Source organism: Vulpes lagopus, chromosome 21 (assembly GCF_018345385.1).
Source record: "Vulpes lagopus strain Blue_001 chromosome 21, ASM1834538v1, whole genome shotgun sequence".
Taxonomy (NCBI): Eukaryota; Metazoa; Chordata; class Mammalia; order Carnivora; family Canidae; genus Vulpes; species Vulpes lagopus.
Genome location: NC_054844.1, coordinates 25,152,188 through 25,428,410, shown reverse-complemented (window position 1 = coordinate 25,428,410; position 276,223 = coordinate 25,152,188). Strand labels below are relative to the sequence as shown.

Sequence of the window (276,223 nt, the reverse complement as noted above, 5' to 3'; positions counted from 1 at the left end):
CTACCTATAAGGGATTTCTCTCTCACTCCAAAAGATGTTCTAGACCAGGGCTCCCCAATAAAACTTCTGTGATGTTGGAAATCTTTTCTACACTATTCAGTACAACAGGCACCAGTCACCTGTGTCTATTGAGCACTTAAGATGTAGCTAGAGCAACTGAGGAATTTAACCTAAATAAATTTAAATTCAAATAACCATGTGTAGCTGGTGGCTAACTGCTTGAGACTCTCTTTCTCTCTGCCCTATGCCTCTTCACCCATGCCACACTCAATCTCTCTCTCTCTCAAATAAATATTTTTTTTAAGATTTTATTTATTTATTAATAAGAGACACACAGAGAGAGAGGCAGAGACACAGGCAGAGGGAGAAGCAGGCTCCATGCAGGGAGCCCGATGTGGGACTCGATCCTGGGACTCCAGGATCACGCCCCAGGCAAAGATGGTGCTAAACCACTGAGCCACCCAGGGATCCCCAATAAATCTTTAAAAGGATAAATAAAATCACACATTTGGACAAGCATTATTTAAAGGAACGGGTCAGCTATTTCAAAGGACAGCTGATGAAATCTTTAACTTACGTTTCATGGAAGATTTTCTCCAGGCCTGACCACTCAGATTACCCTCTTCAGTACCTGCTAGCCAGACAATTTGGGATCCCAGAAATTTTAAGGCATGGTTCTAATAATCACTGATTTGACGTCACCGTAGTTTCCTGGTCAGGTTGTAATGAGATGGTACAGCTGTGAAATAGTAGATGCCTGGTGATATATCCTTGTTCTCTCGGTTCAGCAATCACAACTAACCTCTCAATTCAGTGGGGTAGACTAGTGACAGTTAAGTTTCCCTGGTAAGTTCTGGTGATGGCAGATCAGCCTTTCCCCAGCACCAAAGGCAAAGAAGAGGCCATTTATGAGTGGTACACACTTAAGCAGGTGAGTTTGCAGTTGGACTTGCCCTCCCTGACATTCCACATGGAATGTGGCACATGCAACCTTCAACCCCCTCTCACAAGGTTCCAGGTGTGCAGCGCTCTTTGGTTTTTTAAAATTACGTCTCCACCTTGTCTCCCAGCTTCCTTGCTTCTCCTGCCAACTCTTTAAAAACTAAGTCCAGCCCTCTGTCCATCTGTCTACTGACACGATGCTCAGGGATGCCCTTCTAATTTCAGCTGCTCCTGGCATGCTCGCTCCTTTAACCTCCTTGTCTGAACAAGGCATCCAAGACCTTCTACAACAGAGGACATGACCTCTCCCATTTCCCCCCTACTTAGCAGGAATGAGAAAGCAGTCGATCTGGTAAACCAGGGCTACTCTTACTTTATGGCTCTGTCATCTATTCACCTTTGAAATCCATACTTCCTCTTATTCTCTACCACCCACTCACTGCTTCCAAGACTTCAGTGCCAAGTTCACATTTTCCTCATCTCCTCATTTTGGGGGAACTCGGCGCCCATGGGAGGGGGCTAGCATTCTGACTTCGGGGGTCCTAAGCTGCCAACTCTTAAAGCTTTCCTTTATGACTACCCAAATTATTTGGCAGCATGGTGGTGAAATCAGAACGACCTTTAGAAGCGTGACCTTTAGAATTAGGTCAGTGTTTCAAACCTGCCTCTGCCATTTATTAGCTATTTGGTTTATGGCAGAATTTAATTTTTCTGTCTGAAAAACATGCTTGAGAATATCTGCCTACTTGGTTTGTCAAGAAGATTAAGGCAATAATTTGAGAAGGGAGCTTAGGGTATTACTGGATGATTGCTAGTGTTCTGGCTAGAGTGTAGGCTCTATGAAAACAGTGATGGCTGTGTGTTGTTGACTTCTGTATCCCAGCATTAGGTGAGAAGCTGGCACTAGGCACTTCAAAAATTTTTGTAAAAGAAATGAAATGAATGCATATATGGTAGCCATGTTTTCTATGTCAATATTGTAGGTCTTGTCATCACCCTGAGCATCTCATCAGTTAAAAAGCTCAAAGTCAGATGTCTCACCTTTCACCTTCTGGGCTTTCCTATGTGTTCTTTCTAAAAGAAACCCAGACCCCATTACCTTGTGACCTCCCATAGTATCTGCTGGGCCAACCTTCAGTCTTGGGTTCCTGCCTCATATCATGACTATGCTCATACCTTTGTCCCACATAACACTATGCTTCTTGAAGAAAAATCATGGGGCGCCTGGGTGGCTCAGTTGGTTAAGCATCTGCCTTCAACTTGGGTCCTGATCCCAGGGTCCTGAGATTGAGCCCTGCATTGGGCTCCCTGCTCTTCAGGGAGTTCACTTCTCCCTCTGCTCCTCCCACCAGCTCATGCTCTCTCTCTCTCAAAGAATTAAATTTTTTTTTAAAGAGACATAAAAAAAGAAAAATCACAAGATTCTTATTAGTGGTTCCACCACAATTTAATAACAACAACAATAATAAATAACACTTGGTACTTACTCATGTGCCAGACACTCTTCTAAGTGTTTTACATATATAACCTAATCGAATTCTTACTACTTTCAAAAAGGGAGGGATCTGGGATTCGAACCAAACCTGGTTAGTTTGGCTCCAGGGACCATGCCCTTAAGCATCCCTGCATATGACTATTCTTCACATTGTATTCTCACTGTTACTCAGCAAAAGTTTGCACATCTCCTATTGCCTCCCAAACATATGGGGCCAACATCTGTTTCCTGTCTTGCTTGGTTCCTTTTCCCCTCTGTCCCACTTCCAAAATGCAGCCAGCTTCCTTTGTGAGCAGTGACCCAGCCTCTCCCATTATTACATTGATGGAAGCCACCTGATGAGTGCTCTGCATTGTCCCGCAGCCTCTTTGTGTAGCCTCTTCTCCATTCAGAACAGCCTTATCTTTTCCTCATCCTCTCCCCACACCTCATAGCTCAGAGAAAGTACTCCACCACTGTTCTTCCTCGGGTGTCCTTGATCCAGACCCTTGTTCCTTCTTGAGGATTATCTTCCATTAACAATTAATTCTCTTGTCATTTCAGACACTATTTTTTGAGCTCCATTTCTGGCATTCCACTAAGGAGCTCACAATTTCTTTAAGAAAACACATATCTTCAAGCTCTGACTCTGCAGTATTGCTTTGCCTCCGTGTGAAAACCTTGTCATGCTTCCACTCTTGTAGAAAAAAAGTCATTTACCCTGTGTATTTGAACTATCATCCTAGCTCTCTCCTTTTAACAAAAAATTTTAAAAATTTTTGATGACTATAGTTGCCATATCTTTTTTTTTTAAGATTTTATTTATTTATTCATGAGACACACACACACACACACACACACACACACACACACACACAGAGAAGCACAAAGACACAGGCAGAGAGAGAAACAGGCTCCATGCAGGGAGCCTGATGTGGGAGTTGATCCCGAGTCTCCAGGACCAGGTCCTGTGCTGAAGGAGGCGCTAAACCGCTGAGCCACATGGGCTGCCCTATAGTTGCTATTTCAATTGTTTGTTACATATTCTTATCCTAATTGTTTTCAATATGGCTTCTTGATTACAATTTTTTTTGCTTATTTTTTGCATTTACCTTAATAATTCAATTTCTTTGGTGGAGTGGAAATGGTATACTTTGTTTCTCATACTGATTTGATCCCAGAGGGTTTTCCATGCTCAAAGCACTGTGTTTCATGGGAAATCCTTTTTAAAGATGATAGATAATGTAAATGAAGTTCCAGGCATGCAGGAAGGTCTTAAGCAGTAGCAAACACAGTCATAGGGCATCCCCATTGTTGCATCTTGGATATCACAACTGGGCAGCTTTCTTGAACTATTTCTCACCCAGTGTCATAATCTCTAACTGCTCAAAAAGACTTCCCCAGAGGCCTGAAGCTTAATCTAATTCCTCAGCATCTGTCTCACTAAACAGGTTCTGATTCTGATCCCTGTTGAACCTCCCTGCCCATCACAGACCACTTCCAGCCAAGCCAGTCTTGAGATGTGGCACTTAGGTCAAGAAGGGCATTAGAGGGCCTGGGGGACTTGGTTAAACCATCTGACTTTTGCTCAGGTCTGATTTCGGGGTCCTGGGTTGGAGTCCTATGTCAAGCCCCATGTCAGGCTCGATGCTCAGTAGAGAGTCTGCTTGTCCCTCTCCCTGCTCATGCTCTCTCTCTCTCTCAAATAAGTATATAAATAAAAATAAATAAATAAATAAATAAATAAATAAATAAATAAATAAATAAAATCTTTTTAAAAAGGGAGGGGGCATTAGATCCCTTTAAAAGCCCTACACTGTGAATATATTGGCAAAGGCCTCGTTGAGGGCCCAGAGATTTCAGCAATTAAACACAGAAAGGAGTAAAATATGTGTTTCTTAATCAGAACTCTTTAATGAGTATCTTTCCATGGAGAGGTTTGTAATATTTTGATTCACTGTCTAACATTGTGACAAAGCCACTAGTTCCATCAAATAATCTGCTTCAAATGTGCAGATATTTTTAAAGTTTACCAGGACAGGGAAATATCTGCAAGTTACTTAGTATCTCTGTGCTTCCCTTTCCTCAGGAACAAAATAGGGGAATGTCTACCTCCCAGGCTTATGGTGAGGAGGAAGTGGGATAATTGTGTATAAAGCATTTGGTCCAGTCAAATGGACACACAGTGGGCACAGAAAAAGAGAAGCGACAGCTGGGAGGAAAAAACATGTAAAACCTCAGGTGGTGAGGGTCTTGATGCCAAGATAAGAAAAGCATTATTCATCTCACATCTGGAAAGCCCCTGGCTTCCAGCCCTTTAATAAAATGATTCTCACTGTTTTTAAGAAAGAAAAAGTTGAAAGAGAGAGAGAAAGGGAGGAAAGCTGTCCTGTGTCCTATGATACGCGGGAAAGGTCTTAGAAGCCCAAACTCTCTTACTAGACCCTAAACAAGAGTGATGTCAGACTTGGAGCTAGAGGCAGTGGTAGAGAACACACATAATGGGAAAGGTTAGGTAAAGTAGTGCCTTAAGCTTCCCAGATATTTAGGAATAAAACATCAGTGTGAAGTCCTCCTATATGGTGGTAACAGCATCCTCATCTCTACTATCAAATATTTATCAGCTGCTTATTGAATCTAGGACACTGTGCTAAATAAGGCGGGGCAAGAAAGGATGTACAAGACAGTCTTTACTTAGGAAAAGATCAAAAACAGTAACAGTTAGTATATGTTGAAAGGCAAGAGTTGAGTGGCATTTACAGGATTCCTGTAGCATTTCAGAGCAGAGGGATTATTGGAAGGATGCCTACCTAGGGGTGGGGTAGCTTTTCAAATACTTTTAAAGTGGTTCACATAATAAGTGTGGCTGAATCACACAGATTAATGAAGAATAGGGAAGAGAGTTTTCTGGTGACTGGGACCTGTCATAAATACGTTGGCATGTCAACATAAGGATTTTGAGCTTAAACAGAATTTGATGAGGACATAGTTTTCCTGACAAATTTCATTGTATTTTATTTAAATGTATTTAATTGGTGTTATAACCAATTAAACAGAAAAGAAGGAAATGATGAAAGACACATTTTTTAAAGGATTTTATTTATTTATTCAAGAGAGACACAGAGAGAGATAGAGGCAGAGACACAGGCAGAGGGAGAAGCAGGCTCCCTGCGGAAGCCTGATGCAGGATTCAATCCCAGGACCCTGGGATCACGACCTGAACCAAAGGCAGATGCTCAACCACTGAGCCACCCAGGTACCCTGATATTTTTTTCTTTTCATAGAGAAATAATTTACAGGATTTTCATCCAAAGGGTAAAAGTGGCTATTTTGGAGTAGTGGGAATTTTTGTGCTTTTCTGTATAGTGTAGATTTCAGAGAGAAGGAGAGAAAGAAAGGCAGAAAAGCCTGCCGGCAATGGGGAGTTAGCAAGGATTCCTGTGAAAGGACATGCCATGGCCTAAGCTATGCTATAGGAACATGGCAATTTCAGGCAGCATTTTAGAAAGGAATACATGGTTTCTAAGCAAGCTGTTAGAAATGAAGCAGTGGTTTCTGGGCACTGGTATGGGTTTTCCAAGACAAGCTCTGTGAGACTCATTTCATTTCCTTTTGCATGACAGGTGCAATTCATCTTTTCTGCACAAAAAATCTTTTCTCAAACATTTAACACATTCAATTGACATAGAATGAAAAAATGGAATCATTTTGGAAGCTCAGGAAAGTAAGCCATAAGAAGGAAATTTAATTTTTCTGCTAATGGGGAAAAAAATCTACAATAGAATGCAGATTTTCTCTTAGTCTTTCTCTACCTGACATATCAGCCATCTTATCTCCTCCAAGAGGAGATAATATGAAAATGTTATATTTCACCTTTAACCAACAGTTCTAGTTAAAGAGTTTCCATTTATTATAACATAGGCGGATTTTTGCTTTACTTCTAATTTTAGGGAATTTCTACAGAAATAATGAAGACATTTGGAAAGAAGGGCAGCACAATGAAATTGGTATAGATGTATCTAGCACTGGCATGCCTTTGACCACACACCTGAGCCCATATATTACCTGAAATCCTCAGTCATTTAAAGCTATGATTTCAGAGCACCTGAGTGGCTCAGTTGGTTAGGTGTCAGACTCTTGATTTTGGCACAGGTCATAATCTCAGGGTTGTGAGATTGAGCCCTGGGGTGGGCTCCATGCTCAGTGTGGAGTCTGCTTGAGATTCCCTCTCTCTGCCTCTCCCTCTGCTCCTCCTCCTCCCCCAAATAAATAAATAAATAAATAAATCTTTAAAAAAAGAAAAAGCTATGATTTCGGTCCTAGATCCTTAGAGCTGCTCAGAATACCCTTAGGAGGAGCACCTGAGTGGCTCAGCCGGTTAAGTGTCTGACTCAGTCTCAGCTTGGTCTTGATCTACGGTCACGAGTTCAAGACCTGAGTTGGACTTCATGCTGGTGGAGCCTAGTTTAAAAAAAAAAATACTCTTAGGAGGTTTACTTTTAAGCCTCTTCTCCCTGGTTGGCTAGACAGTGGTTCTGATACTTTGAAAGCTCACAAAACATTCTTGAAACTCAGAGAATGTTTATAATCTATGGTCATGCCTGACTACATTATTTATAGGGCCCTATGTCAAGTGAAAGAATGGGGCCCCTTATTAAAAATTATTAGGAATTTCAAAACAGTAACAGCAGAGCATGAAATCAAGTGTGGGGCTCATCTGAGTGCACAGATCTCAGGCCCTTGCAGCCAGCTTGTAATAAGACCAGCACTGATTTTAGATTTAATAATATTAGTATTTTACTTAAAAGTTTTTGGGGAAAGGATTCTTCTGATAGAGGAAAAAAAAAACAAAAAACAAAACTAAGGCAACTGACTTCATTCTCTTCATTTTATACTTTAAAGAATATTGTTAAAAATCACACAATAAGAAAAGTTTGTCATTATAAGAATTAAAACCCTGGGGCATCTGGGTGACACAGTTGGTTAGGTCCCAATTTAGTTTTGGCTCAGGTCATGATCTCAAGGTCATGGAATTAAGCGCTGTATCTGCTCTGTGCTCAGGGTGGAGTCTGCTTGAGATTCCCTCCTCCTTCCCCTCCTCCCTTTTTCCTCTCTCAAATAAATAAGTGTTAAAAAGAATTAAAACACTATAAAAACATACAAACCAAAAAATGAGAAAGTTTGCCTTATAATCCTACTTCTCTCCTTAGAGACATCAATATTTTGATGCATATTCTTCCCAGTTACTCATGTACTCATATATACATTACTTTACATATTCAAATGCTTTTTTTTAAAGTAGGATTCCTGCCCAGTGTAGAGCCAAACATGGAACTTGAACTCATGACCTTGAGATCCAGAGTCAGATGCTTAATTGACTGAGCCACCCAGGCACCCTTGTATTCAAATGCCTTTTTATATAATACTACTGTGCTCATACTGTATATTATGTTACATACATGCTTTTCTTTTGCAATATGTCTTAGAACCTTTTAAGTTAGTCTTGTATGTCATCCTCATTTTTAAATCATTATGTAATATTTCATACCATCGATTTCCATAGAGTATTTTAAGCATTCATTCTTTCTATTCTTGAATATTTAATTTGTTTTTAAAAGAACATTAAGACAAATTATATGCTGGCAAATTGAACAACCTAGGAGAAATGGTTAAATTTTGAGAAACACATAACCTCCCAAAACTGAATCAGGTAAAAAATAGAACACTTGAACAGACCTATTACTAGCAATAAAATTGAATCCATAATCATAAAACTCCCAAAAAACAAGTCAAGGACTAGGTGGCTTCACAGGTGAATTCTACCAAACATTTGATGAAAAGTTAATACTGATTCTTCTCAAACTATTCCAAAACATAGAAGAGGAAGAAAAGCTTCCAAATTCATTTTATGAGGCCAGCATTACACTGATAAAACAAGATAAAGACACTACAATAGAGAAGTACAGGCCAATTTCTCTCATGAACATAGATGAAAAAATTCTTTTTTTTTTTTGATGAAAAAATTCTTAACAAAATATTAGCAAACTGAATTCAACAATATGTTTTTAAAAATCATTCATCACAATCAAGTGGGATTTATTCCAGGATTGAAGGGTGGTTCAATATTTGCAAATCAATCAATCAATGTGATACATTACATCAACAAGAGAAAGAATAAAAACTATCATTTCAATAGATGCAGAAGAAGCACTTGACAAAAGTATAATATCCATTCATGATAAAAATGCACAACCAAGTAGGTTCAGAGGGAACATACCTCAATATAATAAAGTCCATCTATGAAAACTCCACATCTAAGATCATAATAAATAGTGAAAAACTGATTGCTTTTCCCCTAAGATCAGGAAAAAGAAAAAAGGTCCACTCTCACCACTTTTATTTAGTATGGTACTGGAAGTCTAACCACAGTAATCAGATAAGAAGAAGGAATTAAAGGCATCCAGATCAGTAAGGAAGAAGTAAAACTCTCACTATTTGCGGTGATGTGACATTATATAGAGAGAATGCAAACAACTCACCAAAAAACTACAGAACTGATAAATAAACCAGTAAAGTCACAGGATACAAATTTAACATACAGAAATCTGTTGTATTACTTTATACAATGAGGTAGCAGAAAGAGAAATGAAGGAAATAGCCACATTGCAATTGTACCAAAAAGATTAAAATACCTAGGAATAAACTTAGTCAAGGAGGTAAAAAGCTTGTACTCTGAAAAATATGAAACACTGATGAGTGAAATTGAAGATGACACAAACAAAAGGAAAGATAATCCACGGTCTTGGATTAGGAGAACAAATATTGTTAGGCTGTCCATATACCCAGAGCAATCTACACATTTAATGCAATTCCTACTTAAGTATCAACAATATTTTTCAGATTTCTAGGAGTAGTAATACTAAAATTTGTATGGACCACAAAAAAAGTATAAATTGTGTTAATTTCTGAAAAACAATTTAGGATTATATCCTAAAGGGCCTAAGAATGTATCAAATATTTTGACCCAGTAAATGTCCATCTAGCAGTAACTAGAGATCTGAGCAACGATATTTCTGTGCAAAGATGCTCATAGCTGTTCTATTTGTAATTTTAATAAATATTCTGATATTGAGAAAATTAGCATCTATTTAACAATATGGAATCTTAAAATATTGAAAATCTTTTTGGGCTGATAAATAGAGCTATTTGAAGCCCTCCCTTCAAGTACTGTCTGCTTACAAGATCCTGCTCTACAATCCCCTGCTGTTTAAACATTAAATTAAAGTTCATGCCTGGTATAGTCTGGGGCCTCCAGAACCCAGCTGTTGTCTGACTGGCTGGTCATTCTAATTAGTTGGTCCATGCCTGCTGGCTTTTAAATATTTTCTATGTGTTTTGAATATAATCCCTGGATATCATGGGAAAATTCAACAGTAGGGATTAAGAGAATTAGGAAATGAGAAGGCCATGCAGCTTGGTGGTCTGGAGAATATTGATAACGAGGGAGTCTCTGCATATGTGGGGTATGGGGCCATATGATAAATCTCTGTCCCTCCACTCAAATTTGCTCTGAACCTAAAAACTACTCTAAAACATAAAGTTTATTTTATTTTTTAATTCTTTAAAAAGGTTTTTTCTATTCATGACACAAAGAGACACAAAGAGAGAGGCAGAGATATAGGCAGAGGGAGAAGCAGGCTCCCTGTGGGGCGCCTGATGCAGGACTCGATCCCAGGACCCCGGAATCACAACCTAAGCCAAAGGCAGATGCTCAACCACTGAGCTACCCAGGTGCCCCTATAAAGTTTATTTTTAAAAAATGATGATCTGAAGATAAGTGATACCATGGGAAAATACATAGAATGAATTGCCAGGTAGGGGAAAAAGGCAGTATACAGACATTATACCCAATATAATCCCCTTAGAAATTCATGTTGATTCATATAGAAAGTCTATGAGGAAACAACAAAAGTGTCAATGATGATTATATTTGGACGATGGGACCATACTTGATTTTTGTCATCTGTTTTGTTGCTTATCTGCGTTTTTCAACATTTTTTCACAGTGGGCCTGACAACTTTTGTAATTAGAAAAAAAACAATGTTATTTGAAAAGTAAACGAAAACTACAGTTACTTAGCTAGGAAAAGGCAATCTTTCTTCTTGGTTCATGCAACATTTGCCATACTCGCTTGACGATAGTTCCCTGGGGAGCGAGCCAAAGAGTAAGCCAAGAAGGCTTGACAGAAGCTCAGCAAAAACATCTGTAGAGAAGGAGGCTGGGGGCGGAAGGAAGGAGAGGCCAAGAAATCAGCCAGTATCCAGTCTCCTCTCATTCTTTCTACCTCCTTTTGTTCAGACAGTTCATTTCGGTGAGGCCACAGGCATTTTTGAAATTCTGCAAGGTGGGGAGCTGCCAGGGGCAGCCTTGCTGTTCTTTCATGTGTAAGCATATGTGACTGGTTTTCAGGGAGAACATACAAGGGAATGTTTCATTCTCTAGCTGGGCTTGAATCCAAGGTATAGATTTACAGAGCTGTGTACAGAACCACTGAAATAACACTTGCATTTCCCAGCATGAGATGGGGCAACAGCTTTTATCTTAGCAGCCTCTGGTTAGAGTCCTCTTTTCATAGTGATAAACCTCTAAACAATAGGTGGCAGCCCCAAACCATGCTAAAGAGTCTTGACCACATTTGAAAGCCTGTCATGGAATGTACTTTCCTGTCCAGCAGGCTCCTGGAAGAGATACTCTCAAGGCCAGGCATCTCCTGTGGTATAATAGATGCTCAGCCCCAGCCTGATTGAAAATTTAGAGCTAGGGATCCCTGGGTGGCTCAGGGGTTTAGCACCTGCCTTTGGCCCAGGGCCTGATCCTGGAGTCCAGGGATCAAGTCCCGCATCAGGCTCCCTGCATAGAGCCTGCTTCTCCCTCTGCCTGTGTCTCTGCCTCTCTCTCTCTGTGTCTCTCATGAATAAGTAAATAAAATATTTAGGAAAAACAAAGAAAACTTAGGACTAATATCCTTGGACATTGGGATGAAGCTTGAAATACACATGGGGACCCCAGGAAGAGTAGGTAGTAGGCTCTCATGTTCTGAGACTGCTGACATCAAACAGAAATCCAGAATCACAGGATGTATTTTATAACCATGGGCCTAGGAAGGAAATTTCAGTTCCCAGAGCAGATAGCCACCCCCCCCCTTTTTAAAAAATATTTTATTTATTTATTCATGAGAGACAGAGAGAGACAGACAGACACAGGCAGAGACTGAAGCAGGCTCCATGCAGGAAGCCCGACATGGGACTCGAACCTGGGTCTCCAGGATCAGGCCCTGGACTGAAGGTGGCGCTAAACCGCTGAGCCACCCAGACTGACCCCAGATAGCCCATTATATGATATCAGAAATGTGCCTTCTTTACCTTCATTTCCTCTACCATCTACCCACCACTCTGAAATCCTTCTATTAAATTTCATTCTATATGATTAAGGAACAAATAGGTTTTACAAAATTATCATTATCTTTGGAACAGGTATCACATCAACTATGACCTCTTAAACGTGATTAAATTTATCGTGTCTAGCTCCGGCTGACAAATGTTCCCCGCAGAGTGATAGTTATTAGGTGACTAATTGGGGTGAGGGAAAAGATCCTGTTAAGGACTCCACTTCAGGAAAGCAGGCCCAGTAGGGTTCCAGAAAAGAAGCCCAAGAATGAGAATAGTTAAGGGAGAGGTGCCCAAGGGACCAAGAATATACAGTTAGCCTTCATTATTGACAATTTCCATTTTTGCGAATTGGCCTACTCACTAAAATTTATTTGTAAACCCCAAAAGCTACCTCTTATTGCTTTTGTGGTCATTTATAGATTTTCACAGAGCAATGAAAACTTTGAGTTTCCAGACATGTTCCAAGCTGAGGATGGACAAGGTGGTGCTCTGCCTTCTTGTTTCAGCTCTCATACTATAAAGTGTCCTTTTTGCAGACTATATGCTGCCAATCTTTGCATTGGTGATTTTTTTTGTTGGTGATTTCATGGTTTAAAATGGCCATCAAGTGTAGCTCTAAAGTGCTGTCTGGTGTTCCTTTGCACAAGGAATCCGTGATGTGCTTTAGAGAGAAAAAAACGTGTTAAGGAGGCTTCCTTCAGGCATGAGTTATAGTGCTGTTGTCTGCTGGTTCAATGTTAAGGAATCAATAATATACATTAAATATGTTATCTTTAAGCAGATACACATGAAAAACAAAGTTATGTATTGATCGATTGATGAAAATTTTGTGATCAGAAGATCACAGGAACCTAACTCTGTATTTCCCCAGGGAAAACTGTTTAGTATTTGTTAATTTGCAGCATTTGTAAGGAGTTTATAGACTATAACTACTGTAAATAATGAGAATTAACTGTGATCTTAAATTTTGGAAGAAGAAGAAAGAGCAACTGGTAAATAGTTATCTTTAGTAATGAAATAAATGACATGTATTTGTATCTTCCTATTATTCACATGAGAAAAGATTATTGAGAGCCTCGATGTAGTTGTTCGTAAAGCTTATCAAAATCTAGAAATCCTTGGAATATATCAATGTCTCATAGAAATTCTAAAATCTCTCTTTACTTCCCCCAAGGAGTTGTTCAGGGCAGCGATTCTTTCCCTAGATAACCTCCTTCACTGACATACTGTTGGGGTACTTACTGTATAAAACCAGTGATACAAAAATACCAAGAAACTTCTACATGGAAGGACTTAGCCCATTTTACCTTAATATATGTCTATACTTTTCACTATTTCATTTTACATGGCAGTCTAATTTGCCTGAAATGCCATTTTTAAAATAACTACAGGAATACTCCTTCACCAATAAACATTATTTTTAATATCTCCTCGGTAATTAAGGAATTCTCTGTTCCTGGGGAATGGGGTAGGGGGTGTGTAGATGAATGTGAATTGGCACACATATCCATCAGGCAATTTACACTGAAGTAACAGTCCTAAACTTTGTAGTGTTAGATTCTAACAAAGTTATCCAGACAAGAAGCCTCAGCTAATTGTAACATCCATTTATGACAAGTACACAATGCTTCAGTGGAAACCAGGCATCAGAATAAAAAGAGGTCAAGTCAAGTGGCACCCATTAGACAAGCCAGGTTGGTCTGCAGGGGTGGGGGTGTCGGGTGGAATGGGGTTGGCCAACACTGAAGAGACAGGGTACTTGTCTCATACTCAAAGAAATCGTAAGACCTGAATCAGGACTAGAGAGAAGTTCAACAGCCTTGAGTGGCCCTCAGTACAGCACTGGCTAAGGCTGCCTGGGACATTGACCTCCACAGATGTCTTTCCTAGGAGGAACAGAGCTGAGCTCTAGATGAACACTGTGTCCCTGCATGAGGTCCACATAATTTATTCCTTGCTACATTTGATAAGATTGCCTTATGAGGCTGTTCTGGTTGGAGTAGGGGCTAGGAGCCAAAACTGGCAGATAAAGGGAAAGACAATGATGAGAGAGAGTAGGGGCAGCAAAGCATGGAGCCAGCTGCTCTGTCTGAAAAACTCTGTAGAAGTGGCTTGCCTAGAGATGTGAGACCCAGGTAGCCAATCAGGCATGTAAGCCAACTGGGCCATTCTCTTCTTTTAGTTTAGGGGAAAGACTGATTTTTTAAAACCCCGTGGTTCTACTATGGGATGAATCAAAGTATCTAGCCAGAGAAATGGAATTACAATGTGCAAAGAGAGTGAGACATATTTGTGTTACTGGTGGATTACTTGATGGATTTATGTCAGGGATTTTAACATTTCCCCCCTTCAGGGGAACAGATGAGAACTAAGTCTACATAAATCCTCTAGAGTTATACTTAACTCAATTAAGGCACAATAGATTTTAAATCAAATTTCTTCTATGCAGAAACTTTCCAGGAAGGCAAAGCAGAGAGAGGAGTCTCATTATTCTCTTCTTTTAATCCAATCTCAATAAGCAGTTTCCTGTCTTATAAGTCAGGGCTCTTCAGAGAAACAGAAGCAAAAGGATATATTATATGTTATATATATGTGTGTTTGTTATATATGTGTGTGTGTGTGTGTGTGTGTGTGTGTGGTACTGAATTACCAATACACCAATTGGGGTCTTCTCATCCTCCATAATCGCATAAGGCAATTCCTTATAGTAAATCTTGGGATGGAAACACCCACGATCTGCCATAATTCAGTCTAAGTCCAAAAACCTGAGAATCAGGGGAGCCAATGGTATAAATCCAAGTCCAAGGGCACAGAAGGGTCCTGATTGGATGATGCCTGCACACATTGCAAGGGGCATTCTCTTGAGACCACCAATCCAAATACCAGTCTTATCCAGAAACACTTCATAGACACACTTGGAAATGTTTAGAGGTGCCTGGGTGGCTTGGTTGGTTAAGCATCTGCCTTCAGCTCAGGTCATGATTCCAGGGTCCTGGAATCAAGATCCACATTGGGCTCTCTGCTCGGTGGGGAGGCTGCTTCTCCCTATCCCTCTGTCCCCCACTCCATTCATGCTCTCTCTCTAAAATAAAAAAAAATGAAATGTTTAATCTGGGTACCTCATAGCCAGCCAGGATGACACCTAAAATTAACCAATACACTGTATTATTTACAATTAATTTCAACAACTTACTTTTTTACAGAGATGCTTTTGTAGCTGAGAAAGTTTGTGAAGTTGTTTCTACCCACTAATTTTTCAAAAATATGCAGCAGATAGATTACTTTGTCCCTTACACAGATAAAGATAACTAAAGCATAAAATGTTTGTGTATCCAAAGGTTGTTTATGCAAAGACCTGAGCAAAGTATTTGGTTTGTATATAGTAGTTGAAAGAAACATCTTTTAGACATTTATGGTTTATCTAGTCTCTCTAGTTTTATATTCTGCTCTTGTGGAAGTGGGGGTGGTATGATCTATGACAAAACCCTTCTCACGTTAGCCAGTATAGCACACTTCAGGAGGATGTGACCTCAGGTCAGATTATAGTTTTCTGACCCATAGAAAATCTGTAGCATAGCCAACATCGAGGGTATCCTTATGGCTAACATATTGTCAAGTCTATGGTAGATGAAAAGTACCCCCTCCTTGCCTTCTCTTTCTCCTCTTTCAAATACACTCTGCCCTTTTAACCCTTTGATTCTGGTGTTGATAATGTCACCCCTCTGTCCTTATTAGCTCAAGTATTAGAAGTTTAGGCGCCAGAGAGTGAGGGGATTGGAATCATATGATTGGAGAATGAGGGTGCAGGAGGTAAGAGTGGCCTCGGTGAATTGTCAAAAGGATGATCAGAATTTTCTCAGGACAAATTTTAACCTCCAGGTAGTACATCTAAAGCAGATTATTCTGCTTGTAGGTCATTTGTTTATTGACCCACCTTGAATCATATTATAGAAAGTTCTTTATTTACTTTTTTTTAGGATATTAGGGGACAGAAATGGGGAGAGAGGGTTAAACAACTGAGGCCAGGGGTCCCAGAACCTGGCTGGGATCCCCTGTGTAGGGCCTTAAAGACCAGCAAGTCTGGTGGCCCAAGTTTGGGTTTTGCCTTTCTTTTCTTTCTTTTCTTTCTTTCTTTCTTTCTTTCTTTCTTTCTTTCTTTCTTTCTTTCTTTCTTTCTTTTTTTCTTTCTCTCTCTTTTCTTTCTTCTTTCTTTCTTTCTTTCTTTCTTTCTTTCTTCTTTCTTTCTTTCTTTCTTTCTTCTTTCTTTCTTTCTTGATTTTATTTATTTATTCATGAGAGACACAGAGAGAAAGAGAGAGGCAGAGACACAGGCAGAGGGAGAAGCAGGCTCCACGCAGGGAGCCTGATGTGGGACTTTATCCCAGGACTCCAGGATCAGCCCCTCGGCCGAAGGCAGGCGCTAAACCACTGAGCCACCTAGAGATTCCCTGGGTTTTGCCTTTCTGACACAAAGAAGAGAAAAACATTGATTTCAGGTCAATTCTAACTTCTATTGACTTGTTTTTGTTTTTATATAGTGGGAAAAAGAATGGGAAGAAAAATGGCATTTCACTCAATTATAGCCCGTCTTTCTCTAGGAATCAGTGAGTAGTGTTCTACTGGGGAGAACTAAAGGAGACCCTTCCCACTTCTTGTGCAATTCTGAAGTAGCAGGCATTGTGTTCTGGGTTTATATCTATTATATTGTTAATCCCGACAACAGCTTTGTAGGATAATTGATGTTATTCTCATTTTACCAGCAGCTAGCAAGTACTAAAAGGGGAGTCATTTGTCCAAGATTCTGTAACTAGTAAGTGGCAAAGCAGGAATTTAAGTAAGTCCTAATCTTTTTAAACTAGAAAGCTAATGCTTTCTCTACTTATTTCCAAAGCTTTTATTTAGAGACACGTAGGTGGTTCAGTTGGTTGACCGTCTGACTCTTGGTTTTGGCTCAGGTCCTGATCTCAGGGTCCTGAGATTGAACCCTGCATTGAGCCCCCACTCAATTAATCAATCAATCAATCTTTTTTTTTTTAAAAAAAGCTTTTATTTAATCAGAAACTATTTTTGAGCATCTGTTATATGCCAGGTCCTGTGCAAGCATAGAGAATCAAGGATAAATAAATTTACAGTCCTGCCCCCAGAGAGTTCACAGGCCAGTGGAAGATGGAGCACACAGGTGCAGTGTGTTCGGTGCTGGTGAAGACTACCATGCCGGCACAGAGGAGAAGCACCTGTCTGAATCTTTGGGGCTTGGAAACACCAATCCAGATAAAATACATCTACAGGAGCTTAAACAACAGTGCTTCTCAAATTTTAATGTAAACATGAATCACTCTGGGACCCTACTAAAATGTAAGTTCTGATTTAGTAGGTCTGCAGCAAAGCCCCAGATTCTGCATTTCTAATACTGGGATTAACAAACCCTCCTATGTGACTCCGATGTAGCTAATGTTTGATATTAGGTTAGAGGGAAAAAAGCAGGAAGAGGGAATCCCAGTAGTGTCTCAAAGCAGAGGGGTTATCATGCTAGTTAGTCATGGGGTAGTTTCTGGATGGAAGGTAGTAAGTGACATTTGTGCAGGGATAGGTCCAATTTATAAACTATGTAAGCTTCTGTCTTGTGAACTGAATTGTGTCTCCCCAAATTAATATGTTGGAGCCCTAAGTCTCAGTGAGATTGGTATTTGGAGGTAGGGCTTTTGGGAGATAATTAAGTTCAGATGAAGTCATGAGGGTAGAGCTTTATGGTGGAATTAGTGCCCTTATAAAAAGAGGCAGCTCCTCTTTTCTCACCACAGGTGAGGACTTAGGGGTAAGGCAGCTGTTCGCAAGCCAGAAGAGAAAGCCCGCCAGAAACTGACAATGCTGGCACCTCCATCTTGGACTTCTAGCCTCTAGAATGGTAAGTCAAAAAATGCCTGTTGTTTAAGCTATCTAGTCTGTGGTGTTTTGTTATGGCAGGCAGCCTAGGCTAAGACACTACTAGAACAGTAAGCACTCTTACTGGGACATATGGGTCCCTGTGGAGTTACTGTTAAAATACTTATCTTAGAACTTGGGGGCGTGAACTGGTTTTGATTATAACAAATTGAGGCCAGATAACTTGTGTTGTAACATCAGTTTTGCAATTATGGCTTTTGTTTGTTTTTTGTTTTGTATCCTCAACTAAAGCAGTGATATGAGTAATTGGAACTGAAACCTCTAAGGGCATTACCAGATTAAATATAGGATGTCCAGCTAAATTTGAATTCCATATTAACAGGAAATCAGTATTTAGTAAAAGTGTGGCCCAAATAGATAGTGTAAGGGTTATAATTACTTTAAAAATTATTCATCGTTTGTCTGAAATTAAAATTTTACTGGATGTCCTGTATTTTTATTTACTACATTGGAAATTCTAACCTATAACAAATGAATACAGATCAAGAAATATTTTTCAAATGAATGATGTAGTTGATTAGGTGTATAGAGTAAGGGTAGTGATGAGTCAGTGATGACTTATAGGTTTCTGGTTTGGAAATTGGGAAATCTTGATACCCTACAGGAAAATATGGGATGCTGGAGGGGAAGTTGGAGAGAAAGGGCAATGTGATGAATTACACTTTGGAAATGTGGAGATTAAGGTCCCTCTGGAATATATAGGCAGACTTAATTAGTAGGCTCTTGGATATACAGTTCTGGAACTAAGGAGAAAGATCAGGATGGAATCACAGGTGTAAGAATCATAAAAATTTGATGGTAGAGAAGCTCTAGATGTGGATAAGATGCCAGAAAAATAGGTAGAAAAGCAGGAGATTTTGAAAATAGGCTATAGACTAAGTATCTGAGGTGTTGGGGACCAAATACAGAGCCCAAAGGAAGGGTTCTTTGGTCAAGAAGAGGAGCCCTCGTCTGTTTTGACAGGGTGGAAGGGATAACTGTGCATGCAGGTGAGCTGGTAGGTGTGGTGGAAGGAAATGAACTTGTGGCAGGAGCTCTGCATAGATTCTCTTGCCTAAGCCACTCTTTTCCTTTTATGATCTGTTCATTCTGGTTGTGCTCATTGTATTGAAAGATGTAAAATGATGGAATCAGAGCTTAAAATGGTTATTTTTATGAAAGCTAAGCTTTGGAAAAATCTTAAAAAGGCAAACTGCACTTTTTTGTTAAAGTAGGTGTGGATAACACAACTGTAAACATTTGGATTTAAAAAGAAGAAAAAACCTAGTAGGATTTTGCACTCATATTGCTTTACCTACAGAAATTCAAATTGGACACAGAGATTGGTAAATCATTAGTGTGATTTTTGCAGAACTCCCATTAATGGACACCTTCCAAAATGCCGTGGTCCTAACTCCAAAGACTAATAAATGGAAGCACCTGTTTTAGCTTAAAATAAAATGTAAATTACACATTATCATTTCTTAAATTATTCACTCTTTGATTTTGTTTTTGTTTTTAGTGTATTTGCAACTATTCCTTTCTTGTTTAATTGCCCTATGATTGACAAATAAAAATTTCATAAATTTAAGGTCCACATATTTTGATACATGCATATGTTGTGAAATGATTGCCATAACCAAGCTAATTAAAATGTCAATCACTTCATATAGTTACTTATTCTTATGTGTATGATGAAAACTTGAGATCTACTGTTTTGGTAAATTTAAAGTATAAAGTATGTTTTGAACTCTAGTCACCATTCTTGTATGTTAGATCTCCAGAACTTGTCTTATGACAGTTTATACTTAAAAAACATTTGTACTTAAATCCAACTTAATTAACATAAATTGTATTTTTACTTTCAGAGGTAGAATTTAGTGATTCATCAGTTGCATACAATACCCAGTGCTTATTACTTCAAGTGCCCTCCTTAATGCCCATTGCCCAATTACCCTAGACCTTCTCCCTCCTCCCCTCCAGCAGCCTTTGGTTTGTTTCCTATAGTTAAGAGTCTTTTATGGTTTGCCTCCCTCTCTGTTTTCATCTTATTTTACTTTTCTTTCCCTTCCTCTATGCTTATATGTTTTGTTCTTACATTCCACGTAGAAGTGAAATCATATGGTATTTATCTTTCCCTGACTTATTTTGCTTAGCATAATATGCTCTAGCTCTATCCATGTCATTGTGAATGGCAAGATTTCATTCTTTTTGATGGCTGAGTAATATTCAATTACATTCTCTCATATATATCTCCCACATCCTCTTTATTCATTCATCTGTCAAATGACATCTGGGCTCTCTCTTTCCATACTTTGGCTATTGTGGACATTGCTGCTATAAACATAAGGGTGCAGGTGCCCCTTCAAATCACTATGTTTGTATCCTTTGGATAAATACCTAGTAGAGCAATTGCTGGGTCATGGGGTAGCTCTATTTTTAACTTTTTAAAATTTATTTTTTATTTTTTTTAAAGATTCTATTTTATTATTTATTCATGAGAGACCCAGAGAGAGAGAGGGGCAGAGACTCAGGCAGAGGGAGAAGCAGGCTCCATGCAGGGAGCCCAATGCAGGACTCGATCCCAGGACTCCAGGATCATGCCCTGGGCTGAAGGCAGGCACTAAGCCGCCGAGCCACCCAGGGATCCCTATTTTTAACTTTTTGAAGAACCTCCATATTTTTTTCCAACCTGGCTGCACCAGTTTGCATTCCCACCGACAGTGTAAGAAGGTTCTCCTTTTTCTATGTCCTTGCCAACATCTGTTCTCAGTTGTTAATTTTCACTCTTCTGACTGGTGTGAGGTGGTATCTCCTTGTGGAGTTGATTTGTATCTCCCTGATGCTGAGTGATGTTGAACATTTTTTCATGTGTGTGTTGGCCATTTGTGTATATCTGCTTTGAAGAAATGTCTGTTCATGTCTTCTCATCTCTTGATTGGATTATTTGTTCTTTGGGTGTTGAGTTTGATAAAATCTTTATAGATTTTGGCTACTAGCCCTTTATCTGACATGTCATCTGTAAATATCTTCTCCCATTCTGTAGGTTGCCTTTTAGTTTTGTTGACTGCTTCTTTTGCTGTGCAAAAACTTTATATCTTGATGAAATCCTAATAGTTCATTTTTGCTTTTGTTTCTCTTGCCTTTGAAGATGTGCCTAGCAGGAAGTTGCTACAGCTGAGTTCAAAAGAGGTTACTGCTTGTGTTCTCTCCTAGGATTTTGATGAATTATCTGACATTTAGGTCTTTCATCCACTTTGAGTTTATTTTTGTGTATGGTGTAAAAAAATGGTCCAGTTTCATTCTTCTGCATGTGGCTGTCCAATTTTCCCAACACCATTTGTTGAGGAGACTGTCTTTTTTTCCATTGGATATTCTTTCCTGCTTTGAAGACTAGTTGCCCATAGAGTTGAGGGCAATTTCTGGGTTCTCTATTCTGTTCCATTGATCTATGTATCTGTTTCTGTGCCAGTACCATGTCTTGATGATTACAGCTTTGTAATAGAGTTTGAAGTCTGGAATTGTGATGCCTCCAGCTTTGGTTTTCTTTTTTAGAATTAGTTTCGGTATTCAGGTTCTTTTCTGGTTCCATAGAAATTTTAGGATTGTTTGTTCCAGTTCAGTGAAAACTGTTGATTGTATTTTGATAGGAATTGCATCGAATGTGTAGATTGCTTTGGGTAACAGATATTTTAACAATATTTGTTCTTCCAATTCATGAGCATGGAACGTTTTCCCATTGTGTCTTCCTCAATTTCATTCATAAGTGTTCTATTTTCAGAATACAGATCCTTTGGTTAGGTTTGTTCCTAGGTATCTTATGTGTTTTGGTGAAATCCTAAATGGGATTAATTCCTTGATTTGTCATTCTTCAGTCTCATTGTTAGTGTACAGAAATGCAACTGACTTCTGTGCATTGATTTTTGTATCCTGCCATGTTGCTGAATTGCTGTTTGAGGTCTAGCAATATTGGGGTGGAGTCTTGGATTTTCTATATACAATCATATCATCTGCAAAGAGGGAGAGTTTGACTTCTTTGCCAATTTGGATGACTTTTATTTAGTTTTTGTTTTCTGATTGCTGAGGCCAGGACCTCCAGTACTATGTTGAACAATAGTGGTGAGAGTGGATGGACATCTTTGTCAGGTTCCTGATCTTAGGGGAAAAGCTCTCAGGTTTTCCCCATTAAGAACAATATTCATGGTGGGCTTCTCATATATGGCTTTTATGATACTGAGGTATAGTTCCTCTATCCCTACACTATGAAGAGTTTTAATCAGGAAAGAATGCTGTACTTTGTCAGATGCTTTTTCTGCATCTATTGAGAGGATCCTATGGTGCTTGTCTTTTCTTTCGTCAATGTAGTGTATCACATTGACTTGCAGATATTGAACCAGCCTTGCAGCCCAAGAATAAGTTCCACTTGGTTGTGGTGAATAATCCTTTTAATGTATTGCTAGATCCTATTGGCTAGTATTTTGGTGAGAATTTTTGCATCTGTGTTCCTCAGGGATATTGTTCTGTAATTCTTCTTTTTAGTGGGGTCTTTGGTTTTGGGATCAAGGTAACGCTGGCCTCATAACAAAGAGTTTGGAAGTTTTCCTTCCATTTCTATTTTTTTTTTTTTTTGAAATAGCTTTAGAAGAATAGGTATTAGTTCTTTATTTATTTATTTATTTATTTTAGTTCTTCTTTAAATAGTTGGTAAAATTCCCCTGGGAAGCCATCCAGCCTTGGACTCTTGTTTCCTGGGAGTTTTTTGAATACTGCTTCTGTTTCCTTTCTGATTATGGGTCTGTGCAGGTTTTCTATTTCTTTGTTTCAGTTTTGGTAGTTTATGTCTCGAGGAATGCATCCATTTCTTCTAGATTGCCTGATTTGTTGGCATATAGTTGCTCATAATATGTTCTTATAATTGTATTTCTGCAGTGTTCGCTGTGATCTCTCCTCTTTCATTCATAACTCTTTTAGGGTCCTTTATCTTTTTTAAAGATTTTGTTTATTTAATTTGAGGCTGAGAATGCATAAGCAGGAGTGAGGGTGAGGAGGAGCAGAGGAAGAGGGAGAAGCAGACCCTCCACTGAGCAGGGGGCCCAATGGGGGAAATAGGGGCTTTATTCCAGGACCCTGAGATCATGACCTAAAGCCTAAAGCAGAGGCTTCACCAATGGAGCCAACCAGGCACCCTCCATTTCTCTTTTCTTTTTGGTAAGTCTGGCTAGGGACTTATCGATCTTATTAATTCTCTCAAAGAATCAGCTCCTGGTTTCATTCACTGTTTTTTAAAATTCTGTATCATTGATTTCTGCTCTAATCTTTATTATTTCTCTTCTCCTGCTGGACATAGGCCTTATTTGCTGTTCTATTTCCAGCTCCTTTAGTTGTAAGGTTAGGTTGTGTATTTGAAACTTTTCTTGCTTTCTTGAGGAAGGCCTGTATTGCTATATACTACTCTTTATTAAGATCACCTTTGCTGCATCCCAAAGGTTGTGAATTGTCGTGTTTTCATTTTCATTTGCTTCCATGTATTTTTTTTTTAATTCTTCTTTAATTTCTTGGTTGACCCACTTATTATTTAGTAGGATGCTCTTTAGCCCCCATGTATTTGTGGTCCTTCCAAACTTTTTCTTGTAGTTGAGTTCAAGTTTTCAAGTATTGTGATAAAAAATATGCATAGAATAATTAAATCTTTTTGTACTTTTTGTCTGTTTGTCCTTTTTGTACTAATTTGTGACCTACTATGTGATCTATTCTGGAGAATGTTCCATGTGGACTCGAAGTTTTAGAATGGAATACTCTGAATTCCATCTGGTCCAGCATGTCTTTCAAAGCCCTTGTTTTCTTGTTGATCTTCTGCTTAGAGGATCTATTTGTTGTGAGTGGAGTGTTGAAATCCCCTACTATTGTAACTATTATCAATGTGTTTCTTTTATTATTAATTGGTTTATATTTTTGGCTGCTCCCAAGTTAGTGGCATAAATATTTACAATTGTTAGATCTTGTTGGGTAGACCTTTCTATCCTGATACAGTGGCTTTCTTCATCTCTTTTTACAAACTTTGGTTTAAAATCTAGTTTGTTTGATATAAGGATGGCTACTCCAGCATTCTTCTGATGTCCATTAGCATAATAAATGATTCTCCTCCCCTTCACTTTGAATCTGGAGGTGTCTTTGGGTCTAAAATGAGTCTCTTGCAGACAGCATATCAGTGGGTCTTGTTTTGTTTTTTAATCCAATCTGATATGCTGTGTCTTTTGATTGGGGCATTTAGTCCATTTATATTCAGAATGATTATTAAAATATATGAAATTAGTATCACTGTATTACCTGTAAAGTCACTGTTCCTGTAGATGGTCTCTGCTCCTTTCTGGTCTTTGTTACTTTTGGGCTCTTTCTGCTCAAAGGCTCCCCTATCATAGTTCTTGAGGGCTGGTTTAATGTTCACAAATTCCTTTAGTTTTTTGCCTTGGAAACTTTCTCTCTCCTTCTATTCTGAATGACAGCCTTTCTGGATAAAGTAGTTTTGGCTGCATATTTTTCCCATTTAGCACATTGAATGTATCATGCCAGTCCTTTCTGGCCTGCCAGGTCTCTGTGGACAGGTCTGCTGCCAGTCTAATGTTTCTACCCTTGTAGGTTAAAGGCCTCTTGTTCTGTTTGCTTTCAGGATTTCTCTTTTTCTCCAAAATTTGCAAGCTTCATTATTGTATGTCATGTCGACCTTTTATTTTTTTGCTTTATTTATAGTTTTTAAATTTATTTTTATTTTTAAATTTATTTAAATGTTTATTATTTTATTTATTTTATTTATTTTATTTATTTTATTTATTTTATTTATTTTATTTATTTTATTTTTTATTTTATTTATTTTATTTTTTATTTTATTTATTTTATTTTTTATTTTATTTTATTTTTATTTTATTTTATTTTTATTTTATTTATTTATTTTATTTATTTATTTTATTTTTTATTTTTATTTATTTTTATTTATTTTTTGTTTTATTTTATTTTTTAAATTTATTTTTATTTTTTATTTTTTATCTATTTATTTTATTTTATTTTAGAGGGGCTTCTCTAAGTCTCCTGGACTTGAATGCCTGTTTCTTTCCTCAGAAAAAAGAAGTTCTTAGCTGTAACTACATTTGAGGTTTTTAGCCAGCTTCCCAGCTCCAATGCTTGGGAACTTTGCTGCGTTCAGGCACCCCCATTTTTCTTGTGACTCTGGGGATACTGAGACCTTGCTGTCCCACCTGTACCTGGCTTCACCACCTGAGAACCTTTAGTCTAGGGATGTCCCCCGCCCCCCCACCATAGCAGACTTATAAATGTTCTGCTATTGCCCTCACTGCTTATAATACTTGGGCAGCCTCTTTAAGCCAGCTCCCTCCCCTCAGCTGTATCCTCTGATATTTCATGCCAGATTCAAGTCTCCACACCTCCTACCTTCCAAAAAGTGGTCACTGTTCTATTTGTAGAATTGCAGCATTTCTCTTCTCAGGTCTCTGATTTTTGTAAGTGTTCAGAATGATTTGATAACTATCTAGCTGAATTCCAGGGACCAAATGAACTTAGGATCCCCCTACTTCTCTGCCATCTTAACTTCTCCCTCAGACAGTTTATACTTTTTGAAGAATATCTCCCTTTTTTAACTACTATTCAGCCCTTGGTAATCATCATTCTACTTTATGAGTTCCACTTTTTTAGATTCCCCATTTCTTATTCTTTAAAAAGATTTTATTATTTGAGAATGAGGGAGAACAATTGGGGAGAGGAAGAAAGGGGGGGAGAGGCAGTCTCCTTGCTGAATAGGGAGACCCATGTGGGATGAGGACCAAAGGATTATGACCTGAGCCGAAGACAGCTCCTAACCCACTGAGCCACCCAGGAGCCCCAGATTCCCCATTTGAGACCGGGCAGCATTTGTCTTTCTGTGTCTGGCTTATTTCACTTAGCATAATGTCCTCCAGGTTAATTGATGTTGTCACAAATAGCAGGATTTTCTTGTCTGGATAATATTATAGATATCACATTTTCTTTATCCATCCATTCACTGATGGATGACTTAGGTTGTTTCCATATTTGGCCACTGTGAATAAAACTGCAATGAACATGGGTACATAGATATCTCTTTGAGATACTAATTTCATTAGCTTTACTTTTTAAAAAAATTTCATTAAATTTAAATCTATACCCAGAAGTGGAATTTGTAGCTTACATGGTAATTCTTTAAAAATTTTTTAAAAGATTTATTTATTTTAGAGAGAGCACAAATGGGAGGGGCAAAAGGAGAAGGAGAGAAAATCCCAAATGGACTCCCCCACTGAGCTCCGAGCCTTATGCAGGGCTTGATCTTATAATCTTGAGATCACAACCTGAGCCGAAAACCAAGAGCTGGTCCATTAACTGATTGTACCATCCAGGTGCCCTGGTAATTCTATTTTTAAGGAACCTCCATCCTATTTTTCATAGTGACTGCACCAATTTACATTCCCACTGACAGATTACAAGGATTCTTTTTCCACATCCTCATGAACATTTATCTCTTGACTTTTTAAGAATAGCCATTCTAACAGGTGTGAGGGAATAGCTCACTGGGATTTTGGTTTGTGTTTCTCTGATAATTAGTGATGTTGAGCACCTTTTCTTGTACCATTTGTATGTCTTCTTTGAAAAAATGTCTAGTCATCTAATTTTTAATTAGATTATTTGTTTTCTGTGGTGTTGAGTTGTCTGAGCTTTTCCTATATTTTGGATATTAGCCCCTTATTAGATATATCATTTGCAATAACTCTTCGCATTCAGTAGTTTGTCTTTTCATTTTGTTAATGATTTCCTTCATTGTGCAAAACTTTTTAGTTTGTAGTACCATAGTTTATTTTTGCTTTTGTTTCCCTTGCGTAGGGAAACAGATCTAGGAAAATATTGCTAAGGCCAATGTCCAAAAGCTAACTGCCTATGTTTTTTTCTAGAGATTATTATGGCCTCATATCTCACACTTACGTCTTTAATCTATTTTAAGTTTATTTTTATGTGGTGTAAGAAAGTGGTTCGGTTTTATTCTTCTACATGTAGCTGTTCAGTTCTCCCAGCACCATTTCTTAAAGAGATTACATTTTCCCCTTTATAAATTCTTGTCTCTTTTGTCATAGGTTAATTGACCATATAAGTGTGGGTTCATTTCTGGGCTCTATGTTCCATTGGTATATGTGTCTGTTTTTGTGCCAGCACTATACTGTTTGGTTTACTCATCTTTGTAGTATCTTGAAATCTGAGACTGGAATATCTGTTTTTTTTTTTTTTTCTGGTTTTGTTCTTAAGATTGTTTTGGTTTTGAGGGGCCTTATATGGTCTCATACAAATAGTAATATTCTAGTTCTATGAAAAAATTGCTGCTATTTTGATGGAGATTGCATTGAATTTGTAGATTAATTTGGGTAATAGGGATATTTTAACAATATTATTCCAATTCATAAACAGAAAATGTCTTTCAGTTATTTGCATCTTAAATTTTTCTCATCAATGTCTCATAGTTTTCAGTGTACAGTTTTTTTTTTATAAAAAAAAAACTCTTCACCTACATTTATTCCTAAGGGTTTTTTTTTTTTTTTACACTATTGTAAATGGAATTTATTTCTTTTTTGATAGGTCATTGTTGTAGATATGTAATGAATTTTTGCCTATTTTGTAACCTGCAACTTTAGCACATTTATTCTAATAGTTTTTTGGTGGAGTCTTTTTGGTTTTCTATAAATAACATCATATTGTCTGCAAATAGGGACAGTTTTACTTCTGCTTTGCTAGTTTGGATGCCTTTTATTTCTTGACTAGTTGCTCTGGCTAGAACTTCCAATACTATGTTGAGCATAAATGGTGAGAATGCACACCCTGGTCTTGTTCCTGATCTTGGAGGAAAAGCTTTTAGCTTTTCACACGGAGTATGATGTTAGCTGTGGTCTTGTCATATGTTACAGACTTTTTTTTTCCTGTTGAGTACTTTCCCTTCATATCCACTTTGAATTTTTATGAAGAAAGGATGTCGAATATAGTCAAATGCTTCTTCTGCACATTGGAATGCTATCTTTTCTCAATGTGATATATTACACTGTTCTTTTTTTTCTTTTTTTATTTATTTATTTATGATAGTCACACAGGGAGAGAGAGAGAGAGGCAGAGACACAGACAGAGGGAGAAGCAGGCTCCATGCACCGGGAGCCCGATGTGGGATTCGATCACGGGTCTCCAGGATCACGCCCTGGGCCAAAGGCAGGCGCCAAACTGCTGCGCCACCCAGGGATCCCCTGTTCTTTTTTTCTTATGTTGAACTTGCATCCCTGGAATAAATCCCATTTGATTATTTTGTATGATCCTTTCAAAGTATTGTTGAATTTGGTTTACTAATTTGAGAATATTTGCATCTATGCTCATTAGGGATATTGGCCTGTAAGTTTTTGTTGGTGTTTGTTTTTGTTTTGTTTTCTTGTAGTGTACTTGTCTGACTATGGTATGAGGGTAATGCTGGCTTCATAAAGGGAATTTAGAAGTGGTGTTCTTAAAAAATTTTAGAGGACTTTAAGAATTGGTATTATTCTTTAAACGTTTGATAGAATTCACCAATGAAGCTGTCTGCTCCTTGAGTTCTCAGGAGGTTTTTGATTACTGATTTAGTCTCCTTACTAATAATTGCTCTGTTCAGGTTTTCTGTTTTTTCAAGATTCAGTTTTGGTAGATTGTATGTTTCTAGGAATTCATTTCATCTAGGTTGTCTAATTTGTCATATGATTACTCATGCTAGTCTTATAATCCTTTGTATTTCTGTTATATCGGTTGTAATATTTCCTTTTTCATTTAGAATCCTATTTAAGGCTTTTTTTTTTCTTGGCTAGTCTAGCTAAAGGTTTTTCTATTTTATCTTTTCAAAAAACAAGGTCTTTTTTTTTTTAAGATTTTATTTATTCATGAGCAACACAGAGGGGCAGAGACAGAGAGGGAGAACGAAGCTCCATGCAGAGAGCCCAATGTGGGACCCCAGGATCATGCTCTGAGCTAAAGGCAGATGCTCAGCTGCTGAGCCACCCAGGTGTCCCAACAAGCTCTTAATTTCATCTTTTCTATTGCCTTTTTAATCTCCATTTCATTTATTTCTTCTCTGATCTTTGTTATTTTCTTCCTTTTGACTTGGTCTTCTCACATCAAGAAACTAGAAAAAGACAAGTGAGGTTAGATTGCTTGATTTTACTTTTCCTTATATAGGCATTTTTTGCTATAAGCTTCCCTCTTAGAACTGCTTTTGCTGCATCCTCTAATTATAGGTATGTGTATTTCCATATTGTCTCAGATATTTAAAATTTTTCTTGGGCCTATCAGTTCAGGAATATGTTTAATCTTCATATATTTGTGAACTTTCTAGTCTTTATAATTTCTATTCTTATACCATTGTGGTCAGAAAAGATTCTTGATATTTCAGTATTTCTAAAAATTTAAGACTTGTTTTATGACTTAACATCTATCCTGGAGAAAATTCCACATGCAGGTGAAGAATGTATATCTGCTGCTTTGGGATGGAATGTTCCATAAACACCTGTTAAGTCCATCTGATGTAGCATGTAGTTTAAGTCCAATATTTCCTTGTCTTCTGTCTGTATGATCTGTTCATTGTTGAAGGTGGTTGTATTGTCCTTTGCTATTAACATATTACTGTCTATTTCTTCCCTCAGATCTATTAATATTTACTTTATATATTTAGTTACTCCTGTATTGAGTGCAGAAATAGTTACCAATGTAACTTCTTAAAGAGATTCTTCCATAGGAATTGACCTCTTCATCATTATATAATGACATTCTTTGTCTTTTATGGTTTTTGGCCTAATGCCTGTTTTGTCTGATGTAACTATGGCTACCCCAGCCCACCTTCTAGTTGTGTGTGTGTGTGTGTGTGTGTGTGTGTGTGTGTGTATGCCACCCTTCCTTTACCCTTCTATTGATGCATACTTAGGTTTTTTTCCATACATTGGTTATTGTAGTTAATGTTGCAATAATATGGGAATACATATTTTAGTGTATGGTGTAGTAAATAGTCCAATTTCATTCTCTTGCATGTAGCGGTCCAGTTTTCTCAATATCATTTATTGAAAAGACTGCATTTTACCCATTGTATATTCTTGCCTCATTTGTCATAGATGAATTGACCATATAAGCGTGGGTTTATTTCTAGGCTCTTTATCCTATTCTGCTGATTTAGGGCTCTTTTTGTGCCAGTACCAAAATGTTTCCATTAATATAGCGTGTAGTATATCTTGAAGTTTGGGGCTGTAATAGCCTTCAGCTTTGTTCTTCTTTCTGAAAATTGCTTTGGCTATACAAAGCCTATCATGGATCCATATAGACTTGGAAAATTACTTAGTCTAGTGCTGTGAAAAATGCTATTGGTATTTTGATAGGAATGCATTGAATCTGTAGATTGTTTTGGGTAGAATGGACACTTAAAATAATCTTCCAATCCATAAGCATATCTTGCCATTTGTGTTAAAATTTTTTTCATTAATGTCTTAGTTTCAGAGTGTAGATCTTTCAATTCTCTCATTAAATGCATGCCTAGATGTTTTATTCTTACTGCTGAAATTGTAAATGGTATAATTAATTGCTACTGCTTCATTATTACTGTATAGAAATACAACAGATTCTGTATATTTTTTTTTTTGTACCCTGAAACTACTGAATTTATTAGTTCTAGAATTTTTTATTGGGGTCTTCTATATATAGTATGTTATCGACAAATAGTGGAAGTTTTACTTCTTCCTTACCAATTTGGACGAGTTTTATTTTTTATCTTATCTGATTCCTGTGGCTAGGACTTCCAGTACTATGTTGAATAAAATGATGAGAATGGACATTCTTGTCTTGTTCCTGACCTTAGGGGAAAAGCTCTCAGGTTTCCCTATTAAGGATGATGTTAGTTGTGGGCTTTTCATATATGCGCTTTATTATGTTATGTTCCCTCTAAGCCAACTTTGTTGAGCGTTTTTATCCCAAATGGATGTTGTACTTCCTCAAGTGCTTTTTCTGCATCTATTGAGATGAATCATATGGTGCTTACCTTTCTCTTCTGGATGTTATTTGTGAATATTGAAAGATGAATAAATCATCCCAGGAACCCAGGAATAAATCCCAGTTGATTGTGTGGAACCATTTTTTATATGTATTGTTGGATTTGGTTTGCTAGTATTTTATTGAGAACTTTTACATCCATGTTCACCAGGGATATTGGCTTGTAGTTTTGTTTTTAAGTGGTGTCCTTTTCTAGTGGGTTTTGGTATCAGGGTAATGCTAGCTTCATAGAATGAATCTGAAGTTTTTCTTTTCTATTTTTTGGAATAGTTTGAGAAAAATAGGTATTAACTCTTCTTTAAATGTTTGGTAAAATGCCCCTGTCTGGTCCTGGACTTTTGTTTCTTGGGAGTTTTTTGATTACTGAATTACTGATTCAGTTTCACTTCTAGTAATAGGGCTGTTCAAATTCTCTATTTCTTCCTGTTTCAGTTTTGGTAGGTTATATGGTTCTAAGAATTTATCAATTTCTCCTAGATTTTCCGATTTGTTGGCATATGGTTTTTCATAATATTCTTATAGTTGTCTATATTTCTGTTGTGTTATTTCTCCTCTTTCATTTCTGATTTTGACTCCTTAAGTCTGGCTAGAGGTTATCAGTTTTCTACCCCACCCCATCCCCCAAAGAACTATATCCTGGTTTCATTCATCTGTTTTATTGGGGATTTTTTGTTTGCTTGTTTCTATGTCATTTATTTCTGTTCTGATCTTTATTTCCTTCCTTCTGCTGGCTTTGGGTTTTGTTTGTTCTTTTTTTCTTTTTCAAAGATCTTATTTATTCATGAGAGACACAGAGAGGCAGACACAGGCAGAGGGAGAGGGAGGCTCCATGTAGGGAGCCCCATGTGGCACTCAATTCTAGAACTCCAGGATCACCCCCTGAGCTGAAGGCAGATGCTCAACCAGTGAGCCATCCAGGCGGCCTGGGTTTTGTTGTTTATCTAGCTCCGTTAGGTGTAAGATTAGGTTGTTTCATATTTTTCTTGAGATAGGCTTGTATTGCTATAAACTTCCCTCTTAGAATAGCTTATGCTGCCTCCCTAAGATTTGGGGCATTGTGGTTTCATTTTCATTTGTTTCCATATCCCTTTTATCCCCTCTTTTATTTCCTGATTGACCCATTCATTGTTTAGTATCATGTTAGTTAGCCTTCATGTATTTGTGGTCTTTCCAAATTTTTTCTTGTGGTAAATTTCTGATTTCATAGCATTGTGGTCGGAAAAGATGCATGGTATGACTTCCATCTTTTTGAATTTGTTGATGCTTGTTTTGTGACCTAATATGTGATCTCTTCCAAAGAATGTTCTGTGTGTACTTGAAAAGAATGTGTATCCTGCTGTTTTAGGATGGAATGTTCTGAATATATCTGTTAAGTCCATCTGTTCTATTGTGTCATTCAAAGCCATTGTTTCTTTGCTGATTTTTCTGCTTAGGTTATCTATTTTGTAAGTGTGGTGTTAAGTCCCCTCCTGTTATCCTCAATTAATTCTTTAACTGTTTTTATGTATTTGGGTGCATAAATATTTACAGTTGTTAAACCTTCTTTTTGGATTGTCCACTTTATTATATGGCATTCTTCTTTTTCTTATTGCAGTCTTTGCTTTAAAGTCTATTTTGTCTAATATAAGTATTGCTACTCCAACTTTCTTTCGACATCCATTTGCCTAATAGATGTTTCTCTATCCCCTCATTTTCAGTCTTCAGGTGACATTTCAGTCTGAAATGAGTTTCTTGCAAGCAGTATATAGATAGTGGGTTTTTTTTTTTTTTTTATCCATTGCTACCCTGAGTCTTTTTTTTTTTCTTTGTTTTGTTTTGTTTTGTTTTTATGTGTGTTTCTTTTTTAAGATTTTTATTTATTCATGAGAGACACAGAGGGAGAAGCAGGCTCCCTGTGGGGAGCCCAATACGAGACTTGATCCCAGGATCCCGGGATCATGACTTGAGCCAAAGGCAGATGCTCAATCACTGAGCCACCCACGTGCCCCTTGACTGATTTTTATAGATCTACTTAGTTTTACTGCTTTTGCACTTCCTACTTTTCTTACTCCTGTTCATGATTTTTCCTTTCTACTCAAAAAGTTCCCTTTAAAAAAAAAAAAAAAAAAAGTTCCCTTTAACACTTCTTGTAGGGCTGGTTTAGTGGTGATGAACTCCTTTAACTATTGTTTGTTAGAAGAGAGTTTCTCGCCTTGTATTTTGAATGATAGGCTTCTTGGATAGAGTATTCTTGGTTTCAGGTTTTTTCTTTTAGCACTTTGAATACATCATGCCACTCTTTTTTGGCCTGCAACATTTCTGCTGAAAAATCTTGATAATCTTGTGTGGTTTTCCTTATACACAAATGCCTTTTCTCTTGTTTTTTAAATTCTCCTTACTTTTTTGCTATTTTAATAACTATTTGTCTTGGTGAGGAACCTCTGTGGTTTGGTTTTTGTTAGGAGTTCTCTGTGCCTCCTATATCTGGATACCTGTTTCCTATCCCATATTTGGGAAGTTTTTCAGCTATTATTTCTTTAAATATTGTCTGCCCCCTTTTCTCTCTCTTCTGGGATCCCTATAATGTGAATATCATTACAGTTAATGATGTCACTGAGTTTCCTTTAATGTATTTTCATATTTTATAATATTTTTCTCTTCTGTTTAGCTTAATTGCTTTTCATTCCTCTGTCCTCCAATTCGCTGATCCATTCTTCTGCTTTTTCTGGTCTATCTATTCCATCTTTTTAATTTCAGTTATGGAGTTTTCCATCTCCAGTTACTTCATTTTTGTTTTCTATTTTTTTTTTTTTTTTTTGAGAGTCTCACTGAGCTCCTCTATCTTCAGTCCAGGGTGTATCTTTATGAACATTACTTTAAGTTCTCTATCAGGAACATTACTTATTTCCATTTTGTTTCACTCTCTTGCTGTGACTTCTGTTTTGTTCTTTCATTTGAGACCTATCATTCTCTCCCTTCATTTTTCTAACTTTGTCTTTTTCTCTGTGTTAGGAAAATCAGCTATGTCTCCTGTTCTAGAAAGTAGTAGTCTTATGAAGAAGTGTTGATTTTTCTGCTTAGATGATCTGTCCATTTTGTAATTATGGTGTTAAAGTCCCCTACTATTATTGATTAGGGTTTTTGTTTTGTTTCACCATTTTTAATGTGGCCTCTTCTCTAGTATTAGCTGTGGAGAGTCTGGTCTGCCAGTCTTTGGGTCATTTTCTGCATTTGTTACACTGATGTGGATGCTATCTAGGCATATCCATGGGAGGAGGTTAGCTTAGGATTCTCCTACTCTGTCATCTTTTATGTTTGTTATTTATTGTACTTTGGTATAACTATTGCTATCCTACCTGTTTTGTTTTGTTTTTCTATTGATATCATCCAATCCAAGGCATTTCTATTCTGTCACTCTGAGTCTGTATGTCTTGAGGTCTGAAGGGAGTCCCTTGAAGGTAGCATATAGATAGATGGGTTTTGTTTTTTATTCATTCAGTCAGCCTATGTCTTTTGATTGGAGCATTTATTACATTTATTAAAGTGATTAATAAGTTTTAATTTTAATCTTGCTGATTGTCTTCTGGTTATTTTTGTAGTTCCTCTCCATTCCTTTCTTTTTCTCTTGGTCCCTTATGGTTTGATGGCTTTCTTTTGGATTCCTTTCTTTTAATTTTTTTGTGTATCATAGGTTTTTGTTTTGTGGCTACCATTGGGTTCATATATATAGCATTCTATGTGTATTCTATAGCAGTCTATATTAAGTTACTGGTCACTTAAGTTCAAACATTCAAAAAGCACTGTTTCTACCACCCATACCAGGTTTTACGTATATGAGGTCATATTTTACATCTTATTTTGTTTATCCTTGGACTAATCTTTGTAAATATAATTGATATTACGACTCTTAAGTTTTAACCTCCATACTGGCTTTATAAGTGGCTAACTTATATTGATGGTATGCTTGCTTTTACCTATGAAATGTTTCCCTTTCACAATTTTCTTCTAGTTATTACTGTATTTCATTTGGAGAATTTCCTTTAACATTTCTTGTAAGGCTAGTTTAGTGGTGATGAACTTTTGTCCAGGATATTTTTTATTTTTATATATTTTTATTTCTCCTTTAATTCCGAATGTTGGATAACTTTGCCAATGTTCTGGATTGTAGGTTTTTCCTTTAAGGATTTTGAACATATCCTGCCACTCTCTTCTGTCCTGCAAAGCTGCTTCTGAGAAATTAGCTGATAGATTTATGGGGGTTTCTCTTGTGTGTAACTTTTTTTTTTTTTTTACCATGATGATTTTTAAATTATCTCACTATTTTCTGACATTTTAATTATGTGTCATGGGGTAGGCCTCTTGGATTCATCTTGTTTGGGGTCTCTGATTCCAGGACCTGGGTGTCTGTTTACTCCCTCAGAAGGGAAGTTTTCAGTTATTGCTTCAAATAAGTTTTCTCCTCTATTTCCCCACTCACTCTCTTTCTGTGAGCCCTATAATGCAATGCTGTGAAGCTTGATGGTGTTGCAGAGTTCCCTTAATCTATCATCATTTATTATTATTGTTACCATTACTGTTCTGCTTGGTTGCTTTCCATTTTGTGTTCCAGGTCACTGATCTATTCTGCATTCTCTAGCCTGCTGTTGACTTCCTCTAGTGTTTTATCTTTAGTTATTGAATTCTTCCATCCTGTTTTAAAAAATATTTTTCTCTGCTTTAGTTCTCACTGAGTTCATTCATTGTTTTCTCAAGTCCAGTGAGCATCTTCATAGCCATTACCTTAAACTCTTAATCAGGCGTATTGCCTATTTCCATTTCATTTAGCTCTTTTACTGTGGTTTTTGTCTTGTTCTTTCATTTGGGACATACTCCTGTCTCATTTTGTCTAACTCTCTGTATTTATTTCTATGTAGTAGGTAGGTCAGCTATATCTCCTGGTCTTGAAAGTAGTAGTCTTGTGTCTAAGGTCCTGTGGTGCCTTCTAGAACAATATCCCCTGGTCAGCAGAACCAGGTGCAGCAGAGGTATCCCCTATGTGGGGTTTATGTGCCTTCCTGTTGTGGCTGAATTGTAAATACCTTTAGCCCAGCTGACGGCAATGACCTGGTTTACCTGTTGTGAGTACACCGAGCAGAGTTTGCTTCCTGTTCTGCTGCTGCCTGCAATTAGCATCTCTACCATAGCTGCAGGCACATCAAGGCAAGAGCTTACTCCTTGAGTAGTCAACCCTCTTAGCTGCAGGAACTGGAGGCATGCTGGTGTATGTGGTTATCTCCTCCCCCTCCCAGCCCCTTACCCAGACAGGAGTCATTTTGGAGTGGCACTTGGCCAGGCCATGGCTGCCTTACAGATAGTGGGATAGGAGCCACTTTGAAGGGATGTTTGGAGAGGTGGGCAGTTTTACCGGGAAACACCCTGATCTTGCATGTGGTGCTAGCATGGTAGATGGAGGATGTTAGCACTAGCTCCCCAAAACTGTCTTTAGTGTGGAGGAAGGGAAAGAGATAATACCCCCTACCACTTTTGTTCCTGGAGAAGTCTGCAGATCCCTGCTCCTCCAGCACATGTACTAAGATTAGTCATTAAATCGGCTTCACATATACCCCAGGTGCTTTTTAAACTGCTGCTTTTTTGCTATCTCCTAGGCCAAGTTATTTAGTATGATGACTCTAAGAGCAAGGACTCAGTTTCCTATTGCCCTCCAGGTCTCCTGGAGTTAATCCCAATGATTTTTAAAGCTCTGAGTTAAGCCCCACTGATTTTTCAAAGCCAGGCATTATGAGGACTCTTCTTCCCAGTATGAGTCCCAGTGCCAGGAGTGACTGGTATGGGTTTTGATCCTCTTGCTTCTCTGTACCTGTGATGTCCATTCTTTTTGTGGCTAGTTGCATTGGAGTTTTGGTTCCCAATGTGTCACCACCCTTCCTCTCCTTTTCCATTTGGCCTTCTTTCTACAACTAGCTGTGGAAGATCTATTCTTTCAGGGCTCAAGTGCATTGTCAGAGTTAGTTGTATAGATGTAGTTGTTAATTGTAGTATGTCTATGGGACCAGGTGAGCTCAGGATCCTCCTACTCTGCCTTCTTCCTGTCAGTCATTAGGTTTTAAATTTTCCAATAAAGCATGAACTCCCAGCACCCTAGGGAACTTATCCTTGACCTTTCCATTTTCTTTTTCTTGTCTACCCATTTCTTCTCCCAATAAATCTATCCTCACTGTGCCCCTCATGGTCAGGGCTGGGGAAAGGGCTGTTCTGGCACATGACAACAGAGTAGGGGTGGATCCATGTGACTGATCACTCCTTACTGTTAGTTCTCCATAAGATCCTTTCCCTCACTCACACATTTTCCATTCTTTGAAGTAGTAAAAAGATAAACCTTAAACCAAATCAAATAAAAACTTTTTGTTAATATTGAACACCTTTATATGTGTACTAAGAGCTCCTTATTCCAGGTGGGGATGGAAAAGTTTGAAGTATGTGAAGAGAAATGAGAACCTAATGTTACCTCACTGAGGCTCATTGGTGGGAGACTGTGAACTGATGCAAACCTAAAGTTTTCTAAAGCAATATTTGGTAGCCCTGGTGTAGGAGCAGGGTTTTCAGAGAACTGAACTCATGCAGAGCTGGGATTTTCTGAAGTTAAATGAGACCAAAGGGCAGTGGAGCCAGGAAGTTGAGAATGCTCACAAAAAAGTAAGTGAAATGATAGTCTTAGAGGACCAGTCCATGTATCGAAGGAAGTAAAGATTCTGTATGTGGATGAGGGTAGGTAGGAGGGGTGAAGGAAGTATGAGGAAAGGAGATAAATTGGCAAAAAATGAGGGAGATCAGAGGAGTGGTCACCTTAATGAGGATTAAAGAACAGAAGAGAGGATTTTTTTTTTCCTACCCTCCTTAACAAAAAGAATATAGCTCTCTGGGGAAGTGGTTCTCAACTTGGGATGTGGAAGAGATTGTGCATCCTCCCCTCCAGGACATTTGGCATTATCTGGAGACATTTTTGTCAAAATAGGCTTGTTATTGGTGTCTAGAGGGTACAGGCTGGGGATTCTGCTAAACATCCTACAGTGTATGTGACAGACTCCCACGTCAAAGAATTATCCGGTTCAAAATATCACTAGTGACAAAGTAGAGAAACTCTGCTCAAGAGAGTGTCATTATAATATGAAAACTGTGAAATGTCCTTCAATATGGAAATATTACCCAGGATCCTAAAGACCTGCCTAGCAAGGGATCACAGTTTTTAGCACAGTAATACTGCTATGAAGGTGAATGTGAAGGTCTATAAAAGAGTGGGTAGTTTTCAAGAAAGCCTTGGAACATGGTGGTTGTGACTGGAGACTTCAGACCACAGATGCCTGGTACCAGATGCTGCTGCTATATAGCAGACAGCCTCCTACAGAGACTCAGCCACTGGGATCTGCCCATGGTGTGGGATGTCCCTCCAATCTTCAGAGCAAAGATGCCCTTTTATTTAACTTGGAGGCAGCTCCACTACTTAAAATGTCCTCTTTCTATTTATAGAAGTTGTGATTGTTTTCTTAGCTGGGGAATAGCTCCATTATTTTCTCAAAGTGCCACAGATATTAGTCAACTTCATAGTTACACTCTTATCCTGTTAATTTTTTTGTTATTTATAGACTAATCATCTAAATCTAGTGACAAAGGAGAATGAATCGCTTTAGTTTGTTTTCCTGAAAATGCTGGCAAATTCTTTTTGTAGTCTAAAAATACATAGAGAACTTCTCTATTTTTGCTACAGAGGGAGGGTCATTTCTGATTGCTCATTAACTGTTACATTTGGAAAATGGTCTCTGTATTCTCCTCAAATGTGGGGAAATTCCTTTATTACCAAGATTAGAGAATTAGGAGCCTCAGTAAGTCTAGGTAAGATAGACCAAATGAATAGCAGACATGAAGGAAAGCAACATTTCTTAAACATGTATCTATAAGAATCACCTGGAAGATTTGTTAAAACCGATTGCTGGGATCCTTTTTGGAAAGTTTCTGAATCAGACCCAGGGTGAAGTCCAAGAATTTGCATTTCTGACAAGCTCCCAGGTAATACTGGTGTTACACATGGAGAATCACTTTGAATTTATATATTCGTTTTCATAAATTCTATTTCAATGTTAGGTTATATTTATGAAATCATCTCTTATGTTTCAGTAATCTATAGCATGTTGCTGTTTCAAAACTACAACGAATTCTTTTAACAGGTATTCCTGGAAACACACATATCTGAGAATGAAAAACATTAAGCCTTAAGATGTTTTGCAAATTTGCATGTTCATAGCAACTGTTGCTATGATTTTTTTAATGACTTATTTCCTATTATCTCTTGAAAAGGACCAATTTAATAAATGAGCACCAAAACTGCATCTTTTTTAAAGATTTTATTTGAGTGGGAAATATCAGAAAGGGAGACAGAACATGAGAGACTCCTAACTCTGGGAAATGAACAAGGGGTGGTGGAAAGGGAGGTGGGCGGGGGGGGGGTAGGGGTGACTGGGTGACAGGCGCTGAAGGGGGGCACTTGATGGGATGAGCACTGGGTGTTATGCTATATGTTGGCAAATCGAACTCCAATTTAAAAAAAAAAAATTTATTTGAGAGAGATTTGAGAGAGAGCAACTGGGTGCAGGAGTGGGGTGGGTGGGGAAGGGGGAGGAGCAGAAGGAGAGGGAGGTGCTGAGCAGGGACACTGTTGATACAGGGCTGGGTCTCAAGACCCCGAGATCATGACTTGACCCCAGATGCTTAACTGACTGAGCCATCCAGGCACCCCTGAAAACCGTATCTATGTAAACATTTAAATATCTAGAGCTAAAATGAGAGCCTAGCTCCAGGTAGTGGGCCTGAGTGGCCACGTTCCTCCTTGGTACAAAATACCAGGTGTATATCCTATTAATAATGACATCCCTTTTTTTTTTTTTTTTTTATGACATCCCTTTAGTTATTCAATCTCTTCCATCTTTTGGTTTATTTTTTTTTAAGATTTTATTTATTTATTCATGAGAGACAGAGAGCACGAGAGGCAGAGACAGGGGCAGAGGGAGAAGCAGGCTCCATGCAGGGAGCTCCATCCCAGGACTCCAGGGTCACGCCCTGGGGCCAAGGCAGGTGCTAAACCGCTGAGCCACCCAGGGATCCCCACCATCTTTTGGTTTAAAATAATCACTAAAAATAGAACAGCATCTTAGAATCTTTTCATGCTATTAAAAATTTTATTCCTCATTTGAAGATAAAGTAATATTTTTGTATTTTTTTTAAATGCCTTTTAACCTTTAAAAATCAAACCCTTTTTGTGGAAACCAAATTCCTCAAGATGTAAAATAAGCTAAAGTTAACATTTTTTAGAGAACTGACAGCAATGTTACAAATGGTCATTATACTGGAAATATCAGAGACCTGTTTCAATATTTCAAATAGACATTTCATAAACATATCCTAGTATTATAGTAGGAATAATGTGAGGATTCCGCCATGAGTTTAATATGCCTGTAATCAGTACAAAGCTGCAGCTATAACTTTCTCAGCGTGGCATGTCTAAGGAATTCTGCTTTACCAAGTGTGTTTTTATAAATGTTTTCAAGGACAAGTCGAAAAATATATTTCACCTAATATGTCACATCAATCATTTGTGAATGGTTGCTTGGAGCTCTGAATTAAGAAGTGTTTAAAAGCCCATAGCCAAAAAAAAAAAAGATACGATATTTCTTTAGCCGTGTCTGCCAGGCATGTAAAGAAAATGGTAGGACAAATGCTATCTATGTATTTGCTATGTTTCCTCTAGATACTTAGAGGGATAGATTTTTCTCCTTTTCATAATTCTTGTGCAATTGTGTAAATTAGCTCAGCAAAGTAATGATTGTAAATAAAATTTCCTTATTTCAAGAAATACCCTAAGGTTTACAAAATTCACTTCAATAGTTATAGCAATCAGACAAGAAAAAGAAAATGCATCAAAACTTATCAGAAAGAATTTAAGCTGTGACTTTTTTTTTTTTTTTTATGATAGTCACAGAGAGAGAGAGAGAGAGAGAGAGAGAGAGAGAGAGGCGCAGAGACACAGGCAGAGGGAGAAGCAGGCTCCATGCACCGGGAGCCCGACGTGGGACTCGATCCCGGGTCTCCAGGATCGCGCCCTGGGCCAAAGGCAGGCGCCAAACCGCTGCGCCACCCAGGGATCCCACTGTGACTGTTTTTTAAGTCACTATTTGCAGACGACATGATAGGACACATAGTAAATGCTAAATACTCCACCAAAAAAAAGTATTAGAAGTAATAAACTCAGTAAACTTGCAGGATATAAAATTAATACACAGAAATCCATTGTGTTTCTATATACTAATAACAAGATAGAGAAATTAAGAGAGCAACCCTATTACAATTATACAAAAATGAAATACCTAGGAATAAACTTAACCAAGCGGGTGAAAGATCTTGACTTTGAAAACTATGAAGTGCTGATGAAAGAACTTGAAGAGGACTCAAACCATGGAATGGCATTCCATGCTCACGTATTGGAGTAATTGCTTTTTGGTAGTATGGACATTTTAATAACAGCTATCTATAGATTAAATGCAATCTGTATCAAATGTATAAACAGCTGTATAAAAAATGGTTTTCACAGAACTAGAACAAATAATCCTAAAATTTGTATGGAACAACAAAAGACCCTGAATAGCCAAAACAATCTTGAGAAAGATGAACAAAACTGGAGGTATCACAAACCCAGATTTGATTACTGCAGCTTTGTAATATCTCTAAAACAGTTTGGTACTGGCACGACTTTATACACATTGATCAAGAAGACAGAGAGCCCAGAAATAAACCCATGATTATATGATCATTAATTTACAACAAAGGAGGCAAGAATCTGCAATAGGGAAAAAGAGTATCTTCAACAAATATTGTTGGGGAAAATTGGGTAGCTACATGCAAAATAGTGAAACTGGACCACTTTCTTACACTATATACCACAAAAACCTCAAACTGGATTAAAGACCTGAATGTTAGGCCTAAAATCATAAAAATCCTATAAAAGAGTACAGGCAATCACTTCTGACATTGGCTATAAAAATATTTTTCTATATGTCTTCCGAGGCAAAGGAAAAAAAACCAACAAATACAAACTATTGGAACTACTTCAAAATAAAATATTTGCACAGCAAAGGAAACCATCAACAAAACAAAAGGACTAACTACCGGATGGGAGAAGATATTTGAAAATGATATATTCAATAAGTGGTTAACATGCAAATACATAAAGAATTTATACAATTCAACACCAAAAAACAATCCAATTTTTAAAAAAAGGGTGGAAGACATGGACATTTCTCCAAAGACAACCAGATGGCCAACAGACAAATGAAAAGATGTTTAACATCGCACATCAGGAAAGTGCAAATTAAACCACAGTGAGCTATCATCTCACGATTGTCAGAATGGCTAGAATCAAAAACACAAGTGTTGTGAGATATGAAGGGAAATGAATTATTGTGCATTATTGGTGGGAATGCAAACTGGTGCAACTACCCTGGAAAACCATATGGAGGTTCCTCAAAAATTAAAAACATAGAATTACTATATAATCCAATAATTTTACTACTGGGTATTTACCCAAAGAATACAAAATAACACTAATTAAAAGATACATGTGCTCCTATGTTTCTTGCAGCATTATTTACCATACCCAAATTATGGAAGCAATCCAAGTGTTCAGCCATAGACAAATAGGAAAGATGTGGTATATATATTTAATGGAATATTACTTGGTCACGAATGAAATCTTGCCATTTATAACACATGGAGGGACCCAGAGGGTATAATGCTAAAAGAAATCAGATAAAGGCAAATACCATATGATTTTACTCCTATGTGGAATTTAAGAAAACAAATTTAAGAAAACAACAGGGAGTTGTTCACAAAGAAAAGACAAGAAGCCAGACTTAAATATAGAGGAAAAAACTGGTGGTTACCAGAGGGGAGCATGGGGATAGATGGAATAGATGAAGGAGATTAAGAGCATACTTACCATGATGAACACTAAGTGATGCAGAGAACTATTGAATCACTGTACTATACACCTAAAAATAATATAACACTGTTAATTATACTAGAATGAATGAATAAATAAATGGCAAAATACTTATAAACATTTCTCCAGATTCACAAATGTCCAACAGCATATGGAAAGATGGTCAACACCACTAATCAGAGAATGCAAATCAAAACTACAAGGAGATACCACCTTACACCCATTACAATGGCTACCATTAAAAAAAACCCAACAGCAGGAAATAAGAAATGCTGGTAAGAATGTGGAGAAATCGGGGATCCCTGGGTGGCGCAGCGGTTTGGCGCCTGCCTTTGGCCCAGGGCGCGATCCTGGAGACCCGGGATCGAATCCCACGTCGGGCTCCCGGTGCGGGCTCCCGGTGCATGGAGCCTGCTTCTTCCTCTGCCTGTGTCTCTGCCCCTCTCTCTCTCTCTGTGACTATCATAAATAAATAAAAATTAAAAAAAAAAAAAAAAGAATGTGGAGAAATCGGAACCGAAATATATTGGTGGTAGGAATGTAAAATGGTGCAGCTACTATGGGAAACAGTATGATCTAAGAATTAAAAGAGGGCAGCCCTGGTGGATCAGTGGTTTAGCACCACCTTCAGTCCAGGGCCTGATCCTGGAGACCCGGGATAGAGTCCCATGTCAGGCTCCCTGCATGGAGCCTGCTTCTCCCTCTGCCTGTCTCTATCTCATGAATGAATAAAAATCTTAAAAAAAGAAAAAAAAAAGAATTTAAAGTAGAATTATCAAATGATCCAGCAGTCCTACTTCTGAATATATATCCAAAAGAACTGAAAGCAGGATCTTGAAGATATATTTGCACACCCATGTTCATAGCAGTATTATTTGCAATAGCCAAGAGGTAGAATGAATAAAGATGTGGTATATACATAAAACAGAGTATTACTTCACCTTGAAAGGAAGGAAATCCTGTCATATGCTACAACATGGATGAAACTTGAGGACATTTTGCCACAAGAAGCCAGTCATAAAAAATCATAAGTGCATGATTCCACTTAGATATCTAAAGCAGCCAAAATTCTAAAGAATTGTGGATGCCAGGGATTGGGAGGAAAGGAAACGGAGTTGTTCACTGGGTACAGAGTTTCAATCCTGCAGAATGAAAAAGTTCTGGAGATCTGTTGTACAACAATGAGAATAGAGTTAAAACTACTGAACTGGATGCTTAACATAAAAATGGTTAAGATAGTGACTTTATAATTAAAAAAAATCTTAGAGATTGTTGTGTATTGAATTAAGGAGGGTGAGGAAAAGGCAGGAAGACCCTGAAAGTCCCACAATAAATCAAACGGTTTACCACAATTACAAGATTAAGAGCACAAATGTGGACTGTGTAGGTCTGGATTCTGACTTCCCTGCTCTTAAGTGGGGTAACGTTGTCAAGCTTACCTAACTTTCTAAGCCTAGATTTCCCCACGTGTAAAACAGGGTAAAACTAGCATTTATCTTCACAGTTGTTAGGCAGCTTAAATTAATACATGTAGAAGAGTTAGGAATTTGCCTGCATAGTAAGAATTTAATAAAGGCTAGATGTTTATTCTCTAAGAATATTTAACAACTCAAGAATACAGACTGAAGTATTGGATAGGTTATTCCAAGAATAAATGTATTCTGTGTCAATGTGTTCTCTGTATGATGCAACTATAGAAGAATACTAAACCAGGGGATCCCTGGGTGGGTCAGCAGTTTAGCACCTGCCTTCGGCCCAGGGAGTGATCCTGGGGTCCCAGGATCGAGTCCCACGCCAGGCTCCCTGCATGGAGCCTGCTTCTCCCCCTGCCTGTGTCCCTGCCTCTTTCTCTGTCTTTCATGAATAAATAAATAAATTAATTAAAAAAATACTAAACCATACATCAACACCATTCCTGAAATGGAATTCATTGATTTAAGTAATCTAAATGCAGCCTGATAAAATAAAAACTTAGAGGAAATGTTAAAGTCAGAAAAAAACTATGATTTTCACTCATAGAAATTTTCTATATATTATAAAACATTTACTTAAAAAAGCTTTTAGGATCAAAACTTATCCAAGTCCTGTGACTCGGCCTAAAAATTAAACTGATGTAAGAAGATCAGCAGGAGGAAAGTATATAAATTTAATATTTTTATGTATATGTGGAAATCTGAAGGACAAAGATGAACTAAAGAAGGCTTTAGGCCCCAAAACGTATATACCTTTTTACACAAACAACAATAAATTGGGTTAGGGACAATAGATTGTGGAATAGGTACTAGTAAATATATGGAGAAACTAATGGAAAATAAGGGCTATTTTCATACGTGTGCTTGTGGAAGTCCATTTCACCTTCGACTCCCCCTCTGCTGATAAGAATATTCTTCTTTCTCATAGAGGGAGGGTACCTCTCCCCTGGGGAAACCTGTGTTCTGCTTTTAGGTAGAAAGGTAGGAGGGGCAGAGAGCTTTTTCCATGTTTGCCATCTCTTGAGTGTCTTCAGCTCCAAATAATCCATGTACCAAATTTTGGGGTGGCATGTTCTGAAACCCTTCAGAGGAAACAGTGATACCCAACAAATGGACCTCCCAACAGTCAGATGACTATATGCTATTGGTCTATATGTCCTGATAGATGAAAAACCTTTTTGGTTATTGTCCTCTCAACCAAGTATAAAACGAAAATTTTTCATTGAGACAACTGACCTAACCTTATATTAATTTCAGGTATAATATAGAATGACTTTTTAGATTTCTATATTGTAAAATGATCACAGAAATCAGTCCAGGTAACATTCATTGCCATGCATAGCTACAATTGTTTTTTCTTATAATGAGAACTTTTAAGATCTACTGTCTTAGCAACTTTCAAATCTACAACACAGCAATAATAACTATAGTTACCATGCTGGACACTACATCCTCAGGATGCATTTATTTCATAGCTAGAAGTTTGTACCTTTTGACCACATTTGCCATTTCACCCACTCCCTGCCTCTGCCAACCATCAATCTATGCTCTGAGCTTGATTTTGTTGTGTTTTGATTCCACCTATCAGTGAGGTCATATGATATTCGTCTTTCTCTGATTTGTTTTGCTTAGCATAATGTCCTCAAGATACATTCATGTTGCCACAAATAGCAAGATTTTCTCCTTTTTTTTTAGTTGAAGAATCATGTGTATGAGTGTGTATACATATATAACACATTTTCTCTATCTGTTCATCCTCAGTGCTTGTTTCTGCATCTTGGCTATTGTAAATAATGTCACAGTGAGCATCAGGGTGCAGATATCTTATCCAGTTAGCGTTTTCATTTTCTTCCATTAATAGTCAGAAGCTGAATTGTTGAATCATATGTTCTATTTTCAATTTTTAACTTTTTATCAAAATATAGTTGACATACATTAGTAGTATCAAGTGTACAACATAGTGATTTGACAATTTTATACATTATACAATGCTTGCCATGGTAAGTTTAGCTATGATTGGTCACCATACAAAGTTATCACAGTATTATTGATATTTCCCATGCTATATTTTTTATCTTGTGACTTCCAAATAACTGGAAATTTGTACCTCTCTATTCCCTTCACTCATTTCACCCATCCCTAGTCCCCTTCTCCTTTGGCAACCACCAATTCTCTGTGAGCCTCTTTGTTTTGTTCTGTTTTTTAAATTCTACATCTGGTGGGACCTTAGGTGGCTGGTGGGATCCAGCCCTGAGTCAGGCTCTGTGCTCAGCAGGGAGTCTTCTTAAGATCGTCTCCCTTGGGCAGCCCAGGTGGCTCAGCGGTTTAGCGTCTGTCTGCCTTTGGCCCAGGGCATGATCCTGGAGACCTGGGATCGAGTCCCATGTTGGGATCCCTGCATGGAGCCTGCTTCTCCTTCTGCCTGTGTCTCTGTCTCTCAAGAATAAATAAATAAAATCTTAAAAAAAAATTGTCTCCCTTTTCCTATGCCCCTCCTACCACTCTCTCTCTCTCTCTCTAAAAAAAAAAAAAACTTTAAAAAATTCATATATAAGTGAAATCATATGGTATTTGTCTTTCTTTGACTTATTTCACTTAACATCATGCCCTCTCGATCCATCCATGTTGTCATGAATGGCAAAATTTCATTTTTTGTCAGAGCTGAATAATATTCTATTGCATATAAGTACCATATCCTCTTTATCCATTCATCTATAGGTGGACACCCAGGTTGCTTCCATATCTTGGCTATTGTAAATAATGCTACGATAAACATAGGCTGCATATTCTTTTTGAATTAATATTTTCATTTTTGTTGGGTAAAAACCCAGCAGTGGAATTACTGGAACTATTAATTTTCTGAGGAACCTCCGTGCTGTTTTCCATCATGGCTGTACCAATTTACATGCTGACAGTGCACAAACCTTCCCTTTTTTCCAAATCCTTGCTAACAGTTGCTATTTCTTCTCTTTTTGATATTTGTCATTCTGACTGGCATGAGGTTGGTATCTCACTGTGGTTTTGATTTGCATTTCCCTGGAGATTAGTGATATTGAGTACCTTTTCATGTATGTGTTGGCCACTTATGTGTCTTCTTTGGAAAAATGTCTATTCAGATACTCTGCTTATTTTTTAAATGGATTGTTTGTGTTTTGTTTGTCATTAAGTTGTCAGTGTTCTTCATATATCTTGGATATTAATCTCAGACATGATTTGCAAATATTTTCTACCATTTAATAGGTTTTGTTAATGACTTCCTTGCTGGCAGAAGCTTTTCAGAGTAGGGTTCATTAGAATCAAATTTATAATCTGTTTCAAGTTGAGTTTTGGGGAGTAGTATAAGATAGGGCCCAATTTCATTCTTTTGCATGTGGCTATCCAGATTTTCCAATACTATTTATTGAAAAGACTGTCCTTTCCCCTTATATATTCTTGGCTCCTTTTGTTGTGATTTTAATTGACCATATATCCATGGTTTTATGGCTGGGCTCTCTGTTCTGTTGATCTATGTGTCTGTTTTTATGCTGACACCTTACTATTTGAATACTGTAGCTTTGTAGTACAATTTGAAATTGTGAAGCATGATGTCTCAAGCTTTGCTCTTCCTACTTAAGATTGCTTTGGCTATTTGGGGTCTTTTGTGGTTCCATACAAATCTTAGGATTGCTTCTTAGATCGCTTCCTCTCTTTCTGTGAAAGGTGTTATTGGAATTCTGATAGCGATTGCATTAAATCTGTACGTTACTTTGGGTAGTATGGACATTTTAACATTTGTTCTCCCGATCTTTGAGCATGGAATATCTTTCCATTTGTTTATGTCATCTTTAATTTCATTCATCAGTGTTTTTTAGTTTTCAGAGTACAGGTGTCTCTCCTTCTTGGTTAGGTTTATTCCTAGATATTTTTGGTGCAATTGTAAATGAGATTGTTTGTATTAATTTCTCTTTCTGCCACTTCATTATTAGTGTATAGAGATACAACAGATTTCTGTATATTTTTGTATCCTGCGACTTTACTGAATTCATTTATCTATACCACTAGTTTCCTGACAGAATTTTTAGGGTTTTCTATATATGGTATCATGTCAGCTGCAAATACTGATGGTTTTACTTCTTTAACAATCTGGATGTGTTTTATTCCTTTCTCTTCTGTGCTTGCTGTGGCTGGGATTTCCAGTACTAAGTTGAATAAAAGTGGTGAGAGTAGACATCCTTCTCTTGTTCTCAATCTTATGGAAAAAGTTCTCAGTTTTTCACTGTTATGTTAGCTATAGGTTTTTCACATATGGCCTTTATTAAGTTAAGGTATGTTCCCTTTGAACTTGCTTTGTTGAGGGTTTTTTTATCACAAATGGATGTTGTACTGTCAAATGCTTTTTCTGCGTCTATTGAAATGATCATATGGTTTTTATCCTTTCTCTTGTTGATGTCCTGTATCATGTTGATTGATTTATAAAATTTAACCACATTTGGATTCCAGGAAGAAATCCCCTGTTATCATGGTGAAAGATTTTTTTAAACGTATTATTGGATTTGGTTTGCTATCATTTTGTTGACGAGTTTTACATCTGTTCATCATATATATTGGCTTATTGTTTACTTTTTTTTTTCTTTTTTTTTTGGCGGGGGGCTCTTTATCTGGTTTTGGTAGCAGGGAATGCTGGCTTCATAAAATGAATTTGGAAGCTTTCCTTTTTTTTTTTTTTTTTTTTTGCCTAGTTTGAGAAGAATAGGTATTCTCTTTTAAACATTTGCTAGAATTCACCTGTCAAGCCATCTGGTCCTGAACTTTTGTTTGTTGGGAATTTTTTTGGTTACTGATTCAATTTCATTGTTGGTAACTGGTCTGCTCAATTTTTCTATTCCTGATTCAGTTTTAAGAGGTTAAATTTTAAGGAATTTATCCATTTCTCCTAGGTTATCCAATTTTTTGGCACACAATTTTTATAATATTCTCTTATGATCCATTGTATCTCTGTGGTGTCTTTTTTTTTTTTTTTTCATTTCTGATTTTTACTAAAATTCCCCCATGACCCTCATCTGGCTAAGGGTTTATCAATTTTGATCTTTTCAAAGAGCCAGCTCTTGGTATCCTTGATCTGCTTTTTGCCTTTTTTTTTTTTTTTTTTCTATTTTGTTTCTGCTCTATTCTTTATCATTTCCTTCCTTCTCCTGGTTGTGGGTTTTGTTTGTTCTTCCTTTTCTAGCTCCTTTAGGTGTAAGGTTAGATTGTTTGAGATTTTTCTTCTTGATGTAGGCTTGTATTGCTATAAACTTCCCTCCTAGAACAACTTTTGGATCATCGCTTTCACTTTCATTTGTCTCCATGTATTTTTTATATCTTCTTTGATTTCTTGGTTGACCCATTTGTTGTTCAGTTACATGTTATTTAACCTACATGTATTTGTATTCTTTCCAGATTTTTTCTTTTTCTTTCCAGATTTTTTCTTGTGATTTCTAGTTTTATAACATTGTGGTTGGAAAGGATGCATGATATAACTTCAATCTTTTTGAATTTGTTGTGATTGGTTTTGTGGCCTAACGTGACCTATTCTAGGAAAAGTTCCATGTTCATTTGAAAAGACTATGTTCTGGAATGTTCTGAATATATTTGTTAGTTGCATCTGGTCTGCTGTGTCATTCAAAGCCACCGTTTCCTTGTTGATTTTTCTGCTTAGATGATCTATCCATTGGTGTAAATGGGGTGCTTAAGTCCTCTACTATTGTGTTAATATCAATTAACTTCCAGTAAGTTTGTTATTAGCTGCTTTATGTATTTAGGTGCTCCCGTGTTGCGTGCATAAATACTGACAATTGTATTTTCTTATTGGATTATTCCCTTTGTTGTGATGTATCTTTTTTTCCCCCATGTTATAGTCTTTGTTTTAAAGTCTATTTTGTCCAGTGGAAGTATTGCTGCCCCAGCTTTGCATGACAGATGCTTCTCTATCCCTTAACTTTTAATCTGCAGGTGTCTTTAGGTCTAAAATGAGTCTTGTAGGTAGCATATAGATGGGTCTTGCTTTTTTAATCCTTTCTGTCACCCTCTGTCTTCTGATTAGAGCACTCAGTTCATTTACATTCAAAATAAGTATTATAGAAATAAACTTACTGCCATTTTGTTACTTTGTTTTTGTGGTTCTTTGTTCCTTTATTCTCTTGCTCTCTTTTGTGGTTTGCTGGCTTTCTTTATTGATATACTTGAATTCCTTCCTCTTTATTTTTTGCATATCTACTACTAGTTTTTTATTTGTGGTTACCATTGCGCTTATATACATCTTATGCATCTAGCAGCCTATCTAAAGTTGATGGTTGTTTAAGTTTGAACTCATTCTAAAAGCACCAACTTTTGGGACACCTGGGTGGCGCAGTTGGTTGAGCATCTGACTCCTGGTTTCAGCTCAGGTCATGATCTCAGGGTCATGATATGAGCCCTGCATTGGGCTCTGCCCTTAGCATAGAGTCAGCCCTAGAATCTTTCCACCTTCCTCTCCTTTCCCCTCTATTCCTCCCCCACACTCAAGCTCTTTCTCTCATAAATAAATAAATAGCATTAAATTTTTACTCCCCTCCCCATTTTATGTTAGGTGATGTCATATTTTACATCCTATTTTGTGAATCCCTAGACTGATTTTTTATACATATTCTTAATTTTACTGCTTTGGTGCTTCCTACTTTTCTCACTCCTGCTTATGGTCTTTGCTTTCTACAAAGAGTCCCCTTGAGCATTTCTTATAAGCCTGGTTTAGTGTGATGAATTCCTCAACATTTGTTTGGGAAACTATTGATCTCTCTATTCTGAACGATAGGCTTCCTGGATGGAGTATTCTTGGTTGGCAGAATTATTTTCCTTTCAGCATTTTGAACATATGGTGCCACTCCTCAAAGTTTCTGCTGAAAAATCTGGTGATAGTCTTAATGGATGTTCTCTTGTTTGTAACAAGTTGCTTTCCTCACTGCTTTTAAGATTCTCCTCTTCAACTTCTCACAATTGCTATAAATTGTGTTTTTTGTTAAGTAAAAAATATATAATCTAAGGCTCCATACTCAGACTACAAAAAAGGGAGGGAGAAAAGAGAAAAGCAGAAGTAATGCCCATTACTGCATGATTTACATGGTAAACAACAGAATATCATGTTCAACAGTGCAATTTTCCTTTGCTAGTACAGCAATGCAAGTCTTCATATGAAGTTCACTGTTGTTCTTGCATTTCAGGGTTTAGCCTTGCCCTTGTAGGGAGTTAGAGTTCCTGCCAGACGTCTGAGTGATAACTATGGCTACAATCACTTTTATTGTAGGATGACAGAGCTTCACATCCCAGTGCTTAACTGTTCTTACAAAGCTGGTCCTTCCATTTCTCAGCAATATAACTTTCCGCCAAGAGTAATCTATAGCATTACTCACTTTTATAACCCATAATATATACTACTCATTAATATTAAGGAGGACGTAGGCAGCCAGACTTGGTGTAAAGATTAATGTTGTGCTTGGAATGTTTACTAGAAGCCTTTAGAATCTCCTTCACCTCCACTACTGCAGCCATGCCATGGCATCTGGTCTTTAGCTCTTAACTTCAGCCTGCCTGAACGACATAGTTGTTTTGGAACTAGGTCTTCTGCATGGCCCTAAGAGGTTTACATTTGCAGCATTCACTGCTGGTTCCTCTACAGTTTCCATTACTAGGATCCATAGGAAAATTTACTCTTTCCACAGTAATAATGGCCTTATGAAAGATGCACAGTCATAAACGGCAATTCCTTGTAAGCTTGGCTCTCAGACCACAAGTGGCCATACTCGATGAAGATGGGCCTGCAGCCCTCTGGGCCTACTTGCATGTAGATTTACAGAACTTAATGTCCTCTTGTTGGAAGTAATGGTGCAGATGGATGTATACATGGCACAGGGTAAGAGCAGATTTGGGCTCCTGGGGGTGCCCAGCACAACTTTAAACTGCTCAGTGGCCAGGATGGCATTGATCTGGGTATTGTGGTGCAAGTGGTTGGACATCTTTGTCATGTTCTAGGGTAAGGATGCAAACAGGCTCACAGGCCACAGGCTGGCCCCAGGAATCCACAACAGGCAGAGCACAGCCAGGGCGAGCAGCTCAAGCCCAACCCATAGTAGCATACCTTCTAGACTAATGCAGACCATGTTCATGGCAGGGCGAGACAATATGCAGCAGTATCAAGGACTCTGGGAGGCCTGCTTCACTCTCCCCTCTCCCCCGCTGTAGGTTTGGTCTACCCAGGAGAGGAAGTAGATTCAGGATTTTCCTATATCATCATTTTGAGTTGGACTAAAAGATTTTTCAAGAGTTCTATTAAGTTATAAGTCTTCATAATATGACCTTCTCACTTTAGTATTGTCTTTTGAAGAAAAATTATTTTAAAAATGTGACATATTTATTCCCAAGGTAAAATGCAACTGATTTTTTTTTTTCCTGGATAGGAATAAATGTGGAAAATACTACCTAAATGTAAGTTTAAGAAAGTTTTAGTCTTCTGCCTAAGAAAATACATCCTATGCCAGAGACACACAGCTGGACAAGAACTTAAGACCACTCTTTATGGAGTCTCTTACACACTGAAGCAACAGAGTCCTCCAAAGCAACTAGTGGCTTGGTATTAAACAAAAAAACGTGACCGATGTTAAAAACCCATAACACAACTTGCTGCTACCCACTATCCCACCCCCCGCCAAAAGAAAACAGTCAAAAACAAGACTCAAGGTTCATGGAGCTAAGCTACAATTCTCTGAAATCATCAACTATTATAAATTACAAGTTTTCCACGGTCCTCTCTGCACATGTCTCCATTCTTTCCATTGGCCCTAGGATGTCAGGCAGCTGGCTATTTTTGACATCCTTTCCCTTTCAAGGATGCCTTTAAATACAGGTTTGGGCATGTAGTGAAAACCTGATCAATCTGTACATTCTAGCCTGGTGACCACACGAAAATCTATGTGAACCAAGTTGATCCAAAGGCCCAAACAAAGGATAATTTTGTGTGAATTACTAGGAAATGGAGAAACTCTCTTTCCATTGAGATTGGCAGATAGACGAACAATATGTGCTGGGAACTTCTGAGTGCCATTATGAGCAAGCAGACTGTTACAGCAGTTAGCATATCTTCATGAACGTACACACATATATACAGAGTAATGTAGTTCAATGTATCTCTCTGGACAGTGGTTTGAGAAGATTGGATCTTCTAGTCTATGTTTCCACTTTAGAGAGTAGTTAAGGATATACTTTTTTGGAAGAGGTTTAATATATGAAGTTTAAAAAACTTCAAACTAGTAATTATTATAAAATATAGTTTAATTTCACTCTTCATTACTTACCACAAAATTTAAAAAATACCAATATACAGACAAGAGCAAGTAAACTGGAAAAGAGCTAAAAGTTGTATATATAAAAAAAACAGAAACAAATCTAAGCACAGGGATGTAGGAGCAGTGACACACATACCATATACTCTCAAATGAATTCATAAAGCATGTTCCAGGTTAGACAAGTCTTCTTTCTACAGTCCCCTTTTACGGGCGACACATCTGGAAAGCATCTTAAACCAAAGTTCTTTTATTATGTGGGGAAACATCTTCCCAGGCTTCTCTTAAAAAGCATTTCTCATAAAACAACTAACACCAGAGAGGCAGACCTAATCTAAATGCAAGTCATAAATGCCCCCCGTAGGCCCCATAGAACTTGGAAATATTAATGAAAACAAAGCACTATAGAAATGGAAAAGTGACACCTAGTGGCCACTTGGCAGTTTTCCCTTACGGCTTCTGATAACTTTAGATCTTTTCCGGCTCTTCCCATAACCGTGTTTGGCAAATCTGAATTTCCAATTCCAGAGCCAAACAATGACCTATCTGAATAGTAGATGTCTTTTTAGAGCAGGATCTGAAATGACACTAAACATGGTCTAATAACTAGATAGTGATAATTTCATTTACCGTGCCCAGATGCTATAAAATTCTAGAAATTCCTCAAAGAATAGGACTGATAAATACAGCCTTTTCCCATTGGGACACTGCAATGAAGTACTTTAGTCCTATTTATCTACCAGAAGCCTCTATTTTCTATTTTCCTATCTGTCTTTCAATTTCTTAATGGGTTTCCAAATTTTGTGACTGCATTAGGGTGTCAACATTATAGCCCAAGTTTTATTTGATTTCAGGCTATCATCATGTAATGAAATATCTGATAACATTTTCAGGTTTACTGGTTTCAAAAAAGTTTTAAATTTTGATAGAAGTTCAGTTATTTGATTATACTAAAGGATCAATAAACAACAGTTCCGTAACCTGCGGCATTTAGAGGTAAATATCATAGTTATCATTATCGTATAACTTTTGGCCTACTTCAATAATATCCACTTAACAAAATGTTTTAGAGTAGCACTGTCCAATAGATATATACATGCCACATGTGTAATTTAAAATTTTCTTGTAGCCACATTGAGTAAAAAGTAAAATGTTTTTTATATTGTTCAGTATATCCAAAATACTTGAGTATGTGATCAATATAAAACAGTTTATTTAAAATATAGTTTTTATATTTTAAAATTTTTATCTACGTAAGTTCTACATCTGACATGGGGCTTGAATTCATGACCCTGAGATCAAGAGTCACAGCTCCACCAACTGAGCCAGCCAGGTGTCCTGTTAAAAAAAACTTTTAGTGTGATATTTTATGTTTATAAAACCTGGTATGAATTTTACCTTTACAGCCTATCTCAGTTTGCAGTAGCTCCATTTCAAGTGCTCAATAGCCACACATGGCCTGTGGCTATATACTAGATGACGCCGTTCTAGAGTCTGACCCTAATATTCAAGGCCCACAGATTAGAATCACAGAATCAGAACTGGAAGTAAACTTAGAGATCAAACCTCTTGTTACAGATGAGGAAACTGAGGCACATACAGAGTGTGTTTAAATGGCTTACTTGAGGTCAAACAGCTAAACTGAGGCTGAGCAGGCTCTTTCTGTTTCTAGGCTCTTCCCCACTCCAGTACTTTATTGTAAGTATTGTAAGTACTGTATTGTAAGTATTGTAGGATTTTTTTTTTTTTTTTAGGAAAAAAAAATCACAGAACTAGAATATTCTTTTTATGATTTCATTTAACTTGTAGATGCTTTGCTTCAAAATGCAGGAAATTAATGGGTTGGAGAAAAAGTAATATAGGGTAAGCCATAAAAATATCTGTCATGCCTAATAGCAATTCAATATAAATGCTACACACTTTAGAGAAAACACTAAACTTGGGAGAGCTACATTGTATGGATTGGATTCTGGGTCCAGGACAAAAATCTACAAAATAAAAAAAAATAGTCGAGTGGGTTAGTAGAAAAGCAAAGCCTTCAATTGACTATCTGCCTACTGGTCTACAGACCGACTCTTCCTCTTGCAAAGAGAATAAAACTGCTTCTCTGTGGGGCAGCAACGGCTGGCCTCTGGAAACTCTGCCTCCCAAATCCTTGCATTGGGAGGGTCTGGCCCTCTGCTTTCAAGGCCATCTAACCATGGTGATCCATCTTGCTATCACTGGCTAGGTCAACTCTGGAGACCAAGCCCAACCTGCAATGGTTTAGACCCTAAACTGTTACATTGGGACAGCCTCGGACAGATGTGATTGATCCCCCTTCTTCAGACTTAAAACTATCATGCTTAGCCTACTGCAAACCCATCTCCCTCATCTTGTAGGGTTTCTTTGGCTTCTTGTAAACCTACATGTCTCTCAAGTCCCAGAAGTGGGAGCTTACCCTCCCATATTGCTGGAACTTTGTATTGGCTGGAGGACAATGTGCCAATACACCCTTGCCCAGGTAGCCACTGCTGTGGTCAGGCCTGAAGGGAGCACGTGCTTTTGGCCCATTGCCCGTTGGTATGTTTGCTATTAACCTGCTTGACAAACGTTCTAACTTATTACATCCAGCCTAAGGAAACGTGCAAGGTCAAAATAATGCTTTGTTTTGGTGCAAGGCTCAGAGGGATAACTTGGAAAGTGTAGTGCCACGTAGAGGAAGAGAACACATTGAATCCCCTACATCAAAGCCTTGGGCTTCCCCATTAATTTCCTAGTCTATTATACTTTCATTTGTGGGACACAAAAGAAAATCTATGAAAACACACTTGGTAAACTAGAACACACTTGGTAAACTAGAACACACTAGGTAAAACTACTACACACTTGGTAAACATAAGGTATTATGAAAGTATGACCTTGGGATCCCTGGGTGGCGCAGCGGTTTGGCGCCTGCCTTTGGCCCAGGGCGCGATCCTGGAGACCCGGGATCGAATCCCACGTCGGGCTTCCGGTGCATGGAGCCTGCTTCTCCCTCTGCCTGTGTCTCTGCCTCTCTCTCTCTCTTCCTGTGTGACTATCATAAATAAATAAATAAAAATTAAAAAAAAAAAAAGGAAGTATGACCTTCAAAAAGGTATGTATACGTACATGATTCTAAATATTCTTGTGCTCAAGTATAAGCCACCTCTCAATTGCAAGTTGAAAAGACAATCTCCAAATTTGTAATTATAGCTAGAAAATTGTTTTTTAAATTCTTTCTCATTGCCTCAGTTTCAAAACTTTACTTAGCATTCATGTAATTGGTTATAGGCAACAGTAACTGTAATTGCCTAATCTAGAAGGCCACATCTAGTTCCTGGGTCAGTTAACTAATCATTTCACCAGTGAACCTATTGCTTTCCCAAATGTGTATAAAGAAACTGATTTATATGCAATAAACATTTTTAAAATATGAATTTAACTGGGACTTTACCCAAGAACTTTAACCTGCCTGGGCTTGTTTTTTCCTCCATGGCTGATCTTTCATTAAGTATCTTTCTGCAGAAAAAAATGGTTTTATATATAATGAAAATCTTGAATAGTTATATTAACAGTAATTCTTACATGCAAGGGTTAATTACCAAGATCTAGGGCCTGAAATATTTCCTTTTCTGTAGCAAGGTTGAAACTTTTTTTTTTTTTCCCGAGTTTTAAATAAATCCTCTTAAAGTCCTTCTCATGTTCTTGACCAAGCTAACTATCCTGGCTTTCTGTTTACTCAAATGTGCAATGACTGAATACAGTGTACACTGGAATTATGACTACCAATTGTACCATCTCTTTAAATGTTCAAGTTTTCTTAAAGTGTGTAAGCCCTGTCTTCAATATATAAGATATAAGAAATGGAGATGCTCCAACTTATACAAATATACTATTATAAATCCATTATAAATGAATCTTAGACACAGGAAAGTGGCAATACGAAACTCCTCAAACTCAAAAACTGCATCAGAAAATAAAAACCAAAACAAGATGTATGTGATATTCTTGGTTGGAAGTATTTTAACAAAGGGATAGCAACTAGTGGGTTTTAAGCCATTTCACTGAGTAAAGAAGTCAGTAGGAAACTGAGCCATTCTTTGTAAAGGGAAACCTCACATCTCCCCATACTGCTGTGGAAGTAAGGTGCAAATCTATAACAATTGGTAGACTACTGAGGAATAAAAGATAAAATCAGTATCAATACAGTACAGAGGTTATACAGTTTTTTTGTAAATGAAATGCTTTAACACGTTCCTCATTTTTAAGAGTTAAAAGTAAAATGCTAGAGTGTCCAGTGGATGTCACTGAAGTCTCCGGGGTCTCCCAGGCCCCCCTCTGCTTCAAAGTAATTCATGAAGGCAGCCATGGCTGTGTCGTCATTGTCACACAAGGCATCAAAATCCAGCTGGGCATTTTCGCCTATGAGATTAAAATACAGACCTGTGTAAGTATGTTTGGAGGTTAAAAGATGATCTCTCTCTCTCTCTCTCTCTCTCTTTCTTTCTCTCTCTCTCTCAGCTTGCTTAGTCATTTTTAATGATATTCAAGAAACAGACTCTTAATTATAGAGAACAAACTAATGGTTACTAGAGGGGAGGTGGGTGGGTGGATAGGTGAGATAGGTGTGGGGGATTAAGGAGTGTACTTGTGATAAGCATCAGGTGATGTATAGAAGTGTTGAATTACGATATTGTATACCTGAAACTAATATTACATTGTATGTTAACTGGAATTAAATTAAAACATCAAAAAAACTAATCGCAAAGCAAGGCTAGAATACTACACAATATAATTTTGAAGGCAAAGCATGCGTCTTACATTGCAGAAGGTGGATATATTTTTAAATTTATAACAAAGTGCTGTCAGAAATTGCACATAACTCTTGATGCACAAAAATAAGCTGATCTATGAGTTTTCTAATAGAAAATAACAGCACTAAAAGGTATGGACTCCCAGACAATTGGGATGTAGGGGCTAGTCTCTATGCATATGAATATATAGAGCCTGGAAGGATAAATTTAACTTTATCATTCCTTGTGAAAATTCTGTACTTCTTTAACCTGAAAGAGAAGCCTGACAGAAAAGCATCCCCTTCCAAAAATCTGAAAAATCTTATAAAAGATTTTTCATTGAAAAAGGAAATAAGAAACCATAGAAGTAAGATTTAAGTTGGAGATAAGGAAGAGGCCCTAGAAATTATGGGTTAACACACAGCTACATATTAGCCAAAGTTTTCTAGAAATCTTTCAAAGTAAAATAGAATTTGAGATGATTAACATGTAATGCTCTGTGAGGCTGAAACCCAGTTTCTTTCAAGTTCTTGGATTCTCTTTAACTTACATTTCCAGTAGATTAGTGTTAGTTATGGATGATATAAAACTGTGTCACTTCAATTTACTTGATTTGAGTCTGCATAAATATAGTTAAGTGAATAATTGCATCTTAAATACTTTATTTAAATGGTATGTATTAACAATACCCATAACTAATTCTGTTGATAACGGAATTTTCAATGTCCAGTGCACTGAGTAGCATACACCTTAAAGTCAAAGAGTTTAATTATTGTGCTTAGATTTTGAATGGAAAAATCTTAGTTTTAAAACTCATTGCTTCTCTAGAAGTCTCCTATGTCTGAAAACCTGATGATTAAGAAAGTGTTTGGAAAACTAAAATGGCGGGCAGTTGCCAAGAAATCTTACCAAGGAGTGGTTCATGACTATGGGGAGGAACAGCACTTTGGTTTTGTCTTATAGCCTCTGACTTCCCTATTTCAGAAGAATTTAGTGGAATCAACTCCTTTTTTGACATCTGAAAAGACAGAATAATAAACAGTTAAGGTGAAATAGGGGTGGTGGAAGGGGAGGAGGGCGGGGGGTGGGGGTGACTGGGTGGCGGGTACTGACGGGGGCACTTGACGAGAGGAGCACTGGGTGTTATTCTGTATGTTGGCAAATTGAACACCAATAAAAAATAAATTTATTTTATTTTTAAAAATAATAAACAGTTAAGGTTCCTACTTGAATGAAATAAAGATCTTTTAGCAATGATCAAATGTAGGCCTGTAGATCAAATGTTGGCAGCACTACCACTGCCCTCATTGGTGTGACAGCTTGCATTTACTGAGGACTGTGTGCTAGGCAATCCACAGGCTCCGCTCATTTCATGTTTCAAATGTTGTGAGGTCAAGAATCTAAGGGCTAAAGAAGCTAATAGCTTGCCCAAGTTTTGGGACCATTATTCTAACCCATCCACCTGACTCCATAGTTCACATTCGCTATAACTATAAATGAATGCACACACTAGAAGGACAAGTTTTAGATTAAGAAGGAAAAGCTGCTTGTTTTTAAGAAAAATGATGGTGAAACTGTGTCTCACGTGAAACTACAATGGGAAATAGTGCTATGGAATAGGAAATGGATTAAACTGGAGGCTTTTACCAAAAAGTTAATATACTGTTACATAGTTACAGACCACGCAAATAGTTAATCAGTAGCTCATCAACATACATCGCTTATCAATGTAATATTACTGACAACTTATTAGTGTGGCAATTATCCTCTGACCACATCCCTTTTTCTCTTCTGCTAAGGTAACCACTATCTGAGTTTTATGTTTTATGAAACAAAAGTTTATTTTGAACACTAAATAAATGCAATAATGCTCGGTGGGAAAAAGTACAATATTTACCTGTATTGTCTTATTAAGTTGATGAACTTGATTTATAAAATGTCTACATAATGTATACTACTTGGAGATTATGTTGGAATGACTTAACTCCCTCCTTCTTGCCTATTGTCGGGCACAAAAATGGATACCTAGTAAACATTTACTAAATGTAGGAGTAGAAGTTAAATACTAGACCAAAAGACTCATGACATTTGTATAAAAACATTTTTTTCAATGTTCTTTCTGTCTCTGGTTAGATTTCTCTTTTCTCCTATTTTTTTAGACCACTTAGAGACTTACTTTAGATCCTGCTGTTCCCTGAGATACCTTACAATTCTATTGTACTTGACTCTTCCAGATACGTAGCACTATGTTGAGTCAATTTTGTATATGTAACAATGTATTATAAATAGTATTTGTTAAACCGAGTTAAACAGTATGTAATACTTGTCCAAAGTATTAAACAGTATTAAAATTTCTTTTTCCAGACCATAAGGAGTACATTTAATCCACTGAACTAGAGCCCATTAAAATAATATAATACCTACCATATATTGAGCATATATTGTGTACCAGGCATTGTTAAGTTTTTGTTTTTTTGTATCAAATCAAGTAATTCACACACCACTCTAAATTTGGTGCTATTGCTACCCCCTATTTAACAGATGAGGAAATTGAGGCACAAAGTTTATAAAACAAGCCTGAGGTTACCAAGCAGTAAGTGTCAAAGTCACAACATGGACCCAGATAGTAAGTGTGCTGAAACTTCTCTGTCAACCACTATTCTATGTTGTTTCTTAAAAACCATGGAAAGAGTTCATTTTATAGGATGGCATCTTTTCTCAAGGGAAATAATTAAGGAACAAATTTCACCCACTTAATTCATGTGTATTATTACTTATTGTACTTACTTTCCTGGAGTTGATAGCACAAGAATCTTTCATTAAATCTGTTGGACTTGAGTCATCAAGAGAAGGAGACTGTAACCTTCAAAAAGTGACACATAAAAATTTTCTCTATGTATTTAGAGGAAAAATTATCTTATCTGATTTTAAAAATACAGTGAAAAACAGGAGACTGAATGTCAGGGCAGTTTTCATAATTAGACAACCTATTCAGTACCATGCTTATTTTTCTACTATGGATTGTTGAAAAACACCCTGTGGTAAATGAAACCTAAAACTCTGAGTTAAGAGCTCTTAGGTAAATCATGTTGTCTGTCTTAATAAAGCATGTGGTAAAGTAATGGATTAATAAATAGCAGTTCAAAGTAGGCATTCACATCAAGATTCTGTTCCTTATCAGTTCCATATAAATAACAGAACCAAGAGTAAAGAAATTTTCCTAACATCCTGCCTATTTCAGTGAAAAATGTGTCCTGTTTTTACTATAAGTCATCCCCAGGTAGAAAAATCAACAAACCCCAAAACAATGTAAACAATATCCTACACTTTAATCATTAATCGCTTCAAGACCTAATATAATAATACTGGTCTCTTCAAGACTTTGACAGTAGCACACAAGGACAAATACAATATGATTCATTCATATGAACTACTCAGAGTAGTCAAATTCAGAGACAGAAAGTAGGCTGGTGATTGCCAGGGACTAAGGGGAGAGGGAAATGGACATTATAGTTTAATGGGAGTTTCAGTTTTGCAAGGTGAAAAAAGTTCTAGAGATGGATGGATGGAGGTGATTACACCACAATGTAAATGTACTTACTGCTACTGAACTATATACCTAAAAATGGTTCAAATACTAAACTTTGGGGCACCTGGGTAGCTCGGTGGTTGAGCATCTGCCTTTGGCTCAGGTCACGATTCCAGAATCCTGGGATCAAGTCCTGCATTGGGCTCCCTGCAGGGAGCCTGCTTCTCTCTCTGCCTATATCTCTGCCTTTGTGTGTCTCATGAATAAATAAAATCTTTAAAAAAAATACTATATTCCAATTAAGATAAACTGTCTCTCACTGATAGGTTTTTCATTACTTAAGTCACTTAATTGTAAAACCTTAATCTAGAAGGAACCCTGGATCCTATAGCAAAAGTCAGTATAGGATTAAATGCCAAGAATGTACAAACTACACACTCAAGCATTTAAAAATACACCCTATGCTATGGCCAGTTTTACATATTAAGTGTTGTAAAGAAATTTGTGATCAAAGTGTATGATGGATTATGTGCATATCCTTGTGTGTATGATTTATAATACTTTCAATACTTAAAGCATATAGCACATTGCAAGTATTCAATATTCAATAAAATTGGACATACAGTAGTCACATGACAAATGTCTCCATGATTTCCTTTAGTGGAAACTTTTTAATAGGAGAACTTAAAAAAATTAGACTAACAAAATGGTAGAAAATAAAAAGCAAAATTTCTTCCCTCTTCTATATCTCCCACTCTTCAACACCTAGTTGTAAATATGAGGAGACTCAGACTCAACTAGTCTGAACAGCTTTCTGTATTGTTATAGATTGTGGGTTTTAGGTTCTTTACAATTCCAAAATCCAAAATGCCTTGAAAACTGATTTTCCATAATTCTTAAAAAAAAAAAAAAACCTGATTTTCCATAATTCTTGTGGCAGTAAAATCAGAATTGATCTGAACTCAGCAAAATCTGACCTGATAATGAGGCTAATGTTTTATCCTACTTTGCTCTGCCAGTATTTACAACTATTCACTTTAGAAATATCTTTAAGCTTTTTTTATGGAAAACTGCAAAAAGATATAAAATTATATAATAAAATGAAAGAGCATATATCCACCAAACAGCTTCAATAATTCTTTCCCAAATCTTATTTTTTTTTTTAATGTTTTTATTTATTTATGATAGTCACAGAGAGAGAGAGAGACAGAGACACAGGCGGAGGGAGAAGCAGGCTCCATGCACCGGGAGCCTGATGTGGGACTCGATCCCGGGTCTCCAGGATCGCGCCCTGGGCCAAAGGCAGGCGCCAAACCACTGCGCCACCCAGGGATCCCCAAATCTTATTTAATATATATACCCCAAACTCTTCTCTTCTCCCACACATTTTACCATTTAATCTGTAAATACTTCTCAAAGCACAAATACTAATTGGATTATGGGATGCTGCCCATGAGATAACTAATTGTTCTCTTAAAAAAAGTAAATTCCAAAACACGATCTAAGATCCAAAGAAATTCTATGTTCAAGGCCTATCTGGTCTCAAGGGTTTTAGATGGGCAATTATGAGCCTGTATATACACATATTCACATATATAAACTCATCTCTTTTTTCTTATACAAATGAGTTATTATACATACTATTCTTTTGTTCTATTCCTGTGCTATTAACCACATATTTTAAAGAGCTTTTTATATTAGTATAAATAGAACTACCTAATTCTTAACAGTTGCACAATCCTCTGTTGTATGGGTATGCCATAACAAGTTGTGGCTATGATAAATATTTAAATCACTACTGTAAACAAGTATGCAATGAAAGGTCTTATTCATCGACCTTTGCACAGTTGTGTAAGAATATTTGCTCCTGGGGTAGGATTTGAGTCTAAGACTATAACCATTTACATTTTTTAATAGGTATCATCATATTGCCCTCCAGAGTATTTGAATTAACTTATTAATTAAAAAAAAACTATTTCCCACTGTTTACTCCCACAGTCACTCACCCATACTGAGTATTATCAAACTTTCAAATCTTTGACAATCTTATAAATGAAAAACCTCATCACCTTGTTTAATTTTATATATAAAGTTGACCCTTGACCAACATGGGATTGAACTGTATGGGTCCACTTATACATGAATTTTCTTTGATAAATACAGTACTGTAAGTATATTTTTTTCTTAGGTTTTTCATCTTATTTTACATTGAAGTATAGTTGACACACAATGTTACACTAGTTTCAGGCATATAACACAGTTCTTCAACTTTATACATTATGCTGTGCTCACCACAAGTGTGGCTCCAATCTGTCACTAATGTTGTTATAATACCATTGACTATATTCTCTATGTACCTTTTTTTCCATTGACTTATTAATACTGTAACTGGAAGCCTGTACCTCCCACTTCCTTTCACCCATTTTACCCATCTTCCCCACACTCCTGTTCTCTGGTAACCATCAGTTCTATGTATTTATGGGTCTGTTTCTGCTTTTTGTTAATTTTTTAGACTCCACATATAAGTGAAATCCTGTGGTATTTGTTTTTCTCTGTCAGACTTATTTCACTCAGTATACACCCTCCAAGTCCATGATGATGTAAGTGGCAAGACCTCATTCCTTTTTTATGGCTGAGTGATATCATGTGTGTGCGCGCACACACATGCACACATGCTACTACTTAGCAATAATTGCACCTCAGACAAACCTCATTGCTCAGAATACTGCCACCGTGTAAACACTATTGCAACACTTCTTTATCCATTCATCTATCAATGGACACTTAGGTTGTTTCCATATTTGGCTATCATTAATGGTGCAATAAACATAGGGTGCACAGATCCTTTCAAATTAGTGCTTACATTTTCTTTGGGTAATTACTCAGCAATGGAATTAACAGATCATATATAGGTATTTCTATTTTTAAAGATTTTATTTGAGAGACAAAGTGTGTGTGCTAGTGGGGTGAAGGGCGAGGGAGAGAATCTCAAGAAGACTCCTTGCTGGGACACCTGGGTGGCTCAGGGTTAGTGTCTGCCTTTGGCTTAGGGCGTGGTCCTGGAGTCCTGGGGATCAAGTCTCACATCAGGCTCCCTGCATGGAGCCTGCTTCTCCCTCTGTCTGTGTCTCTGCCTCGCTCTCTGTGTCTCTCGTGAATAAATAAAATCTTTTAAAAATTTTTATTAAAAAAAAAAAGACTACCGGCTGAGCACAGAGTTCATTGACAGCTCGATCTCCCAATCCTGAGATCATGGCCTGAGCTGAAACCAAGAGTCAGACACTTAACTGATTGAGCCACTCAGGTGGTATTTCTATTTTTAATTCTTTGAGGAACCTCTATGCTATTTTCCATGATGGATGCACCAATTTACATTCCCACCAACCATGCATGTGGGCTGCTTTTTCTCCACATTCTCCCTAATACCTGCTATTTCTTGTCTTCTGATTTTTAGCCATTCTGACAGGTGTGAGGTGATATCTCATTGTGGTTTTGATTTGCCTTTCCCTGATGACGAGTGATGTTGAGCATCTTTACATGTATCTATTGGTGTTCTTTGGAGAATGTGTATTCAGATCCCCTGCCCATTTTTTTCTATTATTTTATTATTTATTTTATTTATTTTTTTATTCTTTTTTTTAAAAATTGAAGTTCTATTTGCTAACATCTAGTATAACACCTAGTGCTCATCCCATCAAGTGCCCTCCTCAGTGCCTGTCACCCAGTTACCCTATTCCCCTGCCCACCTCCCCATCCACTACCCTTTGTTTCCCAGAGTTAGGAGTCTCTTGTTTCCTCTGCCCATTTTTAAATAGTGGTGTTTAGGGTCTTTTTGATGTTGAGTTGTATATATTCTTTATTTTGGGTATTAAGCTGTTATGAGATGTAGTAGTTGCAAATATTGTCTCCTATTCTGTAGGTTACCTTTTAGTTTTGTTGATGCTTTCCTTTGCTGTGTAAAACATTTTTATTTTGATGTAATTCCAGTAGTTTATTTTTGTTTTTGTTTCCCTTACCTCAGAAGACCTATCTAGAAAATGTTGCTAAGGTCAGTGTCCAAGTGATTACTGCCTTTTTTTTCCCCTAGGAATTTTAAGGTTTTAGTTCTCACAGGTCTCTAATCTATTTCAAATTTATTTTTGTGTATGGTATAAGTTCTTTTGCATGTAGCTTATCCAGTTTTCCCAACACTGTTTATTAAAGAGACTGTCCTTTCCCATTGCAGGTTCTTCCCTCCTTTTTTATAGATAAATTGACCATATACTCATGGGTTTATTTCTGGGCTCTCTTCTGTTCTATTGATCTATGTGTCTAAATTTGTGCCAATATCATAATTTTTTATGATTTAAAATATATCTTGAAACTTGATACTGTGATACCTCCAGGTTTGTTCTTCCTTCTCAAGATTGCTTTGGCTATTTGGAAACTTTTGTGGTTTCATACAAATTTTAGGGTTTTAGTTGTATGAAAAATGCTATTTGTATTTTAATAGGGATTATATTGAATCTGTAGATTACTTCGGATAGTATGGGCATTTTAATATTTTTCCAATCCATGAGCATAGTATGTCTTTCCATTTGTCTGTGTCCTCTTCAATTTCTTTCATCAGTATTTTGTACTTTTCAAGGTACAAAACTTTTATCTCCTTAGTTTATTCCTAGGTATTTTATTATTTTAAGTGTAATTGTAAACAGAATTGCTTGCTTAATTTCTCTTTCTGCTACTTTATTAGCATATAGAAGCAACAGGCTTCTATATATTGATTTTTGTATCTCACAAGTTACAGAATCCATTTATTTTCCTAGTTTTTTGGTAGAGTTTTTTGTGTTTTATATGTATGGTACCATGTCATCTGCAAGAAGTAACTGTTTTACTTTATCCTTACCAGTTTGGATGCCTTTTATTCTTTTTCTTATCTGATAGTTATGGTTAGAACTCCCAGTTCTATGTTGAATAAAAGTGGTGAGAGGGGATATTATTGTTCTTGGTCTTAGAGAAAAAGGTCTGTTTTTCACCATTGAGTGTAATGTCCACTCTGGTTTTTTCATATATGGCTTTTATTTATGTTGAGGTATGTACCTTCTAAACCCACTTTGTTGGATTTTTTTTGCATAAATGGATGTTGACTTTTACCAAATGCTTTATCTGTATCTATTAAGATGATCATGTGATTTCCATATTCATTTTGTTGTGGTGTATCAAATTCATTGATTTGCAAATATCGAGCTATCCCTACATCCGGAATAAATCCCACTTGATCATGCTCAATGATCCTTTTAATGCATTTTTGAATGTGGTTTGCTAATTATTTTCTGAGGATTTCTGCATCTATGTTTATCAGAGATACTGGCATATAGGGTTTTGTTTTGTTTTTTATAGTGTCTGTCTTGTTTTGCTTTGGTATGAGTGTAATGCCAGCCTCATAGAATAAACTTGGAAACATTCTTTTCTATTTTTTTGGAATAGCTTGAAGGGAGTAGGTATTAACAATTCTTTAAACATTTGGTAGAATTCACCTGTGAATCCATCTGGTCTTGGACTTTTATTGAGATTTTGTTGATCACGATTCCATTTTATTACTAGTAATGGATCTGTTCAGATTTTCTATTTCTTCCTGATTCAGTTTGTAAGACTGTATGTTTCTGGGAATTTATTTCTTCTAGGTTATTCAGTTTATTGGCATATAATTTTTCACAGTAGTTTCTTATAATCCTCTGCAGTGTAGGTTGCAACTTCTCTTTTATTTTTAATTTTGAGACCTCTCTTTTGTTGAGTCTGGCTAATGGTTTATCAATTTTGTTTATCTTTCTAAAGAACCAATTCTTAGTTCCACTGATCTTTTGATTTTTAAGTCTCTATTTCATTTATTTCCACACTGGTTTTTATTATTTCTTTCCTTATACTAACTTTGCATTTTGTCCTTCTTTTTTGGCTCCTTTATATGGAAGGTTACATTGTTTGAGATTTTTCGTGTTTCTTGAGGTAGGCCTGTATCACTGTAAACTTCCTTCTTAGAACTGCTGTTGCTAAGTCTGGCCAGGGGTTTATCAATCTTATTAATTCTTTCAAAGAACCAGCTCTTAGGATTGTTGATCTGTTCTACTGTTCTTTTGGTTTCTATTTCATTGATTTCTACTTTAATCTTCATTATTTCTATTCTCCTGCTGGATTTAGGCTTTATTTCCTATTCTTTCTCTAGTGCCTTTAGGTGTAAAGTAGGGTTGTGTATCTGAGACCTTTCTTGTTTCTGGAGAAAGGCCTATATTGCTATATACTTCCCTCTTAGGACTGCCTTTGCTGCATCCCAAGGTTTTGAACAGTTGTGTTTTCATTTTCATTTGTTTCCATGGAATTTTTTAAAAAGATTTTATTTATTTATTCATGAGAGGCAGAGAGAGAGAGAGATTGAGAGAGGCAGAGACACAGGCAGAGGGAGAAGCAGGCTCCATGCAGGGAGCCTGATGTGGGACTCGATCCTGGGTCTCCAGAATCAGGTCCTGGGCTGAAAGTAGTGCTAAACTGCTGAGCCACTTGGGCTGCCCTGTTTCCATGAATTAAAAAAAAAAAATTAAATTTCCTGGTTAGCCCATTCATGCTTTAGTAGGATGCTCTTTAACCTCCACGAATTTGAATTGTTTCCAAATTTCCTCTTATGATTGAGTTCCAGTTTCAAAGCATTGTGGTCTGGAAATATGCATGGAATGATCCCAGTCTTTTTGTACTGACTGAGACCTGATTTGTGACCCAGCATGTAATCTATTCTGGAGAATGTTCTTTGTGCACTTGGGAAGAATGTGCATTCTGTTGCTTTAGGATGGAATGTTCTAAATATATCTGTGAAGTCCATCTGGTCCAGTGTCATTCAAAGCCTTTGTTTCCTTGTTGATCTTTTGCTTAGATTATCTATCCATTGCAGTGAGTGGGGTGTTAAAGTCCCCTACTATTGTATTATTATCAATGTGCTTATTTAATGTTATTAATTGGCTTATATAACTGGCCACTCCCATGTTAGGGACATAAAAATTTACAATTATTAGATCTTGTTGGATAGACCCTTTAATTAAGATATAGTATCTTTCTTCATCTCTTATTACAGCCTATGGTTTAAAATCTAATTTGTCTGATATAAAGATTGCTACCTCAGCTTTCTTTTGATGTCCATTAGCATGATAAATGGTTTTCCACCTCCCTCATTTTTTTTAAAGATTTATTTATTCATGATAGACTCAGAGAAAGAGAGAGGCAGAGACACAGGAAGAGGGAGAAGCAGGCTCCAGGCTGGGAGCCCGACGCGGGACCTGATCCTGGGACACCAGGATCGTGCCCTGGGCCAAAGGCAGGGGCCAAACTGCTGAGCCACCCAGGGATCCCCCTCCCTTATTTTCAATCTGAAGGTGTTTTTGAAGCTAAAATGAGTCTCTTGCAGACAGCGTTTCAATGGTTCTTGCTTTTTTTATCCAATCTGATAATCCCGTGTCTTTTGATTGGAGCATTTAGCCCATTTACATTCAGAGTAACTATTGAAAGATATGAACTTAGCACCCTTTGTATTACCTGTAAGGTCACTGTTTCTGAATATTTTCTCTACTCCTTTCTGGTCTGTTACTTTTGGGCTCTCTCTTGGCTTAAAGGATATCTTTTCATATTTCCTGTAGGACTGGTTTGATGGTCACAAATCTTTTAGTATCTGTTATCCTGGAAGCTTTTTATCTCTCCTTCTATTTTCAATGACATCTTAGCTGGATAAGTATTCTTGGCTGCATGGTTTTCTCATTTAGCACCCTGAATATATCATACAAATCCTTTCTGTCCAGCCAGGTCTCTGTGGATAGGTTTCTACCCTTGTAGGTTATTGACCTCTTGTCCTGAGCTGCTTTAAAACTTACCAAAAAGGAAAGAGAAAGGATTCAAATAAATAGAATCGTGAATGAAAGAGGAGAGATCACAATCAACAATTATAAGAACATATTATGAGCAATATCAACAAATTAAGCAATCTGGAAGAAATGGATGCATTCCTAGAGACATGTAAACTACCAAAACTGAAACAGGAAGAAATAGAAAACCTGCACAGACCGATAACCAGCAAGAAAGCAGAAGAAGTGATCAAAAATCTCCCAACAAAAAGGAGTCCAGGGCTGGATGGCTTTCTAGCAGAATTCTACCAAACATTTATTTTTTTAAAGACTTTTTTAAAAAGATTTTATTTATTTATTCAGGACACACACACACACACACACACACACAGAGAGAGAGAGAGAGAGAGAGAGAGAGAGAGAGAGGTAGAGACACAGGCAGAGGGAGAAACGGGCTCCATGCAGGGAGCCTGACATGGGACTCGATCTCGGGTCCCCAGGATCAGGCTGGGCTGAAGGTGGTGCTAAACTGCTGAGCCACCCGGGCTGCCCTCTACCAAACACTTAAATAAAAGGTAATACTTATTCTTCTCAAGCTGTTTCAAAAATAGAAATGGAAGGAAAACATCCAAACTCTTTGTATGAGCCCAGCATTACCTTGATCCCAAAACCAGACAAAGACCCCACCAAAAAGAGAATTATAGATCAATATCTCTGATGAACACAGGTGCAAAAATTCTCACCAATGTACTAGCCAATAGGATCTAACAGTACATTGAAAGGATTCTTCATCATGACCAACTGGGATTTATTCCTGAGCTGCAAGGCTGGTTCAACGTATGCAAATCAATCAATGTGATACACTATGGTAATAAAAGAAAAGACAAATACCATATGATTCTCTCAACAGATGCAGAAGAAGCATCTGACAAAGTACAGCATCTTTCTTGATTAAAACTCTTAGCAGTGTAGGGATGGAGGGAATATACCTCAATATGATAAAAGCCAAATATGAGAAGCCTACCGTGAATATTCTTAATGGGGAAAACCTGAGAGCTTTTCCCCTAAGGTCAGGAACCTGACAAAGATGTCCACCCTCACCACTACTGTTCAACATAGTCCTAACCTCAACAATCAGAAAACAAAAAGAAATAAAAGGCATCCAAATCAGCAAAGAAGTCAAACTCTCACTCTTCACAGATGACATGATACTCTATATATGGAAAATCCCAAAGCATATTTTATACCTTTTAATTTTATATATCTTAATTTTTGTTGCTATAACTGATGTTATTACTTTTGTTTAACCATAATACTAGCTTTATAAGTGGTTGATCTATGACCTTCATTGTGCATATTTTTTAACCAGTGAATTTTTTTCCTTTCATAATTTTCTACTTATAGCCTTTTCTGATCAAAGAATTCTCTTTAACGTTTCAAGTAAGACCAGTTTAGTGGTGATGAAATCTTTTAACTTGTATTCGGGGAACTCTTATTTCTCCTTAATTATTTTTTTTTAAAGATTTTAATTATTTACTCATGAGAAACCTAAAGAGAGGCAGAGGCAGGGAAAGAAGCAGGCTCCCTGCTTGGGAAGCCTGATACAGGACTCAATCCCAGGACCCTGGGATTACAACTTGAGCCAAAGGCAGATGCTCAACAACTGAGCCACCCTACTGCCCCTCTCTCCTTAATTCTTAATGATAATCTTGCTGGGTAGAATATTCTTAGTTGTAGATTTTTTCCTTTCAGCCCTTTGAATATACCCTACCACTCCCTTCTGGCCTGGAAATATTCTGCTGAAAAATCAGCTGATAGTTTAATGGAGTTCCCTTATACATTTCCAGTTGCCACTCTGCTGCTTTTAAAATCCTCTCTTAATAATTGTCAAAAACTGAAGATACTCCCTCATGCTGTGGACTTCCTTGGGTTTATCTTGTTTGAGGAGTTTTGTTTGTTTGCCTCCTTAACCTGGGTGTCTGTTTGCTTCCCCAGGCTAGGGAAGTTTTCAGTTACTGTGTCTTCAAATAAGTTTTCTGCCCACTTCTCTCTCTCTTCTTCTTCTGGGATTCTTATGATGTAAATATTTGTTCACTTGATATTGTCTTAACCCGTCATTTTTTTTTTTTTTTAACAATTTTACCCATTCATTCATGAGAGACACAGAGAGAGGCAGAGACAGGCAGAGGAAGAAGCAGGCTCCATGCAGGGAGCCTGATGTGGGACTCGATCCTGGGCCTCCAGGATCATGCCCTGAGCCAAAAGCAGATGCTCAACCACTGAGCCACCCAGGTGTCCCAACCCATCCTGATTTTTAAAATCTTTTCTTTTTGCTATTCAGCTTGGATGCTTTCCATTATCTGGTCTTCAAAATTAGTGATCCATTCTTCTGTATATGCTAATGTATATTGATTCCCTCTTTTTTATTTTTCATTTCAGTCACTGTATTCTTCAATCTTGATTATTTTAATATTTTCCATCGATTTGTTGAAATTCTAAGTTCATCCACTCTTCTCTCTAATCCAGTGAGTAACTTTGTGACCAATACTTTGAATTCTTTATCAGATAGATTGGCTATCTCTATTTATTTTTTTCTAGGGTTTTGTCTTGTTTTATTTGGTGTATATTTCTTTCTTCTCATTTTGACTGACTTAATGTTTTTGTTTCCATGAATTAAGTGGAATAGCTACTTCTCCTAAACTTGAGGAAATGGGCTTGTGTAAGGTTGTCCTCTATGTAGACTAAGAACCTGGTAACTCTAGCTGACTGGCTAGACCTGGGGTGGCATGGGTGGGGATCCCAGGGCACTCTATGCTAGGGCTGCCCTGGTGGGAGCTGGAGCTGAAGTGGTCACAGGTCAGTAGAGTCCCAGTGCTATTTGCACAGAGGGTGCCCTGGCAGGACAGCAGAGATGAGGCAGTATAAACTGGGGGTTTCTGGGGCTCTCCACATAGAGATAAGCCTGGCAGAATGGCTGGAAATTAGGCAGGGCTGAGCGTGAGGATTCTGGGGCACATTGTGAAGAGAAGCACCCTGATGGAGCATCTGGAGCTAATGCAGGCATGAGCCAGGTGGTCCCAGAGTGCTCTGCACCAGAGGTCATGTGGAAGTGAAGTGGTTCAGGTCTGGAATATTCTAGGGTACTTTGTACTTGCACCACCTTTGCAAGACAGCTGGAGCTGTAGTGAGCACTGACCCTGGTATGGGCTATACTGAGACCACCTTGCTGGGACAGCAGGGCTGGTGTGGGCTAGGGGCATGAAGCTCACTGAAGAAACAGGCCAGCTAGGATGCTGCATATAGGACCCTGCTCCCATCCACACTCTCTAGGTGGAGGGGGACTATAAGCTGTGGCAGCTAGCCCCTCTGACCTGGAGTTCCAGGAGCTCCCTTGCTATTGGACAAAGTTCAAGGCTGGTTCCTGTAGATTCTAGTTGCTCTTCTAAATGGTGGCTTATTTGCGTATGCCCCATGGCAGACAAATCTGCTTCTAGTCCCTCAGCATGATCTCTTTCCACTGCTGTTTGCAGTGTCAAGGGTAGGGATTCCCTTTTTTACCGTGTCTGTATCTTTCTTGCTATTCTTTCTGTAGTCTCTATATCTTCAATTGTACAGAAGCTGTCCAGTCAGCCTTTAGTTCTTCTTCAGGAGAAACTGCTCTATAAATAGGTGTAGATTTGGGTTGTGTGTGTGTGTGTGTGTGTGTGTGTGTGTGTGGCAGAGATGAATTCAGGGTCTTCTTATGTCACAATCTTGGAACAGAATCTTTTCCTTATGATTTTTCTCTAGCTTACTTTATTATAAGACTATACATATAATACATTACAAAATATGTGTTAATTTACTATCTACGTTATTGGTAAGACTTCTAGTCAACAGTAGACTATTAGTATTTAAATTTTATAAGTTATATGAAGATATTTGGAGGAGTGGATTATGTCCTCAACTCCCATGTTGTTCAAGGGTCAGCTGTATATATTTGTAACTGTGAGTAGGGTTGAGCAATTGTTTTTTGTTTTTGTTTTAATTTTAGGAGGTTAACATACGGTGTAATATTGGTTTCTAGAGTAGGATTCAGTGATTCACCACTTACATACAATACCCAGTGGGGGTTGAGCAACTGTTGAAGGCTCAGTACCATTTACATTTTTTTTCTATTCTATTCTCTTTTTATTGGGTTCTTTTTAAAAATTACTTAATAACTTTATATCCTATATAAAGTTTAATATAAATAAAAGCTAATAAAATTATAAAATTTATAAAGTTTAGTTTATTCTTTATACTATAAAACTTCATATAGTAAGATATATTAAGTTCATTTTAGCATATGAAACATACATTTTCTGCAATTTATTATTTTACCTTTGTCATAATGGCTATTGCGTTTAAGTTTTGAGTTTTTATATAATTTATCAACTTTTTTCTTTATGAATTCTGGATTTTGTATGATGCTTAGAAAGGACTTTTTTTTTTTTTTAAAGATTTTATTTATTCATGAGAGAGAGAGAGAGAGAGAGAGAGGCGCGCAGAGACATAGGTAGAGAAAGAAGCAGGCTCCATGTAGGGTGCCTGATGTGGGACTCCAGGATCACACCCTGGGCTGATCAGCTTAGCTGCTGAGTCACCCAGGCATCCCAGAAAGAACTTTCCAAACTAAGATTATAAGAGTTCATATCTCTGTTCTTGAAATACTTCTATAGTTTTTAAATTTTACTTTGAACTCTTTGGTTTATCTGAAATTTATTTATTTTTTATTTTTTTATTCATAGAGATGCAGAGAGAGAGAGAGAGGCAGAGACACAGGCAGAGGCAGAAGCAGGCTCCATGCAGAGAGCCCCATGTGGGACTCGATCCAGGGTCTCCAGATCACGCCCCAGGCTGCAGGCGGTGCTAGACCGCTGTGCCACCGGGGCTGCCCAAAATTTATTTTAATATAAAGAATAGAGTTGGTGTTCAGCTTTCCGTCCCCCACCAATTGGTTATAGAGTTATTATAATGCTCTTAGTTGTTTAATCTATTTCCCCTCACTGATTTGAAATGCCACTTTTACCATATAATAAAATTCCCATATATGTTTGGGAATATTTCTGAAATCTGTTCTTTCCCATTAATCTATTTGTGGATTGTATTGAAATGTTTTAGTGACTATAACTTTACAATATATTTTAATATCGATTAGGGTTAATCTCTTTTGGTTTTTAGAATTTTCCTTGATATGTTTAGTAATATTTGTTGGATTCTAAAAACATATGCAAGATGCCATTTTGACTAGATTCACATTGAATTCATAGATTAGCTTAACAAACACTAGCATCCTTACAGTAGTGGTCTTCTCATTGAAAAAACAACTATCCAGAAAGTTGTTCAAGTCATCTTTTGTGAACTTTTGTAGCATTAAAAATTTGTTTTCATATAATTCTGAACACTTGTAAAGTTCATGTCTAAATACTTCATTGTTACTTCTAGAAAAATGATCTTCTCTTCCATTATATTATTGAACTAGTTATTGTTTACACACAGGAAACTTCCTGATTCTTAAATGTTGGTTTTATAAATATAATAATTGTGAAAATATTTGGACCAATAAAACATTACCTTTGTAAATCTAGGACTTCATTTACAATATCTGTTCCAATACTACCAGCACCAAGTACTATTCCAGCAGACATTCCAGGCACACTAATACAAGACTGTTTAGAGGATTCTAAATAATAACAACAAAAGGAAAAATTCAATTGAAGACTTTAAAAAATATATATATATATATAACTTTGGTTAATATTTTTTATTTCAACTCAAATATATTTCCTGTTTCCCTCTTTAAGAGAAATAGCTGCATCCTAAAATGTTACGGCCATTCATGCTTGCATTACAAACATAACTCATGATGGTTTAAGCTATGTATAAAGAATGATAGGAATCAAATGTATAGAACATCATTGAGGGTACAATCATAACTTGTAACCCTTGAGTACAGATATTTCATTCCCATTGTAATCTCCATACTAAAGCTAGAGCAATACTGCTTTATTTTTAATATTCCTGAATATTTCTATTTTTATTTGTACAAGTAATGCATTAAAATGTTTCTATGGTGGAAAACCAAGATAAGCAAAAACTCCCTCTTAATGCTTTTCATTAATTTGCCCAACAGATATGTATTGAATAACAAACTACAAAGAACTATGGAGGCTGCTGGAGGTAGATAATGGATAAAATACCATTCTTACTCTTGAAGCAATCAGTCTAGTGGCAGGCCAGTTGAGCAAACAACTATTGTGATACGATGTAAGATTATAATGGAAGTATGATCAAAGTATTGTAGAAATTCTGAAAAGGATAACTTAAGCTATAGAAGTTTTTGCAGTTTTACCTTGAAATGTTTCCTTCTCCAAACAGAAAAAGATGGTAATAATAGCAACAATCCTAGTAATAAATCTCTATCCTTTAATAACTAAGCTTACCTTCTGATGATTGAGAACTGCAAGGAAGTAATGATACTTCTCTCATCTCATTATGTCCCCTAGAATTAAGAAATACCATAGGTGATTTTTCTTAAGTAAAGGAAATTATTAAGGTCACTACATTAAAGCCCTGTGTATTTATCAGTTCTTGGCCTTTTTGTTGTATATATACACGTTGTTAATGTCATCACAAGAGATCAAAATATTGATATGCTAAGTACCTGGGCTTTTGCCCAATGCCCTATTACTCTGTAAGGTACATTTTCTCCAGTAACAAACTCTGTATACTAATGATAAGAAGGCAAGGATTATTGGAATGAATAACAGGGGATACTGTTCGAGATACTAAGCTTTGGGGGCCTTTTAAAAAAACTAAATATAGTAGATTAGGAAATAGAATTTGTTGGATGCAACCTTACAACAATCACGAAGAAAAACTTACAGGAAAAAAAAACTTAGAATGGGCTATGTTATCCTATTAAGCAAATCAGGAAAAGTTGGCTCTTCTTCTAGGCTGGCTGACACAGTCATAGCCAGATATTCCCAAACAATCACTTCTAGTACCCCAGGCTTAGAAGATGTGCATGTAAAAATGACGTGCAGGGGACAAAATAATTTCTTACAAGCATATATAGTTTAAAGCTACAACTTCATCATTTAGTGGAGGGACAAGGCAAGGCCATGAAGAGTAGGAAGGAATAGCTTGAGTGAATGTATTTACTATCACATTTTGTACCAAGCAAAAAGAAATGTATTACAAAAGGGAAAATTATGAGAAGTAATTTTCATAATTTCAGATTATGAGAAGTAACATCATTGAACAGTAAATTAATTACCAAAAAAAAAAATGTCCTCAAGTTACAAAACCAGATGATCATACAACTTTAATGGTTTAACAAGATGAGAAAAGACACTCATTTGAAGTTAACATAAAGGTCTTAACAACACAAAAAATTACTTACAAAACTAAAGTGTTGACAGACACAATATATTCCAGTTCTTTGGTCCAAGGATTTGTGAAACTAAACCACTGGCTTTTTAAAGTTACAAAAGAGCCGTCTTTCTTTCTGAACTTGTATGAATCTGTAAATATTTTCTCTTTGCTCTGTAGAACTTAACAGGAGAACGTGGTAATTAGCATAATGGTCTACAACTATATAAATCAATCACCTGAGGATTAATTCAAGTTTCAGATTTCACAGGAATGAGACATGAGTAGAAGCTGTAATTAAAAAATACCAGAAAATTACCCCACTGAATGCATACCTGCTTTGTGCTTATCAGTCAAATTACTATGGTCATCCTGATGAAAATATTCATAACAAGAAGTTCCCAGAAGTTCCTGAGGCAGATATCCTAAAATTGCTGTTGCCCTGGTGTTAAAATTGAAAATAAACTTCAGATTGGTGAATGCATTCCCTTCCAGAGTACTATTGGCCCCATACATGGTCAGGGATAGTAGGAAAGTGGACAGGGGGATGAGTAACCCATATGCATCACTGGGCTCCCTTTGGCTATCCTAGACCCAGATTAAGGTACAAAATAGAATGGACACCCACCCAGTCCAGAGAATGCTCTTTCAACCATTCACTAATAAAATTGTAGCCACAGACCATGCTGTTTCTGCACCACTGGCTAAAAAATATTCCAGGTTTTATCCAGCAGTGCTACAAAGCACATCTTTAATAGCCTTAAGTACCCCCATTGAACTGTAATCATTATGGCATATAAATGTTCACCTTTGGTCCACATAGACAAATTTTCCATTCATTGCAAACCGGGTTATAAATTCAGTTGGCTTCACTTTAATCTCTCCACTGTTCTGTGGGACAATATATGGATGTAATCTTCCAATGGCAACAAGGCAGGTAAAATTACTACTGTTTTTCTTATTGTCCCTTTCTTCTTCCATTCCAACAATATTTGGAGGCCAGCTTCTCAAGTAACCAGTGCAGTGGATAGTACAGAATTTTCTATGATCTAAGTCAAAAGTTTTTAAAAAAGAATGTTTGAGTCATTGTGAATAAACTCTTAAATTTCTTTGACATTTATAATAGTTATAATTATGCTATAAAGCATTTTAGCATTTAAACGTGCTAAAATATGAAAGGGGAAGATGTTGCATTGAAAAGAAATCATCAAAGATTGATTTAATTTATGTTTAAGTAGGCCTAGAACTTAATATATCGCCAAGCCAGTTTTTAAAATTATAATAATTCATATTTGTTAGAAAAAGTTAAACTTCAAGCTCCCTTGCTCTTTGCCACCAAGGTGCTACTTTTAGCCAACTAACTCTTTGGTATAATTCATATTCAAAAATTTATAAAGAACAGTTAATTACACACAAATTCTTAAATTTCTTATTTAGCACCTATATAATTGTTAATTGATATCTATGGTTATAATAGACTATAAAAATATTTAGAGAACATTTGGAGAAATTCATAAAAGGTATAAAAATAAATTTTAATTTAAATTTCACTTTTCAGAAAACTCTCAAGCAATTAATTCATAGGAAAAAGCTTGTCAAATAGGCCTGATCAAAATAATAAAAACTTAGAGATAATCCATATGCTCAAGTATCAGGAAATTCTTAAAACAATGAGATACAACACAGGCATAAAAAATTGGCAGTATATAGATTACAGCAATCCACAGGCAAAAAAAAAAAAAAAAAAAAAACTGACTTAAATTTTCAAAAGAAGGGAGAAAAAAGCCTGGCAAAAATTATTTTAAACTGTTGTTTGTGGTAAGATTTAGAAAAGACCAGAACATTCATTGTTTTAAATCAGCACTATTTGGCAAGACTGCTATTACAACAAATTAAAAAAAAATGAACAGAGGATAATAAGTAAATCTTATAAGACAGCAACTACTAGTAATAGCAAAGACCTGGAGAATACTTTATATGCCATGCTGTTTTAAGTGCTTTAAATGTATAATCTTAATAATCCTGTGAGGTGTTCTTATATTAGCACCACTATCTCAGGAAACTGAGAGTTAATGCCACAGTCACAGCAGAAAGAGTGGAGCTGTGAATGCTCTGTCGTGGAAGGTGTCCAAACAGGAGTTGTCTGTGTGATGAAGGGGGAAGGGAACAAATGGTGTTTCAGTCAGAGGGAACAGCCAGTGTAAGCCCAGAGCCAAAAGTGTCAGATGTTGCTGAAGGCATAGTCTGTGATGAGGAAGTGGCTTGAGAACAAAGCAAGGAACAGATAGGTTAGCTCTTGTTTTTGTTTGTTTTTTAAAAGATTTTATTTATTTGATAAATATTTGAGAGAGAGCATGTGCATGAGTGAGAGAGAGAAAGCAGGGCAGAGGGAGGAGAAGCAGACTCCTTGCTGAGCAGGAAGCCTGACATGGGGCTTGATCCCAGGACTCTGGGAGCACCCAAGCTGAAGGCAGATGCCCAACTAACTTGAGCCACCCAGGCACCCCTAGGTTAGCTCTTGTAAACCATGCATAGGACATCGCACTCATCACCTAACAGACATCACCACTTCCATGGTCCACAGAAGTCTTAAACTGTCATTATCTCTTTCAAAAAACCACATGTAGTTTTTTCTTTTTTAAAAAATAATTTAAGTGTAATTGACACACAATGTTATATTAGTTTCAGGTATACAACATAGTGATTCAACAAGTTTAAACATTATGCTATGTTCACAAGTGTAGCTACCATCTGTCACCATACAGTGCTGTATCATTGACTATATTTCTTATTCTGTGCCTTTTATTCTCATGACTTATTCACTCCATAATTAAAAGCCTGTATCTCCTAATCCCCTTCACCCATTTTCCCCATAACCTCATCCCTCTCCCTTTTGACAACCATCAGTTTGTCCTATGTTTATAGTTTTTATGTTCTTCGTTTGTTTGTTCTTTCATTTTAAATTCCACATACTAGTGAAATCATATGGTATTTGACTTATTTTACTTAGCATAATACCCTCCAGGTCTGTCCATGTTGTCTTAAATGGTACAATCACATCCTTTTTCATGGCTGTGTAATATTTCTACAGAATCAAAAGTGAAAAAGAAAAAAAAAAAAACTATGGGGACTACACCAAACTCAAAAGGTTTTCCCTGGTGAAGGGAACCATCAGTAAGACAAAAAGGCAACCTACTGAATGGGAGAAGATGTTTGCAAATGTTATATCCAATAGGGGGTTAATATCCAAAATAGATAATGAATTTAAAAAACTCAACAACCCACACACCAAAAAAAAAAAAAAAAAAAATTAAAAATGGGCAAAGGATCTGACTAGACAATTTTCCAAAGAAGACATGCAGATGGCCAAAAACTCACATGAAAAAGATGCTTAACATCACTAATCATCAGGGAAATGCAAATCCAAAGCACAATGAGATATCACCTGACACCTGTCAGAATGGCTAAAATAAAAAATATAAGAAATAACAAGTGTTGGTAAGGATGTGGAGAAAAAGGAACCCTAATACACTGTGGGTGGGAATGCAAATTGGTACAACCAATGTTCTTCAAAAACTTAAAAATAGAAATATATGATCCAATAATTCCTCTACTGGGTATTTACCCCAAAAAAGCAAAAATACTTATCTGAGAGGATATATGTACTTCTATGTTTATTGCAGCATTACTTACAATAGCCAAGATATGGAAGCAACCTAAGAGTCCATCAATAGATGAATAAATAAGATGTGGTATATGCATACTATGGAATATTATGCAGCCAAATCCTATCTTTATCACTTACTCCCTATTCTGTTTATTGGTCATTGTCAATCCAGGTAGTTAAATGAGAAACCTGGGAGTCCTACCAGATTCCTTTCTTTATAACATCCAAAATACCTTAAGGGAACTAAAATTGGGATAAATGGTAAATACAAGGTTTTCATTCATATTAAAATTAGATGTCAGTCAAAAGTCAAAAAGCTTATACACGGACTTTGGCATTTCTGATGACACTTGTGAATTTACAAATGATACTGACTAAAAATTTAACTAAAAATGTAGATTAAAAAAGTTTCACATTAATATGGAATCTCATCATATCTAGCATTTTACTTTGATTCTTCTCTAATAACAGGGTTGCCAACCAAACTTCCAATTTAATCTGTCTCACAATTCTCACTGTGAACATTTATTCAGCTGGCAGATTTTTAGTTGGGATTATGTAATTCCATCCACTGCAATCCATTTGATTAATTGTCTTAGGCTTTTTTTTTTAATATCATAAAATACCCCTTATCTCAAGATTTCTTAGGGGTGCCTGGGTAGCTCAGTCAGTGAAGCTTTTGACTCATGATTTTGATGCAGGTCATGATCTCGGGGTTGTAAGATTGAGCCCTGTGTCAGGCTTCACACTTAGGTGGGAGTCTGCTTGAGATTCTCTCCCTCTCCCTCTGCTCCTCCCATACTCACATGCTGTCTCTCTCTCTCTCTCTCGCTAAAATAAGTAAATCTTTAAAAAAATCTTTAGACTTTTACCTAAATATTGGGGTCATGGGCCCCAGTCCTTACCAAACTGTTTATATCAGCTGCACAGGGTAGATTCAAGTATAACCTACTCCATGATTTTTGGAAAGGGGGAAAAATTCATATTAAGCCAAACACTCCCTTCATTTATAGGACATCTTTTCAAAATCCTTCATGAAATTTTTCTTCAGGTTGAGGCCTAGGTCTCTCAACTTGGTATCTTGCTGTCTTAGTTTGAATTCTCACAGAAGTAGATCCTGAGACCAGGATTCAGGTACAAGAAGCATATTTGATAGGTGATTCCGGGAACACTAGTAGGGAAGTGGGACGAGACAGGAAAAAGAAGGAAACTAATAAAGGATATGTTCTCCAGCAAGTTGCCACTTTGGAAAATCAATGTTATATCTCAGCGGGAGCACTCTGGGACAAAATCTAAAAGAGCCTCAGAACTAAGTAATCTGAAGAAAAAGAAAGGATGTTTATTCATAAGCTCCCTTCAGGCAGTGGATGAGGGGCATCCTTACAGGGAGCATTGATTCCCTACGACTTGAGGTCTACCCCTAGTTAACCTAGGCAGAATGGTCTCTAAAGAAGAGAGAAGGTCTAGCAGAGTCATGGAGGTTGGACTTTGGAAACAAGGTGGCAAGCCCTTGAAGTGGTAGGCTCGAAGAGGATAGGTCACGGTATACTGACAGCATCTGCCACACTTGCACAGGGAGGGAGCCAAAGGGATTCTGGGTGTACTGCTGTATTATTGATGATCTCCTATTTACTTTTTCATCAGAGACACACAGAGAGAGGGGCAGAGACATACGTAGAGGGAGAAGCAGGCTCCCTATGGGGAGCCTGATGCAGATACTCAACCACTGAGCCACCCCAGTGTCCCACTGATGATCTTATTAAGGTAAGTTTGAGAAACACCCAAAGTATTTGGTAGTAGTCATCCATCCTTCATCAGCCCTTGATTTCATAAGTAGAGATACATAAGTAATTTTATCCCTATGTTAGAAGTTTTTTCAAAGTTTGAGTCTATGACATTCACATTAGAATTAGGGCATAAATCATGTTTTTACTGTCAATCTTATTTTTAAAAACTTTTTATTATGGAAAAATCTCAAACGTACAAAATCAGAACAGTGTGATGAAACCCCACTTGAGTGACTCATGGCCAATGTTGAGAAATGGCTTTTCCATAAATTGTAAGCTCAGTTTCAGTTAGCATAAAAGGGCTGCTTTATAGTCTTTCTTTTAAATTTAAGTGTAACTGAAACAAAACTATGGAGACAAGACATCAGTGGTTGCCAGGAGGAGATGAATAAGCATAGCACAGTGGATTTTAGTGCAGTGAGAATACTCTGTATATTATAATGATGGATATGTGTCATTATGCACTTGCCTGAACCCATTAGAATGTACAACACCATGAGGGAACCCTAAGGTCAACTGCGGACTCTGGGTGATGATGATAGGTCAGTGTAGGTTCATCCTTGCAACAAATGTACTATTTTGGTGGGAGATGTTAGTATTGGGTGAGGCTTTGCATGTGTGGGGGCAGGGGTAGGTGGGAAATCTGTCCTTCCCTCTCATTTTCATTGTAAACCTAAAACTGTTCTAAAGAATAGTCTTAAAAATTAAAATTTTAAACATAACTGCCATGCTGTGGCAAAAAAGAAAATCACCTTTACTAACTATGAGCTTTCCACATTAATCAGGAGTGGTCTTAAAACATAGTCCCATTGGCTATTACTGGGAAGAACGTTTAGGAGCAACTATATGTACGATATAATTATTTCACTTGATACTCTTTCTTGGCTAAAGTAGAATACAAGAGGATTTCACGTGTGAGAACCCATCCATGTGGCCAATCAGGGTTCAATTTTGTTGTTACCTTACCCTGGTCAAGCTATCTGTCTACAGGCCATTGTCCTCAAACCAGGCACTGCAAAGAAAGGCCACACTGATTGTTAACACATGCCCTTACCATTCCTTCGGCCAAATTGGCCGTGTGCCTTTGGCACAGAGCTCTGGAATATAAAGTGAATTTTTGGTTCAAGTGCTTGAGCAGATTAAAGAGTCTTTTTTGAAAAGATATTTGACTCTGACTGCAGGCATCTGTGTGGCCCAGCTTGACGTGGGTGTGAACATCCGTGTGTGGGCAGGAATACATTCCTACGACAAAAGCCAACCCCCTTGCTGTGTGTCTGCTGCAGAAATCATTGAGAATGGGTCTCTTTCATCAATAACCTTTTGGCATCCAGGAAGCTGCTTTAGTAGGTGGCGTGGCATAGTCGAAAGAATACCGATTTTAAAGCCCTGTTCCTGATTCTGTTACTCTCTCTGTGACTTCAGACAAATTACATAAACTTTTTCTCCTTCAGTTTCCTTGGGTGCAAGATATGGATAGTTTACATGGGACTGTTATTTAGATTAAATTAGGTATTTATTCAAAGTGATTGGCATATAGATTTTAAATAATCATTGAGTTTCTTGCTGAAGAAGTGAATTTTATTTCATTTTCTTCTCCTTCTGAGCTACAAATAATGGCTTCTATTTATTGAGTGCCTATGAGGAGCCAAGTACTGCATTAGCCACATGTAATCCCTGACTCCCATAAGGTGGTATTATTATACCCATTGTATCAGTCGGCTAGGGCTGTGCTAACAAAATACACAGGCTGGGTGGCTTAAACAATAGAAATTTATTTTCTCACTGTTCTGGAGGCTAGAAGTCCAAAAGTGTTGGCAGATTTGGCTTCTCTGAGGTCTCTTTGGCTTGTAGATGGCTGACTTCTCACTGTCCCCATGTGACCTCTTTGTGTGTATGCATCCCTTGTGTCTCTTTCCCCCCTTTTCTTTCCCCTTTTTAAAAAAATTTATTTATTTTAGAAAGAGAGAGCACTCACACGAGTGAGGGGGAGAGGCAGAGGGATTGAGAGAATCCCAAGCCGGCTTCCTACTGAGTGTGGAGCCAGGACCCTGAGATCATGACCTGAGCCGAAATCAAGAGTCAGATATTTAACTGACTGAGCCACCCAGGCTCCCCTCTTCTTATTGAGAAGGCCAGTCATACTGGATTAGGGCCTCATTCTATAACATCATTTGACCTCAACCACCTCTTAAAAGGCCTTGTCTCTAAATACAGTCACTTTGGGAGTTAGGGCTTCAGTATGTGAATTTTGGGGAAATATGATTCAGTCCATAACACCCATTTTTCATATATTGAGAAAAATTTGCTTCCAGTTGTACAATTGCTAAGCAGCAGACATGATATTAAAGCCCTATCGAAGAGCAACTGGGTGGCTCAGTTGGTTAAGTGTCTGCCTTTGGCTCAGGTCATGATCCTGCCCTCCCCACTCCCTGAGTCAGGCTCCATGCTCAGCGTGGAGTCTGGTTCTCCCTCTCCCTCTATTCCTCCCCCTGCTCATTCTTACTCTGTTTCAAATAAATAAAGTCATTAAAAAAAAGAAACCTATTGAATTCAGAGTCCAGGCCTCTTCTACTCTGTCCTAATCCTGTCCACCAGCATGGCTGTTGTGAGGCAAAGCCTACTATAAGAACTTGGAACACTGGAGGGACTTAAAAATATGCCAGTTCCTTTAGCTCATCAAAAAATTCAACTATGAATTAGCTTTAATTTACTACTTGAAATGTTTTTCCAATAAGATTATCAATATTTATTTTAAAATATTTATTAAAAATCCCTCTGCCTCTTCTATAAATTTTTTTTTTAAGATTTTACTTATTTATTCATGGGAGACAGAGAGAGAGAGAGGCAGAGACACAGGCAGAGGGAGAAGCAGGCTCCATGGCAGGGAGCCCGACGTGGGACTCGATCCCAGGTCTCCAGGATCACACCCTGGGCTGCAGGCGGTGCTAAACCGCTGCGCCACCATGGCTGCCCTCTTCTATAAATTTCTAACTTATAATAAAACCTTTGGAAACCATGTAGAAAGACTAACATTTGATTATTACATCCTTCAAAAATACTGCTTGGAGTTTCTTTTAACCTAGAACTATACACGTGTTTTTGCTTACGATTCAATATTTACAAAATACTTTAATAGTACTATGCAGTTCATGAAGGACATCTTACTTTCTTTGTATCTTTGCAAAGGGTTAGAAGACTAGACACAGAAAGTATCAGTCTTCTAAGATTATAATCAGTGACTTACTTGGGCTCCTTTATTTAAGAAAAATCCTCTAAGAATGTATATATTCAGTGATGTGCTGTCCTAGAATTCCACAAAAGCTGAAATAAAAAATCTAAGGTGACAGAAGAACCTATACAAGGTAGAGTCCAACCATCAATTTGTGACTTGTAGTTTCATATTTCAAACCAATTATAAAATGCCTATTTAATAAATGTAGATGTATTCAACAAGACCCAGATTCCTTTGGTTCCCACTACAGAGCCTTTCCAGATTTACTTCTTATGAGAATTATGTTAAAATGATCCCAGTTGTTCACCGTCTTAGTTAGTTAGGGCTCCCATAACACAGCATCACAGACACTGCGTGACTCGAACAAATTTGTTTCCTCACAATTCTGGAGGCTGGAATTCTGAGATCAGGATAACTGCATAGTTGAGTACTGGTGAGTGCTCTCATCCTGGCTTGTAGACAGCTACCACTTTACCATGTGAGATAATAAACTCTCTGCTGTCCCTTCTTACAAGGGCACTAATTACATCACGAGGGCCCCACTCTCACGCCTGAAACTCCTTGGGATCAAATCTTTTAAAATGTTTAAATTGCTTCTTGGGTGAAACAAAAAACATTATGGTGTAGATTAATCCACTAGATTCTTAGTTGTTCTTGTTGAGCTGAGAGCAATTATGTGGTCAATTGGGAAAAAAAGACAAGAGGAAGGTCACTTATGCCTTCAGTAAATGTCTAAGCATCTGCAATGTCAGGCATTAGAGAAACAATGAAACTCATTCTAGTGTGGGACACAAATACAAAAGAATAATACTGATAAGAGTGCAGCAAAGAGCTCAGGGTTATTATTAAATTCCCTACCAAACCAAAAGTGAGTACCTGGGACTTAACCCAGCAGAAAGGGAAGTGTCAGGAAAGATTTCCTGGAAAGAAGTGTTGCCTGTATTTTAATGGTTCTGGATCTGCCAGTAGGTTGCATTCTCCATTCCTTCCACTGGGCTGTCCTCATGCTGCTGCTGGTATTCTTGTTTTTTGGAGATCTAAGGCTGGTAAACCTCCAGGGCCATTTGGGTAGGTACCTGAGTCCTAGGCTTGACAAATTCAATCTTCTCTTTCATAATGGCACTTCTCAATTTAGGGTTAAGCATTTATGATGGTGAGGCAGGTCATCAAACTGCCCTCTTAAATCTTTCATGTTACCGCTGATCATGCCCTAGAGTCTGTCTTCTTAGGGAACACATCCCTTGAAATGCTTAAGGGTCTCCCAGCTGGTCTACATGTCTCCTGTGGTATAAATAGGAGGTCCTAAGTGGGGAGCATACTCAGGGTATCTAATTTGGTATTTCATAATCTACTGCAGTGATGGTAATGGTCACTTAGTTCCCGCTGGACCTAATACAACACAGAAACATTCTTCCTTACTATCAGGTTAGGGGGTCTACTAAAAATGCAAAGATGTTCCTAGGGGCATCTATGAGGCTCATTTGTTACTTTTCTAATCTCTAAAGCAATGGCCTTTAAACACTTTTTTATCTTGCATGCTATAAAAAATGTAAGCACCTCTCATGTGCATACATTTTATATATCTACTCTTATACAAATATGTGTATTATAAAACACAAAATTAAAAATAGAGGAAAAAAGATGAAAACAATGTTTTAATAATAAATTTTATTAATGGCAAAACTTGTTCTTTAAAAATTGTACATCTCATCTAATGAAGCTATGTAAATATGCTTTATTATTTTTTTAAAACCATGTTTTAACACATTGTGAAACAGTGATTTGAAGGTCGGGTTCTAAATCTAACTTGTTTTATTTTCTTTATAGCACTTATTACCATCAGCAAAGTTTTTGTTTAGTTCATTGCTTTGGTCCCAGCATATAGAATAGCATTTGGCCCATAGTATGTAGTTAATAAGTATTTATTGAAAAAAATTCTTTTTGGACACAATATAGTCGTGCATCCCTTCTCTTTACCACATTCAGTGGTCTCATGTCGCTAAAAGTGTGACTAGTTATGCCACAGAAACTGGCACAGCTACAAATCAGGCCTTGATTTATTGTTTCATTTCCTTCCTGGTTGTCTACACCTATGAACATGATGGACAAAATACTAATAATGAAGGTCAAACTTAAAAGCATAGGTGCTATATAGCAAAAAGCACAAAAATTGAGCAAATAATCCTCATTAAAAACTATCATTTCAATAAAGTCACAAATATTTTTAAAAATGAGTGAAGTTCTGACAGTCTTCATGATTTCACTTTCAACAAAAAGAAAAATGTTAACCAACATTCATCTCAGAACTATGGTCAGAGAGTTGACTGTTAAACGCTGACCAGCACACCACCGTCCCCAGCCCTAGTGGACCTACAAATCTGGCCTCAGCTGCCTCCTATCACCATCTCCTGTATGTAAGATCTAGTCACACTGTTCTTTGCCAAGTGCCCCCAAATGCCAAGTTTTTCCTACATCAAGGAAAACACTTGTCTGTCAGGAATTTCTTCCCAGAGATTTTTACACAGCTGGCTTCTTCTCATCATTCAGGTCTCAGATCAAATGTCACCTTAGAGAGACATTCTCTGAGAATGCTACAGAAACTACCTCTGAGTCCCTGTCCTCATTATTCCATTTTATTAATTTCATTGCACTTTCTACGACCTAAAATATTTATTAATTTACATGTTGACCAGCTGCCTCCTGTTGCTGTATTACAATGTTCACTAGAGCAATGACTTGACTGCCTGTCTCCAGTGTATTCACTGCATTTGGTATGGTGCCTGGTACATAGTAGATACTCAGTAATTACTCACTAACCAAAACCTATTAAATTAGAGACTACTGTGTCTGGCAATGATATCATGCTTGTCTCTACCAGTCTTACTTAAGTGTAGCAAGTATGCAGGGTTTTCTAAAACCGCGATTATGATAGAAGCTATGAGATTCTCCCACCAATGGAATTTCAACACCCATCTTGGGCACTGCTGCCCAGGGCATCTGTTCTCCTCCACTCCCCTTGCCCTTTCCTCCTCTTCTACTCCCAGGTAATCTCATACTTGAGAGAAGAGTCTAAAGCAGTGGTTCTCAAAAAGACTAGATTAAGAATCAAACTTGTGAAGTTGCAAAGTTTAGAAGTTTAATAAGATGGCAAGACAAGGAGTGGAGGGTTAAAATCAAGTTTTGCAGAGGAAAAACATGGTTACACTGGGCACTAGGCATGCCCCAAGACAAAGACAATAAAATACTAGTACTAAATGTGACCATATGGAAACTCTTCTCTTCCCAGAAGGAAAGACAAATTAATCTGAAAATCTTTTTAATTGTGGTTGATACATAATGTTATGTTAGTTTTAGGTGTATAACATAGGGATTTGACAAGTCTATATGTTATGCTTGCCACAAGTGCAGCTACCATACAATACTTTAACAATATTATTGACTATATTCTGTGTTGTACATTTTATCCCTATGATTTAGTCATTCCATAACTGAAAGCCTGTATTTCCCACTCCCCTGCACCCATTTTGTCCATCTCCCCTTCCCCACCTTCCTTGTGGCAACTATCAGTTTGTTCTCTGTATTGTTTGTTTATTCATTTGTTCTAGTTTTTAGATTCCACATACAAGTGAAATCCTATGTGTTTGCCTTGATCTGTCTGACTCATTTCACTTAGTATAACAATCTCTAGGTCCATCTATGTATTTGCAATACTGTGGCAATGTCAAAAATCTCAACCTTTTTGTGGCTGAGTGATAGTCTAGTGTGTGGTGTGGGATAGGGTAGCTGGGTGATGGGCATTAAGTACATGTGATGTAATGAGCACTGGGTGTTATATACAACTTATCACTGAACTCTACCTCTTAAATTAATAATGCACTATGTTAACTGAATGTAAATAAAAACTTTAAAATATTCCTTTGTGTGTGTGTACACCACTTCTTTATCCATTCATCTATTGATGGACACTTGGGTTGCTTCTGTATCTTGGCTATTGTAAATAATGCTGCAATTAACACAGGGGTCATATATTTTTTTCAGATTAGTGTTTTCATTTGGGAAGGGGTGGTAAATATCCAGAAGTGGAATTACTGGATCATACAGTATTTCTAATTTTTTGAGGAACCTCCATATTGTTTTGCAAGTAGCTGCAATTTACATTCTTCCCAAAAGTGCACAAGTCTTTTTTTCTCTAAATCCTCTTTTTCTCTAAATCCTCATCAACAGTTGTCTTTTTTATTCTAGCCATTCTAACAGACATAAGGTGATACTTCACTGTGTTTTTTTAATAATTTATTTTTTATTGGTGTTCAATTTGCCAACATACAGAATAACACCCAGTGCTCATCCCGTCAAGTGCCTCCACATGCAGAAGAATGAAACTAGACCACTCTCTTGCACCATACACAAAGATAAACTCAAAATGGATGAAAGATCTAAATGTGAGACCAGATTCCATCAAAATCCTAGAGGAGAACACAGGCAACACCCTTTTTGAACTCAGCCACAGTAACTTCTTGCAAGATTCATCCACGAAGGCAAAAGAAACAAAAGCAAAAATGAACTATTGGGACTTCATCAAGATAAGAAGCTTTTGCACAGCAAAGGATACAGTCAACAAAACTAAAAGACAACCTACAGGATGGGAGAAGATACTTGCAAATGACGTATCAGATAAAGGGCTAGTTTCCAAGATCTATAAAGAACTTATTAAACTCAACACCAAAGAAACAAACAATCCAATCATGAAATGGGCAGAAGACATGAACAGAAATCTCACAGAGGAAGACATAGACATGGCCAACATGCACATGAGAAAATGCTCTGCATCACTTGCCATCAGGGAAATACAAATCAAAACCACAATGAGATACCACCTCACACCAGTGAGAATGGGGAAAATTAACCAGGGAGGAAACCACAAATGTTGGAGAGGATGCGGAGAAAGGGGAACCCTCTTACACTGTTGGTGGGAATGTGAACTGGTGCAGCCACTCTGGAAAACTGTGTGGAGATTCCTCAAAGAGTTAAAAATAGACCTGCCCTACAACCCAGCAATTGCACTGTTGGGGATTTACCCCAAAGATTCAGATGCAATGAAACGTCGGGACACCTGCACCCCGATGTTTCTATCAGCTATGGCCACAATAGCCAAACTGTGGAAGGAGCCTCGGTGTCCATCGAAAGATGAATGGATAAAGAAGATGTGGTTTATGTATACAATGGAATATTACTCAGCAATTAGAAACGACAAGTACCCACCATTTGCTTCAACGTGGATGGAACTGGAGGGTATTATGCTGAGTGAAGTAAGTCAATCGGAGAAGGACAAACATTATATGTTCTCATTCACTGTGCTTTTGATTTGCATTTCCCTGATGCTTAGTAATGTTGAGCATCTTTTAATATAACTATTGTCCATTTTTAGGTCTTTGGAAAAATGTTTATTCAGATTCTTTGTTTTTAAATTGGATTATTTCTTTCTTGCATTGTGTAAGTTATATATTTTGATATTAACCCCTTATTGGATATACCATATGCAAGTATACTCTCATTCACTAGGCTGCCTTTTCATTTTGTTAATGGTTTCCTTCACAAAAATTTTTTATTTTGTTGTAGTCCAATAGTTTATTTTTGCTTTTGTTTCCCTTGCTTGAGGAGACCTATCTAGAAAAATGTTGCTGAGGCTGATGGCCAAAGGATTACTGTGTATGTTTTCTTCTAGGATTTTTAAAATTTCAGTCTCATACTTAGGTCTTTAATCATTTTGAGTTTATGTATGCTGTGAGAAGGTGGTCCAGTTTCCTCAGCACCATTTATTTGAAAGAGTATCTTTTCCCTATTGTATATTCATGCCTCCTTTGTCATAGATTAATTCACTATATACGTGTGGCTTTATTTCTGGGCTCTCTAGCCTGTTCTATTAATCTGAGTTATCTCTTCCTATTTTTGTGCCAATATCACACTATTTTGATTACTATAGCTTTGTAGTATATCATGAAATTTGATATTATGATAGCTCCAGCTTTGTTCTTTCTCAAGACTGTTTTGGCTATTGGGGTCTTTTAAGGTTCTATACAAACTAGCATTATTAGTTCTAGTTCTGTGACAATGCTGCTGGTATTTTCACAGGGATTGCACTGAATCTATAAATTGTTTTGGGTGGTATGGACATTTTAACAATATCCATTTGTGTCACCTTCAATTTCTTGTATCAATGTTTTATGGTTTTCAAGGTACAGGTCTTTCATCTTGGTTAAGTTTATTCCTAGGTATTTTAATCTTCTGTGTGCAATTATAAATGAAATTGTTTGCTTAATTCTTCTGCTATTTTGTTATTAGTGTATAGAAACACAACAAATTTCTGCATATAAATTTTATATCCTGCAACTTTACTAAATTTATCAATTCTAGTAGTTTTTTGGGACAGTCTTTAGGGTTTTCTACATCCAATATGTCATCTGCAAAAGTGACCATTTTACTTCCTCTTGATCAATTCAAATGCCTTTTCTTTCTTTCTTTTTCTTAATTTAATAGCTGTGGTTAAGACCCGCCCCCCCCAGTATGATATTGAATAAACGTGACAAGAGTGGAACATCCTTGCTTCTAATCTTGGAGGAAAAGCTCTGTTTTTCACCACTGATTCAGGTGCCACCTTTGGCTTTGTCACATATTGACCTTCATTATGTTGAGTTATATACCCTTTAAATTCACTTTCTTGAGAGATTTCCCTATGAATGGACATTGAATTTTGTCAGATGCTTTTTCTGTATCTATTGAGATAATCATGATTTTTACTTTCATTAATCTGATGTATCAAGTTTATTGCTTTGCCAATATTGAACCATCCCTGCATCCCTGGAATAAATCCCACTTGACCATGCTCAATGATCTTTTTAATGTATTGTTGAATGTGGTTTGCTAATATTTTACTGAAGACTTTTGCATCTATATTTATTAGAGATGTTGGCCTCTCTATATATTTTTGGAATGTCTTTATTTTAATATGGGAGGAATCCTGTATCAAATGAACTGGGAGGCATTCCTTTCTCTTCTATTTTTTGAAACAGTTTGTGGGATAAAGGTATTAACTCTAAATGTTTGATAGAATTGATCTGTAAATCCATCCTGGACTTTTGTTAGGAATTTTTAAGTGACCAATTCCATTTATTACTAGTAACTATTCTGCTTAGATTTTCTATTTCTTCCTGATTCACTTTTGAAAGAGTGTATGTTTCTAGGAATTTATCTATTTCTTCTAGGCTATCTAATTTGTTGGCATATAATTTTACATAGTACTCTCTTATAATCCTTTGTATTTCTGTGGTGTTGGCAATTCTCTCTCATTTCAGATTTTATTTGGGTCTCTTTTTGATGAGTTTGGCTAAACACTTATGAATTTTGATTATCTTTTCAAAGAACTAGCTGTTGGTTGTCTCTCTTCTGGGATTTTTAGTCTTTACTACATTATCTCTGCTCTGCTTTTCATTATTTTGTCTACTCACCTTGGGCTTTGTTCTTTTTCTCACTGTTTTAGGTTTAAGATTAGACCGAAATTTTTCTTTTCTTTCTTTTCTTTGAGGTCAGCTTGCATTGCTATAAACTTCCCTTGAACTGCTTTCACTGTGTTCCCCAAAATTTGTAGCATTATGTTTCCATTTTCATTTATCTCCATATATTTTTTAAAAAGATTTATTTAGAGAGCATGCTTGCATGTGTCCACGTGGTGGGGGAGGGGCAGAGGGAAAAACTCGAGACTCCTGCTGAGTACAGAGCCCAACACAGGGCTCGATCTCACCACCCTGAGATCATGACCTGAGCCAAAATCAAAAGTTAGAGGCTCAAACAACTGAGCCACCCAGGCACTCCTGCCTCCATGTATTTTATTTCCTCTTTGATTCCTTCATTGATGCATTGTTTAGTAGCATGTTATTTAACCTCCATGTGTTTAAGGATTTTTTTCTCATGAATGATTTCTAGTTTCTAGTTGGAAAATATGTGTATATAATTTATATCCTCTTAAATTTATTGAGACTTGTTTTGTGGTCTATATGTGATTTATCCTGGAGAATGTTCCACATGCATTTGAAAAGAATGTATACTCTGTTTTTGGATGACATGTTCTGTATGTATCTCTTAAGTTTATCTAGTCTAATGTGTCATTCAAAGGCACTGTTTCCTTATTGATTTTCTTCATGGATAATCTATCCATTGATATAAGTGGGGTGTTAAAGTCCCCTACTATTATTGTATTACTGTCAATTTCTCCCTTTATGTCTGTTAACATTTGCTTTGTGTATTTAGGTACTCCTATGCTGGATGCATAAATATTAATAATTGTTCTATCCTCTTGTTGGATTAATCCTTTTATCATTATGTATTGCCTCTTTTGTCACTCGTTATGGTCTTTATGTTAGAGTCCACTTTAAGTATTCCTATCCCATTTTTTTTTTTTGCTTTCATTTGCATAGAATTTTTCATCTTTTCACTTTCAGTCTGCATTGTTCTTTAGGTCTGAAGAGAGCCATTTGTAGGCAGATGAGTATTGTTTTTTTAAATCCCTTGAATCACCCTGTGTCCTTGATTGGGACATTTAAATCATTTATTTTTATTTATTTATTTTTTTATTTTTTTTAAATCATTTATTTTTAAAGTACTTATTCATAGCCATTATCATGGTCATACTTATTATCATTTTGTTTATTATTTTCTGGTGGTTGCTGTAGTTCTTCTGTTTCTTTCTTTTCTTGCTCCCATTACAATTGAGGACTCTTTTTTAGTGTTCTGCTTCAGTTTTCTATTTATTTTTTGTGTACCTATTGTAGGTGTTTGGGTTTGTGGTTACCATTAGGCTCATATATAGCATCCTAAGTATATAGCAGTCTATATTAAGTTGATGGTTATTTAAGTTTGAACATATTCTGAAAGATTTTTTTTTTGTTCTCCTCTCCTATATTTTATTTATATGTTGCCATATTTTAAATCTTGTTATTCATAATCTTACTTCTAAGCATGGCCTTTTCTTCAAGAAGTCTCTTCAAATTTCCTCGTAATGCCAGTTTAGTTCTTTATCTCTCTTTCAATTCTTAATGATAACCCTGCTGGGTAGAGTATTCTTTTTTTTTTTTAATTTTCATTTATTTATGATAGTCACAGAGAGAGAGAGAGAGGCAGAGACACAGGCAGAGGGAGAAGCAGGCTCCATGCATCGGGAGCCCGACGTGGGATTCGATCCCGGGTCTCCAGGATCGCGCCCTGGGCCAAAGGCAGGCGCTAAACCGCTGCGCCACCCAGGGATCTTTTGTTGTAGGTTTTTTCTTTTCAGCACTTTGAAGAGATTATGCCACTTCTTTCTGGCTTGCAAAGTTCCTGCTGAAAAATCAGCTGATAGCCTTATGGAGTTTCCCTTGTATGGTACTTATTGCTTCTCTTTTGCTGCTTTCAAATTTTTCTCTTTAATCTTTGATATTTCAATTATGTGTCTTGATGCAGACCTTTTTGCTTTCATCTTCTTTGGGGCTCTGTGTGCCTCCTGAGTTGGATATCTGTTTCCTTCCCTGGGATAGAATTGTTCAGTTCTTACATCTTCAAGTAAGTGTTCTGTTCCTTTCTCTCTTCTCCTTCTGGGACTCCTATATTGTGAATATTTGTTTGATGTTGTTGAAGACATCTCTTAGTTATCCTCAGTTTTTAAAATTCTATTTTCTTATTACTATTCAACTTGGGTGCTTTCCATTACCCTATCTTCCAGATTGCTTATCCATTCTTTTACATCTGTTATTGTATTCTGCAAGGTCGATTACTACTCCTTTATATTTTCTATCTCTTTGTTGAAGTTCTCACTGAGTTCTTCTACTTGTCTCTCAAATCTGGTGAAAATCTTTATGATCATTTCTCTAAATCCTTTATCTGGCATATTGCTTATTTCAATTTCATTTAATTCTTTTTCTGAGGTTTTGTCTTGTTCTTTCATTTGGAGCATACTTCTGTCTCCCCATTTTACTTAACTTTCTGTGTTTCTATGAATCAGGCAGAACAGCTATTTCTCCTACATTTGAAGGAATTTGCATGGTAATTCCTGTATAGACTCTGTATCTGAGTACTTTGGCTGGCTGGTTGGAACTGTAGCTGGTGGTCAGTGGGGGTCCTAGGGCACTCCATAGTGGGACTACCCTGGTAGGATGGCCAGAGCTGAAGTGGGTATGAGTTGGTGTGCTCTTAGGACTATCTGCACAGAGAGTGTCCTTGCAGGACAGCTGAAGTAGGCACAAGCTAAAGGGGTCCCTGGGTTCTCTACAAAGAAGATACCTTGGCAGCACAGCTGAAATAGAAGTGGGTGCAAGCAAATGGGTCCTGAGGCTCTCTACACAGAAGGCACCATGGAAGGATAGCTGAAACTGAAGTGTAGGCATGGGCTGGGGTGGTCCCTGGGTATTCTGCACAGAGGGTGCTCTGGCAGGATAGCTGAAGCTGAAGTGGGTGCACATCCAGGTATAGGAGTATTCAGCATAGAGGTTGCTCTGTTGGGGCAAATGGAGCTGAGATGTATATGGGCCAGGTATTTCTAGGGCACTCTGCACAAGGAGACCCTGGTACGGTGGGCTGGAGATGAAAAAGGTATGAGCTGGGGGGGGGGGTTTGTCTCAGAGCACTCTGTACTGGGGGTGCCCTAGCAAGCCATCTGGAACTGAAGTGATGTGGATCTGGAGTGTTCCAGGGTTCTTTGCTCTTATGTCACCTTCACAAAGCAGCTGGGGCTGTAGTAAGGGCTAACCATGGATATCCTGTTGTGCACTGTTGTGGGGCTGCTGTGGGCAAGCTGCTTGGGGTTCCTTGACACAGAAGGCCAGCTAGGGCATCCAGACCCAGCTCTTACCCATATTAGTAAGGTGGAGGGTGAATGTAAACTGTGGTGCTCACCAGCCCCTCTGACCTGGAGAGAGTTCCAGTAGCTCCGTGCCATTGGCAGGGTAGTAGGACTGGTTGCTGTATATTTTAGTTGCCCCCTTTAAACTGTGGCTTTTTCATGTGCCCCAGTGCAGACAGATATGTTCACAGTACCACCCTGCCCCATTACAGTTCTCAGTCTTATGCTTTCCCTTTGTTATTGTGCCATTCTGTATGTTTTTTTTTTTTATTGTGCAGAAGCTGTTCAGTCAGCCCTTAGATCCTCAGGAAAAACTGCTCTATAAATAGGTGTAGATTTGGTGTCTGTGGAGGAAGTTGAGTTCAGGGTCTTCCTATGTTGTCTTCTTAGACTGGAACTATGATTCCCTAATTTGGTAATCTTTAAAACACTTTAAAAACCTGATAATTTTAGACTTAATTTATAACTTGTATAAAACACCACAGAGGTTTCAGCCATGTTAAAGTAGTTGCATTGGCTGCCATGTTTTTCTTTCACATGGACCTGCTGTATAGATTAGGTTGGGTCTTATGGTTGGATCTACTCAATATGGTATTAGTTCACCTCTAGTCAAATCCTAAGGGTAAAATGTACAAGAGTCTAGGGTCTACATGGAGTATGACTCCTTGGACTATTCACACAGAAGGAATATTCTTGCGCTTGGAAATTAGTGCCACATTATATGGCCATATCAAATATAAGATTAATATGAGATTAATATGACTGACTTAGGAAGAAAAGCAGAGGAAACAGGCACTCTAAGGTAATGACACCACCATCTGCTTGCACACCCTAACAGTTTAGGTGTAATAGTTTTCTAATATTATTATGTATAGCAGCTCCTAACATTTATCTAGTGTTACTATGCTAGGAACCATGGTAAACACATCACAGGTATTATTAATTCATTTAATCTAATAACCACCCTAGAGGGAGGTTCTATTATTTTCTTTTTATGGTTGAAAAGAGTGAGACCCAGAAGGATTTAGTAATTTATCTTAAGTCACACAGTTACTCACAAGTTAGGATTCAAACCTGAACAGTTTGGCTCCAGAATCAATGCATTTACTACTTCACAAAGCCATACAAGGCTGTGAATAATTTCATTTTATAGACAGAGAAACTGAAGCTTGGAGGAATTAAGAAACTTGTTCACAATCACAGAGCTAGCAAGTGATAGAACCAAAATTTGATCCCAGTCAGCTGGATTCCACAGCGTCTTCATCACCAGGTCAACTGTGACTTCAACCCCAGCAGGCCTTCCAAGTGACTTTAGACAACTCTTGCCCACTCAGAGCCAAGGGCAAGAGGGCAGCAATTGATGGTTTACAAACAGATCCTCTCTTATGACTGCTGTTTCATTCTGCTTATGTTTTTCTTTTTAAAAAAATTTAAACTCAATATATAATAGTTTCAGAGGTACAGTTCAGTGATTCATCAGTCTTATATAATACTCAGTGCTCATTACATCATGTTCCCTCCTTAATGTTCATTCCACTTATGTTTCTTTACAGTGTATCAGAAGAGTAGGGGGTTTAGGTTCAAGTGCGAGTTTAACCAATTTCCTTTTCTGAAGGAAAGTTACTGAATCTCTAAGTCTCTCTTCCATGATTCTAAATCAGTGGTAAGAATAGCATTCTCATGGGGATTAGAACGCTTAGTACAGTCTCTGATCTGGCACAGGTACATGCTTAATAAGTGAGTATTGAGTGATTATCATCTTAGGTGGTTGCCAAAAAAGATTTGACTAAAACTCGTAAATAAATGGAATCTTGCAGCTCAGTATAAATATCCTTTTAAAGGATATTTATCCTTAGAGTAGGGCACCTGGGTGGATCAGTTGATTGAGCATCTGCCTTTAACTCAGGTCGTGATCCCAGGGTCCTGAGATTGAGCCCTGTATCAGGCTCCCTGCTTCTCCTACCTGCCACTCCCCCTGCTTGTGCACTTTCTGTCAAATAAATAGAATCTTTTTTAAAAAAGGATGTGAAAGCAAATCTCACATTAAGATTTGCATAGGAAATCCTATATTTAATAGGTTAATGTGTTCTTAGGCAAAACAGTGTGAGACATTTTGAAGTCCCCAGAACTTCTCAGTCAAGTAAAATAGATGAGGATTAAATCAATTCAAAATGTAAATCAGACAAATCTAATAAAAGAATCACAAGAAAACAGAACTAGAAATATTTACCAAAGAACCAAAAGAACTGAAACTACACTCGGAACATCTTAGTAAACTTTCACCAAAATTGATCAAATAGATCTAACTTTCATATTTTAAAAGTAATAATGGGATGTCACAACAAAAAATTATTTCAATCTCTCTTCACACTCTTTTTCCCATTTCAACACCATTAAAATCTTGGGCAATAAAATAAATATGTAATTACCTGATAAATTTGAAAGCTATTATAAGTCAATCTAAATAAGTCTGGTTAAAAAAAAAAAATCTTATTTCCATAGGTGCTTTTGGCCTCAATTATTTGCCTTAACCATACACTTCATTATTTCTGCATAGAAAGGTCTTAGGACATTAATTTCATTTCTATGCCTTAAATCACTTGACATTTTAAAGTGATGATACCTTTCTTCTTTGAGGTGGATAAACATTCATGTTCTTCTTTGACAGAGATTTTACAACTTTTCATCCGACAAAAAAAGGATCGCCTTGAGCCAGAATACACGTGAGTCCTTCCACTGTGAAAGTTACCATGAACTTGCAAACCAGCTTTCATAGCAGGAGGAGGCAAGAGAACAGGTAGAAAAAAATATTTTCATATAGATAAGAAATGTCAGGAGAGACACATTTTAAAATGATTACCTTTTTAAAAAAATAAACTGAAAAAGAAAAATGGTTATTTAAAACAATGACATTGTTGTGCAGTAAACCACAAAATGAAATATATCAAAGAGAGTATTTGCCAATCATATTTTTATAATTTGTAAATACTTGCAATTTATTTTCATTTTTTCCCCTATGGGTGGAAACAGAGGTAATCTATGTGAAATGAAATTAAAAATTTTTTATATGAAAAAAACTCACAGTGGTAATCAGTGGTGTAAAGCATAGTTACTTATATTATAAATAATTGTTTGGCACCATGCATTTCCAAAGACATATTTTCAGAGAAGATAAAGAATATTTACACTGCCAAAGCCCAATTATACAAGGTCTTTCATATTGAGTAGACCTAACTCATAAGAAAGAGAATTCTCTCTCAGCATACAGCTAAATAATGGAAACCCCAGCAATCTTTCAGTCCCAAAATGATACTTTCTTATGAAGGTTTTATTAGCATATAAAAATGGCAAATATGAAGCAATTGCATTCTCCCCAAACCATCTTCATGTATTTGTTTTTTTATGTGTGTCCGAATACAGGAATTCTCTACATGGTTATGGTTTTTCGAACTCTGAGGTTAACGATTATAAAGTTTATTAAACCTCCTCTTGATAAAACCATATTCAGGTAATTTTTCAAAATATTGTATAGCTGTGCTTTTATGTAATATATAATTATATAATTATTATATTATATAGGCATGCTGAAATGAGCACTTACTTTTGGCATCAATCAGCTTCTCTCTTGGTGAAATATCAGAAGAAGAAAGTTGCTCCTTTACTTTGGCAACATCCTTTGGATGTAAGAAGTCAAATAAACTTCGTCCAGTCAAGCTAGCCTATTTATAAGGTAGATGTTCATTTAAATTCAGTACCATAATTTTTCTACATTTCTTCATATAAACATATGGTAAATACTATTAAAAGTGTTTTCTTAAGCTCAAAGATACATCTACCACATTGTGTGACATTAACTTAGTGTTAAAAGCTCAGTGATACTTGTAGATAGAAATGCATGCACACAAAACATATCTGGGAACACACAATGAACCCTTGTTAACATCCCCCAATTCACTTGTTGCTTCTAAATCACATTATGATTAAATTTTCTTATTCTTGATAAAAGTAAAGAGATTGTATTTATAATATGGAAGTCAGAGTATCTGTGATTTTTATGGTGTGACTAAAAAACAAAATCCACCCGGGAATACTTCCTACTTCCCATTCCACTTATGCCAATATGTACAGCATTCCCATGTCTATGCCTTTACTTGCATGGTTTCATCACCTACAATTCATTACCCTTTCTCTACAAACTTATAATTCCCTAGCCACTCCAGTAAATTGCCTTTTACTCCTCTACTCAAAATGTCTTCCTCTCCTTCTCTGCTCATCTTAAAGTCTAAGCAGCCTACAGTGATCATCTCTGATGTGAAATCCTATATTACCTAAGTAGACGTTCTTATAGAGGACAGAACAAATGGACAAATAGCCTGGATTGCTTGGTGGTTAGATATTTCATATTTTTAAAAATAAGTTTCTACCCATAACTATGCTTCAAAGCAAATCAGGCTTCTGAATCTGAAAAGCTAAGGACCAGACCCTATATGTAGGGATTCCAAAGTCCTCCTGAGTAGTCAATATGTCTCTCGAATGATCTAAAATGCTAGGTCAGTGCCCAGTGGGACGGGATTCACTAATTTGGAACTTAAGTGCTATCCGGAATCGGAAGTTATCTCTGTGTGATATTCTCTCTCCTGTTCAGAAATAGAACAATAAAGTCTTACTCTGCCTTTGTGTCTCCTCTGTAGCTACAATCAGTTGCATGATTCATTTGGTTCTTACTCCTTTTGTATGGAGGCTCGTAATACCTCTTCTGTTATTTAACTCATTATCTGTGAATGTTATGTCTCCCACATTTTCATGTTTGGGGAGATTATAGGTGAAATTAATGGGAACTATTAGTATTAGTTGGATTAGTATTAGTTACTACTAATAAAATAAAAAGCTAAAATAATAACAATAATAATAAAATAAAAGCTATGGCTTTTGAGTAACTAGTGCAAATCAAATAGTGTTCAGGAAGAGATTATAAAGCTAGTTAAATAAAGGATTAATTTTAGAGTTTGTTGCCAGAGCTTAGATCAAAAGTTATGCAATGCATATAGCCTAATAATAAATAATAATGCTAAAAAAATAATAATGCTGTCTTTGGAGGAAACAGACAACTAACATTTTTCAGACAATCTCAAATATGACAGCTGTTTTGTCTTTACATCTTAAGACATTTCCCCTTTTTACATAAGTTAAAGCTACAGCTCAGGAAAATCAAATAACTTGCTGGAGATCAGATAGTGAACACCCTCATCGGTAATCAAAAGCCATACTCTTTCCATACATCTTTCCATCTCTTTGGGTAGGTGGGGGAGTTTTAACCTAGCAGAGCCTAAACCCATAACCCAGGGGGAAGATAGGGTTCAGGAAGAGAACTCAGAAATACATGTTCAAAAAGATTAAACATCGTGTGGAAAAATATCCTCAGTTTTGGATACCTGATCATAATTAAGTATTTTGGAGACTGATTTAGAAACGAAGAGAATTTTTCCTCTTTCACATCCAACCACAAATAGGAAACCTTCTGCAGTCTAGGATTTAAAAATATAAAAGTGAATACATTTAAATGTCTTTCTTACACATATTCAGATACTGTGAAAATTACTGTGGCAAGAGTGGTCATAGAGCTAGTAAAATTAGGAAATTTTCCTATATGAAGAACGTCAAATTAAATCTCAGTCTAAACTAGTATTTGACATGGGAAGTTTAGCCATGGAATATTTGGTTGAGATATTTTGCAATACAAAAATGACATATACCAAATTTTATACAATATATAGAAACTAGAAAGATATCAAACACATCAATAACAATTACCCGAGGATGTCCTGAGATGAAGGGACCATGCAGACTAGGGACAAGGAAAAGAGAAGACATCCTATAATATACTTTTTGAATAATGTATCACTCATTTAAAACCAAACTTAAAAGATTCTAACATTAGTTACTCCCACTGAAATCTTTCCAGTATATCCCTTCTGAAGCAGCCTATATGGAAATGGATACATATGGACATGGGATGAGTCTAGCACTCCACTGGACATTTCCTTGATTAACTGGAAACAAACATGAAGTGAGTTAGGAAGACATTCTTAAGGGCATAACTGGTATTAAATTATGACTGAAAAAAAAAAAACCTTAAAGATTGGTGAGAAAGCTTCCAAAGTGTACTGTACATTTTACTAACTTTAAAAATCTTGATCTTCAAAAAATTCCTCTACATTCCTATCAGGAATATTATATCTAAATTCAGATGTTGAAATCAAAGAAGAGGTTTTTAAAAAATTAAAAGAAAAATGGAAAAGTACATATGTATATGAAGAATATTTGTTTAATTATGCTACAGTTTAAAGCCCACGAGTCATAACAAGATCAAGACTTTTATCACCTCCTGGGGGCAGGATAAGCCAATGACGTCAAATAAACCTTTAGACGAGTGAATCTGAAAACCCATGCATATGAAATGAAAACAGAAATGTCAAAGCATCAACTAATAGCTCAGTAAGCAGTAACTGGCTAATGTGCAGAGAACAGGATCCTAAAGGAGTAAGATACAAAGTAGATGGCCTTGAAGGAGATGGTGATGGAGGGGAACAGATCCCATGGCGTAGGAGGTGATGCAGTACGCAGTGTTGGTTTAGGATTAAAGACAAGTTTTGCTCCATACTTTGGAAAGTGCCTATCCTCTGTCTCCACTCTAATCAGCTAAGACATGGTTACCTGTGCAATTTATTTTTGTATTAAGGGTAATATAGTGTAGTATGTGTGTTTACAGCAGGAAGCAAACTGAAGAAAATTCGCCTCCCATTCAGGTAAAATTGAAAGGACAAATATAGCTTAGACAAAAAGAACTCTTTACTTACCTTAAGGATTAAGTGTCTCAGTTCATTATCCTGAATAAATGAAGGTCTATAATTATCTCCTGCATAAGAACTTGTCATACCTAAAAATAAGTCCAGAAGTTATGGAAAATATAGTAGAGTTGGAGACATAGTAAGCGCTCAAGGAAAACGAGCACTGCTGCTGCTGCATTGGAGATGGTATTTTAGCACTATTGTAATCATTCTTCATTGTTCCTAGATTAACATGTCCTGCTTTTATACTGTCCATTCTTGGAACCACTTATTCCCTTATACTTAAATGTGTAGACAGTAGGAGCTATATTTAAAAAGAGAAATATATTTTCTATAACACTAGAAAAATATTCAACAATATTCAAGAATCTAGTTAACTCTACAATTTGTTAGCTTCTTAAAACTGATCAAGGGCACCTGCATGGCTCAGTTGGTTAAGCACCTGACTCTTGATCTCAGGTCAGGTCCTGATCTCAGGGCTGTGAATTCAAGCCCCATGTTGGGCTCCATGCTGGGAATGAAGCCTACTTTATTTATTTATTTTATTTTTTTATTTTTAAAGATTCTATTTATTTAGTCATGAGAGACCTAGGCAAGGGGCGAAGCAGGCTCCGCATAGGGTAGGGATGCAGGACTCAATCCCAGGACCTCAGGATCATGACCTGAGCTCAACCACTGAGCCACCCAGGCATCCCTGGGAGCCTACTTCAAAAAAAAAAAAATCATGTGAATTATGTTAAATAGGAAGACTGTAGAACTTTAAACCACTTCTACAGATTCATAAGATTTTCCATATGGCTCTTTAATAATATAGAGACATCTGATAAAATATAAAAATGTATAAAATATAAATGAAATCATTTTAAGCCCTTAGCACAGAGCTTATTGTATTCTAATAAAAGTCTCTAACTGAACAGTTGGCAACATGAGGAACCAGCAGGTCACAATCTAGTTAAAAGTTTGGTTGAGAGGAGTAAGAGAGGCACCAAATCACATTTGCCTTGAAGGCATACACTGACCTCGACAGGAGAAAGCCCTTCGTGGCCACAAGGGGGCGCAAGGGACAGTCCACTAAGCCCAGATGCCCTCCCGGAGGATGCCCTACCCTCAGATACCCTCCAGGCAAAGCTGATTCACAGGTAAATAATTTTCCCTGAATTATACTTCTCAACTTCCCTAACCTCAAGCCTGTCTTCCGGAGGCCCGCAAGAAAAGTTGCTTTTGCAAGAGAAACAAGGTTAATACTCTAGGAGGTTTTTGTTGTTGTTCTCTTCTCCACCCTGGGACATTTTAATCACAAATTGGCCCTTGGATGGATTTGCAGCCCAAACTCACAAAATACCTACGTGGTGGTGGGAAAACCCCCAGAAAAGCAGAAACCCTCATGGTCTTACTTGATAAAGTCTTCTCAGACTGATAGCACCCTATGAGCCTGGCATAAACAAATGAAATTCTCTTTCAGAATCTACCTTCTAGGTAGGCCTCCAAGAATTCCCCTCAAGTGATTTCTTGGTATTCTAATTACTACACAGCAACCTTGTGGAGGGAGTTGAGAAAGAGCCCAAAGATACAGATTCAGTTCCAGGCCAGGGTAGAGCAATAAGTCAAGTTGAGCAAGACAGTGACATCTGCTTGTCTGGCCTGAAGCAAGGCTGATAGAAGTATGCTGGGGAACTCCTGTCAGGGTGAACCGGCCAGAATGGGTGAGCCCCAACAGTAAGCAAGGACATGCTAAGGAGAAAATGATGAGGGGGGTGGGCAGGGGCAGAGCTGAGCCAAGGTGAGGTGTGTTAATAAAACACTCACTGTGATAGTCTGTACCTGTGCCAATGAGGGATAACAAATTGGATTAGCAGATTTCTGATGGCAAAAACAAACAAGGAAATGTGATCGCTTACCTTTATCACAGTTTTCATTAGGTTAAAATGATGAAAATCACAGTAACACTTCCCCCTCCTACCCCCACCTGCACCGTGAGTAAACACCGCGCTTGCCCTTTATAGGTGTTTTTATTTACTGTTAACAATGATCCTATGAGGTAAATGCGTTATCCCTATTTTATAGATGTGGAAGTTGAGGATTAGAATGTTAAGTAATTACTTGAGTAAGTCACAGAGCTAGTAAGTCAGGGAGCCAGGCTTTGAACCCAGGAGGTCTCCTCTGGGACCTACATGCATGCACCACTGTACCCCAATACTGAGCCCCAGTATTATAATTGCATACACGGAATACCCACAGTTTCTCTGGAGGACATGGTCTGCAGATCAGTGTCATCAGCAAACTGTGGCCGGTGAGTACAGAAATTAAGAACAAGGGCAGCCCGTGTGGCTCAGCAGTTTAGTGCCACCTTTGATCCAGGGTGTGATCCCGGAGTCCCAGGATTGAGTCCCATGTCAGGCTCCCTGCATGGAGCCTGCTTCTCCCTCTGCCTGTGTCTCTGCCCACCCCCCCTCCTCTCTCTGTGTCTCTCATGATTAAATAAATAAAATCTTTTAAAAAAATTAAGAACAAGCATTTTTAGACACTTTTATGTAAATGTGACACTGTGGTGGTGCCCCAGCCCATGATCATTTTTTCAATAACTATTTTATAATGGGTGGGGGTGGGTAACACTTGTCCCTGACCCCGATAATTTGAGAAGCACTGTTTAGAGCATAGTGTAAAAATTCACTTCACCATCCTTCTATCATTATGTAAGAACCAAAATAACATGATCCATGTGCAGCCCTCTGGTTGATCTGGTGTCCTGGCTTTTGTGGAGCAAGTTGGGTGGTATACTCCGGTAAGTGCACTGGAAAGCAGACAGACCCAGTTGCCTTAAGTCCTCTCACTTGTGGGCAGCACCGACCAAAGGGTATGTTCAGGACCTGTGATGAGTCCTTGACCCCTCAGAAGGGCCGATGGCAAAGACCTGAGCTCTGGTCCAAGGAATCTGCTCTGGATTTAGATAGTAAATTGTCCTACTGAACTTCTCTTGTTGTTCTCTCACTCTTGCTTCCACTGTAGCACTTATTACCCTGGATTTTAATGATCTCTTCCTGGGTCTGTGAACCCCAAGAGCACAGAGATCTCGTTCCTTCCTTTTCAAGTTCCCAGCACAGAGAGGAAACTACTTGATGCTCAGTGCCTGTTTGCTGAATTAGTTGATGGATTCATGACTTTTCCCTTAGGTCCTCCTCCCTCGGCACTGCGAATGTGAAAACTGTTGGGTAACTTTAGAGTTGCAATCAAATGACCTCAGTTGGGCCTGCAAATGTTCATGGCTAAAAGGTTCAAGAGAATTATTGCAAACAGCTTATGCAAGATCCCGTTGTGGGTAAAAGAGAATTTTGTTTCACAACGGATTGTTAGGAAAACGAGACCTCGAGTCACACTCCCAAAAGGAAGCCTGCTGAGTAGATCCCACACTTATGCTGTTCTGCATGGCACTGAAGGGATCAAGGCTGTACTTTCTTTTCCCCACTGTCTACTCTCCAGATCTGCACACAGTCAGCTAGCTGGTTGGAGTATAGGAGTCACTGTCTACCACCTGTAGAAATCCAAGGAAGGTGATTTAAAGATTCTATTTTTTGTTAAATGGACTTCTTAAGCAGAAAAGGCCATAACTAGAAGAAAATTATGAAAGAAAAATATTTCAGTGGTAAAAACAAACATACAGTAAAGGTAGCAGATCAACCACTTACAAAGCTAGTATGACAGTTAAAAGACAAAAGTAGTAAAATAATATCTACAAGAATTAGTCAAGGGATACACAGAAAGATGTAAAATGTGACATATATAAAATGTGGAGAAGAAGAGTACAAATGTAGCGTTTTTAAAATGTGTTCAAAGTTAAAAGACCATCAACTTAATGTAGGCTACTATACAATTAGGATATTATATATGAAACTCATGGTAATTACAACCAAGAACCTACAATACATACACAAAGAAATCCAAGCATAACCCTAAGGAAAGTCCTCAAATCACAAGGGAAGGGAAAGATGAAAGGAATGGAAAAGAACTACAAAAACAACCAGAAAACAATTTTTAAATGCCCATATATCTATCACAAATAACTTTAAATGCAAATAAATGTAATGCTCCAATAAAAAAATATAAGGTGACTCAATGTATAACAAAACAAGACCCAACTACATGCTGCCTACCAGCGATTCACTTCTGAGCTAAGGACACAGGCTGAAGGAATGAAAAAAGATACTCCAAGTGAAAGCAAAGCAAAAGATGGAGTAGCAACACTTATATCAACAAAATAGACTTTAAAACACTGTCACAAGAGAGAGAGAGGCCATTAATTCAACAAGAGGATATCAAAGTTATAAATAGGCATCTAACAAACATAGGAACAGCTAAATGTGTAAGGCAAGCATTAACAGACAAAGGGAGAAATTAACAGTAATGCAATAATAGTAGGGGACTTTAACATCCTACTTGTATCAATGGATTGATCACTCAGAAGAAAATAAGGAAATAGTGGCTTTGACAGATTGTAACAGATGGGCTTAACAGAGAGATACATACACAAAACATCCCACCCAAAACCAACAGAATATAAGTTCTTTTCAAGTGCACATGAAACACACCCCAGGATAGATCACATGTTAGGCCATAAAACAAGTCTCAATAAGTTGAAGACTGAAGTTTAAAAAAGATTGAAATCAAACATCTGACTATGACACTATGAAATGAAATCAATTACAAAAGAACCCCCCCCCCCCGCCAAAACTAGAAAAACACAAATAAATGTGTGGAGGCCAAATTAAAAAATGCTACTAAACAATCAGTGGGTGAACAAAGAAGTCATAGAGGAAAAGAAAAAAATACATGAAGACAAGTGAAAATAGAAACAAAGGTTCAAAATCTCTTGGATGCAGCAAAAGCAATTCTAAGAGGGAAGTTTATAGTGATACAGACCCACCTTAAGAAAGAAGAAAAATCTCAAACAATCTAACTTTAGACTTAAAGGAACTAGAAAAAGACCAAACAAAACCCAAAGTCAGTAAAAGGAAAAAAATAATAAAGATCAGAGTGGAAATAAATGAAATAGAAACTTAAAAAAATAAACAAAATTGTTTAAACTTTAGCTAGATTCCTCAAGAAAAAGAATCAAATCAGAAATGCAAGAGAAGTTACAACCAACAGTACAAAAATACAAGAGATTTAAAAAGACTATAAAAAATATGCAAAAAAATTAGACAACTAGAAGAAATGATAAATTTCTAGAAACTACAATCTCCCAAAACTGAATCAGGAAGAATCTTAATAAACTGATTACCTGTAATTAAATTTGAATCAGTAATAAAAAAACTCCAAATAAACAAAAGTCCAGGGTCAGATGGCTTCACAGTTGAATTCTACCAAGCATTTAAAGAGCTAATACCTACCCTTATCAAATCATTCCAAAATATAGAAGAGAAAGGAAAACTTCCAAATTCATTCTTTGAGGCCAATTACCCTGATACCAAAAACAAAGATACCACAAAACAAGAAAATTACAGACCGATATACCAGCACACCAATATCCCCAACAAAATATTTCCAAACCAAATTTAACAATATATTAAAAGGATCATTTTCCATGATCAAATGCGATTTGTTCCAGAGATGCAAGGATGGTTCAGTATCTGCAAATCAATCAACATAATACACATCATAAGATGAAAGATAAAAATTATATGATCACTTTAACAGATGCATTTTAAATTTATCAAAAAACATTTGATAAATTCAACATTCAGAAAAACTCAACAAACATAATAAATGCTATAAATGACAAACCCAGAGCTAGCTTAATCCTTAGTGGAAAAAGCTGAGAGTTTTTCCTCGAAGACCAGGAAAAAGACAAGGATGTCCATTCTCACCACTTTTATTCAACATAGTACCAGAAGTCCTAGCCACAGCAATCAGGTAAGAAGAAGAAGAGGCACCCAAATTGGTAAGGAAGGAGAATTGTAACTCTATGTGGATAAGATACTACATATAGAAAATCCTAAAGACTCCCTAAAATACTATTAGAAGTAATAAATGGATTCAGTAAACTTGCAGAATACAAAATCAACATACAGAAATCCATTGCATTTCTCTACACTATTAACAAACTAGCTGAAAGAAAATTAAGAGAACAATCATATTTACCATTGCATCAAAAAGAATAAAATACCTAGGAATAAATTTTCGCAGTGGAAGAACTGTACTCTGAAAACTCTTAAGACACTGATGAAAGACATTGAAGATGACACAAATGGAGAGACCTACTGCATGCATTTAAGATAAAGCTTTTCCTGAAACCAAGATTTTCGATACCCAGATTAGTATTCTCTCCACATACAGAATATGAGCAAGCCTCGAAATTGATGCCTATAAGCCAAAAACAAACAAACAAACAACAAAACCCCAGATGCCTGTAAAGTTGAAAGACACATCCGTACAGAATTTCAATAGCCACCAACAGCAAAACCAATGAATCCGGGACCTCGATTACAGGGAGGACTTTGCAAATCCAAGTGCAGGAGCCTTTTCCAAACTCACCTTTTAAAGATTTCAAGTGTTGGACGGCCATTCTTAGAACTGTAAGCTTGTCCAGCTTCCGTGGCACGGGGTTGCACTGTGGGATCATTGCAGACAGCTCTTCAATCAGGTTGTTCATTTTATCTCTCCTCCGCTTTTCTGTCTGGCTATGAGCTTCTCTAAGAAGGAAAAGAACCTTCTTTATTTTTTGACCTTGAGTAGACGCGCAGTTACCCTGGAGGCACTGGCTGGAGCTTGAGGAGGCTCCTCTCTCCTCCATGCTCCTTCCTCCCTATCTTATTTCCAGAAACCTTCATGAACTAAGATGGGTCTGGGAGCCCTGTGGGTCATTTGAGAACTTCCGTCAGTCTTCAGAGGAAGAGCTGGGTAGCCTCCTATTACAGATCACTCCTCTCTGGTGTGGGCTTCCATCCTCAGCATCTTCACCTCATTCTTTCTCCTCCACAGCTCCCTCCCATGGGGCTACAGGTGTGTGCGAACCTCTTCCCCCACCTTTCCTCACTTCTGGGGGTTTTTATGTTGCTACTGTCTTCCCTTCTTGGCCAGCTTCTGGAGAGCACCATCTCCACCCTGCCTTTCCCTTCTCAAGCAGGCACGTTTCCATCTGTTCAAATCAACCTTGCACAAGCCCCCAGCCGCTGACACTATGCCTGGCGAGGTCCTCCTTATTTGAGGCAACTCCTTGCTGATCCCTGCCTTGAAGCTGACAGTACTTCATTCCTCATCTTTTGGCTGGCTCCCGTGACCTCTCCTGCTCCTCCATCCTCTCTGCTCCACTCAGTCCCTTAGTCTCTTTATTGGCTCTTCCTCTTTTCTTTAAATAGCGGTGTCTCCAAGTTCCCCACTTGGCTCTGCTTTCTCCTCACCCCACAGCTTCACCCTGGGATATCTCCTCCTCTCCAAGCCTTTAGAGCTGTTCATAAGCTACTTACTACTACATCTTTATCTCATTCACACTTCACCCCATTGCTGAGCTTCGGAACTTGAATTACACACCTGAATGATTCACAAGTGCCTTAAGCCTCAAGTAACCCCATAATGACTAGTTCTTTGAATTTACCCCATTTTATTTCTTCCATTACCCCTGACTTATTCCTGTAGAGTTTAATCTTGGTTGCTGACATCACTAGGCTCATTCTAGACCCTTCCTCCTTCTTTACTCTGAAGAGCCAAATAATCACAAACTCCTATAGGTTCTAGTTCTTAAAACAGTTCTTATATATGTCTTTTCTTCTCTATCCACTCGGTCACTGCCTTAATTCATTAGGTGCTGGCTCATGACACTACCCATGAAAGCCTTTTAACCTGCTTTCATGGGTAGGTTAAGCCTTTAACCTTTCTAGGGTCTTCCTCCTCCAGTCTATACAAACCCTGACGTCCAGAATTATCATTCTAAAACAAATGAAGTCATCTAATTCCATTGTATAAAACTGCTAAAATGTATTTTCACTGCTTAAGAGGGAGAGCCAAGCTCCCTAATGACATCCCAAGGTTCTTTATGACCTGGCTCGATCCCTCATTTCCAGTTTCATCTCTCCATGCTTTCCCAACATCTCCAAATGTTACTATTCAGTGGCAATGCCAAATGACTTGCTAATCCTTGCACATGCCAAGTCTCTCACATCTCCTCTGACTTGCTCTTTACTAAGCTTAGAATGTCCTTCCCTTCTATATTCCTTAAAAAAATCTATTCCTTATTCCTTCTTCAAAACCAAGCTTGGTTATTCTCCCAGTAAACTTTCTGTGACTACTGCATGATTAATCACCTTCCTCTCTCAGCTACCTCAATACCTCTTATACTGCTACCATATGTCACCAAACCTAAGCCACCATCTGTCAGAAATTCGGTATTATTTAATACATCACAAAGAAAGAAAAATGTTGCCAATTAACCAGAAGACGCCACTGATATTCTTCATAGATGGTAAAATGTAGGGGGAAAATGTGTACCTTACATTTTTATCTTACATTTGAATTAAGTTCTTTACTCTTCATATACTTAACTATAAACATTTGTCTGTTTCTCCTACAACACTTAGATCATGGCACCTCCAGAATTTCCATGTAAGAAGAGTTTAAAAAGACAATCTGATGGGAAAGAAATAGGAGACTTGCTTTGACCTGTCTTTATAGCAACTTTAAATTAGATAAAAGGAAATGTAATCTTTCCACATAAAAGAATGAGGGAGGGGAGAACACTAATGAAAACTGCTGAAGATAATATTCCCCTCCCTCGCCAAACATTCACCCTTGGGTAATGCATTCCCGGAACAAAAGATGTACTTTTGAGTGAACTGGATGGAATTCAAATTATATGTATGTTCACATAAAATTCAGTCATGGACTCATACTTTGGTCCATTCATGAGTAATTTTTAGATTAAAATTTTATGCTTTTTAAAAAGTATTTTTATTCATGAGAGACACACACAGAGAGGCAGAGACACAGGAAGAGAGAGAAGCAGGCTCTCTGCAGGAGCCCGATGTGGGACTCGATCCCAGGATTCTGGGATCACGCCCTGAGCCAAAGGCAGATGCTTAACTGCTGAGCCACCCAGGTGTCCCTAAAATTTTATGATTAGAAGAATGTTCTAGTTATCCTCTTGCTAGAATTATCACCTCTCGTTTCTACCAGTATTACCCACTAGCACAGACAATAGCAGTGGACAGAGATGCCTGATTCCAGGAATGTACAGCAGATGGGGTGTTCTATCTCAGAGGTAGGAGTCAGAGACAGGTGAGAACAAGTGGTGGAGCAAGGCCACTGTGAGAAAAATGAATGATGATTATAAGAGATAGGAAACTCAGAGGAAGGCAGAAATAGCTAGTTTTTGAATAAGGCACTTTACTTGAAGGAGATGCACGTGAAAAGATTTCTGGAGGATGGTAATAAGGAAAGGCCTATTTGCCAGAGGCTGGTCCTCTGCTTGACAAGTTAGCAGCAGGGACCTTGCTCTTAATTCTGTGTACTGTTAATTCCACTTTAACTCATGTCAGTGTTTTGTAAATCCTATCAAAAACCAGTATAAGTGAAGATAAAGCAAAACTGAGATCTGGCCATGTTGCCAGATACAGAAAAATTTTTGCTGACATTGAGAATATGTTGAAACTGACAAAGAATTTATGATGAATTCCTAACAATCAGATGCTTTTCATAAGTAATTGTGATTTGTTTATAGCATGAATCAGCTTTTCTCTGGTGCCTAAAGAAAATATTTTAAGAAAGAATCCCTCTAAGAAAAATTTAAAGGCACATTAAGACAAAATGTTATTCAAGTGGATAGAAAAGGTAACAGGTACTTGATAATCACCACTTATCAGAGCATAACGAATGAGACAGACCTAACATTCAGGAATCAATTCTGTCTTGACGTCGCCTTTTACGTTGGCTAAAGGTTTGCATGGGCACCCTTTTCTACCTACCGTCTACCAATCTCAATGATTCAATGCACCTGATTCATTTTTACTTATTGTTCACCATCTTCCATTCTACAAAAAAGCAGGATAAAATATCAAACTATACGAAACAGCTTTTATGTAATTCTCAAAAGAAAATTAATGTGAGGTGAAGTACCATTCTCCTAATTCCTAGTAAGTCTTTGGTTAGAAATGCTACTCTGAGCTCCTAATGACCGGAAATGAATATTACTGTCGACACAAGGAGTAGCTCTCCCAAGGCTGACAGGCCATCATCCCCATCACAGCAACAAAAACTATGTTAACTGACAGTAAACAATAACTGGTGCTTGGCTTAAAAATTATGTCATGCTAATTTCTGAGAAATATAATTTTCATATAAATAATACTGAATATAATAATTTTCAAAACAATTGCTGGCTTAACCAAATAGTTCATGGTGGCTGTATTAAAATAGCCTAAAAATGAATTGAGCATCTCAGATCTTTAAATAAAAGGAATTTATTTTGTCAATTTTTTAATTAATATCATTGCAAACTGGAAAGTCCTCACTTGCCAGTAATATTAACAGTAGTATAAAAAAAAAAAAAAACAGTAGTATAGTCCCTAACATAATATGCCAAATATATATATACATACGTGTATGTGTATTTATTAAGAAATGTAGTTACTACCAGACCACTACTAAAGTTAAATAAACAGATGTGGACAAAATATGTTCCACATTAAAAAATTATGCAGACTGAGTAGTATTTTTAAAAAGAATATAGGGATGCCTGGGTGGCTCAGTGGTTGAATGTCTGCCTTTGGCTCAGGGCACGATCCTGGAGTCCCAGGATCGAGTCCTACATCGAGTTCCTTGGAGGGAGCCTGCTTTTCCCTCTGCCTAGGTCTCTGCCTCTCTCTCTCTCTCGAATAAATAAAATCTTTAAAAAATAAAAATAAAAAATATAATTTTCAAATATATTTCCAAATGTATCAAAACAAAAAGACTCTTAAGTATGGAGAAGAAACTGGTGGTCACCAAAGGGGAGGTAGATGAGGAGATTGGCAAAATAGATGAAGGGAATTTGGAGGTAAAAATTCCAGTTATAAATAAGTCACAGGGATGAAAAGTACAGCAGAGGGGATATAGTCAATAATATCGTAATAACATCATAAGGTGACAAATGATGAGTACATTTATCATTGTAAGCATTGAGTACTGTGTAGAACTGTCAAATCACTATGTTGTACATGCAAATCTGATATAACCCTGTCAACTGAACTACAATAAGAAAAAAAAAAAACCTCAAATGGTGAAAGGGATTTTAAAAACATTCAATAGAAAGTAATCCACACAAAAGCCAACCTTCTCACACCACACACAAACCCAATATAAATATGATAGGGATCATGAAGAATGCCAAACAATAGAACAAAATAAACATTAAAACTGCAATTCCAGAACACTTCCCTAAAATTAAAAAAATCTTGAAATTATACATTGAAAATATACCAAAACAATTTCAGCAGGGCCAACCATGGGCTAACCTCATATAATAGGTAAAACTCTTTAAAAAAAATTAACAAGGCCAAAAAGCCAAGTCACCAATAAGGAAAAGAAAACAAGATCGTCACTAGATTTTTCAATAATTCTTATTGCCCAAAGAAAATAGTTTAACAAATTTAAGATACTCAAGGAAGGGAAATATGAGTCCAGGATTTTATAGCTATCCAAACTGACCTCTAAGTACAAAACTGCAAACAAACTATTAACATTTGCCAAATTTCGGGGCACATTGATCCTATGAGCTCTTCCTAAAGAACCTATTAGAAAAGAACATTCAGACTACCAAAAAGACTGAGAGACAATAATATAAGAATCAGTGCTGATCATTACATATAAAGAGAGAATAATATGCGGGATGTTTTTAAAAATATATATTTAAAATATTTCTGAATGCATCATTTTTTGAGGAGAGGGGACTTGAAAAACTCAGAGGAAAACACCTGTAATCTAACCTTGAAATAATCACAGTTAATATTTTAAGATTTTATTCATTTATTCATGAGAGACAGAGAAAGAGGCAGAGACACAGGCAGAGAGAGAAGCAGGACCCTGGGATTATGCCCTGAGTCAAAGGCAGACATCCCATCCTTCTCGTCTTTCTTAAACATGTGTCCCGATACATACAAAAAAACATCTTTGACTATTTAATTTAGATATGTATGTGTGTAGTCTATTTATGTAGGTGTGTGTTCCATCTATAAATAGAACATATATGTGAGGGACACCTAGGTGGCGCCCAGGGCATGATCTGGAGTCTCCGGATCGAGTCCCACATCCGGCTCCCTGCATGGAGCCTGCTTCTCCCTCTGCCTGTGTCTCTCATGACTAAATAAATAAAATCTTAAAGAATATATATATGAATGTATAATATATAGAATGTTATATAATAAAATTCAGATATTAGAGTATAAATTTTCATATCTTGTCATATTCACTAAACACTGTAACATGAATATTTTCCCATAGCTTCAAATATTCTTGGGGAACAGGATTTAATTGATTAAATAGCCCATAATTTAATCATTTCTATTATTAGATATTTCAATATTCTAATTTTTCAATATTAGAAATAATATGGCTAATACTATTATGGCTCATGCATATTTGATTATTTTTCCTAGGATAAACCCCTAGAAATATAATTTTATGGAAAACTATTTTAAGGCTTCTGATTCATCTTGTCAAATTTTCCTCTTGATGCAACAATTGATCCTTTTCTGAGCTGTGAAAAAAGCTGAACCTACCTTTGAACTATTTTATTTACTTGAGGTATTTTGAGTAATAGTTTCCTGCTTAAAAAATAATACATTCTATTTATAGAAAAAATTAATAAACTTTATAAAGAGATGCTTATAAATACTCCAAATAAAAAATGACCATTAAGATAAAAACTTAAGGGATGCTTTTCCTTCTGTCTAAAGAATAGCTTCATAGTTGTGGTACTTTATCAAAAATATTTAATTCTCACATTTGAGAATCATGTAGTTGTTACCATCCCCACTTTACAGATAAAGGTAGTGACGCTGGGAAGGTTAACGACTGCCCAAGGTCATATACCTAAGAGGAGGCTAGATGAAGCTTATTCTGTGAAGGCTGGTATGCCTTCCACCATGCCTCTCCTGTCACTGATATTGGTCTCTGAAGCAAAAGACCAGGTCAGATTAAGTTAGCTTCTTTTCTCTTTTCCCTTTTTAGCCAGATATCATATTTAGGGAATAAAACAGAAAATAATTATACAGGTGAACGATTTCCTTGATAATGGTCTGGAACTATATATACATACACATTACCTCAGTTTCAAAAGGTAAATTTTGGCTGTTTTAAATCATGCTTTTGCTTTGATTGCAGATGTTTTGGCAAATGAACACTGAACTTGCCTTCTTGGTGAAAAACCTACTCTACTTATGAAATTCAAATATACTATTATTTAATGGTCTCTGGTAGAACAGAAAAAAGACATATGATTGTGTATCAGCCAAACAATTCATTTCTTGTTTGCAGCAAAATGTAGGTATTTAGTAAGTTCACTATCTGTATTTTTTTCTCCATGCTGGCATTCGGCCTATAGTCATATTTTTACATAGGGATTTTAATAAACTTTCTGACATTAATAATGTTCACATTACTTAGACACACTTTCTTAGGGTAGCATCTTATACAACAGAAACATATTTTTTTTCAAAACACAAGGAAAGCTTTCCTTAACAACTAGTTTTACTGCATTTTGAATGAAATGTAGGCTTTCTCCCTAAATCAAAGACAAATGAAATTAGAAATAAATACAATCAAAATGTTCTCCAGATTTGCTCCTTTTCATGCCTTCCTCTTTTTAAAACCCTCTTCCTTTGGTTTCTGAGATACTGTTCCTACATCAGAGCCATGTCTTCTCACATTTGTGGTAGATTTCCCTCCTCCCTTTTTAGTGCTTAGGACTGAGTGTCCCCAGAGTACATGCTCAGCCCCCAAGTCTTCCCACTCCATATATTTCCCCCAAGGATTGCATCCATGCTAGTCACTGCAATGGCTTTCTGAACATCAATGATATATGCATCTATATCTCCAGACAAGGCCTCAACCTTGAGTTCCAGAACCTCATATCCAAGTGCCCAGTTGGAGATCCCAGAAATAACCATGTTTTCATTGTGTCCAAAACTGAATTCACCATCTACCTCCTAATCTCAGTGTATGATACCATGCTCCGCATAGGTAACCAAGTCAGAAAATTTGAACATTTCTTGTATTCCTGCTTTCCTTAACCAACAATCAGCAATTCTCTTTTAAACGTATCATAATATGTCCTTCCCTTTCCATGCCCTGCTGTCCAGGACCATTCTCTTAGACCAATAGTCAGAAAACAATCCCTAGCAAGAACTTCTCAGCTATATTCTCTGCCTCTTGGGTTTTCCCCCTTCAGCACATCCTCCATGCTGTTTCCACAGTGATTCTTTGAAAATGTAAGTCTGTACCACTTCACACCTGGTAGGATAGCTATATTCTTTTCAAAAATGGAAAATAACAAATGTCAGCAAGGATATGGAGAAACTGGATCTCTTGCACATTGCTGGTATGAGTGTAAAATGGTATAGCCAATGTTGAAAACAGTTTTGCCATTCCTCAAAAATTAAACATAGGATTATCATATGACCCAGCAATTTTCCCAGGTATATACTGGAAAGAGTTTAAAGCAAGGACTCAGATACTTGTACATCAATGTTCATAATAGCATTATTCACAATAGCCAAAAGATAGGAACAACCTAAATGCCCACCAACAGGTGAATGGATAAATGGCAACCCCTGTGCAGAATACCCAACACCCCTTCCCTCCCAGGCATGTACCCTGCCTTGGCTCCAGCCATCACCCCTCCAAGGCACTCTCTGAACAGAGTCCTAGAACATACCTGTTTGCACCCACTTCAGCTATCCTACCAGGACACCCTCTGTACAAAGAGCTCAGGGGTCTCCTGGTCCACACACTGCTTCAGCTCCAGCCACTGCACTAGGGCACCCACTACAAATAGTGCCTCCAGAAATCCGAGCTTATATGCACTTCAGCTGTCCTGTCAGGGTGCCCTCTGTGTGGGGAGCCCCCAGGATACTCTGAATAATACCCATGTCAGCTTCAAATATCTGGCCAAGGTTCCCTCTAGGTGTAGAGCTTTGAGATATCCTTACAGGCAGCCACTCTAGCTTTAGCTATCCTGCCAGAGCACCTGCTGCAGGGAGAACCCAGGGAAAACACTGACCCTGTCTTACCAGGGTGCCCACTGTGTGGAGAGTCCTGGGACACCCCAGCCCATGCCGCCACATCTCCAGCCAGTGAAAGTCTCCAAGATCTACATAAGATCCACGTAGGGGATGACCATACATAAGAATGTATGTACTTCAAATTTAGAAGTAGAGGGACGCCTGGGTGGCTCAGTGGTTTAGCGCCGACTTCGGCCCAGGGCATGATCTGGAGTCTCCGGATCAAGTCCCACATTGGGATCCCTGCATGGAGCCTGCTTCTCTCTCTGCCTGTGTCTTTGCCTCTCTCTCACTGTGTCTCTCATGAATAAATAAAATCTTAAAAACAAATTTAGGAGTAGTTATTCTGCTTAACTCATAGAAACACACACAGGGGGATGCCTGGGTGGCTCAGTGGTTGAGCGTCTGCTTTTGATTCAGGGTGTAATCCCAGGGTCCAGGATCAAGTCCCACATCAGGTTCCTGCAGAGCCTGCTTCTTCTGCCTATGTCTCTGCCTCTCATTCTGTCTCTTATGAATAAAATCTTAAAACACACACACACACACACACACACACACACACAGGAAGTCAAGCAAAATGGGGAAATAGAGAAATTTGTTCCAAAAGAAAGAATAAGACAAAACCTCAGAAAAAGGAGCTAAATGAAATAGAGATGATAATAAGCCTGATAAAGAATTTAAAGTAACAATCATAAAGATGCTCACTGGGCTGGAGAGAAGAGTGAGCAAACTCAGTGAGACCTTCAATAGAGAGAAAATGTAAAAAAGAACCAGTCAGAGGTGAAGAATACAATAACAAAAATACATTAGAGAGGATCAACAGATTAGAGGATGCAGACTATATCAGCAATCTGGAAGATAAGCTAATGAAAAGCACACAAGCTGAATGACAAAAAGAGAAATAATAATAAACAAATGAAGGTTGATTAAGGGATCAAGGGAAAAAACATTCTCATGTAGAAGACCTAGAAGAAGCAGCAAGAGAAAAAGGGAAAAAACTTGAAGAAATGATAGCTGAAAACTTCCCTAACGTATGGAAAGAAATAGATACCTAGGTTCAAGAAGCACAGAGTTCTAAGCAAGATGAACCCAAGGAGGTCCAAACCAAGACACATAATTAAAATGTCAAAGGTTAAAGATAGATTTTGGGGTTCTGAGTTCAAGCCCCACATTGGGCATAGAGTCTACTTAAAAAATAAATAGAGACTTTCAAAGGCAGTAAGAGAAAAGCAAAAAGTTACCTACAAGAAAAACCCTATAAGGCTATCACCTGAGTTTTCAGCAGAAACTTTGCAGGCCAAAAGAAAGTGGCATGATATATTCAAAGTACTGATGGAAAAAAACCTACAACCATCATTACTCTACCTGGCAAGGTTATTGTTCAGAATTGAAGTTCCCCCAAAAGTGATTCTATTACCACTAAACTAGCCTTACAAGAAATGTTGAAGGAACTTCTTTCAGTAGAAAAGAAATTGCCATAATTAGATGTTAGACAATTATGAATAAAGATATAAAATACAACAGCATATATGGATAACATGAAGGACAGGATGAAATAAAGTTTTTTTTTTGGGGGGGGGAGGGGGATGTGTTTTAACTTAAAGCCAAACATGCTACCAAAACTTACCAATCACAAAGACAACAAGAAAAGAAGTACAAGAACTACAAAAACAACCAGGTAAAAATAATGAAATGGCAATAAGTACATAACAATAATTACCTTATTTCTTTTAAGATTTTATTTATTTATTCATGAGAGGCACACAGAGAGAGGCAAAGACATAGGCAGAAGGAGAAGCAGGCTCCCTGCAAGGAGCCTGATGTGGGATTTGATCCTACGACCCTGGGATCATGACCTGGGCCAAAGGCAGGCACTCAACCACTGAGCCACCCAGGTGCCCCCCAATAATTACTTTAAATGTAAATGACCTACATGCTGTAATTGAAAGGGTGGCAGAATGGATAAAAAAAAGAAAAACAAATGCTGTCTACCAAAGACTCACCTCAGACCTAGAGACACACATAGACAAAGTAAAAGCCTAGAAAAAAATATTCCATGCAAATGGAAGTGAGGGAAAAAAATCTGGATCTGGAGTAGCAATACTTATATCAGACAAAATGGACTTTAAAACAAAGACTGTAACGAGAATCAAAGAAGGCCATTATATAATGATAAAGGGATTGATCCAACAAAAGGACAGAATAATTGTAAATATCCATGTACCCAACACAGGAACACCTAAATACATAAGGCAAACATTAATGAATATAGAAAAATTGACAATAATACAATAATGACAGAGGACTTTAACACACAGTGGGTCAATGGATATTTCATCCAAGCAGAAAATAAGGAAGCAGTGGCTTTGAACAACACGTTAGACCAGGTGGACTTAACATACATATACAGAACATTCCATCTAAAAGTAACAGAATACATTCTTTTTAAATGCACATGAAACATTCTTCAGAACAGATCATATGTTAGGCCACAAAACAAGTCTCAATAGATTTAAGATTGAAATCTACCACAAATCTTTTCTAACCACAACAGTATGAAACTTAGAAATCAATCACCAAAAGACCCTAAAAACCCCACAAACTTGTGGAGCTTAACAAGGAGTCAAAAAGAAATCAAAGAAAAAATTTAAAAAACATATAGAGAAAAATGAAAACAAAGCAGTCCAAAATCTTTGGGACATGGCAAAAACAGTTCTAGGAGGGAAATATGTAACAATACAAACCTAGCTCCAAAAACAAACAAAAAAACCCCAGAAAAAAAGCTCAATCTAACCATACACCTAAAAGAACTAGAAAAAGAGAAAGCTCAAGGAAGAAGGAAGGAAATAATGAAGTTTAGTGCAGAAATAAATGACACAGAGACAGACAGACAGAAAGAAAATAAGTCAATAAAATCAAGAGCTGGTTCTTTGCAAAGATAAACAAAATTGATAAGCCCTTAGCCAGACTCATCAAGGAAAATATTAGAAACTAAATAAATAAAATTAGAAACTAAAGAGGAAAAGAACACCACAGAAATATGGAAGGATTATAAGAAAATACTACAACAATTATACAGCAAAAATTGGACAAGCTAGAAGAAATGGATAAATTCCTAGAAACATACAATCTTCTAAAACTGAATCAGGAGGAAAGAGAATATCTGAACATAACAATTACTAGTAATGAAATTGAAAATAAAAAACAACCAGGGACACCTGGGTGGCTCAGTCATTTGAGCATCTGACTTCTGATTTCAGCTTAGGTCATGATCTCAGAGTTATGAAATTGAGCCGCATGTTGAGCTCCATGCTGAGTGTGGAGCCTGCTTAGGATTTTTCTCCCCCTTCCTGCTCATGTTCTTGTTTTCTTCTTCTTCTTCTTCTTCTTCTCCTTCTCCTTCTTTCTTCTTCTTCTTTCTTCTTCCTTCTTCTTCTTCTTCTTCTTCTTCTTCTTCTTCTTCTTCATCATCATCATCATCATCATCCAAACAAACATCATCATCATCATCATCCAAACAAATAATAAATAAGCAAGCAAACAAGCAAGACCTGATGGATTCACAAGTGAATTCTAAACATTTACAGAAGAGTTAATACCTATTTCCTCAATCTAGTCCAAAAAAATCTAAAGTTTCTAAATACATTCTATGAGGCCAGCATTACCTTGATACCAAAAATCAGACACACACCAAAAAAACCCCACTATAAGCCAATATCTCTGATAAACATAGTTGTAAAAATCATCCACAAAATATTAGCAAACTACATTCAAGAACACATTAAAAAGATCATTCAGATGATCAAGTGGGATTTATTCTGGGGATACAAGGATGGGTCAATATTTGCGAATCAATCAACAGGATACACCATATCAACAAAATGAAGGATAAAAATCATATGATCTTCTTGGGGTGCCTGGGTGGCTCAGTCAGTTAAGCATCTGATTCTTGATTTCCACTCAGGTCATTACCTCAGGGTCAAAGGATTGAGCCACATATGGCTCCCTGCTCACTAGGCAATCCCCCTCTCCCTCTGCTCATGCTCTCAATCTCTCTCTAAAATAAATCTTTTTTTAAAAAAAAATCATATGATCTTCTCAGTAGACACAGAAAAAATATTTGACAAAATTCGACAACCATTCATGATAAAAACTCTCAACAAAGCAGGATTAGAGGGAACATACCTCAACACAATACAGGCCATGTATGAAAAACCACAGTCAACATCAGACTCAGTAGTGAAGGACTAAGAACTTTTCTTCTATGAGGAATACCATAAGGATGTCCACTCACCACTTTTATTCAACATGGTATTGGAAGTCCTAGTCACAGTAATCAGACTAAAAAAAGAAATAAGAGGCAATCATATTGGTAAGGAGGAAGTGAAACGGTCACTATTTGCAGATGACATGATTCTACATATAGAAAATCCTAAAGACTCCATCAAAAAACTACTAAAACTAATTAATTCAGTAGTTGCAGGATACAAAATATACCAAAATCCACTGCATTTTTATAGACTAATAACAAGCTAGCAGAAAGAGAGTTTAAGTGAACAATCCCATTCACAAGAGTGCCCAAAAGTCTAAAATATCTAGGAGTAAACTTAACCAGGGAGGTGAGAGACCTCTGCTCTGAAAACTGTAAGACACTGATGAAAGAAACTCAAGATGACATAAATAAATGGAAAGATATTCCATGTTCACGGAATAGAATACTTTAAAATATCCATTCTACCCAAGGCAATCTAAATATTCAATGCAATCCCTATCAAAATACCAAGAGCATTTTTCACAGAACTATAACAAACAATCCTAAAATTGGTACAGAACCACAGACTTCGAATACCCAAAGTAATCTTGAAAAAGAACAAAACTGGAGGTATCATAGTTTCAAGATAAAGTACAAAGGTATAATAATCAAAACAGTATGGGACTAGCACAAAAATAGATCAATGGGATAAAGAACCCAGAAATAAACCCACCATTATATGGTTAATTAATCTATGACAAAGGAGGCAGGAATATGCAATGGGGAAAAGAAAGTCTCTTCAACCAATGGTTCTGGGGAAACTGGACCATTTTCTATCACCATTCACAAAAATAAACTCAAAATGGATTAAAGACCTATATGTGAGAACTGAAACCATAACAATTCTAGAAGAGTAATCAGGCAGTAATTTCTCTGATATTGGCTGTAACAATATTTTTTTAGATATATCTCCTAAGACAAGGAAAACAAAAGCAAAAATAAACTATCGGACCTACGTCAAGATAAAAAGCCTTTGTCAGCAAAGGAAACCAACAATATAACAAGGCAACCTACTAAATGGGAGAAGCTATTTGCAAGTGACATATCTAATAAGGGGTTAATATCCAAAATAAAAAGGAATTTATACAATTCAATGCCAAAAAAACCAAACACTCTGATTTAAAAATGGGCAGAGGACCTGAAGAGACATTTTTCAAAAGACATACAGATGATCCACAGACACATGATAAGATGCTAATCACTAATCACCAGGGAAGGACAAATCAAAACCACAATGAGATAATACTTTTCACTTGTAAAAATAGTTAAAAACAAAAAGATGAGAAATAACAAGTACTGGCGAGGACGTAGAGAACATGGAACCCTCATGCACTGTGGTGGCAATATAAATTGGTACAGCCACTGTGAAAAGCAGTATAGAGTTTCCTCCCAAAAATTTAAAACAGAAATACCATATGATCCAATAATTCCACTACTGAGTAGTTACCCAATAAAATCAAAACACTAATTTGAAAAGATTCATGCATCTCTGTGTTTATTGCAACATTATTTACAACAGCCAAGATATGGAAGCAACCTAAGTGTCCATCAGTAGACAAATGGATAAAGAATAGTATACACATACACACACACACACAGAATATTACAGAGCCATATAGATGAGATCTTGCCATTTGCAGCAACATGGATGGACCAAGAGGGTATTGTGCTAAGTGAAAATTTCAGACTGAGAAAGACAAATACCACATGATTTCACTCGTGTGGCATCTAAAAAACAAAACAAATGAGTAAACAAAAAGCAGAATCAGACCTATAGATGCAAAGAATTAACGGCTTCCAGAAGGAAGGAGGGTGGGGGTGGGCAAAATGGGTGAAGGGGTGTGGGAGTTACAGGCTTCCACTTACAGAATGAATAAGTCATGGGAATAGAAGGCACAGCATAGGGAATACTGTCAATGATACAGTAATTGCATTGTATGGTGACTGTAGCTATGTGGTGAGCATAGCATAATGTATAGAGAAGAGAAGTTTGACTATGTTGTACACTTGATACTAATGTAACATTGTTACAAAAGTGTGGTACATACATACAATGGAATATTAGCCATAAAAAGAATGAAATTCTGATATATGCTATAATATACATGAAATTTCAAAATACATTAAGTGAAATAAGCCAGACACAAAAGGATAAACACCGCATGAGTCTACTTCTATAAAATATCTAGAATAGGCAAAATCATGGAGCTAGAAAATAGGCCACAGGTTATCAAGGACTGAAGGAGATGAAGTATGTTGTTTTATTATTTAATGCACAGTTTCTAGTTGGGGTAATAAAGTAGTTTTGAAAGTAGGAAGTAGTAATGATTGTACAACATTGTGACTGTAACCAATGCCACTGAACTGTACATTAAAAATGGTTGAGGGATGCCTGAGTGGCTCAGTGGTTGAGTGTCTGCCTTTGGCTCAGGGTGTGATCCTGGGATCGAGCTCCCCCATTGTGCTCCCCGCAGGGAGCATGCTTCTCCCTCTGCCTATGTCTCTGCCTCTCTCTCTGTCTCTCATGAATAAATAAATAAAATATTTTTTAAATGGTTGAAATGGCAATTTTTATGTTATATATACTTTACCAAATAAGAAAAGCACAAAGGCCCACAATTTTTCTTTAAACATAATTTGATCAAGTCCTCTCATGCTTAAAATCCTTCTGTTTTCCTGACTGCATGCAGATAATCTCTCATTCTTTAGTTCAACAGATCTCTTTGACCTAGTCCATGTTCATCTCCCAAGTCTCATGATCACCCATCTATGTATGCCCTCTGCTGTATTGTGCCAGCCACTTGTTTCCTGATTAGCAGAGTGCTATTTCATATTTCATGCCCTATGCCTCTGCAGTCTTTCCTTCTACCTAAAAATACCTCCTCTATTCCTGCTCTGAATAACTTACTTCCATTCTTCATTTAAAACTTAGTTTCAGTTGATCTCTGCAGGAAACTGTCCTTTCCTCCTTATCTCAATCTTATTTAAATGCCCAACTGTCTTTGTTGCCACAGTACCCAAGGTGTGTATTATGGCAGTTATCATAATGTTTAATAATAATTATCTGTATCTTCCTAAGTTGTACATGTTTCTTTTGTCTTATCTGTCTTATCTCCCTCTTAGTCTACTGGGTGTCACATAGTACTCAAGAAGTATTTAATGACTACATTCCAGGGAATCTTCATCAATGACCCTCTAAAAGAACCAGCTCTCCATTCAAAACCAAGAGTGCTGCAGAAATGGTAAACATTCTCATACATTCTTCTTTGTTCAAAAAGATACCCAATATTCTGAGGCTCCACCAGTTAAATCAACTTCATATCCACTGATTAGCTTTCATGCCCCGAGTCTCTGGGAAAGATGCTACAAAATCAGTATTTTGTAAAAACATCCATCATTTCATTAGTGGAATGAAAAATGGTGAAATGACAGAAGGATTGGGGCAAAACAGAGAAGCTCTAAGGTAGATAATGAGCAAATCAGTGGGGTGTATAATATCTGTCTACTGCCATTATACACCTTCAAGGAGAAATTATATGTTGAATGGAAGTCCAGGACTTACCTGCTGCCACTAGATGCTGATATTTCTATCCTTGTTGAAAGAAGATAGGTAAAAGGATTCTTGGAGAGCTTTTCCACCATTTTTTCTGTCATGATTCCCGACCTGGAAGGAAGGATGTCTTAGGTCACCCCTACCCATACATTTTGGGAAATGGACAGCATGATTCTCCTTATGTGCTAAAAGTACCCTACTCTGTTCAGGTGCAGAGAGATAGGAGGCAGGGTGTAATGAAGAAAGCACCACACTAACAATCAGGCATCCTGACTAGTTGTGTAATGTTAGGTAAGCCACTTGATATTTTTGCATCCTAGCTTCCTCATTTTCTAAAATGTGGGCAATTGGTTAATCTTCAGTGCTGTCTTTTCCCAAAAAATCTTTATCTGTCAGTACTTTGGATGTTTCTATTACTTCCCCTACCACTGACCCCATTTTCCCATTCACTCCCAAACCACTGTAAGGTCTCAACCATGCCCCCTATGTGGCATAAAACTGCTACCTCTAGTACTCACTGCTCCACTTCAATAGCCACAATCTTACTTAAATACTAAGAAATAACAACGGTGCTTATGATTCTGAAGAAAAAGAAGGACTTAAAATCACTTTGAGCTTGAGCTGAATAGGGACTCTAAACTGATAATTTAGGATGTAAAACAGCAAACGGTTCTAGACAATCACTTAGTCAGTTGTAGTTATTTATGACTATTCACATTAATGGAAGAGTCTAAGAGAATACAGACAACCCTAAACAGTAGACAACCTTCAAATCATTTATATGTGACTTGGGTAGTACATTGGTACTTACACTTGAATAACACTGATTTTGCTGTCTTCAGAGTTTTAGCTAAATTATAAAGTATATTGGGGAGAAGAGATTTAAAAAGAGCTGGTTTATTTCATTATGTCCTCACCATGTCCACCTATGCAAAATTTTTCCCTTCATTCTTGGAGAACTACCATCAACTTTCATATTTATGTAAAATACTAGTCTAAAATGGATTGCTCTGGATTGTAATATTTACTTTGTCTTAACATTTTCATTATATGAACTCTGGCATTGGGGAGTTTATTAAAGAATATTTGGGGCTGCAAGCTGCATTAAGCAACAAAAAGAAACAAGGAGATGGCAAGTATCCTCAACACTGACTTTATTACCTGGCTTAATGAACATGGAAAACAAGAGTTTTATATGATTTAACTGGCCACAGCTGATCAAGGGTTGGTTTTTATATAAATGATGAATAAGAAAAAGCAACATGGTATTTAGTATTTTAGCAAAACATGCAGGAAGATGTTTTCCTCATGGTTAAGCAATTCGATTAGGAAGCAATTGCTGTGACCATAAATTTTAAGCAAATTAACCTTATATCTTTCAGACTCCAGCTGACCCCTCTAGATATCTAATAAGCTTCAAAGCTGGATGGAAAAGTTACAGATTAGTCAGTGACAAGTAGCAGTTGGGTGGGTAAATAATTGCCCCTATCCAAATATTACCATATAACTGAAAATAATGATTTAAATGATTCCTTAGAATGAAAGATTTCATGAGGTTAGAGGAATAAATTCACTTACTGGGATGGGTCTGAATCACTTCCTTTTCGTTTTCTCGGGAACTCTATCACATGGGGGCTGTGGGATCCAAGAGCTGTTGGTTTTGTCCATTGGCTCATATGACTGGAAACCACAGGAGAAATGCACTGGTTCTCGTCTATCAGTATCCTGTCTATGAGAGATAAAGCATAATAGGATATCTATTTTTTAATTTTTTTATTTATTTATGATAGTCACACAGAGAGAGAGAGGCAGAGACATAGGCAGAGGGAGAAGCAGGCTCCATGCACCGGGAGCCCGACGTGGGATTCGATCCCAGGTCTCCAGGATCGCCCTGGGCCAAAGGCAGGCGCCAAACCGCTGCGCCACCCAGGGATCCCAGGATATCTATTTTTAACATTAACTTTTACTTTATACATATCCCTCTCACACATTCTAAATGGTTTTTCTATCGTGATATTTTAAAAATATCAACTAAATGACAACATAGAATGAAAGACAAACTATGGACACTCAAATACTAGTTAGAAATGTATTTACTAGTCCATATTTTAAAGCTGACTTCCCTCATTGAATTGTAAAAGAATTGCAGAAAATAGGGAAAACACAAAAAAATAGAAAGGGAAATCAAATGTCACCAACTGATGTTATCATTTAGAGATATTTCCCTTTGGAATTTCTTCCATAGTTGTTATTAAAGTCATTGAAATCATAGTGTACAGGGACGCCTGGGTGGCTCAGCGGTTAAGCACCTGGCTTTAGTCCAGGGCATGATCCTGGAGTCTCGGGATCGAGTCCCACATTGGGCTCTCTGCATGGCGTCTGCTTCTCTCTGCCTGTCTCTCATGAATAAATAAATAAAATCTTTGAAAAAAAAAAGAAATCATAGTGTATAGTATATTCTACTTTAGTTACAAATCATTGTGGTAACTTTATAGTGCTATTACAAATTCTTTATAAGTGATTCTAATGGCTGTACAATATACCATCATGTAGATGTGTCATAGCTAAACATTCTTTAAGATTTTATTCACTCATTCATTGAGTGTGCAAGTGCATAAGCAGGGAGGAGGGGCAGAAGGAGGACAGTCCCAAGCAGGGTCTCCACTTAGTGTGGAGTTGACGGAGGGACTCAAGATCATAACCTGAGCAGAAATCAAGAGTTGGCCGCTTAACCGACTGAGCCACCAGGGTGCCCTGCTACTTAAATATTCTTCTATTATTACAATCTATGTTTGTTTTAACTATCACAAATACGTACCGTGGTACATAAAGCTTGGTTATTTCATTTAGATAGCATCCCAGAATAGCATCAAAAGATGTGGATATTTTTAACCCTAAGTTGCAAAATACGATAATAAAATCCTTTTTGTATAAAGTGTGAATTATTAAATTTTTTATGAAATATAAAAATCAGAGTACCCTATAGTCTAAAAGTGGGCCTCCCTGTCCACGATGACTCAACTGATCCACCCAGGTGCCCCAATTTTAATCTGTATTTTTTAAAAAGATTTTATTTATTCATGAGAGAGACAGAGAGACAGAGAGACATAGGCAGAGGGAGAAGCAGGCTCCATGCAGGGAGCCTGATGTGAGACTTGATCCCGGGACTCCAGGATCCTGGAGCCGAAAGCAGGTGGGCCGAAAGCAGGTGCTAAACCTCTGAGCCACCTGGGGATCCCCCTAATCTGTATTTTAAGAAACTAGAAAAAGATCAGTAAAATAAATTCAAAGAATTCAAAGAAAAGAAATCACTAATACCAGAAGTGTTGAAATACAATACAAACAAGTGCATATCAAAAAGCTAAACATAGATTCTTCTAAAACACTGAAAATTGTAATAACTCTGGCAAGACGTTTTAAGAAAAAAAGATGACATAAATAAATATGAATGAACATGGGGTTATAATTTTAGATGTTCTAGAGATTTTAAAGACAGTACAAATCTCATGAACAACATTCTAAATATTTGAAATTTTAGATGAATGCAAAAATTCTAGAGAATTTTAACAGAAACTGAAGCAAAAAGAAATAAAGACCTGAATATCACCATATTCCTTCTTATGCAACTATTCCAACATATACAAAAAAAGGAATACATTGGCCCCAAGTCCATTTTTATGAAGCTTCCATAATTTCAAAATTAAAACCTGACAATGGCAGTATAATAAAAGAAAACTATAGGCCTCTCTCATTTGTGAACAAAGATACAAAAATATTAGGAAAATTCAGAAATGTATACAAAGAATCACCCATCATGACCAAGATAGTTTTATTTCAGGAATGCAAGACTGGTTTAATATCAGTAAATCAATTAATATAATTTATAACTAATGGGAAAATGTGATCATTTCAATAAATATAGAAATATTAATGAGGAAGTATGGAAAGCATTCTATTTACAATCAGAAACAAGGACACCTTTTATTACTACCCCTTTTCAACACTATAGTAGAGGACTTGCCAGTGGAGTAAGAAAGAAAAAAAGATATAAGAATTGGGAAGGAAGAAAATTGTTTTTTGCTATTACTGAGAAATAATATAGAAAATCCAAAATAATCAACAGATTATTAAAATAAGAAAGTATAGCAAGTTGGCTGTATATAAAGTCAATATATAAAAATCAATTGTCTTTCTATTCACTAGTAACAAACACTAAGAAAATGATTTTTAAGGGGTGCCTGGGTGGCTCAGTCAATTAAGCATCTACCTTCGGCTCAGGTCATGATCCCAGTGCCTGGGGATCGAGCCCCATGTCCGGCTCCCTGCTCAGCAGGGCGTTTGCTTCTCCCTCTCCCTCTGCTCTTCCCCTGCTCATGCTTGTTCTGTGTCTCTCTCAAATTAAGAAAATCTTAAAAAAAAAAAAAGATACAATTTACAGTAATCTCAAAAAAGAGTATCCAAAGAATAAATATAATAAAAGTATATAAGATCTTTATTAATTATAAAAATTTATATAAACATTAAAAAAGATCTAAGTAAATGGAAAGATATGCCATTGCTAATGGAATAGAGGCCTCAATATCATAAAGACGCCAATTTTCCTAAAATAGATATGTAATCCAATTCCTCTCAAATTTTTTTTTTCTGGTAGAACTTCACAAATAACATAACATGCACATGGAAGTACAATGGGTCATGAATAGCCAAGGAAAGGTGAGAGGACTTGCTCTATCAGATATCAGGACATTACAAAGCCATATAATACAGTGTGGTATTCTTGTGGGGACAGAAAAACCAAAGGAAAAGTAGATGGGGCCCAGACACGTATATGTGGACACCTGCTAAACGTCTGAAGTGGAATTTCAGATCAATGTGGGGAAAACAGCTTTTTAATAATTGGTCCTGGGCCAACTGGCTTTCTGTACGGAAAAGAAGAAAATTGAACCCCCTACCTTATACCAAATATAAAAACCAATTCCAGCTGGAGTGAAGTCCTAAATGTAAAAGGTAGAAATATAACAGAGAAGATTCTAGAGGAGACAATTTCTTCATTATATTGGTGGAGAAAGAACTTTCCAAAACATAAAAAGTAGAAATAATAAAGGAAAGATTGAACAATACAATCTTAAAATTAAGTTAATGTTGACTAAAAGACACCACAAAGAAAATGAAACCACAAGTCAGTCACAAACTGGGAAAAGATATTTGTTACACATATAAACAAAAGATTAATACCTAGACCACATAAAGAATGCCTTTGCATCAATAAGAAAAAGACCAACCCAATAGAAAACTGGATAAAAGACACCAGGCACCCTACAAAAGAATTTCAACAGTCAATACGCAAATGAAAAGATACTAAATCTCAAAAAAAAAAAAAAAAGATAATCTCATTAGTAATTAGGAATATCCAAAGTAAACTCTAGTGATATATCCATCCCATGGATACAAAGTTTGAGGACACCAAGTGTAAGTGAAGATGTAAAGGAATGAGAAGTTTATCCTGTACTGGTGGGAACGTAAAGTGCTCCAATCACTTTGGAAGCTATTTCCGTATTACCTAATAAAGTTGAATATTGCATATATGATTCAGCATTCCAGTCCCAGGTACATAGAGAAACTCCATGCATATTAGACACATGCCAGAAATGCATTAGCAGCACTGCCTGTAACTGAACAGCAAAAATAAAAATCGGAGAAAACTGGAAACTAAATTTCCTTCAACAGACGGATGGTTTAATTACTAAATGAAATACTAATGGCAGTAACAATGAATGAAGTACTGATATCAACACGTGTGAATCTCAAACTAGTAATTCTGAGCAAAAAAAAGTCACAGCTAAAAACATAAAGCATGTTTTTAATTTTTATTGTTTTGAAGATTTTATTTGACAGAGAAGGCGCACAAACAGAGGGAGAAGCAGGTTCCCCACTGAGCAGGGAGCTCAATGTGGGGCTCGATCCTGGGACCCCGGGATCATGACCTGAGCTGAAGGCAGATGCTTAGCCGATTGAACCACCCAGGTGCCCCGTTTATGTTTAATTTAAAAAATTTTTCTTTGAGAGACTGCAACAGGTGTACATGAGCAAGGAGGGAGGGGCAGAGGGAGAGAAAATTCCAAGCAGGCTCTACACCCAGTGTAGCCCGACAGGAGGCTTGATCCCATGACCTCAGATCATGACCTAAGCAGAAATCTACAGTCTCAGGTTTAACCAACTGAGCCGCCCAGGAACCCCACAGCATGGTTTAAAAAAAAAAAAAAGTTAGAGAAAGTTCAAAAGTAAGTAAAACAAACAAACAAACAAACAAACAAACAAATAAATAAATAAATAAATAAAACCGATATCAATAGAGCTTGCCACACCATACAGAAAAGCAAAGTCAGAATTCTCTTTGGGAGAAGAAAAGCTACATCTGGATGCCATCAGTGATGGACACACAGGGGCTTCTAAGAAATTCATGTTCTAATTCTTAACCCAGGTGTGAGTTCACAAATATTTAAAATTCTTTAATATACACATAGGATTTTTACAATCTTCTGTAAGTTACAGTACATTTCACAATAAAGAAGTGGGGAGAATAATTTTATCAATGATTATTGACCACTTGGGAATTAAGTTTCTGATTTATGGAACTTGAAAACTTCTAGGCTTGGACTCTCTTAATCAGAACAATTCAGGATTACCAGACAACACGAGATTAATTCCAATTTCAGTTTGCAGACTTCAATCCAATGGATTTTGAGTGACAGAGCAGTATCTGTCTCCACAGAAAAATGTGGGGAATTTCTTACAATAAATCACAAACCAATAGGAAAACTACAACACTAAACCGTAGTTCACCCTGGTATATATAATACCAGACCCTCCCACCCACCTCCAATCCTCCAACATACTCAAGCAAGCACACTGTTTCCCTCTTATAAGTTCAAAACAAAAATAAAGAATTTTCTGCCTCTCATTTTAGGAAGCATGATCTCCACATTTCAATCCTACTTCCCAACCTTTAAAATAATTAATGGACCATCTTTAGGCTGCCAAAATAATGTTCTTTTCACAAAATCAAAACCTAAAGCTCTAAGGGTCTTTATTTGTATGTTCCCTAGTGAGTATGGGAGTACTGCCCCATAATTAGCTATGTTCCATCAAGTTTAAGTTTGCTATGTCAGTAGAAGTATATTCAAAGCAGAGGGCTTTCTGTAAACAAAAGGAAATATGGGTTAGTGGGACTAATTAGTTCTGGATGAAAAGATCTGTTCTTTGGAAACAATTCAGCCTTCATGTAGTAGATTTTTGTTAGAAGGTGACTCATAAAGAGTGAAGATTTCATTTTTAATCTTCCAATTTACTTTCAGCCTCCACATACTCTTATTTAGATGAGACCATGTGTTAGGAATTGAAAGTTAATTCTGCTTTTCTACAACTCATTTTGAAAGGATATGCTTCGATATTTTGATATTGTCTTTCCTCACCAAATTGTCACTTCTCAATGGTGAAGATAATACATGTTATTTTTTTCCAGAAAAACAGCATTTAGTTTATTAATACATTTCTATAATACTATTTTCCTACTTTTAAAAAAAATACTAACACTATTTTTATACCATTACTTTTTATATATTATATATATATAACATATATTTTATACTTTATACTAATACTATCTTTAAATACTAATACTATTTTTAATAGTATTTTATACTATATTCCTACTTTTAAAAAAGTTTATATGCATATAGTTGACATACAATATTACATTAGTTTCAGGTGCACAACATTGTAACTCAACATCTCTATACGTCATGCTCTGCTCACTCTAAGTGTAGCTACCATCTTTCACCACACAATACTATTATAATATCATTGACTATATTCCCTGTGCTGTACCTTTTATTCCTATTACTTATTCACTCCAAAATTGGAAGCCTGTATCTCCACTCTTCTTTACCCATTTTGCCTTCCAACTGCCTTCTCTCTGGCAACCATCAGTTTGTTCTCTGTATTTATAGGTCTGGTTTTGCTTTTTGTTTATTCACTTATTTTGTTTTTTAGATCCACATAAGTGAAATTGTATAGTATTTATCATTCTCAATCTTATTTCACTTATCATAGTATCTCTAGGTCCGTCAATGCTGTTGGCAAGATCTCATCCTTTTCTTTATGGCTGTGTGTATACAAATATATATCACATCTTGATGAATATATATATATTTATGAATATATATATATAAGAATATACATTCTTCAATATATTCTTATATATAAGAATATATATATTCATCACATATACAATATATGTACATATACATATATATACAATATACTATATACAATATATATATATTGTGACTATATATATATATATATATATATATATATATATATTCATCACATCTTCCTTATCCACTCATCTCTCAATGGACACTTGGGTTGCTTACAGGTCTTAGTTACTGTAAATAATGCTGCAATAAACATAGGGGTGCATATATCTCTTCAAACCATGTTTTTATTTTCTTTGGTAAGTACCCAGTATAGGAATTATTGTACCATAGGATATTTCTGGGTTGTTGTTGTTGTTGTTGTTGTTGTTGTTTTTTCAGGAGCCTCCATACTGTCTTCCAGAGTGGCTATACCAAATTATGTTCCCATCAACAGTGCACAAGGGTTCCTTTTACTCCACACCCTCGCCACACTTGTTATTTCTGGTCTTCTGATTTTGACCACTCTGACAGGTGTGAGGTGATATCTCATTGGAGTTTTGATTTGCATTTCTTTCTCTGATGATTAGTGATGTTGAGCATCTTTTCAGGTATTTGCTGACCATCTGTAGATCTTTGGGAAAATGTCTACTTGAGGCCTGTAAGAGTGCTGACAATACTGACTCCATCTTTGGCCATGTTTGATCAATGACCTCTCTTGGGGCTATGTGTTCTGGCCCCTCGGAGATTAATATACATACCTTAGAGATGTCTGCCAAGACTCGGATGGTGGGAAGGCTTAGTTTGGCCTCCCATGAATCTGTTAGAGATAACACAGTCTTCTGTCTTTTCTGATGCACAGGTAATGTCACAAGATCTAATTAAAGGGTAGCTGTCAAACAAGTGCATGAGAGCTCTTTGGTCTCACTACAATGCCCTTCTGTGTGTCCCCTCACTCTGTAAAATCTGTGAACTAAAGTCTGAACTTTGTGAGAATAACTATGCAGCTACCATGGATCATCCTCCACCTGATGCCCCATGTCCGTAAGTTACCCTGAATGAAACTCTGTGTAAACTCTACAGAGTGGCCTGCTTCATTCTCCAGTCTCAAAGTATCTTCTCAGTTTGGGAGATACTTGACTGTCCCTCCCCCACTTTCTAACAGGTCCTCTGCCCTTTTGTACTGGGGTTTTTGATGTTGAGTTGGGTAGTATGTGTTATTTAACTCAATAAAATAATTCAGTATTTAGATTGAACAATGATAGCATGCTTGTCTTTTACAAAGGTTTTAGTGATTTAAAATGACATTAGCATTCTACATGCATTTCCCTGGTGATGGTCATCAGTATAATATTTTAAAGGTCTGTCATTCAGTATCAGTTCCTCAAAGATGAAAATAAATTGGGGAAAATTAGCAGCTGCATGGGAATCATAAGCAGGGGAGAATGAGCAGCCATTTGGTTTAGACTCATTTACAAAGGGTTCAAATTTAGGATTTGACATTATGCTTGAAAGAAAATACATCCACACAGCACACACACATTCATAGGCAATGGCAGGATGGAAAAAATAGTTTTTTCATACAACTTAAACTTTGTCCCACTACCTACTTTCATTGCAGTAGTGTGCTATATGTTAACATTTAAATTAACCTATGAATAACTTTGTGCTTAAAACAATTTGCACAACGTAAACATTTGCTTCTTAGTTTCTGATAATCCATACCCCAAATCAGGTTCTCTAAATGGTAATGTCTTACTTGACCTCAAGACCAGGAATATTCAAATGCTGCTAATTGCCCCCCTAATGTCCATCTGCTGGTCCAGGATCCCATGAAACATTTAGAGTCTGTAATCCATCTTCAGTTTTCTTTAAAATGTAACAGTTTCTCAGTCTCCTTTTGTCCTTGAGGTTTTTGTACAGTACTGGCCAGTTGTGCACAATGTCACCTAGTTTAAGCTCATCTAATATTCTCTCATAACTAAATTCAGGTTATGAACTTTTGTCAAGAATGCCACGAAAGTGATGCTATGTCCTACTCAGTGCTAAATGCTCACACTCTTCAATTTTATTGCTTCTGGTACTTTCCATTGCTTCACTGATATCCTGCTTTTCAGGATTCCAAAAGATTTCAGCTCATAGACTGAACAGAGGCAGAAAAAAAGATTTAGGAGATCCACTGTAAATTCCAATTCTAGAAAGTTTTGAGGACCATATCATCTGTTATCCCCAAATCCTAGCACAGAGCCTGACACATAACAGAGTTTGCTGAAAGAGGAAACTACATTTCACTTCATTACCCCCCAGACATTCAAAAGAGAAACTGAAAGAGATGTGAAATCCAAACTAACAGATTCACCCCCCTGGACTACTGGTAATAATAAAATTCCCACAATAAGGGATATGCAGATTCTATTTCACGAACAAGTAGGCCTACTTCCTACCACTACTTCATTTTTACCAGTTTTTCCCCCCCGTTTTTCCCTTTATCCCCTATGACGGGGATTTGGCAGTCTGAAGTAGCTTTCTAGAATAAAAAGTAGTAACTGTTTTATAGGTTTGTGGTAATGCATTACAAGAGAAAATTTAAAAAAAAAACTGCTTATCACTACCATATTACTGTAAGATGCTTAGTCACATAATAGATAAAGTACTAATTGGTACTATTCATAAACAATACCATCTATAGGTAGTATTATATACAAATCATGAAAAAGCTTTTGCTCAGGAGAGTATTTAGTATTTATTAAGAGCATAATGTAACCTGCTGTCAAGAAGCTTATTATCCTTGGGGCACCTGGGTGAGTCAGTTAAGCATCTGCCTTCAGCTCAGGTCATGATCTTGGGGTCCTGGGATCAAGCCAGCATCAGGTTCCCTGCTGAGCAGGGAGTCTGCTTCTCCCTCTCCCTCTGCTCATTTTCTTTCTCTCTCAAATCTTTTTTTTTTTTTAAGAAGTTTATCATCCTGAATATGTCTGTGCACATGTAGGTGAAATTAGATCTAGAGGCAGGTATGAGTTTATGCTACAAGAACACAGACAGAAGAACACCTCACTCTATTTGGGGTGATGGGATAACAGCAACATTTTTTTTTCAGGCTAAAGGAACATCATGAGCAGGTGGCAAAACAAATGGATCCAGTAAAATCCCATGCCGTCATTAATAATGTCGTTTAGTTGTTGCATCAGTGAATGCATGTCAGGGTCAAGTTTTAGAAAATGCATCTCCTGACACAAGTTTAATGGGTAAAATTGGATTTTTTCAAAATAAATTTTACCTTCTAACATATGAAACAAAACACATACTAAATTGACCTATCTGACCAGAAACCGGATCCCCAGATCATTATTCACCATGCAGAAATGCTGATCACCTAGAAAATTCAAAATAAGGATGAGGCTTAGATTCACTGAGATTTCATGAAAGTCCCTCAAGATTTATTTATGTCTGAATTTTTACTATGCTTAGAAAATGCATGAAAGAGTCTCTCAGTGACCACCTTTCCTGAGTTGTCAATCTGAAGAGCCTACTGTGGGACGCTTGGGTGGCTCAGTGGTTGAGCGCCTGCCTTTGGCCCAGGGCGTGATCCTGGAGTCCCGGGATCGAGTCCCGAATTGGGCTCCCTGCATGGAGCCTGCTTCTCCCTCTGCCTGTGTCTCTGCCTCTCTGTGTGTCTCTCATGAATAAATAAATAAAATCTTTTGAAAAAAAAAAAGAGCCCACTGAATGCTGAGGAAGAGCAGATATTTAGCCAGATTAGTTTCTGAAGCTGCAAAATATCTTACTCAAAATAGGGATAAAAGAGGGATAGTAAGATACAGGGGCATAAATGTGTCATTTTTCAAACTCCCATCTGTTCTCAGAATGTGTGGACAGACCCTTCACACTGCTATTTTTGAAAAGTATTCAGACTCTAACACGTACCTTACTATTACAGAAAAATTGCTCCCATGAAAACCTGGTTTTCCCATGATTTCAGCCTCAGTGACGCTGGCAGAGGAGGAGAAATTGAGCTTTGATTTAAAGACAGGATGTTTACATGGGTCTACCTCCAGGGAGAAAAATGAAGGACCCATATGGATACCCAGACAATGCCTGTGATAGGGATATTTTGCATCCACTAATAAATTGACATCCTGTTTTTGTAGGTAAAAAAACAACAACAACAAAAACAAAACAAAACAAAACAAAAAACCCACGACATTTAATGTCTCTTCCTACATGAGAGGGTTTTATTTGTGGCATCGCCACTATTCCTGTTTATTGAAAAGTGCATCATCTTTGGTGAATGGATGTGGCTTGGATGAAGGAAGACCAAGAAGGAATTCTAAGTTGTCGTCCAGGAAAGTGTTTATTTTTTTGTAGCTCCATTCAGTTGCTGCATTTGAAGCAAAGCTTTAGTTGGTATTTGCCCTTGTGAAAATTAATGAGAAACCTCACAAAAATGGAGTCAAGAGGCTCAGCAGCGGTGCTCTGAGGCCTGACCACTCCTCAATTGGAGACCCAACAGGAAGAGGGTCCCTTTCTCTGCCCCTGGATATTATGGGACTATCCGCCAGCAACAACCTAGCCAATAAGAGATGGTCACAATCCAGCCAACGAGAAGCATGACACTGCCAGCCTCAGTTTACTCCAGGGGACTTCCATTTATGACTGCCTTCCCCACTGCCCCCTTTCTGCTATGAAAGGGCACTTCTCTCCTTTGTGCTGGAGTGTCGTCTACAGTTTTCTGGTAGCTTGCTTGTCCCAGATTGTAATTCTCTCTTATTCCTGTATCAACCCATCTTTTGTTAGTAAAATAACTGGTAGCTTTATTTTTAAGGTTAACAGGCCATTATTTAATTTAAAGTCAGAGTTTCAAATTTTTAACCCAAGGAGCAGAGACGTTAAAAGCACGTAACTCTTATTCAGTAGCCACACTGCCTTGTTGTCTGTGTATCTGGCCCCACTACATGAACATTGTTTTCAATCCTTGTAGTTCTTCCATAGAAAGTTCTTACATCTGTCATCATTTGCAAGGTTGGAGAGTCAGGGCTTCAGCTATTTGACAGGTTTCCCAAAGTGAGGTTTTGATACCCATCACGTAGAGAATCTCAAAAGCAAACTGCTCTCCCACCACCTTTCCCTCTGCTCACCCCACCTTCCTTACACAACACTGCAAGGAGACCGCTCTTGGAGTGGCTGGCACAATCAATTTGGCAACTTGAGGAAGAAACAAGAAGATAAATTTTTTTCCTTAGAACCTACTTAGATGCTGCTTTTGGATTAAATGTTTGTGACCCCCCATTCATATGTTAAAAATCTAATCCCCAATGTGATAGTATTGAGAGGTGGGGCCTTTGGGAAGTATTTTGGTTATGAGGGTATTTCCTCATGAGTGGAACTAGTGCCCCTATCAAGAGGCCAGAGAGCCAGCTCATTCTCTTTCTGCAGTAGGCAGGTTGCAACCAGAAAAGTATCCTCTCCAGAAGCTGACCATGCTGGCATCCTCAGATTTCCAGTCTCCAGAATTGTGAGAAATAAACTTCTATTGTTGATAAAGAATAAAATTAAAATGATGTGTCTGAGTTTTATGAACATGGAAAATGCTTAGGCAACGCTTACTTTAAAAAGCAGGATGAAAGACAGAGACTATATAAAAACAAGAAACAAAGAAAATGTATACTCAGGGGAGAAAAAAACATGGAAAGAGACAGTGAAATGTTTTCAGGTATTTTGTCTGAGTGGCCAAAGGTTTTTCTTCTCTTTTTATGTATTGTTCCAAAATTTTATAAGTCTTGTGTCTTACTTTTATAAGACATACATACAACCAAGAAAGAAATAGGAATATATATATATATATATATATATATATATATATAGAGAGAGAGAGAGAGAGAGAGAGAGAGAGAGAGAGAGAGACACCTATTGGGGAAGAGCAAATCCATTAGTACAGCTGGACAGGTAGTGAAACAGGAGATTAAGCTGGAAAGGCAGATTGCACTAGTTCATGGAGGGCCCTGGATGTCCCACTGAGAAATCAGAGCTTTATTTATTAGCAGGGAGCTAATGAAATTGCCTAGCATGGCATCTCAGCCCCCCTTATTTCATGGGCCACCTCTCACAAGGCACGGGGTACCTCTGCACTGTCCTCCCTACTAGAAGTTAGTCTTCCTGTTAAAAGCCTCAACTTTCATCCTAATGCATTCCACCCTTTGCCCAACCTGAATGGCTGGCTTCTTACCTGGGCTCCTATTCATTTCTGTAATGAAGCTTGCACTCAGAGCTATACTCTGAACACTTTCCAGATGCGCTGAGAAAATAAGGCTTTGATGGCATGCACCAGACAGGGAAAGCCAAAAACCTTTCATGTGGGGATCAGGATCCCACCTGTGGATCAAGCACTACATACCCTAGATATGATGTTGAAACATCACAGAAGGATCAGTCTCTCCTATGTAGGGATGTAATTTTATTCTCTTGGCCATGGCATCAAACACAGCAAGAATATCTAAAAGGTAAGTCCTGAGGATGGTTCTTAAAATTAAATCACTTTAGAGGGGGAAGGCTCAGGTATGGTGAGAAAGAAACCCAGGTGGAAGACCCTGGGACAAAGTATGACTATCTCAAAAATGGATTTAGCTTTATTTTTTACTTTAAGACTCTGTTCCTTGCTTTGAGTTCCAAATGGTAAAGGGGAAACCATACACCCCTAGATTCCATGGATGTGGAGCTTTGCTGGCATACTGTTTTGTCCATGATTGCACAATAGCTGGAGAACCAAAGCAGAGAAGACAGACGGTCTTACCCACAGTCAATCGCTTGCCAGGGAAGTATGCAGAAGGTCAAAGGACAAATGAGTAAGTCATGTCCATATCGTAGTAAAATAGTCACAGAGTACAGGCTGCGTAGGAAAGCAAGAGACACAGAGAAGGAGCTGAAAGAAGAGGCAGGTGGTTGGAATGTTTGGAAAAGAGGGAGAGTTGTCCAAATAGGAGATTATAATCCTCAGGCAGAATTGAGACTTAGGGGTTCAAAGGGAAAGTGTTTCCACCTTATACAAGGGTCTATGTAAGAGATGCCCATCGCATGCTGCAGGGAAGCGAAGACAGAAGATGTGGAAAAGAGAAGAAAGACCAAAGTTTCGTTGGATGACATCAGGGGTTAGGGGTGGAGGGAAGGATGGGTTACAAAGAGCATGGGAAGCTTTTCTCCAGTTTATTCTATATGTCTTAATTTTAGGGTGGTTTTTGATATACAGAAATTTTAACTTAATGTTTCTTTCATGGCTTTTACCTTCAGGATCACCCTTCAGAAGCCCACACTTTAAGATTATGTAAATATTCATATATATTTTTTCTTATACCTTTGTGATTTTATTTCCCTACTGTTAACTCATTTGTTCATTACAAGTTTATTTAGATAAGTAGGGGGAAATATAGATCTAATATTTTCGGAATAGTTAGGAATTGATCTAATACGAGCTATCAAATGATACTTCATTCCCTCAATTGTTGAGTGTGAGTGATATGTCAGGGATTATATTAACTGAGAATACAAACATGGTTCCTGTCCTCAAGGAGTTGTGTCTAGTGAGGCAGACTGACCAGTAAAAAGATAATTGTAGTGAAGTGGAATAAGCTCAGTAATGGGATCAATTACAAAGTGCTACCATAATCCCATAGAAGGAGCCCCAGTCGGGTGGCAGGTTTTAGGGATAGTAGTCAGAGAAGGCTGGCTTCTTGTAGGAGTTAACATCTGACCTACGTCTTGACAGGTAAATTTGTTACTCTGATTTGAAAACAGGACATTCCAGGCAAAGGATAACTAGGCTCAGGGAGGCAGAGCCATGAGGGACTGTGATATGATTGGGGAGTGTCCCCTAGTGCCCTGTGGCTGTTGCTTGACTCATGAATGAGAGAACAGCACAGGATGAAACCAGTAGGCAGACTGTACTGTGCTACGCAAGCCCTAATATTACATGGCATCTAAAATTCCATAGGGAGCCACAGTTAGATTTTGAGCAAGAGAAGGAAATAATTAAATCTGTTGCGTAAGAATCACACTGCTAATAGTTTCCAAACTGAATAGCTTCATAGAACACAGCTTTTAATTCAGGCACTGATCACAGTTTTGAATTATGTATGCGATGATTATCTCCTATGATCTTCAGAAGGAGTGGGAGAAATTGATTTTTTTTATTAATTAGATAATTATTTTCATGTAGAAATTTCATGCAGGGATTTTTTTTAAAGTAGGCTCCATGCCCAGCATGGAGTCCAATGTGGGGCTTGAATTCACGACGCTGAAATCAAGAGTTGGTTGCTTAACCGACTGAGCCACCCAGACTCCCCTCTGACACTATATTTCTGATTTAATCTAGCTTTGCAGCCAGTCCAGCCCTTAATTTGACTTGTACCTTAGTTATCTTCAAGAGTTACACCATCATGCAATCAGATCATGCATGAGGGTAGAGATAGATACACATTGGTGCATCACTGTGTGATGTGATCAGAACAGAACACCCAGGAATTGTCTACCCAGAAAGGAGAGCAAATCTCTTATTGATAATGTTTTGACTATTCTTTCATTATTTATAAGACTGCATTATCTTTTATTTAATATATCGGGGCTTTATATAAATGAATGAATGGACAGTATAATTTTAGAATTGTAACTGGCATTACAGATGGTCTAATTTAACTCCCTCTTTTTACAAGAAAGAAAAAGAGTTTCACAGTTGATTAAGTTCTTTGCCTTTTTCATCCAGCCAGACATTGATGGAGGAGGTACTGCTGTGTGAGTGTTTACACTCCTGAACAGGACTTTAAGTAAACCCAAATCTGTCTTTTCTATGGTTAAACCACATCTTTACCTTTCATACATCTGCATTTTTTTTAAAAAAATATTTAGTTACTGGCCCTTTTTGGAGTTAAGTTTAATCTTCTTTGGCACCACTCTAACAGCATCCTTTTGGATTCAGATTACATCTAACAAATTGACTAATGCCTCAAAATATACCATTTGCAAAAGTGACCAGTATGACATTTACATTGCCAAACCAAATGTCTGGCTGGCGTGTTGAACAAAAAAGCTAAAGAGAGAACAGCAGGGAATTTACTCACTGTGATCAAATACAGCATAGGCAAAGTGAGAACCTCAAGTTAAGAGTTACAGCAGAAAGCAAAATGTTCACACGAGGGAAGAGCTCCTGAATGGTTAGAATGGATGCAGAGAATCACTCAGCAGATAGGAAAACAACTTGTTGGGCTGGGGAAAGCGGTCTGGGAGTAAGACTAAACACTGTGCAGGTGTCAGAGCCTCGGGGGTTAAGTAGTCCCAGCTGCATGCACTGTGTTGGGCTTCATGTCTTAAAATTGAGTTTGGGGGTGGGGGTGCCTGGGTGGCCCAGTCAGTTAAGTGGCTGTCTCTTGCTTTCAGCTCAGGTCATGATCTCAGGATTCAAAAGATCAAACCCTGTACTGGGCTCTGTGCTGGGCATGCAACCTGCTTAAGATTCTCCCTCTCCCTCTGCCCCCTGCCCCTCTGTGCTCTTTCACTCTAAAAAAAGAAAGAAAAGGAAAAAAAAAGAAAAGAAAGAAAGAAAAGAAAAGAAAAGAAAGAAAGAAAGAAAGAAAGAGAAAAGAAAAGAAAAGAAAAGAAAAGAAAAGAAAAGAAAAGAAAAGAAAAGAAAAGAAAAGAAAGAGAAGAGAAACCACTTGGGAACTGTTACACTCCATAGGAATAACCTCGTTGTCATGGAATGTCACACAGGCAAGTGAGTGGGCCATGTTCCTCAATGACTAAGACTGTACAGTAGCTCCTGTTCCCTGATAAATCTATTTCACCACATCGCCACCAGCACTCCAGCCATGGGATAACACCTAGAACTCCAGGATACATGGAAGGATCTGTTGGATCTTAGGTTCCATGAAGGAGCGATCTTTTGTGTCAACGTCATATTCCCAGCCCCCACAGCAGAACGTCTGCTTGTAAGGAGCCTGATGAATATGTACAGTTGGAACGATATGCAGGATACATTAAGACCACACTGATGAGTTCTGCTTACTAGGTGACTGTCCCAACAGGGGATTAGACTAGCTCTTTTCTACCATGTCCTTTTTACCTGGTTGTGTTACTAACTGGAAAATAGGTTTTTAAGTTCATTCTAGGGTGTGAGAAAAAGCCATAAGCTTTCTCTCTCTCCCATTCACACCCAAACAACTGGTCTGTGTTCCACTCTGAACACTGTGCCCTCAAAAGCAGATATGGAGAGCCTTATAGTATACACTGTGCATGAAGGCCAGGGCATCTGCTCATTTTTTTTAAGGATTTTAATTATTTATTCATGAGAGACACAGAGACAGAGAGAGGCAAAGAAATAGGCAGAGGGAGAAGCAGGCTCCCCATGGGGAACCCAATGTGGGACTTGATCCCAGGATTCCAGGATCCCAGGATCATACTCTGAGCCGAAGGCAGATGCTCAACCACTGAGCCATCCAGGCATCCCACATCTGCTCATTTTAAGGCTATTTTTAGTACATATCCCAATGGGAGCAATATAAGCAAATCCACAGCCTACCTCATACATGCTCTGCAGGATATGCCTTTGCACTGAGCAAGCTTGGGAAATCCCTGGCCCCTCCTTACTAGTAGAAGGGATGTGTCACACAGGTAACCAGATCCACCCTGGCTCATTTTAAGCCATGAGGAATATGGCCCACTCACTTGCCTGTGTGACATTCAATGCCAAAGATGGCATGCCTAGAGACTCTAACAGTTCTTAAATTCATTCATTTGTTCACACATCATTTTTAAAAATATTATTTGAGGGGAGGTGGGGCAGAGAGCGAGGGAGAGAGAGAATCTTAAGCAGACTCCACACCCCGTGAAGAATCTGATAAATATCTCACGACCCTGAGATCATGACCTAAGCTGAAACCAAGAGTCAGACGTTTAACTGACTTCGCCACCCAGGCAAAGACATTCTTTCTTATTGATGGGGTGGGGAAGGGAAAGATTTCCCCAGGTAAATTTTTATTTATTACTTAATTCAACTATATTTAAGTGCTGCCTGTTATTTATATCTGTTTTGATCTAGAAAAAACTACTTTTGATCTTCAAAGATAAAAATTACTATAGCATTTTTGGAGGACATCCTAAAAACATATCTGGTTTTCTTAATTTACAATAAAAAATTAAGAGGAAGCTAAAGGAACAAAAGAAGTGATCTTGTCCAAGACACTCACCTGAATGCTGAGAAAAGTGAGACTCAGAGTGTACGATTATTTGCCCAGCTACGGGTTATACTGCAGTTTAAATGAAAGGAAAAGAAGCAAAACTTAATAACGATAGCCTCTTACAGAGAAACAGTTCTCATGCATATCTACTCTGAGTCACTTAGAGAAATTAAAAAAAATGTCTTCTTCCATTACAATGTGTTTTGCAAGGGGAGATTCATTTTTTAGCCCATTTTGAGTGCCATTGTGCTTTTTTCTGATGTTCTATGCAAAGCTGACTACTAATGACTAATGAGAACAATATGAATGCATTGTTACTGCATTAGTGTAACGTGGTGTGGTTTTGCACTTACAAGAGGTATTCAGATGCTCTAGTTGTAAATGTTCATGAAATGCCTCTTCTGTCCTAGTCAAACTGCCTTTAGGAAGTCTTACCAGTGGTTTTATATCTGCAGAGCACTGAGGGCTGGGCTGACTTTTGAGAGGAGTGAAATTGCTTCATATTGTGATCCTAAACTTTATATTCACTATATTCCCTAAAGTATACCTTAATAAATATTTTATGACCAGAGAAAAGAGAGAGAGAGAGAGAAGAGAGATTTTGATGCCACTGGAGAAGGCATTCCTCTATTCCACTAGCTTTTAGCAAGTAAGGTGGTGAGGTCTTTTTGGTGAAAGAAGTGGTAGTATTGACAGATACATCAAGGAAGGCTATGAAAATCATGTGCCTGGATTTCAGTAAGACATTTTTTCAGAGACAGAATAGTGAGCTACTTTAAGCCTCCATTACAGCCTTGAGGAAGAAAAATGAAGATGGAGAAGAAATTTTAAGCAGGAAAGTAAAAAAAAACAAAAACAAAAAAAAAACAAACAAAAAAAGAAAAAAAAACAGGATTAAGTCATTTTTGTCAGTGAGAGCACAGTCACCACTGTCACCCCTCCCCCCACTGCCACCACCACAACAAACAGAATGATCTTTTACCGAATCCTTACGTGCAAGGCACCATACCGTGTACCTACCTTATTTTATGCAATCCTCACATCAACCCTACAGTGGTAGTCTAGCAGACGAGGAAGCAGGCTCAGAGAAGTGAAGTAACTTGCTTTGATGGCCTTTCTGCTGTGTCAGCTTGGCTAGACTATAGTCCTCAATTATTCAAACACTAAGTGTTGCCAGGAAGGTGGTTAGTAGATGTGATTAAAGCCCAAAGTCCATAATCAGTTGACCTTAATAAGGGAGATTATTCTAGATAATCTGGGTGGGTCTGATTTAATCAGTTGAAAGGCCTTAAAAACAGAGCTGAGGCTTCTTCCAAGACAAAGACACTCCACCTATGGACAGCTGCTTCAGCCCATGTCTGAAAGTTCTAGCTTGCCTTTCCTCACAGCCTGCCCTGTGGATTCCAGGCTTGCCCAGCCTGCCCCCACAGTTACACGAGCCAATTCCTTGCAATAAACCTCTTAATATATACATCTGCTATTGGTCTGTTCCACTGGTTGAACCCAAACTGATACACATGCCAAAGATCACACAATAATTAAGTAAAAGGGTTCAGATCCTCTCAAAGCCAAAAGTAGGTCACCATTCCCTCTCAACAGAAGGTCCGTTTGGGACATTAGCACTTCACAGAAATGGCAACACATCCAAATGTTTAGCAGGCATTGAAGGACAGGTTAAAAGGTTAAATCTCTGGAGGCCAGACTATGTTAGGCTTTTGAAATGGGGCCATGGGATAGGAGAAACACCCATTATGACTATGAGGAAATCTCAGTCATGGAAAACCACTCAGTTGTGATGCAGAATATAATCAGAGTGATAAAAGTACTGAAGAATGCTTCCCTGACTATGACCATTCTGGAAAAGGCAAACATTTCATAGGCGTTATGAACTAATCCAGGTATAGGCAAAAGCAAGAAACAGTAGTTCATCAAAATTTCAGTTCCACACTGAAACAGGAAAGTCTCCTAACTGGTTCCAGACTGGATTGATCCTCATGCATAAAAAGAATACAAGGTTTAGCATTTTGAACATCAGCATGTTTTTCCAAAAAGCACAAAAACACACTTAGATTTGGATGGTCTATACCCACATCATTGTTACACATGGGAAAATATAATTCTTGCAGTTTATGAGTAAACAGAAAACAGGATACATGCTATTATCATGATTAATATTAATTAGGCATGATTGGATACATCAGATGCCACAGAACCTATAAAAGATACAATGGCTGCAGTTTAAGGAAGATGATAGAGCAGGAATATCCCGAGCTCACCTCCTGCCATAGACACACCAAGGCTATAACTACATACAGTGCAACTCACTTTGGAAACAACCTGAAGACTGGCATTACAGATCTCCCGTTGACAACCAAAGGCATAAAGAGAAGGCCACATCAAGAAGGATGGGAGGGAAGAAGATGCAGGCAGGAATGAAATCCCTGGTGTGGCAGAGACCCACAAGCAGGAGGGACTTCACAGGCACAGAGGTCCTCCTAGGGTCATGAGAGGATCAGGCCCCACATTGGCCACTCCCAGCCCTAAACTGCACCAGCAAGACAAGCTCTCATAACATCTGTCTTTGAAAATCAGTAGAGCATAACTCCAGGAGAGAGGGAAGGCTACAGGAAACCAAGACTCCACTCTTAGTATTTTTTTCCCCACTCTTAGTATTGCTCAGTCCAAGACCCTACACAGAAACAGCAGTTTGAAAAGTGTCTGCTTACACATGAAGAGACTTACTAACATTAGGCCATGCACCAGAGGGGCAGGGATTTGCAGGAGCTTTCTCTGGGAATGGAAGTACTGGTGGGTACCATTTTTCTTACCCTCCTTCAGCGGAGCTGGCCAGAAGTTTGTGGGGGCCAGCTCTCACACTTTCCAATACTATTCTAGCACCACTTGCCCTGCTCCAACCAATCTACCCCTTCCAGCAGACATCCCTATAAAGGGGCTCCTGCCTCATGATACCATACCAGGTAGACAGCCTCAGTCAGGTCTGGCACCCCTCCAGGAGACCCTTACCAGGGAGAGGGAAGCCAGGTCCACACATAGCCTGCCTGTAGTAGTCACAGCCCATATAGGGGACACCTCTGGAGCACCTAATGCTTATGACTAGGGGAACTTGCACTACTGAGCCTCACAGATGCCTTTTACACAAGGTCACTACTTTCAAGACCAGGAGGTGTATCTGACCCACCTAGATAATAACAAACACAGAGATCCAGAAAGAAGACAGAGGAATATGTGGTCCTGATGAAGAATGAGACAAATCTTCAGGAAAAGAGAACTAAACAAAATGAGACAAGCAGTCTACCTAATAAAGAGTTCAAAGTAAATAGTAAAAAAGATGCTCAGCAAATGAGAGGAGTGGGTGAACTAAGTGAGAACTTTAAGAAATCAATAGAAAATATTAAAAAAGAACCAGTCAGAGCTGAAAAAATACAATAGCTGAAATGAAAAAATACACCAGAGGGAATCAACAGCAGAATAGAGGATGCAGAACAACAGATCAGCTATGTGGAAGACAGCGTAAAGGAAAGCACCAAAGCTGAACAGCAAAATAAAGAGATTGAAAAATATATATATTTTTTCCCCCACTCTTAGTATTGCTCATACTTTTGTGTATATGTATGTATGTATATACATACATACATACATAAAAATTTAAAATATAAGATAAGTTGAAGTATCCCCAGGACATTAAGTGACACTAACATCTGCATTATAGGAGGCCCAGAAAGATAACAGATTGAGAAAGGGGCAGAAAACATACTTGAAGAAATAATAGTTGAAAATTCCCCTAACCTGGAGAAGGAAAAAGAAATCCAGGTTCAGGAAGCACATAGAGCCTGCAAGAAGATGAATCCAAGGAGGTCCACACCAAGACACATAATTATTAAAATGTCAAAAATTAGAGGGGCATCTGGGTGTCTCAGTTGGTTAAGTGTCTGCTTTTGGTTTAGGTCTTGATCGCAGGATTCTGGGATCAAGCATCACATCAGGCTCTTGCTCAGTAGGGAGTCAGCTTCTCCCTCTTCTGCTCCTCCCCTTGCCTGTGCTCTCTTACTCAAAATAAAATCTTAAAAAAAAAAAGTTAAAGAGAGAATCTTAAAAGTAGCAAGAAAAAAGCAAATAATTAAGTACAAGGGAAAACCCATAAAGCTCAGTTGATTTTTCAGCAGAAACTTTACAGGCCAGAAGATAGTGGCATGATATATTCAAAGTGCTAAAAGAAAAAAAAAAAAAAAAAAGCCTTTCAACCAAGGATACCATAGCTGGCAACGTTATTCAGAATTGAAGGAGAGATGAAGAATTTTCCAGACAAATAAAAGTTAAAAGAGTTCATCTCCACTAAACTAGCCTTACAAGATATGTTTAAGGGACTTCTCAAAAAGCAGAAATAAAAAAGAGAACAGAACTTGAAGAAAATGATAAAAGGTAAAAATCTCATAACAGAAAATATATAGCAAAGGTAGTAGATTGGAGTGCCTAGGCGGCTCAGTCAGTTAAGCATCTGCCTTTGGCTCTGGTCATGATCTCCAGGTCCTGGGATCAAGCCCCTCATCAAGCTTCCTGCTCAGCAGGGGTCTGCTTTTCTCCCTCCCTCCCTCTCTCTCTCTCTCTCTCTCTCTCAAAGGTAGTAGACCAATTACTTATAAAGCTAGGGTTGTCCAGGTGGCTCAGTGGTTGAGCATCTGCCTTCAGTTCAGAGTGTGATCCTGGGCCTGGGATCAAGTCCCACATTGGGTTCCCTGAAGAGAGCCTGCTTCTCCCTCTGCCTATGTCTCTGCCTCTTTCTGTGTGTCTCTCATGAAATAAATAAATAAAATCTTTTAAAAAATTACTTATAAAGCTAGTGTGAAGGTTAAGACAAAAGTAGTAAAAAGAGAGTTCAGGTTTAAGATGGCAATGTAGGAAGACTTTGAACTCACGAAATTACACCTCTGAATAGAATAAATCCTCCTGAGGAAGAAATGAGGGCTGACTGAACAGCTACTGAACTACCAGGGATAGAAAAAATGGCGAGAGAACAAGGAAAGAGACAGTTATCAGGGAACTTCTACCCCCAACACTGCAAATGGCAGTGGGGAGGGATAGTACTGAGGAATTGGGAACAGATCCCACTGACCTTAGGCACACAAGAAAGCCATGGTTTCAAAGAGCCACTGGCATGTAAGAGAGCTAGCACTAGAAATCTGCCAAGAGGCAGAGGAGCTGTGGAATACTCTCCATATTAGAGAGTTCGGAGAAGGGCAGTTTATGTTCCCATCCCACCTTAGAAGCCTAGACTGGAGCAGAATCCGGATACCAAAATAGGTGAGTCGGATCATCTTAGTGAGTGAGCTTGCCAAATTAGTGAGCCTAGCGTCCACAAGCCCACACCAGCCCTAGTCATGGTGAGGCACAGAAAAAGAAGCCAGATTTAAGAGTGTTAAGCTGTGGAAACACTCTGTCCCCGTCCACCTTAAAAACCCAAATCAGAGCAGGATCTGGACATCATAAGGCATGGTTCAGATGCCATAATTAGCAAGTCACAATGCCATAAATGGTGGGTCAGATCATCACAGAAAGCTTGTAACCTCAGGAAGTCAAGGATCTGCAAACCCACATCAGCCCACTGGTGCTAGAACATAGGAAAAAAAGGAGTTTAAAAGGGCTGAAGAACTGTGGGAATATTGTCTCCCCTCCACCCTAAAAGCAAAGATCCAGATGCCATAGCTGGTGGGTCTGGTTACCACAGGGAGCTTGTGACCTCAGCAAGCCCAGGATCTTCAAGCACACATCAGCCCCAGTCACCCTGAGGCACAAGGGAAAAAAAAAACAGTTTAAAAGTGCCAAGGAACTACAAAAATATTTTGTTCCCCTCCACCTTAAAAACCCACACTGAGCAGGGTCCAGCTCAGGGTGAGCTTACAACATCAGGGAGCACAGGACCCACAAGTTCACACCAGCTTCCAGCTTCCCTGGGGTGCTGTGGCACCAAACAAACCATGGTTTTGTGTTGCTTTTGTTTTGCATTTTTTATTTTTATTTTTTATTTTTTTTACTTTTTAAATTTTCTCTTGTTTTTACTTTTGGTCAGTTTTATTCTTTTCTTGTTCTTTTTTTCTTCTCCTATTATATTTTTCTTCCTCTTTTTGTTTTATATTATTTTTTTTTCTTTATCTTTCTGTAAAAAGCAATGGTTTAAAAGACAAAGTAGCTCCAGATTTCAAATTATACTACAAAGCTGTAGTAATCAAAACAGTATAGTACTGGCACAAAAACAGACACACAGATCAATAGGACAGAACGGAGACCCCAGAAATAAACCCACAATTATAAGGTCAGTTTATCTTTGACAAAGGAGAAAAGAATATGTAATAGGAAAAAAGTCTCTTCAACAAAGATGTTGGGAAAGCTGGACAACTACACGCAAAAGAATGAAACAAAAAATAAGAAAACTCAAAAAACACAATCTAATCTTATACCTAAAGGGGACAGAAAGAAAGAAGTACAAACAAAGCCCAAGACAAGTAGAAGAAAGGAAATAAAGATTAGAGCAGAAATAAATGAGGTAGAGGCTGAAGTCATCAAGTCACAAAGGAAGACAGCAAGAGAAGAAAGGAGGAGAGAGGAACTACAAAAACAATCAGGAAACAATTAATTAACAAAACAGTAACAAGTACAAATCTCTCAATAATTACTTTCTTTTTTTTAAGATTTATTTATTTATTTATTCATGAGAAACACACAGAGAGAGAGAGAGGGAGGCAGACACAGGCAGAGGGAGAAGCAGGCTCCATGCAGGGAGCCTGATGCGGGACTCGATCCCGGGTCTCCAGGATCACACCCTGGGCTGAAGGCGGCACTAAACCGCTGAGCCACCCAGGCTGCCCAATAATTACTTTCAATGTAAATGGAATAAATTCTCTAATCAAAAGACACAGGGTGAATGATTGGGGAGAAAAAAAAAGACCTAGCTACATGCTGCCTACAAGGGACTCTAAGACACATAAAAACAGAAAATGAAGGGATGGAAAAAAAATGTTCCATGCAATTGGAAACAGGGACTGAGGGGGAGGCCAGGATAGCAATACTTATATCAGACAAAATAGGCTTAAAAACAAAGACTGTAAACAAGAGACCAAAAAGACACATTACATGAAAAAGGGATCGATCCAACAAGAGGATAGAACAATTGTAAATATCTATGCACCCAACATAGAGCAACTAAATATATAAAGTAACAGACATAAAGGGAAAAACAAACAATAATACATAATAGTAGGGGACTATACTACCCCACTTACGCCAATGGAGAAATCATCCAGAAAAACAATAAAGAAAGAGTGGCTTTGAACAACACATTAGAATAGATGGGCTTAACAGACATATACAGAACATCCCATCCAAAAAATTGCAGAAAACACTTTTTTTTTCCAAGTACACAAGGAATATTCTCCAGGACAGATCATACTTTAGGCTACAGAATAGGTCTTTTTTTTTTTTTTTTTTAGAATAGGTCTTAATATATTTAAGAAAATTGAAATTATATCAAGCACCTTTTCTGACCACAATGGTATGAAACTAAGAATCAATTACAAGAAAACAAAACTACAAAAAACACACACATGTGAAGGCAAAACATGTTACTAAACAACCAATAGTCAATGAAGAAATCAAATAGGAAATTAAAAAATACACAGAGACAAATGAAAATGAAAATATGATGATTCAAAATCTTTGGGAAGCAGCAAAAGCAGTTCTAAAAGTGAAGTTCTAAGGCCTACCTCAAGAAACAGGAAAAAACTCAAACAATCTAACCTTACACCTACAGGAACTAGAAAAAATAACAAAGCTCAAAGTAGAAGGAAGGAAACAATAAAGATCAGAGCAGAAAATACAAAATAGGGACAAAATAAACTCCAAAAACAAAAAACAAAAGAACAATAAAAAAAGATCAATGAAATCAAGAGTTGGTTCTTTGAAAATTGGTAACCAACTAGCTCAACTCATCAGGTTAAAAAAAAAAAAAGAGGGCTCAAATAAATAAAAGCAAGGGATGTCTGGGTGGCTCAGTGGTTGAGCGTCTGCCTTCGGCTCAGGGTGTGGTCCTGGGATCTGGGATCTAGTCCTACATCGGGCTCCTTGCAGGGAACCTGCTTCTTCTCCCTCTGCCTGTGTCTCTGCCTGCCTCTCTCTCTCTCTCTCTCTCTCTCATGAATAAATAAATGATATTTTAAAGAAATAATAAATAAATGCAGAAAAGAAAGAGGAGAGATAACTGACCCCAGAGAAATACAATTATAAGAGACTACTATGAAAAATTATATGCCAACAAATTGGACAGCCTAAAAGAAATGATTAATTTCTAGAAACATACATTCTTACAAAACTGAATCAAGAAGAAAGAGAAAATCTGAACAGATGGATTACTAACTAGTAATGAAATGGAATCAGTAATAAAAAAAAAACAACAAAACCCAACAACCCAAGAAATAAAAGTCCAGAATCCAATTTCCTCACAGGAAAATTCTACCAAACATCTAAAAAAGAAAGAGTGGCACTTGGGTGGCTCAGCTGGTTAAACGTCCAACTCTTGGTTTCAGCTCAGGTCATTCACGGTCATGAGACCAAGCCCTGCATTGGGCTCCATGCTCAGTGCAGAGTCTTCTTGAGATTCTTTCCTTCTCCCTCTGCCCCTCCCCCTGCTCATGCTCTATTGCTCTAAAATAAATAAAATCTTTAAAAAAAAGTTAATACCTATCTGTCTCAAACTACTCTAAAAAATTATGCTTCCAAATTTATTTTGTAAAGCCAGCAGTACCTTGATACCAAAACTAGAAAAAGACACTATAAAAAAAGAAAATTATAGACCAATATTTCTGAGGAACATAGATGCAAAATTATCAACAAAATATTAGTGAACCACATATAAGAATACATTACAAGGATCATTCACCATGATCAAGTGGGATTTATTCCAGGGATGCAAAGTGGTTGAATGTCTATGAATCAATCAACAAGGTACACCACAGTAATGATAATAAAAATGATATGATCATCTCAATAGATGCAGAAAAAAATTTGACAAAATCCAACACAATTCATGAGAAAAACTCTTAAAAAATGGTTATAGAGGGAATATACCTCAATATAATAAATGTCTCATATGGCAAACCCACAGTTAATATCATACTCAATGATGAAAAGTTTAAAGCTTTTCCTCTAAGATCAGAAACACCACAAGGATGTCCACTTTTCACCACTTTTATTGAATACAGTACTGGAAGTCCTAGCCACAGCAATCAAAGAAAAGGAATAAAAAGCATCCAAATTAGTAAGGAAGAAATAAATTGTCATTATTTGCAGATGACGTGATCCTACGTATAGGAAATGCTAAAGGCTCCACCAAAACATTATTGGAACTAATAAAGTCAGTCAAGTTGCAGAATACAAAATTAATATACAGAAATCTGTTACATTTTATACTCTAATAACAACCTAGCAGAAAGAAAAATTAATGCATTAACCATTGCATTAAATAAATAAGTAAGTAAGTAAGTACATACATACATATATACATACCTAGGAATAAATTTAACCAAGGACGTGAAAGACCTATTCTCTGAAAACTTATAAAACATTGATGAAAGAAACTAATGATACAAATAAATAGAAAGATATACCATGGTCATGGATTGGAAAAACTAATGTTAAAACGACTATACTACCCAAAGCAATCTACAGAGTCAGTGCAATCCCTATCAAAATACCAACAGCGTTTTTCATAGAACTAGACCAAATAATGCTAAAATTTGTATAGAACCACAAAAGACCCTGAATAGCCAAAGGAATCTTTAGAAAGAAAATCAGAACTGAAGGTAACACAATTCCAAATTTCAAGATACACTACAAAGCTATAATAATCAAAACGGTACAGTACTGGCAGAAAAACAAACACATCGATCAAAGGAACAGGATAGAGAACACAGAAACAAGCCCAGGCTTATATGGCCAATTAATCTATGGCAAAGGAAGCAAGAATATACAATGGAAAAAAATAGTCTTTTTAATAAACAGTGTTAGTAAACTGGGCGGCTACATGCAAAAGAATGAAACTGGACCACTTTCATACAGCAAACAAAAAAAAAATAAACTCAAAAATCAGTTAAACACCTAAATGTGAGACCTGGAACCATAAAAATAATAGAAGAAAACAGGCAATAAACTTTTGGATGTCAGCCTTAGCAACATTTTTCTGGATCTGTCTCCCCATGGAAGGGAAATAAGAGCAAAAACAAACTATCAGGACTACATCAAACTAAAAAACTTTTACACAGAAAAAAAAAAAAGTCAATAAGATGAAAGACAGCCTCCTGAACAAAAGAATATATGTGCAAATGATACACTCAATGAAAGGTTCATACTCCTACTCAAAATGTAAAAAGAACTTAGACAACTCAACAGCAACAAAACAAACAATCTGATTTTTTAAATGGGCCGAGGACCTGAATAGACAGTTTTCCAAAGAAAACATACAGATGGTCAACATACATGAAAAGATATTCACTAATCATCAAGGAAGTTCAAACTGAAAACATAATGAAATATCACCTCACACCCAATCAGAATGGCTAATATCAAAGACAAGAAATAACTAGTATTGGCGAGGATGTGGAGCAAAGGGAATCCTTGCACACTGTTTGTGGGAATATAAATGTGGGAATGTTGGTGCAGCTCACTCCGGAAAACAAGACGGAGGTTCCTCAAAAATAAAAATATCATACAATCCATTAATTCCACTTCCGGGTATTTACCCAGAAAATGAAAACACCACAGTTGGCCCTTGAACAACACAGTGCTTAGGGACCTGACCACCTGCACAGTCAAAAATCCACATATAATTTTTGACTCCACAATAACAACTACTAACAACCTACTCTTGACTGGAAGCCTTACCAATAATATACATAGTTGATTAACACATATTTTGTATAGATCTTATATACTGTATTCTTACAATAAAATCAGCTAGAGAAAAGAAAATGTTAAGAAAATAATGAGAAAATACATGGACAGTTACCATACTGTATTTATTTTTAAAAATCTGCATTTAAGTGGACCATCACAGTTCAAACCCATGTTGTTCAAATGTCAACTATAATTTGAAAGTATACATGCACGCCTATGTGTATTGCAGCATTTTTCATAATAGCCAAGATATGGAGACAAACCTAAGTGTCCAGCAACAGATGACAATAAAGGTGTGGTATATATACACAACAGAATTATTATTCAACCATAAAAAAGAATGAAATCTTGCTATTCACAACAACATGGAAGGGCCTAGAAAGTATTATGCTAAGTGAAATAAGTTAGAGAAAGACAAATACCCTATGATTTCACTCACATGGAGAATCTAAAAAACAAAACAAATGAACAAACAAACCAACAACAAAACAGACTCATAAATACAGAGAACAAACTGGTAGTTGCCGGAGGGGAGGAGCAAGGGGGACCATGGGAAAGGCAATTAAGAGGTACAAACTTCCAGTTTTAAAATAAGTAAGTCATGGGAATGAAAAGTACACCATAGGGAATATAGTCAAGAATACTTTAATAACTTCGTATGAGAGAAGAAACCACACATCACGGTGTGCATTTTGTAATGTATATAACTATCAATTGATTTGCTATATAGTACAACTAAAACTTGCATAATATGAATAATAGTGAAAGGGAATATAAAGGAAGGGAGAAGAAATGTTGGGAAATATCAGGAAGGGAGACAGAACATAAAGACTCCTAACTCGGGGAAACGAACTAGGGGTGGTGGAAGGGGGGAGGAGGGCGGGTGTTGGAGGGGAATGGGTGACGGGCACTGAGGTGGACACTTGACGGGATGAGCACTGGGTGTTTTTCTGTATGTTGGTAAATTGAACACCAATAAAAATTTAAAAAAAATAAAATAAAACTTGCATAATATTATGTCAACCACTCCATTTAAGATTTCTTTTTTTTAAGATTTCTTAAATAAATGTGGATGTTAAGAATTAAAAAAAAAAAAAAAAGATACAATGCTTCCTGACAACTAAATCATTAACAAAATGAAACACTTTCAGTTTATCTTTGAGAAAAATATTTGTCAGGGTTCACAAAAATATTTGTGTATCTTTTCTCTAAATGGTGACTGTTCTTGAAGAAAGACCCTTTAAAAGTGGGGGGGGGGAGAGGGAAGCATTGACACTGCAACAGGCAAACTGTTAAAAGTTCTACAAACTGAAACATGAGATGAGTTTTAAAAGTGATAAAACCCAAAGTGACATTTGTGACTTTAATACTATCTAGGCCTCACATGTCATAGCTACAATGATGATCAGAATCTAAAGATGCTTCCAGGCTCTTCTTAGACAAATAGGTAACAAACAGTTTTTTTTTTATATGAAGATTTTGTTTATTTATTCATGAGACACAGAGAGAGTGAGAGAGAGGCGGAGACACAGGCAGAGGGAGAAGCAGGCTTCATGCAGGAGGCCCCATGTGGGACTTGATCCCAGGACTCCAGGATCACGCCCTGAGCCAAAGGCAGATACTCAACTGCTGAGTCACCCAGGCATCCCTAAACAGTTATTTTTAAACCTCTTGATAAATAATTTGTCCTCGATGCCTTCTACAATTTGAAGTGTGAATGTGAACCCCCCACCCAAGTCCAGGGTGCTTTGCTTAAAACCAAACACATGTCCCAGAGGTAGCTACGATTATTGTTGAAACAAACTGATAAGCCAAAAGTGCTGGTTGAACTGAGGCCAAAAGCTAAAGAAAAGGAGAATTGTCCTAAGAAGCCACTAGCACCAGGATGCATGGAAAATTGGGTTTGGTCTCTTTTTTTCTAGGTCAGTGTGGTTGTCTGAATAACTCTTACAAAAGGGATGACCTACTAAAACCAATATTGCCTCTCTGCTGGTACAAGCACAGCCTACCTGGGGTACCTCGTAGCTCAGGGAGGACAGCCAATCCTCCAACCAGGGAGCTGGTAAGAAATACACACTGAGCTGGAAATTCTGTTCAATATTTCCATATTTTCTATAGATCTTTGACAAAACAAGTATTAATTTTCACAATCACTTATTTAAATATCAATATCTACTTTATAAAGTGTTCAATTTCAATTCCATCTACTGTATATCGATATATCTTTTAAATTCTAAATTTCTGGGGCCCCTGGGTGGCTCAGTGGTTGAGTGTCTGCCTTTCGCTCAGGGCATGATCCCGGGGTCCTGGGAACAAGTCCCATATCAGGCTCCCTGCAAGAAGCCTGCTTCTCCCTCTGCCTGTCTCTGCCCCTGTCTCTCATGAATAAATAAAATCTTAAAATAAAATCTATTTCTGTAAAATACATATGGCTTTGGTACTATCCCAGCTCAACAATGGTCTATTCTTTCTATATTTTCCTCTCCTAAGGAAAAAACGGTCAAGAGGCACTTTAATGTATATAGAGCTTCTGCTTTTAAGTAACTTCTAAACCAGAGATTCTCTGCACTGTATCTGAATCAAAATAAGAACATCTTCTGAGGTTATCACACATGAGTGTTTCCACGAGTGCTTTTTCACATTCGCAGCATGTTCAGACGTGCAGGGTACCTGATTCCTTTTGGCTTACAAACCTGCACTAAGTATTTATGCTGGGAGTCATGGCTAAGGGTATTTTCAGCTTTGTCCCATGGAGCAGCCTGGGAAGAAGCATCTGGGAATGTGTCTGGAGCGCATGTCCCCATCAAGGGGTTATCAGCGATGGGGACAGTGGAAGAACATGGGAAAGGTCATTACAAGTCCAGATACCTACTTCCCAACAGGCTGTGATAGGAATAAATGAAACAATTCTGATGACGCTTTTCAGATGAATGTGAAATGGATTTAAAGACAGAGGCAGCTCCTTTTTCTGGAAGAAAAGATGATATGAGAAAGTGGTCCAGAAGGATTTGGAGTGAAGGCCAAGACTTAATATCCAATCGCCTGACAGGAACTGAGACCTCTGCCATTTTTTTTTCCTGACCAATAATACGCCACAATTAGTCTTTCAAGGTGACACAGAAGCTCTCTTGCTGACCAGGGGCCAAAAGGAAGACGTACGTATCTTTCCTTTTAGAGAGCAAGCCAATCACTGCCTGTGTAACTGGGCTTTCTGGGTCAACTGTGCTGCACCACAGGCGTGGGAGGGGAAGCCCACCACCACACTAACACTGCAACTTCCCTGGGCAATTCCTTTTCCATTTTTTCCTATCCAAAGCCAGATGCTACCACCGTTTCTTCCAAGCACATCACTGATGACTTCCATATCCATGCTATGCTCTGTCCTGAAGACCCTCTTCTTCAGAGCCTCTTCTTCACTGCCTCCCCAAGTTATCTACCCATCGATACTAAAGTTGGCACCTTCTCTGAAGGTCTGGGAGTCCCTGCTGCACGACCTAGATATAATTTCTCCCAAATTTGGGTGAGGAGGCTCACTCGTAGCAGTTAAACTAGATCTTAACTAGGTTCTATCTTGTCTTACGCATATTTTGACTGCTTTTCACCTATTTATAAGCTCTTGAAACTTTTTTCTTGTTTATCATTTCTGTCTTTGTTCACTTAGTACAGCAGTATGTATTTAATGGATAGTTTATGAATGAACCAGCCCTGTCCACACCTTAGACCAATCATCATTCATTTAAAGTCAACAAATCTTTATTAGGTATTTAACAGGTATAAGGAGTCGGAGATTGTAAAGATGAGTAAGAATCAACCCAGGAATGGAGCTAAAAAATCTACCTAAGTAACCTGCGGCAAGTAGGCCAAGTGTTAGAACAGGCACACACAAAAACAACAAAGTGAAAATAGAAGGGGAGAAGCATTTCCATTGGGGAGGAGAGGTTCTGGGAAGGTTTTATGGAAAAAAGGGGGATAATCTTTTGTTGTATGTCAGATTTCACTTAACACTTTATAATAGTGTCATTTAATCCCCACACAACCCTCCAAATTAGGCAGCTTTTACTTCCATTTTATAGACAAGGAAATTGGGGCTCAGAGCAATGAACTAATGTGGCCAAGGTCACATAGCTAGTAAATAATGAAACTGGCAATCACGTTCCCAATGGCCTGGTTCCGAAGCTCATGCCCATTTCCCTATACACCAGATCGCCTCCTCCACAGGCAAGTTGAAAACATAGTGACACCTGAGCTCAGCCTTCCAGACTACCTGAAACTTCTACGTGCCTATCTGGAGGGAAGGCAGGAGCAGCCCATAGCCTGAGCAATGCCTGGAGGTAGCAAAGTTTAAAACATATGGAAAAGGTAGATTCCCTCACATAACAGACAAGGAGACAAAGTGGAGGGATTTTGGAAGAGAAAGCTGGTGGATGATTCTCCACTTTCCCTGTGATACATTTGGAACGTATGGTAAAGTGTATTTCTTATCTACTCAAAAAAATAAATATTATAAGTAAATCATTTTCTCTATGAATGAAACATTTTGAGTGCTTTGGCAACTACTGTTTTATGGCAATAATGTTGACCTTCAATAATAAATATCCTGTAATGTAAACCATATTGATGGAAGAGTGAATGATCCTCTCCATATTTCCTTTTTTTCCAGCTTTTGTTCCTCTCTCTGTAAATATATAGAGACCTAAACCAGAAGATTAAAGACTAGAGAAACAAAATACCAGTAATGTACTTGGGTAAATAACAAATTTCCTATCATGTCAACCAACATTTAAGCATTTTCAAGTAAGAGTTTTAATATTATATAACTGGACTCATGTAAACATTTTAAGAGATTTTTTTTAAAGTTTAGCAGGAGAAAGGGGCAGCGGGAGGAGGAGAGAATCTTAGGCAGATTCATGCCCAGTGATAATGACCTGAGCCTAGATCAAGGGTCGGAGGCTTAACATCCAGGTGCCCTTGGAAATATTTTAAATTTTTAAAATAGAGGGGGTGAGGTATTATAAAGCGATATAATTTAAATGGTATGTGTGAGGGACCAGTAAATGTGATTTCACATAAGAGAAGAAAATGGGGGGGGGGTACACAGCCAAGTGCTTCATATATTATCAGTAAACATCCAGAAATACTATAAGCTACTGCAGGGAATATCTTCCACCTGTAGTGCCAGCACCAGTAAGAGTTCAAATTATAGGTTCTTCTAAGTTCTCATAGCCTCCTGCCACCAGAAGGAGGGAGGCACTGGGTGAGGCGGGTGGGGTACAGGAGGGCTGGTATTTGGGATTGGTGGAGAGGGGCCATTCCAGGGAGCAGACCTGCAGAAACCAGAACAGGAACTCACTGTCTCACAGAGCAGGCAAAGGTCTCAGGGACATTCATCTCCTATAGGGCACCTGGTCACTGAGTCCCTGATAATGCTGGCGATGGTACTGAGGCTGACTCACCACCCAGATCCCAGGCACCTGCGTAACTCCGCTGTCACGGTGGAAAACTGGAGGTTTTCAACTAAATGGGACACCTGATATCAGGGCTACTAGAATGAGGTGTTATTACCTTATTTATGATTTCCTGAACATTATGTAAAGGGGGAGATTTCGAAAGGATGCCATAATCAATGCTCACAGCACAGAAAGAGATCATGCTTTAGAATCAGGGAGTCTGGGGATCCCTGGGTGGCTCAGCGGTTTGGTGCCTGCCTTCGGCCCAGGGCATGATCCTGGAGTCCTGGGATCGAGTCCCACATCGGGTTCCCTGCATGGAGCCTGCTTCTCCCTCTGCCTGTGTCTCTGCCTCTCTCTCTCTCATGAATAAATATTAAAAAAAAAAAAAAAAAGAATCAGGGAGTCTTGCCACAAGAAAAAAAGGAAAGTGAAATGACTGTGTTTATTATATGTTTCGGCTTTCCCTGTATATTTTATTTATTTATTGAGAGAGAAAGTGCAAGTGTGTGAGCACATGGGGGAATGGGGGTAGGCAGGGGAAAATCTCAGACAGACTCGCCTATGTGGGGCTCAGTCTCAGGCCCCTGAGATCATGACATGAACCCAAAATCAAGTCAGATGTTTAACCAGCTGCATCACCCAGGTGCCCCTCCTTATATATTTTAAACATTCGATTACTTTTTCTTTTTTCCTGGAGTCAAACATCACTGGGCTGGCAGTCCCTACCCTTCTCCCCTTCCCCCATTCACTCTTCTCCCCCCACCAACTCCTTGCCCTTTCTCATTTTCCTTTCCCCATCCCTTCCTCATCTCCCCATCCCTTCCTAATCTCTCTGTTCCTCACTTTCCACCTTCCTTCCATCTTGCTCCTTTACTCTCTCCCCTCTTCTCTATTCACTCCATCCCTCTTCCCCATTCTCTTTTCCTCTCCCTCCCCAAACCTCCTCCCCACCTTCCCAAACTTGTGAAAAGCAGTTTTAGTCCATCCTGGTTTATGATGGATAATGCATCTCAGGCTGAAACTTTCCCTAAGGATCCAGGCCAGGAGTGGTAGCTTATGCAAAGTTGACCGGCACATGATTTTTTATTTCTGAGTCACAAAGATGAACTCAAGCCACTATAATTGAGGAACTACATCTCAGAAAGAGTGCTCTGATTAGCTCGCAGGTGACAACATGCCAAGGTAAGCAAAAGGAAGGGGAGAAGGCTGCTCCACAAATGCCAAGACTCAAGCCATCCCTGACAGTCTTGAAATGCGCTGCTCCTGCAGGACTGCCCTCTTCCTGACTCCAAGGATTCTGGAACCATTTACCAGGACACCTAGCCACTTGGCAGCTTGCTCACTCTTGGTGTTTACCATAAGCCTGTCAAAAAATTGAGCAGGCAATTATGTTAGGCACAGCTGATTTTTGGTGGCCATTGCCAAAACCAGCCCCAAAGTTATTTTCAGCTGTGTAACCACCACGGGGTTTTCTCCCCTCACCACTTATAGATTTGTGCTACCAGGGCCTAGGGAAACTGCCTAGGGAAAAAGAAATCATCAGGGATTTTGTGTTAAGGAAAACATGGCCATGGATTCTGATCGAGAGCCCTGTTTTGTTACTTCCTCCAGGGATAGGGGAACTTATAACCCTATTTTTTTCACCCTTTTCATCTAAAAGAGAGTATCCGAAAAGTATACGCATTGCTCATTAGCACCACCCAGTGAGACAGGAAAGAAAGGAAAGCAGCATGGCCAGTAGCCACAGATTTTTTTTCAGTTTTGTCACTCTCTGGCTGTGGAACTGTGGCCCAACCTGTTTTCTCATCTCATCAGCAACATGGAGATAACACCGCCTACATCATGGGGCTGCTAGGACACGAAGGAAGGTATCCCTGTGAAATGCTTGATACATGACAGGACCTCAATAAATGCAGGCTCTCCTGGCCCCCACGGAAATTTTGCTATTCTTACCTAAGATAAATCGATTTTAATAATTTCCAAATGTACACTTGGTATTCAGCTAAACAGCAATAAACTATTTCTCTGAAAACTTATAAGCCCTTATGGGCTTATGGGGTGAACGCCACTCTGAACGGGTAGGTGCATTTTCGTATTTCTCTTTTTTCAGTAGAGTCCAAATATTCTTTCAATTTGGCCAATGTTGACTTGTGTGGGATAACACTTTAGTTAATCAGACAAGGCTCACCAATTTCACGAAGCAAATGGGAGCTGCAAATTAATAATTGTATTAGGCCAATGTTTATGGGGCACTTGCTATTCCTCAAGGACTGGGCTAAGCATTCTTTTTTTTAAGATTTTATTTTTATTTATTCATTACAGACACGGGGGTGTGTGTGTGGGCAGAGACACAGGCAGAGGGAGAAGCAAGCTCCATGCAGGGAGCCCGAAGTGGGACTCGATCCGGGTCTCCAGGATGACACCCCTGGGCTGAAGGAGGCCCCAAACCACTGGGACACCGGGGCTGCCCTGGGCTAAGCATTTTATACGTACCCAAGTGCATTTTATATCTCATTTGGTCCTCACAATCCTATAGCCAGATGCTGTAATTATCCCCATTTTACAGATGAAGAAACTAAGGCTAAATAAGTAAATAACCCCAGCGACATGTCTGAGCTTAACCCAAACATACGGCCTTCTCTTTGCTAGAACAGCGCTCACTCACATCTTTCTATCTTCCAGAAAAGAGGGCACGTGTTCAAGTGAGAGTGTTGGAAATCTCCCCACGACCCCAAGTTCCCTTAACTGTAATTAGAGTTCCATTCTTTTTTTTTTTTAATTTAATTAATTAATTTATGAGAGACCCAGAGAGAGAAAGCGAGGCAGAGACACAGGCAGAGGGAGAAGCGGGCTCCACGCAGGGAGCCCCCTGGGGGCTCGATCCCGGGTCTCAGGGTCACGCCCGGGGCTGCAGGCGGCGCCACCCGGGGGTCCCCTGCTGGAGTTTCAGAAGCGCCTCTTCCCCCTGCTGGTTCAGAGAAGGACAAAACTCATCGCCACGTGATACGAGGCAAGTGCGATTTAGTCCATCGCTTCCCCGAAATCCCCTCCGCCCGTTTACAAGCAGGTTCCGGGCGTCCTGACCCGGCTGGCCCGGGAGGCCTCGCAGGGAGCCCCCCGCGGTGGGGGGGGGAGGGGGCGCGGCAGCGCTGCCAGCCCGGGGCCCGGGACCCCGCGGGGCTCTCGGGGGTCTCGGCGGCTCCGCTCGCCCGGGCCGGGGAGCGCAGGACGCAGGCTCGCGGGGCCCGAGCGCCCCCCGAGGAGGGCACCGCAGACGCCGAGCGGGTCCCGGGGGCCCGGGGGGGGCTCGCCCGTCGCTACCCGGCGCTGGTCCCTCGCCGCCTCCCCTGCGCGCCAAGATGCAGCCGCGGCCGAGAAACGAGGCTGCGGGCGACGCGAAAGCGGGCGGCGAGCCGGCACCCCCACCGCCCTCCCGGGGCACGCGCGGGGCTCCCCGGCACCCCCACCGCCCTCCCGGGGCACGCGCGGGGCTCCCCGGCACCCCCACCGCCCCCCGGGGCACGCGCGGGGCTCCCCGGGCACCCCCACCGCCCCCCGGGGCACGCGCGGGGCTCCCCGGCACCCCCACCGCCCCCCGGGGCACGCGCGGGGCTCCCCGGCACCCCCACCGCCCCCCGGGGCACGCGCGGGGCTCCCCGGCACCCCACCGCCCTCCCGGGGCACGCGCGGGGCTCCCCGGCACCCCCACCGCCCCCCGCGCCGCCGCACCTGGAGCCGCCCGCTCGCAGCCTCACCTGGCGCCGCAGCCTCCTCCGCCGCCGCCATCGCAGGAGCCGCCCGGCCGGCGCCGCAGCCCCGGGGCTGGCGGCATGGAGAGCTCGGGGCCCGCCCTGCGCCCGCCCGGCAGCGGGACGCGGCCGCCCCCACCGACCCCGGACCGCAGAGCGGGCGGCCTGGGCGGCCTCGGGGCCCCGGCGCGGGGCGGAGTCACGGCGGCGCCGCCCCGAGCCCGGAGCCCCGCGCCCCGCGCCCCGCGCCCCGCGCCTGCAGGCCGAGCGCGCAGGGAGCCGAGCTGCGCTTGCAGCCTTCCCCGAGCCCGCGCCGTAGGCCGGGGTCCCGGGGTCCCCGTAGGAGTCGCCGAGTGCCTGTTCGAGGGCTGCAGTGGTGCCCCGGGGCGGGGGCAGGTGAGGGGTGGACGGGGATCCCTGCCAGGTGGGGGCGCTGGAGGAGGGCTGCGCTGCACCCCGAGGGCGAGGGAAGGCCTCGCTGCGGGCACGAGGGTCACCGACAAGACTGCTTTTGGCTCCTGCAACGGTTGAGCCGGGGCCTCCGGGGGCCCCCGGACAGCGCTCTTCCCGGGGCGCCGCGGGCTGCTCCCCCCCCCCCCCGCCCCCTCGGTTACACTTCGCCCAGTAGAGGAAGGGGGCGGAGTAAAGGAGCGGCAGGCAAGACCCTGAAGCTTCGCATCAGCCGGCCTACATCCATGAGTTTTCCTAGTGACTCTCATTAGAGCGTCTTAACTAGCTGCACGCGTGCCCCGAGGGCTCCTTAGGCCAAACCTGGCCAAGGGGACTGGGACGGTGCTGCCCGGCAGGAGTAGGCGTCTGCGGCCCTCCTAACCCTGTGGCGCCCCCAGGAATGCGCACCAAGGCAGGGGAGGGGTCACCACGTGGGGAGGTAGTCTAAGACCTGGGTGCGTGTGCAATGTCACCTTCATGCTAAAGCAGGGCCCTGGCTAAAATGTACCGAACAGACTATGTATAGATGTGCACAGGCTCAGAGGTGAGCCCCGGGCCAGGACCGCTCACTAGATGGGAGAAGCCAGACTGTAAAAGTCAGATCTCCTTGGGAGTTCATAGCCTGGTGTCCATCCAATAAGCTTACCGGTGAATCACTGCAGTCCTCATTTCTTAGAAATGATGATTCACTTCCACCCAAGCCTGAAAGCCAAAGAAAAGAAATCCAGAACCTAAATATGATAGGAGGAAGTAATGCTCAAGGAGAACAGGCCATAGGGTTCTCTGGGGGCAAGTCAGTCTCATAGCTTGACGTGCACTCCCTTTAATGTTGAAGTTTAAATCCTGCTTGCTACTTTTTCTTTGTCCTCTAGGGCTTTCCCTTCCAGAGCTTTTTTTATTTTTTTAAGTAGTTATATTATGCCTCATAGGATAAAACAGAGATGTATAGGAAGGTAATCTCATTTCCAAGCAGAGATTTTTCTAGTATTTTCTCCTTGGGCAAAATGTAACAGAAGTGACTTGAAACATAACTTGCAGAACACATGGTATGTTTCCTTCTGGTCAATGCCCTTTTCTCACCAAAAGCCCAGGGACAGCGTGGCTTTTTAGGAATCATTGCTAATCCCAGGGTGACCTTAGTTTGTTAATTTTGCATTACTGGCAAGTACTCAGGGAGGAACAGTATTGGTGGAATTAGCAACCACTACCTCAAAAGGATAAATTCCTGTGCTTGCCAACCTCCTGCTGGGATTGTAACAATTTAATTTGGATTGAGGGTTCCTTAAGACAACTTATATATTTTAGTTGGTCCAGGGCAAAAAGAAAAGAAAAAGAAAAAAAAATCCACCTGCTTCAGAGTACAATTACATTGTAGATACCATTTCCAATGATGGGTAAATATAAAAATAACTACCCATTAACGAGCTACTGAGTGACTGGAGAAAATAACTAAATTTTTGATTTTTAAAATTACCTTTGGGACACCTGAGTGGCTCGTGGTTGAGCGTCTGCCTTCAGCTCAGGGCATGGCCCTGGATTCTCGAATCAAGTCCCACATCTGGCTTCCCACAGGGAGCCTGCTTCTCCCTCTGCCTTTCTCTGTATGTCTCTCGTGAATAAATAAAATCTTTAAAAAATAATAAAATAAAACTACTTTTTTTTCCCTGGCCACTGTGCCTTCACTTCCACCCCCAACATTCTATGAAGGGTCAATACTGGGGAAGATTCATGTTTCTGCTAAGCAGGCTCATAAGTGGGAGTGCAGTCGGGAGAAACAGGGAGGCCAAATGTGTTTAGAGGAATAGACAGGCCTACAGTAGGTGTCTGGTATGGGGAAGATCAGCTTGAGGTTGGCCTATGAAGGGGAGGAGGAGCAGAGAAGGTAAGTGCAGGAGGGTGTACTCATGAGAGAGAGGAGGGAGGTGGTGGCAGCCACAGAGAGTGGAAATTTGAGAAAGATCTTTTAAAAGGGTATTAAGGGGGGGCAGCCTGGGTGCTCAGTGGCTTAGTGCTGCCTTCAGCCCAGGGTGTGATCCTGGAGACCCAAGATCGAGTCCCGTGTGTCAGATTTCCTGCATGGAGCCTGCTTCTCCCTCTGCCTCTCTCTATCATGAATTAAATAAATAAAATCTTAAAAAAATAAAAGGATATTAAGGGAACTTCACAGTGTAATGCAAACCCCCTTACATTATTTCCGTGGAAAATAACAACTTTAGTAAAGCTACATTCTTTTTCAATGCTCTTAGAGTTGATTTATGTTTTTATTAAAAATGAGATTTTGAGATCAGCTGTAGATGGAAAGTAGAGCTGCCCACAAAATGCCGCTATTTCATTCATTTGTTCACGCATATTTATAGAGTGCCCACAATGTGCCAGGCGCTGCCGTGAGTGTGGACTTACTTGTACTTCACCTGCTGTGCACCTGTCACCTCATATACGTGTTCTCACAGTGATTGATGAGGTCTGGAAAAGTCCAACCAGTGTCTTTTTCAGTGGTTCCCAAAGTTGGATGTGCATGATAACGTACAGAATTTCAGACCCAGTCCTAGAGATCCTGATTTTGTAGTTCTAAATCCTTATTTCAAATCAGCACCCTTCTTGATTTCAAGACATTTTAAGTACCTTAGGAAATACTGCTTCAACTTGTCAAAATCAAGTTTCCTAATAAGCCCACATTGCTGGGGGTGGTGGTGGTAAATTGTGTATTTCTACTAACTAGAGACCAAAAGTAGCAATAAACTAAAATTCCAAGAAAAATACAAAAAGGAACATAGGTCAAGCCTGAGGGAATGGTTGTGCAGACATCACTTTAGATATGGAGTTACTGCTTAGTGTTATTTTTCCCTTAGAGATTATTTTGTGTATTGTGTCAAAAGCTGAACTAATTTATACTTTTGCAGTTTTTTTAAAATTTCATGTATCCCCTACATTTTTTTAAAAAGATTTTATTTATTTGAGAGACAGTTGAGAGCTTGAGAGAGAGCACAAGCACACACAGAGGGGAGAAGCAGAGGCAGAGAGAGAAGCTGACTCCCCGCTGAGCAGGGAGCCCAATGTGGGGCTCAATCCTGAGCCACCCTGGCACCCCAGCTTTTGCAGGTTTTGGACACTCTTAGAACAAGTATGGTATCCCAGGTCCTCTTCAGTCCTCCTCATGTTGTATGCAATTGGACAGGAGTGTTCTTCAAGTTCTGTTCATGATTATCTTACCTAAGAGGACAACCCATTCCTGTTATGGGTTTCTCCTTTTGGAAGAGACTTAAAAGTCATCCTATGATGGGGCGCCTGGATGGCTCAGTCAGTTAAGGGTCCAGACTCTTGATTTTAGCTCAGGTCATGATCTCAGGGTTGTGAGATCGAGCCCTGTGTTGGAGGGAAGCCGGCAAGGGGGGGGAGGGGGGAGTCTGCACTCAGCAGGGAGTCTGCTTGAGATTCTCCTTCTCCCTCTGCCCCTACCAGCTCCCCCCACTCTCTTTCAAAATAAATAAATCTTTACCCCCCAAAATCATCCTATGTCTTAGAATTTGATAAGGAACATCTTCATATGAATAATAAAGTAATTCAGAGATAATATTGTGGTATTTAGCACAACCTCACCTGAGGAATGTTCTGATTTCCATTAGTCAAAGCCCATCTGCTCAAGTTAGACAAAGCAGTTGAGCCAATATATAATTAGGCCACCCCACTCCTAGCTGGATCTTGGGGAAATAAATCAATGAGGTTTTCTATTACTGGTATCACAGCAGTGATACCAATGGAGAAATGATTAGGAGCTGGGAGGGATGGCAAAAGCCAGGCCCGGAGAGACCAAACCTTGATCATTGGGCCACACAGCTATTCTGTTTGTATGAGGTCCAGAGACCCACTCATACTTCTGGTTCTCCAAAGGACAAGAAAAGTGGGATTGCAGTGGCTGAGCCATGGGCTGGCACAGTGGTACTTTGTACTCCTGGTTTTGGGGGGCCGGGAAAGATGTTAATGTAGCTATGGGAGAATCAGCAAGAAAATCCAGTGTGGTGGCTTAAAGTAAGATCCATTGCTATAAAAATGTGTAGCACTCTTTTGATTATCTTGGAGCTTGAATGTGAAAAGTCCAATTGGTTCTGGTATCAGGTAACCATGCGCTTTAGGTAAGCCTCACCCTAGTACCAGGGATGTGAATCCTGATAAGGATTTAAGTCAGTCCCAGGTCAGGTACTGTTGTAGGAATGGATATATGACATAATAATGGCCAATAAAATGTGAAGGTTACTTTGCTTAGAATGCTTCTGGAAAAGATTTTACTTGATCTTAAAAAAGAGGGTGCCTAAGAAGTAGTTTCTAAGGATTTACATGTTGTAGAAAGATTTGATGCCTAGTGTCTCTAGCCATTTAGTTCCTCTGAAAAACAAGACCAGGGACAAAGCTAACACTATGAGGACAACATAGTAGTAAAATGGAAAGGATCTGTGTTCTTGATGTTGTTTTTTGAGATGCTAAATTGACTACCCTGGAAGCTCCCTATCTTGTGTCGTGTTATGTGAGATAATCATTTTCCTTATTGTTGAAGTCATCTTGACTTGCATCTTCTTTTTATTTATTTATTTATTTATGATAGTCACACACAGAGAGAGAGAGAGAGAGAGAGAGAGGCAGAGACACAGGCAGAGGGAGAAGCAGGCTCCATGCACCGGGAGCCCGACGTGGGATTTGATCCCGGGTCTTCAGGATCGCGCCCTGGGCCAAAGGCAGGCGCCAAACCGCTGTGCCAACCAGGGATCCTTGACTTGCATCTTCTAATACTTGCAGTCAAAAGTATCCAAAGTGACAAACCTGTTACTAGTTCCCCATGTACTTTTCTGGGGTCTAGAAGCATATGAGGTAACTTGTCAATGAAGCATGCTGTCTGGTGTGGGGGACTCTGATTCAAGAGAAATTTATTACCAGTGTTTGGTTAAGTCACACTCAGCCTCATGTTCATCATATGTAAAATGATGGTAATCATATTTATTTCAGAATTGTAACAAAAACCAAAATGAATAATGTAAGTGAAAGCATTTTGTATACAAATATAAGTTTTTTATCAGAAGACGTTTTTTTTTAGAAGATGCTCTTGAAAGAAGATGCACTTAGTCTCCAAGTTTGCTCCAATGTCCAAATTTTCACATTCAGTGCTTTTACTGTTTTGTCTTTTTTAAATTATTTTTTATTTTTTTTTGTTTTGTCTTAATGGCATTATTGAAATGATGTAAGTCAGAAACAGTTAAAAGCGTAATTCGGATGAGCAGATTCTGACTGGCTCCCTCTGAGATCAGTGGAAAAAGTAGCATGACTGCTTATAAGTGCCTTCCACAGGACAGGATGTAATGGCACCTGCTTATATCACTAATTTCTGTGCTATTCTGAGGCATTTTAAACTTAATTTCAAGGCATTTTCTTTTCTTTCTTTTTTTTTTAAGATTTTATTTATTTATTCATGAGAGACACAGAGAGAGAGAGAGGCAGAGTCACAGGCAGAGGGAGAAGCAGTCTCCATGCAGGAAGCCCGACGTGGGACTCGATCCCAGGTCCCCAGGATCAGGCCCTGGGCTGAAGGCGGCGCTAAACCGCTGAACCACCGGGCTGCCCTTGAGGCATTTTCAATTTTAATTCTGCTTGCAAATTGATTTTTAGCCTAGTGGAGTAGTTTTTTTTTTTTTTTTTTTAAGATTTATTTATAGAGAGAGAGAAAGAGAAGAGAGAGAGAGACAGAGACACAGGAGGAGGGAGAAGCAGGCTCCATGCCGGGAGCCGACGCGGGACTCGATCCTGGGACTCCAGGATCGCACCCTGGGCCAAGGCAGGTGCTAAACGGCTGAGCCACCCAGGGATCCCCCTAGTGGGGTAGTTTTATACAAACCTGTGTAACTATCTTGGTTGTTTAAACATAATACGACTGAAACTTCAAATATCAATTTTGTTCTTGATGTGATATTTAAGTGTGAAGGTTGAACATATTTATAGAGAAGTCTTCATTAAGTTTTGGGTAACACTTGTCTCAAAACTTTAAAAGAAAACCAAAACACCTCATCACAGAAATATTATAAACATAGTTTTTATTCTTTTCTTACCTTCAATGAAAAGGCTTCATGCCACCAGAACATTTTTTGAAACTCAGTAACTAAACACAGAACTTGACAGCCCAATGATCATTTTTCTAGACAACTGCTGAATAATTTATATTGCTTTTTAAAAAATAACTAAGAACTATTTTTATTACTTCATTTCTTCTTAAAGTAGCAATATGCCCTCACATTTTTTCATAAAAATCTAAAATATATCTAGTAGTCCCAAGTGTTTCGTATTTGTTTGTTCTAAGTGTTTCATTAAAACTTTTCAGAAATAAGTGCACTTCTAAGGAGAAAATAAATGTTAAATAAAGACAAGCAGAAACAGTCATGGTTATAGCAAAAACAGTTGTTCTGAATGTTCTGAACCTTAACAACTCAGAGAGAATGTGTTACTAGGGGACCTTTCTACTGATTAAAATCTCAACTCAGTAATTTATAGATCATCAAAAAATGGATAGCTGGTTCTTCCACCAGGAGTATTGTTTGATTGTCTGAAGGTTGTCTACAATAAAACATCAAAAATAAATGAACTTAAAAATATTTTTTAAATTTACAGATTTGCATAAAGACACACAGATGTTTTAAAAACAGAAGTAGTATGCTAATATAGAAATAAATGAAACCCTATCTTAAACCGTAGCAACCAAAGAAAGCTTTAGGTATTCCACATGTTATTTTCCATTCGCCTATAGCTTATTAAATCAGCCATATATTGCATTCAGAAAAGGTTAATTTATAAGAAATTCTTTGTTTTTAGATAGCATTATGCTGCAATAAATTTAAAGATTTAAACTAGGTTAATAAGAAAAGCATAAAAGAAAAATAACATAACTTGCTTTAATACAAAGGTTTTTTAATAAAAAAGTCAAAGTCTACATTAATTCAGGAAATCAATAATCTGAATTATACAAGCTTTCTATAAACTTAGAAAAACCAAAACACACAGTTTATAATAAAACTCTTTTAATTCAAAATAGAGTCTAATTTAAAGAAAATGTCATTATGCCCAGTTGATTAGATAGGGTTTTGTCATTTAAATTATATGGTTCACCTGAAATATGTAAGTGTGTAATAGAGAAAATTCAATCACAAGGGTGCTTTGCAAATTATCTAGCTAATTTGCATAATGAATCAAATTCTTAGCTTCCAAAGGACAGACACAGTCTTCAGTTACTTTTAGATAGGCACTTAAGAAATGCTTGTGATGAGGAGGAAACCCCAAAGATTGTGAATCACTCTGTTAACTCCAGGGAAAAGTAAGACACTAAACAAAGTAAACTTTCCAGAACTGCCCTTCCAGTGCCAAGAAATCCTAACCATTTCCAAGTTCTTCCCGCTAATAAAAATAAGGGAGATGGAAACCAATATACCAATATGCTCTCCTCTTAATCAATTAAAAAGTAAACATAGGTAACTGCACCCCCCTCTTTCTCTCTCCGTCAACTTGAATTAACAACATTGTTCTATACTAGAATAGTTACCATATCTCAACTAGAAAATGATGTAATTTCCTCCTATCCTAATCATTCACTGTCACACTAACAAAAGTCAGTCCTTTTTTTTTCTTTTTTTAAAGAGGGGATGGAGTGGGGTGAAAACGTCTCATAAAACTGAGCAGCAGTAACATATTTTTTTTTTAATTAGAGTGAGTTATAATTAGAAGAACCAGGGCTGGTCAAATTGAGACCTCTAGAATTTTAATAGTTCTCTCTCCCCTCTAGATTCTCTGCCACATGATCCAAATAAGAGAAATGGAGATGAACTATTGGATGAACACATAATAAATATCAAACAAATACTAGAAAGAAAGAATGGAAGGAAGAGGGAAAGAGAGAGAACAGGGGGAGAAAAACAAACAAACCAGGATGGCCTTGTAGAAACATTGTGGAGCTACCTAGCAGCAACATTTATAAAAGCTTCTGTAGATTTGCACAATGATCCTATGCAGTTCTTCCCCCATAGCTACAAATAAATCACTGCTTTTGATTTTGATCACAGATTATGGTTGTAACTGTTGTATCTTTAAAACAACAGTTTTCTTCATCAGTTAACAGTTAAGACAAACATTAGGCCATTATTTGATAAAGTATTGTTCCTTAACTAGTACTTATGAAGCCAAAACCTCAGAGTCATTTTAGAATTAAAGTGTTGAGTTAGAAAAGATGACTTCATTCTTCAGGAAACAGCTAAAGAATTTGATGCTGACATCATCTCCCCATCCTCATCACAACCTCCCCTCCCAACCCCCCGCCCCTGGCCCACATTTATTTCCTTAATTCCACCTCCATTAACCACAGTGATGTAGCTGAACATGAACTATGTTGCCCTTCAATAAGCTGACCTCTGTCAAAGATCTGTCGTGCCTGACAATGGCATTTTCACAGGAAAGGAAAATTCTACTCAGTTGTGAACATCCACTCTGTTCAGGATCTTTGGTACGTCTGGAGTGTAAGAAAATAATGGCACAATAATACAAGTGCTATCAAAGGAAAAATTTTCACCAAAAGAAATAAAATGTAACCATCCATGATATGTAACAACTTTCTAGAAAAACCAAAGTAAATACCTCTTTGTTCTCTACAAGTCCATTTACATGATCAGAAGATTGACATTTAAAAAAATAGTTTAATAAAAATACACCAGTTCTACAAGCAGCCTTCACGGTCATTTCTGAAATTCAACTCACCATAATCAAATCAAAATAATGCCATGTCCTCTTGTTAAAAAAGAAGTCCTTTTGTCACAAGAAAAGCAACTTTACATTTTATATGATACAGTACATCTCCCTATGAGTGTACAGACTACCTATATAAAGGTCATCAGTATTTCTGAATGCAAAGTAAATATTTTAGTGGAGTGCTCGAGTGAAGGTGTTAAGCTTCCTCCTTATTATAAACTTGTCACTCCCGACTGTGCAGTTTGTGAAATAACATGATGATAAATTCTATTTCTTAAATAACCAGTGTATTTTCTTTTTAAAATTTCTTAAAACCAGTACAGAAATTGTCTTCATATCTATTCATTCTATAGGTGTCCAAACCAATAGGGCAAATACTCTAACACCAACTATGGAAGATGGCTTTTTTTGATTATCTAGACCCATAAGATTTGCAGTAAACAGCAATACTGCAGTGTTACCTATAGGTTAGCCTATGTTGCTTTAAATGATATGTTTCTCCTGAATTGATTAGAGGTGTTACAGTACAAAGCCACAGCACACACAGGCAGAATGGACCTTAATACGCGTGTAGGCAGTGCAGTTACAAAGGGATGTACGTTTCTTTTATTCCAGTACCTTCGTATAATAAAGTTAACAAAAATAATAAAATATTAAAAAAAAAAGCCAGCTGGCACTGCCAACCAATTCCTGTAGTAGTCTTAGAAATCCTAATCCTGTAGAATTTCCTCTTGTAGTCATAAGCACCACCATCTTCAGGAGTATTTCAGTGTATTGTTATCTACGCCAAGCAAGCCTGGTGATGCAGCTACCTGAGTTCTCTTGGTTGTGGACGAATGTGATCTTTATTCATAATTTTCCAGCTTTCATGTAGGTGGGGATAGAGCCACGTTGAGTCAACCCTTCAAACCTTTTATAGGTATAATTGAGAAAAACCCAGTCTTTGGATTTGTAGTCAGGTTCTGTGGTGTTTGGCACTAGAAAGATAGAAAAATGAACCAAGAGCAAAGGAATTTCAGTAGTGAACATGTCAACATCTTCACAGACTATGCATTGTGTTAATCGTGTTATAGAGTATCTTACCTGGTTGTAAAATATCAGATTCGGGAAAGTCATCGAAATTTGAAGTATCATCAATGCTTTTGATTTCTATAGGGATCGCTGCTGGCCTTTCCCTATAAAAAAAGTATTGAGTAGTGGCATGGTATATTTTCTTGAACTCTTAATTTTTCCAAAAATAATTCTACTTGCAAATTCTGCTTGTTGTTCTATAGATATTAGAAGAGCCAAGGAAATTTTGTTGTGGACTTGAAAACACTTAAGTGGATGTCATAGTTGAGTAAAATATTTTACTAAAACATTACCATTTGCTTGGAATTTTTATTTCTCTTCACCTAGACTTTCTCATTCTGTTTTGTTTAAAGTGGAAAAATAAGAGCTAATGAAAGGGAAAGTAGAACAGAAGAAATTTTGTTTAAACAATTTTATAATTATATAACGCATGCTGGATATTGTGGGCACTGGATCCTAGGGATAAGAGGATTCGTAAATTAAAAGTCATTAGTGGGGAGCATCTGTCTGGCTTAAATTGTATAGCATATGACTCTTGGTCTCAGGGTCACGAGTTCAAGCTCCACATTGAGTATAGATATTACTTAAGAAAAAAAAAGATACTTAAAAAAAAAAAAAAGCCCTTTGGGAAATTAAGGGGCACAAAGGATGAAGTTATCACTACACATTTGTGATAAAATCTAAATCCAAAACCTTGTCATTTAAATTTTAAGGGGATCAGGGACATTAGGAAAAATCAGTCATGAAAATACCTTATCATGCTAGAAATGTTTAAAAATAGAACTAGTTAAAAGAAGTTATCCATTTTTATTCCTTCCATTTTTTTCAACACATACTTAACTGGATGTATTAGGTGACAAGTTAACAAAGCTTGTTATCTAAAAGCCTGGGTATTTTTCCCAGAATTATTCCAAATTATTTATACTTTATGTGATAAACATTATTTAATGTGATACTTAATGTGAAACTTAATAAATTTATATTAGTTTAGTGAAAAGAACCACACCCTGGCATCCTAAGATCCAATCTCTTGTCATTAACTAGCAGCATGACCTTAGGCAGGCAAGTCCCTGCTCTGCGACTAATTTCTTTACTATCAAAGCAAGAGATTGCACTAATGGTCTCTAAGCATCCTTCCACCTGTAAAAAAGGGGAATCATCATTTTGTTCAATGAGATGAGGTAGGTACAGTATAATGCAGCACAGCAGTTAAGAACCAGGACACCCACGGGTCCAATTTTAGTTAGAAATTTCTAGCTAGATTGTTTACTAGCTGTGACACTGTAGGCAAATTACTTCTCTGTGCTTTAGTTTCCTCATTTGTAAAATAGATATAATAATAGTACCTATTTTATAAGGTTTATTATGAAGGTAAAATAACAAACATACATAAAGTACTTAGAACAGTGCTGGGCATATAATAAGTGGTCAAAAAAATAGTTATTATTACAACAGGGAGAGTGCCTGGCACACAGTAGGAGTTCCAGTGAAGATCTGCATGGAGGAAGTGACACATATGCTGTCCTGAAAGATGAACAAGAGCTGGCCACGCAGGGCAGGAGTAAGAGACAGGAATGAGGAGAAAGAGAAGAGCATTTCAGTCAGAAGGAAGAACAAATGACAAAGCCCTGAGGTGGAAGGAGTTGGAAGAGACCATAAAAGATGCCAGTGGCACAGATGAGGGAAGAGCCATACCCCACAGTCCTGAAAGCAGTTAAGCTTCCTTATTTTTACTCTAAGTGCAAAGGGAAGGAAGAAAACAGCATGATCAATTTTATCTTTCTAAACTATCACTGTGTAGAGAACAGCCCAGAACTATTGAAGGTAGTTTGGCCACAAACTGACTAAAGGCCAACACTTACAACAAACTATAAGCAAATTCTTAAAAGTGACTTGCATCATTCTCACTTTTCCCACAATGCTGAAAAAAAGGGATTGTATCTTCTTACAACTTCATAAAGTAGATGGTATATTAGAGGGAGGTATAGTATACAGTATGATATAATAGTACAAAAATGATGAGTTATAGTATGAAATAGAAATACATCTCTGTTGTGCTAACATCAGCCTGCATCACGAAACTCTGAATATAAAAATCAAAACAGGTGCACAGAATGTGGTTTCCCCCTTAAAGTGGACATTTGCTAAGACAAGTCATTAAGCTACAGCCCCTATAGTCTCTCTCATATAATCCAGAAAACACTGATTTAATAAAATTATAACAGTGTTACTTCTTGTATTTAATCCAGCAGAATCAGAGAAAAATTGATTGCTAGTTAAAAAGAAAAAAAAAAAGAAAATTTTCACTCAGACCTCTCCAATTTCGAAGCCCATAAGCATACCTGATGTGTCCCCAGTCTACACCTTCAAAAAAAGGATGACTTTTTATTTCTTCTACTCCGCTATTTCCAATTCTGTTTTCAGAATCAATACAAAATCTAGAAAATGGAAACAGAGAAATGATCATATGCAAATTACATCTAAAGTACTCTATTTGCATTTTTTTCAAACATTTCATTTTTCTTCTCTTTACTGAAGTCAGCTCTGTTTATTGTGGGAAATATGGGAAAGAACAGAAATCCTCTGTAACTGCACTGTACAGAGACAACTACTGTAAACATTTTGAAGCCATTTCCTTTTAGTCTTTTATTACAATTTTTGAAATATGGGTGATTTTTTTCATTTAATATACTGAGAAAACTTCCCAAATTCATTAAATGTTCTTCTAGAACTTCATTTCCTAAAATTTGCATGTGGAAATATTATAGTTTATTTAGTCAGTCCACTCCTGTTGAACATTTAGATGGTTTTCAATTTTTCATTACTAAAAGCACATCATGATAAAGATATTCTTCCTAGGGATCCCTGGGTGGCGCAGCGGTTTGGCGCCTGCCTTTGGCCCAGGGCGTGATCCTGGAGACCCAGGATCGAATCCCACGTCGGGCTCCTGGTGCATGGAGCCTGCTTCTCCCTCTGCCTGTGTCTCTGCCTCTCTCTCTCTCTCTGTGTGACTATCATAAATAAATTTAAAAAATTTAAAAAAATGATATTCTTCCTAAATCTTTACACACATCTAATTATCTGCATAAGCAGAATTCCTAGAATTACTGGGTCAAAGGTCATAAAGAGTTTAAAGATATTTGATAATATGCCATCAATTAGCTGTTCTCATAGGTTTCCCAATTTATATTCCTTGCAGCCATTTCCAACAATACCACATACTTTATCTTATTTGAGAAACAGAATGGAATCCTTTGCCTAGAAACAATTTCATATATAGACTTGTGATATGAATTTATTTTCCCTTTTCTCTTTAAGGAAATAGGGTAATTGCATTCCAACAGGAGTGACCTTTGAAACAATACATCTGTCCTCTTCTTAACTCTTACTTTTTTTGTTGCCTACTACCTTTAAATTGTTTGCAGATTTTAAAAAACACATTTTCTTTATTGATCTCTTTGTATAGATCAGTGGTGGTCCTTTTCCTCCCACAAGAATAAAAGGAGCAGTATGATCTTTTAGATACCTGGGGAGTTTGTTTGTTTGTTTGTTTGTTTATTTATTTATTTATTATTTTTAAAGATTTTATTTATTTATTCATGAGAGACACACAGAGGCAGAGACACAGGCAGAGGGAGAAGCAGGCTCCCTGTGGGGAGCCCAATGTGGGACTCGATCCTGGGACCCTGGGATCACGACCTGAGCCCAAAACAGATTCTCAACCTCTGAGCCACCCAGGCATCCCACCTGGGAAGTTTTAAAATACCATAAACTCCTCTAGGGATTTAACCACTAACCTAAGAATCAAGTCCTTGGCTTTCTCAGATATGGGTACCTCTGGGGGAAATACCAAAGTTTCTTTCCAGTTCATCACTTTTCTATATGTTTCTTGAGGAGTTTCAGAGCAGAAAGGCGGATACCCTACATATCAGAGAAAATAGAAGTTTTAATAATTAAATATGCTGTACCTACTATGTATGTGCCACAAAGAACAAAATAGCCCTAAGTGCTCTAATCAACAATAAAAATGTCACCATTCATCAATTTATAATAAAATCGCTAATAAAAGCAACAAAATAAAGAATTCAAAGCACTGCCCCCTTTATCTGAAAGGCCATGCTGATACAATTTTGACACATGGGAGTTTTGGTTAAATATTCTCTTCCTGAATCCCTACAGAGTTTGCTGGTATTTATTATTGTGTATTTAACATTGGGATATGTCAAAGGGTTTGGTCATTTTAGCCCGTGGTATCTGCAGTATGTTCAATCAGTGGCACTCATGGAAATTCATACAGTATGTACATAAACAAATGATAAAACATACCTATTAGCATTTCATACATAATCACTCCCAAAGACCACCAGTCACACAATTTATTGTAACCAGTCTGCATGAATACTTCTGGAGCAATATAATCTGGTGTCCCAACTGTAGAATACGCCTGCAAAGGAAAAACTTATCAAACCAGCATTCTTAAATATTTGTTGAAAGATCTGAGAATGGCTCACCACTAAATTATATATATATATTTAAGATATATAAATATAATACTTATATATACTGACATAAGTATATAATACTTATATATATGTTATATATAAATAACAGCAGCTAATTTCTCATTTAATACTTTATCACATAGGAAGCTTAGTGATATATACTGGGTCAGATAATATGTTATTTTAGATATGATATTTGACCTCCCAAAAAAACTCAAATTATTTATATATTTAGCTCTAAGTCCTATGAAAATTAATAAAGGGAAAGCTCACTAAAGTGGACTCAGGATGCTAGAAGGGGAACTATACTACTATACTACTTGCTGTAATTACAGCAGGGACTGTCAACTACAGACCCTGTCGGAAGAATCATCAATTATCGGCCCCAACAAGGAAAGACATACACTGCATCACCTATGAAAAATTAACTACCCCTGCAAATCAGCCAAGGAGAGACCTTATCCACACTGAACTCCAGCTTTTCTCCAATGGACTCTTGTTCAAAACATCCCCTTCCAAATCCTCCTTCTTCCCTTAAAATACCATTTCTCTTCTTTGTTGGATTTGCCAATGGTTTTGCCATAGCTTGCATTCTTGAACTGCAATTTTCCGTTATTCCTGAATAAACCCACTTTTGCTGGTAAAATAATCGTTTTATTGTTAAGGTTAATAATCCATTAAAAAAGAATAAAGAGGTTGACCCCAGTGGGCCTGAGTTCTCCACTCCCTTCTAATGTGTTCTCAGGTAAGTTATTCAACCTGTCTGAGCCTCAGCTTCTGCTTACAGAAAACTGGAGTAATAACACAGTCCTAACATAGTTGATAGGAGGGTGAAATAAGAAAAAAATTCTGCTTTCTAAACTACAAATTACTATACATATAAACATCAGGTATTTTCATTATACACCTAGTTTCAGGGCACTGCTTATCCATTAGGAAGCAATGGAATTTTTCATTCTTAATTCACACAAAATCTTACAAAAATAATTTCTTTAAGGCAGTAGTTCTCAATTAAGGGCAGCATGCTAGGGACCATTTGAAAATGTGTGCCAGGAGATTCTGTTATTTCAAGGACCTGTGGGGTGGAGGTTGGGGGTTGCTGATTGGCATTTAGTTGGCAGGAGGGATTTAAGATCTAAAGGAGCTCCTGCCCAAAATACTAAGAGTCCCCTCTACATCTCTCTTGGGAAATAAACATTGATAGAAGTCATGCGGATGGCCACAAGAACAGTAAAACATCCACCAAAGTAACCACCTGTGAATACTCTGTAAGTAGAATTCCCTTCTACATTTTTAAGCACCATTCATCTTTCCCCGTTAAAGTAGGAAATACTGCAGTCCTTCTCTCAGTTGTAATATGTGATCTGAAAGTGGCATATTGAAAAGTAGAAGGAAGTTTCTGTCATTAATTCATAGCTCCATAGTTTTAAAACATTTAAAAAGCTTTTCAACACTGAAATGTTTTACAAGCACAGGAAACTTGTAGTTAATTACTTGGGCCAATGACAGAATGAGTTCAACCATGAAAAGGCCATTTTATTTGGTTTGAGAGGGTATCAGACTATTATCTTTCAGTCTGTTTACCTGACCCAATACTCGGAGGGAATGCTGACTTAGTTTCCCTTTCATCTCTTGGTTGAATTTAACAAATATTTATGAAGTGTCTATATGTGCCAGACAGAACAAGAGTTCAGGAAAACAAAGTCAAAAGGTACATTCCTGACCCTGATAATGTGTATGGACCTAGTTAACAGGATAAAGGGAAGAGGAAAAGAAGCTAACAGTTCTATTTGCGAAGTAATAAAGGAGAAAGACTGTGGAGGTAAAAGTAGTAATTAAGAGTAATTAAGTTTATCTGTGGTACAGTTGGCTTTCTAATTTTATTTGGTTTATCTGTTAACATGCCAAACTTCCTATTTACTTTATAAAGAAATTCTTAGAAACACACAACCACCTTACTTATGCTGATTGGCATTTGTTGTTTCAGAACAAGTATGTAAAATGGAACACACAAGGCATTCACTACAATCACACTCATCTCAGTGAATTTTATATTAAGTACTAATTACTAGTAACAGATTACTTAATTATAGGTATGAGTCATAAAATACTCTATTGTTAAATCATAAAAAATCAGCACTCACTTTACAGGTAAGGAAATGTTACAGGGAAACTAAGAGAACTATGTGATCCCAAAAGAAGCTCTATCATTGCTACAAAGTAAGTACTAATCATTGTGAAGATGCAAAATGATCAAGCAAATCCCCAATGAAATGTTTGGACTAGGGCAAACTTTCTTAAAGACACAGCGAACTTACCAGCTGTCTCCTATTCTTCTTCCATGTTTCTGCTTTCCTCTTTGAGTTCATGTTCTGAAATGCTAATTTCAACAAGAGAGAATCATAATCATGAGGGAGAAACTCCGCCAAAAGACAAATTCACAAATATACATGTAAAATACATTGGCTTAAGGAGTGAGGAGAGCAAGAGAACTTTTAGTGCTCAACAACAACGAATTAAGCCAGCTACACTACATTACCCAGAAAGAAAGAAAAAAAAAAATCAAACTTACAGAAGTCACTTGGAGGGTTGTGTGTAAGGTTTCTGTAGAATTCAGTCCTATGAGCTTTCTTTAATCCCGTGCATAAACCAAAATCAGATAATTTTACATGACCCTAAAAAAAAAATCCAGTAAAATCAAGAGATTACATTAACTTTGAAACAAAAGGCTTATTATAAATTATTTTTGTAAATACGATCCTTATGGGCGCCTGGGTGGCTCAGCTGGTTAAGCCTCTCTGCCTTTGGCTCAGGGCATGATCCCAGGGTTCTGGCCCCTGCTCAGTGGGGAGTCTGCCTCTCCCTCTCTCTCTCTGCCCCTCCCCCTGCTCATGCTCTCTCTCTCACTCTCTCTCAAATAAATAAAAATCTTTAATAAAGAAAATCATCATCATCATCAAATATTTATAATTTTACATATCACCCTATAGGAATTCTTATAATGTAAGAATTTTTATAATGATTGCATTTATTTTTTTTAAGGATTTTATTTATTTATTTGAGAGAGAGAGAGCAGGAACAGGGAGAGGGGTAGAGGAAGGAGACTCCCTGCTGAGCAGGGAGCCCAACATGGGACTTCACCCCAGGACACTGGGATCATGACCTGAGCTGAAGGCAGACAATTTAATCAGCTGAGCCACCCAGGTGCCCAATGATGATAATTTTTAAAAGTAGAAAATGAAAGAAGATAAAGACAGCCATCCTCCCTTGATGTTATTTCACTCCCAAGTCTTCTCCCATTGTATCATTCTATGATATCACCTAGTTGAGCAATAATATAAATTGTAGTTGCTCATTCAATCACAAAATCAGCTCTATTACTCCATAAAATAATCAGCAACCCAATAAGTCACCAGTTTATTCACATACCTTGGCATCCAATAAAAGGTTGTCTGGTTTAATGTCCCGATGGATGAAACCCAACTGGTGGATTGCATCTATTGCCAGAACAGTCTCTGAAATGTAGAATTGTGTCTCCTCTTCTGTCAAGGTATCTTTCTTCATTAACAATGTCATCATGTCACCTACATAAAGGAAAATATCATGTATTAGAAACACCTCAAGCTTCCTCTGTATCTGTAGAACCTCTTCTGATTTTTGCATTGTACGACCCACCCAACTGTCTCTAGGGCCAAGTAAAAAAAATGCCATTGCATTACCAAAGTTTCATGACATTTAATGATTTTTAAAGTAGGAAGCAGGTGAAATTAGAGCAGAGATAATTAATGAAGTAATATCCACTACTCAATATCCAGAATAAGTTGCTGAGGAAAATATGATGAACTGCAAACATGAATCAGGATAAGCACACCTGGAAATGGGATGTATTGTTTCAAAAATGTTCAGAGCCTTCAGTCCATCAAAAATAGAGTATCATCCCACTAAAAGACATTCTTTTATTTTCAAGGAATTTTTTCTTAAAAGGGGGCAAAGAATAAGCAATGGTCAACTTACAACTCAGAAATGACACTTGTTAACATTTTTTATGATACTTCGAGTCTTTAAAAAAAATGTAGAAGCGTTCTTTGTCCTCTATTCCATTTTATTCCCTTTTCCCTTTTTTTGCTAAGTAACCATTATCATGGATTTGGTTTAGTGGGTATCTTATAGCTTATTTTTAAAATGTTTTCATATACCTACATATTAATCTATGAAATTATAGTCTTTTATATATTTTTTCAAATTACATAAATGGTATCAATTGCACATTTAATTCCACAGCTTGCTTTATTACTCCACTGTTTCTGAGATCTCACTGAAATGGATATAGCTCCTGACTTTTAACTGCTGAAAAATATTTCAGCACATAACTATGTCACATTTTACTTATCCATTCTACTGATGGACATTTATCTTGCATGCAGTTTTTCACTATCACAACAATGCTTTCAGTGGTCTCTTCCAGGAGAATCTCCAGGGAATACACTGGTTGTAAAATTCCTGGGCTGTAGGACGCATGCACTTTCAATTTCAGTGGTATCTAAGAATTGCTCTTTGTTAAGAGTTAGAGATTAATTTAGATACCAGAGAGGCCAGTTTCTCCCACAGCCTCATCAGACTCTTAATGTTCTTACTAATTGGATAAGTGTGAAATGGTATCTCATTCTCGTTTTAATTTGCATTCCCCTGAATATGAGCAGAGTTGAACAAACATTTTCCTGTGTATTTATGGACTAGCCATATTGTCTATCATTGGCCCATTGGGTTGTCTTTCTCTTTAGTGACTTATTGTTCTTAACTCTAACTAATTATATAATGTAAATGCAGACTGGTGATATTTAAAATGTACCAAATTTATTATTCTTTCAAAATAATTTGCTTTGTGGTAAAAATTAGCATTATTACAGGAGGAACAACTTGAGAACCATGACTGCTAGGAACAGAAGAGTAAACCTAGTCAACAGGATAATAATTACATATAAAGGTGTGCTTGTGTCAGGCTGTCATTGCTATTATGTTTTTTTACCTCCAGGGAGAAATTCCATGATCAGATAAAGATTTCTCTTATCTTGAAAACTGTAAAACATTTTCACCACCCAGGCACCATCTGCTTCAACCAAAATATCTCTTTCTGCTCGGATATGGGCCACCTAGATGAATGTATTTTGAAAAAAGAATTGCAACATGTTACACATTTTTCAAGTTTATCTCTTACAGTTATCTATCTAGTTCCTTAATAGGAAGGAAGGGGGAGTTTTAGAAAAGATTTGAAATATATATGCATGTTCATATTCTCATTACATACACAGAACCTCAGGAAATCGTTTATTTTAGCTTTTATCTTTAGGCCTAGAAATAGGGGGATCCACAGGTACATTACAAAAAAGCCGAGGCCTCCGAGAAAAATGATTAGTCCAAAAATCTTCCAACAGGGATGCCTGGGTGCTCAGCGACTGAGCATCTGCCTTTGGCACAGGGTGTGATCCCAGAGCCCTGGGATAGAGTCTTGCATCGAGCTCCCCACAGGGAGCCTGCTTCTCCATCTGCCTATGTCTCTGCCTCTCTCTGTGTCTCTCCTGAATAAATAAAAATAAAATCTTAAAAAAAAAAAAAAAAAAAACAACCTTGCAACCAGAATCCTTATTTGCCAAGGATCCTGGCTTTGTCATATAAATTTCAGGCCCCACTAGTCTGATTTTTTTTTTTTAAGGCATATTAATTTGAGAGAGAGAGAGGGAAAGAAAGAGAAAGAGAGACAGGGAGTAGAGAGAGAAGCAGGGGAGAGGAGGGAAAGAATCTCAGGCAGATTCTGTGCTGAGCGCAGGGTCTGATGCAGGCCTGATCTCACAACTCTGAGACCATGACCTGAGCCAAGACCAAGAGGTGGACACTTAACCAACTGAGCCACCCAGGCGCCCCTGGCCTGACTTTTGAAAGTTAAAAGTAGTAAGCAATGCCTTATAGGTTGGTCTGACAAAGTCAGGGTCCTTAGCAAACTATTTTTAACTGTTATTAGTTCAAAAAAAGCCTCATGTGATCTTTAAACATTTGGATTTTTTTTAACAAGTAGAAATGTTTACAGTAACTCTGTATTATTTGGTCTGTAATAACTTTATAGTATTTGTTAAATACAAAACCTCAATGATATCCATAAACCTGATCTATAGCAAATTAGTGTTACTTTGGGAGATTTTGCTGCTGATTTGCCAGACAAACAATTACTTGGGATACTTTCATGTGAGTATTCTATAGACTGGAAAATTTTATAAACTGAGTAATTTGTCAGGTCGGTATAATCAATTTTCAGATGATTTTGCATTAATATATCTATATATTCTTTCTTCAAAGATTAATAATAATATTTGATTTTATCCTTTTGCTATTATCATTGTGCATTTTTAGAACTCTAGCCCAAAGCACTGTGAGGACCCAGATTTCCTAAGCCTTTTCATGGTAATGAAATACGATCTGCTTAAAATGTCATAAATGGGATTACTGTATTTATTACCTGGTACAATAAATACTCTGAGATCAAAGCACAGGAAAAACAATTGAAAACTAAGAACTTGTTTTCTCACATGAAAAACCTTATGATCTCTCTGGATCTGTTTCACAAAGTGAAAAATGGCATCAAAATTCATACCTGTTGCCTTTTACAAGGCATTTTAAAATTAGTAAAGGAAAAATCTTAAACCTTTGATGCTGCATGGGCTGCTGTCAGGAAAAACGTCATAAACTTGGCTTAATTGTTTTTAAATATCTTGAAGTCAGATTACAGGATGTTTTCAAAATGGGCCTCTGTTTTCAAAGAATAGGAAGTTATCATACATGGTAACCTAGTACCACAGTAGCAGAGAGATAACCTGCTACTTTGTGGATTGGTTGGTATTAAAGTAGATATAATATAAACTTAACATAATGATGTATTAGAACTGAGTGAGAAAAGGTTTTCTAAAATGAAATTCAATGGTAGCAAATGCAGATTAATTTATATAAGGGGAAAAACAATAACAATATGCAAATAGACTTGACGTTTGGGCTCCAGTGAGATTTTCCCTGCATAAGAACGAACAGTTCTCAGAAGCTCTTCAACTTCTAGCAAAATATTCTAGATCAGTGCTGTCCAACAGAAATACAGTATGTGAAAGCCACATACACAATTTAAAACTTTCTAGTAACCATATAACAAGTAAAAAGAAAAAGGTGAAATATTTGAAACTAAATATAGTTCATTGGGATCCCTGGGTGGCGCAGCGGTTTGGCGCCTGCCTTTGGCCCAGGGCGCGATCCTGGAGACCCGGGATCGAATCCCACATCGGGCTCCCGGTGCATGGAGCCTGCTTCTCCGCTCCGCCTGTGTCTCTGCCTCTCTCTCTCTCTGTGACTATCATAAATAAATAAAAATTAAAAAAAAAAAATATATAGTTCATACAATTCCATGTATTCACAATGTTACCATTTCAGTATGTAATCAATATAAAAATTATTATTTTGGCACAAAGTCTTAAAAATTTGGTATATATTTGCTATTTATAGAATATCTCAATTCAGGTTAGCTATAGGTGGCTAGTAACTAAAGACTGTAGCTGGAACTAACTGCTCCTTTTGTCCTTCCTCCAAAACCCTCTCCAGGACTAATCCCATATGGCTTAGTTAGATCCTATTTATCTCTTTGTCTCAGAGGCTCTATATCTTGACCCAGATCTTTATTCTTATTATTATCTGTAATTCTCTAATACAATTCAAAACCTTGACCTTCTTTGAGTTCCAAATATCTTTCCTCTGGAATCAGTCTGTTTTCAAAAAAAGTCCTATATCCTGTCACCTCTGGATGGTTCCTTCACCTTGTCATCCTAACTGAAACCAGGCTGTCTACTGACAGTTCTGTGTTCCTGAATAGTGAGTTCTCAAGAATGACCTGCTTTTCTCTCACGCCTTACTTGGTGATGCGGGTTAGGGTTGTGCTCATTCTCATGCTGCTTCTGAACCCCTGTGACACTTTCCTTCACTGCAGCTCCTTTGAAGTGCACACTGTGGAACTCCTTCAGCCACCATCTAACCTCAAAGCTATCAAAAACAGCTCCTGGTCAATCCCTCTCACTCATTCATGATTTCATCTCATGGCTTACCAACTTCCTTTCCCGCTTTTCCACTTGTGGATAGATTTCAATATACAAAAGGATGAACTATCAAACACCCTACCTACTGACGTCCTCATCTGCAATGATCTCTTCCACCACTGCACTTTGACCCCCCACAGTAATCTTCTTGTCCTTCTCATCACCAATAACTGTACCCCCTCTAAAATCTCAATTTTAATCAACTCTATTTCCGATCTCCACCTTTTATCCTTCCAGATCTCTTATTCTTATACTTTAATCTCTCTCCCCTGGATTCAACAACTTTTTCTGTTACTTTCTTTACAACCTCGTTTCTTTTTCTACTCAGCCTAGATTCAACACTATGATCATTGTTTTGCAAACACTCTGACCTCCCTTGTCCTCTGCCTCCATTGTATTTGCCTGACAAACCACTAACCCTAACTAGACTCCAATTTCTGTCTATTCTGTATCTACCCAGAGCAACTAAAAATTACTACAGAAAGGTCACCATGCCAACTGGTTTCACTTTACATTCATGATAATAAATCTCGATGGGCATGCAACTGTATTTCCCTAGCAAGTCTGCTTTCCTACCCTTCGAGTCAACAGTTGTGACTATTTCACAAATTATCTCTCCTTACATCTCCAGCAAGCTACCTACCTCTCCTCTGCTCTGAGATGACGACCTCCCTTATTTGTGCTCAGGGGGGAACCTGGCACCTGACACTGCCAGATCAACCACGCTGCATTTGGTCCCATTTTCTCTGCCTCTTCTTCCTGTTTTAATGGACAGGTATGTATCCACTCCTATCAAAGATCAACTGTCTTCCACTGTATTCCTATAGTTACCTGCCCTCACTTTCTTGCATCTTCAATTTTTGGATTCTTCCAATCAACATCAAAAACATTTCCCGTCTTTAAAAAAAGAAAAAAAAATCCTTTTTACCCGAAGTCTCACTTTACAAATCTGTTCTTTGTTCTGCTTCATAAAGCAGAACATGAAAGCTTTATCTGTACTCACATTCCCCACTTCTTATTTCCCATTTTTTTTCTCACCATTTCAGTTAAGCTTCTGCCCTGCAGTCCACTGGAAATGTCTTCATCAAGTGGTTAAAAATCTCCATATTGTGACATCCACTGGCCTGTTTTCCTCTTGTACTCTCTTAGCAGCATTCCACAAAGTTGACCACTCACTTCCTCCTTTATAAACTTTCTTCTCTTGGCTTCCATAACACCATGTTCTCCCAGTTTCCCCTACCTGATTAGATGTTCTCTCTTGGTCCCCTTTGCTGGTTTTTCTTCTGCCTATTGTTCCCTAGGGCTTGGATCCAAGCTCTCTTTCCTTCTTTATCTATATTTGTTTTCTAGACAATTTCATCTTGTCCCATTACTCTAAATATGATCAATATGTTGATGGCTTCAAAATTATATTTCTAGTCAAACTTCTCTCCATATTCCAGCCAACTGTCAACTTAATATCTCCTCTTGAATATCTAACAGGCAGCTCAAACTTAATATGTCACATTTTTATGGCATATTATGAATAAAAATGTGCCACATTTTTATTCCCACTATTTCCAAACCTGCTCTTTTTTCAGTCTTTCTAAATTAGAAAATAACACTATCATGTATCCCATTCCTAAATAAAACTCTAGGTATTATCCTGATTTTCCCATTTTTCCCTCACTAACCTCACCCATCTTCTTGTCCTCCAATAAACAGGATATCACAGAAAAGCCTTCTGGCGCTTCCACTAAAACATATACTTAATCTGTCTAAATTTTCTTCAGCTTCTCTGCTATAAACCACAATCCCATCCTGGCTGGAATTGGTTCACAGTCTCTCAACTGGCTTCTCTGTTTTTTTTTTTTTTTTTTAAAAGATTTTACTTATTTATTCACGAGAGACACAGAAAGAGAGGCAGAGACACAGGCAGAGGGAGGAGAAGCAGGCTGCCTGCAGGGAGCCCGATGTAGGACTCAATCCTGAGAATCCGGGATCACACCCTGAACCAAAGGCAGATGCTCAACTGCTGAGCCACCCAGGCATCCCTGGCTTCTCTGCTTCAACTCTTGTTTCCCCTATCAGCAAACAAAGGGACTGATTCTTTACAAAACATCAATCAGACATACCATTCCCCTTTTCAAGTATTTATTTATTTGAGAATGAGCAAGAGAGAAAGCACAGGCAGAGGGAGGGGCAGAGGGAGAGGGAGAAGCAAACTCCTTGCTGAGCAGGGATGCCAGGCTGGATCCCAAGACCCCGGGATCATGACTGCAGCCAAAGGCAGATGCTTAACCCACTGAGCCACCCAGGCGCCCCACCATTCCCCTTTTAAAACAAGAGTGTCCTCCCATTGCATTTAGAATAAAACCCAGGAAAAAAAAAAAAAGAATAAAACCCAGACAATCTATCTTGGCTTTCAGAGCTCTATGTATCTGATCCCCTGCCTACCTCTCCTACCACTCTTTTCACACTGAATTCTAGCCACAATGGCTTCTTTCTCTTATCCAAGCAGGCAAGGATTATTCTTGCCTCAGGTCTCCTGCCTTTGCTCCCTGAATATTTGTTCTATCTGACCTCTGCCATTCTTCCTCAGTCTTTCATCAAATATTACCTCCTTAGAGAAACATTTCCCGATCTAATTCTTCCTCCTAACCCCAGATCATCTGCATCAATTTATCCTTTTGTAAAAAGTTCCTTTGTAGTCCTTTTCAATCATGACTATTTGAAATAGCTGTCTATTTCCCCACTATTAGAAAAAAGTAGGATTAGGTTTGTCCTGTTAATCCTGTCTAGGTCTATGTTAACCCTAGAACACCACAGGCACATTTGGCACCTCATAGGCACCCAGTCAATGCTTGCTGAAGGCATGAAATAAAAATAAAGTGAAAAAATGCAGTGAAAATTCAAGGGGTGCCATTTTAAATAAAAACCAATATTATACTGCTGTAATAAGTAAGTTTTAGGCAATTACTAAAAGGATCCTCATGTGTAAGGAAGGGGCTGGTGGACCCGCCCCAGCAGCTCCCACTCCCTTCCCCAAGGCTGGTCCAGCTGAGGAGAAGGAAGTAGGAATCAAAGTAAGAAGAATTGGAGGAGTCTAATGAGGACATGGACTTTGGTCTAATTCTATTGATCTAATACTATTGGTATAATACTATTAATGTTTTCAGATTTATGGCCAACGCTTATACTGCATTAAGTCACAGGAAACAGAGAGTCCAAGAGTATGAAATTGGGGGAGAAGGGGTTTCCAGATTTTGGAAATATGTAAAATCAGCAAATTCTTGGGAGAATGGTCTTGCTTAAATGTGATAGGGATTAAGAAAGTCAGAACATAATAAACTAATAATATCAACTATGCATAAAGCATATAAAGTATGCTTTATGTTCACTTAAGTCAGAAAAGAAGTATTTTATTATGGATCAAATTCCTATGGTGATGCTCTAAACCCCAGGGTGAATGAATCTGGAGATGGAGCCTCTAAGGAAATAATTAAGATTCCAGGAGGTCATGGAGGGAGAGTGGGATAGTGTCCTTGTAAGAAGAGGCACCAGAGAGCTCACCTTCTTTCTCTGTGCACACACCAAGAGGATGCTCTCTGGGGGTTTGGAGGGAAAGCAGCCATCTGCAAGCCAGTAAGAGCACCTCACCTGAAATCAAACCTTGCCAGAACCCTGATCTTGGACTTAGCCTCCAGAACTGTGAGAAAATAAATTTCTGTGGTTTAAGGCACCTACTCGGTGGTATTTTCTTTCTTTTTTTTTTTTCAGTGGTATTTTTTTATGGCAGCCTGAACAGGCTAATACATTTTCAGATTGTAAATTTGGAAGAGATTTTAACTATAAGAACTTAAGGAACAATAAAATAGGCTATCAAAAAAGTAATAAGCTATAAGGCGTGAGATATGCAGACTTCTTTTTACAAATTCCAATATTAATAATTACTCTAACACCTAGTCGGTGGTAATCCTTTGGTTTTATGTGTTAAAAGAACTCATACCTGCTCTTTTTCAAGCATATCAGCTTTTCTCAATATCTTCATTGCATAGATATGCCCTGTATCCTTCTTCTGGACCAGCCGCACCTAAAATGTAAAAATTGACCATATTATCAATGTTAAACAGTCACTACTATTGATTTAGGAGCAAAAGGTGAATTCTTTTAAAGAGATCAGTGTTGCAATTTGCCATTGTTCATATTTGTTTATATTTTAGGAATTCTTAAAATTAAGCTATTTTGATACATTAAACTTTTAATACCTATTAAACTATTGGAATACATATTTTAAGCTTTCTTAAGCTATATATTTTCAACAGCAGTTTCTTTAAAAAAGAAGTAACCTCTCCAAATGCTCCTCTTCCTATAACTTTCAGAGACTCAAAGTCATCCAAGCCAAGTCTGGTCCTCTTGAGCCGTAAGAACTCTGTTTCCTTTCGGGCATGTTGTGATCGGCGTAACTTTTTCTATTAAAAAAAAAAAGACAATTTAAAAGGATGATTCTAAAATTTAGATTGCTATAAAGTAATCCTGTAATATTTAAAGTGTATAAAATGGGGGGTGAAGTATCTTAAATATTACATACTAGCGTTAGAACTTATTTACCAAAGTTGAGTATTTGGTAAGCTTGGAAAGAATAAAACAATCTAAAGAAAAAACATTTTTTATTTTTACCAATTAATAAATCTTTATTCTTGGGTGAACTCCATTAAATATTTCATCTTAATGAAGTTCATCATATATTCATATACATACAACCTTAATTCATAAATAAAAGTTAAGCTTTAGGAAATGCTAATAGTATTCTGATCATGAATTTTACGGTCATGCAATCTACTTTGCTTCAATTCTCTAATTTCCAGGGTAGTTCTGTCACAATTACTGAGACTTAGGACACCAAAAATAATACTAGAGCAGCATTTCCATGATTTACTTATTTTTTTCCATTATTTACTTATGATAGAACTTTCTTCTTAGATAAATTTTAATAAACTGCTTTGAGATTTGTCACACAACTTCCTAAAAATATGAAATTGCAAAAATAAAAAATTACATGAAGAGTTCATTAAAATATTCAAGTCAGGAATTTCATAATGCAGTCTCCAAAGATCACCAAAAAAAGTCTAAGATTGATAAGAAACATCATAAAATACCTGAAGGTCACATTTGGAAGAGGCATTTACTTCATTGTTCTAAACCTCATTTTCCCCCTTACCAAACAAAACTCTGCTGACATTCCATTAGTTCCTGGCAGAAGTTGCACACAGTGGGAAATAAACAAAATGAAAAAAATTAAGCACCTGTTCATCTTCAATTGAACCCTACCAGGCTTTCAGGAGTTCCATTTTGAGGAAAGTCAAAGTCAACAGAACCAGAACAGCTCAGAAACACTGCTTACAAACGCTGCTCAAGGTATGACCACTGAATGGTGTCTTACTACTCCTGCATAGATGTTTTCAAAAAGGTAAGGCAAACAGTCAATTAATTGGAAATATGTAAATGTGTATCACCAGTGCAATGGAATTCTGATAGTTCTTCCTTTTTTAAAAAAAGATTTTATTTATTTATTCATTCATGAGAAACAGAGAGCGAGAGGCAGAGACAGCCAGAGGGAGAAGCAGGCTCCATGCAGGGAGCCTGACGTGGGACTGGATCTCGGGTCTCCAGGATCAGGCCCTGGGCTGAAAGCAGCGCTAAACCGCTGAGCCACCGGGCTGCGAATTCTGATATTTCTAACAAAATTAATGTAAAAAGATGAAATCAAGGAGTTATGTCTTTGATTTAAACATCTTTAAACAGGGCAGTCTGTGTGGCTCAGCTGTACTGATGTATATCAGTTGTTGTACTGTCGTACATCAGTTAGATGTACTCAGGCACATCAATGGTAGAAAATGAAGAAAGTGAAGAAAATTCTTCACTTGATGTATATCAGTTGTTGTACTGTCGTACATCAGTTAGATGTACTCAGGCACATCAATGGTAGAAAAGAAGAAAGTGAAGAAAATTCTTTTGTGGGCAGCCCTGGTGGCACAACAGTTTGGCGCCGACTGCAGTCCAGGGTGTGATCCTGGAGACCCGGGATTGAGTCCCACGTGGGGCTCCCCGCATGGAGCCTGCTTCTCCCTCTGCCTGTGTCTCTACCTCTCTCTCTGTGTCTCTCATAAATAAATAAATAAAATCTTTTTAAAAAAAAAGAAAGAAAATTCTTTTGTTCAAAAACGCCTACTGAATTATTTTTTAAAAATAACTGATGTACTATAGTAAAACAAAAGAGCCCCCCCAAATCAGCTTGTTTTTTAAGACTAATTAAAAAGACCACATGGTGGCACTATAGTATCGTGTCTCTCAAAGCAGTAAAGAGGTTTGGAGGGGGGGTTGTTTTAATTATATAAATGAATAAATTTAAGAATTTTGGAACTCTTCCACGGCTTCTAACTTTGTGGTCTATAAAATGGAGTACAGTTGGGTGTAGTTTCAGAAACTCGTCTAATCTGAATGGAAAAGATGACCTCACTACATACTTTCATAAATTGTGCTCAAAATCAACAGAAAAGAGGCCACTAAAGTAAATAATGTTCACTAATATTTAATAGCTTGTGTAATACAGTAAGTAAACAATATTTATGTAGTCTAGGGTACAGCTATTTAATGGCAAAAAGGGAGAATCACAAGTGTATGGAACACATAATTCTATAAAAATGGGACATCACTATAACATTGTTATATTACTTAAAAAACAAAACCCTATTCCGTGATATTAGTCTTTTTTAAAAAAGATTTATTTTATTTTGTGGAGACGTAAAGTAGTGTAAGCATGGGGAAAGGAAGAGGAAGAGGGAGAAGGGAAGCAAATTCCCCTGCTAGGCCAGAGCCCATACCCCACGACCCTGAGATCATGACCTGAGCCAAAACCAAGAGTCCAGTGAGTAACCAACTGAGCCCCCCTGGTGCCCCACTGGGGGTTAGTCATAAAATCAGTGTTGCAGTCCAGAAGGAGGTGAAGCAAGCTACAGCTAAAAAATATATTGATGGAGCACTTGTGTGGCCCAGTTGGTTAAGCATCCAACTCTTGATTTTAACTACTCAGATTTTGAGATGGAGACCCTAAGTAGGGCTCCACGCTCAGCTGGAGACTCCCTCTGTCCCTCCCTTCTGTACGCATTTGCTTACTCTCTCTCTCTCAAATAAATAATTAAATCTTAAAAAAATATACTGATGACAAGATGAGCACTAAGTAATGTAGAGAATTGTTGAATCACTATATTATACTAATATAACATTATATGTTGACTATATACTGGGAATTAAAATTAAATAAAATTTAATAAAATTAAAAATTAATAAAATTAAATAAAAAAACATATATATATATATATATATATATTGATGAAAAAAGCACGTTGATGTATCTGCTCATGACTTGCGTAGATTAAGTAAGTAGCCTTGAAAACCAAATGTTTTTGTGGTAATCATATCCTTTCTCGCCAAAGAGGACAACAAAAGCTGTGGACACGCTTAACATTTCATAGCTCCCTTTTGCAGCTTAAATTTGTCTATTTTGTTTTTCCATTAGAGTGATAATATTCCATGTCTGATGAGATTTTCTTAAGTGAGACAAAACTAGACATACATCGTTTTTTTTCCCTTTCTCCATTCCTTTTTAAATGGGCGTTCCTCCAGTTCTCGATCTGTGGGATGCTCAGTTTTTGTATAAGACAGTGTACACACAAATTGTGAGATACGAAAGAGTTCAGCTGGCAACTTCATCTCCACATGTATGCTCTACATGAACCACATTACATGGTTTAATTTTCATAAGTAACTTTCACAAATTATTTCACGAAGATTTTCTATTATGAATAAGTTAAGGATAAATACTATTTTTCAATTTAAAACTAGATTTTTATAAAACAATTTTATTTTTCAAGAGATCCACCCCAGAGGTCCTGGGTGGCTCAATCAGTTAAGTGTCTGACTTTAGTTCATGTCATGATCCCCAGGTCCTGCCTGGGATCAAGCCCCATGTCAGGTTCCCTGCTCAGCAGAAAATCTCCCTCTCCATTTGCCCCTTATCCCACTGTGCACATGCTCTCTTTCTCTCAAATAAATAAAATCTTTATTTTTTTTTAAAGATTGTATGTATTTATTCATCACACACACACACACACACACACACACACACAGAGAGAGAGAGAGAGAGAGAGAGAGAGAGAGAGGCAGAGGGAGAAGCCGGCTCCATGCAGGGAGCCCGACATGGGACTCAATCCCGGGTCTCCAGGATCACGCCCTCAGCTAAACCGCTGAGCCACCCAGGCTGCCCAAATAAAATCTTTAAAAAGAAAAATCCACTCCACATAATGATAGTTCCAACATATTTAATATTAAGGTTAGAGGAGAATGTCTATTTAGTAGAATTTGACATAATCTAGCATGGAGACTAACAATAAGCATTTGTGGAATTAAAATATCTTCACAGAAAAATATTAGAAGTTTTATAGTTATTATTGGCCACTATCTTTAGGTATAAATCATATCACATTTTCTACAAGTTAATGAGGAAAATAGCTCTAAATGTCCTTAGCACTTCCTGCTGCATAGTAGAGGTTACAAACTAGAAGCTGTATTCAACCCACAGATGTATTTAATTTGGCCTGTAGGTTGTTTTTTAAAACACTTGAATTATTTGCCAATATTTTAAAAAGCAGGTGATTTGGGAACCCTGGGTGGCGCAGCGGTTTGGTGCCTGCCTTTGGCCCAGGGCATGATCCTGGAGACCCGGGATCGAATCCCACGTTGGGCTCCCAGTGCATGGAGCCTGCTTCTCCCTCTGCCTGTGTCTCTGCCTCTCTCTTTCTCTCTCTGTGTGTGACTATCTAAATATAAAATAAATAAAATAAAATAAAATAAAATAAAATAAAAAATAAAATAAAATATAAAATAAAATAAAATATAAAATAAAATAAAATAAAATAAAATAAAATAAAATAAATAAAATAAAATAAAATAAAATAAAATAAAATAAAATAAAATAAATAAATAAAATAAAATAAATAAAATAAAATAAATAAAATAAAATAAAATAAAATAAATAAAATAAAATAAAATAAAATAAAATAAATAAAAAAAATAAATAAAATAAAATAAAATAAAATAAATAAAATAAAAAAAATAAATAAAATAAAATAAAATAAAATAAAATAAAATAAAATAAAATAAATAAAATAAAATAAATAAAATAAAATAAAATAAATAAAATAAAATAAAAAAATAAAATAAAATAAAAAAATAAAATAAAATAAATAAAATAAAATAATAAAAAGCAGGTGATTTCACATAAAAGTCCAGATTTCCAGCCTTTCTTGAAAAACAGAAACTTGGCCACACTGGGTCAAAGTGGCAGTCAGTTGCCTTTTGAGGGACATCAGGTCTCTAATTGGTCACAGTCTCCATTGATGTCAATCATCAGGTGACATATAAAATGGGGCTGATGTTCTTGTTTCCTTTCACTAAAGTGAAAAGTAAAGTTTATCAAAAGATAAACTGCAAGGATCAGATATTTTAGAAAAAGAAAAAAAAAGAATCTACTTCTTCATGGAAGTGAAAAAAATATTCTTGGGAACTGAATGTGAAACAAAGTGTGTTGGTCAAAAAGACTGTATAACCTAAGATGTCATGAAAACATCCTAGCCAGCTTCCCTATTCATGTTATCTGCTTGACTCCTGAGCATCTGTTTTTATAATTTCTCTCTCAAGATTTCAAATTAGGATCTTCTGCTTAAGATTTATATATATATATATATATAATGATATGTAATATGCATTAATATACTTATAAGATTATTAATAAGTTATTAATATTAATGAATAAATGTAAGAAAAGGTTTAGCTTTATTCTTTATTGATTATAATACATATTTAAATCACTACCTTTCTCGAATAAAGTCTAAAGAATTTAATTAAATGAGTTTTTTAAATGTTTCTTGTAGTAATGTTATGTAAATAATTTGGGTTTTCTAAATTGAGTCAGCTGATTAACAAAATAACCACATTTGGTGCAAATCATAAGATACTTTATTTAAACATTCCCAACAGAAAAATACAGGTACAGTCCTAGGAAAGGTATAGGGAAGATTCAAGAATGGTTTGATTTCAAATCATCATTTAGAATAGTCTTTAAATACAGAAATTCTTTTCTGATCCCTGAAAACTTAAACTAATTAATCTTAGTTATATCTCCCTATTGCCTAGAAAACAAAGTGTACATTTCTTAGTAAACTACTACAAGCCTAGCATTTCCATTATGTGCTGTCAATTTATGTTGCTATTTCCTTTACTGTGTCCTTTCATTGTTCTGTAATTATTTTGTATATATGTCTTAATTCTAACGTAAATCTACTTATTTTTTTAAGATTCAATTGTTACCTTGTTTTTTTTGTTTTTTGTTTTTTTTTAAGATTTTATTTTTTTATTCATAGACACAGAGAGAGAGAGGGGCAGAGACACAGACAGAGGGAGAAGCAGGCTCCACGCAGGGAGCCCGATGTGGGACTCGATCCCGGGTCTCCAGGATCACACCCCAGGCTGCAGGCGGCACCAAACCGCTGCGCCACCGGGGCTGCCCTCAATTGTTACCCTGAAACCTTTTCTGATTCCTTATATAGAATATCCTTGTATTTTCAAAATTTGCCACATTCTATCATGTATACATATTTTTTACACACATACATATATCATGTCTCCTTCTAATTGGTAAACTCCCTGAGAGAAAGGTCATTGTTCACTTAATTCACCAAATATTTATTTTATGTATGGCTCTCCACCATTGCTGAAGGAATAATGCTGAGTAAGACACTATGAAATTGTTACTGTGGGGAGATGATATTTGAGGGCTGCCACAGGGACAGGAACAGTGTTAATGTAGAATGTAGGAGGAGTACCTCAAGAGATTAGGGAAGATTTCCCAGGGGAACTGAGGCTCAAAGTGAGACCCACAGCTTCTTGAAGAATAAGGAGAATTGGGCAAGAGTAAGGAAGTTCTAAGCAGCAGAAAAAGCCTATGAAAGGTCTAAAGGCAAGCGTGTGGAAGTTAAAGTAACTCAGTAGTGGTGGCCAGCATGGGAGCAGGGGACAAGAGATGCAGCTAGAGAGAGAAAGCAGAGGCCAAACTGTGAAGGGTCTTGCACATTAATGTTAAAGATTAAAGACTCTATCCTTATCCAAGAGTATTTGGGAGCCAATGAAAGGTAGTAAGCAAAAGAGTGATGGATCAAACCTGTTTTTAGAGAACTCTGGATGGAGTGTGCAGAAAACCTGGGGGTGGGAGTACAGCCCAGATTGCAGGAAGAGAGAGACCAGATGGAGGCATTTTTCTTCAAATGAAACACACAGTAGTTTAAAAGAGGGTAGAGGCATGGACTAGAGAACTGGATAGTTTTAAGCAATATTCAGGAAAAAATATGAGAAGATTTGGTAATTCGTGGATTCTTCTTGCAGCCCACTTTTCTTCTTTTATGCACTTAGGATCCTAGAGACCCTGTTCACTAAATCTATGTTCTAGAATTAAAATAATAAAAGGCTGCCTCCTTTTAAGGATCTCCATCGTAGCAACAAAGTAAGAAGCCCATATTCAAATGACAAAATCTACATTACCAGAGTTATAAAATCATCTGATATCAATAAATGAAAAAGTCACCAGGGTTGTCATTCAACAGTAATTAACCCCCTCCCGACCCTGCACGAAAGTTGGGATATAACTGACATACAGCACTGTAAGCTTAAGGTCTATAACATGATGTTTTGATGCACATACATATCATGAAATAATTACTACAATAAGGCTATCCATCACCTCATATAAGTAATTTTTTTATAGTGAAAACATTGAGATCCACTCTTAGTAACTTTTAAATATATAGTAGCATTAACTACAGTCACAGTAATTATAGCTAACATTACCTCTTCATCTGCTAATCCTTCCTCTTCCATGGCCACTTCTAATTTCTTCTGCCTTTTCAAAGAAAAAATAATTTAAATTTTAAATACATTCCTAACTATTACCATTTAAGAAATGTTCACTTATTTATTTGAGCTTACCAGATCAGTTTTCTATGCTAAAAAAAAAAAAATATTTCAAGTTGAATCAAAATAACCACTAAGAATAGTTTTCTTTCTCAAAATACAAACCCAACCCAGATTTCACTTTGTCATACTGGCCAAATGAAAAATTTGCCTCTAATGCTGCTCAAATCAATGATTGGCAAAGGTGACTAATGTTCTAACAAGGAAAATCTGTTGTACTATTCAAACCACCAAAATCATTAACATTTATCAATGTTTACATTAGAAGAAGTATACAAAGGTAACTATAGTGACTCAAAGTATAAATATTTAAGGTGGATATTCCTGCTTGAATCCTGATCCTAATAATTATTAGCTAAGTGAGCTTGTGTAAGTCCTTCATTTGAAGTCTAAGCTTGGCGTCCTAATCAGTCAAGAAAAAATGTTCAATGTAATTGAGTGTATTTTATTCTGATTCTTTGAAAACTATACATTAAAAAAACCATTAACCACCAGAACCTTTGCTTTTCTAGGCATCGCCAAGTCCAGTTATACATCATTTTTAAACGACACCACTGAAGTCAGTTAACCTAACCACTGCAGGGGGATGGAGAGAAGTGGGGGAGGGGTAGATGGATGAAGTAACTAGTAACTACAGAGATGCCTGTGATACAAATTTCGCAACTCATTTCCAACTGAATATCAATTATTTTATTTCTATAGTATTGGTTTTTCCTAACGATAAAGCTGAGAGAGCTCTTTCGAATTAGTTTTGGAGTATGTTAGAATAAGACTAACTTTCCAGGATTTAGCTACAGGGGAATATAAGGGTTGAGGATTGAAATCATCATATACTTTTTTTTTTTTTTTTTAGTATTTGTCATCTATGATACTATGTCTAAAGGTAAGCTCTTTCCTAACCCATTATTCTTATGGGAAATTCATCACAAAAATATCTAAAGCCTGTTCATAAATCAGCACCCCAATGACAAGGATACCTATTGACATGTTCTCTGCCTACTTCTTCAACATTTGTAACAGACACCTTGGTGCTTATCACACTGATTTTTTTTTTTTATCTTTTTATACACACTATTTTTCTAAGCCCAGCCCTTAGGATGGAATAAGCTCAAGGCCTGCCATCATGAGCCTCTGGGCACTGCAGGGCTGCTTGTTGAATGACTTTGAGTTTTCTCCTCTGCAGACAGAATCCACAGTGTAGGAGGACCACTAACCTGGGAGCGCCCATCAATATACAAGCAATTTCATTCTACTGCCAAATCTCTACTGCCCCCTCTCCCCAGTACTTGCCAAAACTAACACTTCATGAAGTCATCCCTTACTCCAGAGAGAGAAACAGTAACCATCACCCATTTCTACCATATCTAAATGAGAAGACCTGGGACTTCTCTTGTACCTTAAAGAAAACAGTTTTCCTCCTAAATGCTCTGACATTTTGTTCTGATTTATACTTTATTTGGATTATGTATATATCCAATGAGTTAAGCCTTAAAAATTCATCACATGTAGTCCTAAAGCACAAGCTTTGAGAAAAAAGGGGCTGATTGTTGATTAGGACTTCCATGGCACCAAGCTGAGACTTTTTTTTTTTTTTTAATAACAGCAGATACTTTTATTCTTTTCTTTGTTTGGAAATAGAGGGCAAAACCGAATTACTGAAAGAGTTCATCAAGAAAAGACAACAAGTCTTCAAAATTCTGATTCATAACTTGTCTGCCTCCTGATAAAGCAGTCTTTCTTTCCCTGATTCTGTTCTACTTTGTTCATTCTCCTTTGGTGATTGGATGATTTCCAGAGACTTTCATTGTATTCACAATTAGTATAATTACTCATATGTTTGGATTCATTTCTGATTGCGTGGTTTCTATTTGTGTCGACTTTTTGGTGTTTCAGGATTTTTTTTTTCCCCTTGCCTTATTTTGAACCAGGTTTTTTTCTCATTCCATGTTTCCCTTCTACCAGTTTGGAAGTTACAAACTCTATTAGTCTGAAATGAATCGATCTTTGCCACTCTGTATGTTGTACCTCTATTGAGGAGATACAAAGACCTCTAGGAACACTTTAATTCCACTTACTTTCCTCCTGATAGTCTACCATTGGAAAATATTTTAATTCTACTTTTAAAAATGTCTAAGACATTATTACCAATGTTGTTGTTTTTATGCCATTCGTGTTGAGATATATCCACACATTTACACTCAGATCCATTTACGATCACTTTCCTTAGACCTAAATTGAATCTTCGGGAAGTTCTGCTGATGCTGAATTTAGTTTAACCTGCCTCCACTCGGGTTTCTTTCTTCACTTCCTTTAGGAACTTTGGTTGGAGATGTTTGCTCTCCTCACCCTTCTCCATATTTCTTAACTTTCCTTCATATTTTCCTACTCTGTGTCTCTAGGTTGACTTCTGAATAATTACTCAAGTTTTATTTCCTAGTTCAATTTTCTGCTCAGCTTGGCTGATCTGCAGTTAGGGCTGTCGAGCATTTCATACCTAGCTAGGCACCACATCTGTCCACCTTTCTTAATCCTAAATTCTGTTCTATTGTTGTCACCATCCTAATTCAAGCTTCCTTTTCATGTGTCTGGACTACATCACTAGCCTTTCTTGTTTCTTACCTCTCTACACACAATCCATTCTGTACATCATAACTAAAGTACTCTTCTAGAGAAACACCCATGGTCATTGATTCTGTTCAAAAATCTTCAAGGCTCTCTACTCCCAAGAGAATAGATATATTAACAAAGTGTCGGGCAGCCCCGGTAGCGCAGTGTTTTAGCGCCGCCTGCGGCCCAGGGCGAGATCCTGGAGACCCTGGATCGAGTCCCACCTCAGGCTCTCTAAATGGTGCCTACTTCTCTCTCTGCCTCTCTCTCTCTCTCTCTCTGTGTGGTGTCTCTATGAATAAATAAATAAAATCTTAAAAAAAAAAAACACAAAAAAACAAAGTGTCTAAGGCTCCCAGGATATGCTGAATCCAGTTCGAACTAAATGGCTCTTGCTTGACCCAGCACCAAAGGTGATTTCTTCTGTCTGTAATATCCTTCCTCCTGCTCTTTTATCTTTTTCTTCTCCTATTAATGCATATATAATTAATGCTCTTCCTTGAGAGCCCTGATAAATGCCACTACCATATAGGAAGTCCTTCCAGTTACTTCAGTCAAAAGCAATCTCTCCCTTCTCTGCCCTTCTCTTTGTGATGCTTTTCACTCTTTCATATAATATTTATGGATATTAACTCCCTTACTAGAGTTTTCTGAAGGCAAAATTACATGTCGTTCATGTTTTTATTCTTCCACCTGCACTTGCACCCTATACATGTTTTTGGATAATTAATAATATTAACTATTCATAAAGTATAAAAATATAATTTTATGGTTGGAAATGTTTTATTTAAGATATCAGTTGACATGTGATATTAACGTATAGGTGCACAGTCAAGAACCATTCTGTGAAAATAACTAGAGACACTTTCAGCTTGAATAGGAAACCTAAAAACATCATATAAGGATCCACAATATTTATATTAGTAATGGACAACATGTCTATATTCTCCACTTGCAACACAACAGCTTATTAAACCAAACAGAAAATTCTGACCAGCCTTTACTATACCTGGTTTCTCTCTCTTCATGCTGTAAAATTAGGTTGCTGTAAAAATTCTCCAACGTGAGCTTGGCCACGGTCACTCTTTCCCGGGTATGGTTGCTCATAGGAAAGGTGCTTGTGGTCCCTGCTGTCATTGCCATAGTAACCGAAACTGAAACAACATATAAACACAAATTGTTCAGGAGAAAAACACTTTCTATCCTCATATTCTTAGCATCTTTAATAGGCTAATGTGCATCCTAAATCCTCAAAAGGGGAAGAGATAAAACTTGCAGTGGTGTTCTAAGGAGCTTCCTTTAGGCATATGGAATTTAAGTTCACAAATAATTCTCATCAAACACAAGAAGTGCCTGTTACATTTTTTCAACATTTGGACGGGGTAAAAAAACTTAGAAGCTCTAACAAAGAGCAATATCCAGGGGTTCCAGATCCATTTCTCATTTGTCCAGATGATCTGAACCTGATCAAGAATTTTCAAATTGCTTTGCCAATTCCTAGGAAGAAAAACAGCCAAGACCCAACTATGGCTATCCAAGGTCCATATGGTCCTTTCAAAAAGTGAATAGTGGGATCCCTGGGTGGCTCAGCAGTTGAACGTCTGCCTTTGGCTCAGGATGTGATCCTCGGTACAAGGATCCAGTCCCACATCAGGCTTCCTGCAAGGAGCCTGCCTCTCCCTCTGCCTATGTTTCTGCCTGCCCCCCCTCTCTCTGTGTGTGTCTCTTATGAATAATTTTTTTTAAATCTAAAAGAAAAAGTGAATACTGAAAAAACCAACCAACCAAAATCATCTGTGATGCTTCTTAAATAAAAGCACAAAGAAATAACACCTAAGTAATGCTTGTGGAAGTCAGAAAGAAAGATGTGTGATAAATTCAGGGTATGGCCTTGGAAGGCAGTTGACTGGCTGCCAAGGGACTTTGTAGAGCAAGCTCTGACCTTCAGCTTCCAGAGACCCAGAGTAATCAAATTCTGGAATCTACTTTATCCTAACAGAGTTCACAAGAGACTGATATGTATGACATAATAGCAATTTACTGATTTACACACTAAGAAACTGAGCAACAAGGAACAGAGACTTCCATCTTCTGGCAAATGTATTCCATCCTTGCAAGCAAGCCAGATGTAAAGCCTTTAATTAGGATCAGAAGATTGCTTGGTGAGCATGGCATCCAAACAAAGAGAACTGTTACTCAATTTAAACATTTAATGGGGGATGCTTGGGTGGCTCAGGGCATGATCCGAGGGTCCTGGGATGGAGTCCTGCATCAGGCTCCCGACAGGGAGCCTGCTTCTCCTTCTGCCTATTTCTCTGCCTCTTTGTGTCGCTCATGAATAAATAAATAAAATCAATCGTTTAAGGGCGTCTGACTAAGGCAGATTCTTAAAAATAAATAAATAATAGACTGATCACTATCTCACCCAAGGTACTTTAAAGTAGCTGGAGATGGCCAGCACTAAATTCTCCTGCTGACTGGGCTTTCCCAGATTGAGGAAAAACTGAGGAGCTCGAGCTGAGCAGAAGTATTACTGAGCAAAACTTTGGGGGACATTTTTAACACAAAAAAATGCCATGGAGTTCAAAACAATTCTAAACAATTGTATGCATCAACAGTACAGAAATAAATATGAAGTTGTATTAGATAAGAATGTAAGAATCTGAGGTCTTTATAAAAGAGGGATTAAACACAAGATCAGGTTTCTCCCATCATAAGAAGATGTAATGAGTTTAACTCCAAAATTCAAAGGTGGGTGTTGAGTAATGAAAAACAACTTCCAGACACTACATAACCTAATCATGATTAAGCCTTTCCACTCTAGTTATACATACATACCTGAAAGTATAGTATACTGTGTTTAAAAACCAAATTAGAGCAAAACCTATTCATCTTTGTAATGAAGTATTATAACATCTGGCAAAGTGCTGAGCACAGAGTAGGCATTCACTAAATGATGGTAACAGAATTCAAATTTAATGGAGTTGAAATTATATGTTTCATGTGTAATAGTTTTCTTTGGATTAAAAACTACAGAATCATTTAGTGTTATGTTAATTTCAGGGGGAAAAAATCCTACTTGAGAGATATAATTGCAGAAAAGGACAAAATCCCACCCCTAGTCTTGATTAAATAATATCCTTTAGAAATGAGCTTTAAAAACAAGAAAAAATAATTTCCTTCTAAGCAGACACAAATAGGCTTTAAAAACTTCAAATTAAACAAAACCAAGAACAAGAGTGACCAAATTATTACAAAGAATGATCTAGATGACTGGCACTTATTATATTGCAAATTTATTCCTCTAATGGATTTAACACTGTCCTTTGTCTTTTACTGAAGCCCTTTCTTTAGTCAGAAAAAGAACAGGATACAATTTGCAAGTCTAGAATTCCTGGACTGATAAAAAAACAACACTAGGTGCCCTTGAATTTCCTGTCCACATGTTTTCTCCAGACTCCCCTAGTCATTAATGGAGACACTACCAATAGTTAAGTCCAACATTCTTTCGTTTATCAAGCCTGGGGAAAGGCGATAACAAATCTGGCAGTCAAGCTACCTATAAATAGATGTAGTGTCTCCAATCATTTGCCATCAAACTTCTAAAGTAGGAAAACAGAATTGCTTTACCTGACTGGCAAAACACACTACTTAACTGGGGATTTCACCTTACATACCACTTATTAGAGAAAAGAGTATCCTTAATGCTACTGTATTACCTTGGAGTATAAAAATGTTTCTAAGTCCATTTAGTTGCAACCATAATGCCCTAAGCTACTACAGGTCCTCAGATAGGAGACTGTATGTGCTGGGTCCCTAATATAGAGCAGCCACAGCTTCTTTCCTCTAAGGCAGTACAATATGAAGAGCAAGAAATTCAGTCAGGTAGAGGCTCAAGTTCCAGCACTAACTCTTACTAGTTGTATTATTTACAGCTAACATTTACTGCAGATTTACACTATGTACCAGCACAGCACTGCACAAATCACTGAGAATGCTGAGAATAAAATATAGTCCCTGCCTTAAGGAGTTCACAATCTTATGGGGATGCAAAAAAGGGAGAAATTGGCTCTTCAAGGGTTTAAGAGTAGTCAAAGGTTTCACAGAAGAGGAGATACTTGAACTAATCTTGGAGATGGTGGGGAGGAATAAGGGTTCACAAATCAGGGCAGGGGAGGAAGAGGTGTAAGGGTATGAAACAGACTGATACACATAAGTTTAGACATGGCTTGAGTATATTCAGTGAAATAGCAGAAGATGAAAGTAGAGCTCCACAACAGGTAGGAGTTATGATAAAATACCTTTCTGCCTGTTAAAATACACTAAGCATAAATGCGAGTCATTCAGGGCTTTTAACTAAGTGAAAGGTAACAGCCAACAAATAACATTTACTGAGCACTTACTACCCAAGTATCAAGAACTCTCCTAAAAATGGTATGTTTTAGTGCAGTTAAGCCTCTTGTCACCAAGACCCTAAGACTGAACTTTACCGCCCACCTGCATGTACCTACCAACCTTCGTTCCACATTTTCCTTAAGTTCTTCTTTCCAACTTATCTCTTAACTCAGGCAAAAGACCCAAAGGGCATAGCATCCCATTATGGAAACCAAAACTACCCCTCACACTAGAACAACTGCTATGGGGAACGGCTCAGGAGGCCCAGACCACTCAGATCAGTTTGAGCCTATCTGCCCATTCATACCTGCACAGATGGACCATGGGGTGACCAACAGTGACCTCCATCTCATTATGATGCTAAATTCTCCACCCAAAAAGGAGCATAAGCCTCATTAACATAACAAACATGCATGTCTAGGCATGTTTCCTTGAGACACATGTGTGACCCTATGCCTGCCTCTACATATGATATAACAAGGATCTCCTTTCTAAATATTCACCCTAACCCTAAATAAAAGGAACCCATTCCCTGTTGGAGAATCACAGCTCTGGAACACATTCTCCACAATCTCCTTATTTGCTGCAAATAAAGTTGACTGTGCAACAACTCCATCTGATGTAGTTTCCATCTGTAAGTCAACCAAGGAACTAACTCATGTTAGTTCAGTTATATAACCACCTCTAAAATCCTGTCTGATTGGCACTTCAGAGAGATTATGCTAGTACAGGGAGGATGGTGAAAAAGCTGGGAGTATGGGATCCCTGGGTGGCGCAGCGGTTTGGCGCCTGCCTTTGGCCCAGGGCGCGATCCTGGAGACCCGGGATCGAATCCCACATCAGGCTCCCGGTGCATGGAGCCTGCTTCTCCCTCCGCCTGTGTCTCTGCCTCTCTCTCTCTCTCTGTGACTATCATAAATAAATAAAAAATTAAAAAAAAAAAAAAAGAAAAAGCTGGGAGTAGATTAGTTTGAGGGAAAGTAAATCAGGTTAGGGGGACACAATAATAAATGGTCACGGGTTACAAACTTGTGGCCTGCAGTCATATTTTGTTTGACTTGCACCATGACTTAGAAATTAGAAGATTTCACACAAGAATTCAGATTTCTAGTCCTCTTGAATAATTGGCTTTGTCAAATATGAACCCACATTAATGCCCAGATAGAGAAACAGCAGCCCCCTTGCAATACAGGACATCCTGCCCAAGTCCACCAACAGCATCCTCCTTCATGCATTTTATTACCTGACTGCTTCTGGTAAACATTTGAAATCACAATCTCTGGTTTAGTATAAAATAAAGTGGGCCTAATTTAAGATAGTAGCAGAAAAGATTAAAAGACAGACTCAGATATTCAGCTGGAAAGACTGAAATCTATAATTACCTCTGGGTTTTAGACTGGGCTAGGTGGGTAAATGGTGATATCATTAGCAAGAATAGGAATTATAGGAAGAGCTAAATTGGTAGGGAAAGAAAATTAAGTTCAAATCTGATTCTGAGTTATGTCACCAGACTCAGTTTAAAATTTGTGCTTTAAAATGTGTATCTTAAAACAAATAAATAAATAAAAATAAAATGTGTATCTTATTTTTTTCAAGATTTTATTTATTTGAAAGAGAGCAAGAGTGAGAGAAAGAGAGAGAGAGAGAGAGAGACCAATGCGGGGAGGGGCAGAGGGAGAGGGAGAAGCAGGGTCCTAGCTGAGCAGGGAGCTCAATGCAGGGCTCAATCCCAGAACCCCGACTGAGATCATGACCTGAGCTAAAGGCAGACACTTATCCAGCTGAGCCACCCAGGAGCCCCTAAAATGTGAATTTTAAAGATTTATATTTAGAAATGTAAAAATAATCCTGTTCACAAAAGTAGCAAGGAGAAGAGGATGGAGAACAACATTCATAAAATACCTAAGAATATCTTGATCAAAAACCAAAAAAAGCCTTTTTATGAGGAAACCTAATCATAGACTGTGGAAGGAAGGGAAGAATTATTCAATTTATTTTGTTGGAACAACTGGTTATCTATTTAAGCAAGCCAGATGTTCATTCCAATCCAAGGGGCAAAATAAATTTCAAATGGTTCATAGCGGTGAACATAAAAAATAAGAGAAAAAAAAAAAGGAAAAGAAAAGGGAAATAAAAAAGAAAAATTAAACTTCAAAAATTTACAAGAAAATATAGATAAGTAACTACCTGATCTTTGAATTGACAGAAACTGTATTAAAAAAAATCACAATAAAAACAGTGCTACATATCACTACATACAAATTTGGAATATACAGGGGCAGCCTGGGTGGCTCAGCGGTTTAGAGCCACCTTCAGCCCAGGGCCTGATCTTGGAGACCTAGGATGGAGTCCCACATCGGGCTCCCTGCATGGAGCCTGCTTCTCCCTCTGTCTGTCTCTGCCTCTCTCTCTTTCTCTCTCTGTCTCTCATAAATAAATAAATAAAAAATAAATAAATAAATAAATAAATATCTTTTTAAAAAATTGGAATATACAAATATGGATATCAAACAAGATTAAAAGACAGTATTTGGGGGGGAAACTGAAAAATAACGTTGTATACTAAAAGTATATGTTGAAGTATGAAAGTATATGTTAAAAATAACAAATTCATTTCTTAAAATGTATGAAAAGCTTAAATTTTAAACATTAAATTTTAAAGTTGTATAGGGAAAATAAGGACCCTAATAATAAGTAGATAAATAACACTGATTGACAATATATAAATAAAAATAGCTAACATCTAGAAAACGTTCAATTTTCCCAAGTAAATGGAAACCTTAAAATAATACATACGTTCCCTGTATGAAAATAGCCATAATTTAGGGGGAAACCGTTTTGGTCCAGGCAATCATGAGATGACTTTCTCATATACCACCTGTTGTGTGTGTGTGTGTATGTTTCCAGCTTTACTGAGATGTAATTGACATATAACATTTATAATATTAAGATATCCCAAGTAATGACTTGATACATATAAATACAGTATATACATACATCATGAAATGGTTATCATGATAAAGTTAGTTATCCATCACATCGTATATTTATAATTTTTATGGGGGGGGAGTTTTTAAGATTTATTCTTAACAACTTTTAAATATACAATACAGTACTGTTAGCTATAGTTACCATGCTGTACATCACCAGAATTTGTAATTGAGATTTTGCACACTTTAAGACCACCTCTACTCATTCCTTCTCCCACTGCCCTTACCTTGGGGCCCATAGCAACCACCAACAAACTGCTATTTCTAGGGAGTTCAATTTTTTTAGGTTCCACGTGTAAGTGAAATCATACAGTATTTGTCCTTTTCTGATTTATTTCACTTAGTATAATGCCCTCGAGGTCCATCCATATCGTCACAAATGTCAGGCTGTCCTTTTTTATGGCCAAATGATATTCTATTACATCAAAATACCATATTTTCTTTAGTCATTCATCCATCAATAAACACTTAGGTTGCTTCCATGTCTTGTCTATTGTGAATAATGTTGCAATGAACATAGGGGTGCAGCTATCTCTTCGAGACAATGATTTCATTTCATTTGGACAGATAACCAGAACATTGGGTAGTTCTATTTTTAACTTTGGGGGGCACCTCCATACCAATTTATATTTCAACCAGAAGTGTTTAAGAGTTCCAATTTTCCACATCCTCACCAACACTTGCTATCTCTTGATAATACCTATTCTAACAGGTGTGAAAGTAATATCTCGCTGAGGTTTTCATTTGCATTTCTCTGATGATTAGTGATATTAGCTACCTTTTAAGTTACCTGTTGGCCATTTGAATATCTTCTTTGGAAAAAATATTTATCTAAGTCTTTGTCCATTTTGAATCAGATTATTTACTCTTCTTGCTATTGAGTTACATGAGTTCCTTACATGTTATGGAAATATTAACCTCTGTCCTGGCCTTTTTTTGCTGGGAGATTTTTTATTACTGATTCAATTTCCTTACTCATTATTGATCTGGTCAGATTTTCTATTTCTTCAGGATATGGTCTTGGTAGATTGTATGTTTGCAGGAAGTCATCTATTCCTTCTAAGGCTATCCAATTTGTTGGTATTTAATTGTTCACTGTAGTCCCTTATAATCCTTTGTATTTCTACAGGATTGGCTGTAATATCTTCTTTCATTTCTAATTTTACTTGAATCCTTTCTTTCTTCTTGGTTAGCCTAGCTAAAGGTTTCTCACTTTTGTTTATCTTTCCAAAGAACCAACCAAAAATTTTGTTAAACTTTTCTCTTGTTTTCCTCTTCTCTACTTATTTCTGCTCAGGTCTTTATTAATTCCTTCTTTCAGTTAACCTTGGGCTTAGTTTGCTCTCCTTTTTGTAGTTCCTTGAGGAGTAATGTTATGATATTGAAGATCATTCTTTTTTCTTAATGTATGCATTTATCACTATAAACTTATTATAAACTCTTAGAACTGCCTTTGCTGCATTCCATAAGTTTTGGTATGTTGGGTTTCCATTTTCATTTGTTTCATATTTTAAAATTATTTCTCTTTGGCTTTGACTCATTAGTTGTCCTGGAGTGTGTTGTTTAATTTTCATGTATTTGTAAATTTTCCAGCTTTCCTATTATTGATTTCACACCATTGTTGTCAGAGAAAGATACTTGAGATAATTCCTATCTTCTTGAATTTGTTAAGACTTATGTTGTGGCCTGTTGAATGGCATGTTTTGTTTTAGTCTGTTAGGTCCATTTGGTCTAGTGTTACTCATATCTGCTGTTTGCTTATTGACTCTTTATCTGAATGAACTATCCATTATTGAGAGGGGGCATTAAAGGGTATTAAAGTTCCCAACTATTATTGCATAGGTGTTTATTTCCCATTATTTCTGTTAGTATTTATGTTATAGATTAGGCGCTCTCGTGTCAGGTACATAATTATTTATGATTATTATATAATCTTGATTAATGATTAACCCCTTTATCATTACATAATGACCTTCTGTCTCTTCTGACCATTTGTTAGCTTAGTCTTTTTGTCTGATTTAAGGTTAGCTATCCCTGCTTTCTTATGATTGCCATTTGCTTGAAATAACTTTTTCCAACCCTTCACTCTCAGTCTATGTGTGTTTTTAAAGCTTAAATGAGTCTCTTGACAGCACATCATGGGGTCTTGTTTTTTAGTCCATTCAGTCATTCTATGTCTTTTGATTGGAGAATTTAATCTGTTTATGTTTCAGGTGATTAGTGACAGGTAAGGACTTAATATTGTCATTGTGCTGTTTTCTATTTTTTATGTCCTTTGGTCTTTGCCTCCTCTTTTGCTATCTTGTTTCATGAATGATAACTTTTTCTTTTTCTTTTTTTTTTTGAAAGTATGCTTTGACTCCTTTTCATAAGCTTTTGTGTTTCTATTACAGGTTTTTTGTGGTTATCAGGAGGCTTACATTTTATAACATCCTATTTTAAACTAATAACAACTTAACTGCAATGGCAGACAGAAACTTTATACATTACTTCTCTACCCCTCACATTTTAGGTTACTGGTGTTTTAATTTATATTTCTTTGATATGGTGTATTCAATAATAAATTATTTTAGTTATGCTTATTTTTAAGATCCTTATTTTTAAACCTGAGTTGTAAATTATGGTGTGAATTATGTGCTACCATTACAATATTTAAGAATGTGACCAGAGTTTTACACATTCATATGCTTTTATATTCTTTTCTTTCTACTTGAAGAAGAGAACTTTAACATTTCTTGTAAATTAGGTCTAGGGGCAATGCTGTTGTTGATTTGGAAAGTCTTTATCTTAACTTCATTTGTAAAGGACAATGTAGGGCATATAGTATTCTCAGTTGACAGTTTGTTTTTTTTTTTTCAATATTTTGAATATATCATTCCATTCACTCCTGGGCTGCAAAGTTTCTTTTGAGAAATCACTTTAGTCTTATGAGGGCACCCTTGTATTAACAAGTTGTTTTTCTTTTTCTGCTTTCAAAATTCTCTTTTTCTTTGACTTTTGACAATTTACAATGTGTCTTAGTATAGCCCTTGTTGGGTTCAACCTAACTGAGAATCAATGCACCTCCTGAATCTGGATGCCCATTTCTGTTCCCAGGTTTGGGGAGTTTTCTGCCATTTTTGCCTTTTTTTTTTTCTTTTTTTAAGATTTATTTGAGAGAGCAGGAGGAGGAGCAGAGGGAGAGGGACAAGCAAACTCTTTGCTCAGCAATACAGCTCGATCTCATGACCCTGAGATCATGACCTGAACCGAAACCAAGAGTTAGAGGCTTAACCAACTGAGCCACCACCCAGGCGCCCCTGCCATTCTTGCTTTAAATAGATTTCTGTCCCTTTCTCTTTTTTCTGGGTATTCATGATAATATACATATCCATAATATGTATTTCCATCTCCTGATTATGTCCTATAAATCTGTAGACTTTCTTAACTCTTCATTCTTTTTCCCTCTGGGTAATTTCAAATAACCTACCTTTCAACTCACTAATTCTTTTCTCTCCTTTGTCAAGTATGGTTTTTTGCTTTGTTTTGTTTTGTTTTGTTTTGTCAAGTCTGTTGCTGAAGCTCTCAACTGAATTCTTCAGTTCATTATATTCTTCAGCTCTAGGATTTTTTTTAAATAGTTTCGATCAAAAAACTTTGTTAAACTTTCATTTTGTACATGCATTGTTTTCTGAATTTCATTTCATTGTGTGTCTGTATATTCTTGTAGTTCACTGAACTTCTTTAAGAGGATTATTCTGAATTCTTTGTCAGATAGTTCAAAGACTCCATTTCTTTAGGGTCAATTTTTGGAGTTTTATTAGTTGCCTTTGGTGGTGTCATATTTACCTGATTCTTCACATTTCTTGATTCCTTGTGTTGGTATCTGCCATTTAGGTAATTGGTCTCTTCCTCCAGATTTTAAAGTTTCAGCAGGGAAAGACCTTCACCAGTCAGCTCAGCCTGGGATACTGGACAGATCAGCTGGTAACATCTATCGATAGGCAGGCAGGGTTTCCTACCAGGGTCTCTGGTTAGGAGAAGCCACTGCCCATGCTCTGAAGTTAGGTTGGGTGCAACTACCTGGGCTCTGTGGTTGGGTGAGTCTGCTGGCTGGGTTCTACAATCAAGCAAGGGCAATGAGAGGGCTTCCTGACCAGGTGGGGCTGCTGGCTGTGCTTGCAGTCAGGTGGGGCCACTAGCTGGATTCTACAATTACCTCTGGTTAAGTGAGGTCACAGGCTGTGTTCCATGGCATGGTGGACTCCCAGATTGGGCAGGGCTATGGCCTGGCCTCTACTATCATTCCTGTTTGGGTGGGGTCTCAGACTGTGCTTCCTGATTAGATGGTGGTGCTGGCTGGATTCCGTGTTGAAGAAGGCTACAGACAAGACTTTGTGGTTGGACAGGGCCTCTGGCTATGCTCTGTAATCAAACAGACTGTAGGGCTGTGCTCCAAGGTTGGGCAAGGTCTCAGGTTGCACTTCGCAATCAGGTAAGCTGTTGGCTATGCTCCATCCACTGTTAGAGAAGATGGCTGGCTGAGTGTTCCGGTTGGGAGGGGCTTCTGTCTGTGTTCTACAGTTAGATGGGCTAAGATTGTGCTCTGCAAATGGTCAAGGCTGCCGTCCAGGCCTCCTCATCGGGTGAGGCTGCAGGCTATGCTCCCAGTTGGACAGGTCACTGGCTGGGCTCCCTGTCTGGGGGAGGCAGCAGGCTGTGTTAAAAAATCTGGCAGAGCCACAGGCTGTGCTTCATTGTAGGGCAGGGCTGTAGGGTGGGCTTTGCAACTGGTGGTACCATAGATTGGGTTATAAGGCTGTCCAGGGTCACTGTTCAGGTTCTCTGGTTATGCAGTGCCAGAGGCTATACTTAATAGAATACTTAACAGGGCAGCTGGCTTGGCTCCTTGCCCAAATGGGACTGTAGAATAGGCCCTATGGGAGTGGAAATTATACTCAGTAGTTGGGCAGAGTTGTGAAGGTGCTTCTCTGCCCTGGTGGGGCCACAGAACAGGCTCCATACTCAGTATAGCCTGTTGGCTGGGGACCCAAATAAGGCAGAGCTGTCAGTCAATTCCCTAATAAACGAGGCAGAGCAGCTGGCTGGGGTCTCTGCTTAAGCACCACTGTAAGCAGGAATATGGTCCACCAAGATCTGAGCACTGGGTGGTATAAACCTTACCCTCCTTTTCTGTCTATTTAATCGCCAGTAGTAGAGCCCTGCAGATTTTCTCAGGGAGGATCTTTCCTGACAGGAAAGATCCAAGTGGGTATCCTTGGATGTGTCCCACAATGCTGGAGGAGCTGGATGTCTACCTTGGGCTCTTTTTCCCACTGGAAAAACCATAAGCCCAGGGAGGCCTTCTTGGTACAGCACTGTGCCAGCCTGGGTGGGGGGTGTGGCAACAAAGTCAGAGTATGTGGTCCATCTCAGTCTCTGTGATATAGAGGGTTGCTTCAGCCTCACATGTGGATTCTGGGATTATTACAATGGTGGTGTCTAGAGGTAGTTGCCAGTTGGTCTGGTAAGGAGTACAGCAACTTGTATTAAGAACCTTAAAGTTTTGTGGGGTTTTTTGACATGATAATATTACCTTTAGGAATCTATCATAGGAAAAAAATTAAAATTGCAGCAAAGATTTATAGAGTTGTTTTTAAATCAAAGCATTATTTAAAATAGCAAATAAAGCAAATGTTTAAAATTAGGTAAAATGATTGATGGAATGATGATAGTGTAAAATACCATAGAAATACTGAAGAAAATTTCTCCAAAAAAAATTTAACATGAGAAATAATATTAAGTAAACAGGATACAAAGCTCTAGCTACACATAAAATATGAGCTTCAACAATATGAAAAAAAGGGCAGCAAATTATGGCATAAAAAGTATGGACAGTTTAAATTTTGTCCTTTATCATTTTTTAAATATTCAAATTTTTCCATAATGGGAAAACAATGATTTTTATAAGAAGAAAAAAAAGTACTCAAGAGTAATTGTGTGAGGGCAGACGTGGGAGCAGTAAAAGGGAATCAAACCGAATTTTTCAGACCACAAAGGTGGTTTTTGATGTACCACTATACTTAGGAGTTTTTTCCTATGAACCAAATTCTTAGTTCTGGTTTAGTGGAAGATAATGAAGAACGGTAAAAAGTCTGAGTCATGGAATAAAATTAAACACAAACCACAAGACTAATGAGAATTCTGAACAGTTTTCCAGTCATATCTTACACTTCTTTTTAGGAAAACAGATTTTTAGTGGCTTATATTTAAATGTGTTTACAAGGTTTGTTACGCTCTTCTTAAATAGCTTGCCTACTGGTGACTCCAAAGGCCCATCTCAATCACAAAAACAGGGCAGCACAGATCTTAACTAAATCAACTTCAAGTCTTCCTTAAGATAAGGAAACTACTCCAAAGTCATAAGAGACAAAATGAATGCTCTAGCTTCAAAGATCCCCACTCCCTTTTACTCCTTCTTTAAAGGAGATACAGTCTGATTCAAAGCACCACTACAATCAAACATGCCTATTTTGTGCCGAAAGGTGAAGGTTTGGTGTGACCAGAGAAAACCAATGAAGTGGTGAGAGGTGGTGTGACACACGGTAAGGGAAAGGGGAGGAGCAAGCTTTGGGGAGCAGCCCACACACATACATCACTCAGTGGCTCAAATGGAAGAAGCTGCTCCTCTTTGGACTCCTGACTCTCACTTTCTTAAAAGTAAGCTTCTAATAGGAATGAGAATGGTAATAGGAGAGAGAGAGAAACAGACTGACACACCCAAAATGAAACCTGAAAATAGGCTTAAGTTTAAGTGAAAATGTAAAATAGAAATTCCTCCCAAAATTACTTTAATTAAAAATATATAAATTCGTAATTTTCCATTCACTCAAAAATATTCAAAGCTTCTGCGTCATGGAATAGGTTCAAGAGGGACGTGGATTCCACCGTTGTACCAATTTCTTTTATATTCCTTCATTTTAGTTTTAAAATTCTTACTGTGTTATCTTATTTGCTGTTCCTTCTCAACGACAACCACTTTACTGCAAGAGATCAGACTAATTTAATATCATACAAGCCAGAAGCAGCAATGTCTTCTCAGGGCAAAAATTGGATTAGACTAAAAATAAAACATGGTATCACCAAGCTTACAATTTTAAGATGTAAGTAGCTCTGAGTTACTTTTAGTTATTTTGAGTCATTTAAACTCTCCCAAGAGACTTTTTGACCATCACAAGTGACCAACAAAAACTGCTCCCAGCTAAAAGCAGACATACCATGTGACTCATAAGATTCAGATATTGTGTTAAACACAGATGACTTGCCTTCTGCAACCATGAGAAAATCCAGAAGGTACTCCACCTCATTTAAAACACTTAAAGCTTTAGGGCAGAAAGAAAAGTTTTTAGAGCCGCTGACCTTTATAATTAATACCCGAACGGCTGATTAGCTAAGTATCAAAAAGGGTCACACCATTTTATTGACTTGTGATCTTTAGGCGAGGGGAAAAATGCCTAAGATGGAATAAAAAGTAAATTGTATAGTTTATTGTCATCAAGGATATCCTGTAATTCAAGTGAGTATACTGGCAAATCCTTCCATAAATCAGTTTACAAGTTTAATTCTGTTCAGCCTTTTTTTCTTGATTTCACTAAAGGTCGAAGGTGGCAAATTTAGTTCACCAACGCACAAGACTGTTAGAATCCCAGAACTTGAAAACAGAAGCTGGATTATCTAATCCATCTCCCTCAGTTTACAGAAGTGTGGCCCACAGTCATTTGGCCATCTGGTGGAAAAGCCTGGACTGGAGCCACTCACTGGACCTTCAGGTGGGGCTGCTGGTCTAGCAGGAGAGTCCACCATGCAATGGCAGCTACTGGACTCTGATGACCCTGTGGAGAAGCCGGCTATCAGGACGCTGACCGCCGGGGCCAAGCTCTGTACTACCAGGTATCTGGTTTGACTGATGTCCGTGTCAAACGCTGAATCACTGCTCACTGTTTTAGGATTACGGATCTGTGGATCAAATAACGGATTCTGCCTGCTCTTCAGATCACTGAAGAGTGACATTTTTACTCCAAACTTTATTTTAAAGGATTTTATTTATTTATTAATGAGATGGAGAGAGAGAGGCAGAGACATAGGCAGAGGGAGAAACAGGATCCTTACAGAGAGCCCGATGCAGGACTCGATCTCAGGACCCCAGGATCTGGACCTGAGCCAAAGGCAAATGCTCCACCACTGACCCACCCAGGTGCCCCAACTCCAAACTTTCTAAAACCCAAAATATTATGACCAAAGCCTTCTTAAAAGCAACTAGGATTTCAATTACAGGAGTTAACCACCATTAAGTGATCTCAATTCAGCCTGGGACCCTACCTCTATCAATCAATAATTATTTACTAGTAAAAAATATTCCCCAGAGTGAGGTTTTCAAAATCTTATATACTACACGGAACCATGGACACTCCTTGTCCATGACATCTGAGTGAGCATGAGCGCAAAGCTAAGTGACACATATTCTGATGTCTGGAATCTGCCGTAGGTATTCTGTAACATTAAATAAGATTTCTAAAATATAAAAATGTACTTTTTTCTTTCCAAACTGGAAATATCTTTTTCTAGTTATGAAAGTAAAATGTTTCCTGTAAAAATGTGAAAATACCCAGAAATATATAAATTGCAACATGAAAGTGACCTCACACTCCTACCTCCCATAACATCCAGTTTTAACTGTTGGGTGACAGACTGGTGTTGCACTGCCTGGATTTAAATTCTGGCTCTGTCACTGACTAACTCTGAGAGCTCTCAGGGTATCAGTGTCCTTATCTACAAAACAGAGATAATGGCGGCATGTGAGAATTAATAACGAGTGCTTATTAAGTAGTTTACAAAGTGTAGGTATTGTTCCAAGCACTTAAAACATATTAACAAATTTTAATAAAGTGGCTGACTATGTTAAAGCACTGAACAGTGCCTCAACTTTAGTCACGTGCTCACTGAACTTTCAACTGTGGAGGAGACCTTCCCAAACTTTAACATGTCCATAAATACACACACAGATGTGGTTTTAATACAAATGGGTTAATATAAATTGCTCTGTAACTTACTTTTTCTCTTATATTTTAATAGAAACAGACCCATTTTATCTTTTTTAAGGAGCATACAGTAATAACATTTTCCAACATACAATGAGTTGCTTTGTGCTTTATGTGAGTCATCTCACTTAACTCTTATACAAACCCTAAAAAAGTGTGTGCCAATACTATTCCTTCATAGAAAGGAGGAAAGAAAGGTTCAACTGGATCAAGTAACTTGCCCAAGATAATACAGCTAACTGTGATGGAACTAGGATTTGAACTCTAGCGCTATTAGACCATAGCACTCTCCATTTTCTCTAGTCCCATAGTTTTACACCAATGTCCACTAACAGATGCTTAGATGGCTTCCATTTTGGAGAGGTATTTTTAGCAATGCTGCAGTGAACATATCCGATCACAGATTGCGCACTCTTTCTCTTATTTCCATATTATATTCTTCCAGACGTGCAATTGCTGAATCAAAGAATCTTCACATTTTAAATTTTGATATGCTATACAAGATTCCTTTGCAGATAGATAGGGCCAACTGACCATCTTTAGAAATATGAGGGAGCCAACAGTGGGCACTGTCCATCTCTTTAATCTTTGTTGGCCTGATAGGTCAAAAAAAATCCCACTTTTGCTTATGCATTTCTTTGACTACAATGAGTTACATATATTTTAAATAATTATTTCTTCTTTTATAAGCTACCTAATTTAAGTTCCTTGCCCACTTTTGTATTGAAAAATCCATTCTTTAACAGAATGAGACTATATTTTAACAATATAACTATCATAGCCCATTTTTAGCTATTTTCTATAGCTTAAATCATACATTAATGCCAATTATTTAAATAATTTTGGTTTATACAACTTAAGAAAAAAGTCACAGAATGAAGAATTCATGTAAGAACTACAGTTATTAATTTAGAAGCAGGGCACTTTCTTACAAATCAATAAGATCGAATTAAAACTACTGTCACACAACCCAAAGGTTAAGAATGTAAGTAGAAAGGGTTTTCCAGGCTAAGTAAGATTTTCTGTCTTTGGGATGTAACATTAAGACCCTATTGTTGAAGACAAATACCATATGATTTCACTTTGTTGTGGAATTTAAGAAACAAAACTGATGAACAAATCATAGGAGACTGTTAAATACAGAGAACAAACTGAAGGTTGCTGGAGGGAGGTGGGCGGGGGATGGGGTAACTGGGAGATGGGCATGAAGAAGGGCTCTTGATGTAATGGCACTGGGTGTTTTATGCAACTGATAAATCACTAAATTCTACCCCCGAAACTAATAATACACTCTATGTTAACTAACTTGAATACAAATAAAATCTAAAAATAGTGAAAACAAGAAGACCCTATTATTTGGACCCTATTTATTTAGACCAGCGTATATAATTTCTTTTTTAAAATAATGCCAATTTACTCTTCAGCAGAAGACTTCCTAGCATAGATAATGATTCTCTGGGAAGCAACTAGCCAATGTCATTGTCATTATTATCACTGTAATCACCATGGCTACATCACTAAGCACGTTACCTTCTTTGCTCCAGACAGTACTGTGTGCATTACCTCACTTAGTCTTCACAACAAGTGGATGAGGTAGGCACCATTTCCCCATTTAACAAATGAGAAACTGAGGCTCCAAAATGTTAAGTTACTTGTCAGAGGCCATGAACTAGATAGTGGCAGAGCAGGGATCTGAACCCTGTCTGACTCCTGGGCTGCTGTTCTATTGTTCTAACATCACTCCTACCCTTTATGACCAGACTCAGCCAGTTTGACAAAGCCAAAAATAAATCTGTTAACCTCCTAAAGACAACTCAAAAGAATTACTGGTCTCTTCTTACAGGATCACCTTATTTATTCTTAATAAATCTGAAAGCACTGTGTAGTTCCTGGTTTTATAGAAATTTAAAAGAAATAACTAACCTATCCTCCCAGAAATGAGGCTATGTTAACCTTCCTCCATTCAGCATGCCCTCTTGCCCAAATAGCTGTACAAACTGTATAAAGAGTTTTATAATCTTTTGGGAACCTTTGCAATTATTTCACAGGTTATTTAAATGACATATTGTCTATCCTATGCTGTCATTGTTTACTTGTCTAAATAAGGGGAAAGTATCAGAAGGCTTTACTGTGTGAGCAGGAGGATTAATCAACTCTGAGTAGCAGTCAGAAACCCAGCAAAGTTACCATGTTAGGGCTGAAGTCCACATTTAAACTGCTTCAAGATGGGTTCCCAGGAGCCCTGAAATAACCTCAGAAAGGTCTCCAGACTGGTGACAAAGGAGTCTCTCTTATCTGTTTGGCAGCCTTACTATCAGAAAGTTCTTCTTACATCTAACCTAAATCTCTCCTACTGAAATTCAAAACCATTTATTTTTCTCAGATTCTCCATAAAAATTAAGAACCTCATCTGTAACAATTAACTTGCCCAAATTCTCATAGCAAATAAGAAAAAGGTAGCTAGAATCAGCACTGTTTTCCTTTGATTCTCATGATTCCATAAGCCAAATTTCTTAAATTTTCAGTCCATTTTGCTAAGGGAAAAATTGCTTGTCTTCCTCAAACAAGCAAACAAACAAACAAAAACCTGTAAACTGACTTGAGAATAAAGTTGCCTTTCTGAAATCCTCATGACTTATAATTATCTAAGAATTTAAAAAAACAAATCCTTCATGTACTTTTAAAGGTTTTTAATTAATAAAAATAAAACCATAGGTAACTCTTCATCAACTACTTTTAGATCTTGAATAGTGCTACACGTTTCACATGCACAACAATCTTTCATCTTTAAACAATTGTATGAAGTAGATGTTTCCAGATTTACAGATGAGGAAACAAAGACCAAGTTTAGTTGCCAACCCAAAGACATACACCTAGTAAATGGAACCCTGTCTGCCTCATCCCAGGGCCAAAGCTCACAACCCATTTAATTACATTGTCTCTCATCTGACTTTTATTTTCAAATGGGTAAGCCCCTCTTCACAGAGTATTTTGTTTCTGAAGTATCATGTTCATTATTACAAATGTGATTTTCCTTATCTCTTTCCATTATAAAATATGTGAAAATACCCCAAGCTTTCACAAAACTAAAGAGAGTCATACTTAAGAATACAGCAGACATTTATTTTTTAAATATCATGTTGTACACTTTTAATTTTTTTAAAAGATTTTATTTTTAAGTAATCCCTATGCTCAACGTGGGGCTTGAGCTTACAACCCTGAGATCAAGAGTTGAATGCTCTACCAACTGAGCCAGCCAGGTGCCCCTAGCGGACAACTTTTTTAAAAACTAAGAAAAAATATGTGCACTGAGATTTAGGAGTAAGACCATCTACAAATTTTTGCACTAGATAACCATTGGGTAACAATCCATTCTGAGACTCCTCTTTGCTCTATTAATCTATCTATTCATTCATTCTCATACCTAAACCAACTATTTTATTTTCAGGGCTGTAAAATATTTTTTGACACCTGCTTGGGCAAGCCTTTCCCCTTTTTCCTTGTTTCCCCTCCCCCAATCTTTTACACACTCTTTCATGTGAATTTTAGAATCTGCCTATAAAGTTCAATTAAAACTACTGTTGGGGGCACCTGGATGGCTTAGTCAGTTAAGTGTCTGCCTTTGGCTCAGGGCATGATCCTGGAGTGCTGGGATCAAGTCCCACATCAGGCCCCCTGCTCCATGGGGATCCTGCTTCTCCCTCTGCCTCTCTCTCATAAATAAAAAATAAAAATACTGTTGGGATTTTGGTTGGATATTGTCTTTTTTGTTGTTTTTTTTAGATTTATTTTAGAGAGAGAAAATGCATGCAAGTGTGTGTGGGGGGGGTGTGGGGACAGACAGAGAAAGAGAGAGAGAGAGAGAGAGAGAGAGGGAGAGAAGCAGACTCCTTGCTGAATGCAGAGCCCAACTCAGGGCTCGATCTCAGGACTTTGAGATCATAACCTGAGACAAAATTAAGACTGATGCCTAACTGACTGAGCCACCAAGAGTTCCCAGATATCGTCTTTTTGAAAAGAAGAAAAACCATGGTTTAAACTAACCCAACATTAGCCTCAGATTTCAAATTACCATTTTGATTTGTTTTTTGCCAATGTATTTCTGCCACCTGAGGGCCAACTATCCAGATTGAAGGTAAAAGTTTTTTGCAGTCCTTTTTAAAAAGCTACATCCAAACTCACAGTGTCTGTTACTGATGACAGAAAACAAAATAAGATATTTAATAAACCTATTAAATGCTGTTTGCAAGACAGTTAGGGCCTCAGGATAACCAAAAATGAAAAATAGAAGAAACCAGCTAAGCTAATAGTTCCACACAGCTGATCAAACTACTGGCATCATTATCACCCAATATACACCAGATGCTCCGCTAGTAGGAAGAGACCCAAGTAGTAAGAGATGATAAGAGCACTCTAAGATTCCATAATGTTTTTGAACAAAGCAAGACTAACTCATAGAAACAATTAGTGTGCGTGACAAATAAGCCTGGGTGGGCCTTTGTGATATAAGCAGGGCTTCAGAGCAGGGAAAGATCGGTACAGGCTGCTGCTGTGCCCAACAAAAACCAGTAGGTTGAGTAGCTTGGTTCTAGCTTTATTGAATGCTTCCCAGTAATCAAAATTTAATGACATCTACATAAATGTCTGTGTGGAGAAAAATAGTAATGATCTCAATTTGCTTAATAAATCAAGACTGAACCAAACTTACAACACCCTAGTAGAAGAGCCCAGATCCTATAGGCAAACATCACCCCACTGTTCTTGCTGCAACCACTCCACAATGGTGTGCGCAAAGTGTGGACCGTACAAGATTAAACCAATGACAAATCCCCCCAGTACTTTGTGGCTTAGGGGGCTATCCAGTACCAGAATCTTACCCTATTCCCCTATATGCGATCTGAAAAATCCCAATTCCATAGGACTTGGATCCACAAAAACCTCCACCCAGTTTGCAAACATCATGGAAATTTACTAGTTCACTCAGAAGACCTAGTCTGTGGGCTCATCTATTTGTGGAAAGAGGTATTCTTTCCAAAATTATTGAGTCAGAAAATTTTACCAGCACTAGATTTGTTAAAGAAAAAAAAAAAGAAAGAAAGAAAAGAATTTTTTTTTTTTTAGTTGAATAAACAGGATGAACACTATCTCCTTCCAAGGAGAAAAAAAAAAAAAAACTGCTAAACATAGCTGGGAATATTGGTTGGGAGGAATTAGGGTGGAACCTTTTTTTTTTTTTTTATTTAAATCATATGCGAACTCTACAGTTATTTATTTAAAAATCATTTTTAGATAATGCAAAGCAAGGCATCTCAGTGATTTCTTTACCACTGACATGCCAGTAAGCATTATTTTAGGAAGGGTATTTTCTTTGAAAAGTAGTAGAAAACTTACCTGTGAGTTGATACTAAAAGTCAGTTTCATTAAAATCGGGAAGTTAAGACTTAACCCTCCAAGGTTCTCTCTCTTTAGTTCTCCATGTTGTTTATACCATTTAGAGGTAATTATTAGTACTTTAAGCAGAGAACACAGCCGGGTGTGAACACTTCTCACACACAAGCCTCAGAACTCTGCTTCTAATCAGGTACACTGTAAATCATAAAACATCACTTCACATCATACTCTAGCTTTAATAAAGTGAAATTGGGAAGGTTGGTGGATTGTACATTTTACATAGAAGTGAAATAAATACTCTATATAGTTCCCTACATACTTTAAGAGTTGTGAAGCTCAAATGGAAGAGGCAAAATTGTTTTTAAAATGCAAGTTACTACTCAATGTACTAGTCATGCTTGGTAACTGTTCAAGCTGGTGATGGTACATGGAAATACATTATACTCTCCTATTGTGTATATTTAAACTTTTCCACAATAAAGTTTTTTTAGGAAAAAAAGGCCAAAATTAAAATAAATGATTTAATGATTACCAAGTTAAAAGTCCTGCCCCATTTCAATTTGTTAGGCCCATTCATGGCCAGGGGGTCAAGCAGCCAGGCCAGAGTCAGTCCTGACACTACAACGGGTCAGCTGTATGTCCTGACTTTAGTTACTCGAGTGTCTTTAATTTTATCTATCTAAAAAAAAAAAAATGAAAGGGTTGGATGAGATAATATTAAGTTCCCTTTTAAATATAATATGATTACTGGGTTTATAGAACTGACTTACAGTTACTGTATAGCACAATTAAGAACTGCAAACGTGGGACACCTAGGTGGCTCAGTAGTTAAGCGTCTGCCTTCAGCTCAGGGCATGATACTGGGGTCCTGGGATCGAGTCCCACATCGGGCTTCCTGCATGGAGCTTGCTTCTCCCTCTGCCTGTGTTTCTGTCACTCTCTGTGTGTCTTTCATGAATAAATAAATAAAATCTTTAAAAAAAAAAACTGCAAATGTTATTAGTGATATACTATGGCCAAGTGGGAGTTTCTTTAATCTCTCATTTACTTATTTGCCAAACATTCAGGGAATGTGTATGATGCGTCAGGCAGTGCTACATGTGGGTAGAATACAAAGTAAAATGACACAGAATATCTGCTTTCGAGATCCAATCTAATTGTGGGAGACAGATATATAAACAAATGACAATACTAAGTAAGATGATAGCGATGATGGAGCTGAAAATGCCAAAGGCCTTCACAGTGGTAGAGAGTAAGGAATTGTAAGTAATCTCATACGCAGAGGGAGAAAGCTAAGTGGCAGGAGATGACACTGGATAAGAAAGTAGAGACAAGACTGAAAAAAAATGATAAATGTTATACCAAGGAATTTGTATGGTATCTTGAAAAGTGATAAGGAAGGCATTTTAAAGACTGTAAGCCTGGAAATGATGCAGTCCGATTTCCATTTTAGATGAACTGTTGGAGCAGAAACAGAGTTGGTGGTGGTTTGTGGTGCTTGGGGAACAGAGGAGGAAGTAAAAGAAGGGAAGCGAGGTTTACTTGGTAGTCAGGAGATACTACAATATGATGAGGGCTTGAGCCAAGGCAGTAGTAGTGGAGATTACTGAGACACTGTTACAGCTTTAGAAATGCAGATGTTAGGTACTCTACTATATCCCTCTCCCCATCCTTTAAGATAATATACAAGCTACAGCATGAAATAATAGTATCTATTCACCATTGGTGGGGTATCAGCTTCAAGCAGAATCAAGCACATTGAAGATGCTTAACAAATGCAGGTTATGTGGTGAATGTGATGAGTTTTAATGAACTAATGAAACAGACAATGCCATGTGGTCATATTAGCAATGACTTGATAAAAAGCACAAGATTGGAAAGATGAAAATTCTTTTCCAGGTGATTTTTGTGCTCCTCTACAACCCTCCACCCTAAACCCCCCAGACGTTTAGGCAGTATCAGCAATGATCCTTACTGCTATGTCTTAATATAATAGAGTGGATAGCTAATTTGTTGTTGTTTAAGAGATAGACTACTCCCATGTGTAAACTACAATAGAAGATATTTTTTTCTCTTATAAATTACATAGTACCTTTTAAATACCAAGAAGGGCACTTCTAAGAAAAGTATTAGAGGTATTCAGTCAGGACTAAGTGTCAGAAACTATGTAAACTTTTGTTTTGATTTTTATAAAACAAAAGCAAATTTCTTCCCTCAAAAACCATGATCTTTGTTTGTTTGTTTGTTTGTTTTGTTTTTTTTTTTTCATGATCTTTGTTTGAATAAAAAAATAAAATATAGAGCCCAGAAAAGTACATCATCTGGACAATGTCCTTTTGTTATGCCTGTTACTCTGAAATTAGAAAATTATACCCTTTAATTCTTACCTTTTATAATTTTATATTTTCTCAGCAGTAAACTTGTGGTACTAAATATCAAAATTTTTAAATCTTATTCTATTCCAAACCTACAACTTTTAAAAATATTAATATTATCCCAAATGTCATTGATAATAATAATGTATAATTTATAATAAGTAACTGAACATTAGTTATGTGCCAGGTATGGAGTGCCTGGGTGGCTCAGTCAGTTAAGCATCTAACTTTGGCTCAGGTCATGATCTCAGGATCCAGAGATGGAGCCCTGCACTGGGCTCTGTGCTCAGAGGGGAGTCTTTCTTCTCCCTCTCCCTCCTCCTCCTTTGCTCCCCTCCATGCCCTCCTGCTTTCTCTCTCTCAAATAAATAAATAAATAAATAAAATCTTTTTTAAAAGATTTGAGTGCCAGGTAACAGGCTTAACATTTTACATACACTACCCATTTGATCTTGACCTTCTCATTAATCCTGAGAAGTGGTTACTGCCATTTAGTGGTAGAAAAACAAGTGGGCTCAGAGAAGATGTATATCTTATCGGATGTTATACAACCAAAACAAGCTTGTCAGACTCAGTAGCCCAGAACTCTTTGCCACTGTTGTGCAGGACTAACTGCCTCTCCCAAACCGTGTGAGATAGGTGGGCAGGTATTACTATCTCTATTTTAAAGATGAAAAACCTGAGGTTCAGAAAGTTGACAAGAGTTGCCTAAGGTAACACATTTAGAAATGGAACCAGCAAGTTAGGCTCCTTGTTCAGGGTGCCCACCACTAATACCGCACCTGTTCCATGAAAGAAATCATAACCACTCCATGGGAATCAGCAAAGTATAAAATCCCCACTGTTGTTTAAAAAAAAAAAAGCAAATCAAACACAAAATGTCTTTGTTAGCATAGCATAAAGATCATGAGATTCTTTAAAAAAAAAAGTAGCAAAGTTTCTTCTTGACACATCAAGACTACCTTTAACTCAAGGAGCTAATTTAGGAAAACAGTAATTTTCCAAATTTTTATTGTGTGCATTTACTTTTGTTTTCCCAATATTTACTTATGTATTTCTTCTACAGTCCACATTCAACTGCCAAAGTTTTCAGTACTTATCAGAGACTTGGGGAAAGGTTAAAGAGCAATTTTCTGCCTCCAACCCACAGAGAAAACAATGTCTACAATTAATCCTCACAGAATCTACTGTCAAGTAACAAGCAGGTGCAATATTTCTCTGATGCACTGTCTGTATGTGGGGCAGAGGTGGTAAAAAGGGTAGGAAGAAACATTAAAAATAAACTACATTTGGGTGGTTGGGGGGGCTCATTTCTTCTAAGTGACTTACAGCTAAGAAGGCATCTGGTTGTTGACAAGATGATCCCGCCCTTGAATACAAGGAAGTTGCACCCAGTCTCACAAAGCACAGATTCAATCACCCCAAACAGAAGTCTGGACTTCCCTCCAAGACAAATATGGAATTCAATCTGTGTGATGCCTTGAATGCGGCTAATTAATTTGCAATCCTTTAGTATGACCATACAAGGGAGGGAAAAGAGCTACCTTCCTAGGCCTTCCTTGAGGGGGAAGCAATAGAGGAAAAAGCATAATATTTAAATCCCATAGCAAAGTTTTAAAACTTTTCCATTAAGATACACACCCTATCTGAGTCATCGGCATAATACACTGCAGCCAATCACCTCAGTACTAACTACCTTTCCTATACATAGCTGTTCCAACTCTGTGCTAATTCTACTCAAAACAGAATGGGTAAGAAGCTATAACTTGTTTCATTCTTTTCACTTAGTCAATTACCCCTATAATTTTTAGAGGAAATGCACTGACCTTAATTCACCTAAGTATTTAATCTACAGTTAAATGAATAAAGAACTACCGCTGAATTAAAATTATATCTGAAAAAACCAATAGCCAAAGTAATAACAGCAACCTAAAGAAAACTGTTTCAGGAACCAATGAGAATATTTTAAATCCAAAATAAAGATTATGAGGAGGAAAATTCTCTTAACCTAAAAGTGCTTGATTCCATCTATCACATGGAAAATGTGTTTCCTACTCTTTCACCATCACATTAAAAAACAAAACAGTTTTAGGTGAATTATTCTCTTAAACTAAAAATTAATTTTGAAAAAGTAATTAATATTTCTTCAGATATCAGTTGATAAACATCTTATTAATCTACTTCTAAGACTCTGCAACTAGACTGCCTGAGTTTGACTCCCTGATTGTACTCTTATTAAGCTGTTTGATTTGGAGAAATAAATTCATCTGTCTGAGCCTTGGTTTTCTCATCCACCAAAGGGTTTTTTGTGAGTTAATGCAAGTAATACATTTAGAGCAGTACCTGACACATGGTATGTGGTCAGTTTGAAGAAACTGTTATTATCATTTCTCTCACCACTGTTGTTAACTTGACAATTAATTATACAGCTTAACATGTCCCTTTGCCATCCCTTCCAACATGTGGAAAATCTACTGAAAGATAATTAGATCTCTGAACTACCACTAAGCCAAGAAAATAATATATTGACAGTTTGGTCAGCAAGTTATATATTTCAAAGAACTTAAGTCTGTGATTTAACATCATAAGGACTCAATCTTAATAATAGATTAGGATTCATTGGATTTCTTATGGGCAACTGTTACAGATTTCAAGCAGTCCCTAAGTTACAAGTATTAAACTTTTGAAATTATGAAGCTAAAAATATTTTCTATTCAAAATAAAAACAAGACACTTGGAGAGACAGATGCACCTACAACTAGGCTACAATATAGAAAATAAAATTATAGTAATTTGAACACGGGATTAAATAGGTTAATGTTTCCTGGGGTTAAGAAAAAATAGCAACAAAAAATGGTACTAGTATATTGAAAAATGATAGGTTATGAAATATAACGTCTACCATGAAATATAACATCCACCATGAATATGCCATCATTTTGAATATATATTTAAGGCTTTGTAAAAAAAAAAAAAAGGGGGGGGGCACCTGGGTAACTTAGTCGTTGAGCATCTGCTTTTGGTTCAGGTCTTGATCCCGGGGTCCTGGGATCAAGTCCCACATCAGGCTCCCTGTAAGGAGCCTGCTTCTCTCTCTGCCTATGTCTCTGCCTCTATGTGTCTCTCATGAATAAATAAAATCTTTAAAAAAAGATTTTGTAAAAAACTTAATTCATACATATTAAAAGTTACAAATATTAAAATACTAAGGTGGAAAAAACCATACTAGCATCATAGGATGAAAAATAAGCCACCAACTAGCTTAAGATATTTGCAATACTTAAAAACAAAGAATTAAATATGACAAAGGTAATATAGTATGAATAGCTTTCCTTATATAGTTCTTGCTTGTATTAGGCACTGTTCTAAACAGTGTATTTTAAATACATGAAGAATTTCTATGAATCAATTTAAAAAATACAAACAAAAAAATAAAAAGAGCAAAAACCCCAAACAGGAATTTCACAGAAGGGAAAATACAAATGGTCCATAAACATAATGTAAGATGCTCAACTACAATTCTAGTCAAGGATATGAAGATTAAAACCCCAATGAGATACCATTTCACATCCCTAGATCAGCAAAACTTTAAAGGCTGTCAAAGATCTAGTTGCTGAAGAATTAGAATAGGAACTCTTATCCACTACTGATGAAGGTACACTGCTTTGGGGAACAAAATCAGTATTTTACTGATACTTTTCAGTAAAGCTGAACAGACACATACGCAGTGACCAAGCAATTGCACTCCCAGACATATGCCAAAAGGATATACATGTAGTACAGGGGGCATTACTTAACAATGGTCACTGGGGCACTATGCACACACACAAACAAAAACCCCACAATGGCATCAATAGAAGTAGAACCAAAAAAATATTGTGGTATAGTCAAATAATTGAAAACTACACATCAGTGAAAATGAACAAAGTACTACTACACAGATGAATCTCAGAAACAAACATAAAGTTGGGGGAGAAAAAAGAGGTAACTTATAGAATATACATTAATTCCATTTATATAAAGTTCAGAAATAAGCAAGCTAAAAAAAAATATTCACTCAATGGGACATATTCATAGGTAATGAAACTATCAATAAAGCAAAGGGATACTTAACAAAAATGGAAGACAACTGGTTTACCACTGAAAGAGGAAAGGCATATGGGTAGCTTCTGGGATACTAGTAAAGTTCTATTTCTTAACCTCCATGGAAATCACTTAGGTGTCTATTTCATTATTTTTTTTTCTTACACTGCACAGATACATTTTATGTTCTTATATATAACACAATTTAAATTTAAATAAAAACAATTTAACATATTCCTCTTAGAAAAGTTGTGGGGGTCCCTATGTGGCTCAGTCAGCTGAGCTTCTGACTCTTGACCTCAGCTCAGGTCTTGATCTTAGAGTCATGAGTTCAAACCCTGCAGTCGGCTCCATGCTGGGCGAGAAGCCTTCTTTAAAAGAGAGAGAGAGAGAGAGAGAGAGAGTTCTGGTTAAGTCTACATAATGAATTCATCATTGAAACAATGTAGACATTTCAGAGTAGGAAAGTAACTATTCAGGATAAAAAATGTAAGAAATAACTTAAAACCTGCAATAGAAACAAAATACTGAAATTTACAATTGAGTCAAATTCATTTGCAAGTAGAAAAAGAACAAAGTAATGACATAAAGCATCTTTTGTCCAAGTGTGTTCTGCAAAACATTTCTTGGGTCTGAAGGAAAATGGGTCCCACTAGTGAAATAAATTTGGGAAATAATGGGTTAAACAAGTAAATCTCTTAGAGAACAAACAGAATTTCCCAAACTTTTAGACTCTGGCATCTTTTAACATAGTGAGTTACACAGTGATTCTTTCAGGACTTGTGTTTCATACAATACAAATTGGGAAACATTTTATAACACAGAGGTCATACTAGATATAATATTACCCCAAGATTGAGGTGAGAGCAGGAGAAAAAAATATTCTAGTAAAAAGGTACTTAGATGTCTAAGTCTTTGGTAACTGATCTGTCCAAGCCAAACCCTGGACAGGTGGAATCAAAACCCATTACCAAATAGAATCTCAGGAACTAAGTGAACTGAATTCTGTGTTATATGAACATGAACCTAACATTATTGTGATAAAAGGCAAAATATGAGGTAGGCATAAAGTACAACAGAAGAGATCTAGATGGAATATGAAGAAGTATTTCTACAGCTTTTAGGATCATGGTAGACTAATAGGCAGAGGGTTTTATTTGATTTAGGTAGAGTTAAATAGATGGCTGCCAGCACAAAAATCTACGTTTCAAATCAGATCTCTTGGTTAAAAGGTTTTTCTATTAGTCTTCTAATAAAATTAGAAATTCTCTAATTTTCTACTAACGTCTTCCCTAGATACAACGAATCTATGAACTGAATTTGAAAATTCTTCATAATATGCTTTTACTACCATAAGAAAATAATATGATAATGCTCTTTGAAAGAAAATATAAACATGGGACATTTATTTTTAAAACTTCTTTATGATTAAACAAGCATCATAAACTTTTGCATACACTATTCCTCTTAAAAACCAACTTCTGGGTGGCAATGAAATATATTGTTAATGAAAAGGTTGTCAAACATAATGTCTTTGTATCTCAAATATGTTAAAATATTTGTAAAGAATCAAACATCTGTCTTTTCAGGGTACCACTTGAAAATTCATATGTGGATTCATATGTGGAAACATAGTACTGCCATGGGTTTTTACAAGGTGAAGGCCTCAGACTGTCTTCTTCAGAGGGCTCTTGACTGTGGCATTCATTACCTTGATGATTGACCACAATCCAGGCCCAATCCACAGCCTTATAAGCTCAGAAATTGGATTTTTATTAGCATCAGTAAGGTAGCTCCATCTTTTAGAAGTAAACAAAAATTAATATAAGCCTCAATAGAAATCAGAATACAAATTTATTAAAAGAGAATGACAAATATTACTGTGACAGAAGCAAGAACACCTGGCTATGGCCATACATGGTCAATACTTTCCTTACAGCCAGACTTCCACGGATGGTTCCCAAGTCCTCGTGGAATTAGAATTACGGCAGTCAGGGGAACTGAGTATGTAATGGTCTTCTTTCATTCTGTCAAGAACTTTTTAAAAATTAAACAATTATGGTGTTCAGGTACTCTCCTAGGTGGTAAGGATACAAAAGTCTCAGCTTTCAGAGAGCTCATGTGTAAGTAACAGCTGAAGAGTATTTATGTCACAGAGGTTCACTATATCATTAAGAAAAACAAAAAATTTCGAAAGGAATCTAAATGTTTAACAATAGAACTGTGATTAAATAATGGTAAATCCAAATGATGAAAAAAAGCACAGTCCTTTTTTTTTTTCTTCAAGATTTTATTTATTCATGAGAGACACTGAGAGAGGCAAAGACATAAGCAGAGCTTGGAGAAGCAGGCTCCCTGCGGGGAACCCGATGTGGCACTCCATCCCAAGACCCAGGGATCACGACCTGAGTTGAAGGCAGAGCCTCAACCACTGAGCCAACCAGGTGCCCTCAAAAAGTGCAGTTCTTTAAGAAGACATTAGAAATGACAAATACCCACCATTTGCTTCACCGTGGATGGAACAGGAGGGTATTATGCTGAATGAACTAAGTCAAACAAGGACAAACATTATATGGTCTCATTCATTTGGGGAATATAAAAAATAGTGAAAGGGAATAAAGGGGAAAGGAGAAAAAAATGAGTGGGAAATATCAGAAAGGGAGACAGAACATGAGAGACTCCTAACTCTGGGAAACGAACTAGGGGTGGGGGAAGCGGAGGTGGGTGGGGGGTGGGGGTGACTGGGTGACGGGTACTGAGGGAGGCACTTGATGGGATGAGCACTGGGTGTTATTATATATGTTGGCGAATTGAACACCAATAGAAAATAAATTTATAAAAAGTTTGTTTGAAAAATAATTTAAAAAAAAGAGTATATTTAAGCAGCCATTCATGACATGGGAAAATTACTATGATGCAATGTTAAAAGAAAAAAGCAAGTGACAAAAGCATATAACAGTGCAAGGTTGTAAAAAAAAAAGAAAAAGAAAAATATGCATGCAAGAGAAAAAAAGTAGTCCACAATTGTATATACATATGTGTATCACACATATACATACACATATGTCTATCTTACCTACCCCTTAGGATAGGAAAAAAAAGAAAGAAAGACCAGAAAGAAAGCCAACTAAGTCTGTCAATGGTTATCTTTCTTCCCTTATACCTCTTTGAATTTTCTAATTTCCCAAAATAGCTTAACATGCCTTTTATCACGAAGGGGAAAATTACTTTTTAGAGTAATTTCACTCAACACAAATACTAGGATCTTTTCAGATTTATATATGAGAAGCTACCCATGAATGCCAGTCTTCAAAGAGAACTTATCCTTTCCCTGGACTTTAGGCAAGACTCTCCACAGATGAGTAACTCACTCTATCTTTTCATTCAGCCTGCTGTCTCGTATTTCTCTGCTGCACATTTCAACCTAAAGACCTTACAGATAACTTATAAATAATTATGTCCAAAAGTAAATGCATACTTTTCCTCCACAGCCCACCTTCCAGCAACCCCATTTCTGTCCACGGCACCTGCCTTTCTTCCAATCAGAAAGCTTGGAAAGCAATTCAACCTCTCCCTTTGTTGTTTCAGGTTCATCACAAACTGTCCAAACCTCTCTCCCATCCCAGCTTATTCTTCATTCTCATTTCCATCATCCTAACAGTCCAGGCCCCGATCACAATGTCAGTGACATAACTGCATCAGTGTTTGAAGGAGGTCTTCCTGATGTCATTCTCTGCCATCTCTAAGTCACTGTTCCTTCTACAGAACTTGGATGTTATCATTCCTTGGCTCAAAAACATTTAAAGCCTTCTCCTTTCTACCACTGCAATCTAAACTTCCTTGCCTGGCTTTTATTAAACCCCATAATTTGACTCCACCCTAACTACTTAACTTTATTTTCCATTATTCTCCAGTCTCCTTCCTCATTAACCAACAGACATACCATAATCAACCCTACCACCAAACTGTAGAATATCTTAAAAATAGTCCTTCCTTTCCCTATTTGTATTGAAAGAATCTCATGAATTTTTCCTCTTTTACAAAGCTGTTCTTGATATCTCCAACCTCGTTTATGCCTTACTTCAGAACTTGTCTAGCACTTACTACGAATCTCACATTTAGGCATTTAATTCCATACTCCTGTGTAAGTGGATTTACTGTCATGCACGTTAGTCATCTATTAAATTCCATATTCCTTGAGGACAAGAGCCATACCTTATTCTGTCCCCCACAGCATTTAGCATGATACACAACACAAATAAAATGCTAATATTTGTTGACTGAAGTAATTGACTTCAGCCCCAGCTTCTTTCGCTACATTATATACACTGCTACATATATCATAGCAGTTTGGCCAGGTCAAGCACCATCCTAAGGAATATAGCAGGAGATGGTTTCAGCACACTACTATGGAGGCCCATTAGGTGTAACACTATAGAGATGACAGGGGGTCTCCACACCCCATAGCTGGAACAATAGAGACAGAGTTCTAGGGAATTATATTGGGGGTTCTGAAGTCTCTTCCAAGGGTGTAGTAATAAGGATCTCAAACACCTTCTAATCTCCATGACAATAAGTACTAGGTCTTTTGAAAGAGGGCTTTGACTGGAGTGAATGTCAAAGAGAAATGCCTATTAAAACAAAAGATCTGAGCAGAGTCCTATTTATTCATAAAATGCTATTACGTAAATCAGGTGCCATGCTGCTATTGGTTAAGAGATGGGAACTGCCAACTGATGAGAAATATTTTCATGTGTAGAGTAGTAGTGTCCATATATATGAAGTTCTTTAGAGTCTTCAAAGGACTTTCTACATCATCTTTTATTATCTGACCTTTCCTAAATACAGGGTGAAATGGATACAGAGTGTCACATTAAAATGAGTTCATATACAATACTTTGTTTTATTGAGTCTACTTTAAATACACATACCTATATCATTATAAAATTAAGAGCTACTTCAGAACCTGACTATTCAATGACTTTCTTTCTTCCATAGAAAAGGTAATGTTTTAGAATGCATGACCTATCAACACTTAGCATAATCTCTATAATGCTTTCTCCCTTTTAGAAGAGGTATTTTAACTTATCCATTTTGTGCTGAGTCAATTAAAGCATATATAGAATTCACTAGATATAAATTATGAAAACCAGTTTTCAACACTTCTATTTATAAAAGTTGAAATTTTTCTTTAAATTTAAATAGGGCAGCCCGGGTGGCCTAGCGGTTTAGTGCTGCCCTCAGCTCAAGGCCTGATCCTGGAGACGCGGGATCATGTCCCATGTCAGGCTCCCTGCATGGAGACTGCTTCTCCCTCTGCCTGTGTCTCTACCTGTCTCTCTCTCTGTGTGTCTCTCATGAATAAATAAAAATATTTAAAAAATAATAATAATAAATAAATTTAAATAAATAATTTGTATTCAATTTCAAAGCATAATGCCTGGGTTCTCAATAAAGGCATTATTATTGTCTGGACCTTACCCCTAAAATCAAAGCTTTTTGAAGGGACTGCTGTGAGACTTCTTCTAGTTTCTTTTAGTAACTGGACGGAGTTAAAGAATGATATAATGGTATATGGAAGCCTGGTTACCTTAGCATATAGGCATCTATAACGTAACGGACTCTTGGCTGATGAGAAAGTGTACCTTGCAAAAACTAAGAAATGAATATGTTTATACAGAGAACTGCTGCTGCTGCTGCTAATGAAACCTAGCATTTCCTGACTTCCCGTGGGCTAAGCATATGCTAAACACACTAAACATCATATACACTGTATATTAATATATGTTCACTCTTAAAACTGTGTCTGGCAAATAGTAAACCAAACATAAAAGTTTATCATCATCATTTCCTGTCACTTAATTCTTAGAAGGGGATGAATACATCATGAAGCAGCCATTACTTTACTGTAGCTCCCATCCCCTGCCCCTTTTACAGTTATAAAAATAAGTTTAGAAGACTTAAGTAATTTCATTTGTTCCAAGCCACACAGTTAAAATGGTAGATCTAAAACCTTTTCTAATCACTAGGTAATCTTTCTCCTATTTGACTGAGCTATCATTGATACACAGCACTCTGTAAATTTAAAGTATACAGCATGATGGGGTGACTTTCATACATTGAGAAATGACCCGTTATAGGGTTAGCATTCATCACCTCATACAGATACAATAAGTAGAGAAAGCAAAAAAAGAAAACTTTTTTCTTCTTGTGATGAGAACTCTTAGAATTTACTCTCTCGATGACTTTCCTATATACCATATAGCAGTGTTTGCCATAGTCATCATGTTGTACATTCCATCCCTAGTACTTACTTATCTTGTAACTGTAAGTTTGTACTTTTGACCACCTTTCTCCTATCCTCCCACCCTCCCCACCAACTCTGGTAGCCACAAATCTGATCATTTTTCTATGAGTGTGTATTGTTTTGGTTTATATTCCACATATAAGTAGATCATATGTATTTTTCTTTCTTTGACTTATTTCACTTAGCATAATATAATTTGGGTCCATCCATATTGTTGTAAACGGTAGGATTTCCTCATTTTTAATGGCTGAATAATATTCTGTTGCATGTGTGTTTGTGTGTGTGTATATTTCTCTTCTTCTTTCTATTTTTTAAAAAATATTTATTTATTTATTTGGCAGAGAGAGCGCGTGTGCGACATAGTCGGTGGGCGTGGGCAGAGGGAGAGGGAGAGGGAAACCCAAGCAGATTCCACACTGAGTTTAGAGCCCGACACCAGGATAGATCACGATTGGAGCCCAAACCAAGAGTCAGATGCTTAACCATTTGCACCACTCAGGTGCCCCCCCCCCCGCCACACACACACACAGCCAATTTATCTATCCATTCATTCATCAATGGATACTTAGGTTGTTTCCATGTCTTGACTACTGTAAATAATGCTGCTATGAACATGGGGATGCAAACATCCTTGAGTTAGTGTTTTCACTTCCTTTGGATATATTCCCAGAACTCACTATGTAATTTTGATTCACTGATCAAGTGGTCTTTAAGCTTAGAATGAAAGAAGTAGAAAAAGTTCAGATATTATTGTAACTATGAAAGAAGCTGGTCATACTCTGAAAAAAAAATGACAACAAGGTCTAGCAAATTATTTGTTGCAGGAAAACAAACAGGAGGGGGTTTTAGCAACAAGGTGGTGTTAGGTTCCTGCAAACACATATCAGAATATGAGTATTAAAGAAAGAAAACTGCCGTTTTACAAATAAGTAAAAATGATGCCATTAAGCATCACTGAGATTTGATGGGACAGGACTTTGAACCAGAATAGAGCAATGGTGGAAAGATAGAGCATGAAGAATTGCTGATTTGGAATATTCTAGAGACTGAAGCTGACATAAATAAACTGAGCTGTAATGAAGACTTCAATTTTTGGGATATCTGCTCTAATTCTTCCACAGCTAAAAATCAAGGCATCTGATAAATGCCTTACTAAACCTTCCATCTCTCAAATAGGGAAAGAAACATTCAGAATATGAATGTGACCATGGGAAGAAATTAACTGGCTAAATGGAAATATTGGGAAACATGACAGCAATTTTGAAGTTACAATGGCTGGGAATGTGGGACATTAGAGAACACAAATTACAGAAAGTTCACTGAAAAGAAAAGTAAATCTTGCCTGAGACTCTAAACGGGAAGCTGCATGATATGTTTTAAGAAGCTCTCAATAATACAATTCTAATTAAACTAGCTTTGATTGAATAGTATTTACTGAGCACCCACAATGGGCCAGGTACTGTTCTTGGTTGTAAGAACACAGGTGACACAGGACATCTGCCCTTATGGAACTTATATTCTAGCTGGGGAGGGGAGAGAGTATGTGCAAGGGCTAAGAGAGGCATTAAAATGGTAAATAAAGTCATCAGGAAAGGTTCCATTGAGGAGGAAGCTTGAATGATGTGAAAAAGATGGAAGAAGAGGGAACAGTAACTGCAAAGGCCATGAAGCAGCAGTGTCTCTAAGAAACAGCAAGGAGATTGGCTTGGTAAGAAGTGCAAGTACACGGGAGTGGTAAGAAAAAGAGTTCAGAGATAAAAGAATTACCAGAATGTGAAGCACTTGTAGACACCATCAGGACTTTGGATTACTCCTGAATTATACCCATAGGAATTCCTACTTATTATGTCCTCTCACTCTAAAGCCTATGTGAAATACCTATATTTTACCAGGTGTTGCGAAGAATCTACTAAGGAAGCAGAAATCAAGGTTATTTCCCTGGACACACTGTCTTAAACTCTGTTGAAAGTAAATGATAAATTGAAAATGAATTTAAAAGAATAATAAGGAAAATGTTCTATATGTATCCAGGACCTGACAAAGTACCAGATTTAAACTTCCAGGTTTTAGAGTAAATAATTCCTAAAATTATATCACCAGAAAGTATCCAGGAAAGAAGAGTAAGAGAGAAGGGATTAAAGAAAGGGAATGAGTCAGAAAAACATGGGGGAGAAAGGTATAACCAAACAGTGTTGCCCCTATTCATCCTGGTCATGTACAAAAAAATGTTAAAACTCGAAATGATTTGGTTTAAAAAAAATAGAACTCTAGTTATCAACTGCAAAGAATATTAATGACAGAGAAAAGGGGGAAGATTCTGAAAATACTGGCTGCACAAAGAGTTCTCCAATTAACTTACATTTTAAAGACACAGATAAGAGAAATGGAGAGGAGGCATACATAACATGGATGCCTATAAAAGAAACACAGGATGGTCTCAGGAAGTCAGATGCCCACAATGAGCTGATCTTAAGAACACCATTAAGGGCTTCTGAGTTTCCATCTGGAAGGGAAAATTTGCAACAGGCCTAGGTAAGTGGGTTAAGGTCAATGGTGCAGTTAACCTATAACAGGGGGGAAAAAAGAAAAACCACTTGTTTGGCTTTTTAAAAATATTACACTTGCATACCACTTTATGGTTTACAGATTTCTGTTTTATGACATCCTTGCTGAGGAGGTACAACCTCTGTGTTATAGAGGAGAACTCTCAGTGAGGTGCACACCCAACACCCACCCATGGAGCTCCACCTTTCTTCTCGGCGGAGGGTGGAAAACAAAAACCAAAAGTAGATGCCCAAAAGAGAGCTGAAGCCCAGGATACAGGAGGCCATAAGATAACTGCACGCGAATGCCCTGCAAATCTTCTCATCTGGCCAACTGCTCAGTTTGCCTATCTCAGACCCATGTATGAATGTGCCCAAGTGCTGTAAGTACTCTGACGAACTATGAAGACCAGAAAGCCGTGCTAAAAGACAGGAGATGAACAGCCCAATCTTTCAAAATGAGGAAAGAACATGAACATTACAAAAGAACATGGATGTTACAAAATGTTACAAAACACTGTTGTGCTTATCATCCAGCTCAAGGAAAACTCTAGAACAGATACTAAAGCAGATGGCTTTTGAACAGACAAAGATGAGTGATCACTAAAAATCTGCATGGATTCAAGAGGAACAAGTCTGGCCAAGTAACTTTATTATTTCTTTTGTTGGGAAATCTAAAGGACAAATAATCTCTGTGGCTCTTGAAGGTATGGATCAAACCCCACTCTCCAGTTTTTTTAGGGAGAGGAAGGGAGAAAGATGAAGGAAAATAGGCTGAGTATTGGATCTGTTTATAACTGATTAAGCAACAAAACTCAGAATACTCATAAGTAAGTTCCGCAAGACTTGCTGGGCTTAGGCAATTCTATTATCAGTGAACTGGATAAAGTTCTATCCTTATCCCAAACTGGAATCTGGAGAGAATAATCAAAAGGAGGACAGTCGAGTCAAAATCCAAAACAATTTTTTTTTAATCCAAAACAACTTTAACAGAAGATTAACCTTAACCAATGAACCTTAATAAAGAAAAGGTAAAGAATTATATTTGGATTCAAAAAACTTAAATGCTAGCATAAATGGTGATAAACTGTTACATACATAAAGAACAACCAAAGATTTTCATTGAACAAGGCTGGACAGGTTAAAAATGGGAAATGGCATCCCCAAAATTTATGCAATCTTAGTATTAAGCTAAGCTAATAGACATAAGGGTCAAGAAAAAGAAAGGTGAATGTCATATTGTACACTGTACTGGTCACCACATAACTGGAGAAGTTTGCAATACTTGGCAATGCCTTATAGTTAGTACAAAGAGACAAAGCAAAATGCCCACATAATTTGAAAATTAAATCACCCTCTGGGAGTGATATCAGCATGAATGAAATAGAGTGGCAGAAATTAGCTCTCAACATAAGTAATTCCAAAAAATGTGTGGCTGAAAATATCTGGAATACCCAAGTCCAATCAAAAGTGAACAGAGTGTAGTTTCTGAGAGGTAGGATTTCTTAATTCTGTGAATTAAGAAAGCTAAAATCTTGCAGGGGACCTAGGTGACTCAGTCAGTTGAGCATCCAACTCTGGCTTCTTCAACTCAGCTTGTGATCTCAGGGTCATGAGATCAAGCCCTGCCTCAGGCTCCATGTTCAGCACGGAGTCCACTTGAGATTCTCTCTCCCTCTCACTCTATCCCTCCCACTCATGTTCTTTCTCTCTCTCTCTCTTAAATAAATAAATAAATAAATAAATAAATAAATAAATAAATAAATAAATCTTTTTTTTTTTAAAGAAAGAAAGGAAGGAAGCTGAAACCCTGTCAATTTTGTTTTCTTCTGGCTCAAGAAATTGTATTAATGGAAATCTAGAGGGAAAAAAGCAGGAGTTTAACATGCAAGATTTTGCCTATGTTCCCCTAACACTGTCCAATATTAAAATGGGCTGCCCATATCTAGAGCACCAGTGGGCAGAGGCATCCTTATAAGAAAGAGGCTCCATCAGGCTATCATGGCTTAGTGACGCCTCCGACGAAGACTGTCCTAGTGGGTGACGGAGTGCTGACCACATGATGCATGCTTCCATTCTACTCACAGTTATATTAATAAGCTCATTAATTAGCATTCTTGTGTTTATACTGGTCTCTTGGTCACTTGCTAAATTGAAATAAATTTCCATAATCCTGATTCTTTCTGAACACAATACAAAAACAATTCAATTTATGGAGCTGGAAAAGTGAAGTCTACATCTTAGATATTAAATATTCTAGGAATGAGATGGACAATGGAGTCCTGAGCTCAGAAGAGGTCTGAGCAAGATATACAGATTTGGAAGTGATCATCACAGAGTGATCCCTAAAGACATCAGAGCATGTGAGATTATCCAGCTCCCAGAGCATGTGCAGGGTGAAGAAATGAGGAGTGGGGACAGAAGCCTGGAAAATACCAGCCACTGAAAGGAATGAAAGTCCTTTTGTATCCTGTACAGGTATCCTGTAAACTGCTAAATTTTTTGCCTTTACCCAGTAACTAAAATATTTAGATAAAAATGAACCATCCACTTGTCAAGGATTAGAGGAAACGCACAGTAGAGAATCTGATTGTATGACCCCTACAGCAGCTTTCAGCTCTGAACATGAGTCAAAGACTCATTCAATCCAGTATTTCTCACAGTCTGAGAAATAACTTTATCACCATCACAGAAAAAATAAAAGTGTGCCTATTTTTATTCTTTGGCTTTGTTAGCCAGTGATGGAAAAAACGTTTTGAAGAACTAAAGCTTCTTGTTTCCTGAAAGTGAAACGTACTTGGTTTACCTGGACAGGAGACCACAGGCTCTAGATCTAATTTCTTACCCTATTTTTCCTTCTGTGGGTCCTGTTTACCAGTAGTAGGAAAATGCAGTTTTATCCAACCACCTATTCCCACTTACACATCCCTTCACTTTCAGCCACCTTTGTCTGATGGGGGCTATGTACATAACACTGGGCTTAAATCTTAAATGTTTTACTACATTTCAGAAATGTACCTGTAACTTTCACTAATATTTAAAAGGTGCTGGTTTCTGGTTCCCTTTCTGCTCAATACTAAAAACAGAGGCGCAGGTATATATACAAATTTTGGTTTTATTCAATCCAGAAATACTGGATTAAGACAAACTGTCTTTTTTGGCATAACAATACATCCATGCCAGACCTGACTACTGGCAGTTCAACTGAATCTTAAAATATGGCACACGTTCCACTAAGCAGCACCTGGAACAGGTATCAGAGGCATTTGACTCCTTTTAGCCTTTTCTCCAGCCCCCTTCATTCTGCCTCCCCCAATACTCTGCAACCCTTCTTTTTCTTTTCCTTCTTGTCTTTCACTTTCCTCTTGGTAGTGCCCAGAACTTGTACTATTACCACTAATGGCACTAAAGCTAACACAGCTGCCAAGTCCCAGCCTGGAATACAATGGATATAATTCTAATTGACTTTTTGGTTGTCTTTAGAAAACAACTATATTCTGTTTCAGTGGCCCAACCCATAAGAAACCTATGTGAAAAACCTAGCTTCCTAGCTCTGGCTATCTGATACAGATTCCGTACATATAGTTCAGAATCATGACTTGCCCATGCAGGTTTCTCAATGACCAGAAAATGTGGGAGGGAAACAAATTAGAGTTCATGTTTGACATCATTTAAAGTTTAAGTCATACTAAGTTATATAGTATAGTAAAGGTCAGAGTAGAAAAGATTTAAAAAAAAAAAAAGCAAAGCTAGAACCAGAACAAAAGGACTTCAGCACTAGATATTACACTTCTGGGAAATTTTCACAGGTTCCATAAAACTTTATGGTAAAGGTAAATAATTGTGTTCCTACCACAATCCTCTCCCTCAAGTCAAGTGCTCTTGAAGCTATGTGTTGGTGCTGCATTCTCTGTATAAAACAACCCTAGTGGCTCTAGGCATTCATCAGAGGAAAGGTTTTCAGTAGATTGCTTTCTCTCTTTATCTCTCTGGCTATTTGGTATCATTCATTACCTTTTTTGTTTAATTTCAGAAAACGGAAGCAAAAGACAATTTATCACCTGCAATATACTTGCTGGCTAGGAGTGGGAAACACAGCAGAGGTACTTCCACTAGGCTGTAAGAGGCAACAGAAAAATTTCCTTACAAAAGCTCAGAATGATAGAGCTGGATAATATTAAAAAATCATATTAATAAAAAATAAAAACAAAACATGCCAAGGGCATCTGCATGGCTCAGTCAGCTAAGCATCTGCCTTCAGCTCAGGTCATGATCCGGGTCCTGGGGTGAACCCTTGCATTGGGGTCCCTGGCTCAACGGGGAGCCTGCTTCTCCCTCTCCCACTACCCCTGCCCCCAGCTTGTGCTCTCTCTCTCTCTCTGAAATAAATAAAAGCTTCTTTTTAAAAAAAGGACTTAAAAAACATGGCAAATAAAAAGCTGTTTTATTAAGATGAGCCCATTTATCTTATCTAGCCCCACAGCCCAATACTAAAATAACCCAGGTTCTTGTGGCTGTCTTAAACAGTATCTTAGATCTCTATGCTATCATGTCCTCCTGCTGTTTTTTGGCCTGAAAATCTCCTACTCACCCTTCAAGTCCAAACTCACACACTACCACCTCCTTGGAAGGCTTCTTTGATTTTCCCAAATAGGTGTTCCTTTTCCTTAGATGCTCCTCCTATTGCTACTTCATTGTAGTGGCTATGTGCTATTGCAATTATTTCTATACCTGTGAGTGTGGCTCTGTAGTCACCTGTCTGCTGTCTGAGGGAGCACCACGTCCTTTCATCACTGTAATCTCCTGGTACATGACATGTGCCTCATAGGTAATTCGCACAGTGAAAGAACTTCCTAGGTCTCAAGATGGAGGAGCAACACCCATCCATTCAAGTCTCTCTTTCCCAATCCCACCTAATTTAGAACTTTATTATCTATCTCCGGGATTATTTAGTCTCTTCAAAACAAAAACACAAATTTAGAACAATATATGCATGCCTGAATGTTTATTTCAGCATTATTTACAACAGCCAAGATATGGAAGCAACCTAAGTGTCCACCAATAGATGAGTGGATAAAGAAGATGTCATATCTATACATTGGAATATTACTCAGTCATAAAAAGGATGAGATCATGCCATTTGCAATGTGGATGGACCTAGAGGGCACTATGCTAAATGAAGTAAGTCAGATTGAGAAAGACAAATACCACAGAATTTCATGCATATGTCAAATCTAAAAAGCAAAACAAATAAACAAAAAGCAGAATCAGGCCTCTAAATACAGAGAACAAACCGACAGTTGCCAGAGGGGAGATTGGGGCTGGGCCAAATAGCTGAAGGGGAATGGAAGGTAGAAGATTCCAGCTATGGAATGAATAAGTCATGGGGATGAAACACACAGCATAAAGGACATAGTCATTGATACTGTAATAGTATTGTGTGGTGACAGATGGTAGCCACATTGGTGGTGAGCAAAGCTTATAGAAAAGTTAAATCACTATGCTGTACACCTGAGACTAATGTAACATCATGTGTCAACTATACTCAAAAAATTTTAAAACTAAATAAAAATAGATTAGTCTCTTCATTGGCCTTCTCATTTCTGGTCCCTCTTCCCTTGAGTCCATTCCAAATACACTACTGCCACTGTAATGTTACTAAAGTATGACTTTAATTAAATGTACCAGGTTGCACAGTTGATGCAAAGAATGAAAAGCTTTCTGAAAAACACCTGTTCTCAAAGCTCACTGGGCTCAAATCCAATAGGGCAGGGAGAGAAGTAAATAATTAACATAGAATTTATCAGGTGTTATAGAGATATATCCAACTCAGGCTAATCCCTCTGCCTGGCCTGGCCTTCACTCTTAAATAGCCAATTCATATTTCATTTTATATAGGAAGCCTTCCTAATCTCTCCAGCCAGAAGCAATCCCTCCTTCCTCTGCTCCCACAAGCGCCCTGTCACTCACTTATCACTTTCTGTTTGAATTACAGTTATTTGTACCCATACATTATGTTTCTTACTGGATTGAACCTTTCTAAGTGGAAGTGCAATACATTTTACTCATCTCTATTTTGCCATACACCTAATACAGTGCACTGCAAATAGACGATAAATGGTGAATTATGGTGATTAACCTCACTAAAACATTATGAGTCTGTGATTCCTTTAGGATTTGCCAGTATTAAGAACATCAATGGGCCAAATACATGCAATTTGGACTGAAATTTTTCCACTCTAGCCACAAAAATAGAAAAAGTCTTTTCAGTTTGGCTAAATAATAGTGGACATATGGAGAATATCCTCAACCAGATTTAAGAGATGTGTCCAAATGAAATGGATCTCTATTGTAAAAACACAGCAAAAGGCAACACCCTAGTATTATAAACCAGGCCAGCAGCCTCTGATGACAAATACCAAAAATCTATGAAGTGCAAACATGGTGTGGTATTTCCATACTGGGGCCAACTCAATGGGTAAGTGCTTAACCAAGAAAAAATATCCACAGTTTAGTAAAAATTAAATCTAGTAAAACAAGATACTGGCACAAGATAAAATTTCAAAGATAGAGCTTATTCGCTCTCAAACTTCCAGAGTTCAATATATGTTGCTTGTCCATTCTCTAAAGTTCGCATCCAATTTCCTACAATAGTGACACTGTAAGATACCTCATCAAACCTGGTTAGGGTCTCCATTTCTTCAATTTCACTTTTGAAATGATATCTATCCTCCCTCCCTCCACTCCATTCCTTCACCATAATTATTTTAAATGCCAGTTGTATGCAGGATGAGGTAGGTAGCAACTCAACCATCATTCACTGAATCACAAGAATGAAGGACTTTTAAATTTCATGATTTGAAATGCAGAACTAAAATTCCAACTTCTCCGGACATCTGGGTGGCTCTGCGGTTGAGCATCTGCCTTTGGCTCAGGGAGTGATCCCAGTGTCCTCGGATCGAGTCCTGCATCAGGCTCCCTGCAGGGAGCCTGCTTCTCCCTCTGCCTGTATCTCTCTATTTCTCATGAATAAATAAATAATTTTTAAAAAAGAAATCAATCAATCAATTAATTAATTAAATTCCAACTTCTCAATTTTGACCGAAAAGGCAGCTCAACTCTCAAAACTATAATACCTTTTAAGAAAATTCTCTGCTGCAATGATATTTATCTGCTCTTAATTGGCTTGAATGAAGTCAGAACATTTGATTCTATCATTTATTTCAGCATTAAAATTGCTGAGGGCAAGAACTGTGTCATCAACTAATTTTACACAGTCCTTAGAAAAGTATATGTAGCAGCTTTTAATCTAAAGATTTGAGTTAGAGGGAGGATTGCAATACAATACAAAGCACAATACAAATGTAAGGGGCTACAACTACTATTCTTACAATAGCTCTCCCCAAAAGCAAGAAAATATAAGTAAAGTTGAATTATTTCTGTATACTTCTCCTAAACGAATTTATGTTTGATGTGCAAAAACTGTAAATAATTCCTAAAAATGAGAAGAAGAAAAGGAAAGAAAGAAAATTCAGGTGGGACTAGAAGAAGGAAGTAAATCAAATAGCAGAGGATGAGTTATTTTAAATAAAACAAAGCAATACAAGAGAAAGCAAACTGGATCTTAGGGATCAAGATCTAACTCCATCACTTACTATCTACCCACATGATCCTGGTCACTTTTCCAAAGACTCCAGTTTCTTCACGTATAAGCAGAAATAATAACTCATAGGATTGCTGCAGGGATTAAATGAGATGATATTTATATAAAGTCCTTGGCGTTATGTCTTGTACATAGTAAGTGATAAGTGAGTGATTACTGTTGTTGATAAAATTATTATTAGACCAGTACACTGGTGATATTCAGGAAGAAAAGAGAGCCAAGAACATGTCAGAAGGGAAGGTGACAGACAGAGAGCTAAGTCTATAAATTCCTGTTGGGAGATAAAGTTTGAGAAACACAGATAACACAAAGCATTTTTTCATGTTAAATGGGCATATTACATACTGTGTCTTCAGGATTACTGAAGAATCTACAGAATTGGAGCCAAAATCTCAATGTCATAAAAGCAGAATAGCAATGATTGTATGGAGAAAGAGCAGGACAGCCCTCCCCCCGCAAAAAAAAAAAAAAAAAAAAAAAAAAAAAAGTGCTTATTGATGTGTACAGAAGCCTGTTTCTGAATTTTCAACTTTTTAACTCTTCCTAGACAGAATGAAAGCTAGGCTCCATAGCAAAGGCACACCAACTCTGCTTGCCAAAAATAGATGGTACTAACAACCATGCAAAGTCATTTAGGTTTCTGTCCTCTTGTTCTTTTTTCTGGGGAAGTTGTTTTATTTGTGACTGATTTTAGGTGTTAAATATTTTTTAACTCCATCATCTTCAGTAATTGCAAAAGTAATGAAAGTGTTCCAAAGTTAGGAAACAGATGTAGAGATAGCAAATAATTATAAAAGATAAGAAAACAAGGGGAAAGGTAACAAATCTAAGAGGTAGGTAAACACTGGATGCTGCTGTGTATATGGGATCAGACTTACAAATGGCAATAAAGTCTATACCTATGGAATCAGTAAGAGTCCGCAAAAGACAAGGAGAACAAGAAACCTGCATGTGTGGCCAGAGAATCAACATTAATATGGGTTGTCAGTTGGTCTGGTGTTAATTCAGGAGAAAGCAAGGAGCTTGTTTACCAGTTTAGAGGCAGAGCGTAACAGAAGTGCTAGTATCGTAAAACTGCCAAAGTTCGAGGCCTTTTTTGAATTTACCCAACCTGAGTGAATGGTCAGCTCACCATGTGACCTGTCACTGCTAAGGTCTTCTCTAAGACCTGTGCAGAGATCATCTAACAGGGAAGCTACCCGTCTCAGTGGATTTTCAAAGTCTATTTTCTAGTCTATTAGGGGAAAAGATGCCCAACAATTTCTACCAGCAAGGAGGTGAGAGTATATCTGGTTTCCCTCTGAGGGACCAACTCACAGTCCTCTTTACTAAGAATAATAACCTTTCAAAACTAAACCTGTATTTAGAGAAACATTAACTTCTTCTTATAACAAAGCATACTTGCCTTATAAGTATTTGCATGAGGGTTGCCTGGGTGGCTCAGTTGATTAATGGTCTGACTCTCGATTTCGGCTCAGGTCATCTCAGGGTTGGAGATGGAGCCCTGAGTCAGGCTCCACATTGGGTGTAAAGTCTGCTTAAGATTCTCCCTCTCTCTGTGCCTCCCCCTGCATTCTCACACACTCTCTCTCTCAAATAAAGTCTTTAAAAAATTATTTTAATTTAAAGAAAAAATTTTAAAAGTATCTGCATGAAATTATAGGCTGAAGATACTAAAAATGTTGTCAATCAAATGGTGGTAAATGGAAATACTATGCCATTACTATTAGTTTAAACTGTGTAAAAATACACACACACACACACATATACATATATATATTTAAACTTGTTTTGCCACTTTTGTCTAATAATAATATATGAGCTTTAAATTCTGGCTTTAGTTCTTCTACTTTTCCTATTACGTTTTAAGCTTATCAACTATAAATTATCCTACTGTGGGGGTTTTCTACAATCCACCCAACTCAGACATGGAGAGAACACTTACTATATTCAATCTTAGAAAATACGCCTCTAGAACTCTATTGTGAGTTTGGTCAGTCAGGACACAGACAAAGGAGCTGAAGTGTCTGCATCTTGGTAGAGAGTACCCCTAACCACTGCTGAGATATACTTTTTTCCCCCTAAACTTTGTATCTAATTGAGTTTACTATGATCCCAATACTTTGATAACCAGTAACAAATGTGAAACATTCTTGAAACTTCATTAATAAAATCATTTGACCATTCATTCAACAAAGTAGCAGTTAGTTACTGAGTAGGCCTATATACTAGGCACAGCACATTTCTTTTTTTAAGATTTTATTTATTTATTCATAAGAGACACAGAAAGAGGCGGAGATACAGGCAGAGGGAGAAAGGGAGCCTGATGAGGGACTTGTGCTCAACCACTAAGCCGCCCAGGTGCCCCAGCACAGTACATTTCTATGGCACCTTTTATTTTACAATTCCAAAGAGCTTTCAAAGTTGCCCTAACGTAAAGTATCAGTGATTGAACTTCCCTCATTTTATATATGTACAACCCTCTATTCAAAATCCTGATTCATGGGACACCTGGCTGGCTGAGTTGTTAGAGCGTGCAAATCTTGATCTTGGAGTTTTGGGTTCAAGCCCTACCCTAGGCACAGAGATTGCTTAGAAGTAAAATATTTAAAAAACAAACAAACAAACAAAAAAACCTGATTCAGGCATAATATATTTAGCTGTTTGTGGAAATAAAAACTAAAAGGGCTGAGACTATCAATCATTAACTGAATTCCAACTTCACAATTCAATCCAAAAAATACTCAGTGCCTAGTGATTTTTTTTAAATTACAAGCCAAAATATACAATGATTCAAACATTCCATTAGAAAAAGGAGTTAATATAGTTACAATTTTTCATTTCTAAATCCTTATGGGTGTGCTACTAAGTGATAAGTCATATTTATCAAAAGTCCCACTCAATAGTTACATTTAATTTGCACCAAGAGCAGCTTTTTGAAATGGATTACCTAGCATTCCAAAAATATCTTATTTACCTGCGTTTTCTTCATTTTGAAGCCCTTTCTAGAAAAGTAAGTTTTAAATCTATGTGCCAGAGAAATGTATTTTCCTAAATCAATTTTTTGAAAAAGACCTGAGAAAGACTATCGAGAATGGAAGAGAAAACAAGGACAGAGATTAAGCACAAGCACCAGGTATAAACCAGATGCTTGCGTTGGAGCCCTTGTGCTGTCATTTTCTAGTTATCTGGTTTAGTACCTCAGTTACCCTGACTGCAAAATGGGAATAACAAATACCTACTCCATATGGTGGTTATAAGAATTAAGCCCATGTAGGGATCCCTAGGTGGCTCAGCAGTTTAGCGCCTGCCTTCAGCCCAGGGCGTGACCCTGGAGTCCCGGGATTGAGTCCCACGTCAGGCTCCCTGCATGGAGCCTGTTTCTGCCTGTGTCTCTGCCACTCTCTGTTTCTCATGAATAAGTAAATAAAATCTAAAAAAAAAAAAAAGAAGAAGAAGAAGAATTAAGCCCATGTAAATTAGTACACGTAAGATTTTAGCAGCAATTGGCATTATATAAAGTGTTTACTTATCGTGATGATTACAACTATATCAGCCAAATCATTTACACGAATACCTTTCCCTACTCAAAACCTTCCTTAACTGATCTAAGTAGAATTTAATCCCTCTCCTAGGCTTCCCCACAAAATGCATGTGTATTACAGTTATTTGGGTACATTTCTCTCCCATTAGATTGTATCTCTCTAAAGATAGAGACTACAGCTCGTCTGAGTGCACCAGACAGCAAATATGTTCACTGTTGTCCTTCTTTTCCCTCTTTCTAAAGGTTCTGAACAATCATACCCTGTCAATTAGCAAACCTTGACCTGGAGACAAGAGCTTTATGTAATCATTGCACTTAAAATACTGTTCTTACCTTGCTAAACATTCTCTTAAGACTTAAATGAAATTTTGTGGGGAGAGGGAAGGAGGAACGAAGGCTTAATTTAATATGTTTAAAGTGCTAAGGATATTTTTTAAACTTACTTCTTAAAAATTTCTTATGCCCTAAAAGCTTATGTGCATTACTTCATTTTAAAAAGCCCCTGGTACTTTTAATATAAAAATACAGTAGCATAATTTCTGCATATGTCAAGTCTAACCTAATCATAACTTGCCCATCTGCTGATTTTAATGTAATCCTGGGGATGCTAAAAGACAATATGCTTGCTTGATTCACCCTACACTATTTATGTAAAATAAAATCATTTTAATATTACATTGAGATGCAAATCTTTCTGGCTCTGATTTGTGCCCTTTTCCCTCTTTAAAAAAGTGCCACACACACACACACACACACACGCACACACACACCAAACAAGCATCCAACTTATTCTGGATCACTGGAGAAGCACTTTCTAAAGTATTGTCCAACTTTGTTCACACAGTAATGTTGCCCTTACTTTGAGAGAACAAACTTTTCTAAAAACAAATGGCTGAATTGAGTGTCTTGCTTTGTTACCATTTTCTACAAATTTTCCTTTGTTTTTATAGTGTCCTACCTTTTTCAGCATAAAAACTGCTGAGGACACCTATTCATATGCACAAATATTCCTAGTCTCTATTCTTTGACTCATTCATATGCACAAATATTCCTAGTCTCTATTCTTTGACTCAAACAAACTAAAAAACAGAAGGCTGAAAAAAGAACTGCATTCATTTCATGTGGCTTTTCTAAGTCTAATTTTTTTTTCATTCCTCAGTGGCAGGGCCTTTCAAAGGAGTACAAAAACTACACCCAATTTATGTCTCATCCTAAACACAGCCACAGCCAAATGGAAAACATTATCAACCATCTTAACCAGGAGAAAAATACAAAGCTAAGCCACATCAAACTAAAAAAAAAAAAAAAAACAAACAAACAAAAAAAAACTTTACTTTTTGAGATCAGGATTTTTCACACAAAAGTGTTTTGATGAACCTATGCAATGAACAAATGCAATCTCAGCATCATATTTTGAACTAATTTCTCTTCCTCAAATAGTCACAATAGTGGCTCACTCACATATAATACCTTTCAGCTACTGGGTAAGAGTACAGTAAACTTAATTGTTTTATATATCCTGAGGCATACAAAGAAAAGTCAATCAAACACAAGAGGTTCCCAGGACCTTATATAGATAGATATACGACTGAGACCAAAAAAAAGAAAAAAAAAATCTGCACTGGGTAACTAAAATTGGGCTTAAGCAACAATAGATCCTGCCTTAAAGTGGGGAGACCTGACAAGTGGTGAGTCCCCACCCCAGGCCCACCCCCTTAAAGACAAGCTTTCACTCCCATCTTACAACCAAGAGGCATAAACTAAAACACTAAGCGTTGTTTCCTCAGACTTTAGCAGTAAGACAGCTAATACTGAGGCCTTTTTCAGAGCAACTGGCTTCTATCAAAACTTACCACAAGTTACGTGAAACAGACAAGAGCGCTGCTTCTGCATTTGACCAAGCGAGAACAGCAGCATCACAGTCTCTGGACAAGCCACCGCTTCCAGCACCTCCAGCTCTCCCCGCCCCCCTCCCCCATTCCTCTTTGTATCCTTCCTCCAAACTTGCAACCCGAAAAAGCGATCCCACAAAACAAAACAAAACAAAACACACACAAAAAAAAGCCGCATCGGTAAACAAACAGGAGGCCGCTGGTTTGGAAAACAAAGTTTGTTCTCTGGCTGTCAACCTGGTAACTTTCTAAGGACGAAGCGTCTCCTTCTCCATCGGGTACAACCTTTGCCTAGTCCCTTAGCAAACAGGCACTCGTTTGCCCCCGACAGTAATGAGGCAAAAATAAATAAATAAATATAAATAAATAAATGGATAAATAAATAAAGGGGGGGGTGGAGTGGGAGAAAATGATGTTGGAAGAGAGCGTCTACGGCGCCCGGGGGCAGGGGCAGGTTCTGCGCCCCGCGTCGCGCGCTCCGCGCTCCTGGGCGCCGGGGAGGCTCCGCCGTGTGGCTCCGAGAACTGTTCAGCAATCTGACGCATCAGTTTTTAGGAGCCGTACACAAGCAGCCCCCACAATGGGAGCCCTGCCTCGAGCCCTCCGCCTCGCTGACAGCGGCTGCGGGGCACGGGACGGGCGCGCGGGGGGCACCGGGAGCGCTGCCGCGACGTTTGTTATTGTTCATGAAGCCCAGGCAGGGAGCGGGGTCGGGGTGCTCGGGCGCCGAGCAGCGGAAGGGGACAGGGGCAGGGAGGCACGAAGATCCCTCCCCGGGCTCGGGGCGACCTGTCCGGGGCGCGCGGGGCGAGCAGCACCTCGGGGAACGGGAGGGCCAAGGCCGCCGCCGGGGCTTCCCTGGAGCCGCCGCCAGCCCCGGCATCACCCGGCGGTCCCTGGACGCCCGAAGACGCCTCACATCTCCTCCGGCCCCTGCTCGCTGAGTTGCGGCCGGCGCGCCGAGCGGGCCCCCCCCCCGCCCCCCAGCGCGGCCGCCGCGCGCCGCATCCGCGTACTCACCTGCCTCCGGTCGCGCCCGCGGCCGGCTCAGCCTCGCACGGACCGCAGCCGGCCCGGGGCCCGTCCGCTCCCTTTTGCCCGCTCCGCCCTCGCCCCGCCCCCGGGAGGTGGCGCCCGCGGCCGCGCCGGAATCTCGGGGCGGCCTTCCTGAACTCTCGCGAGCCCTCTCTCCGCGGCTTCTCGGTGGCTGGGCCGGTCAGCCTCGGCTCTGACGTCATACGCACCACAGCCGGAAGTAGTCTTGTGTCGTCAACGCGGGCTCCTCTGCGCCCCGCCCCCAGCCCCGCCTGCCCGGGGTGAACTCCTGGTGGTCCGCGTGGTGGAGTTGGCCGGACGGGGGCAACCACCCTGTTTATGTAAAGCTGGTTCAGGCCTCTCGTGAGAGCGCCCAGTGTGTTGCCACACTAGCCACGTGTCCTAAGTGATGGGAGTTTCTCTCCGGACTTCACAATATGATGCAAAAAAAATGTTAGAAATGGAAAGGGGTTTAGAGATAACCACACACACACACGGAAACGCACATTTTGCAAATTAGGAAAAGGTGGTCAACAAAGATGGATTGGCTGACCAACTCGCCCAGTCAGTAGCTGTGGGATCTAGAAACCACTTCGGGCTTCTTGCCCCTTTTCCATCTCAACCATGACTCCACTGCGAAGACTTGAAAGGGATTCGAATTTGGAAAAGCCACCAAAACTTGGAGGCATATACGAAGAACTTGCTTGGCTTATCTTGGGAAATATAAAATAACCAGCAGTACTGGGCTGCTTGATGTAGGATCTGAGAAATAGAAAGGAAATCCCTGTGGTTTGACTCAAAAGGGGTGGCTTTTGTGAAGATGATGCGTTGGAGGGAAAAGTTCCTGGACAAACCAAATAAGAGAATCGTTCCCAGTTATTGTCAACAGACTTGTCTTTGATCTAAATACTGGAGGGGTTATACCCTTGCCTTCTAGAGACTTCTAGGACAATATATGAAGCTGTTATTATGCTTACAGAGAATATAATTATCTTTAGTTTCACCAAGAGGAAGTGATGGATGGAAAAGACTTAGGGAGGCATCATGACATCACTCCTCTCTTTTCTCTCTCTCTCTCTCTTTTTTTACACCCTGTGCTTTCTCATATATAGATGGTAACAGAAAGAGCACTGCTTTGGTAATTAGTGAATTATTGAGGAAATCAGTTCCCCCAATATCGTATGGTCCTTTTGAGCCTCAAATAACAATTGCTACATACGGGTCACCTGGTAGGCTCAGTGGTTGAGTGTCTGCCTTTGACTCAGGGCCTGATCCTGGGATCGAGTCCCCCATCCAGCTCCCTGCAGGGTTTCTCCCTCTGCCTATGTCTCTGCCTGTATCTGTGCGTCTCTCATGAATAAGAAAAACCCTTAAAAAAAAAGAAACCACAATTGCTACATACGAGTATAAGGAGGTTTAATTGTGATCAAACATGATTGACAGAGGCCTGTACACCTCTCTCCCTCCACCACACACATACATATAATTAATTCAAGTGAGTAGAATGGAGAACAGTTTAATTAAGTGAGTAGAATGGAGAACAGTTTATGGAGTGTTCTATAGCAAATAATGATTTTACATACACCATATATTTTTCACAGCACTGGAGTAATACGGACTGATCTAGGGTATCAGAATAGGATACTATGAAGGCTAAAGCTTTGACCTCCAGTTTCTAAACTGAGGCTATTCTAAAAAAATTCCCACAGGAAGTTGTTGAATATGCCTAATATGAAATAAATTAGAGCCATGTGGCCTTCTAGAAGCCTGGTGAAATCTAAGGACCTTTCTCAGAATATTGTTCTTAAATGCATAAAATAAACTATCTAGGGCTACAAAGGAAATTTATTTTTTTGACACACAGTTATCAAAATACTAAAAAGTGAATTTGTGATATACTTATGTGAAAGGCAACTTCTAAGATGACTCACAATAATCCTCATTTCTGTCTTGTGCAACCCCCTCCTATTGAGTGAGAATCTAATGACTGGTTTTGAAAAAGAAAATACTGCAAAACTAATCGGATATCACGTCTCACCATTAAGCTACAAAAAGAATCTGGCTTCCATCTTGTATCCTCTCTTGCTCTCTCCCTAGCTCACTCTGGTGACCAGCTTGCCGTGGTGTGACCTGTCTTATGGAGAGGCTTGCTTGGCAGGGAACGGAGAGAGATCTTTGGTCAGCAGACACCAAAGAATTGAGACACTCAGTCCAACAACCCATGAAGAACTTAAGCAAGCTTGGAAGCAGATTCTCTCCCAGGTGAACCTGGAGGTAACTACAGCCCTAGCTGACACCTTGACTGCAACCTGGGAAAGGATCCTGAGCCACAGACCCAGCTAAACCATGCCAGACTCCTGACCCACAGAGATGCGAAATAATAAGTATTTCTTATTTAAGTCCCTGATTTGGGGGAGGCGGGTAATTTATTACACAGAGATAACAGATATATATTTGTATCTTTATTAATGCATTAAATAACAAGGTCAAGACTTACAGTAATTTTGCAGCAGTGATGCACATAATATTTTAGATGTCTGCAACAACTTTCAAGTGGTAGAAAATATGTATGATTTCTCTTGGGGGTGAAGCCACAGGTTGCTAATATTACTGTGGTTTGCTGACTACATTCATAATGGAAGAAATGCTAACTTACAGTTAGGCTTCAGTGAAAACAATATATAAATATACATTTATGTCAAAAATTAAGTATATAGATTATGGGTATATCTACTTTTTCATCAAATTTCATAGATCCAGAGTTAGAACCCAAGCCTATATCACAGATTATGTATAGAGTCTTCCAAAACTCTTATTATCAACTCTCTCAGACATTAGAATTAAAGTTCAGGTAATAAACCCAGTTAATAGATATAGACCATGGCCATTGCTAACTTTATCAACCTATGGTTGAACGTGAATTTTTATCCCCTTTCACTTATTCCCTCTTCTCCAAATTTATGCTAAATGTAGATTGACAGGTTAAAATCTTAGGCTGGAAAGTGAGAAAGATTGTGGTTGAAAACCTCTACAGCCTTCAGAATTCATCTGATTTTTGTTTTCAGCATGTAAACTGAAATCGTAAGCTCCCTGACCAAAGTGACTCCTTAGTATTACCATTACTCTCCTAGTCCTACCTCATAGGAAGTAACCAATGAATGCCAAATGATGGCAGCAAATAATAACAGAAGGAAACTATGAATAAAATCTTTCTACTGGGTGAGTAAAGGTGCTTTGCTATATTTGTGGCTTTTGCAATTATGGGATATGGCCAAAGCCATGTTTGGAGGATAGTTTATTGCATTAAATGCAGTTAGCAAAAAAATAAAAAATAAAAAAATAAATGCAGTTAGCAGAATACACAAAATGTAAACACAGATGAACCAAGTTCTTAACTCAGGAAACTTGAAAAAGTTGATTTCAAAAAGTTGCAATCTAAAGAAAGTAGAAGGATGTAAAGATGAGTACAGAATCCCTTCCAGGGGTCCATGGCCCTTATATGTACCAAGTATTACAGATCAAAATATAATCAATCCTAGACATAACTCTGTTTTTTAAATGGATGTAAATTCTACTATGATTAGCAAATTCAAATACAATTCTAAAATATAAAGGCACAAATTCATGCAATAGGGAATTTCTTTTAAAGGCTGAAATTGACCTATAACAACCAAAAGGTGATTCTTTGAAATGTCAAGGAAGTAGGAAACACTTTGGCAAAACTAATTCAGGAACAAAAGGAGAAGACACAGATAGCAAGGATGATAAGAAAAACATAACTGGTATGAAGATTTTCTTAAAGCATAAAAAATTATTTTAAAAGAGAGAGAGAAGGGATCCCTGGGTGGCGCAGCGGTTTGGCGCCTGTCTTTGGCCCGGGGCGCGATCCTGGAGACCCGGGATTGAATCCCACATCGGGCTCCCAGTGCATGGAGCCTGCTTCTCCCTCTGCCTGTGTCTCTGCCTCTCTGTGTGTGTGTGTGTGACCATCATAAATAAATAAAAATTAAAAAAAAAAAGAGAGAGAGAGAGACTATTAAGACAAGCTGGTTAACACTCCCCTCTGTGTGAATAAAAGAGTAATGTTAATTCCTGGTTCACTCCACGTTTAGACTAAAGGACTCTTTCTCCCCCAAAGTAAAAAAAAAACCTACATAAATCAGATGCCTGAAGAAGAGTTTCAAGGAAAAGTGAAAAATACAGTATGTCTAACTATATCTTTGTGTTATGTTTATTGCTCTGCAAAGGGTAATAAAGAACAAACGGGATTTGAATTCCAAGGACCTGGCTCTGTGACTAGCTATATGACCTAGCACAGATCAAAAAAAGTTATCTGAAGTCTATTTCTGCATCTGTAGAATGAAGAATATTAACACAACAGTTACTACAAAGATGAAATATAGTTATGCATGGTAAAAGCACTTTGAAACCTATAAAACCCCATTGCCATAATGCAAATAATACTAGATTAAAGATAGAAAGACCTCAATATCAATAGCTACCTCCTAGGATCACTGTGAGGATTAAGTGAAATTAAATGAGATAAATTAAGCACCTAGTGTGGGACCCAGAACATGCTACATTCAATTCAAGTATTACCATTTCCGCTAATAATAATATTTAGCAATATTAAAAAACCATATGTTTCAGAATGGAACATTCTTTTCTCTTGTCAGCTACAAGTCAAACAGATCCTCTGCATTTAAGGAACACTTTTGGTGATATTAACATCCAGGAAGAAAGAAAAAGTCAGGTCTTTCCTGCTTTGATTTTTGTCTGCTTTCCATTGATTCTTATAAATTCCTGATACTAACAGAGACACAGATACAGTGGATTTTTCCACCTATGATATAGGAAATCTAGTGCATGAGTAAGATGAGGCTAAGTGATGCTGCAGTAACAGAACATCATGGAATTTTAGTAGTTTCAAATGGTGAGGATTTATTTATTGTTTACGCTTTATGGCCTTTGTAGATCATCAGTAAGGCCTTGCTCATCAGAGGTGCTCCAGCTTCCAGGCCAGTGGAGCAGCCATCATCTTGAACATTACTAGTCTTCATACCAGAAGAAAAGAAGATTGGAGAGTCTTAAGTAGAGATTTCTGTTTACAACCCACTGGCCAGAAGTAGTTGCATGACCCTATACAAATAAAAGGGAGCCAGGAAATATAATCTTTTGATACTCATGGAAGAAGAGAAAACCAGAAATATTCATCAATTGTACTAATGACTACCACACATTGTATATTGTGCATGTGAAATGGTACTGTATATATGAAAACCACTGTCCAAATGCCAGCTATTATGATTCCCTTTCTCCACCTCCTAAAGAAAAACTGACAGTTTAGTTCCTTAGAAAGGAAACTGCAAGACACTATGATATTTGGTGATGATACACCAAATTAGATATAGCTATATTAGATATGGTTAAAAATTTTTATTATCAAGCTAAAAAGAAAAAAATAAATTTGGTGTCTTTGGTTTCCTAAAAATGATCTTTATTGGTACCTATTTTCCATGGTTTGAAGTAAACAGTCCATGCTCAGAGGCAAAAAATAGGACAGACCAAGTGGGCAAGGAGGATAGAGGGTCTCTACCAAGTCAGATTGAATGTTGGAAACAGGACCACAGGTGGGGTCCATATCTGGACAAAGAGATGATTCCTTAAGTCTTATGGTTTGGGCACAAAACTCAATTAACTCATCCATATTAGGAATAATTTAGAAGGTCCTCATTATCAGAGGATAATTGTTACTAGGAAAAATAAATTAAGATTTTGGAAGGAGAGCCAGGATTTTATAGTAAACATAGGAAAAATTTATGTTACATGTATTTTACAATAAAAAGTTTTTAAATTAGGTCACAATTGCAGCTATGCAGTACTTAGACTTAGCAAAGGCTGACTCACATAAGGGACTTCTTAGCATAATTTTTCTGACACAATTGTATGATATTATGGATTGACATCCCTTCAGTCTCCATTGGACATTACATCACAATCATATAGAGAAGGTCACTCTTGAAAAAAAATACCTGTTTTCTGAGATCTTTTGATGTTCACATTTTTCTATTTTAAACCATCACTTTCAACAGTTCCACTATGTTGAAGCAGCTAAAACAATTGAACTTCCTTCTCAATTATCTCTTTCCACTAAAGGATGTCAACTTTAGGGCAAATTCCTAGAACTGGGTGAAAGGGAATGCACATTTTACACTTCTACACTAATCGCCAAAGTGCTCTCCAAATAGTGTACTAATTTTCACTATAACCAGGACACAGTACAAGCAAATTCCCACTTCCCCACATGCTTGCTCATGCTAGGCTTTATCCATATTTTTAATCTTACCCAAGAAAGACTAAGACCTTGGCATGATATTAGAGATACTCTAGTGTAAAAGAGAAGGAAAGTTTGTGTGGAGACTCATTTTGTGATAGGTCAATTGGCTAGTAATTATTTTAATGTTTTAATGACTTTTGCTTCTTTGGACAATCTTATAACAGTGGGGATTCAGGGAATGAATACCTGGATAAGAACCTCTCCCTTCATCTGAAAGAGTTGTAAAAGCTAAATTCGCTAAAGGTATGTAAAATGACAGCTACTTCATAGGCACACCAACAAAGTTCCTCTTCCTCCTCTCAGCGCTGGGGCTCTGGTTGAGGTCAAGAGGGTAGGGAAGTAAGTCATAGATCCTGTGGGTTGTTTGAACACAGAGAATTCAAGTAGGGTCTGGGGCAGATTCAAGATCATCACTAGTGTTGGTTGCTGCTTTGTTGATCATATTCTTTTTGCTAAGCAGTTCTGTGAATCTAGAGATAGGGATTGTGGGGGAGAAGTTACTGGATCTGCCTCTCATTCTGCTACATTCTCCAACCACCCTGAGTCAGGTTGTTGTTTTCAGAGGGTTACCGCACACATTTTATGCTGATTTGGTTTCCTGAAGGAAGTAACCCAAAAAGGGCTTTCAAAAAATTTATTTTTTTTTTCTGGCTAGGCCACACAGGCAGGGCCTTGTGGACAAGGTTAAGGAAATTATCTTCATGTAATAGCAATAGGAAACTCTTGAAGGATTTTAGGCATAGAGGTGACATGTCACATTTGCATTTTAAAAATACTCAAACAATAGTTTGAGGGGAACCAGAGTGGATAGTAGTGGGCAATTAGGAAGCTGAGTTTATATTTATAAGCACTAAGTTGTATAGATCATAAATGGTCTGGAGTGGAAATACCATGGTAAGCAAAAATGAGTATCTGATCTACATGTAGATAATTTCCACTAGGGCTAAATGGTGAAAAGATGATCAGATATTATAAATCAGATAAAGTCAGTTTAATCATCTTACTTACCAAGCAAATTTCTGATTTCACTTTCATTTAGATTTTCTTATCGATTAAGGGTGTGCTGATTAGCCAACAGAAATGGTTTGATGGACAATTACATTTTCCATTATAAATTGCTACATGTTCTTTCCTGACTTATTTACTCTGTATTAATTTCTCTAAGTGTGATTATCTCTGACAAAGTTAAATTTCTAGAGATGCAAACCTAAGCATCAAGTTCTGTCCTAAGCAATCTAGACAGAGTTTCTTGTTAACATCTTTGTGTTGTTCTCTGGCTACAACAGTTTCTATGGTAGAATCATGCTGGAGTAAAAAATTCTTAGAAAAGGATTAATACACATACTAACTTTAATCATTTTAATGTTTATAATTGGTCAGTTGTAATGCTTGAAATGATTATTACATTATATATTACATTATTATTATTATTCACATATATAATGGCCCAGTTGTAGGTTGGGTTTCCTGGGAAGAAGACTCTGAAACTCTTGGATTAACATGTGCAGGAGATTTTTTAGAGAGTGATCTCTGGAACCACTTACATGAGAGAGAGAGTGTTTCAGGGTTCAGTAGAGAGAGAACTTGAATTCAAATGCAAGAGCAGCAGAGGCCTCAGCCTATCCCACAGGGAACTCTGGAGAGTTGGAATGATCCTTCAGAGTTGTCCCAGTTGAGGCAAGGGGCCAGGTCTTTGTACCCCATCTCAACCAGCTGAGTGGAGAGACAACTCAGTTGGCTGAGGGAACGAGGGGCAGTTCAGTTGGCCGTGGATTCTCAGAAGCCAATGCTCTCAGCAGCCATGGATTTGAGTGATGCTCTGCAGCATCTACTACTAGTCTACCGAAGACTTTGTCCTTCGGCCTGGGCTTTTATACTGCATGTGTCAATAAAACACTGCACTTCAAAAATGCCCCATTTTGCCTCCTGATACAATATATTTAGGTCACATCACTTCTGTATTATCCTGCTTACCCTCAATCTAATCACGGAGAACATCAGACAAACAAAAGTGAGAGATATTACACAAAATAGCCTATACTCTTTTTTTTAAGATTTTATTTATTTATTCATGAGACACACAGAGAGAGAAGCAGAGACATAGGTAGAGGGAGAAGCAGGCTCCCGTGGGGACTCCAATGCAGGACTTGATCCAAGGACCTCGGGATCACGAACCAAGCCAAAGGCAGACACTCAACCACTGAGCCACCCAGGTGTCCCTAGTCTATACTCTTCAAAATGTAAACATCAGGGTGCTTGAATAGCTGAAGTCAATTAAGAATCAAACTCTTGGTATTGGCTCAGATCCTGATCTCAAGGTCATGAAATCGAGCCCCATGTCAGGCTCTGTACTGGGCATGAAGCCTACTTAAGATTCTCTCCCTCTCCCTCTACCCACCGCCACCCATCCTGCATGAATACTCTCTCTCTCTCTCCCTCCCTAAGAAAAAAAAAGTAAATGTCATAAAAAAAATACAGACTCAGAAATTGTTCCAGGTTTTAAAATACTAGAGAAATAAGACAGCTAAATGCATCATCTAATCAATAATTGGTTACTTGACCACAATTTTGTTAGTATTTGCTATTAAAGACATTGTTGGGACAATTGGCAAAAATAAACTAGATAATGTAAATTTTTCAATTCTGATAATAGTTCTGTGGTTACATAAGAGAATATGCTTGTACCTAAGAAATACACAGCAATATTTAAGCAGAAGAGGGTAAAATGTTCCATTTGAACAGTACCATTTATTTTTATCTCAAATATTCCCGATTTTTCCCTCAGAAAAACTACAGTATCTGTCAATGGAGAACATGACATTTTCAGTAAGTAAGACTAATTATACCTCATAGAAATGTGTTTACCTAGAATGCATAGGAGGAGAATAGATTCTATCTTCTTAAAGAGCCCTTTCTGGGGCACCTGGGTGATTCAGTCAGTTGAGCGTCCAACTCTTGATTTCAGCTTAGGTCATGATCTCAGGGGTTGTGAACTCGAGCCCTTTCTCAGGCTCCAAGCTCAGTGGGGACTCTGCTTGAGATTCTCTCTCCCTCTCCCTTTGCCCCTTCTCCCACTTATGCCCATGCTCTCTCTCTCTCTATCTCTCTCTCTCAAATAAACAAATAAATCTTTAAAATAAATATGTAAATAAAATAATGGTTCTTTACAAAAGCCAGGTGGCTTCACTTATTTCAGACTTGTGCAACTACCTCCATCCTGCATATATGTATTTGGATCTTTACGCCTATACGATTTATCTTCCTTTAATATATTTAAATAACCATTTGTAGAAATGCATGCATACATACATAAAAATAAACAACAATTTGTCATGAATTGGTTCCATTTTACATAAATATTATTAGTGAACCTCCACGGGAATTATAGTACCTTAAAAAATGGCAGAGCCATCCTGTTTGTTCAATCAGTAAGGTGCTTTGAATTGTGCTGATCTCTGAATAAAAAAGGAATAATATTGTTATAAACTTTTACAATTATTTAATGCTTTCCATAAAGGATCCCAAAGTAATTTACAGGTATCTAATTAGGCAATGAACACTCCTGTGAGGACACTGTATATTATTCTCATTTTTTTTTTAAGATTTTATTTATTTATTCATGACAGACAGACCAAGAGAGAGGCAAAGACACAGGCAGAGGGAGAGAAGCAGGCTCCATGCAGGGAGCCTGACACGGGACTCAATCCCAGGTCTCCAGGATCACACCCCAGGCCGAAGGTGGCACCAAACCGCTGGGCCACCAGGGCTGCCAGTATTCTCATTTTAAAGATGATTCAACTAAAGAAACATTTAAAGGAGGTATATAAGTACTTATATATACACACACATATACATATATAATGTATATATTTAAGTAATTATATGGAACATAAAATTAATAGAAAACAATGTCTACAGGATAGGCCTAATCCCCTTTATTTACTTATTTTTATGCCTCTACTGTACATATATGGGATGACCAACCCATCCCAGTTTGCCCAGGACTTTCTTGGTTTAGCACTGAAAATCCTGTGTCCTGGGAACTCTCTCAATGTCAGGCAAAGCAGAACAACTGGTCACTCTAACTATACCTTCTGTTTGTATTTCAAGGTAAATGAAAATTGATTATAAAAGTCAGACACCCTACTAGTTAGTAAATTATAGACTGGCCTTGTGGACTTGCGAACTTAAGCACTCACTTTGTTCCATAATAAAAGTGAGACTTGGATCAACTTACATGGGCTTTTGCATTCTCCACTGAACATTTTAACTTTTCTTTTTTTTATATATAGAAGTGACTATGTAGAGCTACCCTACAACCCAGCAATTGCACTACTACTAGGTACTTATCCAAGTGATACAAACATAGTGATTTCAAAAGGCACCTGCACCCCAATGTTTATAGCAGCAATGTCCACAATAGCCAACTATAGCAAGAGCCCAGATGCCCATCAATAAATCAACTGATAAAAAAATAGGTCAATTGATAAAGAAGATGTGATATATATATATATAACAATGGAATACTACTCAGCCATCAAAAAGAATGAAATCTTGCCATTTGCAATGATGTAGATGAAGCTAGATTATATTATGCTAAGCAAAATAAGTCAGCCAGAGAAAGATAAATACCATATGATTTAACTCTTACATGGAATTTAAGAAACAAAACAGATGAACATAGGGGAAGGGAAGGAAAAATAAAATAAGATGAAAATAGAGAGGGAGGCAAATCACAAGAGATGCTGAATTCTAGAAAACAAACTCAGGATTGCTGGAGAGGAGGTGGATGGGAGGAAGGGATAATTAGGTGATGGGTATTAAGGAGGGCATGTGATGTGATGAACACCAGGTGTTATATGCAACTGATGAATCACTAAATTCTACCCCTGAGACTAATAATACACTATACATCAACTAAACTAAATTTAAATAAAGAATAAAAAAGAAAAGAAAGAGTATGTAAACAGAATTACATGTTGCTGCTAGCCTCTCATGAGCCGAATCTTAGAACTCACAGCACTAAGAGCAGTTATTAGGGGCCCAAGGGGCTGGGAGCTCCATAATAGGAAGGGTCCCTAGGAAAAATGTAAAATGTCAAACAACACATCAACAGAACTCCCAGACATGTTGTGAGGAATGACAGACTTTGGCAAAACAGAGGTAAAAAGTATGTTAGTGAATGGCTTTCCACAGGAACCCTGGATCTTGACCCTAGCAGCAGCAGCAGCAGCAGCAGCAGCAGCAGCAGCAGCAGCAGCAAGAGCTCCATAATGATCAATAATGATCCCCATCAATAGCAATCATACCACTGTAAATTAATACTGTATAGATTTTCAAATTATTCATACTTTAGATGTAAAGAAAGATGAGGTTAAGAGGTAACTGGAATGAATGAAACAGCATTTGTGTATAGCCATGTGTATGGCTATTATATATAGCAATTAAACTTTAAACTACCTTGCTTAATTGATATAACACTTCCTTTTTTTAATAAATTTATTTTTTATTGGTGTTCAATTTGCCAACATACAGAATAACACCCAGTGCTTATCCTGTCAAGTGATATAACACTTCCTTAAAAATGAATCCTGGAACAGAAAGAAAACATACCAAGAAAAAAAATCATGCCTCCCTTTATACACTGTCTGTATCCTGTACACGTTTATCACGGCACTTGCAACATTCCAAGCAATTAGAGTGATGGTTGATATATTGTAAGGACTCAATAAATACTTTTTGAAGGAAAAAATGAGAGAAGGAACAAGATTTAGGCAGGTGCACTGAATAGTCTACTGAAAATGAGCTTTCTGGGCCCCCAGGTGCTAATTAGAAAATACACAAGACATTGTTCTAAGTTGGGAGGAGGGGTAGGAGGACAACGAAATGTAAGATTATGCCCTCTGCCACTAAAAGGATTAAAACTCCATCAGGGGACACCTGGGTGGCTCAGTGGTTGAGTGTCTGCCTTTGGCTCAAGTCATAATCCCAGGGTCCTGGGATCAAGTCCCACATCAGGCTCCCCATGGGAAGCCTGCTTCTCCCTCTGCCTGTTGTCTCTACCTCTCTCTCCATATCTCTCATGAAAAAAACAAAATCTTTAAAAAAAATAAAAATTAAAAAAATAAGAAATAAAAACCATCTGGGAGCTATCACTGAAATTTTTATAATGGCTTTTGTTCAATGCAATAGTACAGAGCAATACATAAGTAAAAGTGGAATGATCAGGACAGTGTGACCTCAGAAGAGATGGCAGGTTCACTGTGTCCCACGTTAGACTCGGCGAGGTCCTAGCTTAGATGCAGTTTTCTGATGACCACAGACTGGATACGATGTTCCTCTTACAGCTTCCCGCTCATAGAATGGAGGTACTGAAATTCCTACGTGCTTCTCTGATTCTACCTCGAGGGGAAAAATCTTCTTTTTTTTTTTTTTTTAAGATTTTATTTATTTATTCACGATAGACAGAGAGAAAGGCAGAGACACAGGCAGAGGGAGAAGCAGGCTCCATGCAGGGAGCCCCACATGGGACTGGATCCCAGGACTCCAGGATCACACCCTGGGCCAAAGGCAGGCGCTTAAACCGCTGAGCCACCCGGGCTGCCTGAGGGAAAAATCTTCTTGAAGGGAGGAACTCTAACTCATTCACCACTGCTTCTCCAATAGCTGCCATCATGCCTGGCAAATAGAAGACCAAAAAGAAATGGTTTGGAAAGGACAGACTGAATAAATGAGTTAATGAAAACATATTTGGGGTGAATTTTAAAGGATCTGAGAAATTAAAGGATTCAACATTCAGGGACAAGAGAACAACACGGGCAAAGGTGCAAAAGCAGGACAGGACTAGCCTAGAAGTTCCAGGAAAGTGAATTTAGCACATAAAGCTTAAAAATTAGTTTGGCTTTTAACATGTGAGTAAGAATTTTTTTTTTGGTGTGTTCTAGGAATTACAATATACTTTTTAAAAAGTTTTCGTTTAAATTCCAGTGTAATATTAGTTTCAGGTGTGCAATTTAGTGATTCAACAGTTCCATACAACACTGGGTGCTCATCACAAGTGCACTTCTTAATTCTCATCATCTATTTCACCCACCACCCACCACCCACACCCCTCTCCCTACCCCCTGGTCATCAGTTTGTTCTCTACAGTTAAGCATCTGTTTCTTAGTTTGCCTCTCTCTCTCCTTTTGTCCCTTTGCTCGTTTCTTAAATTTCACATATGAGGGAAATCATAGGGTATTTGTCTTTCTCTGACTTATCTCACTTAGCATAACTCCATCTGTGTTATTGCAAATGGCCAGATTTCATTTTTTATGGCTGAGTAATATTCCATTATATATTCTTTATCCATTCATTAGTCAATGGACATAATTTGGTTATCGTAGATAATGCTGCTATAAACATCAGGATACATATATCCCTTCAAATATCTTTGTATTCTTTGAGTAAATGCCTAGAAGTAAGAATTTTTAACTTGGTGTTCTAGGCAAAAGTAAGGCAATAAAAATTTGAATTGGGAGATGACAAAATCAAAGAAATCCTTTAGTTGGTGGCAGGGATGGATGCACTCTTGAATGAGGGAAAAGAAGACACAGAACTCAGTCAAAAGGCCAAGGCAGGGGCCCAAGTCAAAGAGACAGGAACTTTGAGGGACTTGTAAAGAGAAAAGCAAAGATGGATGAGAGGAATATTTTATTTGTGATCCTATTATAAAACAGATGTATTCAGAGACATTTGGGTGGCTCAGTGGTTGAGTGTCTGCCTTCAGCTCAGGGCATGATCCCCAGATCCAGGGATCAAGTCCTGCATCAGGCTCCCTGCAGGGATCCTGCTTCTCCCTCTGCCTATGTATCTGCCTCTCTCTGTATTTCTCTCATGAATAAGTAAATAAAAATCTTTTAAAAAACAGATGCATTCAGAAGAGAGTTTGAAGAAACAATCTCTATAGTCGATTGGCTATGGGTAAGAGCAAGGAAAGAAGAGTTATATTTTGGGCCTGGATAAATTAGTGAACAACAATTGTACCTACATATCAAAAAAAAAAAAAAGGAAAGGAAAGGAAAGAAAAAAGAAAGAAAAGAAAAGAAAAAAGAAAAAAAGAAAAGAAAAGAAAAAGTAGGGGGATGAATTTGGTTTTGGAATGTTGCTATGGTAGCCAGACTTGAAGATGGTTCCAAATAATTCCACCACTCCCTATACACTGAAGCAACTCCTCCCATCAAGAGATAGAGCTGATGACCTCTTTTCCTGATACTGGCTGGACCTAGACTGCTTTCACCAATAGAATACAGAGGAAGTAATGTTCTGGGAGTTCTGAACTCAGACATTAGGAAGGACTGGCTGCTTGTACTTCCTCCCTCTTAAAGCTCAGAGCCATTGGGGAAGTAGTCTAGGATACGCTGATAAAGAGAGATAGGCCATGGGGAGAAGATGACACATGGAAAATCATCCAGGCACCAGATGTCCAGGTCCAGCTGCTATCTGACTACATGAGAGACTCCAAGTGAGACTCACAGAACTACCCAGCTGAGCCCTCCAAGTCAACCCATGGAATCATGATTTATAACAAAAAATGGTAGGTATTTTAAGCCACTAACTTTTGGGATAGTGTGTTAGGCAGCAATGGGTAGTTAAAATGGTTGCTTCTAATGTAATCACAGTATATTCAAGTGAAAAAGTGCAGCAGCAGAAAATAAAACTAAGTTGCAAGGCTGGTACACATGCAGAGGGGCTGTGGCCTGAGAGAGTAGACCAGCTGGCCAGAACTCTTCATCATTCTTTTGACATGGTTCTAGGAAGATGGAAATCCACAATTATTTTGAGGGCCTGTAAATTAAACCATCACTCTCTCCTTACTCTCCTTTCCCATGCATTAGAGTGTCAGGTAGCCAGGCATTTACCTCCCGTCGGCATCACCCCTGTAGTAGGGTTGCCAGGTAAAATACAGGATGCTCAGTTAAATTTGAATTTTATATAAGCAATGAATCATTTTTCAGTATAATCATGTCCCAAGGATTGCATGGAACATACTTACGCTAAAAAACCATTCATCATCTGTCTGAAATTCAAATTTAACTGGATACCCTGGTTTTTGTTTTTGCTAAATTTGGCAATCTTATCATCAGCCACAATATGGAGAGTTCTATCTGAAAAGGAGAACAGGGCAGTCAGCGTGGATATTGGCTTCCAATGTTTCCCATTGCATTCAGGAGTTTGGAGGCCCACCAGGGTAACACTGGTTTCTGAAGCGAGCTCAGCTAGCCAGCAAATGCCACTCAGAGACACAGTTAAACTTTCTAGCATTTCATTCTTTTTTTTTTCTAGCATTTCATTCCTAAATATAAATAGATAGCCAGGTATTCAATGAAAGCCCACCACATTAAGGAGAAAGATAAAGAGAGATAAATAGAAAAAGTGGCCCTAGACAGAACAATTAATACAGGGAATAGGACCAAACTTTTCAAAAATGGAAATAGAATCCCCAGAGAAATCGAGGTGACAGTGTATTCCTAAAACAAGAATAAAATGCTATGGAAAAGGAAAAATCAGAGAATAAACCACATTCTTGGAATTTGAAAACACAACTGCCAAACCAAAATATTAAAAGGCTTGGAAGAGGGGATCCTGGGGTGGCTCAGTGCTTTAGCGCCTGCCTTCAGCCCAGGGCGTGATCCTGGAGTCCTGGGATCGAGTCCCACATGGAGCTCCCTGTATGGAGCCTGCTTCTCCTTCTGCCTGTGTCTCTGCTTCTCTCTCTCTGTGTCTCTCATAAATATATAAAACCTTTTTTAAAAAATAAAAGACTTGGAAGATAAAATAAGGAAATTTGGCAAGACATAGGAAAAAAAAGACATGAAGTTAAAAGAGAGAAAGGAAAGTGAAGAAATGAGGGATCATTCCAGAAAGCCCAAACCGGCTCAAAAGCATTTCAGGAGAAAAAAAAAAAAAAAAAAAGAACAGCCACAGAATAGAAAAGCTAAATGGAGAAACAAGCTGTCTTTGTATTACACAAGCCCATTGATTGCAGAACAGGATGAGTGGGGGTAAAACAAAACTGAAAGAAAACACCCAGCCATATCACTGGAAATGTATAAAGATAATACCCTAACAGCTTCTAGAAAAAGTTTACACACATACACGCACATCATTATCATAAAAGGGAATAAAAGGCAGACATGCCTCAGACTTCTTATCAGTGCTGTCAAAATCCTGAAAGAAAATGGGTTTCAACTCTATGTCCAGCCTGTTGATTATGTTGAAGGCAGATAACAGACATATACAAGTATGTAAGAACTTGGGAATGTGGGGCACCTGTCTCAGTCAGTTGGATGTCAGACTCTTGATCTCGGCTCAGGTCGTGATATCAGGGTCATAGGATTGAGCCCCACATCAGGTTCCCCCACTCAGCAGGGATTCTGCTTTTTGCCCTCTCTCTCTCTGCTCCTCCCCCTGTGCGCTTGCATGTTCTCTCTCTCTCTCATAAATAAATAAATAAATAAATAAATAAATAAATAAATAAATAATCTTAAAAAATTTTACTCCTAATGCATCCTTTCTTAGCAAGTTACTTGAGTATAGTCTCCAGCGAAACAGAAATAGAAATCTATAAAGAAGGGGAGCCATGAAGGGAAGTACCAGGACAGCATCTATTTAAGCAGTTTCAAGAGAGAAACTCCTTCACTTGGCCAGAAAATATTTATTGTACACCTACCACATGCTAGGCCCTCTCCTAGGTATGCTGGGGATTCAGCAGTGAACAAACAAGTCCTCACAGTACTTACATTCCAATGAGGGAGGTAGAAAAGAAATAAACAAATTGAGTATGTCATCTAATTGTACGAAGCGACAAATGCTACAAAGGAAAACAAAGCAGGGGAGGGAGAGGTGTGCCAGCACAGGCAGGGTGGACAAGGAAATCTTCTTTGAGGAGTGACACTTGAGGTGAGGCTTGAATGAAATGAGGAACTGGGCCATATGTAACTCTGGGGGAAGAGTATTTCGGGAAGAAGGAAGAGCAAGTACAAGGGCCTAGAGGTAGAAATGAGCTTTGCATATTGGAAGAGTGGGAAGGAGGCCACTGAGGTTGTGATATTGGGAGTCATAGGAGGTGATGTCAGAGAAATTAGCAGGCCCAGATCACAGAGCCTTCCTGCCATGTTAGCTGTGATGACAAAGTCATTGGAGGGTTTTGAAGAAGAGAATAAAGTTCACAGCCCAATAGAGGAATACAGGAAAAGGATTCCATAAACTAGAAGGTATAATTGAAATGATGACAATATTAAGGATCAAGGCAAAGAATTAAAGAGAAAAATGGAAAGCAGTTTGCAACTCTAGGGAAAATGGGTGGTACAATAAATAAATGTAATTATAGCACATTATGGGGCTTCCCACGGAAAGAAATTTAACTCAACACAATAATATATAAATAATTTTTATTGACTTTCAACTTTTAGGATGGGATTGGAGTAAGGATTAAACAGAGTAGGCAGGGGCACCTGGGTGGCATAGTGGTTGAGCATTTTCCTTTGGCTCAGGTAATGATCCCAGGGTCCTGGAATCAAGTCCCACATCAGGCTCCCCATGGGGAGCCAGCTTCTCCCTCTGCCTATGTCTCTGCTATTCTCTCTCTCTCTCATGAATAAATAATAAAGTCTTTTTTAAAAAAAGTAAGCAGAATAGCACTGTAGCTATGAGCATGACTTCTAGAACAAGACTGCCTGATTTTGAATCCTGGCCTTGGCATTTATTAACTATGTGACCTTGGGAAAGTCATTTAACCTCTGTTCTTCAGTTTCCTTACCTATAAAATGGGGATAATAGAAAGTGCCTACCTCATATGGCTGTAGCGCATAAATTAATTGATATTTGTAATGTAGATGGAACAGTGGTTCCATCTTAGAACATGATTGGCATTAAATTAATGTTTTTTAAATTATATACCAAGGCATAATCAGAGACCAATAGAAAAGTGCTCTGTCCAAAACTCTCTGTCCCACAGATGTGAAATTCCATTATTAGGGATTTTTTTGCTGAAGGCTTCACAATCTTTTAGAGCCCCTGTGAAGTAAAAGTTCTCTTGAGAGGGATGACATCTTAAATTCTCATTTTCTCCAAAGTTGTTTGAATTAATCAAATCCTATGCAACCTTGACCCTTGTCTGAGCACACAGGCAGCATGGTGGGCAGCTGAGCTAGGGAGAGGGGCCCATTCACCAGGAAAGTACACAGCTTCAAAAAGGGATAGGAGAGGATAGTTCAAGAGGGAACTAACTAGGACTTCAAGACAAACAACCTCCCAATTTGGCCAAGAACCAGACTTCAACCAATAGAGTCTTGGCTCCTATTTCTCCATGGCCAGTCCTGTCTGTGTCACACTGACATGTTTAAACCAAGACAGACCAGGGAATGAGTACCAGGTTTGGCACAGGCTCAGGTTATTTACTACCAAACTAAAAAAGCTGTGTTGTTTCTGGGGCTGCCACAGAGTCAAACCCCAGGAACCTCTTTCTTCACATTTATTTTTGTCCAAGACTCACTGGCCCCTACAGTGGACTTGATCCCAAAGGGTGGTCCCTGAACCAGGTCAGCCTCGAGGGCTTGGGATGGGCTGTTTGTTCAGGCAGGAAACAGCTCAGAGAAACTCCACCCGCCTTTGGAAGTGGTTGCCTTGGGAGACCTTTCAATCCCCTCCAACTGGGGCTTCTGGCTGGCTGAACTCTTCTACTATTTCCACAAAAAATAGTGTCTGCGTTTGAGTGGAAAGAACATCTGTACAAGTTAAGACCTGCCTCTTTTCAAGATGAGAACTTCTGATCCATAGGGCAGTCTACTTTGGAAGTTGATGAAATCCAAAATGTGACATTTCCAGTAAGCCCTTTCCAGCTTTTAGATTTCACTTTGAGAAATATGATATAGGAAGAAACCATGCTGGCTTAAACAAGTCACCATCAGCATTTGCATTTAAAGTATAGAAATCATAAAGTTTTAAAGCCGAGAGAGACTTACTATCATCTAGTTCCCGCCCCACCTTCTTTTTACATATGAGGAAGCTGAAAAAAGATGTAGTGAGATCTCCCTTGCAGCCCCCCTCCCACTCTAATGGCCAGGTTTAGATGTCTGGTTGTTTGAGTGCAAAAGAAATCTGAGAAGCTTGGAAAGGGCAATGGCCAGGTCAGTCCAGCCCCACATGTCCACTGTACTACGGGCCCAGGGGTCCTGAATCCAGAGCACTTGGGAGCTGGAGACACAAAGGAAACATAGAAAGGATAGAAAGTTTGGGAGCAAATGGGTAGGAATCAGACACGTAGGATTTTGTTCAGCTAAGGACAAGTCCATCACTCTGGAAATCTCAGTGTGGTCTCCCCATGGTCTAGGCTATAAAGTGTATTTACTCTGAAATATGGAAATACTTATCATTTTATCAGTCTGATAAAATGTTTTAAAAGGTGGAGGTTGGAATAGAATTGGTAATGTACATGTCAGGGAAGAAAGCAAACTTTCCTTAGGGCAGTATCAGTGAAAACTAGCTTCGCTCTCAACATTTTTACCCCTCTCTCTGAATTATCACTTATGCTCTTTTTTTCTAATAAGCTTTATTTGATAGAACAGTCTTAGGTACACAGCAAAGTTGAGTGAAAAGCAGAGTTCTCATATACTCCCTATCCCCACACAAGCACAGCATGGTCCACTATCAACATACAGTTCCAGAGTGATGCATTTGTTACAATTGATGAATTTATTTATATTGACACATCATTATCAACCAAAGTCTATAGTTTACATTAGGTTTCACTCTTGGTGTTATACACTCTGTGGGTTTTGAAAAATGTATGATGAATATAATCCACCATTACAATATCATACAAAATTTTCACTGTCAGGCAGCCTGGGTGGCTCAGTGGTTTAGCGCGACCTTCAGCCCAGGGCGTGACCCTGGAGACCTGGGATCGAGTCCCACCTTGGGGTCCCTGCATGGAGCCTGCTTCTCCCTCTGCCTGTGTCTCTGCCTCTGTGTGTGTGTGTGTGTGTGTGTGTGTCTCATGAATAAATACATAAAATCTTTTTTAAAAATTTCACTGCCCTAAAAATCTATGCTTTGCTTCTTCATCCCTCCCTCTCCTATAACCCCTGGCAACCACTGATCTTTCTTATTTCCAGAATGTTATATAGTAGGAATCACATAATATGTAGCCCTTTCAGATGGATTTCTTTACTTAGTGATATGCATTTAGAGTTTCCCCATATCTTTTTTGGCTTGGTAGACCATTTCTTTTTAGCACTGAATAACATTCCGTTTTCTAGATGTACCCACTTTATTTATCCTTTCACCTACTGAAAAACATCTTGATTGCTTCCAAATTTTGGTAATTATGAATAAAGGTGCTATAAACATCTGTGGGTAGGTTTCCTGTAGACGTAACTCTTCAACTCATTTGGAGTAATACCAAGGAATGTAATTGCTGGATTATATGGTGAGAGTATGTTTAGTGTTTTAAGAACTGCCAAATTGTCTTCTGAGGTGACTATATAATTTTGTATTCTTCCCAGCAATGAATGAGGGTTTCTGTTGCTACACATCCTCACCAGCATTTGGTGTTGTCAGTGTTTTGGATTTTAGACATTCTACTAGGTGTGTAGTGGTCC

At 37.9% G+C, this 276,223-nt stretch overlaps 2 protein-coding genes and 1 pseudogene across 12 annotated transcripts; all 3 read right to left on the bottom strand.

Moving 5' to 3' along the window:
• Nucleotides 1-51,602: 51,602 nt before the first annotated feature.
• On the bottom strand, nt 51,603-52,730 carry LOC121479764 (annotated as a pseudogene).
• Nucleotides 52,731-53,685: 955 nt separating this feature from the next.
• Nucleotides 53,686-166,579, bottom strand: ARNTL2 (aryl hydrocarbon receptor nuclear translocator like 2). Of its 11 annotated transcripts, none has more exons than XM_041736076.1 (16): nt 166,377-166,579; nt 128,374-128,520; nt 126,805-126,906; nt 110,217-110,374; nt 103,698-103,777; nt 102,273-102,365; nt 100,442-100,559; nt 99,464-99,607; nt 78,099-78,339; nt 77,626-77,732; nt 77,322-77,472; nt 76,360-76,418; nt 75,491-75,599; nt 61,298-61,373; nt 59,420-59,528; nt 53,686-58,139 (listed from the first exon to the last, which is right to left on the bottom strand). In XM_041736076.1, the coding sequence occupies exons 1-16, from the start codon at nt 166,451-166,453 to the stop codon at nt 58,003-58,005; spliced, it is 1,908 nt and encodes a 635-aa protein (XP_041592010.1). In that variant the 5' UTR covers nt 166,454-166,579; the 3' UTR covers nt 53,686-58,002. The 11 variants fall into 11 exon arrangements, 10 of the variants coding, with proteins under 10 accessions (XP_041592010.1, XP_041592011.1, XP_041592015.1 ...); XM_041736077.1 differs by having other exon boundaries at nt 128,374-128,524; nt 166,377-166,554; XM_041736081.1 differs by having other exon boundaries at nt 128,374-128,524; nt 166,351-166,481.
• A 6,298-nt stretch (nt 166,580-172,877) lies between these two features.
• On the bottom strand, nt 172,878-255,329 carry STK38L (serine/threonine kinase 38 like). Its single transcript, XM_041736102.1, has 14 exons — nt 255,230-255,329; nt 204,959-205,103; nt 201,220-201,271; nt 193,608-193,730; nt 193,268-193,351; nt 186,186-186,309; nt 184,589-184,743; nt 183,732-183,834; nt 183,478-183,539; nt 180,984-181,101; nt 180,455-180,578; nt 179,000-179,095; nt 176,670-176,761; nt 172,878-176,563 (listed from the first exon to the last, which is right to left on the bottom strand). The coding sequence occupies exons 2-14, from the start codon at nt 205,090-205,092 to the stop codon at nt 176,436-176,438; spliced, it is 1,395 nt and encodes a 464-aa protein (XP_041592036.1). The 5' UTR covers nt 205,093-205,103; nt 255,230-255,329; the 3' UTR covers nt 172,878-176,435.
• Between the last annotated feature and the right edge of the window lie 20,894 nt (nt 255,330-276,223).

Excerpts from the sequence above, each read along its gene's own strand:
- ARNTL2 (XM_041736076.1), bottom strand. The coding sequence starts at position 166,453 with ATGCCGCCAGCCCCGGGGCTGCGGCGCCGGCCGGGCGGCTCCTGCGAT. Across the intron at positions 77,473-77,625 it reads GACTGATAAGCACAAAGCAG|TTCTACAGAGCAAAGAGAAA; the intron begins GTATGCATTCAG and ends TCTCCTGTTAAG. Across the intron at positions 76,419-77,321 it reads TCTGTCAACACTTTAGTTTT|GGGACATAATGAGATGAGAG; the intron begins GTAAGTAATTTT and ends TCTTAATTCTAG.
- STK38L (XM_041736102.1), bottom strand. The coding sequence starts at position 205,092 with ATGGCAATGACAGCAGGGACCACAAGCACCTTTCCTATGAGCAACCAT. Across the intron at positions 181,102-183,477 it reads AGAAGAATAGGAGACAGCTG|GCGTATTCTACAGTTGGGAC; the intron begins GTAAGTTCGCTG and ends TTTCCTTTGCAG. Across the intron at positions 180,579-180,983 it reads TATGTATGAAATGCTAATAG|GGTATCCGCCTTTCTGCTCT; the intron begins GTATGTTTTATC and ends TCTGATATGTAG.